Genomic DNA, 288,358 nt, shown 5'->3' on the forward strand with positions numbered 1-288,358 from the left:
GATAACACCGTGATCCGGAAGGAATTTGGAGCCGGCTTCGTGCACATCTACACTACCACCGGAACTCAAGCCTGATGCTTGCCTCGGACCCGCGGCCAGGGCGGACTGTGCTATAAAGGCTGGACTCAGTCGCCAAGCCCGGATTCAGGGCTGGGCAAAAGGATGACCCAGGCGGATCACGGGGTAGCTAGGAAGCAGCTGCGGGCAGCTGAGCTTTCCCGAGCGCGAGTTTGGAAAGACATCGGCATCAGGGCCCAAGTGTATGATTTCAAAGTCTTCCACAGTTTGCGTTTTAGTCAGAAGCCCCCACGAGACCAAGATCCTCATGATGAGGCAGGTTAAAGAAACAGACGACCGACGCTAACTCGGTTTTAACGTTTTATTGGGTAAATGATTTTAAAGATAGTAACAATAGTGTCAAAACTACTACAATATCTTTCCACAGCCATACCTTACAGACCCACGTAAACCTTCTCAAGTTTCCTTTCGCTCAGTTTTAATATTTTCAAGCTATACATGTCATATAAAATGCCCATTTCCAATAGTTTCTTCAAACTATTAAGCAATTAAATGTGGAGGGCACGAGGATCTAGTTTATACCTGGAGGGGTGTCAGGTGATCTGTGATGTCTCACGGTAATCCAAAACCAGGGGACTAGGAAAGAAGGAAAAGGAGCTACTCCAGGTAGCTTTTGCTTGTTACGAGTCTCACCACTGTATCACCAAGAACTCAGTATGCTGGTGACCGATTCAAAGTAATTTCGGGGAACATATAAAACACTAAAATAACTTAGAAACTAGATCCAAATATTTCAAAAGTAATCGATTTCGATATACAAAAACAGTCAGAGGTGGTTACAAAAGTTTATTTTCTCAGTGCGTCTATGTACCAGCGCAGTTACTGGGTCCAGAGCAAAATAAAAGGCTTCTTTTCTTCTGAAACAGTAATAAAAAACAAGGAAAACATATCTTTGTATATAAAGGATCGATGCTGGTCTTAAGAATAATGTAATCGGAAACCCTTAAATCGAGAGGCACACAATGGGTTTCTCTTTTTAAAAAATAAAAGGAAAGTCGCCAGTTTATTTCAATGGAGGAGGTGCTCGCACCACTCAAATAAACTTAATTCCATTTAACATCACTAGCAAAAATCACTTAGAAACTGTACAAAAATAAAAAAGTGAACACATTTAATCCTGCAAGGTTTTTGTAAGGACTGGAAGGCAGGCTTTTAAAGCAGCATTTGGGCATGGCTGGGGGCTTCTTTGGTTTGATCTAACACACGTTAAGAGACGGAGCCCTATTCCAGATGACAGTTTCAAATTTCCTGCACATTTGAAGACATGAAAAGAGGCCAGTATACAAACTTCCGGTGTGCTGGGTGGTGGGACTGTGTGTGCTGTGCTGAAAATCTTACAACTGCTTTACAGGGGGTTGGCGGGGGGGGGGGGGGGGGGGAAGAGCGAGCCTTGCACTTCCTCCATCAAATACACCGACCTCTTGCGGCAGGGGAGACTGAAGCGGGTAGTAGCACATTCTCGTGCAGTCAGAAGGCCACTTAATGGGGGGGAGGGGGCACAATTGTTCTTTTAGAATCTGGTACCTGGCTAACCTTGTTTAAGAACAAGAAAACCTTCCAGAAACGGAAGCCTTTTGCTACATACCAAAAAGTAAAACGCGTTACTGTTTTCCAACAGGAAAAATACCCAGTTGCATTTAAAAACAAAAAACAGAAATGGAACTAATTAACATTTAAAAGGGGGGGCAGTGTAAACTTTGTGCTACTCAAATGAAGTTCAAGTATTACTTCCGAGCTGTTTAAAGATCGCTGACTTATACAATATTCTGGTGATGAGTGCAATTCACATTTGTGTTTCTGAACAAATAAACCACAACTGGCTAAAACAACCTGTGCAATCAAAATCTTCGTCTGAGTTAAAGACACATGCTACATATTTCAACATGTTCGAAGTGAATTCAAACCACATATTTGACAGCTTTGTAGTATACGACAGAGGTGAAAAGGTCTAGCGTTTGTTTGAAGCACACCATTACAGTTTGTATAACACCCTTTACAAAGCTACAAAGTCTTTTTAGTCAACAACTAGAGACAAAAATGCACTGTGCATTAATTTGAAAACAAAAGGACGCAAAACTATCCTTTTCCCCCAAGCCATGGTGGGAAATATTGCTGACCTCGTCCTCTGAAGCCTGCAGGATGGTTATTTCTTCAGTATAACATTATTACACTGGTTTAAGAAAAATCTGTATAACATCTGCATATATCAAGAATTTTAAAAAATCTGATATGATTTTAGAGTCCGCATGACCAGTCACGTGACCTGCTCAAGATTGATTAGCACCGTTAAATACATAAACACACATATGTGTGTATGTATGTGTAAGTATATGTATATACACACACACATATGTATGTCATAGATCTTTTCTTAAAAAAAAAAAAAACAACAAAACAACTTCTAACCATGAGCTCACCCAGGATGAGGAGCCTGCTGAATTGATGAGATGATGGATAGGATGGGTCAATATTGGTCTATTTTGTCTCTTCAGTTTGCTTGTTTTATTTACCCCCCCCCTTTTTTTTTGCAGCAGACAATAGCATTCAGCTTGTGCTCAGTTTCCCTATAAGGGCAAGAAATAAGTCTCTATTAGGTTGCCACTTGGTTTCACACTGAAAGACTAATCTGCTCCAAAATGCTCCCAAGTAGAAACGAAAGGATTCAAAATCCCTTTCAAAAGACCAACAGCTAGCTTTCTCTGACTAATCTCGATGCTCAGTGAAACCGGCTACCGAGACTGCATTTCAGGCTAACAATTGGCTTCTTAGTTAAGGCATCACAACTCAAAATGGTTATTTCAATAACGGGGGCTGTGGATGAAGGAATACCAACCAACTTCTAAGAATGCTCATCAAAAACTAAAGCGGTGTGCTCTGCCACAGCGGCAAGCAGAAGGGATTCAGGCAGTTCCCTTGCAAGCTAGGAAAGGGTTTTTGATTTCTGAACTAGCAGTCTGTCGCTTGTCACCTAAGCTCTGCCATTTTGATATCCAGTGACATCTCGTAGTTTTGGACTATACATTCTGCACCATACTTCTATTCCTCATTTGACATATAGTTTCCTGTTTGAAAAAAAAAAATTACACACCCACCCACACACATGCGTGGGCACGCACACACACACACAGTTATAGTAAAATGAAGGTAATCTTTCTCCAGAATCATCTGTCATTTTTCCTGGGGATGTCCACACGGACTTCCTACTGATGGTAGGAAGTTCTCTTTGTATGCACCAGGGGGAGAAGACCAGCCTGGCCAACGGGCTGGGCTCTGACGACTATATCATCTCTAAATGCCATTTTTATAGGTGTGACGTAACATCTTACCAACACAGTCAAGGTGTTTCTATCAGAAGTATGTAGTGCAGAAAGACTCCAGTATTGTCCCCAGGACAAACATAATCTGAAATCATGGCAATATATGAACTTTTGTTTCACTAGATTCTCTTTACTATTTTCTTTAAATAGTAGCTAGAATTGCCTCTGGCCAATCATGACTTCTTGAAACCTAAAGCTAACGAATTTAAATTAATATATCATAGACAAATGTCTCTTTTTGGTTAATTGCTCAAAATAAATTTTTTTCACCTTAAAAAAATACTTAAGAGTAAGGAATTTGTCTCATCTGCTGTTTCACATATAGAAACAATAAAATTTTATAAGAATATTTCTCTAAATTGCCTCCCCCCCCCCAACTTCTCTCCTTTCCATTTAAGTAAATTCTTCTCAAAGGCACTAAATTCTGTATCTGCTCTCTTCCTGATATTTGTTGCTCTTCAAAATGATTTCTGTAGCATATTTGAAAGGTAGCTTGCACTTTCTTAAAACAGTGTTGTAGTTTTGTTTGTAAGTTGATTTTATAAAGTGATGAGGCCGTCTCTTCTGTGATAACCAGCAAAATAGGCATAAATGGTTTCTCACTCTCTGTGACAAGCCCTATCATGGACTTTCGAATGTTCTATACTAGAACTAAAGTTCATATATTTCAACCATGGGAAAAACACACACCTAAGGAGTGCAGATCCACACACTAAGCTCTCATAGCAAAATGAATTTTAGGCAAATTCCAGAGTCATATACAAATACCTGAATTTGATATGAATTGCTCCCAAACTCAGCTATCAAAAATTATCTATCTCACTGAAGAAAACTAAAGAGAAACCTAAATAAAATCCTTAAAAACTGCACAATTTCTTCCATCCACAGTTGAAAGAAGGAGGGAAGAGAAGACAGAAGGGAAGAAGGAGAGATGACAGGGAGGAAGGCTAGAAGGACAGAAAGACAGAAACCTGATTGAGAGAGCAAAGCAAAATCCTACACAATATTGCGAGGAAAGAAAACCCCAAAAGTTATATATGCTGCAAAAAAAAAAATCGATGACCTAAAATAATAAAACAGAATCTTCTTAACAAATGCCATTTTCCTACCCGTTACCATGATGATCTTAACAGACAATGTCCAAGCTTCATCATGGCAACGGAAACTATCATCATAAAATGGTACAGTAAAAGAGATAGCTAGACCAAGAAGGGGTAGGGTCTCCTGGGAAGAGGTCTGCAGAGAGGCCCAGTGACTGGTTGTGCGGCTCAGTGTCAGGAATAATGGTTGTATGGCGGAAGGGGATGCCCAATGCCATTTTGGAAATGATGATGCTGGCGGTGAGCAAGGTATTCAGCATAGCTCAGGGTCATCTTTTCACTACGGTACCTGAAAAAGTCAGGGGAGAGACAAAGTTAACATCAAGAAACAGATGACATACTGAACTCAGAGCTAGGATGGACCTCAGAGATAACCTTACACAACAGGAAAAACAGAGGTCCAGAGACAAGCAAGTGACTCGCCCAATGTCAATGCCACACAACTAACTAGCAAGGCTGAGGTCAGAACCCAGGAATCCAAAGTCTGAGTCCAGCGCTCTTTTCTACTCTACCCCTCCTTGTTTGAACTGCTCCTGCTTGACCTCTCCAGTATGATACCACCCACCGCTCCCTTTCTGAAGCTCTCCCGTGTCACGGGTTCTACAATAACGCACTTCCCTGGTTCTCCCCCGCCCCAGCCCCCTGTCTCGCAGACTGCTCCTTATCTCTCTATTCCTCCTGCTCCTTCCTGCCTTGTCGGACTTTGCTGTGTTTCTGCCTTCGGCTCTTTTGACCCCATGCTCTGTGCCCCCTCCGTGAGCCCTACCTTTACAACTTCAACCATGACCTCTTGACAGATGATCCCAAGTCACCATCTCTGGCCATGACTTCTGCACATGTACGTTTTCGGTGACATAACCAGACGTTTCTACACAGACACCCCAGGAGGCGCTTCAACTCCAGAATCAGTGCCAAAACGGGGCTCTCCTCCTGTGGTCCCTCCCTGGGTCAAAGGGATTGCCTCGGTCCTTCTTTTCTACATAAAGCCTTGACTTGTTCCTGTTCCTTACTTCTGAATGATGTTACTAAGTCCTGTCATTTCTTGCACGGTGTTTTCTCACCTGTTTCCTCCCTTCTTCTCATCCTCCCGCCACAGCTCTTAGTAAGGCTCCCATTTCACCTCCTTTGGATTGCTCCCACAGCTTCTTGGGTAGCAGTAACGCCTCCTAATTTTCCTGTTGCCTATTCCAGTCTTACACCTTCGCAAATCCACGTGCTTAAAACCCTTCAAATGGCTACTAACTGCCTGTAGAATCAGGTCTCAATTTCTTCATCTGGAACTCAAGACCCTCCGTCATATGACCCAACCCACCTTCTCGGCCGTTGTTTTGCTCTAATGAACACCTCCTTACAGATCTATTTGAAAGACCAGCCACATCTTACTGTTGAACATTCCTCAGAACTTGCCTCGACTCACTAAATTAATCCCTCCCCCCGTCCCTCAAAGAGTCTACCCATTCTTCAAGCCCAGCCTCAAAACTATATCCCTCCTGGAATATTCCTCTTTCCCTACTGTATGATCTCATACCACCCATCACATTCTGCCTTATATTAATAATTATTCTTGTGCATGCCCTTCTATTCTCCTAGGCTGAACCCGGGGAAGGCAGAGAGGAAGGCATTTTCAAATCTGTAACTCCTCAGAGCTGAGAAAAGTCCGTTTTTAGACTACAGGCATTCAGTGTGGTTTTACGGAATTGAAACAAATGGAAACAGCAATCCATTTTCCTAAAATGTTGGGTATTTAAAAAAAAAAAGTATCCCTATAATCCCACGTAGAAATGTATTTGGCATTTGTAAGTCTAGCTCAACTGTGATTTCTAGTAAGCTTTCATGGTAGACTTCTATTGCTGCCCACATCCTAAGGTTAAATTCAAATTTGAGGACTGCTTAGCAGAATCCGGGGCTTCTGCTAAGCCATTCAAAAGCTAGCCAATCGCTAATTCAGGTGACTTTCATCTATAATGTAGTTGAAAAAGGCTCAGAGGGCTTGCTCATGTAAAGCCAGAGTAATCGCAGAGAGCTAGAGATGGGAAGGATGGGTTCGTACATCATACAGGCCCTACTGCCAACCAGAGTTCACTGTATCCACCCTCAGTCCGGCCCTGCCATTCATTTCCATTCTGTTTCAGAAAAGAGAAGCAAGTAAGAGAGACCAAAGAAATCAAAGGGTTATAGACATACGCATCAAAATGTCCTGGTTAGCCTTGCGCTAGAAAATGCCTTCTGTACCTGGTCAGTTTTATGGTTTTCCTGAATTCATTAGTAATCGGAGCTTTGTAGCCTCCTTTCCTCAGCAAGGAGTCTATGGTCTGAATATGGTCCCATCCTGTGGAGAGCAGACCAGATAAAATACCAGTCAAACACATGCAACAAGCACTTTCGGTTAAATACAAAATGACTTTGTAGACGGCAGCTATCACTGTCACCAAATGCCATCATGTCCTTTGGTCCTAAAAACAATCACACAGAAGGGCTACGGTCTCCTCCTGTACGGAAGCACATCTACCATCACACACCTTAAATTCTAGCTACCCATGATGGCCAACAACATTAGTTTGTTTGTTTTTTTTTTAATTTCAACCACAAAGACCAGAAATCTAAGAGGCTGGCCGTAACTGCTCAGTCATGTCTAGGTAGCAAACCACGGACACCGTACTCCCCTCTAACGTGACACCTCTAAGAGGGAGGGAAAGGCCTAAATGTCATTCTGCCAAGTCAGCAGTAATTCAGACTCCCACACTAATTCATGGTAATTATCGTTCTTAATGGTATCTTCTGTGGTCAGTCAAGTGTTATTTGTGTGAAGTATTCAGAGGCATTTTTATTGGTTCTGACATGGGATGGTATACTAATATCCGAGGCCCTCTCTCTTCTGTAAGCTTTACGAAGCCAACAGAACTACAGGATTAAGACATTTTCGACAGCAACCCAAATAAATCTTCAGACAGCTGTCTTCAAATCTAACTCTCCTGTCTGGGGGATGGGGGGGGGCAAAGGTGGGGGGAAATCTAATGATATTAGACTTTACTGTGATGTATCTCACATTTATATGAAACAAACGTGAGAAAACCAAATGACAGATGCTTTCTGATGAGAAAAATAAGCTCCATAAGATAAAGAAATATTCATTTCAACTAACATGAGATTGGAATTCAGTAGTGGCTAGAAAGGACCAGATACTACAGAGTGAAGACTTATTTTGTGTTACAGTGGTGGTTCATAAAGGTTTGTGCTACATCTGCAAAAACAAAAAAACTTTTGATTAGGAAGCGCAGAGCAGGCATATCAGACACTAATACTTCATTTAATCTCAGTGCTCCAGATCTTAATGGGAAACCTACAATGCTAATAGTAGCAAATGAGTAACAGGCAACCACCTAAGAATGAAACATTTGATACTGACAATGAACTGAGTGGCTGGCTGACTGTCAAACAAAAGGCTTGTTTGTGCCAAAAGGCTATACAGCACAATGGAATATGGGAATATGGCACTTCAAATTCGTAGCAAGCCATCGCCTAAGAATAAAACCCAAAGTTTACAAATCTTTGCTTTTGTGAAAGTACACTGTTGTGTGTTTTTGCTATCAAACTTTAGTGCAGGGACTCGACTCCTGTGTGAGGAATTCACCAATTTCATACAGACATTGCAGTGGCAGTGATGGAAGAATCACTTCTTATGATTTGACACTGATCAATTATCAGACATAACTGCAAGGTCAGATATCGCATTGCAATTTGTATATGTGTTCAAATTCTTCACCAGATCATACGAAATAAAGTACAACAATGACCTTGCTCCTTTGCAACCTCCGGTAGGTAGGTGGCGGTGCGTTTTGATCCTTTTTCATTGATGAATTCTATTCTAATGCCATGTACACCCACCTGAAAGAAATTGGCAGTTTTATTAGTACAGTCTTCTTCATAGAAACAGAAAGAAAAAGTTATAATTTAACTCTCAAGAGAATGCAATCTTCCTTTCCCCTTGTTTTTAGAAGGGCCTATCATTTTTCTCTTTCCAAAGCCCTGACTTTGGGTGTGAGGGCCATTATGATGGCCACGGAGACAGAAAACATCGATTTACGTGTGCCCAACATGTGTTGGGCTATGCTACTCTGTTTGGAACCAGAACACCCATTCTGGGGCTTGTATGTAGAATGAGACAGCCGATGGCAAGAATCCTGCCCCTGCTCCCAAACTGTGGCTCATGACAGTAAGGAACTAGACCAAGGAAGCTGACTCCCAAGAGACAGCAGATACACATCCTCTTTTCAGGTACAGTCGCCACTTCAGATTCAGTTCTGAAACTCGTGGGGTTGCTGACTCCCTTCCCAAACTGTTGAGTCTCTTTAAAACCTTGAGTTGTATGTAGATGAGCAAACCCAGATAAGAGTGAAAAAAGCCAACCACCACCAGATCCGACATCATCACCCCATTCCATATGATATCTCTAAGATATATGTCATGGCTTACGGTGGGCCTGTGGCAAGCCCTCACTGTCTGTCTACATCATTACCCTTACACGCTACTGCTAAATTTACAAGTGATAGGGATTTCAAATCGCTTTGGGGCAGGGCATTTTTGCAGTTTCTTATCTATTAACACAGAGACCACTATAACTCTATGTGAAGCATGCAGACTTTTGGCGATGCCTTAAGAGAGGGGGTTCTCTGAGTGTGGGCAATTTCTGGCTAATGTTTTAAGAAAGTAATATACTTTTTCTCTGATTAGCATCTCGTCAGAAGGAATCTTTCCCCCTCATATCCTGCAGACTGGTATACAGAACTGAGGATCACGGGAGTTTCTTCTTTGTAAATGCTGATAGTAAAAATGAAATTTCAAAAGTATAACAATTCCAGTCCATTCTCCCAAACCTACAGTCGCTTTAGATCAATGGTCCCCCAGTGGAGTGTAAGGTCACCCGAAGGACTGGAGGGAGGATGTAAGACCAGGAAAACATTTTTATCCAGTAAAGAGGATTCTTTTCAGAGCAGGTGAGTGAAGTCATAGACCTGGACTCTTTCCATCTATATGCATGTTGAGGTCTAGAAGAAGAGCAGGAGTCCCCAAAAACCTCTTTTGCTTGTTCTGCGCTTAGCCTGAAGTTTCCCAGTTTCTCAGAGAAGCAGAAGTCCTCTGAAAAAATCCATTTTGTCCTTTCCCTGGGGCCTCTTCACACATCCATACATTACAATCTGCCAGATCTTCTGAGAAGTTTGTTTTATGAAAGGCTATCTGTGTGGCGATTTCTTCTATTTAATATCAGTGTTCTTATGAATCTCCTTCTGCTGAAAATGCACTCAGGGCAGCTGTTTAGAAACTAACACAATAAGGCCTCCCATAACCTGTGGGAAATGACTGTGGACAGCTGAGAAGAAATATGAGGCTTGGCTATCAGGCATTTCCAGGATAAAGGACATCTACTAATCTCCCCACTGCCTGACACGGTACTGACACAATGACAAATTTGCAACAGTTTCTGTATACGGACTTTCTGATCTGTGACTTTGAAGTTTCTTTCCTTCAACAAGATCAGCCCCGTCGTAACTTGTTTTTAAAAATATACAGCAGAAATAGTTTGTGCTCCCATCCTTCACTGCAGTGCATCTTTGACTCAATTTATCAAAAATCTGTCATGTTAAAATGGGAAAGACTTTTGGTGTTTATTAAGGTGTCTAACCAAAACTGTGAGAGGAAGAAGAAGGTTTCGCTATTTGTGAGATGAGAGTGTTACACAAAATCAGGGGTATTTAACTGGTATGGGGCAGGGGGAATGGGAGCCATGAAGTTTATCAGAATTTCAGAAGGTTTCATGCTTCAGCAAGTATAGTTTGGAAAAAGAACAACTCTGCAGGTGATTTTTATTCTAGGTTAACTAGAAAGCCTCTAATAATCGGTTTAGCTCTGACAGATTGTGGCTGGGTATTGAAAAAAAAAGTGATTTAGGCAAATTGGAGGTGATTTAGACACATAAATCCTTTCTTCACAGGAGTGCATTGTGTTTTTTAACAAAAATTTCAGAGAGTTTTAAGCCTAGTAATTTAACAATTAAAGGTGATTACGACCAGCTGCATGGTGTATGAACAGTATCTCACTAAAGCTTACATATGTGTGTGTGTAGATATATTTACAGACATATATTTACACATTTACATATTTACATATATATGAATATGTAAGTAGAAAGAAAGAGGTGACAGAGGTTAAGACTGAATTGGAAAGACATGCTGACCAAGATAAAAACGACTCGTTTACTTTTGTATTTTCAGAAGGGCCCACCATCGAACTTAATGTGACCAAAAAAATAATCAAACTTCTCCCATTTAGAATTAGTACCACATTTACAATTTTTAGTTCTTTTCTGTGTTCCTAGGATTCTGAACAGTTGAAAGTATCTGTAAATTGAAATGTAAGTATGGTGATTTTAAAGTGAACCTTTTGTGAGAAGTAGCTTATTTCATAGGTAAAAAAATATACTCCAGAGTGACAGAAATCCAAAACCACAGTGACTCATTTCTTCAACCGTTGGAATCCAGGAGAATGGCAATAATGTTCTGACCAGCATCAAAGCATAATAGCTTTTTGTCACCTGTTGAGCAACAGCATTTTCCTTTACTCCCAGAACCACAGACGCCACCAAAGAGTCATACTGCGCAATCAAAACCGGGGAGTGGAACATGGCCTGCTGTGGAGAATGACCGAATGTGGCCAACCTGTGGAAATCAGTGGCTTTGCAAATCAATTCCTCTCGACTACAATGAGCGTGAAAACTAATCCTGTATTGTTTTGAGGGAGGAATGTGTCACCAGCTACGACTCCAAAATGCAATCCTCATATCGTAATAATCAAACATGATATTCGTATGATAATCGAATCCTCTGTTAGACTGGAGAATCCTTCGGCCTAGCTGCATCCCAAGAGACAAAGGCTATAGTGGCAATGATCAGCTAGAGAAGAGATCAGCTCACCAGGGTACTGAGATTCCCTACAGCAAACTAAAACTCTACCTCAGCGTTGTAGTTAACCTTCCGTTTCAGGGATGAATAAGGAGGTAGCACCGGGGAAACCCATGTCACCCCTAGTACCCCTAACATACACCCAACTGCCACTGCCTGAAGTACAGCCAGGTGGGCAAAAACTGGGGACTTGCAAATCGAGCCTTATGGGAGTCAAATGTTATTAGAAGGTCTGAGGAAAAAAAATGCTTTCAAGGTCCATCAGCTGTGATAATGTCCTTTTAATCAAGACTGTACTTTTGCTAAGCAAAGCTATAAATCAACTCGAATGGTAGTAAATTAAATGTAGGACTTATAGATAAGAGGATATGGAATTAAACAGAGCCATATCTGTGTGTGCCGAGAGGAACATTAAGGCCAGTTCAACAGACTCCTATTGCATGCTAAAAAGAAAGTCCTATTTGTTCGGAACCGTTCCATAGCGAGTGATTTTTATTAATGCCATTATACAATCTTTCGTTTTTAACATCGCCCAGAAAGATTAAATATCAAGATTAATGTTGAGACCCTAAAATGTATCTTGATTAGTCTAGAGCTGATTATTCACCTGGCCCCGTCCTCCTTCCTCCCTTGTCCATGCCGCTATTTGTTCACTCCTCTGTCAGAGAGCATGTGGGCCCAGAGAGAGAGATACATGCAAATTAATCAATTTTGCTACGTAGCAAAAGGTTTCATAGGAGAAGAGATTATAAATAATGGCTAAAATGAAGCTTCTAGACTCTCTGCAGCTTTCATTTATCCTTGTTATCTGGTCCCTTGTTAGAAATGTGGCTTCATTTAAAACTATTATCCTCTAATGCAGTGACTCTCAACACAGGGGCATTTAAAAAGTGCCCCCTCCTACCCCATTATGACACGTCCATATTTTGCTCCTCACAACTGCACAAAGTTCCATACACCTTAGTCTGTCTGTAAGGCAAGTGTAATCCACCAGCAGCACTACCAAAGGGCCTCACTTGTACTCGCAAGGCTGATCAGCAAGCCAACAATCTGGATATGCTAAACCATAAGAAGGAATCATCTGGCTAAAAGCAACAGTGAGCATAAAACGTGCTCTGGCTAAATCAGGTAGGCTCCATGCAAGCCGGGGACCATTTGGATCCACAATTACCTCCACAGTCCTGACCCTCAAAGCTAAATCTGCCCCTGAACACATCCTGGCCAATAAAACCAATCACCTCCTCAGGTTCATCCTGCCTTAGCAAATAACACAGTTAGCCCCAAATGTTGGGTCTTAGTGACCAAATGTTGGGTTTCCTTGTAACAGTATGGCCCTAACTTAGTCCACTGATTTTCAGTGGATTCACTTGAATTAAAAAAAAAACATATATATATATATATATATATATATATATATATACACACACACACACACACACACACATATATATGTGTATATATTTAAAATATATATATATATACACACATATATATGTGTATATATATATACATATATATATGTGTATATACTTAAAACATATATATATACATATATATGTGTATATATTTAAAATATATATATATAAACATATATATGTGTGTGTATATATATATACATATATATGTGTATATATTTAAAAACATATATGTATATGTGGGTATGTATATATGTATATATACATGTATACATAACACGTGGGTATATATGTTTGTGTGTGTGTGTATGCGCGCATGTATGTGTGTGTGTGCATAGATAGATAGATAGATAGATAGATATTCAGGAAGTCAAGGAATTGAAAGTGCTTTGACCATATCTTTGTTCCTGATATCATTTGGCAAAATATGCTTTGCAATTAACAAAACAGCCAGTCACTGGTCATTCACATAAGACTGACCTGCCAGGCTCAATATGCCAGTTCCATTGAACTGAATAAAAGGACTCTGTTCCTAATGAGAGAAGCTCAGGATATTTGGCACACCCTTTAACCTTTAGAGGCTGGCATCATAGGAGACACACATGCTCTTTCACAAAACAGCCCATGGTACCACGGACAGAAACAAGCACTGCATTGGACAGCCCATGGGTCTGACCCAGAGTCTCGAGTTTCTTATATTCTTGGGAGAAAAAAGCCATATGTGGTATTTCTCCTAAAAGCCCCAAAACCACAATGCCACACATTCCACTCTTTCCCTCATAGCCCCACAGAGGCTTCTGGACGCCCCCACCTCAGCCTTCTGAAGACAGTGACTCTTCCTTCTCCCAGTGAAAACAAATTCACCGTAAAAAAGGAAAATATTCCATTATTCTTGGTCCTACTTTATGTGTATCATCTTGAATAATTCTCACTGGGGCAGGAAAAATTAAGATTTTAATCATAAAGGCTGATGATGATTTGTACAAATCCTAATGACTCACTTTCCTCAATCCTGATCTTAAAAACAACAAAAAAAGTAGATGACATATTATCCAGATCTGCACATCAAATCCTCAGAGTTGTGAATCTGCACCACTTCAATCCACCCACCAATTTCAGAAGTACGTCTGAAATTTGGAAGGTGCCCATCTGATTAATAATGAACGCTTAAAAATTGTTAGCAATTAACACTTCAGAGTCTGGCCAAATCATACATCTTAAAAATAGCATTGTTGCAAATCATTTTTTTAACTCAGTTTTACTTCTGTAAACCTCAACAATCATAAACATGGATTTGTTTTTCCTGTTTATAAAAAGAGTACACACATATTACCAGGGAAGGGGGGAAATCTCTTTAGAAAGGTACACAAGAGAAAATAAAGATGTTCTGCAATCCTAGGACCACCTAGGAACAACTCTTGCCTTAGTGACTTGAAAAATAATGTCCTGGGGTGCCTGGGTGGCTCAATCAGTTCAGCATCCGACTTCAGCTCAGGTCATGATCTCACGGTTTGTGAGTTCAAGCCCCGCGTTGGGCTCTGTGCTGACACCTGGGAGCCAGGAGCCTGCTTCAGATTCTGTGTCTCCCTCTCTCTCTGCCCCTCCCCTGCTCCCTCTCTCTCTCTGTGTGTGTCTCTCTCTCAGAAATAAATAAACATCAAAAGAATTTTAAAAAAGAAAGAAAGAAAAATAGTGTTCTGAACCAACTAAGACAACACCATGGACTAACCTGTTAGGCCGTTTTTTATTTTATTTTTTATATTTTTTAACTTACATCCAAGTTAGTTAGCATATGGTGCAACAATGATTTCAGGAGTAGATTCTTCAGTGCCCCTTACCCATTTAGCCCATCCCCCCTCCCACAACCCCTCCAGGAACCCTCTATTTGTCTCTTATGTTTTGTCCCCCTCCCTGTTTTTATATTATTTTTGCTTCCCTTCCCGTATGTTCTTTTGTTCTGTGTCTTAAAGTCCTAATATGAGTGAAATCATATGATATTTGTCTTTCTCTAAGTTCACTTAGCATAATACCCTCTAGTTCCATCCATGTACTTGCAAATGGCAAGATTTCATTCTTTTTGATTGCTGAGTGATATTCCATTGGATATGTATACTAGCCTGTTAGACCGTTTTTAATCCATCAGTTGACCCATGTCTATAGCTGCCCTTGTTTTCAAATCTCCTTTAAGTGAGATGCTTTTAGAAATGGAAGAAATACTAGAAAAGATGGTCAAAAAGGATAACCGATTGCAAAGCTATCATTCGGGCACAAGTAACCTTTTAATATATTCTACCCTGAAAACTATGCTTTGTCGTCAACCTCAGCTGAAGTTATTTTTTTTTACTGTTATTTTGTGAAAGCAACCACAAAGGTCTCCTTGACCAAAATGCATATGTACTGCTCTTTTCTAAAATCCCTGCAAATTAGTCACCTGTAGATTTAGAAATTAGTTCAGTCTCCATGGACTGATTCTTGGCTTTCGCAGAGCTTACCAAAGGACCAATTAGTGCCAATTTTGATTCCTGTAGGAGCCTCGGACATCTTGTCTATCAGGAATGCAAGCCTGCCAATTTATTTCACAAAAGCCACTGAAAAATCTGATAACATTTATTTTAACTAATAACAGACACACAGCTCTAAAATACCTGAGCTAGCTAATAATCACCCCCATGAACTTTTAAAGAATTAGCTAAGATTTTAAATAAAGCATGGCTAATGAAGAGGTGCTTTGAAAAACTGTGAAGCCAAACATGTTTATAGATCATGTGCAATGAAAGAAACTGTTCTTAAGGTTTTGCAGACATGCAGTGACAGCTCAGTGTACAATTAAGGAAAAAAAAAAACCAATTCTCTGTAATGATTAATTATAATGAGCATTCCTTAAAAATTGAACATCCTGAAGCTTTCCAAGGAAAGTTCAGGCAACACAGGTGACCTTTAAATAAAAAGCCTGCTTTTCATCAAAAGTTAGAAAAATGCATTCCTACCATTTTTAAGGGGATGAGGAAGGGAGTGAATTTACAGGCAAAGAGAACTCAAGTCAAGAAATTTTCTTAAAATCCAGACATGTGAATCAGTGTGCTTTTCAAAGGCTGTGGAAGAAAAACACCTCTTGGCAAATACTTAATATGAAATAATGTTTGCCTGATAAGAGACAGAAAAATCTTATACAGGTTAGAACTGTACATGGAGTATGGGACTCGATACAGTTTTACTCAGGCTACAAAAGAGATTTGTTCCTAAAAGGTTACATATGTGTTGAATTTATGTAAATGGATTAATCTTGAAGTCACCAGGAAGGCCTTAAAGAAACTCTATAGTGAGTCCTTCTGCAAAGCAAAATATCTTTGTCAAGTGAACAGTCACTCCCTAATATATTTACCTCATTTAGATTTATAAATGTAATGTTGACTTAAAACAGGGGATGAGGGGCGCCTGGGTGGCGCAGTCGGTTAAGCGTCCGACATCAGCCAGGTCACGATCTCGCGGTCCGTGAGTTCGAGCCCCGCATCAGGCTCTGGGCTGATGGCTCGGAGCCTGGAGCCTGTTTCTGATTCTGTGTCTCCCTCTCTCTCTGCCCCTCCCCCGTTCATGCTCTGTCTCTCTCTGTCCCAAAAATAAATAAAAAACGTTGAAAAAAAAATTTAAAAAAAAAAAAAAACAGGGGATGATGCAGTAATAAAATGTGGCATTAGCTGTTTAGAATAGTTTTCTTCTGAAAGAGAAATCTTTGGTGGAAAGGAAATCTAGAATGTACAGCTTCAAAAACTGGACTGTTCACCTTTGTTGCCACCCTCCCATTTTAAAAGGTAGGGCTCTGTTATGACTTCTAAAGGGCTAGTGGTGATTCATTCTCTGGTAGTAAAATCAAACAGAAGCCATTTTGAAAAGGGGGGTGGTCACAGCATCAAACGGAGGTCAGCCTCCGGAGAGACCTTAGGTATTATTTAGTCCAACTTTTCTAGCATCCTGGTGAGGAAACAGAGATCCAGGGAGGAGCAGACTATAATGCAACTACTAGGAGGGAAAAGGCTGGAAGGGTCTGTGGCTTTGGGGGAAGAAGCAGGAAAATGTCCCCCCCCCCCACCAACCAACACACTGGGAGAAAAGCAGGAAGCAAGTGGAGGAGGCCTGACGACAGACCACACTGTGCACGCCCATTTCACCAACGGTACCAATAGCTACAGGAAATTTCCATGCATCAAATCACCTTCTAGAAGTTACTTTACTTTGTTTGGCTTGCTTCCCCACTAGACTTCTAATACACAGAAGTGCTGATTCACAGCAAATGCTTTACTAGATGGCCAGGAAGCTTGAAGCATTCCCTTCCCAATGTTCCACGGCACTTGAAAATAATGTTTCAAGTACAGCATCAGGACAAACACTAAATTATTGTAACAATAGTGGCACATCTTATACAAAAATCTCAATGTCCTTGAGAAATACAAAGCATATATATATATATATATAGAAGCAAAGCATGGTTATATCATAGTTAGGGGAAAATAATGAGGGGGAGGTAGAACATATCCAACGAGAAGCCGTTTCATTTCAACGTGAGTCATGCGAAACATCTGTGTCTGAATGGGAACTCTGTTTTCAGCAGTACATTGAGAGGAGCTAGAAAAATGTAAACCTTTAAGGGGGGGAAGGGAGGGTGAGAAGGAGATCGTGACCTTCTAAAATATATGAGAGATAATGACGATAGCCAATTTACTCATCTTATCTGTTTACGCCTGTGAAGGTGATTACAAAAGCACGATATTATTAACTGCAAACAAACACGTCAGAAATGGAGCTGTGATCGCTCAGAAGGTGTGCTTTTTAAAGTGAAGTACACCACTCTGAGTACCGGGACTCTAACAAGCTCACCCACAATGACAGATGTTTTGGTACTTTAGGGACAGAGCGAGACTAGGGGCTTGGGGTCTAGCTCTATACTCTGGGGATAGGTTTTTGGTATCAGACTAGAATCATGCTGGCCAGCCCCACACAGCACGGGTTGATTTCATGTAAGTGTTCGGTGCTAAAAAGGAATAGTCCACGATCCAAATGACAGCGGTATACAGAGTTGAGGTATCAGTGATCCAGGGAGCCAGATATAACAAAAAGCGCCTTATGGTTTGTGAAAACGTTACTAATCTATTGAAATATGACCTAACGGTCTACTTTAGAATTCTTCCTCATGCCTTCAAAATGGAAGCACAGAAATAAAGGATGCTTGACTATAATCTAGAAAATACTTTGTCTTTTGTCAGCAAACTGCTACATGAGCTCCTGCAAGATCACTGGTTATATACCGGCTATACAAGTTCTCCTACAAGCAAAAAAGCTTACTCATTTATATCATCTTGAAAATGACACACTTAGAGTCACCCCTTAGGTCAGACTGCAGCTGTTGTAATGTCATTGGTTTGATATCCTTTCAGATCTTGAAAAACAAACATGGCTCCCAAATGGTATAACTATACATGTTCTAGCCTGTATATTATTTTCAAGGACTCCAACATACTGCCTGAGTGTTTCTTTCTTTCTGAAGTACCATGTCTGCCCATCATCCTGTCATTCAGAATTAAGAGAATCCTGTCAACTGAAGAACACAGAACAATGGTAATAAGTTTTTGTGTTCAAACACCAGGCAGATCACTTCAGATTTCACCCTAGGGGAGCAATTTTCCTCATTTAACAGCCATTTTAGCCTCACAGATAGATATTTCAATTTATCAGTTAATGAATTTTTCCCCCATATCATTTACTCTTCATCCTTCTCATACATACCTACCAGGGCAATAAGTACACCACAATGGGGACAAGAATGAGCATTTCTCAGAAGGGTGGGGCCAGAGTTCCAATTTGTCTTTATGGTCTTTGAGGATGGTTTTGTTGGTTTTTAAATCACTACACAGATTCCTTGACAGGCCACCTACAGACACTCATTTTACATGTTATGATTATTATTTGAGGATATACAACATGGAAGCATCACCGATCATTCTGTCAATTCAACACTGACTCGAAGTTAATTACATCTACTTGTGAAACCATTTATCAAACGTCCCTCACAGTATCAAAGAGAAGCATTCTAGCCTCTAAAACCACGTCCTATTGATGTAAAATCCCACCTTCTTATTAACTTCCATTATAAAATTAGAGACATGTAACCAAAACAGAGGTCCCAAACAGGCTCAGTTAAAAACCATGGATGAAGAAAAAGAGGAGGGCAGTAGCTGGCTCTGTGGTACCTCACTTGTTTCCTCATCATTTGAAAATTAGGTGGCTATTACCACCGGTCACGTCCCTCGTCTTCATGACCACAGGGGTGTCTCTCTTGTTACCGAAGTTACTCACCTCTATGCTTTGGGACCTCTAGACTTAGCCCTCTTCCGGCTTTGATCTGGGCATTTGCGCCCCTTTAATTAGGAATTCGATTGCAGTAACACGCTTCACCGGTGGGGGTCAACTCTCCAACTGCCCTTCTACCAGAAAAGCCCTATGTTAGAGGCTTCTGCTTATATAAAACATACTTGTTACTGATCTTTGACTTAAACGTTCTCTATTAAAATTCTGTAATCATCTCCTGTTTCCCCCTGTGGCATAAACATATGCAGCTCTTTGCAGTTCAGGTTAAATTTAGATACTTATGGTGAATACGAGATTTCATTCTTGGAAGAAAAGGGATACCTATTTGACAGTGAGAAATTTCTCCAAGTGAAACGTATGCTTTCATAATATAGACTGACCCCCTTGTAAAGGCAATTTGCAATACAAGTAATTAACTTATATATAAAGATAAACCATAAACAAAGGCTTTCCCACAATCCTTTTTAATAATGACTGTATATTCGATATGGCCTCAATTACATGAATATGCATTTATTGATACAAAGACACAGAAAAATAATTTAAAGAAATATTCCAAAATGTTAACAGTAGTTATCTCAGAACGGCGTAATTACAAATGGCTTGCCTTTCTTTATAATTTTGGAATTTCCAAAGTTTTCTTGTTCAATAAATTAGAATCACTGTACTATTATGGACAATAGGTTTAAATGTGTATGTACATAGGCATATATGCCTTTTTATTCTGGTAAAATACACATAATATGAAATTTACCATTTTCACCCTTCTTAAGTGTACAATTCAGTGGCACCAAGTACATTAACAATGTTGTACAGCATCCAGTTCCATAACTTTTTCATCGCCCTGAATGGAAACCCTGTACCCATTAAACGCAGTCAGCCCCTCCCCCAACCCATGGCCACCACTAATGTGCTCTCTCTATGGAGGTGACCATTCAGGGTATTCCATATAAACAGAACCACACAGTATGCGGTCCTTTGTGCTTAGCTTCTTTCCCTTAGCATAATGTATCTAAGGTTCCTCCATGTGTCACTACTTCATTTCTTTTTCTGGCCGAATAATATTTCATTGGATGGATATACTGCATTTCGTTTATCCATTCATATGTTGATATACATTTGTCTTGTGTCTACCTTTTGGCTATTATGAATAGCGCTGCTATAAGTTTTTGTTTCAACATCTGTTTTCATTTTTGGGGGGAGGGTATATACCTAGGAGTGCAAATGGCTTGACATATACTTTTTAAAAAATGCTTTTAATTCTACTTTGGTATTCTGTATTTCAAGTAACCAGTGTCTTTCCAGAATTATTAAGGATAACCCTTATGACAGCATCCCCATAATAATACCATATCATTTTTAATCACTGACTATGGTATATTTTTTTAAGCCCAAATCACATTCTTGTACTTAAAAAAATATAATTTTCACCTTTACTCTTTGGGAACAAATTTCTGTTATGCTAAATACTTCAAGCTATGATGAACTACCTATAAAGGACAGTCTATTCCTCTAGGCATAGCCATTCTGACAGTCCCTAATTCACTTTCAAATACCTGTATGTTACAAGTACAAATATACATGTATTTTTGTTGTTATTAGTTTAACCAGAAGGTTATCAGTAAATAGATGTCAATATTTAAGCCTTAAGGAATGCATTGAATATACAATATACAGGGGCGCCTGGGTGGCTCAGTCGGTTAAGTGTCCAACTTCGGCTCCAGTCATGCTCTCATGGCTCCTGGGTTCAAGCCCCGTGTCGGGCTCTGTGCTGACAGCTCAGAGCCTGGAGCCTGCTTCCCATTTGTGTCTCCCTCTCTCTCTCTCTGCCCCTCTCCCACTCACACATTGTCTCTCAAAAATGAATAAACGTTAAAACAATTAAAAATAAAATAAAACAAATATACAATATACAACATATGAAGGTTAACTTTAGCTGTAGACCATACTTGACGTGGGCTAAAGAAGAGGGTGGTGCACTGTGCACCTGCCCGTAGTGATTTAACTACTATTGGATTCTCCCATTTTTCCTTCCCTCCAAAAGACATGCATGCATATTTATGCAATATACATTCATGCCATACACATGCACAATTGCGCATGTGCAAACCCCCACACACCACAACTATACTTCCAAACTCAGTGATAGCAAATAAGAGTAGGAGTGGTTTTGTAGCTCAGTCATCCCTTAGATTTCAGGCTTGTCCCCCGTTATCGCTTCTACCCCTACCCCTACACACACGGCACTCTGCAATTCAGAAAGCAGAAATAAAATTCTAGCTAGAGAAGAGGAAGGAGTAGCCTTCAAACATTCAAAGAACCACCCAAATTTTAATATTTGTTAATAAGTGAGGGATATAATTTGGGATCATTTAAAACTAAAACACTGGGGAATGCTCCCGTGATACTGATAGACTTCTCTTTAAGAAAAATTCAAATAGGAACGATGAACTTCTAGAAAACAATCAATTGGGACATTTTAATGCTATGAAAGGTTTTACACCATCCAACTTGGCTCCGATCAACAGTAGTAACTGATTTTATTTTTTCCTTTACAAAAAAAAAAAAAAATCCCCAAATGCTTTCATATTCTGATAATACTCCAAAAAAACCCCATGTACTATAAAACTCAAAAGGAACTCTTTTGTCCTACTCTCTGCAGAGTGTCTTTTTAACAGCTCAGGTATAACAACAATAATTTATATCATAGAGATTTTTTCTAATGAAGATTAGGAACTTTATAAATGTCACATTCTATAGGTGGAAAACTGAATGGCAGTGGAATAAATTGTCCCAAGTCTCACAAGGAATCAGGGCAAAGCCAAAAATAACATTCAGGTCCCATCAATTATCAAGACAGTGATCTGTCCACAAGGAAAAGTATCTCAGTTACCATGGCAGGTGGCCATTCTAAAAAGGCAGAAAAATTAAAACATGTTCTACCGTAAAGATACAGTCCCGTCATTCATGAGTGTTTATGTGAGAGGATGCTACGTGTATCTCTGAAGTCCCACTGTTTCACTCTTGGAGTACTTATTTCTTTACGCTTTGTGCATACTTCTTTTTCTCTGCTTGTAGACTATAAGACACTTTATGGTGGGGACCAAATCTGAGGACTTTTGTGTATGTAGCACAGTGCCTTGCATGTAGTATGCATTCAGTAATCTGTGCACATTTGTGTGTGAAATTTCATGGAAATATGGTCAACTATCTCCTCCCAACCACCAAAAACAAATCATAGTGAGAACCTCCAAACTTCTTAAAAAGCCAACCCCACATACTACACAATAAAAAATATGATCGATGTAGGCTATTTCGATAACGACAATGCTCAAGAGATACCCGAGATGTGACCTTAATGTTATTTGTCAGCATGTTTAAGTGCATAAATTAAGGTAGCCCAGAATGAATTGACATGATTTAAGTGTAGTTATCCAACACCCTGTGTGTATCCACATGCTGATTTCCCCAACTGCTGTATTATCCTGTCTTGCTCCTTGCTTCTGAGATATATCCTCTGACCACCTAGCTGCTTGGAGGCCGTTATGACCAAAACACATCAGAATGGAAATAAGAGGAGAAATAAATTCCAATCAGTCCTTACTACTTATTAACAGCTTTTGTGAGGTGCTGTGGTAGAGTAACAGGATAGAAACAAACAGCAACTTCAGTTTGGGGATTAAAACAACACATGCCTTAAAAAAAACAAAAAACAGCAACTCCTTCACTGATATCTCATTGATCAGATGTGAGGTTTATTTATCCATGTGACTCTCCACCTCCACCCCACTAGAGAATGGGCTGAAAGAGTTGTTTTCTGGGCCTAATTTTTAACATTTACTCAGGAATTACCTTCATTTTTCTTTAAGAAATTTCTATAGTCTTACCTCCCAGTCCAAATAATCACAGACATCTTCAAAGTTAGTGAGCAGAGACACTGAGCAGAACAGCCGTGGTAACTCATCCCTTGTCATTGGGGGAAAACGGCTATCTTTAAGGGCACTGTTGAAAACAAAGCAAATATTAAAGCAACCACTAGATATGAAAGACTCCTACTTTCAAATGCAGTCATTTGAAAAAGGTTCAGAGACACACAAAAAAATCAGTAAGGTGCCAAAGACGCCAATGATCTTCAAATGTATTCAAAGATTTTAGAAGTCATTTTTTTTTCATTCAATAGACTGTTTATCAGCCAATCCTGTGACCAATTGCAAAGAGTGAATGGTCAATTACATTTACTGTACAGTCATTTCCTGGTGCACTTCCTGTTACTTGTAGAATCTGAGAATATTTTAGTTTACTTTTGAGAAGAATAAAAACCAGACCGGTAGAAATTTTGGGGAAGACTTCTAGATCTAGGGCTGGTGGAAAAAAATATATATAGTTAAAAAAAAGTTCACACTAGGTTGGCCAGTTACCATAGAACAGCACTCAGAGTTCAAAAACGATCAAAATTTCATTTTCTTCAAGCAAAAGAAATCAAAGAAAATTAAAATAATCATGCAAATTACTGACTAAAAATACAGGGCTTTCAGGCCCCCTATAAAGGGTAATTCAAGATATGACTCAAAAATTGTGAAACTGCAGGAAATTGGGCTAATCTAGGAAATAAAAGTATGATTAGGAGACCATTAATCACATCAATGGATTTCTGAGTACATCAACTCTGATTGGATCCTGTAATCAAGGGTAATATACTACAGTGCCAAATTCTAGAAAAACCCCTACTGTAAAGGACAAAGATGTTGGAAGACCATAATTCTCCCTGCAATAGAAGAAAAGACAGAAAATACACAGACATGCACACACACACGGAGACGCTGTATGCTTCTTACACTTTTAAAAGAAACTACCTCCTGGTCAAGAAAAACAAACATACCTCTGATTATACTTTATGTTAGTGGCACTTCTGGCATTTGTGCCATCGATCTTCAAGTCTTCAAATCCAAATGTCCTATATAGCAGCCAGACTCAGAAAATATTCTCACAGATTAATCCCCGGAAGTTCAAACTTAGAGCCTACAAACTGCATGGGTTATAACAAAGTTCCATGGCCCTTAGAAATCACTTAATACCTTTTTCAGGGACTTCCTCATTGCTGGATTTTTTTTTTCATTTTTCCATCCCTTCCTTTGCATTCTGAAACTCATTTATTGTATTGTAAAAATATAACCCCTATGTTTGTATTGTTTTAATGTCTATTTATTTTGAGAAAGAGAGAGAGACAGAGAGGAGCAGGGGAGGTGTAGAGAGAGAGGGAGAGAGAGAATCCCAAGCAGGCTCCACACTGTCAGCATGGAGTCCAGTGCAGGGCTCAAACCCATGAACTGTGAGATCATGACCTGAGCCGAAACCAAGAGTCAGCAGTTCAATGAACTGAGACCCCTCTGGCGCCCCTCATTGCATTTTGGTGATGGTTCTATCCTACTATTCAAAGGAAAATGCTTATAGAAAGATATGTACTATATAAAGTATAAAGGTGTTTTCCCATTCAAGGAGCCAAGATTAGCCAAGAAATTCAGGAAATCTGTGATAATTTATACTCTGAGAACAGCACTTCACTATTTTATAATTTAACAACATAAGTTTTCCAGAGTTTGGCCTCTTTTATTTTCCTGTTGGCAGATAAAATTAAAAATATTTTTTTCAGGCTCTCATCCAAAGCCAAGATAAAGACATGTATATGTGTGTATAACCAACACCCTTGCCCCTAACAAACACACATACTGAACAGAAGTTCTAAAACATAGAAGAATCTCACGCATTACAACAAAAAGGCTGTTTTAACTCTTTTTAAGCATGTAGTTCTGTGTGATTAAGTACGTTCACAGTGTTGTACGACCATCACTACCATCTATCTCTAGAACTTTTATCATCTTGCCAACTTAAACACAGTATTCATTCAATATGAACTCCCCACTCCTCCTTCCTTCCAGCCCTTAGCAAAAGTGTAATTTAAATATACTTTCATAATTTCAAATAATTATAATAATAGGGTCATTAATGTTTTTATATATATAACTACTTATGGAGATATAATTCACATACCGTAAAATTCGCCCATTAATGTATACAATTTAATGGGTTTTACTTTATTCACAGAGTTATACAACCATCGCCACTATCCAATTTTTTTTTTTCAACGTTTATTTATTTTTGGGACAGAGAGAGACAGAGCATGAATGGGGGAGGGGCAGAGAGAGAGGGAGACACAGAACCGGAAACAGGCTCCAGGCTCTGAGCCATCAGCCCAGAGCCCGACGCGGGGCTCGAACTCACGGACCGCGAGATCGTGACCTGGCTGAAGTCGGACGCTTAACTGACTGCGCCACCAAGGCGCCCCGCCACTATCCAATTTTAAAACATTTTGTCACACCAAAAGAAGCCTCATACCTGTTAGCAGTCAGTCTCCATTCTTCCCTGCCCCCAGCTCCTGGCAAGCATTAATCTACTTTCTGTCTATGGATTTGCCCATTCTGGAGTTGTCATGTAAGTGGAATTGTACAATGTGGGGCTTTTTGTGGCTGTTTTTTTAGCATAATATTTTGGACATTTCATCCAAGCTGTAGAGCTTGTATCAGTACTTCATCTTTTAATTGCCTAATAATATTCAATTGTGTGGCCATATCACATTTTGTGATCCATTTCTCTGGTGAGAAGCATTTGGGCTGTTTCCACTTTTTGGCCACTATGAATAATGCTGCTGTAAACACGCATGTATGAGTTTCTGTGTGGACATATGTTTGCATTTCTCTTGGGGAGAGATGTAAGAGTGGAATTGCTGGGTCATATGGTAATTCTATGTTTAATTCTTTTTAATGTTTATTTATTTTTGAGAAAGAGGGTGCACGTGCACAAGCAGGGGAGTGGCAGAGAGAGACAGACAGACAGACAGACATGGAGACACAGAATCTAAAGCAGGCTCCAGGCTCTGAGCTGTCAGCACAGAGCCTGACATGGGGCTCGAATTCATGAACGGCGAGAAAATGACCTGAGCCGAAGTCAGGTGCTTAACGAATAAGCCATCCAGGCGCCCCTCTATGTTTAACTTTTAAGGAACCAGCAAACTGTTTCCCACAGTAGCTGTACCATTCTACATTGCCAACAGCAACGTATGAGGTTCCATTTCCCCATATTCCTACCAACACTGGTTATTGCCTGCCTTTTAGGTAATAGTGCTAGTGAAGAGGTTTTAAAAAAATCTATCTCTAGCTTTTACATTAAAACAAGACACCTCCTGAAATTAACAGTTAATTTCTCAACACTGTGACGCAAGTCATTTTGTTTACTTTATTTCCTAGAAAACCAACAAAAGGTAAATTTTAGCTTAGTGCAATTCAAACTATTTCAAGTCAATGAAATTTTCAAGAACCTAAAATGTAACTCCCATGATATGGAGCCTTGCTGCTCAATCATTCTGGGCAAAAAAAAAAAAGAAAGAAAAAGAAACATTAGAACAATGAGTAAGTGAGAGAATACTAGCATGGGTAATGAGACAAACTGATAATCATGCCTCGCCATACCAGGACTCAAATGTATTAACTTCAAAACTGAAATAGTGAAGGTACATTAGTCATGATAGAAACAGTCTGATTTTACCAAAACAGTCATTCAAACAAGACTTTTAATTCTGGCACTTTTTTTTTTTTTGTAACTGTAAGTAACTTTTCATTAATTTCATGAGCACAGAAAAATTCCAAAAGGTAGGAAGCCCTCAGCATTTCTAAATGCAAAATCCTAGGGAAAAGAACTAGCAATGAAAGCCTAGCAAGGGTTTAAGGGATTATTAAAAAGATGAAAAATGCAGCTGGAGACTGACCTCGGTCAGAGCTGCTAGGCTGGTGTGGTGTGCAAGCTGAGACTATAGAGGGGATATGCCATCCAGAGTTGGGCAGTGGCTTGCTCAAGGCGACCCAGCAAGTTAGTGACACAGGTGGAATACAACCCCAAATCTCTGATTCGGGTCCAAAATACTTTCTAGTATCCATACTTCAGTTGACACCTGTCAATGGATTAGCATTTTCTGTAATTTTAAAGTTAAATGCTTGCCTTACTTGGCAATTCTGATCTCATACCTGTACTGCCTCTGCCTAAAGAAGATAAATAATAATTTAATAGCATTCATTAATAGCCAAAGGGTAAACAGAGCTAGACTTCCTGTCTACTGGAAATCTGCAGGAGCAAAAAGGATTTTAAAATATTAATATCGTCCATGGAAAACATTTTATACCAAAGTAGTGTCTGCCAATTTAAATTCTAGGCAGTCTAAGAACCTGACAAACAAGGAGATCTTGTATTAAATTCATATGAAGTTCTCTTTGCTACAATAGGAAGCCATTTTCTCATGTTTAAATATTGCTAGGGGGAAAAAAACCCCACTTATGTACAAAACCAGCTGGCTGCTCCATCACACATGTGATGGATGGGTAAGGTTTAAACAACAGTTTAATTCACATACCAAATTCAAATATATTCAATTCAAATTGGCACCTTACCAAGAATATATTTTACCTAATTGAGAAGCAGCATTAACGTCTGTCAAAGTTAATATCTAATGTTAAATAGCACTTTAATGAAAACGAACATTTAAAAAAAGGAATTAAGAGTTTAGCTATCAAAGAATCAAAGTTTGTCACAGTGCCTGGAAACTATGAAGGAAAAAAAAAAAACAGCCGAAAGGAGACAAAACCTTAGATTTTACAAGGCTCATCATAAGCGACATAGCATGCAACAGAAGTGATTTAAGTGAAACTAGTGAGTTAGCCATTTACTCACTCGTTCCTTCATTCCTTCCACTTTCTAAACCTTTGAGGACTTTAATCAGCTAGCCAGTGGAAAGTTACCACACTGAGAAGGGCTTCATATTACAGGCCATCATTTTTCAGGACAAGGAAATACAATTAAAACCAAAATGAAAAAAATCTGTTTGGATAGGTGAAGAAAAGCAAATCAAGCATACATTAGTCTGAAATTAAAACAAAAAAAAAAAAGTTTCTTTCAGGAGGGGTTTCAATCATCTGGAAATTCTTCCATTCCTTATCAGAGATTCTGGAACACGTGTGGCTTGTCTGAATTTGAGAAACTTAGAATGCTAGAATCCTAAGCCTAAATCTCAAAAGTTATCCATAAGCTCTACTTCGCATTAAGAAGCAATTTTAGCTTCCCATTATTAAAAAAAATAACAGATGTAAACCAGAATGCAGAAAAGTGACTATGCATCAAACCTAAGGATACAGAAGAGCAACAGAGGACAGGATTATGGATAAGGAAGGAGGAAGGGAACCCTCTTTTGGTAAGTGAGGCCAGTGATCCAAAAGGAAATTTTCAATTGTAAGCCACAGGTAAGTATTACTTAATTGGGGGACGCTTTTCCCCTTTAGACTACTAAATACAACCTACTTAGTGCTCAATGCATATTAACATTAAAATGGATTGATTTTAACATGTATTACAAAATGTGATACGATGGGTAATTGATGGGGAGTGGAGGAAAACACTAAGGGATGGAACAAAAGGAAGAGAAAGAAAGGAGGGACAGAAAAATAAAGATGGAGAGGAAAACAAGAACTAGGAAAAGGAAGTGGGAGGCAAAAAAAAAAAAGGTAAAAAAAATAGAGAGACATACACACAAAAGGACAAACAGAGAAAACAAGGAAGAGTGGAAGGTAGGAGGGAGAGAGAGCAAAAGTGCAATTGGTCCTGCAGGTTTTCATATATATTATTTGGTTCCTATCCTATAGGATTTTCACTTAGGCTTTAGTGTGGTATCATCCACTGCCTTCTGATTAGTGTAAACTTCTTTTTTTTCGAGTTTACTCATTTATTTTGAGACAGAGCAGGGGAGGGGCACAGACAGAGGGAGAGAGGGAGAATCCCAAGCAGGCTCCACACTGTCAGCACAGAGCCCGACATGGGGCTCAAACTCACGAACCACGAGCTCATGACCTGAGCTGAAATCAACCGACCAAGCCACCCAGGTGCCCCATGATTAGTGTAAACTTCTTGAACTGCTCTAACCTCAAGTTCTTAAAAGGCTTTACTCTCTGAGATAGCTGTAGCTGCCCACCAGGAGGGAAAAATACTGTCTGAGCTGCATGCTGTGATGACCACAGCAATACTGTCAAGAATCTGCCTCCCTCACCAGAAGTTCCTCACCTCGCCTTTAAATGAGGAGACTGGGTTGAGTCTGACTTAGTGGAGCAGAACTACAACTGGAAAATATAAGATACATAAAGAAACAGATGGCCACATGTTTAGTGTGAATGGCAGGTGTTCCTCATTTCCCTCCATATAATGTCCACCTAACGCGGTCTGCAGACTTTTTGGATTTACTCTATCCTGTTCTTAGAAATGAACTACCAGGAACAGTTTTTGTTTCAATTATTTTTTCTGCTGAAAATCCATTGAGTATAATGAACATAATTTATGGCCCAGGTTCATCTTTTTTTAATTGAGGTTTAGTTGACATACAGTATTATATTAGTTTCAGGTATACAACATACTGATTTGACATTTGTATACGCTGTGAAAGGATCACCATAGTAAACCTGGTTACCATCTGTCACCATACAAAGTTACTACAATACTGTTTACTATATTCCCCATGCTGTACATTATATCCCATGACTCCGCTTTCACCCCTGCTCAACTCCCCACTCCCCTCTAGCAACCACCAGTCTGTTCTCTGCATCTATGAATCTGGGTTTTGTTTTGTTTGTTTTCATTTTGTTTTTTAGATTCCACATATATGAAATCATATGGTATTTATATCTCTCTATAGCAGCATAATGCCCTTAAGTTTCATTCATGCGGTCACAAATGGCAAGATTTCATTCTTTTTTTATGGCAGAAGAGTATTTCATTATGTGTGTGTGTGTGTGCATGTTATTACTTCTTCCTTATTCATTCATCCATCAATGTATACTTAGGTTGCTTCCATATCTTGGGTATTGTAAACAATGCTGCAATGAACACGGGTGCGTTTATTGTTTTGAATCTGTGTTTCCATTTTCCTCCGATACCTGGTAGAATTGCTGGATCGCATGGTAGTTCTATTTTTAATTTTTCAAGTAACCTCCATACTGTTTTCCATAGCAGCTGCACCAACGTACATTCCCACCAACAGTGCATGAAGCTTCCTTTTTCTCCACATCCTCACCAACACTTGTTGTTTTTTTGATAGCAGCCATTCTGATAGGTGTAAGGTGATATCTCATTGTGGTTGTGATTTGCATCCCCCTGATGATTAGTGATGTAGAGCATCTTTTCCTATGTCTTTTGGCCATGTGTATGTCTTCTTTGGAAAAAGGTCTATTCATATCCTCCGCTCATTACTTAAAAGGATTTTTGTTGTTATTGAGTTGTATGACTTCTTTATATATTAACCCCTTATCAGATTTATGATTTGCAAATATCTTTTCCCATTCAGTAGTTTGCCTTTTTGTTTTGTTAATAGTTTCCCTTACTGGGGCGCTGGGTGGCTCAGTTGGTTAAGCGTCCGACTTCAGCTCAGGTCATGATCTCACAGTCCGTGAGTTCGAGCCCCGCGTCAGGCTCTGTGCTGACAGCTCGGAGTCTGAAGCCTGCTTCAGATTCTGTGTCTCCCTCTCTCTCTGCCCCTCCCCTCCTCATGCTCTGTCTCTCTCTGTCTCAAAAATAAATAAAAACGTTAAAAAAAAAGTTTCCCTTGCTGTGCAGAAGCTTCTGATGTAGTCCCATTTGTTTACTTTTGCTTTTGCTTCCCCTGCCTTTGGGGTCAGATCCCTGCCCCCCCCCCAAAAAAAAAACTATCACTAAGACTGATGTCAAGAAACTTACCACCTATGTATCTATGTTCTCTTCTAGGAATTTTATGGTTTCAGGCTTTATATTCAAGTCTTTACTCCATTTTGAGTTAATTTTTGTATATGGTGTAAGGTATCAGTCCAGTTTCATTCTTTTGCACATAGCTGTCCAGTTTTCCTAATGCCATTTATTGAAGAGACTGTCCTTTCTCCATTGTATATTCTTGCTCCCTTTGTCGTAATTTACCACACATGCATGAGTTTATTTCTGGGCTTGGTATTCTGTTTCCTTGTTCTATGTGTCTGTTTTTATGCCACTACCATACTGTTTCAATTACTACAGCTCTGTGGTATAGTTAGAAATCTGGGCGTGTGATACCCCTGGCTTTGTTTTTTTCTTTCTCTAAACTCTTTGGACCATTCAGGGTTTTTTTTTTTTTTTTGTAGTTCCATATCAACTTTGGAACTATTTGTTCTAGTTCTGTGAAAAACGCCATTGGAAGTCCGATAGGAATTGCACTGAATCTGTAGATTGCTTTGGGTAGTATGCGCATTTTAACAATATTAAATCTTCCAATCCATGAGTGTGGAATATCTTTCCACTTCTTTGTGTCTTTTTCAATGTCTTTCATTAATGTTTTATAGTTTTCAGTGCATGGGTCTTTCACCTCGTTGGTTAAACTTATTCCTAGGTATTTTATTCTTTTTGATATGATTGTAAATGGGATTGTTTTCTTGATTTCTCTGATAGTTTGTTAGTGTACAGGAATGCAGATTTTTGTATATTAATTTTGTATTCTGCAACTTTACTGAATTCATTTATTAGTTCTAGCAAGTTGTTTGTGGAATCTTTGGGGTTTTCTATATACAGTATCATGTTATCTGCGAATAGTGATAGTTTTACTTATTCTTTTCTAACTTTCATGTCTTTTATTTCTTTCTCTTGCCTAATGGCTTTGGCTAGGACTTCCAATACTGTGTTGCTAAAAATGATTAGAGTAGGAATCCTTGCCTTAGAGGTTTTAGAGGAAAAGCTTTCAGCTTTTCACCATTGAGTATTATATTATATGAGGGTTTGTCACATATGGACTTTATTATGTTGAGGGTATGTTTCCTCTATACACACTTTGTGGAGAGGTTTTATCATAAATGGATGTTGAACTTTGTTAAATGCTTTTTCTGCATCTTTTTAGATGATCATATGATTTTAATCTTTCACTTGGTTAATGTGGTGTATTACATTGATTGATTTGCAGATGTTGAATTGGAATAAATCCCACTTGATTATGGTATAGGATTCTTTCAATGTACTGATGAATTCAGTTTGCTCATATCTTGTTGAGGATTTTTACATCTATGTTCATCAAGGATATTAGCCTGTAATTCTTTTTTTGTGGTGTCCTTCTCTGGTTGTGGTATCAGGGTAATCCTGGCCTCATAAAATGAGTTGGGAAGCATTCTATCCTCTTCAATGTTTGGAAGAGTTTGAGAAGGGTAGGTATTAAATCTTCTAATGTTTGGTAGAATTCACCAGTGACGCTGCCTGGTCCTGGACTTTATTTGTTGGGAGGGTTTTGATTACTGATTTAATCTCCTTACCCTAGTGATCTAGTAATCAGTCTAATCAGATTTCCTATTTCTTCATGATTCTGTCCTGGAAGATTGTAAGTTTCTAGGAATGCATCCATGTCTTCTAGATTGTCCAATTTATTAGTGTATACTGGTTCATAGCAGTCTCTTATGATCCTTTGTGTTTCGGTTGTATCAGTTGTAACTTCTCTTTTATTTCTGATTTTATTTATTTGAGCCCCCCTTTTTTTTCTTGGAGAGTCTAGCTAAAAATTTGTCCATTTTGTTTTTTCAAAGAAGTAGGTCTTAGTTTCACTGATCTTTTCTATTGTCTTTTTGCCTCTATGTCATTTATTTCTGCTCTGATCTTTATTATTTCCTTCCTTCTACTAACTTTGGGCTTCATTTGTTTCTCTTTTTCTAGTTACTTTAGGTGTAAAGCTGAGATTTCTCTTATTGTTTTGAGGTAGGCCTGTATTGCTATAAACTTCCCTCTTAAAACTGCTTTTGCTACATTTCATAGATTTTGGCATGCTGTATTTCTATTTTCATAGAATGGTCAAGACCTTGTATCCTGGAGTCAGATATACCTGCATGTGGATTCTGGCTGCATTACTTACTAGATGGGTGGCATCTGGGCCGGTCTCTTAACTTGTATGAGCCTCAATTTCCTCATCTATAAAATGGTGATAATAATAATACCTACCTCACAGAGCTACTGTGACAAGTAAATAAAATAATAATACCTGCATAAGTGCTTTGCATCCACTAGGTGCTCAATAAGTAGTGGGTGTCAAAGAACTTTCACTGTAAGTTTATACTCACAGGACTGTCCCCATATCATGACTTGGGTGAAAGGAAGGGAGCCCCAATAATAAGAATGACGCTTCAGGGGCGCCTGGGTGGCGCAGTCGGTTAAGCGTCCGACTTCAGCCAGGTCACGATCTCGCGGTCCGTGAGTTCGAGCCCCGCGTCGGGCTCTGGGCTGATGGCTCAGAGCCTGGAGCCTGTTTCCGATTCTGTGTCTCCCTCTCTCTCTGCCCCTCCCCCGTTCATGCTCTGTCTCTCTCTGTCCCAAAAATAAATAAACGTTGAAAAAAAAATTTTTAAAAAAAATAAGAATGACGCTTCAACCTTGATACAGGGGAATCTAAACAAGTTATCTTCTCTAGGAATTAAATGTGGCCATCTCAAGGAATAGTGACTACTTTTCCAGGTATGGTATTTTTGAGAAGCCTTAATTTCATTTTCTTTCATTTTCTTTTTTCTTTAATGTTTATTCATTATTTTTGAGAGAGAGACAGAGTGTGTGTGGGGGGGGGGGGAAGGACAGAGAGAGAGGGAGACAGAATCTGAAGCAGGCTCCAGGCTCTGAGCTGTCAGCACAGAGCCCGATGCAGGGCTAGAACTCACAAGCCATGAGATCATGACCTGAGCCAAAGTTGGACGCTCAACTGACTGAGCCACTCAGGCGCCCCTCTTTCGTTTTCAAAATACTTATTATGTACCTGTTACATTCATCTGATTATGTGAAGAGCCATGAGGATATAAGAATAGATCAGAAAATAATATATGGGTATGTGTAAAAGATTTATTAAAATCGCATACAATAAGAATGCTGGAATGGTCAGATAAGGTTTGTTTCTTTTCTGGAAGGATCTGCTTTACATTCTCTGCTACTGGTTTACTGGTTAACATGTGACCCAGAATTATAGGTAAATTTACAGAAATGAAATGTATACATACTTTTTTCTAGTTAACAAATCTACTACATCAAGTAATGTGCTTCTTCATTAAGAATTTCTAGGGGCGCCTGGGTGGCGCAGTCGGTTAAGCGTCCGACTTCAGCCAGGTCACGATCTCGCGGTCCGTGAGTTCGAGCCCCGCGTCGGGCTCTGTGCTGACTGCTCAGAGCCTGGAGCCTGTTTCCGATTCTGTGTCTCCCTCTCTCTCTGCCCCTCCCCCGTTCATGCTCTGTCTCTCTCTGTCCCAAAAATAAATAAACGTTGAAAAAAAAATTTAAAAAAAAAAAAAAAGAATTTCTATTATCCTACAGGTATGCATTCCTATGTTGCTTTGTGACTTTTAGTGTTCCTGAGTTAGATTTTTAAAAATCTCCAGGGCAGGGATTGGTCTTTTACTTCCATACAGGAATCATTTACCAAGAAATGCAGTTCCCTGAACTGTTATCAATTTATCTTCAATGGATTTAAATATATTATCATCTACTGTACTGGTTATGCTACATCAAAATTTTTAGGAACAAAACAAAACACTCTCTGAATAACAGACACAGAATGAGATGGGCTTTCCTCTTCTAAACACCTGGTTTAAATGTTTTGATTCTTATCAGTAAGAAAAGTTTGATCACATACCCCCAATATGTGTATTTATTTATAAGTACTACTATCATTAGCTAATATATCCAAAGTACAATATATGCTTGAGTAAGCTTTGTTGTTAAAGATGGCATGTATAAATACATATTATAAATAATGTCCTTGATCATTTCTTATTGTGAGGCTGACATCTTGTTAGGATATCTTCATTCTTAGTTTAGGACTTGTCGAACCAAGTCATAAGGTAATTTGTAGAAGGGTCAGCTAGCTCCACCATTTTCTTGTCTTTGCCTTGTGCTTATATTGTTACTATTATCACCAATCCATTGTTCCTTTGCAGGAATCGTCTTAAGCTACTTGTCCATCCTGCATGGGTTAGTTTATCTAGCGTTAGCTAACCTATGAACAATGGTCAGATGGCTTCAGAAGACTCCTACAAAGAAACCACTGGTTGAAGATAATACTAAGAACCATGAATCCACTTAACAAGGTGCATATAAACTGAAACACATTGCTATATGCTGAAAGTGAATGAAAGGAGTATACCACTATCAATTTCCATCAAATCATGGATATCATACATTTCCTCAAGATCCCTCATTTAGAGTATATGACAGTGACCTTCAGGTATAGACCAAATGAGGACACCAGGGGCCATCTATACACAAAATGTTAGTGGAGGTTAGTGGGTATCTTATTTTAGATAAAAGGATCATAAACAGAATTTCTAATTTTTTTATTCTCACCCCACAGTGGATGGTCTGGGTGCACCCCTCTTTGGAGACTGCAAATCTAAGGCTCCTAATCAAATTGTAGGAGACTGGTTCTAATATATGTAGACACATGATATTACGAGCAAAGTCAGCCTTAAATACAAAAGAGCCAATATCTGCTGAGTAGCTACTGTTAGCCAGGTACTATGCAAGTATTACCTTGCTGGAATTTTCAAAACAACCCCATTCCGTAGATGAGGAAACTGAGGTTTGGTGAGATTAAGCAACTTGCTGAAGATCATAAAAATAAGGTAACAGAGCTGACATCTGAACTCTTCAGGGCTGCCTGTTTCTAGAGCTCATTCTCTTTGCATGGTACCACTTCTAGAATGTTAGCAAATCAACATAAATGTATACACACACATTTCATCAGTTTTAAGGAAATTTTCCCCCAATTAGTGCTGCTTCCCCTGGGGTTTAACTGGACGCTTTAGGTTATAACTGTGAGCAGGTTCTGAAACTAAGATGAATGGTACTTTTTTAGTCAAAGTATTAGCTTGTTTTTGTTCTCATTTTCTCCATTTTGATCTTGGTGATTCAGAGCTGCTGCCATTGAAAAACATGTTTTATCTAAATTTAATAAGCCCTATTAGTGAGACACTAAGCCTTCCCCTATTCTGAAGCCTTTCCACAATTTGAAATTTAATCTGCTGGAAGTCAATAATAGCGTTACCAAAGAACTAGTTTTGGACATATCTAGACTGGTGGGCCTGTTTCTGATTTTTAACTTTGCTTTTCCAACCTGAATGAAAAAGCTCTGTCATCCTCACCACAAGAGTCATGCAATTTCTTTGCTCCCCTCTTTCCATGGTAATCAGATCTACAAATTAAACCGCAAACTGCAAAACGTATGTTGTCACTGCAACTTATGTGCCACGTTAGGGTGGTCTGGCCTTACCCACTGGCTAACTGTCCTCTCTGAAACTTTTGCCAGTCCTAAATGCTACAGGTCTGCTGAGAGCCGGCAGGCTAGTTCTTATTGTGGGGTCTGTCATTTTCTCAGATGTCACTGATGGGGGACTCAAGGTAACAAAGGAGAAGAATGTCGTCGGTCTTAAAGATGAGGTACAAGGTAAACTTATCAACTCGGTCATGCTTGAGGAAGAGAGAGAGAAGGAACCCAGCCCTCCCCACTGCCTCACTGAGATGTCTTTCATCTTTAGTTTCCTTCTCTTCTTCCCCCTCCCCCCAATTTCTGGATGTTTTCCTCTGTCCTTTCCTCTTTCTACGCTAATAAGGTAAGGAGGATAGAATAGGAACATGTGCTAAGGAGGAGATGAAAGAAAAGAGGGATAGGGATAACACTAAGACAAAGGCACAGAGCTGCTGCCCCCACCGGACACTGTAACAGGCCAGGGTGTGAGGCAATCTCAGGTTCTTATGCTCTGCCATGGGGTCAAGATGACTCATTCCCTTTGGTACTGGTTTGAAGGTTGTATTTCAGCCTTTGGCGAGTAGCCGGGTGACAGTGACAGAGAAAGGTACAAGATCCACTGCTTGGTTCTCTCTAGGGTCTTAAAGGTAACCTTGAAAAGCAGAAGGGGTGTTGGGAAGAAAAGTCGAGGGCCTCGGCCCCCTCACCGCTCAAACAGGCAATGGGTCTAGAATCAGCTCCCTGATTTGTATACCTTCCAATGGCAGATTTCTCTATGATGAATCAGAACCACGTGTCTGTCGTTAAGGCTTCTGTCACTTGCCTTACACCGACTGAAGTGGAACTATTCTAATTTGTATCACTGTGTGGTACCTTCGGGGAAGAGTTTCAATCATTCCTGTCATCTTTGTTTTATATGATTCTTCAGAGTTTCCCAAGGGTCTTCACATCTTTCATCCTAGCTGACCCTCAAAACAGCTCCCTGAAGTGGACAAAGTGAATGCTACATTACATTAGAAACCATACTAGATGCCCTTCAAGAACAAGGCCCCCTACAGTCATAGGGTCATCCACTGTCAAAGCTACAAGCACTCCGAGATCATCCAGTTTGCACTCTTCATTTGACATTTGGGGTAACTAGAGCAGAAAGTGACTGTACGGCGCGTCTCCTGACTTTCCTCGTCCCCCATCCACTGACCTTTCACATGTTTGTTGACCGCCTCGGTCTTAATCCAATAACATTCCAGAACGGATGTTCAAGGAGCAAAGAAGAAAATGATGCCAAAGGCACCAGGGAACAGCTAGGATAAAGCAGTGAGCTTCCCAGCATAACCCAATGCTGCCAGGCACCTGGCCCTTGTCAGTATGCTGAAGCCATGCAGAATCTAGAAACTGAGCAGATAAGGGTGCAGGAACGCCAGAGCCAACACCCGTGAGGGTGGCAAATTCGAATAAGGTCTTCACTGTTCCCCTCCTTTGTGTTTCTAATTCACCCCCTCCTCATCCTGCTTCGCTCTCACACACTAGGACGTGTTGCTTTTTCCTGATTGTGCTTTTTCTTTGCTCTTTTTGCCCTTACAGTCCATCTATTCCATCCCATCAGTTCTCCATAGTTGCTGAACTGCAGGGAAGGAACGTTCAGCGGAAAAGTTATGCATTTTATAAAAATAGAGTATTTAATGCCCTTTTCTCCAGCTCTGACAACTAGAGGCTCTGTCCCTGTTGTAAATGCCACCGTATGTTCTGGTTGTGCGTGTATAAATAAGTCAAATTTATAAGGCGGTCAGGCCAAGATAACCTCAACGCCCATTTTCAAGTAAATATCACAATGCCATGCGCAGATGGAGCATGAGGGAGATATGTGGCTCTTGATGTACTGCTAAAGCTCTCGGACTTTAATCCAACCTACCTTCCAGTCTTGGAATAGGTTTTGCTTTATTCTTTTCAACAGATATGTTTAAAGTGAGCCGGATCCAACGGACCAGGGTATTTTAGCTCTTCATCTCTTGTTTGGTCACATCTTGATAAACCCAATTTTCAAAGGCCAAGAAAACTTTCACTTGTATAGTCTTCCATTCTACTGCCATTAAAAATTACTTCATTCTCCCACTGAAAAACGTCCTTACTCTGATTGTGTTTCCCTGAAACAAGCACATGGGGTAATAAAATACGCTGGAAAAGCTCTAGCAAAATGCTGCTGAAATCACGGCAATTGCTGATTTGGTACTACAGTACGTATTAGGAAAACCACAATAGATACTAAAAGGAAACAGCATCATTTGGGGATGGAAAAAAATGCAATGGATAAAAGGCACGCAATTTAAGTTACGGTCAAGCGACAAAACTATGTCCCCCACAGCAGAGCCTGTCACGAATAAGTGGCAGCCCCAATGATTCCTGTTGGAAGGGAGTATCTATGAACGTGAGTTAATGAATTCAGCAAATATTTATTCAGTGCCTGCTATGTGCCAAGCACAGGTATACAGCCAGGGGCACAGCACTGCTCAACTGCAGTTTTGTGGAACACCTGACTTCACAGAAGTCTTACTACACCACCTTAACGTGACCGGCATTTATATGAGCAACACGGAACACCTACCGATAAGTATAGATCTCACAAATGGACTCACGTTTTAGACATGTAAAGCAAAGAAACAAACAAAAAATCAGCCCCCAAAGAGGAAAGCACCTAAATTCACAAGGCCTTACTACTTTTCACTCTACAGATGCTATCCTGTTTGCAGAAAATCTACCAGGCTTAGCAAGACCCTGTGGAAATCCAATAACTAAGTTTTTGACTCTTCCATACCCACATACGTGTTATACGTATAACTTCATTAGGCCATAAACTCCGTGAGTATGGCCGCTGTGCTCATTTTTGCTCACCACTGTATACCCAGTGCCTGGTATTCAGTAGCTGCTGAGGAAACACTGAAGGAGTAAAAGACGGAATATAGGAAGGTAGTCCCAGATTTAATAAACATGTGTTGGTAATAAAATTAACACTAAAATGGCCCTACTGCTTCTACTGTATTAAATAGCGAACATTGCCCTATACGTTAAATATCCTTTTATTCATCAACTTAAAAACGTCCACACTAAAGTGTGTTTTCCCGTCTCGTGTCTATTAAATGCTGCTCATTTAGGTGGTCACTCTTTTTCGTCCTTTTCGTCTTTTCGTCTTTTAGTCAGTTAAGCTGCTGTGCATCCAGAGGGCAGCATGGTTTGGCAACATTTTTCTACCTAAAACTCACGGACCACTGCTACAAACAGATAACAAACCACCTTCATGATAGAGTCACAGGCTTGCTTTGATCTCACAGGCCTTTTCCCCCAAAGAAAACACAGATGCCTCGCATCCCGAAGGAGCTCAATGGCCTCTTATGTTTCTGGGGTGATTATTACTATTCCGTTGTAGTTGGAAACGTATAGGGACCCATATTCCTGGTCTATTTTTATGCCTTTCACACCTTCGGATAAAGGAACATCTTATGAAGTGGATGAATCACAAGTCAGCGAGGGCAGGCTCAGAGAAAAGAAGCACAAGGTAACGGTCCCTCAAAGAACACGGGCCTAAAGAAACTCAGCCATCAGTTCACAAATAAAAAAATCCTTTGAAAGATTCCTCTTCCCCCTCTCTGGGTTCTCTGTGGGAGTTCAGGTGAGTAAGCATCCAAAGGGAAACGGGGACTTGATGGAAATCAACCGTCTGGAGCCATGAGAATGTTCTAGTGGGAGAAGGGCTGGCTCCAGAGAAGAAGACCAATAGACCTCTCTAGCAGGGCCGTCAGAATGTTTATCAACTAAGAGGTTCTACAACTTACCAGGCTGATAGGGGTTAAAGGATTAGTATGCACCAGCACGAGTTCTCTCAATCACATTAGACTTGTAAATTCCCAGGTCTGGTTTGCCTTTTACAAGGAATAATATTGGTTTAGAATAGGCTGCCCAGAGCCCGTTCCACGAATCTGAGAGACCAGGTGACAGCACCTCATTTTCCTTTGCCGGTGCCATGTCTTCTCCCTCCCCCATGGAACTAAAAGTCACTTCTCAGACTTTGGTAAACAACATTAAGGAAACTGAGAGAATATTTTCTGTGGACTTAACTTTCCTGGAAATAATTATCAGTGATGGAAAACAAACTCTTCGTAACAGAATAAAACATCATTAATTTGGGCTCCACTGATTCAAAATTTGTGCTAATTCAAACAGACCTAGGCTGACTGGAAAAGAAGGGTCTGCTACGCTAAACAAATCAACTTTGTAATTAAGGTTATGAGAGAAGTACAGGACTTGCTGAAAGAGAAACTATTTTCAGGACTAAGGAATTAGCCATCTCTGTGCACTGTAACATCATAATTAGGAACCTTTTGTTGTAGATGAAAAACCAGCTCTCTGAAGACATCTACTTGATAGTACTCTGCTAGCTCATTTCAAGTTCTCTGTGTCATTAAAACAAGCACAACTATTTTAAAAATACACATTCATTCATTCTTTATTGATCATACTAGACTTCCTGCAATTATTTTGAATTAGGAAGCTTTTATGTCCACTTTGGTGTTGCTAGTTCCTCACCTACAGTCACAGTCATGCTCAAAGACCTGGAAGTCCAAGTCTCCTGGTACATCATTAACAACTGAATCAGAAATATGGCCCAAGCCTCCTGACTGAGTTCGGCCACTTCCTGTCTGAACTAAAGAAGTTACAAACTTTTAATACCCTGGGTTACATCTAGTTGTAAAATGGGGGGCAGGGAAACGCTTATATCCCTGAGGTTATAGACCCACACACCAGAACAAACAAAATATGAGGCAAAGCAACAAAGTTCCTGGAAAATCTCTAAGTACTAAATATTCAGTCGTTATGAAACAAATGTCAATTGAAAGCCCAACAAAGTAGTATCACTGTCCAAAGGGAACATCCTTAGACACTCCTCACACTTCCATACTGGCTCTCATTTTACTCTGTGAGCATGGCTCACTGTCTTAGAGGCCCAGTTACCTTATCACAAGGACATGTCTCACCACTCAGATTATACTGTATGCTCCTGGATTTGGACAGGTTTCCCTTAAGCACAACACACAGAATTAGCACGTCATGGATGGGTATTCCACTAATTTCACTTGGTTTGGGGTGATAAGACTCCCTCTTTTCATATACAGAATTGTAGATCGGAGCAATAAAAAAAGGCTCCAAGATTTCCAGTTTCTATAGAAACCTCGAAAAATAACCAGAACCACCAAATGTGTTTGCTTAAGGAAATTTGGGACACTAAAATTGATAGGGATCCCACAAGAATACTGAATAAAATAATCATAGGTCAATGTTCCAAAGTGAAATGCTAGCCAGTAAATTTTATAGGGGAAAAAAAAACCTCTTCAAAATGGTTTTGGGCAGGGCGCCTGGGTGACTCAGTGGGTCGAGCATCCGACTTCAGCTCAGGTCATGATCTCCCAGGTTCATGAGTTCGAGCCCCGCATTGGGCTCACCACTCTCAGCTCAGAGCCTGCTTCAGATCCTCTGTCCTCCCCTCTCTGCCCCTCCCCCGCCTGCGTGCACACTCACTCTCTCTCTCTCTTATTTTTTTTTAATGTTTATTCATTTCTGAGAGACAGAGACAGAGCATGAGCAGGGAAGGGGCAGAGAGAGGGAGACACAGAATCCGAAACAGGCTCCAGGCTCCGAGCGGTCAGCACAGAGCCCGATGCGAGGCTCGAACTCATGGACTGTGAGATCATGACCTGAGCTGAAGTCGGATGCGCAACTGACTGAGCCACCCAGGTGCCCCACTCTGTCTCTGTCTCTCTGTCTCTCTCTCTTGCCTGGCTTAATATTGAAGGTAGTCAGCAAACACAGGGCACAAACCACCTGCTCGGTGGGGTGAGGCTGCTTAGGGCTGTTCCGGTTTGGGAGGGTTTTTCTATGGAAGATCATCAACAGCATAATCCACACCTGGATAAAACTAAGCACTGACCATGAATTTGCTAAATAAATATTAAAAAACAAATGTAGTCATAACACACACTGGCCACTTGTCTAAAGTTTCACTACTTTGGGGCGCCTGGGTGGCTCAGTTGGTTAAGTGGCTGACTTCGGCCCAGGTCATGATCTCGAGGTCCGTGAGTTCGAGCCCCGCGTCGGGCTCTGTACTGACAGCTAAGAGCCTGGAGCCTGTTTCAGATTCTGTGTCTCCCTCTCTCTGACCCTCCCCCGTTCATGCTCTGTCTCTCTCTGTCTCAAAAATAAATAAACGTTAAAGTTTCACTACTTCATGCTAGGGAATTATAATACACCGACATTTTAAAAAGTTTGCCATCTTTTATTTGAAAAAATTTTTTTAAACTATGTGCATAACAGCAACCACCCTGTCATTTTCCTTACATTTCAGGGCTTTTCTTCCCTCCAGAAAAGACAAGTCAACATCTGTACCTAGAGAACAACTGAAATCATCTTGTGGTGCTAACTGCTCATTTTCACAGCACTACATGAACATCACTCCCAATGTAGTGACCCCGGCTGCTACCTGGAAATGTTATTTTCTTTGTTAATGGAAATTACTGCCACAGGGGCTGGATTCTTTCACGCCAGGCATCAGCGCCCACAGGCAGCTTTGAGAATCTAGCCAAGTGAAGAAATCCAAAGTGTCACCGGGCACTCCTACACACATTTCAGAGGACCCTTTGGCTAGCAAAACACCAGTCTAAGAGTTTTGAGTTAGAACATCACTCAGCTACATTATAACAACAACTCTTCTAAATTGGAATCATCTTCACCAAACATCTGGGAAGCTCCCCACAGGAGAAATGATGACTTCTGGGTAAGAGAAGATGCTGACTTTTATCATAGTACAAAAGTCAGTTTCCATTGTCCTGGACAAATCAGCAGATGTGCTGTTTACCTTTAAGGAAGCCTGGAATCTATTTTAACTCAGCCTTGAAACCCAGACATCTTAGGTAATAAGTACAGATATTTAAATTCCATAACAACTGCCCAGTGTTTACAAACGTTTATTTCTTTATAGATTTCTCTTCCACAAAATGTATATGTGGCTGCAAGGAGGAATTTTGAGGGTTCAGCTGTACTTCAACAAACGTTATAATGTCGGTGTTCCTCCAAGCAAGTGGCAGCCCTATAAAAATTATTTTTTATTTTCTAAGCTTTGCTTTGTGGCATGGGCTAAAAGAAAAGAACAATATCAAGGGTCTTGTTCCTCTCTTTTCTTTATTACACTTTTACATAAAATATTAAATAGTAATACTATATCATGTAATAATGTATTAGATCATAGACTCCTCTCTCACTACTGTATCCTGAAAGGAAGCAATTTTCAATCAATTCTTAATTTAGAAAACTCTTCAGTGCTCAAATGGAGAAACAAAGCGACCCTAAGATGAAAGTCAAAATTACTCTGATGTTAAAAATGACTCTTTTGCAAGCAAATGTGTGAGAGGTATGCCTCTTTCTGGGCTGCCTATTGATGACGTCATCTCCCCATCATGGAAGAAGGAACCTTTGGAGCGGTCTTTAGCCCGTCCCTTTACCTCACTCCTCACATACAGTCTCCCCTTGTTCTGGCACTACCCTGTCTCTGTTCTATGTCTCCTTACATCCTTCCTGTTACTAATCGAATTCACATCTGTAGCAACTCTCGTGTGGAATATTTAAAATGAGCCTCCTAACTGTTCTGTTTCTCATCCCTATCCTTTCCATTCCATCCTGTATACATAAGCAGCCAGAGTCATCCCTGAATGACATTATTACTTTGCTGAAAAGCTTTCAATGCCAATTCTTTGCTTTTAGAAAAAAAAATCCAGCCCTAGGCTATCATTGTATCTTCCACTCTCGTCACGAGAGAGCTCCAGCCACACAGGGTTATAGTTCTCCCCTAAACAACATACACTGTTCCGTCTCCTTGTATTTGGCTCAGAAACTTTTTGGACACATAATGCATACCTTCTCCACGTCCTCACTTTTGAATGTGGAAATTGAGTCTTGAATGTCCACAGAGATTCAGCTTAAATGTCAGTTCTTCTGTAAAACCGTCCCCAGTATATCCGACCACAGCCAATTTCCCTCACTTTCCAGTTGTGTTGTGTATACGTCTAAGGTAGCTCTTACCACACTCTTCTGCGTAGTTCTTTTGTGCGTGCTGTCTCTCTTACAAGACTACAAGCTCACAGAGGGAAGACAGCACACATTGTGCATCCTTGTACCTCAGCAGTACCTGGTACACAGTACCTTGCTCAGAGTGATGGGCACAATAAATGTAGAATTGAACTGAACAGACCTTACTTCAGCCTGATGTAATTGAGAAGCAAGACTGTCAGTATTTATAATAAATTCTATCTTTAACTACAGCTGTGTTGTTATAATTGCTGCTTATTTAGAGAAAATACTGAATGCATCTTTCAATCAAGCTTTGAAACTACAGTAACTATTCTAAGTTTGAATTACCTTATTAAGAAAAGAAGTCGAACAGCAAGAACACTGAAATCTGTAGTAAAATAATGGCGATGAACAAAGGCCTTTTACAGTAGATTCAGCTGTACAAGTTCAGCCAATAGACCACAAAGACAGTCTTTTTTTTTTTCTCCAACCAGAATATAAAAAGGGCAATATTAAGCGTGGTAGTGAAAACTAGCTAGGAGACACTGGGTAGAGCCTTAGTTCTCAATCAGTAACTGCTCCTTGCTCCAGATGGATCTGGATCTTCTCCCACTGAAGGGCTGAGTCGACTTGATCCCACTTAATTTCCAAGTCTGACAAAATCACAACTTGGAAGTGGCTTAACTACTGGCAGTTGTTAAGCACAGTAAATCCCTTCTCCTTCTCTAACCCCCTCACAAAGGTCCTACATTCGCAACTTTTTTTTTCATACCAGATGTTCTGTTGACATTAACACATTCCTATCAAATGCTTATCAACATTGCTTCTTCTTTTCCACTGCAAGTGGGCTTTATTATATGGAGCATTCGATTTAATCCCCAAACGGTTTGTTCATTACACAGATAGTTCATTGCACAATGTGTATGGCGGGGAGGAATGACAAGGAAAGTCGAGCTCAGAATAGGGTGGGATCCATTCAGGAGTGAATATTCCCACAGTTGATAATTGAGGACAAGAGCTCCCAGAGTCCCCATCTCTCAAAAGGACTTTTTGAAAGTCACTAAATAGAACGATCCAAATGTTGTCACCATCCCTAGCCCAAAGCTTCTTCCTTGGGAACATGGGGCAGGGGGCAGGGAAGGTACTGCTTTGTTGAATTCAAGTTTTATTTCTGTGTCAACACAGACTCTCTACGTGGCTTCATTAAAATAATTATTAAGCATAATTAACTAGATATTAGTAAGAGGCACAATGCAGAGACATGAGCTCGGAATGCTTACCTGAAACTTTGGTCCTGCTCCCCCAAGGCATTCAGCCATCACAGGAAGATCATTTCTGACAACCCATCACCCACTCACCCAACCTTTTTTAAGACTAGGAACTGTAAACCTTCACGGAAATGGCCATCCCTGTCTTATGAGCAGTAAAAAAACAAAAAAACACATGGACACTAGTCCCACTGTGAATAAAGTGTCCTTCACGAAACAATTCCAGTAGGCAGCCTTATGGCACCAGGTGCTATAAGTATTACACAGGATCCTAGGCTATTTCTGTTCTTCATCTCATTTGTAGAATTAGTAAGTTTTTCTGGGAGAGCACATGTTAAACTTTTCGTAGTTTCATTTTTTTCATAAGAGCAAACCTTCATGGCTACAACTGGAATATCTTAAACATTCCGTCTAGCTAGAGTCTCTCATAGGAACTGAGTGCTCCCATCCTTTATCAAATGACTGCAGATGCGATTATAAGGCAAATCATGGGCAAAAAGTCCCTTGATCTACAATTATAAATAGAAAACGAAATACAGGTGCGTCTCACCTTACGCTCATGTCTAGGTTCCTAAAAACTTGAAACTACGTTGCTTTTTGTGTTTTTTTTTTTTAACATTTATTTATTTTCGAGACAGGGAGAGACAGAGCATGAACAGGGGAGGGTCAGAGAGAGAGGGAGACACAGAATCCGAAACAGGCTCCAGGCTCTGAACTGTCAGCACAGAGCCCGACGCTCTGAGCTGTCAGCACAGAGCCCGACGCGGGGCTCAAACTCACGGACCACGAGATCATGACCTGAGCCGAAGTCGGCCGCTTAATTGACTGAGCCACCCAGGTGCCCTGAAACTACGTTGCTTTTGAAAATTAATTGTATTTTCCGATGGCTTCCATTTTCAGAGATCTTTATCCTTCATTTCTCACTTCCTTTGCATAGGCTGTGGCTCCTAATACTTTAATTACCTTACCCACCTAGTAAACAAATACTTTGGCATACTAAAGGAACTCTCTCTCTTATTCAAACATGTATTTTGATCTATGCCTAATCCCCCACAGCCACCGAAGGGATGCAAAGAGGGGAAAAATTTAGCTCAGGTCCTTAAGGGACTGCCAATCTAAGTAAGAGAGAGAATCACGTCCAAAATTAAGTGTGCGGCAAGGCAGTGTGTAATGAGCACACAAAGGAAGAAGCAGTAACTCTGGGGGTTTGAGGAAAACCCTGGGTGTGTCCTTCGGGAAACAGAAGAAATCTGCCCTGTGGAACTATAGAGCCATGAGTATTTTACTCACTTCGTTGCTTTGGAAATCTAAAATGTTCTTTCTGGACAGTTTTCGGAGTCTTGAACTTAAAATGGGATACACCTTGGGCAAGAGACAGAACGGCGGCAGTCAACTCTGACAGTCAACTGTTTGGCAGAGCTTCTGCTCTAACAGGACTCGTCACTCTTTCCTCTCACTTCTTTGGCCTATGACAGAAGCCTACAAATGACCCTTAAGGGCACTGTTTAGCCTCCCTGACATCCCAGAGGCTAAAAATGTTGTTCATTTCTGGGCAAGCACCTCCAGCCATTTGCTGGTTCCTCTTTCGCTGCATCGTTAATTTGCCATGGTTTGCTGTGATGAGTCTCTGGTATGTGCGACCTGAATACAGCTGAGGTGACAGCTTCTTGTGCTGGCAAAATTCTTTGAAATCCTATTAGGAAACACAAGGCATGGACAATGTATCCAGAAACATTGCTATTCATTTTATAATCATTAACAGGCAGTATGTGAATAAAAAATTTGAAAGCTATTTTCCTGCCAAACTTTAAAATACCTATCCTGGAAACAGACTTCTGGTGATGTACTATTTGTTTCAGATAAAGAAGATTTAAATTGGATCGAGGGCAAAAAACAAAAACAAAACCCAAGATACTCACAATGCCCAAGGTTCTAGTTTTCATTACTGCTTGCCTCAAAATATTAAAGAGATAATGTGCCCATTAAAGACCTGTATACAGTAAAAAAAAAAAAAAAAATTAAAAAAATCGACCTTGCTTTTCAAATACTCAGATCCCCAAATCCCAAATGCGGTAAGGAAGAGACACAATCTGGACAATTTTTATTATTATTTTTAAAAAGCCCTATGATTTTAAGAAATCAAAGAATGGAAAAACAGACAGAACCCATGACCAAATACATAACAGTTCCTTCTTAAAATCCCTTTTTCATTTCTATGAGAACAATGTCATTGTGCCCTCCATTTACATAGCTGTTTCTTGTCTTATGTTAAGTTGCCCCAAGGAACATCGCATTGCAAAAATGAAAATTACAGCAATAAATTTGATATAAATTACCTAGAAATTTGGAATTTCTTTCCTTAATGACAATTTCTAAGGAACGGACTAACTTCTTACCCCTGAAATGTCTCCCTTTCGACCAGTTGTAGAGAGGGGCAGAGGCAGGGCCTTTATCCCTTTGTGGTGAAGCTTTCCCTGAACCCTTGCAAAAGGCCTACTAGATTTCAGAGGGTTATGCTGACCAGAAACCTGAAGGCTGAACTAGTATTCCATGTAAACTTGCTTGGGTTAAGTGCAGGTGTGGCACACACAAAAACAATCAAAGCTAGGTGGGGGGGGGGGGTGTATCCCTGAGTAAATGAGCCATTCTGATGGGACTCAGGATTCGGAACACCAAACGGGACTGGGAAGAAAAGAAGCATGTGAGTGAGACGATGTGTCGCAGGATTCTAAAAGGAAACACAATCCAGAAAAAGCTGAGTGAGAGTGGAATTTACAGACTGCAGGTATGAGATTTTTGGAGTAGTGAGTTAAGTAATTGAGTCCCTAAACGAAGGGAAAAGTTATCCAATGTTTGTTTGTTGGTTGGTTTTACCTTTGGGTGGAGGCCAGGGGATACCGGTTGAGTTAGTAGAGCAACTGGCTCTAAGAAGCTTTCACGGAAGAGGGAGTGAGGTTACTAGAGGAGAGTAGTCCACATAGTGGTTGGGAAAACAGACTTTAGAGCCAGACAAAAGCAGGTGCAAATTCAGGTGCGGTCAGGAACTCACTGTTATTCAGCAAGGTACTTAACCTAAGCCCTGTTTTTCACTACCTGTGATATAAGTGAAATACCTTCAACATCACATAATGATTGAAAAGATTAAATGACGTAACTTATAGAAAATACCTCGGACAGGTCCAACACACAAATAGAAGTTATTAGTGGGGTGAGTGAGTGGCTCAGTTGGTTAAGCATCTGACTGTTGATTTTGACTCAGGTCGTGATCTCACGGTTTGTGAGTTTCAGTGCCCGCATTGGGCCGCATGGCCGATGTGGAGCCTGCTTGGGATTCTCTCTCTCCCTCTCGCTCTGCCCCTCCCCTGCTTGCACGTTCTCTCTCTCAAAATAAATAAAAAACATTAAAAAAAAACTTTTAAAACAAGTTATTAGTGGTTACTGTGATTAGGAAATATAACTGCAGTATGTTGGAGGCCATGTTTGAGGAAAAGGGAAATCTAAGAGAAGGATCAACTTCATATGTATACACAGATGAATATGTGTGTGTGCATTTTATATATATATATATATATATATATATATATATATATACACACACATATTTGCTTTGGGTTCTGCTTTGGGTTTGTCTAACAGATTCTGTCACTCTTGTAGTTTTGGTTGAATAGCTAGCTCCAGATATTTTTCATTTTGTGGAAATATGCCAAAAACTTAACACAAGGCAGATAACGTGAGAGTGAGATTTTACCTTATGAAATGATTGTTTTATTATTGGGCCCCCTGGAACGGTATGCTTCCTAAAAAGAAAGTAATCTAAATTCATTTCATGTTTTTATTGGGCCCTTCTGTCATGAAAATTGTAGTGACAGTCCCAGGGCAATGTCAGAAGACCTGTGTTCTAACGCTAGTTCCAACTTGGTACTAGTTGAATTGTTAGAGGGCACTAAAGGATTGAGCACCAGTTCTATCTCAGAATCTATGGACTCTCTGGCCCAGCCATTTCCAGAAGTCTAACGTAGGCAGTGAGGGAAGCCGTGGTGGCAGCAGCTTCAAAGGTTTCAGTAATAAGGGGCCAGTTAAAATTATTATGGGTGGGTGGATGGGAGTCAGTTGTAAAGCTGTGTATCTTACCAGTCCTCAACTTCTAAGGGCTCACACATTACGCAGAGGGTAAGTTTAACCACTGCTGGTTAATGCGGCTTTCTATAAAGAATAAAGTGCTAAATATAGGCAATCTTTGACTTCTGGCGCTTCAACTAAAGCTATGTGGTAACCAGAGTTATAGCAGTGGGTTTAGAGGTGTTCAAAAAGGAAATGGTTACTTAACTGGTAGGGAGTTCCGAGTCAGTGGAGACACTCAGATAGAAGCTGGATGCCCATTTCTTGGGAGGTTTTATGGGAGATTAAAGTATCTGATAAGGGTTGGACTAGAGGACTTAAAAGGATTCCTTCTAGCTCTATGGTTCCAGGGTGAGCAACAATCCACATTGTGCTTCTTTAGTCACTTCTAGCATCCATCACAAGAGATCAACCTTATGTTAACTTGCTTTCTAAAGTGTTCTGGATAAGAATCCCTGTCTTCTGGATCGGTCTAAGTCCAACTGGCCTTAAGCTATCCCTCTCACTACCAATCAGAATCGGAAACTTCCAATAGCTCAAGTACGGTGGCAGCAGGGAAAGGCGACACACCTAAGCCAACAGGAGCAGACAGAAAGGAAGAAAGTAGGAATCAGGATCAAGTGGCTACAAAGTGATGAGATTGTTTCCTATTTATCTGCTTTGATGTGGCTTGGTAAACTACTGCTGAGGACAATTTCAAAAGGGAGAGACAAACACTTAAAGCTAATCATTACAAACCAGCGTGTTAGGTGTCATCCTAGAGGCCTGAGCAAAGTGCCGTGTGAATACAGAGACTGGCCGAGTTTGCTGTGGGAGTGTCAAGGAAATTTCATACAGGAAGTAATGAGCAAGCTGCATCTTGAAGGGTGAGTAGGAGTTGGCTGGGTAGAAATGGAGAGAGGCGTGGTTGGCAGAGGAAAAAAACAATGTTCAAAGCCAGAGAGACATGAAAGACAAACTTGGGGAGTGGTGAATAATTGTGCATGGCTGCAGTGTGAGGTTAGGGCCTTGAAGGCCGTGCTTCTTAGGAAGGATAGGAGCAGGAGACAGGGTGAGAGGCAGGGGCAGACAGTGTGATGGCACTGTAGAGCCCTAACTTTAAGTGAAACAGAGCTTTTGGAATGACTTTGGTTTTCACTCTGGGCAAGACGGGCAGACACAGGGGGACTTCTTGTGTCAGGCATAAGGGTTAACAGTAACTGAGGAGAGTTTAGTCATGGCCATGGGTGTGCTCATGGCCAGTAAGGCTACCGGGGTTAAGTGTGCTGCAACGACAGGAGAGGGGGTGCACATATGCTCAGACAACAGACACACACCTTAGTGAGCTCATACATGAGGCACAGGAGCATCTCCGTACGCCGCAGGTAACAACTTGACAATGCAGCCTTTTAAAAACATGTACTTTTGGAAAGAGCGGTTGTATCTTATAGCATGTACCTACACATCTGTGAACTTAACACAGTCCTTCCACTGTAGAAGGACTTAAGAGTGGCTTCGAGCTGGGGCACCTGGGTGGCTCAGTCGCTTGAGCGACCGACTCTTGATCTCGGCTCAGGTGGTGATCTCAGAGTTTGTGGGTTCGAGCCCCGCATGGGGGTCTGTGTTGATGGCACGAAGCCGGCTTGGATTCTGTCTCTCCTTCTCTCTGCCCCTGCCCTGTTTGCGCGCTCTCTCTCTCTCTCTCAAAAAAAAAAAAATAGAGTGGCTTCAAGCTGAAATCCACTATTACCTGCAACAACTCCCATTCCCAACGACTGCTCCCAGCCACTGCTCTGGATTAGAAGTAGAAACTCAGAAAAGAGGAACGAATAAACAAATCTTCCTGTGAGGCCAGGAACCCAACCAGAAATCTCCCCTTCTGTCCAGAACATTTCCAGGCCCAATGAAACCCATCATGTGTTCTCAGTTCCACCTGCCACTCCAAAGAGCTTTACCCCCTGCCTGCCCCCCAACGCCGTGTTGGCTCTCTCCAGAGGGCTTCTGAAAAGAAATTAACATTTAAAAAATATTCTCATTTTTTTCTTTTATATTCAAAGCAATTATTGTTAGAATGAACTATTTGTGAGAAAGCTCAGTGTTGGGTGCTCCAAATGCAGCATGTTTCATATGCTGACACGAGGCTGAAGTTTTGGGTGTGGTACTGAGTCATCCACATGCTCTTGTCTGAGCCCCCTTGTAACTGGGTGCAGTGTGTGTTCAGCTAAACAAAGCGAACCGGCCCAAATGGCGATCGAACCCATGACCTCATTAGCAGTGTAAGTTTTACCAGCCGTGTGTGGTTATTTACTGCTGCTCATATGCAACATGGCTCCACTCATTTCAAAGGCTTAGCAGACTTCTCTAGACCTAGGTAAGCAAATCAATCCCCCTTGGCTAGGGAGCAAGAGAAGGTTGTCTTAGAAGAATGGCTTAGGATGAAAGCAGCCTGAGGATTTTTTTTAAGTTTTTATTTCGATTTCAGTTAGTTACCATACAGTTACATATATTAGTTGCAGGTGTATGATATAGTGATTTTACACAGCCATACATCCACCCACCAGCCTGAAGAATTAGATTCTCTTTCCTCCTGTTCTCAGTGAAGTAGCAATATCTAGAACCTTTTGAATCAGCTTTGTGTCGCCTAGAAAGCAGTCCTGAAAGTAGCTGTGTATAGCAAAAGGAAGTTGAGTCCTGGGCAATCCCTGTAATTAAAGCTTCTGAAGAATTTATTTTGTGGCTTTTTCGAATCTTTTCTTTCACCACTAGGAAGGACACAAAAGTTGGCATTTGAATGTATACATGTAAAAAGGAGGGTTCAAAATGGGACCGATATTGTGCTGATCCAATTTGAATGATGAAACCTATAGTCCTTTTTTTTTTAATTTTTTTTTAATATTTATTTATTTTTGAAAGAGACAGAGACAGAATGTGAGTGGGTTAGGGGCAGAGAGAGAGGGAGACACAGAAGCAGAAGCAGGCTCCAGGCTCTGAGCTGTCAGCACAGAACCCGACGCGGGGCTCGAACTCACGAGCTGTGAGATCATGACCTGAGCCGAAGTCGGACGCTCAACCGACTGAGCCACCCAGGCGCCCCTGAAACCTATAGTTCTAATATGTGTAGTTACAGGATCATTTTCGGAGTTGAGGTAAATAGTATAAAATTAATAAAAATGAGTTTTCTGAACATGAGACAAATTGTCAATCTATGCTTTATGACTCTAAGGCATTTTCTTCACTTTAAAATTCTAAACATATGGAAAGGGCAAATGTGATACTCATTCTCAATAGAATGCATTAAATACCATTTTCCACCTTTAACAATTCTTAGCACCCATGAAACTCTTGCTCCAGTAGAACTTTTTAAAAAGTTACCATTTGTCCATGCCCATTTTATTATATAGTATGAGTTCTTAAATTTCTTTTGCTATGAAGCAGCTCAGATAATGCGGCTCTTTAGGACACGCCTTTTATAGCAAATGTTTGCTCTTTATTTAAAAGGTGAAAGAGGGGTGCCTGGGTGGCTCAGTCGGTTAAGCTTCTGACTTTGGCTCAGGTCATGATTTCACGGTTCATGAGTTCGAGCCCCACATCGGGCTGTGTGCTGACAGCTCTGAGCCTGGAGCCTGCTTCGGATTCTGTGTCTCCCTCTGCCTCTGTCCCTCCCCTGCTCGCACTCTGTCTCTCTCTCTCTCTCTCTCTCAAAAATAAATAAACACTAAAAAAAATTTTTTTAAGTTGAAGAGAATGTAAAAAAAAATCTGGAAGTTGTTTCTACAACGAATATATTTATAACGCAAGATAAAAGGGCTAACAATAAGTGTTTAGCATTTAAAGAACATAAAATTGTTATCGATGATGAAAAGGAAAGTTTTCCCAAGGCCACTATTTGGGCCTTCCACATTTGAGGTAGTTTCAAGTTTGAGAGAAGGGTACAGATCACGGACGAGGGCTTTGTTGTCTTTGCCTTTTAAGGAAATCTTCGAAAAAGTACTTTCTCATGCTTATAAAATAGCAACTAAAAATTTACTATTATTTGCCACACAACGTCTAAACATTCAATTATTTTCAAGTACTCAAATTACTAGCAACATTGTCCTCTAGAAGCGGTAAGAACATATTATCTGTATGATACTCTAGATGGGAGTAATTGCCTTGAGCATATATTGGTGTAAGCATCTTATTCTTCTAAGACAGTAAGATACAAATCTCTTCTTTTGTTCATTCAGGTCCTCATGATTCAAATACTTGAGATACTTATAAGGACACTCAATATTTATTTTGTAAATGTGCAGACAAAAGTAAATACATTATTAAATGCCTACAGAGTGATTTTAGACTGCATCTAATATAATAATGATTTCATATAACATTTATGTTCTAATTTATCTCTACCACTTCAGTTTTTCATCTGAAAAAGAGAAGAATATCTCAAGCAATGCTTCTCAGGGAAGGAGGTAGATATCAATTTACTGTACTGAAACAAAATATGAATTCATTTTCATGGGACAAGAGAGAAATTGAAACTAAACTATTAACCTTTAATTTTCTTTATTTGCCAAGCATCAGGGCTATAACCCAACTGGTTCTAGTTACACTTTGGTGAACTGTGTGAGTGTGTGGACACAGACACACACACACACACACACACACACACACACACTCTCTCTCTCTCTTTTCAGTGTGCTCTATTTCTGAGGTTTTAATTTTTTCCACAGAGGTTTTAATTTTTTCCACAGTAAGTTCACTTTTCTCTTTAAAATATGTGTTATTAGTCTCTCAAAAGAACTCAATACCTTGTATATGGTCCTTTGATATTAACAATTTATACTCATCCCTCTAATTTGGACTTCTTTATCCATATCGGATAAAAACAAACCAAAAAATGGTATAAAGTGTTTTGTGTTTGCTCAAAGTGGACAAGGGATGGGCCAAATGAAATGATTTCATAAGTTGCTTTAAATACATTTCTACTTTTATTACAGATGCAGAGTATCTGTTTATCCAGTGCCACCTCTGACTCTGGCAAATTTCACTTTCTATCTCAGATTATAATTATTTATATAACTTACCTTTCCTACTATATTATAAATTTCTAAGGCAAAATTTAGACCAGATTTGCAGGATGAACTGTTTAAACATGATTAACGGGGAAATAGCAGCCTCCCAGTACAAAGCAGTCAAGTTTATAGATAGATGTAAGAATAGGGTCAATTTCTTGTAGTTTCCCCTTTTCTTATGAAAGGCCAAGAATCAAGAGCTCTGACATCACAAAAGCCTATTTTCAGCTTCTCTCCACCTTCAGCTCTTTACAGATGGCCTTTCGTGCTTTTCTACTCAAAGGCATTGTGCCTGTAGCTCTTTAAAAAAAAAAAAAAAAAAAACCCACCCGGGGATTCCAGCTGGAGACTATGAAGGTCTGAAAGATGTGGTAAGGTATTGGGAATCTGACATACTCACTACACTTAATTTCTGTGGTAGTAGGTGCTTTATGAATTCAGATAGTTCTCTCTAATTCAGGAGGCATTACCCATACTGGGAATGGTTCTTATTCTTTAGTTTCTCCTTCCACATTCTGCTGGCCACATCTCTATACCTTAGCACAAATATGCAATGATGATAGAGGGCATTAAACTAGCATTTAGAAAGAGGATTCCAGATTTCCACAGATTCTATTTAGCCATGCTAACTTATGAGTAATTTTGAGTAAAGGGTATATAACAATTTAGGTTCCAAACTACACCTTAAATTAAATGCTTATGAAATCTGAGAACCAATTTCTCATTTGGTAATTTATACACTGAAACTAACAAATTAGGTACGAGTTTTAGAAGTCAGGCCAACCTGCCTTTTGTAAACAGGCACCAAAATGTAGGCTGCAAATTGAGCTAATTATTTTTGTACAGTGTTTTTGATACGTCTAATTTACTTCTCCAAAAAGTGTATTTTAGTTAGGAGTCGCCACAGACACTTGCCAAAAACAGTCTGGCCTTACCATCTCTAGAATAAGCTTCCGTGACAATAGTGCAGTTAGAAGTGACTCATGTACAGCTTTTCTTCTCATAAGAAAAATCAATCTGAGTGATGCTACCATGAGGACTAATATTAAATGGGGGGGGGGCTTGTTTAAACTAATTATTCTCCATGAGCCAAGTCCAGTTACCTAAAATAATCAATAAGAATGATGACAAAATAGTCCACTCTGAGAGGGAAAAATATAATTATGCTGCTTACAGTGGTTTTAAACTCATACTGCTTTAGAAAAATGACAGATTAGGGGCGCCTGGGTGGCGCAGTCGGTTAAGCGTCCGACTTCAGCCAGGTCACGATCTCGCGGTCCGGGAGTTCGAGCCCCGCGTCGGGCTCTGGGCTGATGGCTCAGAGCCTGGAGCCTGTTTCCGATTCTGTATTTCCCTCTCTCTCTGCCCCTCCCCCGTTCATGCTCTGTCTCTCTCTGTCCCCAAAATAAATAAACGTTTTAAAAAAAAAAAAAAAAAGAAAAATGACAGATTGTAACACTAAATACAAAAGCAAATTTGGTTTACAACAAATCTAGTCACCCAGAAGAACCCAATCTAGCCAGGACCTTTGAAAGTAATAAAGTAGGTCTGTTAGCTATTTCTAATAGCTCAAAAATCCTAATAGAAAACGAACATTTGTAACATGCAATCTCTCTCTCTCTCTCTCTCTCTCTCTCACACACACACACACACACACACACACACACACACACGCATGCACAAAACAAACCTCACTCACACAAAACAAACTCCTAAACAAAACACATCACCTTTTATGTGGTCACCCTGTTCCTTAGAAAAGAACAAACCTCCATGGCTAATTCCTCAGAATTAAGTAATGCAACAAAGTAGCTTTGTTAAGAATCAAGCTCCAGACACTGCCCACACACCTACATAATTATTTCACTGCTAAGAGGTGTAAGTACAACAGAGTAAACAAAAAGAAAGATCTGTTAACCTTGAATGGTAGACCACATTTCTGTTTTATGAAATAAGAGCACATCTATTAATCACTTATATGTTCTAGAAGAATTACCACCAACTTGAATTTACATAAATAAATAGACCTACACTTTGCTGGGCAACTTAATGGCCAAAATATTAATGAATCTTCTTTGTCTGAGACATTTGTGTTCATCTATATTAGTTGTGATTCTCTTCCATATTAAAGTGTATACTCTAAGTCCTAAAAGAGAGGAAATAAATTTGCCTCTGCTTTCTAACATGTAACAGCCATAAACGCAAGTAGCTTGGCAAATACTAGACAGTGTTCTTCTTCAGCTGGGGCAAGGAATATTTCTACTTTGAAGATCTGACCACTAAGAAATATAGTAATTTGTGGGCTTTAGTATGTCACCATGGATAAACTTCTATCAGTAATTTTGAGCTCTCCATCCTGCTTCCTATTTGCTCTAATCTTTCCCGCTTTTACTTAGTCTCCAAGGACGAGGAAGGAATAGTCTATTTAATGGTTCTACGTTATAAGTCTTCACAAAGTCTTTCTGCTGTCTATACAGAAATTATACACTTTTACAACTGGGAGGAAATTAGCCTATTTATTAGTTTTTCGTTCAGTCTATAATCAAAGTTTCAATTAAGAGAACATAAAACTTGACTATGACAGGTGTTCAATTTTAAAACTGTATGTTTATAAATACTTAATCGAGGATAGGCATTTCATTTAAAAAGTACCCGGTCCCTTTTTAGATTTAGCTTTTAGAGATTAAGGGACCACAAACAAACTAGATCACTGTCTTCTATATAAAATGGTTGGCTTTTTAAAAGGAACAAAAAGGGTAGGGCACCTGGATGGCTCAGTTGGTTAAGTGCCTGACTCTTGATTTCGGCGGAGTCTGTGGGATTGAGCCCTGCGTTGGGCTTTGTGCTGACAGCATGCAGCCTGCTTCAGATTTTCTCTCTCTCAAAATAAATAAACATTAAAAAAAGAAGAAAACAAAAGAAAACAAAAGAAAAAAAAGGGTACTCAACCAGATATTTGTATGCCCATGTTTACCCCAGCATTATTTGCAATAGCCAAAAGGTTGAAGTCCCACAAATGCCCACAGATAAAGGGATAAACACAATGTGGTAGATACATAGAATGAAATACTACTCAGCCTTTTATAGGGGAAAGATATTCTAACACATGCTACAACATGGATGAACCATGAAGGCATGATGCTAAACCAAATAAGACTATCACAAAAGGACAAATACTGTATGACTTCACTTATATGAGGCATGTAGAAGAGTCCTACTCACAGACAGAAAGTAGAATGATGGCTGCCAGGGGTTGGGGGGGTGAAGAAATGGGAAGTCAGTGCGTACAGAGTTTCAGTTAAGAAGGATAAAGAAGTTCTGGATATGAATGGTGTTGATGGCTGCATATCAATGTACAGAACTATACACTTAAATTTGGTTATAATGGTAAATTTCACATTATATATATTTCACAATAAAAAAGGGTATATCTGAGTAATATCCTGAAAATAATAGTCTACCGAATCACAGATGAAGACAGAGAAAACCAGATGTTCTACTTTTTTAAAAAAGACATCTCTACCCAGTGAATCTTCAATTTCAGTTTATTTTTTATCTTGCTTTGTCCTTCCCTTTTATTCCTAAAGCCCAAAGTTCATTTCATTCCATCTGTAAATTTTGTGATTTATGGGGTTTTAAGATTGAAGAACAAACTTCAAGACCAATTGTTACATTTTTAAAAAATGTATTCTTCTTAAAGTCTAGTCTATTATTTACATGTGGCCAGAGAGTATAATTTTATATCATATAGAGGTACAATTTTGTAATAAGCATTGTCCTTGTCTACAGTATTAATCCAAGTTAGTTTTCTTCCAGCTAGTCTATACAGCCCTGTGTTATATACTTTTTATAATTCCATCTGTGGATTTTCTGGAATTTGACATAATGTTCCAAAATTTCAATCTTAACTCCTATCTAGAATTTGTGAAGAATTATCAATCCATGATTTATACAATTTATAGTAACTCTCTTTCAAGTTCAATATTTTCATGACAAAGCTGCAAAATGTAGTTTCTCAGAACAATTTATTTTGTCTTCTCTTAAATGTCGTGGTTAAGAGCTTGGATTTTGCAGTCAGGTGGCCTAGGCTTGAATCCTGGTTCTACCACTTACCAGATGTGGGAGTGGATAAGTTATTTAAATTCTGCACATCTCGGTTTCCTCATTTTTAAAACATGGTTATTAATACCTATGAGTTGGGAGTAGCATGCATATAAATCAAAGCCCCTGTGCAGTATCAACATGTAGCAAGTTTTAATAAATGGGAAGCTATTAATAATAATACCATCAACAGCAGCTTGTAGCAATGATAAGTGCCCCCTATTGGACCAAAAGATATTATACTGCAGCTTTTCTCAATGACTCCACATTTTGACTCTAAGATGAATCTAGAAAAAAGAGCAATTGTATATTGTAAGGAGTGTTTTCTTTTGTTTCCCTCTTCCAAATAACTCCATTCTCATGGTCATGTAAGCAATAGGAATGGAGCCAGACAAATCTGAAAAGACATACACACACACACGCACGCACACACACACACACACACACGTACGTAAGTATGTCTTGTGTGCCATATGCTATTTCAGGAAGTTGTGTAAAAAACATGAGAAAAAAGGTGAAAAATAAACAGGAAGAGCCACAGACTGCAATGAGGGTAGCGACGTATACAAATGTAGGCAAATTTCCAAGCTCAACTATTTGACTGATTCACTCAGAATCACGTTGTTGTCCGAAAAATACACTATAATTCTTCTGGCAATACCCCTAGGAAACAGATCCACAAGTACGGAGAAGTTGAATATTTTCATCCCTTCTTATCAATGGAGGCAAAAGAATTTCGTATTTTCTTTAAACAAAACCAAACCGCTACTACGGTTACCGCTACTAAGGATTTCTAAAGTACGTAATATTTGTTACTGGGATTTCTGCCACAGTTTCATTACAAAGTACAAAGGCTTTCTATACTCTCCACTCAGACTCCCCAACTAGAAAGAAAACTGGTAATTTTATGACAGACTTACGTTTTTGAAAATGTGTTCATTGGGATACTAATGGCATAAGACAATGAATGGAGTGGGAGGATAAAAGGGCTCTGTGGTCAAAAAAGTGGAAGTCTGGGAAACACAACATTCTAGATCTCACTCGTAGAGGTCCACAACACTATTAACATAACAGGTTCTAAGAAGTCCTGCAGTGAGCACAGCTGTTTAAATTTGTTTAGCCAGTGTTCCCCAAACTCAATTTGGCCACAGAATCCTTTTTTTCAAAGCAATAACCAAGGAACCAGGGCTCCTTATAACAACTTATTTTTGGAAAGGGATAATAAATTGCCTCTGATTAGCTATTAAAAGAGTAATTTCATATGTACCTGTCCCAAAGAAGCAGTCACTGGCAGAATTTGCTAAAGTCCCAAAATGAGTCCATGATATTTCAGGTCAGGGAAAAAAAAATCCAACTTGCTTCAGCTAGCATTTACACTATCTTTAGCAAGTCCGAGTCATTTCCAGAATGTGTGTCTTGACCCCTTTACTACCTGTAGGTTTTTAATCAAGTCCAAACACTCAATTCTAATACCTGTGTCGGTCTAAAAATGAAGGTGACCCTCTATGCCTATGCTTTTCTTTCTGGGCTGCACTGTAAGCTAAGAAAACAGTATAGTTGTGAGCTACACCTTTAAATATAAGAATACTAAACTCAGTTACCGGCATTTTATGAATTGGTAGTATGAGCTACATTTCAGCACTTTATGAATTGGTACTATGAGCTACATTTATGCAATTCTGTAATAAAATAACAAATGTTCCACAATGTTAATCCAGAAGCAAAGCAGTGATTGAATATTACTACATTCCCCTGACACCTCCCTAACATCCCTATGAAGTAGATAGAACAAAATACTGTAATTACTACTTTATCTATTGGAGGTTAAGCAACGTACCCCAAGTACCAGTAGTCAGCAGGGACCAATTTCCTATTGGACAGATACATGTACAATATTACAGCCACAGAAACTATCAGATAATCACCCTGAAATGTGAGCAAAAACAGGAAATTCCTTTACTAATAGCTTATTATTTAAGGAGTTTTCTCCTTTTGCAATAATTTTGGAACAAATATAAACTTGGACCCCCGAATATCAGATGGCATGCTCGATAGCTCTTTGTGAGTTTAGAAATTAAAGACAAAGTCTTAGCAACTGCAATGGGGCATTCATGACTCTGTCCTCATGTTAGAGGAAACGAAAATAAGGAAGCTACAATTAATTCTGGGTGAGGTGAATGATTAGGGCTACCGGGCTGTGGTATCACTTTCTTCCTAGGTCCCCTCTTTCATTTCAAAAGTACATAAAGGTATGTAACAACATGTATAAGATGAAATAGACCTCAGCAATTTTTAAAGAGCCTAAGAAAGGAGACCCAGTGTTACTGTGGAAATAATACATTTTGGTAAGCCGCTGACATCTGGCCACTTGTTTTCGAGTTATACAAAATAAAGCTGGCCTTTGAAGGTAAACACTTCACAATGTCTATGGCAGAACACATGTAATCATGGTATTTTATATTATGGTAATATGTAGCAATAACATTTCACCAGAGATCAGGCAAATGGTTGAAGAGAAGAAAAAAATCTGATGTGAAAGGAGTCAAGAATGTTGACAATTTAGGACAGGCAAAGAAGTTAAGGTATCAGGTTCAAGTTTCATAAGTTTTGTTTTTTTAATGTAGAAGCAGAGGTAACGAAAATTGGTCTTCACCTGGTAAGTGTGTACTCCCTGAGTCCTGAATGCAAATTCATGGCAGAAAAAGTACCTATGCATCCACGCAATCTTTTGTCTCGACCGATCTTCCATGTTACAAACAGTGGGCTGTAATGGAAGATAAAAATAGGGTCAATCAATCAATTCAACTCAAGCAAGTTATTTATTGAATATTTACTATATGCAGGGTTAAGTGCCTGAGATATGAAGACCACATGAAAGGCCCCCAAGGGGCTGGGTCTAGCCCAATGGGAATGCATTTAACAATAACTATAGCTAGAATATATTGAGTGTATCCTATAAGTTAGGTGGCACAATAAATGTTTTAAACAAATTATCTACGTTAATCCCCATCAACAACTCTCAGACGCTGAGTAATGCTATTACCAACATTCCTATTTTACAGATGAGGCAGCTCCACAGTTAATTCATAATGAAATAGGAACATCAACCTGGGCAGTCCTGACTATAAAGCCTTCGCCAGCATGGCTGACTGCCTGAGTCCTCATTTAAACCTCAAGTTACTAATTGATTTGTTAAGTCCAGTTTGGAGAAACCAACCAACCAAACAACAACAACAACAGAAAACCCAAACCACCCAAATTTCAACAAATACTGAATATATCAGGGCAAAGTACTGTGAAAGCAGTTATGGGAAATACAAGGTTGCCTAAAGCATAGTCGGAGGAGCCAGTACAGAAGGCAGGCATGTTCACAGCTAACTAACACAAGGCAAAAGAAAATAAGTATTCTCAACTGTGCCCAAAATGCCATAAATTAATCTATGGGGACAGAAGAAAATTTCATCAAGTTTGATTATCTTCAGCTTGGCCTAGAAAAACGAGGAGGGTTTGGAGAGGTAAAGGGCAAGAGCAAACATTAACAAAGTAATGCTCTGAAACCAGAAAAATTATTTTAATTTTTAGATAAAATTACTGTCAACAAATACAATCTCTCAAGCATCAAATACAATGGCATCAAGAAAGTAATATAGTTTTAAATGAAGTTTAGTACAGTAGATGTTTGGATGCTGCAGCAAACCAGCGACGGCCTCAATTAATTGGCAAGTGTAAAAACAATTCTTTTCTGGTTAGAAGCAACTCTGTATGTCACTTTTTATGAAATAAGTTAATTTACACATTTTAGCACATTGTGTAAAGAGAACTACCCTACAGTTGGGGGTGGTTCATGTTAATTTCAGTATTCACAGTATTATTGGTATAATATAATACATTTCTGCTTTCTAAAAATTTAAATTTTAGGGGAACATACCATATGTCATATATTTCTAATAATACGCTATCGAGTTGGAGAACACATTCTGTATTTAAAGTACTCTCTAGTTAGCAGTTGGGAGAAAAGATCCCGTTCAAGTACTTCAATCACTCATCTCAAACATTTAAATAATGCCGAATTCTGACAGGTAGCCACAATGGCAGACAGGTTCCCAAATAAACAACGTATACAAAGCAGGGAACAGTACTAAGTACTACCTTCTTCCAAGAACCAAATGCCCAGAGGAAGTGAAAAAAATGACAAGTATAAGGCCAAATTATTGTCAATGTTAGTATTCAAGTTTTGGATGACCTACATTAAAGGTACTAAGATAAAAAGCAAACAGAAGATTCCAGGTTTCCTGTTTCCACTCATATGTACCTAAACATCTAATAACCTGAGACAAGATACTGATGCTCCAGTGGGACCATTTCTCTAACTGCTCTTGACTAAGAATTATCAGGAAGATGAGAATTAAATGTTTAACTCATACGAATACTACTATCCTAAAATCCACATATTTTCTTTACAGGTGAATTTCATCTCTTTACTTCTCACTTTGTAATTTGGTAGAGTCACTGTCAGCAACCATTACACAGACAGTAAGATACCAATCTTCTCCCATAACAGCACCTACACAAATCATCTCTACATAACACGTCCTTTGGCAGATTCAGAATCAAGTGAATCACACTGTAACACATATGCGAACATGTCTTTAAAATACCATGATGGCTTCTCAATGACACAGAACTAAGTGGTATATTCTCTTCCTCAGTGACTTGAGAAACCTAAAGGTATGAGTGAATTCATTCCCTATCAAAAACCCGAGAAATGAAAGTCATCTAAAAGTGCTTTTACCTGGCGCCTGGGTGGCTCAGTCAGTTAAGCAACCTACTCTTGATTTTGGCTCAGGTCATGATCTCATGGTTCCTGGGACTGAGCCCCACGTTGGGCTCTGAGCTGACAGAACAGAGCCTGCTTGGAATTCCCTCTCTCTCTTGCCCTCTCTCTCTCTGCCCCTACCCTGCTCACACACTCTCTCTGTCTCTTTCTCTCGAAATAAAGAAATAAAAAATATATTTAAAAGTGCTTTCCCTTCAATTATCTTATTTATCCCACTAAAATATATATGCACATCATTCTTACTATAATCCTCATCTACTCATTCAAAATTTGAAGGGTAAACAGAAGAAAAATACAAATTAATCACTGAGTTCTGAACTACATTGGAGGGCATTCAAGACACATAGTAGGGAAAGTTATATATGGTTTCTTATAATGCTATGCTATCGCTGAATTCAAGGGGTAGGGGTGCGAGAGGGTAAGCCAGATAGCCTGGGAGAAAAGGTACTCCTTTCCATCATCAGCAAGGGCATGGAGATGTAATAGAGCACAGCACTTTGAGGGAACAGAAAGTAGTCTGCGAATCTCGAGAACATGCCATGGTCTCTTTCAGATTTAACATTTTATGAATTTTAGGCTCTGCGGACTATTTGCTCTCAAGAGCTCTCTTTACCTCACAACAGGTAATGCAGATGCAGAACTGTCCGTACTTCCCCTGTTCCTTACCTGCCCCGGGGCAACATCCACTCTGGGGGTTGGTATCGTGGGGAAGCGTGTGTGTCAACGATGGGAGAGGCTGCTACTTTATACCTGCACTGTGTTTAAGATAGACTCCTGAAGATGGAAGAAACCAGACTTTTGGTAGACAGAATCAAACTATGCCTTCAAAATCTCAGGCTGTAATTTCTCATTTACAAATGCTTATCCGGTGTACTTTATAGAGATCACGTACATGTTCAAGCAAAACAAAACAGAAACAGACCCAGAGATACAGAGGACAAACTGATGGCTGCTAGAAGGAAGGGGGCTGAGGCAGATGAACGAAGCAGGTGAAGGGGGTTACGGGGTACAAGGCTATGTTATGTACACCATAGGAAAGATAGTCAATAATATTGTAATAACTTTGTATGGTGACAGACGCTAACTAGACTTCTTGTGGTGACCATTTCAGAATGTCTGTAAATACTGAATTACTAGGTTGTATACCTGAAGCTAATACAGTATTGTATTATGATTATTCTTCAATGGGAGGATTTTTAAAAAGAACACATACATGGGATTAAAATAAACCAAAATACCTACACACAACATCTGATGGGGGAAAGAACTTGGAAAGTAAAGAATTTTCAAGTAGACTGAAACAGAATAAACATCACCGAGCACAAGAGATTGCATCTTGTGTGTGATAATAACTCTGTACAGGGCAATGACGATGGGAACATTCAATCCGTATTACCTAAAAATAGCAACAAAAATTTTTCTTTTCCCAAAGCACAGAGGGAATAGGCAATTTCATTCTTAAATGTGTTATTTAAACATGTATGAGTTCCCAAAAGGACGCACCACATCAACGTAATCAGAGATAGATCAACGTAGAAAAAGGGATTTGAGCCTGTGGAGAGGAGCTGCTTGGCGACAAGGAAATAAGGAAAACAGTTCAGAATGTTTGAATAAGGATTGAATGTTTTTGGAAAATACTTTTACCATATGGTTTGAAGCCACCTACATACACTAAAAAAAAAAAAATACTACAAACTAGAAGGGGGCTCAAAATGAAATGAAATATTAATGGAAATGTTTATCTGAGAGTAACCAGACAGAGCTTTTTAAGGAATTTTCCTACTTGTGAACATTTTGTACCATTACATTCTGAGAAACCTATTGAAGGAAAGTAAACTCTCTCCATTTTTCCAAGTCTACAGACAGGAACAGGAAGTAACCACCTAATCTAGGTGAATCCTCTCTGCCAACTGGCAGCCAATAATACCATCAGGTCAATAGTAGTAGCTCTCAGGGAAATGTAGTTGCATGGAATGAGCAAAAGTACAGAAAAGCAAGGTAAATCTGAACAGGATACTCCCAGTCCAAGCTGCATGCCACTTCCCACATCCCTCTTTTGATACTACTGAAGCAGACCAGAACAGATTAGACAGATTTCTGTGGGAGACGTACAGCTATGAAAAAGGCATATTTACCTAACAATATTTTACCACAAATCTCCTCCATACCAAGGCAGAAACAGGTGAAAACAAAATAGCCTTAGACATTTGCAAGTCCCCGATCTGGCAATTTTCTCTTCCCTAGAATGAGATTTTTAGTTAGTAATGTTAACAATCTGGTATTGATCCCCACCAGTCTAACACTACTGACTACAACGGAGTATTCAACAAGGCAAGCTATTCGTATTATACACAGATAGGGGAGAAGAGAAGCTACCTAGTTATGGTTCTTTTCTTTTGCCATCAAAGAATGCTTGCTTCTCAACTATGCTCAGGTTCTGCTACGCAGTTCAATAATCCAACTGAAATACTCATAACACCCAACTCAATACCATAATTGCCCCAGAACTTAGGAGCTCACGGGAAAACAGAAATGGTGGAGTCTTCCCTCCACCACCAGGTTAAAACATTTCACTTCCTGTTTCAGCGCAGGGAAGTGACATATCTCATTTACAAGTCATACAAACTACAGATTCAATTTGTAAAAATGCACTCAATGTGGTTAAATCCTGTATTAGTCTACTTGGGCTGCCATAACAAACTACCACAGACCCGGCGGCTTAAACGATAGAAATTTATTTTCTCATGGTTCTGGGGACTGGAAAGTACAAGATCGAGGTTCCAGAGGGTTCTGTCTCTGGTGAGAGCTCTTGCTGGCCTGCAGAGGACTGTTTTGTACTCACTTGGCCTTTTCTCTGAGCATTCAGAAAGAGTGAGAATTAGCATCTCTTCTTATAAAGACACTAACCCCACTGGATCAGGGGCCCACCCTTATGACTTCATTTAACCTTAATTATCTCGTTACAGGCCCTATCTCCAAATACCATCAGAGTGGAGGTTAGGGCTTCAACATATTGATTTTGTGGGGCCACAATTCAGTCCATAGCAACCCCCTACAAGAGCTTGAGCACATAGTTCAAAGTTTATATAATTATCTAAGGTTGTTAGCTGAAAGAAATTTTAAGAGGTTGCCTATTTCCTCTTCATTGTACAGGTGAAAAACAAAAGTGATCCAGGGAGACTAAGTGCAGAGTCACCTTGCTAGTTTGTTGTAAAACCTGGCTAGTACTCCAAATTTTCTTACTCATACAGGAAAACAAAACTGTGAGTAGCAAAGCTAGGTGTCTTCTAAGATACCGGAGAGTAAGAAATTCTTAGGAATATGACAGAGGTAAACATGTAAGCACAAATCTCATTCTCCTCCTTCCAGGAAAGGAGAGATTAGCTAAGATATCAGGACACACTAGAAATGCTGGATCAGCCCAGAAACACTAGACACAGTTGACAAGCTTCTATACTATTCCCATTAGAAGCCCATAGCAAAACCTACTATTTTATCTTTGGGGGGTCTCCCAACACCCTTTCTGACTCCCTCTCAACCTTTTTCCTTCATTTTTTTTCCTACTGTCTAGCCACCCTGGATCAAAGTCAAGTGTTCTATCTAATATCTACAAATTTCTGCCAGGTCAAAATTCCCGCCATATGAAAATTTCCATTTACCACTGGTTAGCAACTACTAAGCTAGGTATTGATCTGTTTAATTCATATTACTTAATAAGGCTTTTAAATGAATGAATGAATCATTAATGGATGAATGAGGCTTAACTCTTCCAGATAATCTGAAATTCAAATTAAGAAACCCTGAAAGGAGAACAGTAGGAGGCAGTAAATGGGGGGGGGGGAGGGTGCGGGGAGAAGGTAAGGTTCTAATACATCTTACACTTTTCTCCTCCTCACCAATCCTTTACTGCAGATAAGGAAAAAACACCAAATCATCATTGCAGCCTTATCCAATACTCCTCTCTCTCTAACTTCTGTAAGTAGCCTGTATCCCGTGGGGCTCAGGAAAATAAGGAGACCCTACATAAACAGACAGCATAGGTTAGTAGAGAAGACCACAAATATCTGAAAATGGGAATTGGGAATTACCAACCTTTCAGTACTTTTCTTTGCCTGGTGTTCCCAGAAATTCTATCATGGCAGCATTATATCCCTCCCTCATTTTTATAATGCTAGTTTAACTGGCAAATGCCAGAGGAAGAGAGACAGCCTGAAGTCTTACAGATGACTGGGAAGGGTGAATGGTGTGTGTGTGTGTGTGTGTGTGTGTGTGTGTGTGTGCGCGTGTGTGTGTGTGTGTGTGTGTGTCTTATAAATCAAGTGTAATGATCACCAGCAAACAACTAGCCAAATCACAAGCATCCTTTAAGGGATTAGATTGATTCTGCCAAATTCCTACCTGAAAGAACCATTTCTTCCTTTTAGCAAGACCGAATCAATGATTTTCAATAAACATAAAAAAAATTCAGTCTCGGGGCGCCTGGGTGGCTCAATCAGTTAAGTGTCCGACTTCGGCTGGGCTCATGATCTTGTGGTTCACGGGTTCGAGCCCTGTGTTGGGCTCTGTGCTGACAGCTCAGAGCCTAGAGCCTGCTTTGTGGATTCTGTCTCCCTCTCTCTCTGCCCCTCCCCTGCTCGTACTCTGTCTCTCTCTCTCAAAAATAAATAAAACATTAAAAAAAGTTAAAAGAAAAATTCAGTCTCAGACTTGATACATTGAGGTAGCCTGTCTTATTTTTCAGGGCTCCAAATTAGATGAGAAAGTCTGCCTACATTGGAAAAAAAAACACTAAATTTACACATATTTTCTAGTCTTAGTTTATACTGCATTGAGTATTAAACTTAATATAGGTAGCATCTTAAGGATGAGGCTCATAAACTCATAAAATAAACTTTAAATGACAAATTGCTATAGATTTCCAAAATGAAATAATTTATATTCAGAATTCCTGTTCTGAAGCAATTTGCTCAAAGAGCTTTAAGGGTAGAGACTCTGCCTTTACTATGAAAAGAATTAATTATTTTAATATAAAACAGACCAGGCAAAAAAAGACCTTCTAATGAAGTCTTATGTATTCTAAACTCAATATAAGCAAAACTAAGAGAGCTAGGAGAACTGGATTCAGAGGTTTTAGAATGCTTTGATACAGTCAACTTTTATTTTTTATGCCAATTAAAAACTTTTATGGAACTGTATTTGGTACCAAATGTTTGGTTCCATTTTATAACTCGTATGGTGGGTGGTTAGGGAATACTTAATACTTCAAACAATGAAAACAACTAAAGGTGTTTTGTTTTGTTTTGTTTTGTTTTGTTTTTCACCTGTATCTTAACTTCCCAGCTAATGATCTAGCTTCTCTACCATCTTGTCTTATCCTCAGAACCCACTCAATTACCAGAAATAGATAGGAAATAAATAGGCTGAAAGATTTAAACACTAATATAAAAAGGGCTGTAAAGTAATCTATCTAGCTCCTTCATTCTAGATTTCCATCTTGTTTCCCATTCCAAGGAGATCCAGTGTAATTTGTCAGGTTCATAAGACCTGCAATAAATCTGTGATGTAGTTGTTTATGAAGTTTTTGGGGTTTAGAAAGGTTAACTGTTTTGATTTCAAGGTCCTTGAATTGGATTACTTGCTCCTTTGAGAGAAAAGAGCTGGAGAGACTCAGCTTATTGTAGCAGGAATTCTGCAAGCCCTTCTCATTTTAGGGGTTAGAAGAAAGGCAGGATCTAGGGGCAAAGCACTCAACTGAGACCATATTTTGTATCAGGGCTGCTTAGGTTGCCTTTACCTTCCCCTGTCCCCTCCCCTCTTTTACCTTGCAGGAAAGAGTTCAACCTTGCAAGAACCTCTATTTTGAAATGCCCAAGAGGGTGAGGGTTTGTTTTTTTTTTTTTAACATGGAATTGACATCCTCACTTCCAAAGTGCTCTCTAAAAAATCACCTTTATTTCTACTTCCCACCAAAGTAGAACTTCTATACTATAAAAGCATCCATTTCAAATGTAAAATTCAATGAATTTTGACAAATGTGTACATACACATAACCTAAAGTGCAATTAAACTACAGAACATTTCCATCACCCCTAAAAGTTCCCTTGTGCCTCTCTGCAATAAATTCCCTCTCCACACTCCTGGACTCTGGCAAACACTAACCTGCTTTCACTCCCTATGGTTTTGCCTTTTCCATAATTTCATATAAATGGAATAATCCAATATGCACTCTTTTGGGTCTAGCTTCTTCCACTTAAAATAATGCTTTTGACATTCATGCATGTGTTTGGTCCTTTTTATTGTTGAGTAGTATTCCACTGAATAGATATACCGCAATTTGGATATGGCTGATGGATATTTGGTTTGCTTACAGTTTGGGGCTATCATATATAAAGCTTCTGTGATAATATCTACATTCAAATTTTTGTGGGAACATAAGTTTTCATTCCTCTCAGGTAACTACCTATAAAGAGAATTGCTGGGCTATAAGTAGGTGTATGTTTTACCTTTATAAGAAACGACCAAACTATTTAAATAGCCAAGTGGCTGTACCAATTTCCAGTGGCCATACCAACTACACTTCCTACCAGCATTGTAGGAGTGTGCAAGTTGCTACACATCCTCACCAACACTCGGTATTTTTTTTAATTCAAGTTAATGTGTGAGGGGATATCCCATTGTGGTTTTAATTTGCAATTCTCTGACAACTAAGGATACTGAACATCTCTTCAAATGCTTACTATTCATTCACATATTTTCTTTTGGGAAGTGCTTGTTTAACTTCATTGACTCATTTTAAAAAATTTTTTAATGTTTATTTCTGAGAGAGAGACAGGTGAGGGGCAGAGAGAGAGGCAGACACAGAATGTGAAGCAGGCTCCAGGCTCGGAGCTGTCAGCACAGAGCCCAACGTGAGGCTCAAACTCATGAGCCATGAGAACATGATCTGAGCCAGAGTCAGGAAGCTTAACTGACTGAGCCACCCTGGCACCCCTGACTCATTTTTAAATTAAATTGGATTGTCTTCTTTTTACAGGAGTTGTAGGTTTTTAAAAAGTATGTTTTGGATACCACGCTTTATCACAAATGTCTATTACAAACATATTTTCCTCATCTGTGGTTTGCCGTTTAATTTTCTTAATGGTATCTTTTGAAGAGCACACAATTTTAATTTAGTTTAATTTAATGGATTTTTGTTTATTGGTTCATGTTTTGTGTCTGATAGAGGAATCTTTATCCAAAGGTCATGGAGATTTTATACTATTCTCTTCTAGAAGTTTGGTAATTTCAGCTTTTACATTTAGGTTTATGATCCATTATGAGTTATTTTTTGTGTATACTGTGAGGTTCATTTTTTAAATTTGTTAATATTTGGTGGTGGATTTTTGTGTGTATAAACATAAGGAATACTGGTCTGTGTTTTTCTTTTCTTGTAATAGCTTTCTCAGTTTTTGATATCATGGTGATGCCAACTTCATAGAATGAGTTGGGAAGAATTTTGTCCTCCTCTATTTTCTACAAGTTTGGTTTGTTCCTTAAATATCTGATAGAATTCACATTAAAGTCATTGGAGCTTAGATTTTAATTATGGCATGATTTTTAATTACAAACTCGACTTCTTTAATAGATAATAAGGCCATTCAGATTTTCTAGTTCTATTTGAGTCAATTTTGGTAATTTGTATCCTTTAAGGAATTCTTCCATTTCATCTAAGTTGTAGAATTTATTGGCATAAACTTATTCACAACATTCCTTTATCCTTTTCATGTCTGTAGGATCTATAGTGATGTCTATTCTTCCCTTCCTGATATTAGTAATTTGTGCTTTTATCTTTTTCGTATCAGTCTAGCTACAGGTTTATCAATTTTATCGATCTTTTCAAACAGCTAGCTATTGGTTTCATGGATTTTTCTCTATTGTTAATATTTTATTTTATTGATTTCTACTCTTCTAATATTTTATTCCTTTTATGGTTTAATTTGCTCCTCATTTTCTTGCTTCTTAAGGTGGACTATTAGATTATTGATTTTAGATCTTATTTTAAAGCTATATATTTCCCAATAAGCACTGTGCAAGCTACATCCTACAAATTTTAATGTTGTGTTTTCATTATCATTCAGTTCAAAATATTTTCTAATTTCTTTTATAATTTCTTCCTTGATCCATGGTTTATTTAGGGTGTACTGTGTAATTTCCTAATATTTGAGAATTTCCCAGCTATCCTTTTGGTAGTGACTTCTCATTTAATTCCATTTTGGTCAGAAAATATACTTTGTATTACTTCAATTTTTCTAAATAGACTGAGGCTTGTTTTATGGCCCAGAATATGGTCTATTTTAGTAAATGCACTATGTGAATCTGAAAAGAAAATGCATTCTGGTAGTTTTAGCTCCAGTGTTTCATAAATGTCAATTAGGTACAGTTGATTAGGTATAGTAGTGTTGGTCAGGTTTTCTAACTCCTCACTGATTTTTTTTTTTTTTTTGGTCTACATATTCTATCAATTACTGAGTTAAGGGCGCTGAAATATCCAAATCTAATTGTAGATTTGTGTATTTATACTTTCAGTTGTATCTTTTTTTTTTCCTTCACGTCTTTTGAAGCTTTGTTAGGAGCACACATATTTAGTATTGTGCTGTGTTCTTGATGAACTAACCACTTTACCATGATGAAATGTCCCTCCTTCTCCCTGGTAAAACTGCTTGTCATGAGGTCTAATTTGTCTCATATTGACACAGTCACTCCAACTTTCTTATAACTAGCAGTTGCATATCTTTTTTCCATCTGTTTATTTTTAACCTGTGTCTTTAATCATAAAGTTGGTTTCTTATAGATAATACATAGTTGGGTCTTGCATTTTGCATAAGTATTTGAACTACTTATATTTAATGTAACTGATATGACTGTGTTTTAAGTCTACCATATTTATATTTTTGTTTTTACATTCCCCATCTTTTCCTTGCTCCCCTTTTAACATAAGGACCTTAGCAGCATACTTCCATTTCATTCCTTCCATCCCTTGTGACTATTATCATATCTTTTAGATCTATATACCTTATAAATAAATTCCACAACAGATTATTAATTTTGCTTTAAACAATCACTTAACTTTTAAAGACATTTTAAAATGAGGAAAAAAGTCTTTATTTAATTACCCCACACTTACTGCACTTATCTGGCACTCTTCATTACTCTGTAGAGATCCAGATTGCCATCTGGAATCATTTTCCTTCATCCTGGAGAACCTCCCTTAATATTTCTTGTAGTTCAGGTCTGCTGGTGACAATTCTTTCAGTTTTTGTTTGTCTGAAAAAATATATTTCACCTTTGTTTCTTTTTGCTTTAATTTTTTATTTTCATTGGAGACAGGAGTTGAGGTTGACAGTACTTTTGTTCTTTTAGCACCTTACAGATGTCCTTCCACTGTCTTCTTGCTTGCATTGTTTCTGATGAGGTATACAGGATCTCTTATCTTTGTTCTCCTGCATGTAATATGCCTCTTTTTTCCTCTTCTTTTCAAATGCTCCCTCTAACACTAGTTTTCAGCACTCAATTATAATAGTCTTAGTGTGGTTTCCTTTGTGGTTACCCCACTTAGAGTTCATTGAGCTTCTTGGATCTGTGGGAGTATTTTAGCCATCATTTCTTCAACTATTTTTTTTATACCTATCCTTCTCTCTCCTTTCCTTCTGGAAATCCAATTACATGTATACTAGTCTACTTGACATTGTCCCACAGTTTGCTGAAACTCTTTTTGTTTTTTTTTTTTTTCCATCGTCTGTTTTAGATTGGATAAGTTCTATTGTTAGATCTTCAAATTCATTGATCATTTCTTCCAGAGTGCAATCTAATCTGCTATTCATCCAGTGACTTTCTCATTTCATATACTATACTTTTCAGCTTTAGAATTTCTATTTGGTTCTTTATAGGTCTTCAATTTCTTTCCTCATTATATTCAAGCTTTTCTTTCAATTGTTGAACATAGTTTCATAGCGGTTTTAAATTCCTCATCTGCTAATTCTATAACCATCATTTTCAGTTCTGTTACTATTGACTGACTTCTTCCTGATTACGGGTCACATTTTTAGTGCTTCTTGGACTGTCTAATAATTTTTGGGATATCTGATATTATAATCATTATATTTTTGAGTGTTTTGATTTTACTGTCTTGCTTCAAAGAATGAAGTCTGTTTTGTCATGCATCTAAATTATTTGTAGCTAATTATTTTTCAAAGCTTGGCTTGAAGTTTTGTTAGTTTGGGTTCCGAGTACCCTTTACTTTAGGGCTAACATTCACCCTATTACTAACGTATGACCTTCCTGAGGTCTCTGTTTAATACTCTGGGTGTTCAACAAGGTCTCCTACCTCTTGCTGTAAGAATTCAAATATTTCTCAGTCCTGTATGAGCTCCAGCAAATTTTCAACTTCTAGCTCCTGAGCAATTGTTTTCTGCCCAGCCCCATGGTGGTTCTCCCAACACATGCACAAATTCATATTCAGCCAAAGATAAAGGGAACATTTATGCAGATTTCTGGAGCTATTTCTGAGCGGGCCCCCACGCCCAGTCCTCTGCTCTACAAATTCCTGCCACCTAGACCTCCCGGAGTTCTATCTCTGTCTCATCAATTCAACAACACTGCAGGCTCTGCTTGGGTTCCCTCTTACAATGCTATGGTCCAGAAACTGCCTGTAGGGAAAAAGCCAGAGTGACTGTAGGGTTCATTTCATTTGTTCCCTTTTTCTCAGTTCTGTGGTACCTGTTGCCCAACATCTGAGAACAGTTGTTTAATATCTTCTGTCCAGTTCCTGGTGGTTTACAGGGTACGTGAGGCAGAAGGGAACAAGTCTTATACCAGTTACAACTTCTTGCACTGAAGTGGAACTCCCAAAGCCTTTTATTGTTTTAATTTTTTAAATAATGTTTACTTATGAGAGGAGTGTGCACACGTGCGCATGTGAGGAGAGGAGGAGGAAGGAGGGAGGGAGGGAGGGAGGGAGAGAGAGAGAGAGAGAGAGAGAGACAGAGACAGAAGATCCAAAGCAGGCTTCACGCTGATGTAGCAAAGAGCCCGATGTGGGGCTTGAACTCACGAGCCATGAGATCATGACATGAGCCCAAGTCCAATGCTTAAACTGACTAAGCCACCCAGGTGCCCCCGAAGACTTTTAAAACTGAGTCACTTTAAGGGTCAAACTCTGTGATAGGCTTCACATATTAAATGTGGAAAAAAGCCTCCCACAAATAAAGTCCACAGTAAACAGGAAAATGGATTGGGAAGCAGAAAGTAAAAGGGACAGATCCCTTCAGCTATGATAGGTGGTGAACTCTTAGAAGAATATGAAGTGATTCAACCAATTTCAGGGGCAACGCACTGCTCGGAACCAAAAGGTTACAGATGTCAATCTTAAAAAATATCAACTCAAGAGCTCTAAAATCCAGAGTAATGAAATAAAAAAAAAATCAAGGCAGTCAGGTTGAAACTGAACTTGACGCAAGTGTCAGTTAACAGTCACACTGGTATTTCTAAGTCGATGCCAAAAATAGCTTGCTCCTCTTATTCTCCCTCCATACAAGTTAAAATGGAAAAAAAAAAGTAAATGCAATTTGAACAGCCTTATTTACAACACCTAAAAAGTCTTGAGGAAGTTATTAATAATCACGAATGATGTCTGATGTATGTTTGTTTTGTTATTGCTATATTCACAGGGCTATTTTTTCAGCTATGATGATTTAAACAATTTAATGGCACAGCTATTTACCTCACTACTGTACTAGATAACACCAAGTTTATCATAGTCTTAACAGTACAACTCTTGCAATCACAAAGCCATATCTATAGAAGGGCAGTCACCTAAGAACAAGGAACTCAAATACGCCAACTTCTTTTATGGTGGAGCAAACAGAAAAATCATGTGGTGTGTGTCATGAAATTACATCAAAAATTATTTTAAAATCAACACATCAGGCAACATCATGATAGCTCAATGTTCAGAAAGGAAATCGAACCAGCTTCTAGTTTGGGAGGCGCAAAATAACAGAAGGTTTCACAGAAAATTAGGATAGCAGTACGGGAGCCAGGCCTGTGAGAAAAAAAGCAAAATCCATGAATGGCACTGGCTGAGAAACCGAGGTAATAAGGTAGTGAAATGAGAAGAATAATTGTTGACCTTCTTGCCTTACACTTCCCTTTAGGTAGTCCTATAGAACTGCCTACTTCAAAGCCTAGAACTTTGTAAACAAATGAAACAGAAGCTAAACAAAGGGACCAAACTCCCTGGGAAGATAAGAAGGAACACAGCAGCCCTACCAAAGAGCGCCAGTACAACAACTTCCTCTGTATATTTAAATACTCTGGTTTAAAAAGCCTCCAGCTGAACTTCTAGGTACATGGAAGACTACAGATTAGTTAAAGGTGGTGCACAGGGTCTGGAAATGATGGTGACCTACTCAGCCTCATTACAGCAATACAAGAAAGAAAGATTTGCCACCTGTGTGAGCCACTGAACATGCTCATCTCTGAAAGCTAATTTTTTCCCCTTGAGCCTACCTAGTTCTCTTCTTTAAAACCAGCGAAAATACCCCAAGCCTTTGCTTTTCAGATAAATATGACAGATATAAAGTATTTTATTTGAGCTGTCTCTACTTCCAGATCTAAAAATCACCTATGGAACCTCACGCTCAATCCAGTGTTTCTATACAGCTGTAGAACCAAAGACCAGGGAAAATGTAATTTCTCATCGGGCTTACCTCTCCCACCCCTTCTTGACATTAAACACTAACCAAATTTCCAGTTAGAGATGCAGATCTCTGGACTCTACATGTCTCCACTGATTACTGCTAGACTGATGAAAAATCTTTTTATCTGAAAACAGTTCTTCAGTGACCAGCTTAATGCTTTCAAACTCGCCCAGCATCTTTCCTCATTCTGCCAATGTAAACATGCCACAGAAGCACCTCTTCTTTAAAGAAATGAAACCGAGGGGCGCCTGGGTGGTTCAGTCGGTTAAGCAACCGACTTTGGCTCAGGTCATGATCTCACAGTCCGTGAGGGTCCGTGAGGGTCCATGAGTTCAAGCCCTGCATTGGGCTCTGTGCTGACAGCTCAGAGCCTGGAGCCTGCTTTCGATTCTGTGTCTCCCTCTCTCTCTGCCCACCCCCACCCCCCCGCCTTTCATGCTCTGTCTCTGTCTCAAAAATAACATTAAAAACATTAAAAAAAATTTTTTTAATTTAAAGAAATGAAACCGAGCAATGGCAACATTATTGTAATTAGCTATAAGGAACAGTTAATCACTTAAATCCAAGTTATCTATAGGAATACATTTCTCATTTTGTAGCATACGACAACAAAATTGCCGAATGACTGTTCTACTTATAATAAAATAGTTCTCATATGGACTACAAAATTACATAATATACGTGTCTAGCCCAATGCATGATTCCCTGAAAGGCAGCTCTCTTTTCACCCCAAATATGAGAGGATCAATTTGAATTAGAGACATCCAGGGGCGCCTGGGTGGCTTAGTCGATTAAGACTCTGACTTCGGCTCAGGTCATGATCTCGCGGTTTGTGAGTTCGAGCCCCGCATCAGGTTCTGTGCTGACCACTCGGAGCCTGGAGCCTGCTTCAAATTCTGTGTCTGCTTCTCTTCTGCCCCTCCCTGACTTGTGCTCTATCAAAAATAAACATTAAAAAAATCTTTATGAATTAGAGACATCTGGATTATAGAGTTTCCAATGAAACAAATGTAGTTTTATTACTTCCGGGTAGCTCCTACTTAACTGCCCATCCCCTCCTTCTCTAAGGTGGTGTTTAATAAGGAAGGTAAATAATTCAACCAATGAGAATAACTGTTAATGAGTACATCAACTATCTGTATGTAAATGGAAGTTCTTTTATACCTAGAACAAAGCCAACCTTCATTCCATCCAGCCCACATGAACGATCATCAATTCCAAATATGGAAAAGGAAAATGTGATTGCAAGACAAATCAATAAGATTTCTATGGAGCTTTAAAAAATAATTTCAAAGCATAACAGGAAAACGAACTCTGACTACCTACGAATGAGACAATTAGATTAAAATTTTTAAATCACAACTGTATAAAGGAATAAAAGCCAGATAAAAAGCAGTATTTTGCAAGTGATCATGACAATACGTATGTGGTTATATATGCGCGTGCGCGCGCGCACACACACACACACACACACACACACACTACTAAAAATAGCTAACTTTTACCAAGCATTTATTACGTGGCAGGTCTTTCTCAAGTGTTTACATGTGAGAATTCTTTGAAATCCCTACCACAACCCTATGAGGAAGATACTAGTATTACCTTCCATTTTACAGATAAACTGGGGATCAGAGGGGGCAATTAACTTGTCAGTAGTTCCGTAGCTACTAAGTGGTGGGGTCAGGATTTGGAGCCTGGTATTGTGGTGTGGCCCCAGGGCCACCTCTGTTTATCACATTCTATGAATGTGTGTGTATTGTTTGATATAAACCACCTGAAAAATAGTATTCCAACTGGGAACTGAATTACTGGCTTTAAAGAGGAACACCTGGAAACTAGCACAAGCATAAATACAATTGTTGACACTGTGTATATCATAAAAATTAAAAGAAACAGAAGGTTCAAACATGAAACACTAGAAAGAAGAAGTGCTGTAAAGATGAAAATCTGCAAAGAATTATGTCATGATCATATAAATGGACTGGGTATTAAAGCATCCCACTGAAAGGATCAAAACACTTCTATAACATTTTTTAATTACTACAAATGTAAGGCATGTTCACTATAAGAACATGTTGAAGAATATGGAAAAGTAGAAAGGAGAAAATAAAAATCACACATAATCTCAAACCCAAAGAAAATGAAAATTTACATTTCCTGATAGTCATTTTCTATGAAAATGGATTCACATAGCTAATGCCATACTGTATATTTTCGGATAGTTTGTTTTTCAACTGAATTGCATGAACATTATCTTACATGCTTAAGATTCTTCAAAAATATTTTAATGGCTCCATGATATTTCATCATATGGGTGTACCATAATCTAGACAATCATTTCCTTCTTGTTAAAAGTGTAGGGAAGGAACATCTCTGTGTATTAAAGTTTATCCAGATCTTAGATTTATTTTTTAAGGATAAGGTGTTTTTTTTTTAAGAACGTAATTACCAGATCAAAGTGTATGAACATTTTTTAAAGCTCTTGACGCATTTTATCAAATTGCTTTCCAGAACGACAGTGCCACTTAAAAAAATTTTGACTTCATTGAGTTAAAACTTCAAGAATATTTATTTACAACCAGCATTTATGAATCATTTTAATTGGTGGCAGCTGCTTTAAATGTTCTCATTGTTAAACCAGTAAAACACCACAATGGAAACAGACTGTCTTAATTTAAGGTCAAACGGCAGTTATAGTTTAAAAATTAAACTCAAGTATATTTGCCTCATGGTAAGAATGGCCTCCTTCCAACTTGCAGACTCCCTGTTCTTCAAAACTTTTGAAACACTTATGCCCAAAAAAAAAAACCCAAAAACTTATTCTACAGTCTTATGCCATAAAACAAGAAGCATCTGAGGAGGCTGCTTTTTTATACCGTTTTCTTCTTTTTTTTTCTTTTTTCTTAACGTTTATTTTTCATAGACAGAGACAGAGCACAAGTGGGGGAGGGGCAAAGAGAGAGGGAGACACAGAATCCGAAGCAGGCTCCAGGCTCCTAGCTGTCAGCACAGAGCCTGACGCGGGGCTCAAACTCACAAACTGTGAGATCATGACCTGAGGCAAAATCAGATGCTTAACTGACTGAGCTACCCAGGTGCCCCTATACTGTGTTTGCTTAAACAGAGCATAGTTGAAAAATATTTAAAAATCTATCTATTTTCAATGTTTTCCTGTAACACCCTATAAAGGCAAAACATTACGTTTAAAAAATAAAAGATGAACACAACTCTCAAAGTGTTTGTTGTGAGACTGCTTCTCCCGGAGGTGTTTTATACCTCAATGGCCTTCCTCTACCGTCTGTCTTTAAGTACTTGGCCATGTGCTTACAGCCCAGCTCTACCAGGGTTACTCACAACCATACACAAAAGCAAGGTCTTAGTCCGAAGAATGAAAAGGAGAAACTGCTAAGGGGCGTCAGAGGCAATATTCCTTTCTGAGGCCATTTTCCAAATAACTGATTCTTTCAGACAGTCTACCGGGGGTCACCGGTAACTATTACAATCTCATGGTTTGAGCAAAAATTTTAAGGTGTTTTCTTTTTCTTCACAGTGCATGTCACTATTTGTTTCCTGTCGACTTACTAGACTGTAAGCTCCAAGGGGGCAGTTTGTCTTTTGCATGGCTGTATCCCTAGCCCCTGGCACACAGTAAGGGCTAAATATATGTTTGGTGAATTAAGGAAATAATTTAAAAGATCTAATGAGGATCACATTAAAAGAAACTGTTGTTGTGGGTCTGAGCCCCACAAATAGTGTTTTTAAGTGTGTCGTGGGCATCTAACCGTGACACACAGAATTGATATCAAAGGCATGAACGGCTTTCTTGGGCCTCTACATAGAGTTTAAAACTCATACTTTAGAGAGAAATCGTAGGAAGATAAATGTCTCAGGGATAAAATCAGGAGGAAACCTAAGGCATGTTTTATTCTTAGAATTCTAGTGATCGGATAAATCATGTACTAGGACCTCAGAGTTCCAATCAGTGTGGTATAATAGGATAAAAGTGCTGGAATAGGGCGGGGAGGGCACAGAAATAGTGATGGGATGTCCAAAGACACAGGGCCGAGGCTCAACTCCACCATCCATTAATCTAAAGGCCTGGAAGGACTCATCCAATTCCCTCAGCTTTAGACAAGGATAGGCAGCATGCGGACGAGTGTGCTGTCTGCTTCATGGACTGCCACAGGAATCCAAAGACACTAGCCCTTTAAAAGGTCCTGAAGCTGCCAAGTATGATAATGCTGTAACAATAAAGGTATAATTATTGTTATCATTTTGACCAATGAGACCTCTATTAAGTAGCCCCTCAATAACTGTTAAATCCCTTCTTTGGATACCCAGGAGAGGCAGGAATACTTGAGTATTATAATTTTGTGTGATAATTTGCTATAGTAAGTATTATAATTTCACAGGTGGCTCGTGAATGGACTCCATTTCTCGGGAAATGTGAGATTCTGGTGCTGACAGGTGCACCATGAGGGACTGCGCCTTGCTCAGTCAAGTGGTTCAGGACTTTAAGAACATTTAGGAGGGAAGTAAGAGCCGACATGCAGGGAGAGCATACTAGGGGCAAACAGGAATAAAACAGCATTTTACTCTTCACAAGGACACTGTTTTCAAAAGGCATTTACAGATGAGAAAACAGGCTGAGAGGCTGGTTTACTTAAGCCTAAGACACTGCTAGAATGGGGCGGACCTGACATTATCACCCAGGGCTATCTGACTCCAAAGCCACAGAAAAGGTTTATCGTCTTCAGATAAAAGTGAGCTTATGCACCATTTCCTTTTTGTGTTATTTCAGTCATTCTTGTGGTTGATATATGGGCTAACAAAAAAATGCTGCTCCACTCTATACCATCAGGAACCAGATAAACAGTAAGAAATTCTGAAGACGCAGGGAAAGGGTGATTCTCAATCTGGGGAGAAGTAGTTACATCTGGCCCCTAGGTGCAGGTGGGTATTCCTGCACTGGATGACTGTTTTAAAAGATTTCTTAGGTAAACTCAGGATATCCTCAGCAACCAGAAAAGTCAATTTCCAGTATTCCCCATATGATAAACAACCTCGGGTTCAGGGATTTTATAGAGAGGTGACTAAGGAAGTCTCTTATCCCCAAAAGAAATGCTCTGCCTGAAAATACGCACAGAAATACCTGGTAAGAGTCCCTTTACTTCTATAGGAACAGAATACCAGAGGAAATGTTTAATCAAAACAGAGCAAAACTGGACATCAAGGAAATGGTTCCAGAGGCAGAAGGTTCTAAGCAAAAGCTAGTTAAATCTTGGGGCACCTGGGTGGCTCAGTTAAGCATCTGACTTCGGCTCAGGTCACGATCTTGTGTTTGTGGGTTTGAGCCCCACATCAGGCTCTATGCTGACAGCTCAGAGCCAGGAGACTGCTCTGTGTCTCCCTCTCTCTCTGCCTCCCCCACTCCTCAAAAATAAATAAAAACATTAAAAAAAAAAGCTAGTTAAAAATTGACAGGGCATATCCAGAGCAAAAAATAAAACAAAAACACACAAAAAACAAAACACACACACACACACACACACACACACACACACACACAAAACAAAACACGGTAAATCATCCAATTTCAGGGCTAAAAATCTAGAGCAAGAGATAAGGAGAGCTGGGAGCATAGTCATGGTCAAATGCCTAGAATTTTTCCAGGTTTGGTCAACAACTAGAAGCAAGGTTTGGTTTTGTGTTGCTCTGTTAGCCTTTTGGAAAGCAGAAAGCATCCTCTTAGACCACAAGAATCTGGGAGTTCTCTTTAAAGAAACCCAGCATCAGGGTAGCGAGGGAGTTGTGTGGATTCCTATACTGCCACTCCTTTCCGAGCAAATCTGCCAACTGGCAAATAAGGCAGAAACCTAAAATGTCACTAATCGTTACAAGGTGAAGGCAGTGACCATGAATGGTAGGTTCACAGGCCCAATCCTTGGTATATATTCTTCCCAAGCCATCGGATACCAAGGAATGTGACCTAGGTGGAGCCAGAAGACAAAATTAGCCTACCCTTCAAATTCCTCTGACCCCTGTATCTTTATTGGGTGTTGGTGGGGGGAGGCTGAGGTGAAGAGGAGGGAAACAGTCATAGAGCAAGTATGGAATCGAGCTTGAGCAAGGCCACAGAAAGTGCCCAAGGAATGCACTGCCCAGAGGTCAGTCTGGAATTCGTGGGGTTCTCCCAGGGTGGTCATCACCAGTGCCAGCAACAGAGGTTGGAGCTGAGAAAACCAATGCTGAAAGCCATAGCGAACTCTTCACATCCTTTAAGTCTTAGACTAAATAGCACTTTCTCAAAATGACTTTCTCTCAACCTATGTAAAGTAGAGGAGAGCAACTCTGTTACTGTGTTGAACCCTGTTTACTTACCCCCAATAAAATTAGTCATCTGTTTCCCCCACTAGACTATAAGCCTAATGAGAACAAAGACCCTGTCTGCCATTTCTGTTATTATATTCCCACTGCTTAGCACAGTGCCTAGGACAGAGTAAATGCCGAATAATAATTTGTTTAATAAAAAGCAGCCTATTACAATGATCCTCTAAGTGTGTTCCCTGGACCTCCAGCATTGAGGTCACCTGGGAACTAGCTGGAGGTTCCAATTCTCAGGGCCCGCCCCAGACTTACTGAATCAGGAGCTCTGGGAGTGAGGCCAGCAATCTGCATTTTTACAAGCCATCCAGGTGATTTTTGTGCATGCTCAAGTTTGAGGACCACTGCTATATAAGAAGAATGTATAAAAATTCAACTATCAAGAGTACAGAAATATACATTTCCTGGTAGTGGGAAGTATAAAGGTAGAGGTTCTTTTCTAACATGGGGTTGGAATGCTTGGCCAGGTCATCCACAATTCTGAGTCTGGTATGCACACAACTAATATTTTATCTGGAATGTAGCAAGGATTTCCAAATAGAGGCTACTAAGGAGAGATCTTGGACAGCTTACTTAACTTCTCTAAGCATGTTTCCTTATCTGTGAGGAAGGACTAATGCCATCCTCACAGGTTGTAAGGATAAAGTGAGATTAAAAAAAAATACTCGGGGCGCCTGGGTGGCGCAGTCGGTTGGGCGTCCGACTTCAGCCAGGTCACGATCTCGCGGTGCGTGAGTTCGAGCCCCGCGTCGGGCTCTGGGCTGATGGCTCAGAGCCTGGAGCCTGTTTCCGATTCTGTGTCTCCCTCTCTCTCTGCCCCTCCCCCGTTCATGCTCTGTCTCTCTCTGTCCCAAAAAAATAAATAAACGTTGAAAAAAAAAAATTAAAAAAAAAAAATACTCAAGTTCTAGTACACAGTAAACACTCAATAAATGGTAGTGGTGCTTCTTCTTACTGAATCTGTTTTGGAGGCCTGTGAAGATGAGCATCTCCCAGGCACAGTTTTCAACCTCCAAGAATGCCCTGGAAAGAATGAAAAGCGTGTTATTTCCCCCAAAGGGTAGCACCCAAATGCTACGATACAAGTAGCTTAATGAGAGTGTAAGGATACACCATTTGCTGGACTCCAGAGGAAAGAGAGTCCAAAGGGAAAGAGGTAAATTAACTCCTGAAGGGTTAAAGTAAGGGAAGGAAACAAGATGGGAACAGAACTAGCAACTGCTAGCAGTGGGTGAAAACCGCTGGCGGTAAAAATGATAGAGCTGAAAGAACAAGATTATGCTGTGATGGACTCTTCTCATTTGGCAAGAAGGAAGTCCTTATACGTCTGGCATCTATATTTTTCACACGAAAAATTGGTACAGTCTAATGAATATGACCATACGTATGGACACAGTGGGCCAAACTGAAATCAGGGCTGCCCAGGAAATCCAGAATGTATAGTTAACTGTCTGGAAATGGTCTATTTTTAAAAGAACCCAATACCCGTATGGCTCAAGAACTGCACAGAATTTCACAATACCCTCATACAGTCTCTGGTTATGACTCACCCTGAATGATGAAGGTTGTATGGGCACATGACCCCTAAAAACTTAGAAGCATGTATGAGAAGTTACTTAGGGTCATCTTTTCTTTCTTTCCATTCTACCAGATCCTTTTGGTTTTATAAATTCATTGGCCAAAATCTGGAGACCTTAGTAAAAGATCATCAGGTTTATCTCAAGTATCCTAGAAAAGCTACTAGTGCATTTTAATACCAGTTCAAGAGTTCTTTTTGGAATGTTTCATTGTCTTTGATGGTAAGAAGGGATACAAGGCCCTTCAATACTAAATCATGTTCATGAGTTAGCAGTTTCTTGAGATCCAAATGGATAGCCAAGCAGCATTTTAGAACCATTGGTTATAAAAACAGGGCTGGTTAGAAAAGTCAAGGGCCTCACTGCCAGTGATTCCCTCAATTATGAGACCTGCTGCTTTCAAGTCAGTCACAGGTAGGTGAGTTTGAACAATCTACCTTTTTGTGAAAGTAGCAGGTTTAAGAAAGATAAGAGAATTCCAAAAGAGGGGGATGAAGGATAAGCCACCTCTTCCTGTTCTGTCAATTTTCCTTCTGGGAATGCTCTTCCCACATGGAAATCAAAATGCAGAGACACCCTAACTGTGCAGGCATCTGATGTGCCTGAGACTGAGGAGGCCTTGTTGTACCAGAGGATCTTCCACTTCAGCAAAATGGCTATGTCTGCGGACCTAGCTGAGTAAGAATTTCAAATCGTTCTGGTTTCCTCTCGAACCCTGGAAAAGAGAGGCCACCTTGTTGTTGGGAGTTGGAGAGAACACAAAGGACCATCAATTATCAGGACTAGATCTAATTTCAATCTGGAGCCGGTTACACCTCCTTAGGTAACCCAGGGCTCCCTGGTTTCCTGAGTACCATCCTTCTGAGGAAGAAATTAGCATGTATACTGCTGCTCAGAATTCCTCCCCTCAACCAGTTCTTGTATCTTGATCTTCCAAGTTACTAGTCTACCTGACACTGTAGTACAGGTTAGGGCTGGGTATACTATGCCCTTGGAGGACAGAGTCTGTTGTCTGGAGGCACGTCAGAATTAGGTTTTTGGGGCATACAGCTGTCTGGATTAAGAGAGACTACAAAGAAAGCTAAGAGGTTTTCCTTGCCCCATTCTTTCTCAATAGAAGGTGGGGGCCATCCCACAGGCAGAAGCAAGATAAGAAGCCAAAGTACACTTGATAGGGTCAATTTAGTGCAACAAACCATTGTGAAGCACCTTCTCTACTATATGCTATGCACTAGGGATCAGAAATGAAAAAGACCAACCCGACTTATCAGAAGCTTAAAGTGAAGGACAGAAACACATAAACAGAATTTAATATAAAACAGCAAATGATAAGAAATAGCTATGAATGAGAAGTGATGGGGCACAGAAGAAGGCCACTTAATGTGGGAGTTCAGGGAAGCAAGAAAGTATTGGACCATGACGGGGGAAATTACTTTAGCTCAAGATCGGTGCCTTGTAGCCACCAGATGGTAGACTAAAAGGAAGGGAGAAGGCTAGAAAGCTCCTGGTCAGGGCTGAAGGAGCACCACTGCTTCTGGTTGACTAAGATTCTGACAGCGGGGAGACTTCTCGCAGCACAATGTCCACTCACCCATCCATCTGCACATATACCCTTACAAAAGACTTTTTGATTTGGTGGAGAAACGGGAAAGAAGAGTGGGTGTAAAACACTTAGCAGGGTATATCCCACAGAAATGCCCAGCAAACATCACTGTTCTTGATTTCTCCTCCCAAGCTCTACCAGAATTTCAGGAATCAGATTGTGCACTCTCAGGAGCTGAGAAAAAACTAGAGATCTCCAAAGTATAGCTGGAGGAAAAAAAACAGACCTTACTCTGCAGGGCCTCAACAGTGTATGGCTGACAGAACTCTTCAAAATCCATTGGGCAATGGCATAGCCCTTCTCTTTGGATGAACAGTGTGAGCCTAACATGAACCTCTAGATCACCACCCACGTTATTCGGTAAAAAACCAACCTATACCATTTCGTTCCTGCACCACTATTTGTACCTACTCTTTCATCTCAGACCTAACTTCACAGCAAATCTTTATGTAAACCAGAGTCCTCTCTAAGCTAACCTACTCCAATCTTCTCTTCAACAATGAGTCTGTTTTCAAATGTGACCATTCTTTCACTCTGGTTCAACCACACAACTCCTATGCCTGTATTTCCCAATAAGTCAAAAAATCAAGTCAAAATGAATGAACAGATGCTTTAATTCCAAGCCTCCCCCCACCCACCTATGATTCAAGATTTCTCCAACATCTTCATTTCCTGATAGTTTCCAGAACAAAACTACTCAATCAACTCTGTTTATGATCTTCACCGATTAGAAGATCATAAGATAAGATCATAAGATCACTCCCCCCAAATAAAATTCCACATCCCTATGATTTCAAACATAATTCAAAATCTTCAATGAATTAGGGGCACCTGAGTGGCTCAGTCGGTAGAGTATCTGACTCTTGATCTCAGGGTCATGAGTTTAAGCCCCACACTGGGAGTGGAGCCTACTTAAAAAAAAAAACAAAAAAACAAAAAAACAAAAACAAAACAAAACAAAAAAAAAAACACCTGTGAATTCAAAATCCTTCCCTAATAAGTCAGTCCATCAACTTTAGTACGACTAATATGCCTCTGCCATTCTCACGTATAATCATGAATACCCAACTCCCAAATATCCACATGTGACCATATCCCTTCTTTTCACATACTGGCTTAGGATATGCCCACTGCGGTAACTGTGCTAGATGGAGCATGACAGGGAAGGGACATATAGACAGCTTACAAAAAGTGTGGGAAAAAGTCCAGAAAAAGGGGCAACGAAGTCACTATTTTGCACTATTTGTATTAAAGTCCCTTTCAGAAGCAGGGATAATGAGGGGTGATTACGTATATATGTAAAATGTAATTATGTCCATTTATATTAAAAGTTGAAATATACCCCCTAGCCACAGAAACAGCCACCTGCTTAATTACGTAGAAAAGATGGTTTACTTATGTATGTCTCCGCGAAAAGCAAGTTGGTAAATTATTATAAGTATACTAGTAGTTTATAGGCCAAGATTAATATGAAATGTGTGTGCACATAAACACACATACTTACAAGGTAAACGTGACCATCCTGTTCATCCCTGTAAGAAATCTTGCCAAACCAAGCTATTCTTTATACTCCTATTAGTCTGCAGTAAATTGTCAAATACACAGATGGCACTCAAGTGGTGGGTGACAAGTGATCTTCAATACTAGCTGAATGGGAACCTATCCAGCCACGTGCAGTAGGAAATTAATCTTTAATCGTAAAAACACTCAAGAAAAGGATCCTGCATGTTACAGCATTCTTACAATTGTACTGGAAGATATACTGTAATTTACTTAGTATAGCCAAGAATTTATAGAACCATGATTCAGAGTTGCACACAATCTGATTTTAGCACTAAAGCTGAAAATTAAAACCTACTGGAATCAATCCAACTTGCTTTATTTCCTGGAATACAGGTAAAAACCCAGTATAGTTAACGTCAGGATAACAGAGCGTCTAAATAACAATGCTCTTTCTCATAATGAACGCACAGTAGTTTGTTGATTCAGTTACATAAAAAACTATTCACAGCAAATAATCAAGGAAAACCAATGTTTTCTTCAATTATCTTCCAGTAACAGTCACTCCCTGTAATGAAAAAATATTTATGTGCTGCTGGCAAAGCAGTTGATAATTCTCTCAGTTGATAGTTCTCTCAGTTGATAATTTGCTGTGAACTTCAGATCTGAAGACATTCCCCTCCCCAGTTTTATTTGGCACACCCCTAAGGCTTACCTCCTTAAATTTATACACAAGCAAACATAACTACCATAGATGTCAAGTCCATTTATTGCCTATGCCATGGACATAATCTTCAGAATCCAGTGATTCTGCAAATACTGTTATCTATTTTAACTTGTCACTTGTTGAAGGTTTATGCCAATTAGGTTGTATGGCTGGTCTGCTGATTTAGTTACACTGTTTATATAAAGTCTACACAATAGAAGATGATTTAAAAATACATTTCCGTTCTTTTTTGTGTGTTCATAGAAGCACTGATATGTACACGTATGGCTCCAATGATGGAAGTTTTAATGAAATATTAATGTAATTAACATTGCCTGAAATATTTCTGGCACTTAACAGTAATGAAAAGGCCAGTGGTGAAAACAGGCAATTTTCATTCTAAACCAATGGCATAGGAAGTTAAGACCTGATGAAATTAGGTATTTTTAGGGGATAAGGTTTATGCAGCTTCTCAAAATTGTACTTATTAAACATAAGCGTATAAAATAGGTTCTTTGTTAAGAGAGCTTTAAAAATGAACTCTTTTATCTATAACAGCATATATTTCCTTTGTACCCATTATGAGTTCTTTAAAAAGCCGTTATCAGGGATTATTCTCATTGCTATTTTTTAATATTCAGTGGAACCAGACAGAACCTAATAACCTGCTTATAATTTCTCAAGGAGTGCAGCTACTCTATTTTCTTCCTTTCAATATTATAATGCCTTTATGTTTTTGAAATTGCAGTACCCCATTATTAGTTGGCTGACTTCATGACACACTCTTTTTCTCTCCTACAAATGTGGGATGTGTAGGTATTTTAATTCAAAATAATTTGGGTTTAAAACTTTTATGACACCTTCTGCAGTACCAAGAGGCAGATTAAAAAATCTCCTGTTAACTTCCTTGGCTTAAGAAAATTTTTTAACAAAAATTTGCTCAACACTTTTATATAAAACAATATTCCATCTAGGTGGATAATAGTGGAGTGAGGAGGAGAAGGGAAAGAAGATACAAAGATGAAAATATCAGGTCTCTGTTATCAAAGGAGCTTACCATCCAATGTGGGAGACAGACATGCAATTCACACAGAGGCAATACATGTGCTAGCAGCGGCCCTGAATACATGGATATTTACTGTCTCCTGTCTTTATACCAACAATGCCATAATCTACATGTCCATCAATAAGGCACTGGTTAAATGGTACATCCATACAATGAAATATTTTGCAGGCATTGAAAAAAAAAAGACGCACTGTAGTCTAATTATATTGTGGCAGTTTTTTTAAATTGATAATATACTACAGTTATATCATTAGTGGAGGAAGCTGGTGATAGGTACATGGGGCTCTCTCTGTACTATTTTCTTAACATTTATTTATTTTTGAGAGCAAGAGACAGAGAGACAGAGTGTAAGCAGGGGAGGGGCAGAGAGAGAGAGGGAGACACAGAATCCAAAGCAGGCTCCAGGCCCCGAGCTGTCAGCACAGAGCCTGACGTGGGGCTCAAACCCATGAACTGTGAGATCGTGGCCTGAGCCAAAGTCGGATGCTCAACTGACCGAGCCACCCAGGCACCCCTCTCTGTACTATTTTTGTAACAGCCTATGAGTCTATAATTATTTCAAAATTAAAAGTTAAATGAGAAAATAGAAGAACTAGGCATTTCTAGGTGTGCTGATATAGAAGTATGTCCAAGATTGACTCTTAACTGCAAAAAAGGTGTAGAAAAGTATGTATACTATGCTACTCTTTGTGCAACACAAAAGGGTATGTGTATATGCATACGTGCTAGTCCGTGCATAGGCTATCTCTGTAAAGATGCAGAAGAAACTGGTGGCAGCAGTGATTGCCTCAGGGGAGGGGAACTGGGAAGCCGGAGATGGGGGGGGAGAAGCTCCATGTCACTGTCCCCTTGTGATGTCTGAATTTCATACCATGTGCACATACTATTTCTTTGAAAAAGGTTCATCCTGGGGGCACAATTTTCTGACCAGAAAGTTTTAAAGTATCCCTTCTATCTGATATATTCCCCTCCACCCAGTTTAGAAGGCCTAGGGATTATGGAGTGGGATTTAGGGATAGGTTCTTCCATTGATCCAGCATTCTGGGTTCTCCTGCCAGACAGTGAGCTAGCTGCTCGAGGGCAAGGGACCATAGCATTAGCTGTACCTGGCACAATGTCTGTCATATCTAGGGACACAGACTATCTTTGAGTTAATTTGACCTATTATCCTGTCCCTTTTGACCTACTCTTAAAACCCCAGGCCTGGAAGGATTCTTTACCATTGATTCTGCCCCTGCCCTGGCATGATGTTTAGAAAATTAACTTCTCATTAGCATGAGCCACTCCAAGGTCAATGACTGCCTATCCCCAGACAGCCATGCTCAAAAAGATGCAGGCTTATTCTGGTAAAGCCAAGACTTTTCATGGGAATATAGGTGGTTTGTAAATTTCCTTTTTCTTTTCACCTCTGTATGTCTGTGAACCAGATGACGCTTCAGTCATCTTAGCTAAAATCTTCCATTCACACCCCTCACTCTCTAACCTCTGTAGGGTTTATTTGTCCTTCTATAAGGTGTTAACTTATTTGTATTACAGTTATCTCAGTGCATAACTTAGCTCTTTTACTAGAGTATAAACTTCGTAAGGGCAGGGAAGCTGTATCTATCTCATTATTCCCAAAGTAACTAATGTCTAGGTCAATCATCTTTGAACAGTTCATTTAATTAAGACTTGCCAATTTAAAAATTAAATAACTTAAAAAATAATTTAATTTATAACTGAACTAATTTGCCTAAAATAGCACAGTGGGTTTGTTGTGAGGGCAAATAAAAGACTGTTACAAGTATATTATAGACAGGAATTGTGCTATCATAAACAACCCGCCACATCACTCGAGGGTGTTGCTCTGGCCTTGTGGAGGTAACACCAGCACCTTCTTTATCTGTATACTGGAACTGCCTCCTTTCTCTCTTCCTCAACCACGCACAGCTTGCTGCTAAGCCCAAACATTACTACAAAATTGCTAAGCTACTCCCTTTAAGCTTGGTAAACAAATGCTAAATAAGGAGACTAAGATCCCTTGGGGGGTGGGGAGAGAAGATGGTAGTCCCTTCTGAGAGCACGGGTTCGATAGCTTCCTACTTACAAGGAATCCCGCTTTTTCTGCTGGACACCCCAGCTCCCGACAGCCAGCCCCCCAGAAGCAGTGCACTCCTGGTTTCCTGCTACTGGTGGCCGCTTCCAGATCCATTCAAAACTGTTCGGAGCTTTGAGTCATTGTGTCGGCCACATTACTTTTTCCTCAAACCAACAGAACTGAAAGCGAGTCAGTTACAGCTGATTTTCTCCCAGTAGGAACAAGTCACCAGGATTATAATGTGGGTTATAACGGAATTTATCATCTAGACCTGTAAGTCCATTCCGTACTTTGTTAGTTAGGTTATGAACATTCCAAGAGGTTAGGTTATACTACAACTCTACAGTTCTTTCTTGTTTTTGAAGTCAGCATTAATATAAAATTAATTAAATATTACAACACTTCACACTTGTCCTAATAACAAGCCTTGATGAGGGTAAGAAAAACATCTTACCTATCCTTGAATCTCCTGCAATGCCTTGGTCATAGTAAATTCTTAACAAATACTTATTTGCATTAACTTTTTCAAGGATGCATTTAATTTGCAGACTGACAGATGATTTATTTCTAAAATTCAAAATTTCTGTGAAAACACTTCAACATTTTTTTAATTGATGTGCTATACTTATTTCAGAAAAGAAAAAATTTTTTCCCAGTCTCTTAAGACCTCTACTTGAGCTAAAAGCCACTTTCTTTGAATTTTTTTAATGTTCATTTTTTGAGAGAGAGAGTGTGTGAGTGGGGTAGGGGCAGAGAGAGGGGGAGACAAAGAATCTGAAGCAGGCTCCAGGCTCTGAGCTGTCAGCACAGAGCCCTACACAGGGCTTGAACTCAGAAACCGTGAAATCATGACCTGTGCCGAAGTCAGCCACTTAAATGACTCAGCCACCCAGGGGCCCCTAAAAAACAACTTTCTAGGCAACAGATATATACTTTTTGTGACAGATGCTACACATCAGACTGAAGGTCTCTTTGAATTAGTTCTAGAAGAGAGGGAAGCAAGCTCAGGGAGGGATTTTTAACTTGTCAGTTAACCTTGAGAGGTGTCATAAAATTCTTAAACATATTAATTTTATTTTTTTAAGTTTATTTATTTCTTTTGAGAGAGAGACAGCGTGAGCATGGGAGGGGCAGAGAGAGAGGGAGAGAGAGAATCCCAAGCAGGCTCCATGCTATCAGCACAGAGCCCAATGCAGGGCTTGAACCCCCGAAGTGCAAAATCATGACCTGAGCCAAAACCAAGAGTCGGACGTGTAACCTACCGAGCCACCCAGGTGCACCTTAAATATATTAATTTTAAGTGTTTATTTTATTTTTTTATTTTTGATAGAGTGAGAGAGGGAATGTGAGCAGGGGAGAGGCAGAGAGACAGGGGGACAGAGGATCTGACATGGGCTTCGTGTTGACAGCAGACACCAGGCTCAAACTCACAAACCGTGAGATTATGACCTGAGCTGAAGCCAAATGCCTAAATGACTGAGCCACCCAGGTGCCCCTTAAACACATTAATTTTAATATCAAAAGATAAATATGTGCCACTAACCACTTTTAGGAGAGGGGAGGACTAAGTTATAAAACCAAAGCTTGAGTACCGCAACTTTCACAATGTTAGAAATCCTGCTAAGAAGAAACAGGCAAGGCTTAAATTCTCTTTGCTATAGTTTTCCCATCTTAAAAACTGGGTAAGAACAAACTCTTAGTTCATGAGATTGTTCTGAGAATTGGTAAGTATGAAGTTTTCTTAGTATTTTATTAAGGTTTACCTGGAAAGAGCCCAAAATATGCTATGTAGGCAATACACTTCAACCTGTTTACAGCATATGAAAAACTTTCAAATAAAACTTCACTTTGAAAATAAGGAATCTATAATTGCACTCCCAGAATCTAACCTGCATGGCAAAGCAATGAGATTTCTAAAGATAACTACCAATTCTTTACTCTAGCTTGAGCCATTTTCTCAATGGCTGCCTTGGGAGCTATAATTAACATCTAATTTTTAAAAATCTAGTTCAGATTAATAGTGACCAATGTCAACAGTGTACAAAATCTCTCTTCCATTATAGCTCTGTTCTCTACCCTGCTCCTTTAAGCTACTATCATCATTAAAATTACCTTTGTACATGATAAGCCAATCAACAGTTTTATAATTATTGCTTCACTTGGCTGTGTTTTATTTTACTGATTGATTGATTGATTGATATGAGAGAGAGACAGAGAGCACAAGCAGGGGAGGGGCAGAGGGAGAGGGAAAGGGAGAATCTTAAGTAGGATCCACACCCCACATGGAGCTTGATGCAGGGCTCGATCTCACAACTATGAGATCATGACCTGAGCCAAAATCAAGAGTCAGGCATTTAACTGACTGAACTACCCAGGCGCCCCTGAGCTGGTTTTTAAATCAGATAGAACAAAAGTTACAAACAAGGATACCTTTACACTGTCTTTTATATGTATCTACGTAGTCACCTTTACCAGTGCTATTTCTTTGTGTACATTCAAGTTACTATCTAGTGTCCTTTTATTTCAGCCTGAAGGATTCCCTTTAGTATTCCTTGTAGAGCAGATCTGTAGCAATAAATTCAGTTTTCATTTATCTGGAAATGTCCTAATTTTTCCTTCATTTCTGAAGGACAGTCTTGCTAGATATAGGATACTTGGTTGACGACCCATTTATTCCAGCACTTTGAATATTTTATCCCACTGCCCTTCTGGCCTCCATGCTTTCTGATGAGAAATCAGCTGTTAATCTTATTGAGGATCCCTTGTCTACGCTGCATTCAAGATTCTCTTTGTTTTTGGCTTTCCACAACTTGACCATCAGGTGTCTAGGTGTAAATCCTTCTGAATTTATCCTACTTTGAGCTGAGCCCCTTGGATGTTGTAGATCGATGTGTTTTTGTTGTTGTTGTTGTTTTAACAAATTTGGGACATTTTCAGCCATTATTCCTTCAAATATTCTTTCTGCTGCCCCACCTTCTCCTTCTGGGACTCCTACTATATATATATATTGGTATAGTTGCTGGTGTCCCACAGGTCTCTTAGGTTCTGCTCATTTTTCTTCATTCTTCTTGGTCCTTGGAGGACATAATCTCAATTAATCTATCCTCAAGTTTGCTGATTCTTAATTCTGTCATTCACATCTGCTGTTAAACTACATCAGTAAATTTTTTATTTCAGTCATTGAAATTTTCAACTCCAAATTTTCCATTTGGTTCTTTTTAAAATAATTTCTATCTCTTTATTGATATTCTTTACTTGATGAGACATTCACATACTTTCTTTTAATTCTTGAGACATGATTTCCTTTTAATAGATTTATAATAGTTCATTTAAAATTTTGACTAATAAGCACAACATCTGAGTTTCCTCAGAAACAGTTTCTATGGACTGTTCATCTCCCTGTATGTCATACTTTCCTATGTCTTTGTATTTTATTTTTTTGTTGTTGAAAAGAGGACATTTTAAATAATGTAACATAGCAAGTTTGGAAATCAGATCCTTCCCCAAGGTTTGTTGTTTGTTTAGTGACTTCCCTGGACTAATTCTGTCAAATCTGTATTCCCTGTCATGTGTGGCCAATTGAAGTCTCCACTCAGTTAGCTTAGGGGTCAGCTAATGATTGGAAAGAGATTTTCTAAAATGTCTTGAACCACTAGATCTTTCATCCTATGTCAAGAGACCCTGTGTGTGTGTGTGTGTGTGTGTGTTGGGGCATGCCTTCCAGCAGTTTACAACTCTGCTTTAGCCTTCATTTCCTGATTCTGTAGGTTCTCAAAGTCAACCAATGGTGACCAAATAGGGCCTCCTCAAGTCTTTTCTGGGCATACCCACAGCCCTACATATGTCTGTGATCTTCTAGATACCCAGGAATATCCTGGAGCTTGTTAAAGCCCCCTATCGCACCCCCAGATCCTCCTTTTAAGTTTTTCGGCCAGCCTCTTCTTTGCCCTCCCCGGGAATCACTAGCTCAGGCAGATGCGATGTTAAACAATTGCCCTTGCCTGTTTTCAACAACTGCCCTGAGGATAATGCTTTTCCACTGAGCAAGGATGAGTCAGGTCAAATAAAGACAAGCCTTGTGAACGGAGCCTTTCCAGGAGCTGCTCGGCAGGTCAAATAGTGATAATTCTTGGTGATAGGGATATTTGGGGAGCTTGACCCCTCCAGTGGCTACTGGTTTTCACAGCTACTGTGGTTGCATGGCTGCTGGTTTCCCTGTGGAAGTGGGCAAAAGGAGACAGGAATAGGGCAAGTTAAAACACAACAAAGCTCACTGTTCTTATGGAAATCAGCTGTTTTTAATGAGTAAATGTTCCTCAGGTTGTTGGAAGTCTTTGATTAATTTCAAGAATTCTGAAAAAGTTAGTCTTGAAATTTTTTGCCAGTGTCCATGCTGCTTTTGTAGAGGAGTAGATTTTCTGAGATCCTTACGCCAATATTCTGGAAATCCCCTCTTGAGTTTGAAAATCATTCTGAGACTGGTGTCTTCTAAAAAGAGTGTAACCTTCAGCTCTTAAAAGTACCCAGAAAAATAGGGGGGTCCTTGGTGAGATCTACACATAAATTGCTAGGTTAAAGTATTCATGAACATCTATAAAATTAGAAGAGAGAAAATATGATCAGCCTAGATTTACATTCCATTTTACCTTTGGTGACTACCAGGAAATAAATGTGTTTTTTGATAACAGATGCGATAAAAAGGCATTTATTGTTATCAACATTTGGCTGCATTTTAAGTGTTATTTAAGTATTACTTTTTAAAGATTCACATATGTTAATTTTAAATAAAAGGACATGAGAGACGATGACTTATCCAAGTCATGGTAAGACTGAAAGCACAAAATCTAGTTCAATGCCTAGAGTTGTAACAGATGAAAGGTTACTAAGAAAAGGTCTCAATTTATTCCATAGATGAAATGAGGTGGATGGTGATTATAAGCTCTAAGTCTTGAACTCTCTAAAGAATCATAAACATTTTAAAACTCATTTTAGTAGAAAATTTACTATTTTACCCCACACAATTGATGATTCATTATAATGTTGCCAAACCAAACTGGAAGTTGTGAAAAAGTTTGATCTCAATGGTAGCATTATCCTCATACTAAATTAGGAGATGTCAAGTCAAACATATTATAAGTGGTTCTTCATTTAGGTAGTTCTGGGAGTCCTGAATGAATTTAGTTGCAGGTATGATATGAAAACAACCTGCTCATACCTTTGTGTGTGTATGTTTGAGAAGGGGAGGGAGAAGTGGGGAGAAGAATGAGAACAAATGCATAATTCTTTCAAAGTAACCGACCCTCCCCTCTTAAAGTAGCACCTGGAATTGTACGCAAAACGCTGGGTTTGGGAATTACGTTGCAAGGCACAGAGTCATGTTTCAGGAAGAAAAATGTTGAGAATCACTCACTAAATGTTTGAAACACTGTAAGAGTGACTACAAAGCCATTCAAATCTTTTCTAAGAAAACCAATTTAAATTGAGCAGATCCTTAATATAGAGGAAATCACTCATACAAATCCACAGTAGTCTCAGTGATACTTATGATGCTATCATTTACTTTCCCTGTCCTATTGCATACATATTTTTTTAAACCAGCATCAACATACAATGAAGGTATATAACATGGTAGGCTTTTCCTACCATGTATCTTTAGAATTCATGAACTTAAAATCTGCAATTTCAGGAATTTATGAGCAACCATTAGAGTCCTTGATTAAACAATTTTTCATTTTGCTGAGATAGTAATTGGAAGAATCTGAATCTTGTGTACTTTAAGGCTAAAATGGGTGAATAAGTTGCTAAGTTAGTAACTATCCTGTTATACAACGACGCTTGGATGTTTTCTTTGCATTGTAAACTATGCAGTAACTCAGGAAGTGAAAAAATTTTTTCATTTTCTTTTTTTAAATGCCCCCCCCCAAATAAAGCACATTTCTACAGCTGTTGATTAATATAAGGAAATGGTTTAAGAGTCATGAAGCAGTGTTGGTTCGTAGCCAGAAGATATTAATTGTGGATAAGTTAAAGACTAATGTGTTGAATTCAGCTTTGACTCAGAACTATGACATAAACAAGTCTGCCATAAAACATTTTATGATGGAAATTACATGCTAAAATATTATTTGTGCTTTCAGGATAACTTAAAATCCCTTGGGTCAGGCTTCTTCAAATCTGTTTTCCTTCATCTAAATTATATTAATGTGAGAACAGACACATCAAGAATTTCCATAAAAACAAATAAAGGTATTCCTTTTTTTCACCAAATGTAGGATATCCACTGTGGTTTGCTGACCCCCTAAAATCCATTCTTAGACATTAGATGAAAAGTTCCTGACTGTAGAAATATTAGGTAGGAAGCATTTATCTAAACATATGGGAACCTACAGTTTAAAATAAAACACCAGAAAATAAATAGTACCAAATAGCCTTCCAAGTGTTCCAACATTAGATATGAATGGGATCATAGAGTAAAAGATAAGCAGGCAATTAAAGCCTATGCTATGCCTCTTTAAGAATCATAAACACATGTCCCTCCTGTGTATAACTACATATAGCCAGGTCAATCTTCAAATAGTAAACAATATCAAATAAATCCACAAAGATCTTTTGGTGTTAATTATGCATACAGACACAAAGATCCTCACTTTCAGGTAAGGCATAGGAAGGAACCCAATGGAACATCTCTTATTCTCTGCTTTAAAACCCTCTTAGAAAAACTTCTAGAAATCTCTGAGATCTAGCACTGCCCCAAATTCAAAATCAGTCCAGTTAAACACACTCCTTTAGCTATTCAAATCCACTGTTTGAAAAAACTTAGAAGTCATCAATTTACAATCTCTTATTCCTCATCACTCCACCACCTCCCCAAATTGGAAGACTAGCAGAACCAGCAAGCTTTCTAGATAATGCAAAGTGGTAAACACTACTAGAATTTAAGTGGCAAAAATTACTTAATGCAGTTGCTATAAAGTCTTCAGATATTCAAGACTGCTTCTCTCAAAAGTGACAAAGCTCCAAAGAGAAATTATGTTGAGGAAGGGGAAGAGAAGGATATTCCTTGACTTATGCTTCAATTTTGGGGTGGGAGAGATAAGGAGTCAAAAATACTCAAATAAGTATAACAATAATTCTGAGAACAAGACAGCACCAGTGGCTCTGCTGGGCTGGTGCAAGTTAATTAAGTTAGCAAAGGGTTAACACATGGTTATGATGGGATGGTGAATAATTATACTCTTCATGGAAGTGAAAGAAAGCTCCAAGACTGAAATGCTCCTCTTCTGTAAAAACTGACTTGAATTTCTCTAGACTGTACTGAAATAAACACAGCAAAGGTTCTAAGAGCAGCCAACGGAGACAGGAACCAGGACCCTTTGGACCCACACCCATTTTTTTCACTTTAAAATAGGATTTGCTTGTTCTCTTGCCATAGCCAAAACGGAAAACCACTGCCTTTTTTTTTTCCTTGATTGTGCTCCACACTATGGAGGCCACTGCCCATTTAACATGCCTATTGTTTGAAGCCTGTGAAAAGTGAAATTGGCATCTAAACGGTGCAACCCTGTATAAAAAAAATCACCTCTCCTTCCCTTGATGAGAGTGTTCACCTTTATTAATAAAGGTCTATGATCGTGTCCCTAAGTCAAACTCCATGTCTTCTTCAAAAGCTTGGACACAAAAAGACTTCACTACCACTCTTTTCTTTTAACATCTGGCATTCCTTTACTTCACTGTAGTAATATGTAATTCAAATTACATATTATTCATACTTCAAGGCTACGACATGGAGAGCTCGTTTACTTATTTAAAAACAACAACAACGACAACCCTGAACTGACTAGGCAGAGAACACTGCTAATAAGCACTGTGTCAGTGTTGTTTTTTTCCTTCCTGAGTACGTTGCCACAACACTCATGGTTATGTGGCTAGACCCTGTCAGAGATCAGTCTAACAGTTAGGAAATAATTTTCTTATATTCTGAAACATAGTCAGGAGGAAAACAAGAAGAGAGTTACTAAAATAAAATGAAAGGAAATTAAATTTTACAGTGATCACCGAAAAAGTTGTTTTGGGTCCTAAACGTATATCTCATATAATTACAGACAAACCATCAACAAAAATAGTAAGAATCTGCTCTTTCTTCTTCAACGGGTAAATCTTGTTCAACATAAAATAAAAATATGTTGTTTTATTGTAATTCAGGAAACCATTTTAGAATTTTGTTTTTGGGTAACACTATAAAACTTTTAAAGATTTTGTTTATCTAGTTTGTGTCTTAGAGTTGTAGCATTCTAGAATAGGGCATGTTAGGAACCAGAAAGAACATACCCATTAGACTAATCTATGTTGAAGCTAATTTGATAAATAACATCATTCAATAATTAGCACACAATTCTCCTATAATTATTATCATTTTCCAGGACCTACCTTATGTGAGTTACAATTGTAACATCCAAGTAAAATCTCTTCATTCATTTAAGGAGAAAAAAAGTGGTTTAAAGCCATTTAATTCTATAATAATTAGGGTAGCTTATTTTTTAAATTACATAATCTTTGTTGGTACTCAACTTTCTCAACTTCACATTTGAGACACTGAAGTTTCGAAGAAAAAAAGAACACTGAATGTAGAAGGCACTCAGGCAAAGGGTGATGTAACCAGTGTTAATCTAACTGACTTATGCTGAATGTCTATTGATAAATGAAAGCACTTTGTCTACACAGCAGACTCCTGCTTACGTTATTTCCAAGTCTCCTGTCCAGGCTTCATGACATTCATGACATTAAAGGAGCTGCTGAGGCATAATTAACTGGACAAAAGGGAAACTTTACCAAGAAAGAAGCAATTCACAGGCCATTAATAGTTTAAAATTGTCAACTGGCAGACCTTCATTTCCCAATGCTTGAATTATAGCAATCGCTTGACGAGTCCCTTTTCTTGCTACGATCTCCCCCGCTTCAATATACCTTTGATTGGTACCCATTGACTACTGTATAATGCTCATTCTGACCTCTGTGTCTTTAAGTTGTTTCCCTGTCTAGAATGCTTTATCCATCTGTGAAAGGTCTTCCCAGCCTGAATCCTACTTTGTCCACGAAGCCCTCCTGTATAATCCAAGCCCACATTAGTCTTTGTCCAAACTCTTACAGACCTCATTGTCTCCATCATTTATTCAGCCGTTAAATCATGTGACCCCATTATCTGTTTCATGAACCTCCTCAATATGACTGCAAGCTTTTCAAGGGCAGGAAGCGTGGCTTATGCCTGTTTTATAGACCTCTACCTTACACCCATGGTGTTCCACCCATAACCACTATATGACTTGTTGAACTGAAATATGAGAATTTACAATATGAAGAGCAGTACCAGGTGTGAATGATAGGTTTTGATGTAAAATACACCGTCTTAAGATAATATTGTCAAATAAATCTTGAAGCTTAAACAAATATTCATTTTAAAAGGTCTGCAGGGAAAGGGATAATCATAGTGGAAATTCTACTTTCTTCTCTAAAGCTGCAAAGCCATCTCTAAATGGAAGAAGTTAGAAACTGCTCCACAATCCAAATTAATGCATCACAATTGAGGGAGAATATTAAAAAATTTCTATACCTCCGCTAAAGAATCTCACATTGGTTGCGTAGACAATGAGGCAAATAAACAACTTTCAAGACCCATGACTTGACCATACCTATTATTTCAGATTCCACTACCACACTTAGTATATGTGCTCCCAAAGTGAGTACTCCACTACTGGCTTTAGATATGAGCTTTTCATTAAAGCAAATAAGAGGCAATTTCAAGAAGTGCTTAACTAAAGTGGTTTATATACACACATATGGACTTAAAAGGCCTTACTTATGGTATCCCATTAGGCAACGTGTTTTCCAATTTTCCATCTCTCTAGAAAACACATTTCCTCAGATATATCAGGTTCAGCTGTCAAAAGTAACGTTCCCCTGTAATGCCTTGGCCCTTGGTCCTTTCACTGTTAAGACTGAGTAAACAATGGCAAAGTTCCTACCTATCAAAGATGTTTCCTTATATGATCATCAGCAAATTCATTAGAAAGCCATAAAGAACAGAGGATAGCAAAAAGAGAGCTAGAAAAATCAAGTTCTATTCAAATACAGATAGGTGGTATTAAGTATACTCATAAAGTGAATGATAAATGCCACGTCAAATACTGACACCCTACGAGGGTGAAACATTTTTTAATGGTTCTTTCTGACTCTAATGCCTTTAATCTAGTTTACTCATACTGTTCAGTAAGCTTGGAAAAATAAATACTTCAAAGCCTCAATTAGGCTCTCCCGTCAATAAGCTTTGTACATCTCTAATACGTGTTTGCAAGATTAAGTTTTAAGAGATTTCCCAAATTCTAATGAAACATTAGTTGCTTTGGGGTAGAGCCACTACCACGTACCTTAAAAAAATCAGCTAGGGGCACCAGGGTGGTTCAGTCAGGTAAGCGTCAGATTCTCGATATCAGCTCAGGCCATGATCTCCCGGTTGGTGAGAAGATTGAGCCCTGTGTCCTGCTCCGCACTGGGCTGAGCGTGGAGCCTGCCTGGGATTCTCTCTCCTTCTCCCTGCCCCTCCCCAGCTTGTGCATGTATGCATGCTCTTTCTCTCTCTCTCAAAACAAATAAATAAACTTTAAAAACAATCTTTAAAAAATAAGCTAAACATGGCACTTACAGTTATCAGTACTGTACTGTACACTTAAAAATCTGGAAAGAGGGTTGGTCTCACATTATGTGGTTTTTTAAACCACTAATTAATAGATATACCAATTAATTTTCTAAAAGCAGCATACATCTGTATGATTAAAGAGAAACTGATTAACTGAAAATGGTCGACCCTCCAGTTATCTGTGAGAATGTAGTCGGCAAATTAGATGGACCATAGTATGTCCTGTTGAGAGACACTGGAGAAAAGGTATAGAAGACCGGAATCTGGTCAACAGAATGCCTTCCTATGCATAACCGCATTCTGCAGTCTGAAATTATAGCTGAGTCTATCCTTTAATATTATCTGCTCCATAATCTTGGTTATGGAGAATAACTACGCAAGCTATAAATGAAACTTCATACATCTCTTACCACCGAAAAACACAGATCTAAAAATAAGACACATCTGAACACCTGAGGATTTAGAACTATGTTCGGAGACAAGCCAAGAAAAAAAGAAACAATGATGATCAGAGAGTGCCAACATTTTATCTGTTTGGGGTATACTTAGGCTATCTGTCCCATGGCCACCAAACTTGCCCAGAGACCTCATTCTCCTTTCAACATGGTCTCTTGGAAGTACTCAGGGGGTGCATATACAAGTCTTCTAGTATTACTATACTTTATGCTGTGCATCTGTTTCTCAGGAATAATTTTTTTTTTTTTTTTTTTTAACGAGAGCACCATGGCCACTGGTTCTAAAGGAGGTACCCCCGGGTTTCTAATATTGCAAAATATGCCTCTTGGGGCAGCCCTACTCCAGACCAGGCACTAGGTCTTCTTTTTCTTCCCTGAATCCAGGCTTCACCTCACTTGACAATAATCGCATTTTTCTCCCTCCTTGGCTCCCATGTGCCCTCCATTCCTGCCTCCAGCCCTCTGTGACTCTTTCTCCACAGAGTTAACGCTTTCCCATGGTGAAAGAGTACATTTCTGCAAAAGGACTTGCCAAACAGAGCAATGGTTTGAGGAGTCTGTGGGGTAAAACACATCAGAAACCACACATCATCACCTTATTAGTGTCAGAGAAAGAGAACAGTAGCATTCCCATTTGTTGTTGTGAGAGCTTTTTGAACTGACATGAGGGTGGGGTAGATGCAAAATCCTTTACTCACTGATTACCTGACACCTAGTCCTAACATCAAAGAGCTACTCCATGAACTAAGAAACCAAGTATGCCACGCTGATGGCAAGTTTTGGGTTTGGAGTGCCAAGGAAGCATGGAGAGTTGTCGATTTGTTTTAATCATGGGAAACTTCGTAAAATGCCTTGAGAGCAATGCTCTAACATGGAAAAAGGCCAGAAGACTTCGTGAGATTCTCCCTTAGTGACCAAATTACCAACATCAGCTTCCACTTACCAAATAATAATTTGAAAAGGATGTAAAAAAGGACCCATCATCTAAACACTTACCTCACTGTTGTTCAAAATCAGGATACAAAAGGTATTTCTCTTACTACAATGACATATATACCGAGACCCAAGTTTCACCAGCTATATCACTTGCTTACGCCCCAAACATCTATGCCTCTATGGTTGTTAGGCTACATAGGCCATAATAATGTCACAGAGAAGCAGCACACTAGTGTGGCTAACACATAAGCATCTCTTTGAGGCAGTCACAGTGCTGTGGGGCCTAGAGGCTGACAGCACAAAAACCAATTTTTCATAGATTCCATTCAATGAGAATGACTCAGAGATCAACTCATGCCTGAAGCAAAGCAGAGAATCTGGTGTTGACACCTTGCAGCAATCCAAAATCTCAATACAAGGTACATTACTAGAACTGCGTGTCATATGCTTACAGAAAATGTATGGAATGGCCAGGCAAGCTACATAGGCTGTTAAGTCAATCTCACTACTTTCCATTACTAGAGAGCTGGTCAGCATCTTCTGGCAGGATATTGCATAATACAGTCAACTGTGCTCTCCCAGCATTGCATGTGGCTTTGGGTCACAGTGTGGATTATCTGTAAAATGAAACAGATAGAGGAAAGGCAAGAATCATCAAGACTATCACAGACCTCATTTTTTAAAAAACTAATATTAGTAGGCCTGGACTCAAGCAGAGCTTTCACATTTGCCCATCCACTGAAGATCACAATGACCGTGAAGCAATATGGCCAGTCCTGTCCATTGATAGCATCTATCATTCACTGTGAGCAAAGTTGCAAAATGGATCCAGTTTGATTTCTTACTTGCTAAGCCTGAGGACACAGGACCTAGAATCTAGTACCAGACCGTACTTCCAGCCCTTCAGAAATTCCCTTTAATCCAAGGTTTGAAACTACAAGTTCTTGAGATGGTCCTCCATGAGGCTCTATTTTTGTTGAATGCTCTGCTATAATATTCACATAAGGAAACATAAGAATCGCTGACCGCTCTACAAATGGAATATATATATATATATATATATATATATACATATATATAACATATATATATACACACACACACACACACACACACATATATATATACACACACACACACACACACACACATATATTATATATATATATGGCTACATTCAGGAGACCCAACATTCTGTCAAGTATTTTACTAGTAATACAAGGCTGAAAACTATCATTGATCTCTACTCATCTGAGCATTCAAAGTCCCAACTAGGGCAGGGAAGGCTGTAGGGATCCAAGAGACTGACCAAACCCTCACAATAGCTCTATCGCTACTCTGTGGTTCTGTTAATTGAAAAAGAAATGACATTTGATAACTGCCAACACTCGAAAACCACATAATGAGAAATCTGATTTCACCTGGCCAACTATTTGTTTTTCCCATACCTTCAGCTCCATGTTTTTAGTGGGACCACCATCCTCCTGGTTCCTCAGGCTTGTAAACAAAATTATGTTCAAAGCCTCTCCCTTTCACTTCCCCCAGCAATGGGAATTTGGTAGAATTTTCTTTTTCTGCAATGCCTCTTTACTTACATGCAGTCAATTAATTTCAGGTCCTCACCCAAAAGCTATCTCAGGGATATTTACACTTGATCCAAATTCTATAAACCAACGTGTCTTCCTCTCCTTTCTCTCAAATTTAGATACAACTGGGAATAGGTGAAGGGGGAGGGGAGGTTCTTACACTTGTGATCAAATTTCATAGCCATTCCAACTAAGCTGTTGAACAAACTTTTCCTGAGCACAAGAATAGCTAGGCCCAGAGCCAAGAAAAGAGGAGGCAAGGATGGCAGCCAAAAAACAGGTGAGCTGCAATCTTTCCACTCCCACACAAAACCTGGCCCTGGAGTGCGAGTCCCTGCATATGCTGATACCTTCTTCCACGTCTTGCTTTTGCCACATTCCTATATGCATGAACTCTGCCCCTAGGGTGGCTTCCCCACTTTTCCAATGCCAGTCTTCCTAGTGCCCTCAGAACCTCAAACCTAGCTGGTATCCCCTATCGTGAGACTCTTCTCCTTCCAATTCATCTTACTTCCTGGAGGGCTCTTCTGTCAATACTGTTCTTTTCCTAACACGAAAAACAACAACCAGCTCCACTTATCGTTTATCCAGCCTTCCCACAGGGTTCCCAAGACAAAAGCCTACTTGGAGCTTCCTTGAAGTTTTCTGATCTTTGAGACCAGAGCAAGGGGAGTGGTATGAAGAATGCTGAGGGTGCAAGCTGGCAGCTGAAGACAGCTGCTGGGAATCCCCACGTACTGTGGCAAGAGGTGTGGTGATGACCAATGAGTTCGAGAACCGCCAGTAAGACTTCAAGATCTACTGGTCACACCAGACTCTTCACCAGTGATCTCTGTACCCTTGCCATTTCAAAACTTGGCTCAGGAGTCATCCTCTCCCAAAAGCCTTCTTCCTAACCACTCCTTTATTCCATGGCATCACCATGCTTACGTACGGTGTTTTCCATTTTGTTTTAATTCATATACAATCATGTATATATTGCAGTGTCAGCATTTGAAGTGACTTTGATGTCTGTACCACGCCTTGAACAAGACTGTAAGCTCTGTGAGGACAGAACTGTTTCTTCGCTTTCCAACCAAGGAACTCGGCCTAACGTACATGCTACAAGAAATAACAGGGTTTTTTTTTTTCCATAAAATGACATAAAATTTCCACGCAGCTTTTCAAAACTAACATTTTTAAGGTTGAGCAAGTTTGCAAGTATGGTACATTAAGGGCTGCAGAAAATACACCCACACTAGATAGAAAAGATGCCACTTATTGTTGGACCAAACATAAACTATGCTCCACCCAACCAGCTACGCTATTACACCACGCTTCTTCCTTCGGGCTCTTTTATTTCTACTACGCAAGCTTGTAGCTCATTTTTGCTCTTAGCAGCACTGTAACTACAGAAGGTCACCTCTAAGTAAGTTTGCTGTTGGGGAATCTACTCTTCCCACCTGCACAACCGCTGGCTTCCCACACTGTCTCCAGTGTCCTGTGAGCAACCGCCCAATTACTGATTGGGGAAAGACAGCTTACACATTGACGGTCCATTCTTGGCAGCCCCTGGCTTTTACTGCTGGTCCTCACTTACTTAGCTTAATTGATTCAGAACAGTATCAAAAAGAGACATTATTACACAAGTTCTAAAAGAAAAAAAAAGACTATTGAAGAAAATTTAAATGTAAAAAGCCCCGGTCATTGTGCGGCTTTAAAACAGGCAAGCATGTGTGACATCGAGAGAACAGAATAACGCCTATTGAAATAGGGAACTTTGACTAATCTCATTGCACAAGTTTTAGTGTTTCACACATACACATTCTCAGAAAGTAAGATGGTCTCTAAGTGGGAAGCCCAACTGACTTCAAAATTATAATCCTTTGCAATAACAAGGTGTAGTATTTTGACACAAATACAATTTCAAAAAGCGTATACAGTTTTTTAAAGACAGCAATGTGAACGTCAGCGTGTCTCCGTGAAACCCGTACTTAGGGAAAAACACCCCAACAACTCATGCGTATGGGCTAACAGAGCATTTGTCACTTTCTCAGCAGTGGTCTTTCTTCCTATTGGACTGAGAGATCCCAGCAAAGATCCCTGCTTGGTTGCCACCCACTAAATGGGACCTGATGCAGCACAAACACTATTCCTAAGCAAGCAAAATTATGAGCTAGATGATCACTCCCTTTGGCCATATGGGGGAGAAGGTAAAATAAGCTTTGAGTTTTTCTTTTTAACTAAATATACCTTGTCCTACATACACCTTTATGTATGGATATAAAAATAATTTTGTAACTTATATTTCTACATCCTTCCATTTCAGTCACTGGCTGTTTTTTTTACAGAATACATGACAAACTGGGGGCGTGCCTGCTTTCTTTTCTATAAGACACGACACTAGATTGCCCTCCAATGGAAATCAACATTGTTGAAGAACAACCTGCATAATACCTTCAAAAGTGCTCAACAATTTTCCAGACAAGATGTGTGGTGGTTTTTTTTTAAGAAAAATTATGCCAACCACTATGCCAACATGGGTAGGGAAATCTGTACTGGCCCAGTAGCATCATCTGCAATAGACAGATAAACCTTCTGGCTATTCTGGTCAGTCTTCATTAAAAAAGACACAATAGAAATATAATAACTTGTGTTTAAAATGCTGCATTAATATCACTTTGACCTGAGCTGCACTGTCCAATCACCTTTTTAAACATGTCACAGGACTGTTACTACTTCGCCTTTCTAAAACAACCCAATTCCTCCCAAGTGTGCTGGAAAACAGTAATTTGACTGCTGTGACAAGACAAGAAAGAGTTAACTGTTCAAACACCTGACTGGAGTCTCTCAAGAGCTGCATGTCCAGGGGTGGATTTTTTAAAACTATATGTCATTCACTGCAATGGAAAACCATAGTATTGATGTTAATAGTAAAGTATCTTTTATGAGCCATGGTCTATACACAATGTAGGGCTGCATTAACTTCAAAGGTGGTAAGGAGATTAAAACAAATAGTTCATGGGACGTGACATGCAACACAGCATTAAACATAGAAGACTGAACAATCCCAGTGCCTTGGCAGGATCCTTTTATATTTCTTTGTTAATGAGGGAAATTCTTAAAATCCAATCCGGCAAGCATAAGTGTAAGGAAAAGCTTTTAAAATTTTATCACAACGTGTTACTTAGTTGAGCTAATCATCAAAGCATTTTTTTATGGCAACAAAAGGGGGCTTTCCTTACCAAAATCAATACAACTCACTTTAAGATACCATATTTGTGCTGTTTTTAACCCCTAAAATGTGCCCCTCACGTTTAACATTTCCGGGGGTGGGGAGAAGACCGAAAATCACACCACCGGTTTCTAAGAGTCACCCCTCCCTCCTACTGCAGACAGAAACCATCCCAAGAACCTGGGACTCTTACTATGATCTTGGCAGCATTCAATCTCCCTGGTGCTAAGTTAGAAAGAACATGACAAAGGATAGTGACATGGAAGCAGGAAGTGCTTTACTGGAAAACTGGCGGTGGAAACTGCCCTTCCCTTTACAGTGGCTCCAGGACTTTCCTGGGGTCCCCACCACTCTATAACCCAGTGGGTCTCAGCCCTGTGGTCCTGGGAACCGCAGGAGCGCTTCACCAGGGAGTTGGTTAGAGATGCAAATTCAGGGCCCCACCCCAGGCAGACTGAATCAGAAACTCTGGGAATGGGGCCCAGCAATTTGTGCTTTAACAAGCACTACAGGAGATTCTGATGTACTTTAAAGTTGGAGAACCGCTCCCCTTCAAATTTTAAAGTGCAGACGAACCACCTGGGGAGCTTGTTCAAATGCAGATTCAAATCCAGCAGGTCTGAGGTGCGACCTGAGAGCCTCCACGTCACACAAGCTCCCGGGTCAAGTCTTCAGCAGGCCACACTGCCAGTGTTTCTGAAACCGGTTGTTTACCAAAAATACACCGGGCTGCTTATAAAATACGGGTTCCCAGGCACCACCCCAGACCAAGTTCATGTGAATCTCAGGAGACAGGGCCAGCTGAATATTGTACAACGGGTGGTTCTCTGCCTCAGCTGCACAGTAAAATCACCTGAGGAGCATTTAATAATCCTGATGTCCAGGCCCCATCCAGGACCAACTCAATCCGAATCTCTGGGATTGTGGGGTGGGTATCCATACGTTGAATAATTCCCCAAGGATTCCACTGGGTGGCCAAAGTTGAGAACCGCTGCTTCGAATCTAACCGGCTCAACACTTGGCACAGTGGATCCCTTTATTGTAGCAAATGGTTTCACCGGCTCAACACTTGGCACAGTGGATCCCTTTATTGTAGCAAATGGTTTCCCGTAACATGACTGTCTGGGTTCCCACATGAGTCCAAGACCTCGGATTTTGAATAGTAAAAAGCAACCAAAGTCACGTTTAAAATCATGTCTTAAACCTTATTTCTGTGGGCAAATGGGCCTGTACAACGGAGACCAGGGATTTAGTAATGCGTTCCTAACTTTTAACATGAATGTTATCTGTCTTCCATTAAACAAGTTGTCACTGTCCTCTCAAGCTGTAGCTACTGCCACCTCTGTGCGGTGAATATGTACTCCAAGAAACAGCCACCAACAGTGAAGAATTTGTATCCATACAGCCTGTTCATATATTGACATCCTTTCCCCAAACTTGAAACACATAGAGGAAATTTCTAATAATCTTTCAGAATGGAAGCGTAATTTGATCTAGAACTTCTAAACCTGTAAAAGGCAGATTTCACTACGTACAGACATTGTGACAGAAAGGCCCTGGGAAGGGGTGAAAGCCGTGTGCTTTTACACGTGAGAATCTGAGTTGTTGAAAGCATGTCTTTTGGTGGACAGAGACAAGACCTCAAACACTGCTGATCATGACATGATACTAATAACTCGGGGAAAAAAAGAAGTATGTCCATTTACAGCTTATGCCCACCCCCCCAGCACAAAGCCACTAATAAGTACACGATGCTGTTAAATACGTAATATGTAAAACAGAAAATGTGTGGTGGTCATGAAGGCGCTGTCAAGAGATTAGTTACTTCACTCCCACAATCAAACACTGCTTTTAGGAAATTTTCTCGAATTTTCCACAGTACACCTCAAAAATGACTTTAAGACAAATGAAAATAAGACGCAGTCCTCTTTCCCCTTAAGTAAACATTTGTCTTCCCTTTGGTCGTGATCAGCGTCTCTTCTAAATTAGTTGTTTTGTTGAAAACATGACACATTCAAGGCCTGCTAGATGGTAATGGTTATGATTCTTCCACCACTGTTTCAACATATCTGTGATGGTGAAAAGTGTGCCTTATCTGTTTAAGTCCATGAAAAAGAAATCCAGGGGATGGGGTATTAGAAGACAAGCAATACCTTAAAAACATGTGCCAAGTGGCAACTTAAAATGACAGCGTCAAAACCCTTTTCTGTGTGAACTGGTCAAGCTCACTTTCCTTTTAAACTTCTCGTTATAGTCATTCAGTTAACCCAAACTCACTTGAAAATGTGTGAAAATAGCACCTCCTGAAAGTGTGTTCTCATATGCTTTGGAGCAACGGAGCGTGAATAGTAAAACAGCCTTTGCCAAAGTCATGTAACTGAACAGGAGTGAATTTTTGCAGTCCCATGACTTTGCAGAGCCAACCTATGTATCATCCCACGACTGGCTTTAATACATCATAGACATCCAAGAGAAGGCAGAGAAGTCACAAATAAGTGACTCAAGCTAATAAATATTTCACAGATCTTTTTTTTTTTTTACATGGCAGTTTCTTTCAAATGAATCTGACTTCTTAACCAAAAAACAAATTGGCTAACTAAAGGTGTGGGTTTAGGATGTACATTCCCAGAATTAAAACTATGAAATTTCTAAAATATTTAGTTTACTGGGCAAAGTGTCAGTCTGGATGCTCTTTCATGCATTTTTTATGAATAAATGCCCAAAGATGAAGCAAGTCAGAATGAAAATGCACAGACCACAGAACAGTGGCAAAAATACAAAATTAAATACATTTAAAGTACTAAGCCAAAGAAAACAAACAATACAAATTTAAAATTACCAGGACACTTTATTGCAATTTGCACTTTACATATTAATTTAATATTTTTAGTCTAGGCAGAAGTGTTTATACTTATCCAGTAGTAGTCTAATCCCCTAATCTCACAAAATGAAAAGAAGCAGTTTGAAAAGAACATCAATTCAGGTATTTATGATATGGCGACAAGGGGCACTTGTGTTAGCTAGGAAAAGGGTTGATGGTTTTCAGTAGAAGTTTCACAGAAATTCTTCTCTATTATTTTTGTTGTTGATGATGCTAAGAACTCATAATAAAAACAATTACCCTCTTTGTCATTCTGCCCTTCCTTGGGCTTTACATTCTGTCTAGCATTTAACTCAAAAAATCAGTTTACACTCAGTTTACACATTAAAAAAAAAAAACCATATGCCCCATCTCCCACACATCCAAATGGATGGGGATTAGAATTAACCTGCTTTTAGCTGTAACTGCTATTTTAAACAATTTCAACCACACACTTGAAGGGTAAAATAACTGAAAGTACACAAGCCAAAACAAAGCATAAAAATTCCTACACACTTACTGTTGGGATTGTTTAATTATCTCTCAAATCGTGGAGCCTAACATAGATTTCTTACAAGTGAAATCGACACAAAAGCGAATGCACGCTTAACGTACAAACTGACAGTGACTGTATAGGGGACAGCTCTCTCTGAATGAGCTATTACGCAGACGGTGGAATTAACACACACACAAAAAAAAGAGGTCTCACTCTTCTGTGAGAGAGCTGGCGGTGCGCTTCACTAGAAACACATTTTAATGGGTATGTTCGGATAAAAATAGGTAGGAAGGGAAAATGTGTTTTTCAAAAAAAACCTCCTCCTTCCCCCGGACTCAAGGAAACCCGAAGGAAAAGACGGGTAACCTCATAAGCTCCGGAGCTAAGTTCCATCACTAGCAGAACAGAAGTTGGATAGTTGCTTTCACCCTGCAATGGGATGGTAACTCTCCTTGTGCAAGGTACGCGGGGCGGGAATACTGGCGGGGCTTTCACGTGGGGTAAATGGAAACCAAAGTGAGGAGAGGTCAACACCTTGAGTAATCCAGATCTCCAAAACCAGGGCGGTGGGAACGCGGGGTGGCGAAGGAGAGAAGGAAAGGGTCAAAACTCCTCGAAGTTATCGCAAAGAGAAAGCGAACTACCTTTGGGAACCAGTGAGCCATCTCTTGCAGCAGCACCCTGCTCCAAGTGTGGGGTGCTTGCCTCGGAGGGCAGAAAGCGCGGGGTGCCCTCCCGTACTTAGGTCGAGTGGCTCCGGGGACCCGGACAGAGAGAGAGGCAGGGGCCACCGCCGGCGGGCAGGCGGACTCGTACTTTGCTTCAACTCTGAGCCCCATCCCGAGCGCAAGGGAGAGGGCGGCGGAGGGCACGGTACTCACTAGGGCTCGTTGGTGAACCGGGGGGTCCGGGGCTGCTGGTATCCGTACAGGTGACAGTAGAGCACATCGAAGCAAAAGCAGCACATCTCCGCTGACACCACCATCTTCCGGGAGCCGGGCGATGAGGACGAGGCGGCGGACGACAAGGAGGGCGAGGAAGCGGTGGCGGCGGCCGGGGTAGAAAGTAGGGTCCCCACTCCGCAGCTCGGAGGTGGCGACAGGGAAATCCCCCCGCCGCCGCCGCCGCAGCCCTGGGGGGGAGAGAGGGTACAGCCACTGCCGCTACCTCCTCCGGCTAGACCTCCCAGCCCGTTGAGCCGCGTGCCGGCGCCTCCTAGTCCCAGCTCCCCAGCTCGGCACTGGCTCTCTCCGCTGCAGTGGGAGGAGGAGGAGGCGCCACCACCGCCACCCGAGCCAGAGGGGGGCGAACTGGACAGTTTCTGCTTCTTCACCCCGCAGCAACCCGCCGCCATCTTGGAACAGTCTCCCCCACGCAGCGCTTCCGACCCATAAGTGAGGCGAACTGGCGGCGGGGGCGAGCACGCTGCGGCCCCGGCCGCCGGGGGCGCGCCAGGGGCTCGCGGGGCGCGCGCGCGCCGCTTCCCGGCCGGCCGCCCGGCCACGCGGCTGCTCGGCGCGCGCCCCTGGCCCGGCGCGCGCCTCGCGCTTTAGCCGCTCAGCACCTCGCGCCTGTCCCGCGGGGACTCGCGCCTTCCCCGAGCCGCACAGCCTCAAGCACTGTGGCCCTCAGAGGATGGATGACAGACAGAAAGCCTAAGAGAGAGGAAGGAGAAGGAAACAAGAAAGAGAAAGCAGAGAGTGGGAGCAAAGGAAGGAGGTGGGCACTCCAGAGGAGGAAGAAGGGAAAGGAAAACTAGTGGGGGGGGGGGGAGAGAAGAAAGTCCGAAGTTAAGTATCCAAGTCCCAAAGCACAGCTCGATGACCGGCACTGCACATAGTGTTAGTGACACTTGAGCCGAGTTACGTGAAACCTGAGCCACCGGCCTCAAATACGCCGGTTTCTGAACTGCGGGAGTTGAGCAAGCAGGTGCTTGGAGCTCCACACCTGAGACCGCCCCTATAAAGTATGTACAAAGCCATCAGGGAAATGGCCACACTGAGGTCGTTTTAATGCCCACCTAAGCACACACCAGGGGTTTTCCAAGATTATGGCGAAGAGCAATACTCCTTCCTTATTGACAAATATTCAAGCCTGGTTGAATCTATGTACCTCTTCCTTGTTCCCCCAACTTTCCCTCCTAGCCCCGTGCAAACGTTTAAAAGCAAAAAATAAAGTCCTAACCAACATCTCCCTGGTTCAAGGATGTTGATTGTGCTCTGGAACTTGCGGCGGTGGGTGCTTGTTTTGTTCGGTTTTGGTTTTTTGGCTTGGGAGCAAAGCAATTTGAAATATATCTGTAGTCAGCACAGATCTTACAGGTAAATAGGGCAGGTAGTGTACTTAGTCACAAGTTGGAAGGTTTCGTTCAGGTATATAATTAGATGGTTCTTAGTATTCATTAAAAAAAATTCTCAATCAAAGAAGGCTTGGATGAATGAGGAGGCGTATGATTGAGTCAGTCCCATTCTGGGCACCTAAGACAACTCAAGTATTAAAATTCATAGAAATTAGCCTGATAGAAAGTGTAAGTTATTTGCATTGTATCTACACCATGCCAAAACATCTAGACAAAGTAAGGTGTCAGTACATTTGGAGACATCAGAGTATTGATTGATTTTGTCACCTTTGAGTTAAATGGGATCTTGCAAATAGCTGAGGGCTGTTTATTCCACGCAGGAACGAAAAAAGTTCATTCATGCAATAAATATCGATCCCCTGCACCATACTATGTGCACAACACTGTACTTATGTAGAAATCCAGGAAGTATGCTTCCCACTCTCAAAGAGTTTATGAATTAAGTCAGATCTGTGTACACAATCCAATAAATAACTATTTATTGACCACTATTTTTTGGGTGCTGAGTACTATGCTTCACCTTACCCCATAACCCTTCAAAATAATATATCCTCTCACTTGATCTTCATTGCGACCCTCTGAGGTTGCTCATTTACCAATGAGGAAATTGAACCTTAGAAGTAAATCACTCAACATCACACACCTAGAAAGTGATAGAGCAAGGATTTAAATGTCAGGTTTCAAAAACCATGCCATTGTGCTATACTGCCTCTCAAAACCACGACACGATAGCAAGGTTAGCGATGGATAAAAGATGGTGACATTAAACAATTTTTCATTGTCATGGAAAGATTGAGGAGCACTAAAATATATTACCAAGAAAAGATTTTTTTAAAAAACCTCCTTAAAAAGAGATTTTATGAAATGGATCAGCTGTCTAGAATGGTTAGCAGCAGCCTAAGGACAAAAGAGATGGGTTAACTGTTCTGTGATATGTGATCTCATCCTCTCAAACCTCATCATCACTGTTAGAACTATCTTCCTATTTGAAGCAAATGATTATTCCTTATCCACTACCAGTGGAGTAAAAAAAAAAAAAACATTAATTTTTTTGGTCTATGTTGCAGAAGAGAAAGAAGATTCGTTTTTTAAAAAATGCTCCACGATCACTGCTACACTGTTAAGGTGTTTTGTTTTGTTTTGTTTTGTACTTCATCCTTAACTCTCAGAGCCTACTTTTTAACTTGTCTGCAACTGGGTCAAACACAATATCAGACAATAGGTACTGATTTCCTCACCACTCCACTATGAAGTAACCACTTCTAGAGTAGAAAACCAGCGCCATTCAATGATATCACACAACAGTTTAGCAAAGGAAGCAAAGTAGGATACCGTGGATGGCTGCTTCTGCTAGGGGGATTTAGGAAAGCAGAATGTAATCTCCCAATTTAGAATTTGGCCAGTAGACAAGAGTCTAACGCCCCTACTCTTGTGAAAATAGCAAGGAATCTTTAATAAGCACCATAATCATGTCCTTATTTCTGCATTTCATCTAAAAGACACAGCACTCTCATGGCTATAGTACCAGGCTAAGGGACTGATGCAATGGGAAACCCTAAGACAAGGACATCCCAGCTGAATTACAAAAATAGCTTTCCCCCCAAGGATTTGAAATGCCAATTTCAAACCTCACAAACGTAAAGAAAATAGACAATCCCAAACCTGATTGTTGCAGAAAACACACCGTTACCTGACCACCGGGAGTTACTATCTGAAGTACTTTGTTGTAAGGGGAAAAAACACTCTAACCTTTTTCTCTGTGTTAACTTCTCCTGAGCCTGGCTCATCTCCCATGCTAACCTTGAGCCTCAACATGCTTTGCAAATCCTCTGGCAAGTAGTGGTGGTGGTGGTAATGCCTCCTTTTAGCCTTTGAGGAAATGCCTCTCCTGGCCCTGTTTTCTTGCAAAGTCACCAGCATAGAAACAAACATATTTCATTCAAGCGTAAATGAAATCTACAGATCAAATTCTGTGAAAATGGTTTTTTGGTTGCTTTCTTGCCTGTTTGTTTGCTTTTACATCTAAGCAAAGTGCACACTAGATGGGAAAACTGACCTCACTCAGGATTCTCTTGACTTGAAGTGTAAAGGTCGAAGTGTGATAGAGCATATGTGTTTCTACCCACCACTGATACTGGAACGAAGTGATAATACCCTCCAGAGGAAACTTTAAGGTGTCTTCTGCTTTTTATAACCAACTGTCAAGCTGGAGGTAAAGATTCCATGTTTCTTTTAAATAAAAAAAATAATAAACAGGCCATTATCTCTTTGTCAACAAGGCACATTCAAACTATAAGCATTTCTGCCTGTACATCTGCCTCTAAATTGCTATTAGCTAACTCTTGTCAAATGTTTTATTATACAAGTGTTAAAAACCTCTTGAACAAAGGTTATGTACATTATTTGCTACGTGGGAAAACTCAAAATTGAGTTTAACCCAATAGTTACTGATTATGTTATCATTACCTCAGTGTATCCACATGTTTACCAATACAGTCATTGTTTAATTTCAGAAAATAGACAATCATTATAATTTGATCAGGTAGTAAATACTGGTTAATGTCACAAAATTATTTCTTAGGTTTCTGGGGGTGTGGGTGGGACGAAGAATGTTCCCATGGTTCAATGAAAAAAAAAACTTCCATTTATGCCCAAACAGGTGTTATTTTTATCCTCTGTCATCAAACTTTCTCAACTGTCATCCTTGAACAACTGCAGAATGTAATATTATTAGCTACCACTTTGATCTAACCTTGTACACATGTAACACATGGTTGTGGTGGTGGAGGTGGTGATTAGTTCCCTTTTATAGTTGAATGAATATGTGAATAAATACTAGGATTCTTTACCCACTTTTCAATTCAAATTGATAAATCCCATTTTGTTCTCTTCATGACAAAACAGATCTTCCCTCCTGGGTCCTTTCTTTATCCCATGAACACATCAAAGAGCCAAAGGACCAGGATCTACTTTGGACCGTTTTCTAGTTGTTTCATTTGTATCTTCTATGGTCAACTGGAGTGCAAACTTGTTGAATGTTGTTTTGCTAGCTATTTCCTTGAGACAAAGTTATATAAACTCCTTAATGACATTTAGATATGCAATATCTACACTGAATGCAGAAGAATTAACAATGCTAGCTAGTTGTAGATTGGAGAGGGAAGCTTTTTAGGGAGGAGATGATCAAAAAGAGTAATATTTGGGTAGTGAGAGGAGTCACATGCAACTAAAACATGAAGGTGTCGACCATAGTTTGGACAATCTTTACGTGACTCTCTTTTCTCTCCTCCTTAAAGACTTCATCTACTCTTATTTAGGCATACAATGGGGTACGAAAATGTATATACCACAGCTGTGCCCAACCTCTAAATTCAATCATAAACATACAGTTATTTTTCTATAACTGCACTCATCATGTTCTGGAACACCTCTTCCAGTTGCCTGAAGGCACAGTTATGGATGGGTGAGGAGTAACATTGCCAATTAAAATATAAAAACATGTTCTGGGGCACCTGGCTGGCTCAGTCGGTTAAGCATCCAACCCCGGCTCAGGTCATGATCTCATGGTTGGTGAGTTCGAGCCCTGCGTCGGGCTCTGTGCTGACAGCTCAGAGCCTGGAGCCTGATTGGGATTCTGTGTCTCCCTCGCTCTCTGCCCCTAGTGCTCTGTCTCTCTCATTCTCAAAAATAAATACACATAAAAATATTTTTAAAAAAGGATCTTCTGAATTAAAAGTCCCTTCTGTGCAAATATTTGATTTAAAGTTAAGGCTCACTCATGGCACCGAGGAGGGGGAAATCTGAGCCCCGTAACCTTGACTGGATCCTGTTTGAAGTGTACCTCATTGCACCCCACTCTATCCACGGCTGAAGTGTTCATAATTTACAGTTTATTCTCTCAGAATGGGCAATGCACAATGATTGTGGCAGATATTCAGCCATCTCTTCTTATTTACTTACTGGAATAATTTCATCATCCCCCAAAAAACTCTATAACCATTAGTAGTCACTTTCCATTTCCTCCCACTCCCACAAACCCGAGAAACCAATAGTCTACTTTCTGTTTTTACAGATTTGCCTATTCTGGACATTGTGTATAAATGGAGTCATACAATATTTGTCCTTTCGTGGCTGCCTTAAGTTTACTTAGCATAATGTTTTCAAGTTTCCTCCTTGGCACAACATATATCAGTACTTCATTCTTTTATTTTTTTGAGAGAGAGAGAGAGAGAGAGCGTGAGCGAGGGAGGGGGAGAGGGAAAGGGAGAGGGAGAGAGAGAATCCTAAACAGGCTCCATGCTGGGTGTGGAGCTTGTCTCGAAGCTCAATCTTACGACCATGAGATCATGACCTGAGCCAAAATCAAGAGTCAAATGCTTAACTGACTGAGCCGCCCAGGTGCCCCTGTACTTCATTCTTCTTTATGACTGAATAATATTCCATGAAATGGATATACTACATTTTGTTTATTCATTCATCAATTGACATTTTAGTTGTTTTTACTTCTTGACTTTCATGAATAATGCTGCAGTGCACACTCGTGTATAAGTTTTTGTGTAGATGTGTGTTTTCATTTCTCTTGTGTATATATGCCTAGTGGTGGGAGGGCTGAGTTATGGTGACTCCATGGTTAATCTTTTGAGGAACTGCCATAGTGTTTCCAAACCAGCTGCACCATTTAAAAATCCCACCTGCAGTGTATGAGGCTTCCAATTTGTCCACATCCTTGTCAACACTAGTTTTCCTTTTTAAAAATGTATTATTGTAGCCATCCTAGTGGGTGAGAAGTGGTATCTCAATGTAGTCTTGATTTGAATTTCTCTAGTGACTAACAATGTCAAACATCTTTTCATGTGTTTATCAATCATTTGTGTATCTTTTTTTGGAGAAATATTTATTAAAATCCTTTGCCCATTTTTTTAAGTGGGCTCCACACCCAATGTGGGGTCTGAACTCATGACCCTGAGATTCAGAGGCACATGCTCTAGAGACCGAGCCAGCTGGGTGCCCCTCCTTTGCCCATTTTTAAGTTAAATTATTCATTTTATTATTGAGTTGTAAGAATTCTTTTTATATTTTGGATACCAATCCCTTATTGGACCTATCATTTTCAAATATTTTCTTCATTTTGTGGCTTGTCTCTTTACATTCTTAATGTTGTCCTTCGAAACCAAGTTTTTAATTTTGATGTAATCCATATATCATTTTGTTCTTATACTTTTGATATTATATCTAAGAAAGCATTGCCACATGGAAGATTTTCACCTGTTACCTTTTAAGAATTTCACAGTTTTAGCTCATATATTTTGGTCCTTGAGCCATTTTGAGTTAGCTTTTGTGTATATTATGAGGAAGGTGTCCAGATTCATTCTCTTACATGTGGATATCCAGTCATCCAAGAAACATTTGTTGAAAAGACTTTTCCATCCCTGTTGACCTTTCCTGTTGAAGGTCTTGGCACCCTTGTCAAAAATAAATAAAAAATTAATAAAAGGATTTATTTCTGGACCCTCAATTCTATTCCATTGATCTATATGTCTGTCCTTGTGCCAAAGCCATGCTGTCTTGATTACTGTAGCTTTGTAATAAATTTTGGAAGTGGGAGGTATGATCCATCTAAATTGGTTCTTCTCTTTCAAGATTGTTTTAGATGTTCAGGGAACTTTGCATTTCCATGTTAATTTCACGATCATCTTGTCAACTTCTGAAAAGTTGCCAGCTGGGATTTTGATAGAGGTTGCATTAAATGAAGATAAACTTGAGGAATATCAACACCTTAACAATGTTAAGGCTCCCTGTCTATGAACATAGGATTTTCTTCCATTTATTAAGGTCTTCTTTAATTTCTTTCAACAATATTTTATTGTTTTCAGAGTACAATTTTGCACTTTTTTTAAAATTTATTCCTAAGTATTTTGCTCTTTTTGATGTTATCATAGGTGGTATTGTTTTCTTAATTTCAGTTTTTGATTATTCATTGTATAGAAACACAACTGATTTTTGCATATTGATCGTGTATCCTACAACCTAGCTAAGCTAGTTTATTAGTCCTAACAGTTTTTTATTGGATTCCTTAGGATTTTCTATATACAAGTTCATATTTTCTGCAAACAGATATTTTTACTTCTTCGTTTCTAATCTGGATGCATTTATTTTTTTTCTTACCTAATTGCTTTGGCCAGAACCTCCAGTACAATGTCAAAAAGAATTGGTGAGAGCAAGCATCCCTGTCCTATTCCTGATCTTAGGAGGAAAGCTTTCAGTCTTTCACCATTAAGTATGATGTTAGCTATGGATTTTTAAAGATACCCTTTGTTAGATTGAGGAAGTTCCCTTCTATTTCTAGTTTGTTGGGTGTCTTTTTATCCTGAAAGGTTGGATTTGGTCTAATGCTTTTCCAATGAAAGGATCATGTGGTTTTTGTCCCTTATTCTGTTGATATGGTGTATTACATTAATTGATTTTTGAATGTTAAACCAACCTGCAAATACTGGGATTAATCCTGTTTGGTCACAGTGTATAACCCTTTTTTATGTTGCTAGGTCAATTTACTAGTATTTTGTTGAGGATTTTTACATCTATATTCGTAAGAAATATTGGTCTGAATTTTACTGTGACATCTTTGTCTGGCTTTGGTATCAGGATAATATTGGCCTCATAGGATAAGCCAGTAAGTTTTTTCTTCTATTTTTTGTATGAGTTCAAGAGGAATTGGTGTTAATTCTTCTTTAAAAATGTGGTAGAGTTCAGGGTGCCTAGGTGGCTCAGCTAGTTAAGTGTCCAACTCTTGATTTTGGCTCAGGTCATAATCTCGCAGTTCATGAGATCAAGCCCCACGTCAGGCTCTGCACTGATAGCATGGAGCCTGTTTGGGATTCTCTCTCCTTCTCTCTCTGCCCATCTGGACCAGCCATATGGTCCTGGGGTTTTCTTTTTTGGGATTTATTTTGTTTTGTTTTAATGACTCAGTCTTATAACTTCCTGTATGTCTATTATGATTTTCAATTTCTTTTTGAGTCAGTTTCAGTAGTTTGTGTGTTTCTAAGAATTTTTCCATTTCATCTAGACTAATTTTTGAGATAAAATTGTTCATAATATTCTATTCTAATCCTTTTTATTTCTGTAAGGTCTGTATTGATGTCTCCTCTTTCATTTCTGATTTTAATAATTTGAGTTTTCTTTCTTTTTTTCTTGGTCAGTCTAACAGAAGTCTTGTCAATTTTGCTGGTCTTTTCGAAGAACGAACTTTTGTTTTGTTAATTTTCTCTATTTTTTAATTCTCTGTTTCATTTATCTCTGTTCTAATCTTTATCATTTTCTTTCTTATGTTTGCTTGGCTTTAATTTGCTCTTCTGTTCTAGTTTCTTAGAAAATATTCCATGTGCTCTTGAGAAGAATTTGTATTTTACTATTGTTGGATGGAATGTTCTGTATGTGTCTGTTTGGTCCACTTGGTCTAAAATATTGTTCAAATACACTGTTTCCTTATTGATTCTCTGTCTATATGATCTATCCATGGTTGAGAGAAGTGTATTAAAGTCCCCAAATACTATTGTTTCACTGTTTATTTCTCCTTTTAGCTCTGTTAGTCTTTGCTTTATATATTTAGGTGCTTCAATGTTGGGTGCACAAATATTTACAATTGTTGTATCTTCTTGACAGATTGACCCCTTTATCACTATGTAATGACCTTTGTTTCTTATTACCATTTTTAGTTTAAAGTCTATTTTGAGGGCTCTTGGCTGGCTCAGTCAGTAGAGTGTGCAACTCTTGATCTCAGCATTGTAGGTTTGAGCCCCACATTGGGTGTAGAGATTACTTAAAAACAAAATCTTTTTAAAAAAATAAAGTCTAATTTGTCTGATACAAATATAACTACCTCTGCTTTTTTTGTTACCATTTTCTTGAAAAGACTTTTTCTATCTCTTTGCTCTCAGTTAATGTGTGTCTTTAAAGCTAAAATGAGTTTCTTGTAATCAGCACATTGTTGGATTTTTTTTCAATATATTTGGCCATTCTATGTCTTTCGACTGGAGAATTTAATCCATTTACATTGAATTGTTGATTGGTAAGGACTTCCTACTGCCATTTTGCTAATTGTTTTCTGGTTGTGTTGTAGATCCATTGTTCCCTGTTTCTCATCCTACTGTCTTTTTTTCATGTTTGGATGTCTTTTCTGTTCTAGTTTCTTAAAGTTGAAGGTTAGGTTATTGATTTGTTTCTTCTTTTTTATGTTTATTTATTTATTTTTCAGACAGAGAGAGAGAGGGGGGAGAGAGAGAGAGAGAAAGAGACAGAGAGAAAGACCACAAGCAGGGTAGGGGTAAAGAGAGAGAGAGAGAGAGAGAGAGAGAGAGAATCCGAGAGAATCCCAAGCAAGCTCTGCACTGTCACCACGGAGCCTGATGTGGGGCTCAAACCCATGAACCATGAGATCATGACCTGAGCTGAAACCAAGAGTCGGACACTTAATTGGCTGATCCAGGAGCCCCTCTCCTTTTTTAACAAAGGACTTGCAGCTATAAATTCTTTCTGAGCACTGCTTTAGCTGTATCACATAAATTTTAGTATGTTGTGGTTTTGCCTTCTTTAATCTCAAAATATTTTCTAATTTCCTTTTTTTTCTTTGCCCCGTGGGTTATTTGGGAGTGTGTTATTCCCAAATATTTGTGAATTCCCCAAATCTCTTTATTTATTTCTAATTTTATTCTTTTGTGCTAGAGAATATGCTTTGTATGATTTAGATCATTTTAAATGTTTGATGTTTTATGGCCTAGAATATAGTCTATCTTGGAGAATGTTCCATATGCACTTGCGAAGATTATGTATTGTGCTGTTATTGAGTGGAATGCTCTATAGATGAATGTTAGGTTTAGTTGCTGTATAGTGTTATTTAGTCTTCTTTTTACTTATTGAGGTGCAAGAGTGGATCATGCATAGCCATAGAAAAGAATTTGGCTTTTATGCAAAGAGCCAAATGAGAAGCCATTGAAGGATTCAATGAGATCAGTTTTGCTGCTGGGTGGAGAATACATTAGAATATATTGTAATTAGAATAATTAGAATGTAGTAGGAAACCAGAGAGAAGGTAAAGAGATTGGTCAAGAAATGTCCACAATCCAGGTTAGGCCCCACCGGACATAGGTGGTAGCATTTAAGATGAAATGAAGGGAGGTATTCACATAAATTTTAGAGGTAGAGTCAATAAGGCTAATATAGATATGTTCCTGAGGCGAGGTGAAGAAAGAAATTACAGATGATGCCTCGATTTCTTGTTTAAGTAGCTGAATAAGTGGTGGTGACATATTGAGATGGAGGGGAAGGATAGGGACAGAAGCTGGTTTGGAGGAGGGAAAAAGAGTTTGTGGCATAAGAAGTTTAAGGTATCTGTCAGGTACCCAAATGGAGATGGTCAAATCTGCATGTCATGGTCTCAGATGAGTATATTGACTAGAGAAACAAATTTGAGAGTTATCAGCATACAGATGGTATTAGACACCCTGTCTGGATGAGCTGACTTAGAGAAGGGATATAAAGAAAAAGGACCAAGTCCTGAAATATCACAATGTTAGGAGAAATCTGCAAAGGAGACGAAACAAGTGCAGTCAGTGAGGTAGGGGGGAAAAGCAGCAGCGTCATGTTACAATAGCCAAAGAAGAAAATGTTTTAAGATGCTGCGGGGTGGGGCGGGGGATACGGCGCCTGGGTGGCTCAGTCAGTTAAGCGTCTGACTTCAGCTCAGCAGCTCAGGTCATGATCTCAAGATCCGTGAGTTGAGCCCCCTGTCGGTCTCTGTGCTGACAGCTTGGAGCCTGGAGCCTGCTTCGGGTTCTGCGTCTCCCTCTCTCTCTGCCCCTCCCCCACTCATGCTCTGTCTCTGTCTCTCTCTCTCTCTCTCTCTCAAAAATAAATAAACATTTAAAAAAATTTAAAAAAACCGTTCACTGGCAAATGCTGCAGGAAGCTCAAGTAAGATGAGGGTAGGGAAGTGTCTCTTGGATTTGGCAATATGGAGGTTGCCTGTTGCGGTAACAGGAGTAGTTTCATTGGAGTGGACAAGCCAGAAGCCAGAGTAAAGCCGTTCGAAAGGTGAATAGGGAGATGAGGAACTGCAGATAGTGTATATAGACAACCCGATTGAAACATATGGCTTCAAAGAGGGTCAGAAAAATGAAAGGATAGCTAGAGAGGAATGTTGGGTCAAAGGAGGGCTTTCAAAAAATTATGGATAGCTTGTTAATCAAAAACTCCTATGCAATCACCTGTCACTTCCTAACTCGCACTGAACTGCTTTAGGATCTCATGGCTTTGTGACCTCATGTCCCTGGATCCATATCTGTTCTCCAATCTTCCTTACATCCTCTCCTTTCCCCACCTCTGCTCACCTCCTTTTCTGCTCAGCTTGATTCCCATTAGCAGTAATCTCTTACCATACTTCCACTAGCTTCCACAATTCCCTCACACTTATTGCCCTCAACCACATCTGCCCTGCTAACCTTTAATCCAGGATCAACTTCACCGTGTTTTTTTTTTTTCCTTTTATTTTCTTAGGTTTATTTTGTTTTTATTTTTCTAGCTCCTCAAGATAGATGCCTAGGTCTTTCATTTTCAACGTTTATTTCTTTTCAAATGTAATTTTTTTTTCAGGCTATAGCTTTTCCTCTAAGTAGTGCTTTAGTTACATCCCACAAGTTTTGATAGGTAGTATTTTCATTTTGGTTCAGTTCAAAATATTTTACAATTTCCAATATGATTTTGTCTTTGGCCCGTGGTTTATTTAAAAGGATGTTTTTAGGGGAGCCTGGGTGGCTCTGTTGGTTATGCGTCTGATTCTTGATTTCAGCTCAGGTCATGATCTCACGGTTTGTGGGATTGCGCCCCGCATAGGGCTCTGCGGTGACATCATGGAGCCTGCTTGGGATTCTCTCTCTCCCTCTTTCTCTGCCCCTCCCTGGCTCTCCCTCTTTCAAAATAAATAAACATTAAAAAAAAAAAAGTATGTTTTTAAATTTTCAAACATATGTGGTTTTCCTAGTTATCATTTTCTTGTTGATTTATGGCTTAATTGCACTGTGATCATAAAATGTCATTTCTATTACCTTAATCCTCTCTTTTATGATTCAGTATATGGTCAATTTTGGTGAATGTTCTATGCGGGCTTAAAAAGAATACGTATTCTGTAATTGTTGAGTTCAGTGTTCTATACATTATTATTAGGTAAGTTTTGTTAATTGTGTTATTTAAATATTCTGGATACTTACTGATATTTTTGGTCTATTCTATCAATTATTGAGAGAGGTGTGTTAACATCTCTCATTATGATTATGGACTTGTCTGTTTCTCCTTATAGTTTTGTTGAGTTTTGCTTTATTTTAAGGCCATTACCAGGTTCATGAAAATTTAACATTTGTATATCTTCCTGTGGGATTGAATTTTTATTCAATTAAATCTTTCATAAAGATTTCTTTTATTCAAAAGAAATGACCCTATTTATCTTTAGCAGTGCTTTTTCGCCTCAAAATCTATTTTGTCTGATACTAAGATAGTAGTACCAGCTTTCTTTTGGTTAGTATTTGTGCGAATATCTTTTCCCATCCTTTTACTGTCAATCTTTCTGTATCTTTATCTTTTAAATGTAACTATTGTAAACGGGCATATGGTGAGACTTTTTAAATTTAGTCTCTTTTTTAACATAAGCATTTAGTCAATTTGTATTTCAATGTAATTACTTGAATTATTTGGATTCAGGTCTGTCTCATTTGAACTTCCGATTTGCCTTATGCATGGTGCCTCCTTTTGTTGTGTGTTTAGTGATTTTCAACTAAGATCTTCTCATTGTTTTGAAAAATGATTTGTGAAACTATTTTGGGGTTCAGGAGGAGGTGGGTTCTGCAGAGAGGATTTGCGATATGCCAGGTGCTTCCTGGCACTAGTAGTTGGGGTCTACTCTAAACTAAATTCAGAGCTGGAGGTCTTTTGGAGCACCTGGGTGATGTGAATTTAGGCTGCAAACCTTTATTAGATGAGATTGTATCTAAACCTCTCGGGGCAGATGCTTCCCCCTCCACTCAGTACCAAGGGTTCTTTCCTCAAAGTTTCCCTATGGGTGTGTAGGGGGTTATTTCTGGCTCACGAATACACTGATGGTTTAGCTCCTTGTTACTCCAGTTTTCTCTGGGGAGGAGCTCCCCACCTTGGGTAGGCCCCTGACTCTGTGTTTTCGCATCACTGGTGACTTATTCTCCGAAGCTTAAATTAAGTTCAGCGAATTTTTTTCGAAGAAGGAACTACCTCAATTGGCCTTCACTACAATCTGGGCTTATAATTCCTTACTACCTTTCCAGCTCTTCGATACCTTTAAGATGTGTGTTGCATTTTATCCAGCATTTTTAGTTGTTTTCTGTGGGCGTGTCAGTTTGCACACAGAGCCCACCATATTACCAGAACCCTACCATATGTTTCTCTGCTCCTGCCCTGAAGCTGCAAAACTGCTAGGGGGGAAAAAATCACAAAATTGAACTGATCGGCTCCACAACCAATTTATGATTTCCAGCCTCAGCTGGGCCTTCCTTCTATTGTTTTTACAACTCTTTCATTCATCTTTATTCAGTTCCAGTTTTCATTTCCCACAGCATCTGTTTCAACCCATTACTACACTCCGCCAATCCTCCCACCAAATCCTCTCATGCTTGACTCATTTGAAAAGGTCAGGTTTTTTACTTCACTACAAAAAAAAAAAAATTATCTGCCAGTGGGAATTCCCTCAACTCTCCTTCATTCCACTCCTAAGTGTTCCTCTAATCTCCTGTACTTTCTTTCTTCCTTCCTCTCTCTTGGAAGAAGGAGTATTCTTTCTTTCCTCCTTTCTAGGTCCTATGGTCTAGAATTGTGCTATACAAAGTATGGTGGTGACCCCTTCCAATCCTCAAACTGTTTGATAGTGATCCACAACAACATAAGCACTGAAATCAAGGGTAGGAATTTAGAAACTTCGATAGCAATTTGATAAGATAATTGTATGTTATTGGATCTGATAATGAAAAGTTGGGGCTTATATTTTGAATGTTTTTTACTGCATTTTCCTAGCAATTTTTATTACATTTCACACGAGTACCAGTCTGGAAATTTAAAAAGCTGATCCTTCATCACAGACCGTTTGAGAAGTACTGGACTAGAACTCATCCTCCCCTGACTTGTCTGAGACTCAAGTCCATGCATCAGCTGTCTCTTCTCCCAGAGCTTCCCTCTCGCTCTCCATAGGCATTCACCCACATTCAACAATCTTTCTTTTAACTTTGCCTACTGTGCTGCCATCATATTTCTCACTTTCCAGTTACTGCCGGGCTTCTCGACCGAATAAACCTCATACACTATTTTCTTCTTCCTTATCTCCTCTTATGTCATCACACCACAGCAGTCTGCCTTGTGCTCTCAAACGCTGCTCCAACAAAAGCCACCGGTGAAGTCCAAGTTGCGCAATTCATGATGGCCCTTCCAATCCTTGTCCTATCTCACCTACCTCTACTCTGCATCTGTTACGCATGACCACCCCTTCCTTCCAGGACCTGTGTTTTCCTGTGTCTTCCATGCCCCTTTTCTCTTCCTGCCCTCATCTGATTGCTGCTTCTCTCAGTCTCTTTTGGGGTTTTCTCTTACTCCAGCTACCTGTCCCTCAAACCCCTAGACTCCGCCTTTTCTTTTTCTCCACACTTATTGCCATAGTCTATTCAACACCCGTGCTCTAACAACTCTCAAGTCTCTAACTCCAACCCTGACTTCTCTAAACAAGCTGCTGGCTGATCCTTCAAATGGCTTATTAGGTAGTTTCACCTGGATATCACAAAGATACCTGAAATTCAACATACCGAAAAGAGAACTCATTGCACACAACCGTGGCCCTCTCGGGTATTTTCCATTTTAGTTAATGTCCTCTCCATCTACCTGATCACCCCAGGCCTGGGAGTCATCTTTGGCTCTCTCACCTTTTAGTGATCAATATTACCTCAAATCCATTCCCACTTCTCTTGCCTTACTTCATCAACTCTCACCAAGAGCCACAAGATTACTCTCTCCATATCTAGTCTCACCTTCCTCTAGTCTATCCTTGGCACTTCTGCCACAAAGAGCATTTAAAAAATGCTGTTCTGGTTTTGCCACTTCCATACGTGAGCCTTTGGTTGGTTTCTCATGGCCTTTGAGAAGAATCCCAAACTCCTTAGCATTGCATATAGGAACATTTTGAATCACACCCAGACTAGCTCCCAGGCCTTGTCTTTCATCATTGTCCCCCACCCCCAGACTTTGTACTCCAATCAAATTATTGAGAGTTCCCTGAGCTTGCTATGTTATTTCATTTCCTTTCTTTTTTAATTTTTTATTTTAAGGAAATGTTTTCCTTTTTTTGTCCATGTGGCTACTTCTTTCTGGAATTTTCCTTCCCACTTCTTTTCTAGTAAACTCCAACTCATCCTTTATGCCCTAAATTAAATATAGCCTCCTCTGTCAAGCTACTCTGATATTGCAGGTCTATTTTCTCCCTCCACCTAGTTTCTACTTCTTGAGGGCAAGGACAGCACCATTTCCTCATAGCCCTGGCCCCATGACTAGCATATAATGTTTCTCAAGTGAATGCAAAAAGAGAAAAAAGGAAAAAAGAAAAGAAGACACTCCCTGTGAATGGCATAATCTTTAGAAAAGAAAATCCTAGCTCCTGGGATAGTGGGATCTGAAAGTCACCAGCAAGAGATTGTCAAAGAGCACATTGTGGATTCATTTCCTTACATCTCAAAGACAAAACCATACATTTTCTCCTTACACATGCCATACAATATGTAGTATAGTAGTAGAATTGTGCATGTTTAACAAACAGGCACAGTATTGAAATCAGCTGCTAAAATGTAGACCCATGGTTACTCCTGACTTACAAATAACATGCCTAAAATTTTTTAAAAAAACCTGCCAATAGGAACTGTAACAAAGTTTTCAGTAGGGTTATTTATAGACACATTAATTTTTTTATAATTTGTTTCTGCTATGGTAGGTATGTTTCCTTCCCCCCACATCGAAACATAGCCAAGTCTTTCTGTTCCCTTGTCTTGGGAGCTTTAGTTTTACAATGTCAAAAGCAGAAGTTGAGAGTCACCTCGAAGATCACCTGAATCCAGAGCTTTTGATTTCAAAAGGTTTACTGAGAGGAATTACGCTGGCTTGTCCCAGAGGGTTAAGAGATGGGCACTTCTGTTGAGGAGGGCACCTGTTGGGATGAGCACTGGGTGTTGTATGGAAACCAATTTGACAATAAATTTAATATTAAAAAAAAAAAAGAGATGGGCACTTCTGAGTAGAGGTGGCCAAAGCTACCCAACCTGGAAGTTCTTAAAGTCCAAGACTCGAGAGCAGGTGGGAGTGATGACAGATTCCTTGAGCAGTGAGGACTAGCCTTGTTCCCTTTTAGTGGCCCAAAGAGGAGATAGGATCTCAAGGGAGAATGGCTGCATGGTACACTTAAGAGAGGCTGGATACTAGGCCATCAGACTGCCAACGTCAGCAAAGACACCCCCTCACCAATGTCCAAGGGTGACACAGAAGCAAGTGACAAATCTTACTGCAAGAGACCTGTGCATTTGCATGATAAACTTATCAGTATGGACAAAAGGCAGAGGGCCTGCCCTGAAAGTTCTGGTCTGCACGATTTGCTAGGGCTTTCAACTACCTTGGCAGAGGGAAGGCCTCTAAAAACCATGCACGAGAGTGCATTTTTAGCCAGCTGGAAAAGTGGAAGGCACAGAGCAGATCTCATTTGTTGTAGAGAAATTTAAAAATGTGGCATTTTTTTGCGCCCTGGTGGTGTAGACCAAATTTCGCTGCTTTAATTCTATTTTGGTATTCTTGGAAACTTACTTGTCCACTCTGTACTTGAAATGTAGACTTTTCTAAAACTAAGATATACCTTACAAGGTTTTTATGAGACCTAAATGAAAGAAGACAAGACAAGTTGCCTTGAAAACTTGCTAATCAAATTAATGGATTTCACTAAAACGCAGAATCGGTGTAAAACCAAAACATATTTTCTAACTTTCAGTTCTATACTGAAGCTGCACGATACATGATGATAAAACTGATAGCAGAAATGTATTTATTATCTTGATCTGAGTCACCTATATTGAGATATAGTTTTAATATTTTCTCCACAAATGCACTGGCGGTTTTCCTCAGCTTTTCTTTAATTGCTTTGTGGTTAATCATTTTCGAATGAAAGAAGTCCAGAAATATAGTTTTCCTTTTGAACTGTATCTCCGATAATTTGATCTTTAATGAGAGTCGGTGTTATTCCTAGGGTGTAACGAATCATAGCAACTGCTTCATAACATATATCTGCTAGTGCCTCGTGTTTTGAACCACACAGGCAGATCTTGAAACCCCTCTGCCTATCTCATTGCCAGCTCCGCAGGCAAACCTTGTACCTGAGAGTGTCTGCATTGTCAGAATCTCAGAGGTAGATTTCCTAAGTGAAGGGAGGCCATATGTCACTCATACGAGGCACCATTGCACACTCCTGGTTAAGGAGCTGGTTTGCACAGCTCCAGGGGGCGTCCTGCCCAGCTTTGAATCCACTCTACCACATAACAACTACATGTCATTGGACAAGCCGTTTAATCTCAGTGAGCCTTGATTTCCTCCTCTGTAAAATGGGGGTAATACTAGTTCTTTCTTTGTGGGGTTATTGGAAAAATTCTATCATATAAGGCCTATAAGGCCCTCAGCATAGTGCCCGACACATCATGCATACTCAGTAAATAGATGGTAGCTGTTATAAATATAAGTGGGTCAGGGAGGGTGAACCTAGGACCACCTTCAAAGCAAAGATCTGGTTTTGCTAGAAGGGTAAAGTATCACTAGGAAACGCCATCTGGGAAAAACTACATAAAGGTGTGTGCCTGCTCTTGATTTGACCTTCACTAGAGGGCTGGAACTTTGTCCGGTTTACTACAGTATCCCAGCATAGAACGGTGCTTGACATACAGTAGTCACTCAGTAAACATGAGTTACATTAATGGAACTGGGGGTTACCAATGACATAGACCCCAGAGCTGAATAGTACCCAGTCCACAGGGGACAGCTTAGCATAAGTGTCCTGAACACAATAAGTGCTCAAGAAGGAATGAGTGATGTAAGCATCTCAGACAGTTTTATGCCTTTTTGGATCATTGCCTTGTTGGATAAATTACATCACCCAAAGTTTAGCTTTCCTTATGTTGCCTGTTTGATCAGCTCCATGGTCTTACCCTAACTTTAGAATCCCTACTTCATCATGTGCATTCATTTGACTAATACCCCATGAACATTTACTATTATGGCGGCATACAAGTCAACAGACAAGATGATTTCAAATAGCAATAAGTACTAAGAGAAAAATAAGACAGGGGTTACTTTATATTAGAGGGGGGTTACTTCAGATTGGGTGGTCAGAGGAAGCTTTGCTAAGGATGTGACATCTGAGATGGACGTTGAAGGTCAGAAGCTGTGGAAATAGAAGCAGCTTGTTCTCTTGGAAGTCCCCAGTTCCTTTTGAAAAGCTGTGACAAATCTCTCAGAAAATGGAGGACAGTTAAGCAGGGGTTTAACTCTTTTTAGAGGTTAACTGTTGCACTGGATGTCAAGGTTAGAAGGTCAGTTAGAGATTATCCAGATCAGGGCTTTCCTAGATGTGGCGTAGGTTCCTCTGGTAGTACATGAGGTGATTTCGGGTCGTGACAGATGAACATTACCTATTTTGATGCGCATTTAAAAATAAATCTATCAGGGAGCCTGGGTGGCTCAGTTGGTTGAACTTAGCTCAGGTCATGGTCTCACAGTTTGTGGGTTCAAGCCCCACATTGGGCTCTCTACTGTCAGCACAGAGCCCGCTTCATATTCTCTGCCCTTCCCGCCCTTCCCCTGCTCACATTCTCTCTCCCTCTCTCTCAAAAATAAATAAACATTAAAAATTTTTTTTAAAGATTTAAAAATACATCTATCATCCAACTCATGATTTTATGACTTCTATTGCTTAAGTTGAGGTGAAAGTAGTATAGTGTTGGCAGTTCACTTTCCAGAGACCAACTGGGATGGCCAAAAAGGATCCTGGGTAGGCTTATGGGGATAAGGCTAAGGTGGAGAAGGCTGCCCACCCCACCCCCATGGAATTAGAGAGATCCTGCTTGAATGCCCTTCCTGTAATTTATGTTGTCCACGGATATGGCAAAAACAAAACAAAACAAAACAAAACAAAACAAAACAAACTGTGCAGGTCATACACAGATGGAAATACTTATTTGACTTCTACCCTGTGAATCACTTCTGCAAAGAAACCATTTAGAGCCTCAACATCTAAGAGAATGGCAGACCCCCTTGGTGATCAAGAGAAAGGTTTTTGGACTTACAACTGGATTTGAATCCCAGGCCTGGCATATAATTGCTATATGACCTTGGGCAAGTGGTCTTAAACTCAACATGCCTTAGTTTCCTCATCTGCAGAGATGGGGATTCTAGGACCTACCTCTTAGAGTTGTTGAAAGGATTAAATGAGATAATATACATGGGAAGTATTTTTTCCAAGTGCCTGGCACATAGTAAGTGCTTGAAATACACGACAGCTATAATTATCCAAATTTTCTGGGGCAGTCCTGATTTCAAATATTCTGTTCCATTTTCAGACCATGCGCTCCCATTTGAAATTCCCAAATGCGATCACTGTGCATTTCTTCAGCCTTTGAAGGAGGCTTTGTTTTTTCAGGCACCAAGACACAAAACTGCCTCCAATCCCTGCACTTGATTCAAAACCCTCAATCCTAGTTAGACACATCTTAGTAATACTCAAAGCAGACCGGTGCCTATGAAGAATTAGCAGGGCAGAGGGTGGAGGAAGAGGTATGATCTTGAACCCAGATGTATTCAGTCAATATTAAGTTTTTAGTTTTCCACAGAAGTATGCGCAATGAATGGACAGACTAGAAACCAGGGTCGGGGGAGTCTTTTCACCAGGTGTGTTACCTTTCATTTCTAGTCCTGTTTGAAAGTTTTTCTTTAATTAACAGAAAGGTGAAGTTCAGATTGTAGATGCCTTGGCATTGCTTATGATCAGTCGTTTTTCTAAATTATCCACACTTCATTATAACCATACATATGAAATGCCCAGTAATAAAATGCCATTGTAATTACACAGCTGTCAACATCAGTATTCCACCTGCAGGTCACAGCTGCCCTCTGACATTCATTATAATCTGGTTTCACCTGTTTACAAATAGCAGGGAGAGGAAACCCACCAAATGGGGCTTTCTCTGGAAACTGTATGCCCACTAGTGTCTACCAAAACTCAGAAAATTGCCTTTTAATATTTGAGTCAATATGCATGTATGCAAACCATACCCTCCTTCTTCACCAACGCTGGAGTTCTGCCACACCATCGTGAAAACAGGATTTCTGAGACAGAAAGGATTAAGCCATGGGCCAGGCAGGCAACATTCTGGGCTGCCAATTTAAAAAGGGGTATTTAGAAAGCTCTGGGATACATCATAAATATGGTGCCGACTACCCTGGTTTTCTGCCAATGCTTCCCAAAGTAATTGGTGAGATGGAAGTTGGCCATCTCTTTCACGAAGGAGGCTGGGCCCTTAAGTAAAAAAATCAAAAGCAAAAAGAAGCCAGCCCTCAATGGTGCCAACCACACCGTTTTTGTGATGAGCACGTGCAAGCTGAAGGGTGTGCCACCAACTGTGAGATTAACAAGCTGGGAGTTGCCTAAAGTGATCAACTCTCCACAATCAGCTAGGATTGTGAAACAGAATAATACAGTACTGTTTATCAGAAACGAGTGGTTTCTTTTCTTCTTTTTTTAAAAACTTTTTAAAGTTTATTCTGAGAGAGAGAGAGAGAGAGAGCAAGCAGGGGAGTGGCAGAGAGAGATGGGAGAGAGAGAATCCAAAGCAGGCTCCACACCATCAGTGCAGAGCCCAATGTGGGGCTTGAACTCATGAACCATGAGATCATGACCTGAACCAAAATCAAGAGTCTGATGCTTAACTGACTGAGCCACCCAGGCGCCCCTGAAGGGTTTATTTCCTTATCTAAAATTTTCATCCTCGGGGAACCTGGGTGGCTCAGTTGGTTAAGCATCCGACTTCGGCTCAGGTCATGATCTCACGGTTTGTGAGTTCGAGCCCCGCATCAGGCTCTGTGCTGACAGCTCGGAGCCTGGAACCTACTTCAGATTCTTTGTCTCCCTCTCTTTGCCCCTCCCCTGCTCACACTCTGTCTCTCTCCCTCTCAAAAATAAATAAACATTAAAAAAATTTTAAAAAAAATAAAATTTTCATCCTCTAGTACACCTCCCTGAAAGTTGCCTGGTTTGGAAAGTTGCAAGAGGAAACTAAAGGCAAAACAAGAGCCTCAGGAGAATAGGAAATGGTTTATTTTCAAGAAAATGGAAAAACACAGGCGAAATTCTAAAATCTTTTAAATGTGGTTTTACAATTATATCCCTGTAAATTATCTCCATCATAGTCAGTTCTGAGGGACAAAACAAAACAAAAGAAATGAAACAAATCTGCAGGTTAAAATGTCAACTTGGGATTCTTGCTATGGTTGAAGGCAATAAAATATAGTGGTTAAGCTCATAGGCTCAAGTGTCAGCCGGCTTGAGCTTAAATCCTGGCTCCACAGTTTACTATCCGTGTGACCTTGACAAAGTCACTTCACTTCTCTGGACCTCACATATTAAATGGGGATGATGATGATGATGATGATGGGTTAAGTGAGATAGTGCATGTAAAGCGTTTAGCACACTGCCTGATACATGGCAAGTGCTCAATACATAGTAGCTATTGTTGTGATAAGTGCATGTGGTGGCCATATTTCAAAAATAATAAAAAAGGTATATACTTTTACTAATAGAAACTCGGTGTCTCCCTACTCTCATTAAGTAAATGTGAGCAAATATTTTTAAAGTGTTGAACTGAGGGGCGCCTGGGTAGCTCAGTCGGTTAAGTGTCCGGCTTCAGCTCAGGTCATGATCTCACGGTTCATGGGTTCGAGCCCCGTGTCGGACTCTGTGCTGACATCTCAGAGCCTGGAACCTGCTTTGGATTCTGGGTCTCCCTCTCTTTCTTTGCCCCTCCCCCGCTTGTGCTCCATCTCTCTCTCGAGAAATAAACATTAAAAAAATTAAAATTTTGAATTGGAGAGGCACCAAAACACAAAGCCTGCCTGGGGCATTCACATGTGTCATCCGCTCTCGCCGAGGAGGGCAGTTGGAAGACCATCTCTGCCACTTAATAGCTACTAGTATGATCATAAATCACACAACCTCTTGGAGCTACAATTTCCTTACATGAAAATGGGGATATCTATGTAATAGATCAGTGACAAGGACTGTAAAAAGATTGTATGTAAAAGCACCTGGGCCTATTAAATGCTCAGGAGATGTTTATTGACTCTGGATCACAGAAAGAAAAGAATCATATGGAAACTTTTTTTTTTTTTAGTTTTTTTTGTTATGTTTTGTTTTGTTTTGTTTTAAATCACTGGCAAGATTATATAGCCCAATCTCTTCCCTATTGACTACTGAACAATATTGTTTATTGGACATTCCTGTAATCTGTTTGGCTAAGGCACGGACTGATTTAGTGTACAGGAAATTAAATTTAATGCAGAAACGGAAGTTAACAGCATCAAGATGATTACAGGGTACTCATAGAACTTATAAAAATATTTGAAACATTGAACTCTGATAGTTATTTAGCAGGTGTGGCTCTCTCTAGAAGCTCCTACTCAAAGATAATAATGTCAGATACATGGTGTGGTAATAGGTAAAGAGTCCTTACAAATCAGTAATAAAAAGACCAGTAGAAAAGTAGACGTATGAGCAGATTATTCAAAAAAAGAACTACAAATGGTCACATGGTCAATAGACATCCGAAAACGTGTTCAATCTCATGAATATTCAAAGCAATGGGAAACTGTAATAATATACTGTTTTTCAGTAATATAGTTCTGCTAAAGATATTTTAAAACACACTGTTAGAAGCTCAGAGAAACAGGTACTCCTATACATCACTGATACAAACTTTGTATCTGGCAACTTGTGGATCCGTATGTGGCATACAGCATGCCCCTCAATAAATATTTCTTCATGAGTGAATGATTTCCTTGCTGGCATCGGAATAGATTTTCAGACTCTCAGGAAACTGTTAACTACAAAAATTATCCGAAACTTAGAGACAAAACGCATGGATTGCTAGTGACGTGAGTGCCCACTTTTGCAACACAGAGGAAAGTCATGCACTTGATTATAACTATCTTGATGACATGCGTTGGTACAATATACTGTATTCATAAAAACTACCACCGAATTCACATAATGTACCAGTCTTACCATCATTGGCTCCCCACCTTGTGGGAGTTAATAACACACTGTTATTGTTAGCTTGATTTGGGGCCATCTCCTCCTTTCCCTCAAAATGCTGGATGGGATATCACTTTTTTAAATGAAAGCACCTCCTATTTAATTTTGTTTTGAGACGGTTTCAAAGAACTCATGATGATCTTCAGGATAATTGTAGACACCCTACAGGGTGGTGAATTTAGGGCTGGGAAGCACTGCTTCGCAGCCATCCATATGCTACTTTTCAATAGCTTTTCACTCGTCCTGTAATGTACTCTCTTCTCACAATATGAACAGATCTTTTCTGTCAATAAGGAAAGCATAATTTTGTTAATGATAGGTATGCACCTTATTATGTGTATTTGGCAGGCTCAGACATGGTGCTGTCTTTTGGAGAAAAACAGCTGTTTCCAGATGTCATTAAAGCAGGCATTAGCACCGACAAAGCTCTGTCATAAAGTATCTTACAACGGTTCTCTGTGCTGTGGGAGCTGCTTACAGCAGAAAATTCTGTGGGAGTTAGGGCCCTGTACTTTCTAATTTGCTGACTGCTTTGATTGTAGCCTCCTGCTCAGATATTACAGTGAGTGACATTTCCATGATTCCATCTCTACACATTTTCTTCTCTCATAACCACACTGCTTCAGTGTTATGACACTTGTGAACTTTGTGAGTACTTGCCCAGAGTTCTGACATGTCCATCACTAGCGCACAGACAGTTTAGGGCTGTTGGAAATTGACACGATGTATTTTGCTTACTCTGGAAGTATCCATTTTAATTGCTCCTTCGTGTATTTATTTATGTAAATGTAATCATTTTTGAATACGTGGCTGGCCCCTTTTTTGGCATTTCTCAATTATCCGAGCTGGTTTCTCGCCCAATAGAGTAATTATTACAGGAACTTTGCAGTAAAAAAAAAGATTATTACCGTTCCTTCAATGTTTTATCCACCAGATCAACAGTTAGTTTTGTATTGAGGAAGCTTCTCAAGATCTTGCTTGGATTTACTCACATTCCACTCCATTCTTCTTTTACATTTAGTTTCTCAGTATTAGAACCCAGCAAGAAAAAATATTCGAAAGCTGGTCGTAATTTGAGTGACTTGTTTTTCCTCCTGACCTACCTAAAGAAAATTCCTTTCTGCATGAATGCTTAGCCTTTCATTCTGTCCCTACAACTGAAAATTCAATAAAACACTCACGATTCATGCAAACTATGAATTTGCCGTAAACTGTACGTTTACACACTACATAGTTAAATACAGGTTTTCAGCCAAAAAAAAAAAAAAAAAGCACACAGCAATTGGCGACTCGTGATGCTATCTTGAGAGCAATGACTGAAGATTTTAAAAAGTAACCCATTGGCGTTTCCATCCTTTGGATGGCTGAACATCCATTAAGGAGAATGAGGTACATCTCTATGTACTCAAATGGAAAGATGTTAAAAACATGCTGTTGAGTAAAATTAGAAAGTCACAGAATAATATATATAGTAAGGTATAATTTATGTAGAAATATATATGTGTGTGTGTGTTCTTATGTATATATTCATATGTATGGATATACATAGAGGATGGTCTGGATGGACATACACCAAACTGTTATTGTTATTTCTGGGAAGGAAATGGGTGGGGGAATGGATATAAAAATAGATTTTTACTTTTCCCTATATAATTCTGTAAAATTAGAACTTTTTTACATGTGTATGTTACTTTTGTAATTTTAGAAACGTTTTAAAAGGAAACTAAAGTCTCCTGTGAAACTTTCTCATCCCCAGGCCCGAACTATTAAATGAGCAAGAGAAATTCATTGATAGGCCCTCACCAGCCACTTGCTGGATGAGTCTGCTCATAAGAAATGTCCAGAATAGGCAAATCCATAAAGGCAGGAAGTAGATTGGCGGTACCCTCGGGCCTGGGGAGAGGAGTTGTAGGTTAATGGGGAGTGACTGCTAACGAGTATGGAGTTTCTTTTTTGGAGTGATGACGATGTCCTAAAATTGATTTGTGGTGATGGTTGCACAACTCTGTAAAGGTACTAAAAACTAATTGTACAATTTAAATGGGGAGTTACATCTCCATAAAAGCTCTTATTTAAAAAATTCACCTTGAGGGGCACCTGGGTGGTTCATTCGGTGAAAACGTCCAACTCTTGATCTCAGCTCAGGTCATGATCTCACAGTTCATGGGATCGAGCCCCACCCACGTCAGGCTCTGCGCTGTCAGACTCTCTCTCTCCCTCTCTCTGCCCTTCCCCCCTCCCACTCTCTCTCTCTCTCTCTCTCAAAAGTAAATAAACATTAAAAAATTTTTTAAAAACTTCTCTAAAATATAAAGTCTGTTTTTAAAAAATCAATAACATTTCCACCCAAAAATCATAATTTAAGAAGTTGTTGATATATATATCAGGGAATAAAAAGTGACAACTTTAGAGTCGCCTGAGTGGCTCAGTAGGTTAAGCATCTGACTCTTGATTTCAGGTCAGGTCCTGATCTCACGGTCATTAGATTGAGCCCCGCATCGGGCTCTGTGGTGGCCCTTTCCTTCTGCCCCTCCCTTGCTCAAGCGCTTGCTCTCTCTCTTTTGCTTGCTCAAAAAAAAAAAAAAAGTTTATAACGAAAACTAAATAAATTGGGGCACCTGAGTGGCTTGGTTGGTTAAGTGTCCGACTTCAGCTCAGGTCATGATTTCAATGTTGGGTTCGAGCCCTGCGTGGGGCTCTGCGCTGACAGCTCAGAGCCTGGAACCTGCTTCAGATTCTGTGTCTCTCTCTCTCTCTGCCCCTCCCTTGCCCGTGCTCTGTCTCTCTCTGTCTCTCAAAAATGAATAAATGTTAAAAAAAAATTAAAAAAAGAAAATTAAATAAATTATGATATTTTACACTTTCTTTTTGTTTTACACTTTTATTTTGAAAAGCATTTATGGTTTTATTTGATCTGATTAAAGCCATTTGAGAGACTGATTCCTTGATTTGAAATGCAAGCACACTCATTAATGATCATAATCAAGGCCAAACAGTTTTTGCTAGCAGACAATTAGCATTGAAAACAGATGTGTAAACCCAAAATAATTAAATAATTTGGTAATCATTCTATCTTGATTTAGACATTAAACAGTATTTAATAATTAGGCATGATGTGTATTTAATCCAGTCATTACATATAGTTGCATTTTTTATAATTTTTTAATGTTTATTTTTGAGAGAGAGAGAGAGAGAGAGAGAGAGAGAATGAGTGGGGGAGGGGCAGAGAGAGAGAGAGAGAGAGAGAGACAGAATCTGAGGCAGGTGTCAGGTTCCAAGCTCTCAGTACAGAGCCCGATATGGAGCTTGAACCCACAAACCATGAGCCAAAGTTGGTTGGACGCTTAACTGACTGAGCCACCCAGGAGCCCCTATAGTTGCATATTTGAAGCATGGGGCAAATCTTGTATTCTCACTGAGCATAATTCTCCAACTGGTGTGTCGAGGATATGATAATTGTATAGCTATGGGAGGGAAGTCTTCCATGATTCACGCATGGAGGAGAAATCACTACGCTGTCCCCCAGTGGGTGCAGGGCATGTTTCTACACACCCACTTTGTGTGGGAGGCAGGGTGGCTATACCTACCTTTCTTGGATTTCTTCTCAAAGGGAGGCCCTGGCCTTTTCCACCAGACTCACTTTCCAGTCCCTCTCCGAGACCAGAGGTGCCTACCAGACTCACTTGGGTGACTTTTGCAAAACATACTTGCCTGGCCACTTGTCTCCCCACTGGAGATTTGTTTCAATAGGATAACTGTTGTTAGGGTAAACGCAAGTATAAGCGTTTTGAAAAGAAATCATTTGCCATTTTACAAAATGAATACATTTAATAAAATTTTTTTAAAATGGTGATTTTGATGTCCACCCTAGGCTGAGGGGACCCCATTGTCTTTGAGGCATTTGCAGACATTGAAATCTGTGGCGTTCTTAGAGTTGCTGGTTCTTTCTCCATAATTATTGACGTGGGCATGAACCTCAAATGAACTATAAAATGCGGAGAGAGTGCTGGTAATTTACTGGTTCGAAGAATTTTTTCCTGCACCCTTTTAGTTTGGAAGGGGCAAATTGGGATGACAGAGCAATAGTGGATAGGAGCTATAGTACAATTAAGTTACATTCTAGAGCCCGGAAAATCAAGACCTGTGATCCTAGGAATTAATGGTAAGAGTTAACACTTTTTGAGTGCTTACTGTGTACCAGGCTCTGTGCTGAATGCTTCATGTCTGTTTTCTCATTTGATCCTGACAGCCACCTATTAGGCTTTATCTGACAGATGAGTAAACTGAGACTCAGAGAGGTTCATTTGTCCAAGGTTCATCCAGTTGATTATTTGTAGAGCCCTGATTCAAACCCATGTTTGCTTGATTGCAAAGCCATTAGTCTTAAGGATTATGCTAGTTTGACTCTAGTTGCTTTGGCGAGCTCATGGAATTCACTCCGGTATGTCCTCACAGTGAACTCCACTGGGCTTTTGAAAAGACTGAAGAATGGCGAAGAAATTTTATAGGCTAGAAACCTAATGAAAGTGGCCAGTATCCTATGAATAGTGAGACAGACTGGCTCAGAAGACTGGGCTCTGGACCTCAGATATCAGACATGTACTCTGGGGAGCAACTCCAAGCTTCTGTGGGCTTTGCCTCAGACCCAAGGAGGAAGTCCTAGCCATAGAGGTTGGAGTACTGCTTGGCCAGGAAGAGGAAGACCATTTTTTTAATCTAATGCACCCTCCTGTAGTGCTCTATGTGCCAGGCATTGGTTGATACTGCTCTAAGCACATTAAAACATTAACTCATTTAAGTCTTTAAAAAAATTCTTTTAAAATGTTTATTTATTTTTGAGAAAGAGGGAGGGGGAGAGACAGAGTGTGAGCAGGGGAGGGGCAGAGAGAGAGGGAGACCCAGAATCCGAAGCAGGCTCCAGGCCCTGAGCTGTCAGCACAGAGCCTGATTCCGGGCTCAAACTCACGAACTGTGAGATTATGACCTGAGCTGAAGTAGGACACTTAAGCAACTAAGTCACCCAGGCGCCCCTAACTCATGTAAGTCTTACAACAACTCCTTGGAAACAGACACTATTATTATTCCCATATGATGAGTAAATTGAAGTTCAGAGGCATTAAGCAACTTGTCCGAGGTCACATTAAGCAATTTGTCCAAAGTCACGTAGCCGGTAAGTGCCAGAACCAGGCTTTGGCCCTAGGCATTCTGGATCTGATGGCTATGTTATAATGTTTCTCAACAGAGAGACTTAATTTTTCTGTCCCATGTGCTTGCCATGCTTTTTCAACCACTACTGGGCACGTCTACTTTGCTAGCAAATTTCCCCTACCCCACTGGCTTTTCCTCCACCCATGACTTTGTGCAGTGTCCTCGACAAGCTCTTTCTTCATGCTCCATACTGCCTCCATATTACTCATGAAGAACACATTCTTTTCACCTGCCAAACAATTTTTCCATTGGGGAACCTGGGTGGCTCAGTCGGTTAAGTGTCCGACTTCAGCTCAGGTCATGATCTCATGGTTCGTGAGATCAAGCCCCACATCGGGCTCCATGCTGACAGTGCGGAGCCTGCTTGGGATTCTCTCTCTTCTCTCTCTCTCTCTGCCCCTCTCTGAGCACACACGCACTCTCTCTCTCTCAAAATAAATAAACTTAAGAAAAAGAAGGCAAGTCTTGAACATGGCATGGAAGAGCACTTAGAACTTAGAGAAGAGGTTGGAGCGGCACTTCACAAGCTGGGGGACTGGTGTGTACTAAGTCAGTGCTTCCCAATGCTTATCATGTCATGGCACGCAGAGAAAAGCATGGTATTTGTAAACCACATTTGGGCAAACAGAGGAAGCAGCTTCAGCCTAAAGACAAGTGACCTAGGAGTTTCAACTGCACTCTCCCTGGCTCTGCTGAGACCAGAGGGGAGGGTTCATAGTCTCAGATACTTATAAGTATCTGAGGGAGGGAAGGTCCGTACTAAGGTACTGGGGCATACTGTGGGTCTAATGACTATGGACAAGGCCACAGGGCTGAAATAGGAGGAATACCTAAAAGAACCATGGCAGGTACCATTAGAGAGAATCGTTCGAGTCAAATGATGAAAGCTCTTTGAATTTTATTCTGTGGACCTACAAAACAGATAGGCAAGGTCCATACAGTGTTTTTTTAGAAAGAGCCTACTGACATCAGTATGGAGACTAGGTTGGAGGGCAGGAAAGCAGCTAGGCGGCTACTGTCCATGTGGGAGATGACCATGTCTTGGGTTATAGTGATGGTAGCAGGGACTGAGAAAAGTGGGCAGAATTGTGTTATATATTGGAGATATCAATGGCAGTGTTTGGTAATAGACTGCATGCGGAAAGTAGGAGAGACAGGGGAGGCAAGGCTGATTTACCGGTTTCAGTCTTGGACAAATAGGTATGGATGGTGATGCCATTCTTTAAGATGGGGAGCCCAGGAATAGAGAGGATTTCTTGGAGGGGAGGGACAAGTGAGATGATGAGTTCCACACTGACAGAGACAAGTTAATCAGTTAGGAGGCTATTGCAAATGGCCAAGTGGGGTAGAATGAGATCCTGGATGAGGGCAGTAGCTCTGGTAACAGGAAAAAAAAATGTTGGGTTGAGAGACATTATAAAGGAAGAATTGATAGGATTTTGTCACGGACTGAATCTAAAACTCAAAGGTAAAAGAACACCTGAAGTCTTAGTTCGCTTTTGTTCTGGATCTTCTTGGTGATGCTTCCATTCTCATGGCTTAAAATACTATCTAGGGGCGTCTGGGTAGCTCAGTGGGTTAAGTGTCCAAGTCTTGATCTCAGCATAGGTCTCAATTGCAGGGTCGAGAGTTCAAGCCCCGCATTGGGCTCCACTCTGGATGTGGAGCTTACTTAAAAAATAAAATAAAATAAAATAAAATACTGTCTATATGCTGATGACTCCCAAATGTGTATCTCCAGCCTCAACCCCTGCGTACTTTTATATCCAACTCCCTGCTTGACATAGCATCCTAAACTCACTGCATCTAAAACTGAATTCTCAATTCCCCCCAGCCCCCCGCCACTCCCAGAGCCACCACCACCACCTCCCCCTGCCCTGACCAAAACCTACTCCACTTGTCAAACTTGCTCGTCACCGTCTTGCCCATCTTGGTAAATGGTAACTCCATTCTTCCAGCTGCTCAGGCAGAATATCTAGAAATCATTCTTGATTCTTTTCTTTTCCTCACATCTGACATTTTGTTGGATCTTGTTGGTTCGACTTTCAAAATATACCTCGAATCCAATGACTTTTCACTGCCTAGTTGAAGCCCCAATGATCCAGGTCCCAGCATAATGGCACTAGCCTTCCAACTGTTGTCGTCGCTTTGGTCCCTGCCATCCTCACCCAAGTCTATTATTCCCTTATCCATTTGCAAGCCGGACTAATCACGTCATTCCTCTGCTCAAAATTCCTCCAGTGACTTCCCATGTCACACACAGTGATTGTAAAACTCCTCGCAATGGCCCACGATGCCGGATACAACTCAAACATCAATGTAATTCACTCGCTGCCCCCCTTCAGGTGTTGGATCAAATGCCCCCTGCCCAGTGAGATCTTCTCTGATGGGCATGTCTAGAGTAGTAAGCTCCCCCCCACACTCCTTCTCTGCCCTCCCTGCTTTAGTTTTCTTTAGACTTTGAACACCCCATGATATTATATATTTATCTCTTTTTAAAAACCGTTTCCTTCTGCTAGAACGGGGGCTGGCAGGCTTTTTAAAAATAAGGGACCAGCTAATAAGTATTTTAGGCTTTGCGGGCCAGGAAGTTTCTGCCACAACTGCCCAACTCTGTTGTTGTAACACAAAAGCAATCATAGATGACACGTAAATAAATGAATGACCACGGCTGTGTTCTGTTAAAGCGGTATTTACCCAAACAGGTGACAGGCCACCTTTTGCCTGCGAACCAGTGTGCTGACCCTTAACGGAAGCAACGTCCCATGAGGGCGAGGCTTTTGGTTCACTGCTGCCTCCCTAACATCCAGAACAGCAAGAGCTGCCTCTAGCTAGGTTTGCAGCAAATCAATTCTTCCCCACCCCCCTACCCTCCCCGTCCCTGCGCTACTACTTAAAGCGTGTCATGTGAAGTAAAAGTGGCTTTCGTTGCCCGTGCAACCCTCCTGATGTGTGAAATTTCCCCTGACTTCCTTTAATGTCATCATTTGTCTATTGAATCCTCCTGACTCAGACTTTCTCTAATAACAACAATAACTCAAATACTCTGCCCGAAAGCCAGAACGCTGAAATCAGTATTGTTAATTAATTTAAAACCACTGTGAGCACGAGTTTCTATGGACAGCGCTACACTTGTGAACACTTCATCATATTTTGAAGAACTCTCTGAAGTTGAGCAAATGTGACTGCTATGATATGAAACGTTATTTTCCTTCTGTGTGTTAGATGTGAATGGTTTGTTCTGATAAACTTCAGCTTTCAAGTACTCCCACCAGTCAGAATCACGTGGTAAGAGATGGGGTAGATGAAGCACTCACCAGCTCTTACTGGCTGTTTTCTCATCCTTCCCTGGATCTCTTATAGGCACTAAATATTTCCTGGAGTTATATGCCTTCCTTTTGAAAATGCGTCTTCCACTCATTCATGATTTCATAGAGCCCTTCACCCATTGCTAACACTGACTGAGCGTTCACTATGCATACAGTCCTGGGTTGAGGGCTTTATATTTACTCACTCGTTTTAATTCCTATAAAACACCTAGGAGGTAGGTACTATTATGATCATCACTTTACAAATGAGGGAACTGAGGTCCCAGACACTGAAGTAATTTGCTCAAGGCCCCACAGCTAGCAAAAATGGGGAGCTGACATTTAAACCCAAGTCTGCCTGCCTCCAGGACCAAGATTTCTTCACTGTTCCCCCTCCCTCGCCTTCACACATATTTACCATATACCATGCGGTATATTAGACGGTAGGTACAAAAATGAACAGGGCACGATCTCCCTGGCCTCCCAGAGGTAATGCGGGATGGGGCTGTGTGGGTGGGAGTAGAGGCTGTCAGATGCAGAAACTGAAGAACTTTCTGTTTACAAACAGGTTGGTGAGGAAGTGGACATAGGTCTATGAATTCATGGGATTCTGGAAAATGGACACAGAGGGCTAGGGACTAAAAGGAAAAAGGGCTCCTAGCTGTAGAGTTCAGGTCAACCAATAAGATAGAAAAATACCACTCTCGGGGACTTAAATTGACAAGAAAGTTTCCCACTGTAGAAGTGGGATTGGCCACTCACAAAAATAGCATTTGTTGGTAAGACTGCGTGTATATATAAAGCATTAAAGAAACAATGCTTTAAAAAAGTAACCAGTGGGGGTGCCTGAGTGGCTCAGTCAGTTAAGCATCCAACTTTGGCTCAGGTCATGATCTCATGGTTCGTGGGTTCGAACTCCACATCGGGCTGTGTGCTGACAGCTCAGAGCCTGGAGCCTGCTTCGGATTCTGTGTCTCCCTCTCCGTGCCCCTCCCCCGCTTGCGCTCTGTCTCTCTCTCTCAAAAATAAATAAACATTAAAAAAAAAAAAGTAACCAGTGGTTGGGGCACCTGGGTGGCTCAGTCGGTTAAGCGTCTGACTTCAGGTCATGGTCTCACAGCTCATGAGTTCGAGCCCGGCATCAGGTTCTCTGCTGTCAGCACGGAGCCCACTTTGGATCCTCTGTCCCCCTCTGTCTCTGCCTCTCCCCTGCTCTTGTGAGCTCTCTCTCTCAAAAAGAAATAAACATTAAAAAAATATATATTATATATATTTTTATTATATATATATTTATATTTATATTATATATATGTTTAATATATATATTTAAAAAAATAAAATGTAACCAGAGACAAACTGGATCATACCTTTATAAATGCTATGGCTGGGAAAGTCCCATCAAAACTAAGAAGGGATTTACTATATCATGACATGTTGACCATTATAAAAATAAAAATTAAAATAACTACAAAGAACTTGTTTCTCTCCTCCGATGCCATGACTTGCTGATATATTTATTGCTTTTCTACTAGAGCTCCATCTTTTCAAAGCATCTCACACTCTCTACTAACCTCTTCCCTTACCGGTAACAACAGTCACCATATAAGTGCTTCCTCTGAACCAAACGCTTTACAGAAATTATGTTATTTAATCCTCACAGTAGCCTTATGATCTCATAGGGTTTTGTTATTAAGACCCATTTTCAGATGAGGGAACTGAGGCTCAGAGAGGCTATGGGATTGACCCAAGCCCATAAAACTAAATGAGCAGTATGTGTTTCCCGTGGCCGCCATAACAAACTGCCACAAACTTGGTGGCTTAAGACAACAGACATTTATTCTCTGGAATAAATCCTGGAAGCCATACATCTGAAATCAGGGTGTGGGAAGAGCCGTGCTCCCTCCAAAGACTTGAGGGGAGACTCCATTCTTTGTCTCTCTTTTTTTTTTTTAAGTTTATTTATCGAGTGAGAGAGAGAGACAGAACCCCAAGCAGACTCAGCACTGTCAGTACAGAGCCCTACATGGGGCTCGATCCCACGAACCATGAGATCATGACCTGAGCTGAAACCAAGAGTCAGACGCTTAATCAACTGAGCCAGCCAGGAGCTCCTACTCTTCGCCTCTTAGCTTCGGTGGCTGCAGACTTTGCTTGGCTTATGGCGGCATTACTCCAATCTCTCTCTATCTTCCTATGGCTTTCTCTCCTGTATCTCAGCCTCCTCTTGTAAGGACACTCACACATTGGATTTAGAGCCCACCCTAATCCAGGACAATCCCATGTAGAGATCCTTACCTTAATTATATCTGCAAAGACTCCTATTCCAACGAAGGTCATATATTCTGAGGTTCCAGTTGGGCACAGTTTTTGGTGAAACATCATTCAACCCATTGCAAGTGGAGTAACTGGCATTTTAACCTAGATCTATCTGACTCCAAAATCCGAGCTTTTTTCTCTAAACTCAGCTGCCTCCACCTAACAGCTTTTTGCCTTTATTTGGTTTCCTAATTAGATTTCCAACAGGGAAGAGAATGCACTGATTGACATAAGTTTGCTTTGTAGCTAATTATCAAGATGAATTAATAAAATGACATTTCGGCTTCGAAAACATCTCCTTATGAGTTTAGATTGTGTGAAATCTGTCCCCCAGAGTCTAATCACTTCCTGGTTAAAACTGACAACATCGAATTTCGTAACCTGGGAAACTAAAGATTGGATCTTGGCTATGAGGACCAAGATCCCTTCAGGATATAGGCATCCCACAGCCTCCAAGCCGTGTCTGTTTCTTTACTATATAAGTGATCACAGTACAATGAAATGCCACCAACATCTGGATGCATGGAATAATCTCTGTTCACTTAAGAGCTTCCAGGGTGAATTTTTAAAATTTTTTTAATGTTTTTATTTATTTTTGAAGGACAGAGACAGAGCATGAACGGGAGAGGAGCAGAGAGAGGGAGACACAATTCGAAACAGGCTCCAGGCTCTAAGCTGTCAGCACAGAGCCCGACACGGAGCTCGAACCCACAAACTGTGAGATCGTGACCTGAGCCGAAACCGGACGCTCAACCGACTGAGCCATCCAGACGCCCCCAGGAGGAGTTTTGATTCCACCAGAATGTTATGCCCCAGAAAGACTCCTCATAGTGACCACTGTATTCGCTCCTGAGCCTCAGCTCTGTCACCAAGTCACAGGGAAGGAGATGTCTCTAAGGGTTCATTATCACATTAAGATGAGATTCTGTAGAAAACTGGGGATCCAGGAATAGTGGGAGCTTCCTGGGTCTCTACATTGGTCTCTTTGCAGGACAACTGCCCAGCTAACTAGTTGAGACTGGCCTGCTCACACCTTGATTAGGAAGAGAGTATCCCTAAAGGTGGGTTTCTCAGGTTATGGTCAGTTGGCCATAGTGGCACCCATAGTGGCAGACCACCCATTGCTGCCCAAGGAGCCTGTTAAAAATGCCAATTATCTGGCCATTATACCAGGCTCACTGAATTCGTATTTCCAAAGATGGGGTTTAGGAATCTGCATTTTAAAACAGGTGCTTGGAATCATTCGGATACACATTCTGGCTTGAGAACCATGGCGTTCTGGTGAAATCTGGCCCCCATGACATTTACAATATTGCATTCTTGCAGCATGGTCTGTAGCTTAGTTCATGTGACAAGTATCATTTTCTACGGCTTGATCTAAATCAAAGCAGTTACGGCAAAATTTTTTAATCTAGCTCTCCTGAGACAATTTATGTAATAACTTTTGAGGAGAATGCAGTAACCTCTCCTTCACATCTGAAATTGATCTCTCGGGTCCCCTTCAGCTCCAACATCTTCTTTTTATGAATATTCCTTGGGCTCCCAATCTGTTCGTGACAAACCCATTGCTCATTACACCCTTCAGTGTGCCTCTTTCCTTTCTTCCAGGCAACAAGTTTCTAAAGAAGACTGGTTGCCAGGGATTTTCCTGGAGGTTTTTTTTTTAAATAAACATACACTTTCTCATAGTACTGTTGTGAAGGCCGAATGAGAAAATATACGTGAGGTGCCAAGCCTAGTGTCTGGTGAAGGGAAGTGGTTAATACACGTTCATGCTGCTTCCAGTACATTGTCACCATAATATCTCTTGAATTATTGAAGATACAACACTGGAGAGCTGCAGCTGAATGAAAACTAGGGAATCAGCTGTATTGACAATATCAGGTTTATTTCGCTGAAGGCGAATGGGGTAGAATCCAAATCTCTGGGGGGCCTGCTCAGCCACAGCAGAGTGAGATGGCCTGAGGAGGGTGTGGGTTCCTGCCACGCACATGGCCTTGGGGAAAGCTGGCCCACAACTCAGCTTCCAATCCCCAACATGCTTCCTAAGTGAGGATTTCTCAAAGCGCATTCCATGGAGTATTAGTTCCTGGGGATGGACGTTGATAGCATTATCTAAGAAGGTGCCCCACAAACAAGAGAAGTTGTAAGCCACTGGGTTAAAAGAATGTAATTTCCCAACTGCAAGAATAATCGGAGCCCTTAATATATTTCTTCCTTTATAAAAATATTTATTTAGTTTTGGGAGAGTGCAAGCCGGGGAGGGGCAGAAGGAGGGGGACACAGGGTCCGAAGCAGGTTCCCTGCTGACTGTTTGACAGCAGTGAGCCCAATGTGGCTCAAATCATGAGATCATGACCTGAGCCGAAGTCGGACGCTCAACCGACTGAGCCACCCAGACACCCCATGGAGTCCTTAACATGTTAACAGGCAACGTGGATCTCCAAGAGAGGGCTGGGGGACACGGGGCTTTCTAAGTTCCGTGACCTGACTCACAGAAATGGTAGTGAGGGGCTAGTGGGTTCTGGGGAACACAATTATGAGAACACTGCTCTAAGGTCACTGGTGTCCTCCTACTTGCTGACAAGAATGGACACTTTCTAGCCCTTATGTGACAAAAGTAGGAAGAGAACAATTACATGATGAACCATAGAGTACTGTCCCTCCATCCCCCAGTGTACTCATTTTCTGCTTTGCACAGCTCAGATTCTGTGTTGCTTTTTTTTTGTTTTGAGAGAGAGAGAGAGAGAGAGAGAGAGAGAGAGAATGAGCGGGAGAGGGGCTGAAGAAGAGAGAGAGAATCCCAAATAGGCTCCACGTTCAGAGCCGAGCCCGACTCGGGGCTCGATCTCACAGTCCCGGGATCATGACCTGAGCCAAGATCAAGAGTTGGATGCTCTACTGACTGAGCCACCCAGGCGCCCCCACAGCTCAGATTCTATGTCCATCAGTATGTTCACTCTTTCACATACACCCTGGCCTCTCTTGCCTCTCTTTGCTCTCATCGTACTTGAGTGACAGTCACCCAATCTTGGTTAAATCCAACTCCGTCTATTCTATCCCTGCCCCAGCAGTTGAACAAGATTGGATAAAAACTTAAAGCCATGCTGACCAGTCTCACTTTCGATTCATGACCATTAACTCTAGTGGGCCCTTAGTGTTACCATCCAGGTGCACTACGTTTCCTTCATCTAGTCATTCTCGAACTCTCCTGGATGGCCATTTTACACCCTCCTTTGTCTCCAACTCCCAGCACCCCTTCCCCTATCCTTGCTCTCAGCTACTGACCTTGCTTCCTATTTCACTGAGAAAGTAGAAGCAGCCGGGAGAGAGCAACTATAACCTCCTACAAACCTACTTGGATCTGTAGCCACATACCTGGCCTTCCCTCTTGTTGCTATAAGCGCTCCTTGTGTACTAGAGCCTGTCCCTCTTGGCCTACACAAGGTCATGGCTCTCATCATTTCCCCCTCCTTTTGTGACATCAGTCATTTGTCTTTTACCAAACCAACATCTCCAATGCTAGAAAGAAAAAAACTCATCACTTTCCTTCAGCTACAGCCCCACTCCTCTTTTTTGTTTGTTTGTTTCTGAGCAAATATTCTAGAAAGAGTTGTCTAGCTCCAAATTTTCTCCCCCTGTTGTCTCTCGAACTCTGTCTAATCAGGCTTCCCCCCCATCACTCCACCAAAATGATTCATGTCAATGTCAACAGTATCTCCTCAATGTCAAATCCAATGATCCTTTTTCTTTTCTTTTCTTTTTATTAAGTTTTATTTATTTATTTTGAGAGCACGTGTGAAAGAGAGCATGAGCAGGGCTGGGGTAGAGAGAGGGAGAGAGAGAGAATCCCAAACAGGTTCCTCACTGTCAGCACAGAGCCTGATGTGGGGCTCGAACTCACGAACCGTGTGATCATGAGGTGAAATCAGGAGTCAGATGCTTAACCGACTGAGGCACCCAGGCACCCCCTGCAATGATCCTTTTTCTATCCTCATTGTATTTGACCCAATAGTGGCTTTTGACACAGTTAATCACCTTTCTTGAAATATTTTTTTTTCACTTGGCTTCCAGAACATTACATTGCCTTGGTTATCCTGCTACTTCACTGGCAACTCTTGCTTAGTATCTCTCACACGATTTCCTTCATCTCTCTGACCGTTAGGCTCTCTGACATCCCAACCCGAAATTCTCCAAAACCAAAGTGACTTATTTCCTTATACCTACCTCTTCCACAGCCTTCTTTCTCCATTCTTCTAGATGGTCAAGGCAAACTTGGAGTCTTCCTTAATCCCCCCTTTTCTCTCACACCCCACATCCAATCTACCACCAATGCTGTGCGTGGAATCTTTCAAAATATATTTAGAATCTGACCACTTCTCGCCATCTCCTCTGCTATCAACTTTATCCAAGCCAGTGTTATTTTTTAACCACGAAACCTGTAACTCAGGTCATGTCATGCTTCTGCTTAAAACCCTCCCATGCTTTTTACATTGTTCACAGTAAAAGCCAAAGTCCCTAGAACGATCTGTAAAATTCATTTTGAGCTGTCTTCTTCCCTATTACCTTTCTGACCTGAATTCCTACTACTCTCCCCCTTGATTACTCAGCTCCAGTCATATGGCCTCGTTGCTGTGTCTCAGACATGCCAGGATAACTCCCAACAGGCCTTTGCTGTTCTCTCTAACTAGAATATTCTTTCCCCATGGAGCCACAGGCTTACTCACTCGCTTCCCTCGGATCTCTGAGCAAATGACCCCTTACCAGAGGTATTTCTTCGGCCACCTTATTTACAAATCGCCACTTTCTATGTGCTTCTATATTGCTTTATGCTGCTTTGTTCTTCTCCATAGCACTTAACTGTGTTCTGATATATTAATATTTGCTTGCTTGTTCATTATCTGCCTTCACTGCTAGAATGTAAGCTTCAGGAATTCAGGAACTTATTTTGTTACTGTTATATCCCCAGTACCTGGCACATAATAAGTGTCCCATAAATATCTGTAAAATAAACCAAGCATGATCATAAGGTCCATAAGAGTCCTTAGACTCCTGGCATCTTCCAGTGACGACAGAACACTCGCATGACCTAAAGCAACCTCCCCCACCAAGTGCAGGATTTCTTTTCTTTTTTTTAATTGTTTAATGTTTTTTTATTTTTGAGAGCGAAGAGAGTGAGAGAGCGAGAGTGAGCGGGGGAGGGGCAGAGAGAGAGAGAGGGAGACACAGAATGCGAAGCAGGCTCCAGGCTCCGAGCTGTCAGCACAGAGCCCGACGCGGGGCTGGAACCCACGAACTGTGAGATTGTCATGTAAGCCAAAGTCAGACACTCAACCGACTGAGTCACCCAAGCGCCCCAGGAGTTCTTGATGCCAAATTTCTGGTGACGAATTTAGTGTTTACATGAGGACTGCCAGGAAGCTCCATATAGTGTGAAGCAAAATGCTCCATAATTAGAGGTATTTAATTCCTAGAAAGATCTCTGCCAAGAGTCCTTTTTTTTTTTTTTAAATTTTTTTTTCAACGTTTATTTATTTTTGGGACAGAGAGAGACAGAGCATGAACGGGCGAGGGGCAGAGAGAGAGGGAGACACAGAATCGGAAACAGGCTCCAGGCTCTGAGCCATCAGCCCAGAGCCCGACGCGGGGCTCGAACTCACGGACCGCGAGATCGTGACCTGGCTGAAGTCGGACGCTTAACCGACTGCGCCACCCAGGCGCCCCAAGAGTCCTTTTTTGATACACAATACTTTTGAATAGGTATTAGATATACATGACTCAAAATGCCAAATGCTCAACGAGTAAGTAGTGAAAAGTATATTCCACCACCTCCTACTGCTACCGCCCTATCCTAAGCCACAGCCTCACTCTGTAAACCAGAATTATCACACAAATCCTTTAGGAACATATGTCAGATCGTGCCACTCATCTTCCTCAAAGGAAAAATTAAAGTTTCCCTCTGTTTTCAGCCACCAATTTGCCTCCTGGAGGCAATCGCTTTTACCAGTTTATTGTATTTTTCTAGAGGTAACCTATACACGATAGGTCCATATTTGTGTGTGTGTGTCATCCTTTTCTAGAAAATGATGCACACCACTTTGTACCTTTCTTTTTTCTCACTTGGTGTCCACATCATTCTTCTCAATGGCTGCATAGTTATCCATTGTATGCCTATTGTGTTCTCTAGCAATTCTTTAAAAAAATTTTTTAATGTTTATTTATTTTTGAGAGGGACAGAGATAGAGAGACTGAGTACGAGTGGGGGAGGGGCAGAGAGAGGGAGAGGGAGACACAGAATCCGAATCAGGCTCCAGGCTCTGAGCTGTCAGCACAGAGCCTGATGCAGGGCTTGAACTCACGAACCGTGAGATCAGGACCTGAGCCGAAGTGGAACGCTTAACCGACTGAGCCACCCAGGCACCTCACATACTCTAGGAATTTTTAGCCTGGAGTCCATGTATGTGATTCACTGGGTCTATGAATTTCCTGAAATTGCATGTGGTTATTTGTGTGCATGTTGTGTAGGTACATCTTTCAGCAGAGAGATCTAAAATGGTTAAGAATCATTATCCTGGGTGTGTGTGTGGGGGGGGGGTGCCTTGGGTGGCTCAGTCGGTTGAGCCTCTGACTTTAGCTCAGGTCATGATCTTGAGGTCTGTGAGTTTGAGCCCTGTTGTGGGGCTCTGTACTGACAGCTTGGAGCCTGAAGCCTGCTTTAGATTCTGTGTCTCCCTCTCTCTCTGCCTCTCCCTTGATCTCTCTCTCTCTCCCTCAAAAATGAATAAACATCAAAAAGAAAAAGAATCATTAACCTGCGGCGCCTGGGTCGCTCAGTCGGTTAAGCCTCCGACTTCAGCTCAGGTCATGATCTCGTGGTTTGTGAGTTTGGGCCCCGCATCAGTCTCTCTGCTGTCAGCGCAGTGCCTGCTTCAGATCTGTACCCGCCCCCCTGCCTCTCTGTCCCTTCCCAACTCTCTCACTGTCTAAAAATAAAATAAACATTAAAAAAACAATCATCATCCTGAATTTAAATCTGCCTTCCTGAAACTTAAAACTCCTTAGTTCTTTTTTTTTTTATATATATATGAAATTTATTGACAAATTGGTTTCCATACAACACCCAGTGCTCATCCCAAAAAAACTCCTTAGTTCTAATTCCACTATTTGGAGCAGTTCTATCAGAGCCTGGTGCATAGAGGACATACGACAAATATTTGTCAAATGAGTGAAGGGACAACACAAAACGAATTTACTTTCTCTTCTCTATGTTTGCTTTTGGTTGGCTTGAAGAAAGCCATCGTGTTCTTTTAAGTTATCTCTTTTCTGAGGCTTAATGGCTTAGTTTCCTTAACCCTTAATTTGACCTGGTTTTCAAACCCATATGCTTCTTCCTCCCCTGAACATGCTCTAATATGGAGTTTTCCCTGAAATGTCTTCAGGGGCAAGTAGATAATTTAAAAAGGTGTAAGGTGGATCGGGTGTGAGACAATGGTAAGCGGTGGGACCTACGGGGTTCACGTTGTTGTCTAAAGATATTTATGTTCGAACTCAAGACAAAAGATGTTTGCAGGCCAATTTTGTCCCATGGGCTGGCAGTTGGCATATCTAAACATTGGGGGCTCGTACGGTTTGTCAGTACACCTTGCACACCTTCCACACTCTGTCCCTTGGGGAACTCCACCTTGTCCCGGTCCCAGCTCCTCTGCGAAGTTTCTCTGAGTGCCCTTCCCTCTGACGAAGTTAGGTGTTCCCCCATCTGCTTGGGAACATTTCTTTTTTTAAATATTTATTTATTTTTGAGAGACAGAGACAGAGAGAGAGAGACAGAGAGTGAGCAGGGGAGGGGCAGAGAGAGAGGGAGCATCCGAAGCAAGCTCCAGGTTCCGAGCTGTCAGCACAGAGCCCACTTCGGGTCTTCTGTTCCTCTCTTTCTCTGCCCCTTCCCTGCTCACATGCTCTCCTCTCTCTCTCAAATATAAAAATCAACATTAAAACATTAAAAAAAAAAAACCAATTCAACACAGCTGTATTCTTTGCCAGCTCATAGAATTATACAGACATGCTTCATTCCTTGTTATGGCTGCATTGTATTCCATTTGAAGGATATACCATAACTTATTTTAAAAATTCCCCATTATTGAACAGTTAGGTTATGTACTATTGTTCCCTATTTATTTTTTAAAATATCTTTTTCTTAATATTCATTTATTTTTGAGAGAGAGAGCGCGCCCGGGGCAGGGGCAGAGAGAGAGAGGGAGATACAGAATCTGAAGCAGGCTCCAGGCTCTAAGCTGTCAGCACAGAGCCTGACGTGGGACTCAGACCCACGGATGGCAAGATCATGATCTGAACCGAAGTCGGACGCTGAACCAACCGAGCCCCCCAGGCGCCCCTATTGTTCACTATTGATTAACAATGCAACTTAAAACAGAGACACACTGAATAAAATTTAACCACAACAATGTATAGCTGAACACAAGAGGCAAGAAAGGAAAACCCCCAGACTCCAGAAACAAAACTAGAACTCAAAATCACAGCAATGAGCATGAATCACAGTTTCACAACTCATGGACACAATGGGACTAGATATGTACATTAGAGACTGACGTTTTGGGTTCTTTGAAGGGCTTGGAACTGAGTTCGAATTGTGTAACCTGCAAAAAACAAGGAGCAGAAGATACCTGCCTCATATGTGAATTGAAACCAGATTTGCCACATATCCAGGGACACAATGATAACAAATCTTACTGAGTTCTTACGATGGGCCAGGTAGTGTTCTACATGTTTTATGTGTATTGATTTGCTTAATCATCGCAAAACCCCCATAAGGTAGGTACTATTATAACCCCATTTTACAGATAAGGAATAAAGTGTTTAAGTAACTTGCTTAAGGTCACATAGCTAGGAGGTGGCAGATACAAGATTCAGACTCAGGGTCCATCTCTAAACTATTATGCTGCTCTGCATTTCTACAAACAAAATGTAATCCGTCTTCTCTAGAATGGGGTAAAAATAAACTCACCTCTAGAAGTTTAAAAATCTAAACCTGAGCTACACACTGGTATGAGACCCAAATCCATGGTACCCACATAATTCAGAACCCCTGAACTGAGAAATTAGTATAAAAGCTGGTCCAGAACTGGGAATGCCATAGGTCTTTGGTAGAGGCAGCTATGAAACTGCTGATAGGACCACCTCTACAAGTCAGAGTCCAATTCTCAGGAAATACAGTTCCTACAGAGAAGAAGCTCAGGACTTTCAACACTAGCCAAATTATGGAAAGAGCCCAAATGTCCATCAGCTGACAAATGGATAAAGAAGATGTGGTTTATATATACAATGGAATGCTACTTGGCAATGAGAAAGAATGAAATCTGGCCTTTTGTAGCAACATGGATGGAACTGGAGAGTGTTATGCTAAGTGAAATAAGGCAGAGAAAGACAGATATCATATGTTTTCACTCATATGTGGATCTTGAGAAACTTAACAGAAGACCATGGGGGAGGGGAAGGAGGGAAAAAAGAAAAAAAAAGTTACAGGGAGGGAGGGAGGCAAACCATAAGAGACTCTTAAATACTGAGAACAAACTGAGGGTTGATGGGGAGTGGGGGAAAGAGGAATGTGGGTGATGGGCATTGAGGAGGGCACTTGTTGGGATGAGCACTGGGTGTTGTATGGAAACCAAGTTGACAATAAATTGTATTTAAAAAAAGAAAAAAAATGAAGCCAACAGACCTGTTTGCTTAACCTTAAAAAAGAAGAAGAAGAAGAAGAAGAAGAAGAAGAAGAAGCAGAAGCAGCAGCAGCTCGGGGGCGCCTGGGTGGTTCAGTCGGTTGAGTGTCCAACTTTGGCTCAGGTCACGATCTCGCGGTTCATGGGTTTGAGCCCGTGTCAGACTCTGTGCTGACAGCTCAGAGCCTGGAGCCTGCTTCAGAGTCTGTCTCTCCCTCTCTCTGTCCCTCCCCCGCTCATGCTCTGTGTCTGTCTCACAAATAAACAAACATTAGAAAACACTTAAAGAAGAGAAGCTCAAGTGGCAAATTATAAAGCAACACGAAGAAACCCACAATGAGAATTAGTCAGTATGAACAACAAATGGGAGGATTCAGTTCTAAGCAACTACAGATAATACAGCAATCTAAACAGACTTTAAAATATTGCATGATTAGAGATTTGAAGAGATCAAAAAAGAAGTGGAATACATAAAGCAAGAGTACAACACACACATCAAAGAAAAATTCTAGAAATGAAGAATAGAGAAAATATGGATGAGCATCGGAAGACCTTAGTTCTGGTCTCACTGAAATGTAAAAAAAGTCAACTGATAGATTAAACTGCAAATAAGATATAAGAGAAGGGAGAATTAGTGAAACAACAAATAGAGTTGAGATATTGATAGAACATAACACAACACTATAAAAATTCTAAGTGTGAAAAAGAAATTAGAAGGTACAGGTGATAGAATAAGATAATCCATGTACATCTAATAGAAATTCCAGAAGGAGGGTGCCTGGGTGGCTCAGTAGGTTAAGCGTCCAACTCTTGATTTCAGCTCAGGTCATGATCTCATGGTTTGTGGGATCGAGCCCTGCCTTGGGCTCTGCACTGACAGTGAGGAGCCTGCTTGGGATTCTCTCTCTCTCTCTCTCTCTCTCTCTCTCTCCCCCTCCCTCTTTCAAAATAAATAAATAAACTTAAAAAAAAAAGAAATTCCAGAAGGAAAAAAATAGGAAGAGGTAATTTTTGAAGAGAAATAGCTGAGAATTTTCCAGAATTGATAAGACATGAGTCCTCAGGTTAAAACCCTGTACCTAGTTCTAAACAGAATAAATGAAGACAAACTGATATCTCCTGGATGCATCATGGTGGGACTTCAGGACATCAAGGATAAAGGCAGAATCTTAAAACTTACCAGAGACAAATAATGCTGCAAAGCATTTCTAGAACAAAAGATCTGCACATTGGAAAGAAATGAATGTGTTTTAAATGAATGAGTGAATTAATGAGTCCAGTAGAGTAATTATTTCTCTCAATCTAGGCATGGTATTTCTTCTTCTAGTACAGCCTGAAATTGCACCCCCTGCTCCTGCTATTTATTTATATATCTGCAACTGCATCACTGAGATTGATTCATATTGAACAAGAAGCCAATTAAAATCCCCAGGACTTTTCCAAATGAAGAGCTGTCTTCCTTAGCACGCATTTGGGCAATTAATTTTTAAAATTCAGAGGAAGGACCATTCAGTTATTGGTGAGATCCTTGGGAGCTGGAGCCCCTTAAAGAAGGTTTCATAGGGGTGCCTGGGTGGCTCAATCAGTTAAGCGCCTGACTTTGGCTCAGCTCATGATCTCACGGTTCATGGGTTCGAGCCCCGCATTGGGCTCTGTGCTGACAGCTCAGAGCCTGGAGCCTGCTTCAGATTCTGTGTCTCCCTCTCTCTCTGCCCCTCCCCTGCTTGTTCTCTGTCTCCCTCTCTTTCTCTCTCTCTGAAAAATAAAATAAAAGCATTAAATTAAAAAAAAATAAAGGTTTCATAAAGGAAGTAGGACTTAGGTTAAGTAGGACTTATTTTAGGTGGAGGGGACAAAGGTGAGTTTCTAGTTCCGTGGGGTGAAGGTAACAAGAGCGATGAGGTGCATGAAATAGGCCATAGGCTAAGAAATGAGCTTGGGGTGTGTGTGTGAAAGGTGGGGGAACAAAGAGATAAGGTTCAAAGGCAGTGTGGGACCAGATAATGGCAGGCCTAGAAAGCCAGGCAGAGTGTTTGAACTTGATATCATACATGGGCAATTGGGAGCCACTTTAGGCTTTTAAAGAGGAAATTCTATATTATCTATCCAGCCAAAGAAACGTGAACTAACCTGGGAACAAGCAGGGAGACTGACTGAAGTAATCCAGGCCCCCAGTTCTCCTGCTTCTGGGTTATTGACAGGCTATCTGGACAAGTAGTTCAAGATCAGCAAACAGCTCAGGGACACTAGGGGGACTTGACTTTGAACCACTACACTAGTGGGAAAGATGTGTAATAAAACCACAATGGCAAGGCTAAAAGCAATGTTTAGAAAAAAAATAGTCTAAAAGCAAACTCAAGGTGCTTTTGAGCTAAGGGGGAGGTTTAAGAAAGGAGGGCAACGGATGCCAGGGAGCGAGAGATAGACTGGGAGAGTTGAACATACGCTGAAGTGAGTATTGGTTCTGGGCCCAGACCGACCCCCTGCCAAGCATGTGACCTTGCACAGATTATAGTTAAACATCAACACTGGCTCCCTCACCTGCAAATCTACTAGAATATAAGCTCTAGAGGGTTGTAACCAGGACTGCTTTGTTCACCATGGCAACCCCAGCCTTAGTACCTAGCCTAGCATATAGTACAGCTTCAGTAAATAGTGGTTGAATAGATGGATGAATGAATGGAATGAACTAATTAATGCCTGTTGAGAAGCACATTCTTTGTGGGATGCCTGGGTGGCTCAGTCGGTTAAGTGTCTGACACTTGGCTTCGGCTCAGGTCATGATCTCACGGTTCTTTGTGAGTTTGAACCCTGCACTGGGCTCCGCACAGAGAGTGTGGAGCCTGCTTGGGATTCTCTCTCTCCCTCTCTCTCTCTCTCTCTCTCTGCCCCTCCCCTGCTCGTACTCTTTGTCTCTCTCTCAAAATAAATAAACAAAAAAAGAAGTATATTTTTTGTTCAACTAGATTGTGTTATATCATAGTACTTTCTTTTTAAACATTTTTAAAAAATATTTATTAATTTTTGAGAGAGTGAGACAGAGTGTGAGCAGGGGACAGGCAGAGAGAGAGGGAGACACAGAATCCAAAGTAGGCTCCAGACTCTGGGCTGTGAGCACAGAGCCCAATGCAGGGCTCAAACTCACGAACCATGAGATCATGACCTGAGCTGAAGTCAGACGCTCAACTGACAGGCACCCTAAAATCATAGTACTTTCAAGTGAAATGATAAGCGGGCTAATGAAATCAAGTTTTCTTAGCGTGGAAAGTAAGAAGAATAGTGGAAATACAAGACTTTTTAAGTGATTTGCCCCATTTAGGTAAAGAACGCATCACGATCTGTCCTTTGCAGATCTTGTCCTTGTGGTATGGTTAATGAATAATAAAAAAAATAATTACAGTTAACACTCATTGACGACCTACAATGTGCTATATCCTATCTGTCCTTAAAAAAAAAAAAAAGCCTGCAGCGAAGGCAACATTTTGGAGACGAGAAAGCTGAGGTTCAGAGAGGTGATAGGGAGTTGCTTACAGTCATGGCCAGGAGGTTGCTCAGCTAGAAATTATGTCTCACATCTGTTTGTCTCTGAAGCCAGGGGGGAGAAACGGCAGATACACGGATTTCTTCACATCATAAGGATGTCCTTGCTAAGAGACAGCTCAGTCCAAAGATGGAATGAGCTGCCTCCTGAGCTAATGAGGTTTTTTTCCCCCCACTGGAAGCAGGATCACTACATAATTTGGGGGACCCAGTGTAAAACGAAATAGCCATACGCCCACAAAGCTAGTTCTGCAGAGTTTCCAAGCAGAAGTTAGCCAGCTTCTAGACAGGAATTTTAGAGAGAGTAGTCGACACGAGCTGTACCTGAGACTGGCTATTAGCCCAGATGGGTTAGAGTGGCTTCCCAGGGTGGCTGACATGACACCTCAGAAGCCATCAAATGACTCAGAGAGATCCGTGGTGCTATGATCATAAAAACATGCTCTGCCCTATGAGACAGCACAAGCACTCAGGAGAAAACAAGAAAGGGGTAGGGGTTCAAATTCTGACTCTGCCACTTACTGGCTAGTGGGTGCCTTTGAACACGTCACTTAAAACTCTGGGAGAGAGGGGCGCCTGGCAGGTTCAGTCGGGACAGCATGCGACTGTGGATCTCAGGGTCGTGGGTTCAAGCCTCACGTTCGGCATAGAGCTTTACTTAAAAAAACAAAACCAAACCAAAAAAACCTCTCAGCGACTATTATCTCACCTACAATACGATCATAGTACCTGCCTTGCAGGGTTGTGGGGAGGTTTCAGTGAGATGATTCAAGTCAAATGTCCCTGGCACTTGTTAAGTCCTCAGTAAGTGCTAGTCTGTTGCTTTCTTTCTGTTATTGAGATGAGAGGTATGACATTTGGTGATTTGCTTCTTGTCAATCCCTTTTTTTTTTAAACTTATTTTTGAGAGAGACAGAGAAAGAGAGAGAGAGCGCGCGAGCACGAATGGGCGAGGGGCAGAGAGAGAGGGAGACACAATCTAAAACAGGCTCCAAGCTCTGAGCTGTGAGCTGTGAGCTGTGAGCACAAAGCCCAACCTGGGGCTTGAACCCATGAACTGGGAGATCATGACCTGCGCCAAAGTCAGACGCTTAACCCAATGAGCCACCCAGGCTCCCCCTCTTGTGATCACTTAATAGCCTGGTAGACAAGTCTTCCAGACCCACCCGGCAACTCAGAAACTCACTCCCGCTGCGGTCTTCCCAATCAGCTGGATACTGGTGGTGGGCTGTGGGTGAAGGTAGAGTGCGGCCGGTTGTCGATGGTAATAACAATGAATCTTCAAGGAGAATGGAGCTCACAAGGTTTTCCCCTAGCCCTGAAGACACTCCCTCACAGAAGAGGACTGTTTAAATCTGATCTTGAAATCCTGCCAGGAGAATGTTTTACCAATGCTGACTTTTCTCACTATCAGAACTCAGGATAAAATTCAGTCGTCTCCAGCAAAGACCATAATGCACTAGCCACTTGGAATGGCAAGAACCACTTCTCTGTCTGCAAAACCCTCATCCCACCTCTTCACAATTCTGTGAAACAGCCTGTGTAGCCTAGCACGGAATGCCCACAGTTTTCCAGAAACTTCATTGTTTCTTACACAGTACAGAGAGAATGGTGCGAGAACTAAGGGGACATTGCAGTAAATCATTGAATAGCTTGACTTCTTCTTCTTTTTTTTTTTTTCTCGACAACACCCAAATCAAACCATTAATTAACTGGGCAAAAGGCTGAAACTATTAGATACTAATCCCCCTCCTCTCCCCATATCCACGTGCTTCACTGCAGTTTCTAACTCAGGATGGGTGGAATATTTCTTTTGCTTTTGTTTGAAAAAAAAAAAAAACACTTTTCATTTGGCCTTGGGCTCAACTCATAAGTTCTCTTTCCACTAGATTGCATAAGCTGCATCTCTGCACACATTTTAATTTGTACAGGGAGTCTGGATTTTAATATCTACTCTCACCTCCCTCTCTGCTTTTGTCCTTTTCTTCAGGACCCTGATTTCCTGTGGACATTCATTCTGAAGTCTGACATATGTAGCCTGCCCAATTTCTTTTGCTACAGTGAGGCATAGCCTTGGGGGATCATAAGTATGAAATATTTCCATCATGATCTATCTTTGGGGATGGGGAGGTCCTTAGCATTGGAGAGAAAAACAGAGCAGGTCATGGAAGTTCATTGAATAATTACTTATTTACTAGATGTTCATGTTCTTTCATATCTCTCTCCTCTCCCCCATCCCTTGGGCCACTACCTTAGCTCAGTTTACAGTCCCCTCTTCCCGGAGTGTTGCAATAATCTACCTAGTTGTTCTATGTCCAGCTTCTCCCTCTTCAAATGATCCTAAACATAGCTGCCAGTCATCTCTCTAAACCTCAGACCTTAGCTAAAGATCCTTAATGGCTCCCCATTATCTACCGAGTAATGTACAAACTCCTCATCCTGGCATTCAAGGCTTTCCTCACTTAGGCGCTTACCGATCTTCCTTCGCAGCCTTTGGTCCCATTCCTCTTCTGCACCTTTCTTTGACATGGGCTGAATTTGACCACTCCTTGTTTCCAAAGCACACTCTATGCTCTCCTACTTCAGTGTTTCTTCCACCTGTAATACCTCCCTTCCACAGAGTTCTCTGTTCACCATCCTATCTGTTCATTAGTTCTACTTCATGAAGCCTTTCCAGGATCCTTCTCTGTGAATGTCTACAGCATTTAGCATTTCTTTTTTTAAATTTTTTTAACATTTATCTATTTGAGAGAGGCAGAGCATGAGCAAGGGAGGGGCAGAGAGAGAGAGAGAGGAGACACAGAATACAAAGCAGGCTCCAGGCTCTGAGCCGTCAGCACAGAGCCCGATGTGGGGCTTGAACCCACGAACCATGAGATCATGACCTGAGCCGAAGTCGGGCGCTTAAGCGATTGAGCCACCCAGGTGCCCCTCAAATAATGTATTTTTAATGAGGAATAACTATGTTTTCCAAAACCCCTCAAAAATTTAGTGAGAAGAATAGCATTATTGTCCATTTCTGCAAATCTCTCTAATATCTGGATGAATAGAAGAGAGCTGGATTCTCGTATCTGCTTCTGCATTCAATCTGTTGCAATATCACACATCATGCAGACTCTGGAAAACTCCATTATACATTTATAAGAGTACGAAAGTGACAAAAACAAAAACAAAACAAAACAAAACAAAAGGCCTTGGTATTTTTGTGAAAATAAGGTTGACCTCACAGATCTCCAGAGGTTCCCTGAGCCACACTTTGAGAACTGCTGGTCAACAATACAGAGCTAACATATATGAAGTGCTTAGATAGTGCCTGGCACATAATCAGTGGTATGTGTTTGCTATTATTATCTTCTTCAATCCCCACAATCCCCCCTCCCCCCACCAACATGATATGGGTACTTACTATCCCCATTTTCCAGCTGGGAAAACTAAGGCACAGAGAAGTTAAGTAACTTGCCTAAGGTTATGCGGAGGCAGAGGTGGATCTAGGATTTTGAAGCCGGTTACTCTTTCCCCAGCACCTGGATTCATAACCACTCTGTTAAACGGCCTCTCCACCTACTCAGTAAAGGAGTGAAGGGCAAAGGTTATGTCTTGTCATCTCTATATGCCCAGGTTCAGACCGACCCATTGAACTTTGAAGAATCCTGGCATTTATGAATGACTGTTAAGCAGCAGTCTCTAAAAGTTAAATCGTGAGCATGATGAAATTGACCCTGAGGGTCTGTGGGAGGTGAAAGAGTTAAAAAGGAATTCATGGACTTTGGAATGAGACAGACATGGATGGCTTCAAATGTCATTTCCGCCGCTACCTGGCTGTGAGATCTAAACCTGGTTTTTAACCTGTTGGAGCCTTCATCTCCCCTGTTATAAAATGGTGCTATACCATTTCCATAGGTTGCTGATGTATAGATTAAATGTATGTAAAGCACCTGATGTCTCAGAGATGTTCAGTAGCAGTCAGTTTGCTTTAGTCTTCTTTGACCTCATTAGTATGTAAAGTCCAAGAGGACAGGGTGGTTCTTTTTTGTTTGTTTATTTGTTTATTTCTTCTGTGTTGGTCACTGCCATATCCCCAGAGCCCACAACAGTGCCTGGCACACAGGAGGTGCTCAATAAATGAATGATCCTGGATGAGCTAGCACAGTGCAAAAACATACCACGTGGCTCAATATTATGTTGACTTTATTGAATGGAATAGTTGTACTGATTAGAGCAATTATAGTGCCCCCAGCTAACTCTATTTCCACTAAGAGTAACTATTTATGAAGACCCCATGGTGGGTATGGTTATGTGCACAACTGCCAATCAGCTGCCAATTGGGTGTGCCCTGGGGGCCACCCAATTCCCTTCTGTGCATTGCTCTCTGGGGAGACACATTTGAGTGGTCCTTGGAGACACCAAAATGGCGGCTGCGCTGGCTCTGCCGGTCTGGGGGATGTGGACTCCAGCAGCAAGCACAGCTTCTTCTCCATGCTCCTTGCTCACTCTCGCTGTTTGTTCCCATCATCACCATGCTCACTCCTCAGACGATGTTTTGAAACCCCCCCCACCCCGGTTTTCTTGTTAACAACAGGCTTGCTCTTCCATGATATTCACTATCATACCACCCCCAGCCCCTTTTTCACTGCACCTTTGAATTGCTCCCTGGCGTTCCTTTCTTGATTGCCTTCCATTTCTCTGATAGCTTTTGGGAAGTGCCTTTTTGTGGCCTACTTTCTTAGTAAGTGGTTAGGTAAGATTCCGATTTTCATCTGATATTGTTTCTCTATGAGACACAAAAAGGAAAAGGGTCTGCTTTCAGCGGCTCTTTTAGCTTTATTTTAAATTGTGAGCCATGGAATTCTCCTGTCAGACTGTCCTCTTTATTGCAAGAGTTTCTTCCCTTTCCTTCAGTGACGAGTTGTGACTTCAGAGCTGGAGTACAGGGGCAGCCCATCAGGGTTTTTGCACGATCCTACTTTTTGCCTCTGGGTCCACTTTTCGCCTTCCATACATACAGTGACTTAACTTTCCTGGTGTATGATTTTTACCTATTTTGGAAACAAGTCTTGCTTTCTCTACTCCCTCCCAAATGTAGTTGCTGAAGTAAATACCCCCCCCACCAACATACATTCTTTCACACACACAGACATGGGCACATGTTCACGTATGTGACGTACAAACATAATTTTGAGCGATGGGGAAAGTACTGGGAAATGGGGAAGCAGATGTATTATTTTTCATTCAGATACACTTCCCAATCCTGACAAACTAAAATCCGGGGATTCTGTTTTTGAAATATATGGATGGCCTTTGAGTGGTCTGCAAACCACCCCTGAAATCGATCCATTCGATTATTTATTTATTTATTTAAAAAATTTCTTTAATGTTTATTTATTCTTTTGAGAGAGAGAGAGAGAGAGAGAGCGAGAGCAGAGGAGGGGCAGACAGAGGGAGACACAGAATCTGAAGCAGGCTCCAGGCTCTGAGCTGTCAGCACAGAGCCAGACGTGGGGCTCAACTCACGAACCGTGGGATCATGACCTGAGCTGAAGTCGGATGCTTAACTGACTGAGCCACCCAGGCGCCCCTTCAATAATTTATTGGGCATCTACTATGTGATGGACACTGGTAGATGGATCTATATGTGTCACATAATTTATCCTTTATTATAACCCTAAGAATAGAATATTATACTCTGCACATACTGATGAGGAAATGGAGTCTCAGTGAAGGGAAATGACTTGCCCAAGATCACTCAGTCAGTAGTAAATCTGAATTTGAAAGCTGGTTCTGCTTCCTTATCATCATCGGGCCTTCCAAACACGAAGGAGAAGTTGGCATTTCAACGGATGGGAATGGGGCAGGGTAAAAAAGCTACAGTATTTGAATAACATGACTGTAGGTGCAAGCATGGGGAGAGTGAAAGTGTAGCTACATGTAGAAGAGTAGTAGGAGTTAAGGTTGCAAAATGATGATGGTGACAAAACATACGAGGTTTAGAAATTTGGACTTCTTGGGGCGCCTGGGTGGCGCAGTCAGTTAAGCATGGACTCTTGATCTCTGCCCAGGTCATGATCTCAGAGTTCGTGAGTTCAAGTCCCGTGTCAGGCTCTGCACGGAGGGCACGGAGCCTGCTTGGGATTCTCTCTCCGCCCCTCCCCTGCTTGTGCTCTCTCTCTCTGTCCAAATAAAAACAAATTGCAAAAAGAAAGAAAGAAAGAAAAGAAATTTGACTTCTTTCCATCGACCTGAGGGAACAACAAAATATTTTGGAGTAGGACAGTGACATAATCAGAGATGTGCTGTAGGAAAACAAATCCGATTCAGGTCTGAATCCATGGTTCCTCTATGGTGTTGACAGTAGTTTTTAAAAAAATCTCCTTTGCTGAGGATTTTTTATTCATCCCAAGCCTAGGCTTTAGTCAGGATGGTCTCTTTGTATGTAAAATACGTTACCCAAAATGCAGAAGGCCGTGTGGAAAAAACAGAGAGAGAGAAGAAACAAAGCGCATGCAAGCACAAGATAATTACATACAGGTTTGGGAAGAACGAACACAGTGGGTCATGATGAACTTTATTGAACACCGTGTGAGTAAGTGATGTGCCAACTGTAGAGGAAGGAAAGCAGCGACTAGAGCAGTACCATCAACAAGGATCTGGGAGCCACAGAGGAGGGCTGTGGGAGCAGCATTTTCAGACTTTCTGATTCCTGTTGTTCAAAGAGCAGAAGAGAACCTACAAAGGGGGCTGGGGGAGAGCTACGGAGTCAAGCGCGAGACTAATGAGGCAAAATAGACAGGAAATAAGAAGGAAGGGTGTAACCCACAGCTGGTTTTGCTGTGTCAACGCAGTCAGACAACCGAGGCGAACGGGAAGTAGACAAGTGTTGTGAACAAGCCTCCTGCTGGTAATTCGTTTGTCAAATTCGTTGCCTGTCTCCTAGAGTCCTCTCTCCTCTGCCTTATCCTCTGCATTCAGTCACTCACCATGCGGCTGTGTCTACCTCAGAAGCCTCTCTTGAACATAGGCCCTTCTCCTGACTGCCGCTGACAGGGTCACGGTGTTAAATCCCATGCCCTCTCTCACCTGGACGAGGCTTCCTGCTTCTGGTTAGTCCCTTCCTCCCTTGAGTTCAGGCTTCAATCTGCCTCAAAAGTGAGCCTCCTAATACTTCCCTGCTTATAAACCTTCTGTGGCATTCCACTGCCTATGGGGCATAGTAGAACTCCCTTAGTTTTGCACAATGACGTGGCAAAAGAACCAAAGGGTTCTTCCCCCAGACCCACGGATGAAGGGACCACCAAGGAGTTATGGCTCAGGTGAGCAAATCTTGAAACAAGCCAACTAATAACTTCTTCCTCCTGACCTCAGAACCATCCCTCTTCTCAGTGTGTGTGTATATCGTGGTTGAGTGGGTGTTGAGTAGCCTAAGCTTGCACTCAACTTAATGGTAGATTGGAGAAGGGCTAATGCCTCTTTCTCAATTGAATGTACGAGACTCTTTCTTCCAAGGAGACTTCCCCATTATAATCTTCTTTCCCAACATGGCCCATCTCCTTTCCAAAGAGTACACCGCCCTTCAAACCCTCTTCCCTCTAAGCACTCTTATCCTTGCTTAGCAACACTCACTCCCCTCGCTTGGAGGAAGGGGGCCCTTCCACAAATCAAGAGTGAACACATAAGAGGGAGAATCTCACAGTAGACCTCATATTTGTGCTCACTTTTGTTCATTCTTTTGCTGTGCACATGGCCCTTCGCTCTGATAGCCCAGCCTGCTTCTTCCCACCCCCCGCTTCACGATCCCCAAATACTCCAGACTCTAGTCATATTGAACTTTTCAGAATTCCTCAGATAAACTAGGTCTCTGCAGAAGTTCATGAACGTACTGTTCCTTCTGTTCAGAACACCCTTACTCCTCTTATCTCGCCAGTGAATTCCGCCCTTCTCTAAGATCCTGCACAACTACTGCATCCTGTGGGAAACCTCTCCTGGCTGCCCCAGATAGATTAACGGCCCCTCTTCTTTAGGCACCCGAGGTATTTTTTTTTCAAACCTTTGTTATGGCACCACACTTATCACGGAAATACAATATAATAACTAGAAGAATAGGCTCTGGAGGCATACTGCTTACGTTTGAGCCCCGAATCTGTTACTTATAGGCTATGTGATGCTGGGCCAATTACTTCACTTCCTTTTGCCTCAGTTTCCTCACCTATAAGCAGGATAAGTGAGGTCATAGTTGCAAAGCTTTTAGAACAGAGTCTGTCAAATTGTAAATGTTAATAAATAGTGGGCATCACCATCTCTTCTAATGTTGCTTTGTTACTATATATACAGCACACTGATACATAAGATACCTATATTATTATAATTATGTTATTAGTATAGCATTATTTAATGTTTACTTTAATTTTGTTTATATCTTGTCTTTCCCGCTGGCTTATAAGTGTTTTGAGGACAGGACCCTTGTATTATCTTCTCTGTAGTGCCTTGTGTAAGTACGGGCTCATTAAATATTTGTTGCAGGCAGTATATTCTAGTGGGAAAAGCACCAGAGTCTGAGAAATTTGGGGTTGAATCTTGACTCTGTTTTTAGTTGTTGTATGATCTCAATCTCCTTGAGCCTCAGTTTCCTCATCTGTAAAATGGGGTGGCAATAATACCTGCCCCCTAGCGATGTTTTAAGGATTAAAAGTCAGTACATGAAAAGCATAGCATCTAGCTTAATAAATACCTGCACCTGAATGAATGAACCTACCCATCTTCAGAAACTTGGGGATCTAGCGGATCAGGCAGGATAACTCCATTTACTCCCAGGAGTCAGAGTCCAGAGTGTTCACCATTACACCATAGAACCTCCTCCCAGGAGTCAAGAGGAAAATGTGAGTCGTTTCCATTCTGTTTCATAGATCACTCTGAACCGGGGCACCATCCTCCAGAAAGCAGCAGACATGGTGGCTGAATCACCATAAAATCCTTTCTGTAAGGACTACCCCAACATCCTGTGTCCCTCCCACACAGTTCATCCAGACACAGTCCCTCACATACCAGGTACAAGATGTATCCTCTTCCTGTGATGGGCAGAAGAAAGAGTTGCAAAATTACTGTGGGATCAAAATGTCTATAAATCCATTCCCCTCACTTCTTCCGTAGCCCCTTCCCTTTTATTTGATAATTAACTTTCCTTACACTCACTCTCAGCGTAGCCCAAGTCTGTGAGGGGTCTCTCCATCCTGGCTCCAGCAGAATAATGGAGAAATGACAAGCATTGAAGAACATGACACTCCAGATGCAAATGGCCCAGATTCGAATCCCACTTCGACTGCCCACCGCTGTGAGACCTTGGGCTGGCTAATCACTTAGTGTCTGTGTAATTCCATTTCCCCACCTGTCAAATAGGAATAGTAAAATTACCTTCCTCCTAGGGGTTTTGTGAGGATCGAATGAGTTAATACCTCTAGAATGTTTAGAAGACTGTGACACAATAGGTGCTATTTAAATATTAGCTATTATTGGGGTGCCTGGGTGGCTCAGTCGGTTAAGTGTCTGACTTCGGCTCAGGTCATGATCTCCCAGTTCCTGGGTTCGAGCCCCAGGTCAGACTCTGAGCTGACAGCTCAGAGCCTGGAGCCTGCTTCGGAGTCTGTGTCTATCTCTCTCTCTCTCTCTCTCTCTCTCTCTGCCCCTCCCCCGCTTGTGCTCTCTCTCTCTCTCAAAAATAAATAAATAAAACATTAAAAAAATAAATATTAGCTATTATTATTTTAAAAACTTCATTGGGATGTGGTTCATATATGATCAAACCATAGAATTGACCCATGCATACAGTTCAGTGGTTTTTAATATAGTCACAGAGTTGTGCAGCCATCACCATAATCCAGTTTTGTAGTTTTTGTCACCCCCAAAAGGAACCCTGTACCCATTAAGCACACAGCCATTCCCGTCCCTGACTCCCTTTCTCAGCCCCAAGTAACCACCAATCTGTTTGCTGTAGATTTGCCTCTTCTGAACATTTCATATTAAAGGGACCCATACGAGATAGGTGGTCTTTTGTGACTTTTCTCACCTAGCGTGATGTTTTCAAGGTTCATCCCTGTTGTAGAATGTATCAGTAGTTCATTCCTTCTTAAGGATGAATAATATTCCATTTATCAATACGTCACATTTTGTTTACCCGTTCATCAGCTGATTAGCGTTTGGGTTGTTTTCCACCTTTTGGTTATTATGAATAACGCTGCCATGAACTTTCATTTACAAGTTTTTATGTGAAAGTACTGTTTCAATTCTGTTGGGTATATACCTGGGGTTGGAATTGCTGGATCATATGGTAACGCTATGTCTAACAGTCTGACGAACGGCCAAGCTATTTTGCATAGCAGCCGGACTATTGTACATTTCTCCCAGTGGTGGCGATGAGAGTTCCTGTCTCCACATCTTCATCAACACTAGTTATTACCTGTCTGTTTCATTATAGCCATCCTAGAAAGTGAGAAATAGGACCTCATTGTGATTTTGATTTGCAATTCCCTGATGGCTAATGATGTTGAGCATCTTTTCATGTCCTTATTATCCATTCTTACATCTTCTTTGGAGAAATGTTTATTCAAATCCTTTGTCCATTTTAAAACGACGTCGTCTTTCTATTATTGACTTGTCATGTTCTTTCTACGTTCTGGATACAAATCCCCTGTCCGTGCAATTATTTCCTCTCATTACCTGTGTTATCTTCTCACTTTTCTGAAGCTCTGTTTATTAAATAGAAATTTACAAGTTCCCCGGGGCGCCTGGGTGGCTCAGTGGTTAAGCGCATGGCTCTGGGTTTCGGCTCAGGTCATAATCTCACGGTTCATGAGTTTGAGCCCCACTTTGGGCTCTGCACTGACAGTGCAGAGCCTGCTTGGGATTCTCTCTCTCTATCTGCCCCTCTCCTGCTCCCGCTCTCTCTCTCTCTCTCAAAATAAATAAATAAAACTTGTACAAAATTTTACAAGTTCCCATATGATAAAGAACACAGACTATATTGGAGAGAGCATGATCTAAAAAACCGGCTAAGAGATACCCTTAGGTACACTACCCTTCTCTACTACTCTCCTTTGAAATTGAGTCCACAGCAGACTAATCTTCTGTTCTGTAGGGAATAAGCTCTGGTCTCTGTCCTCAAAGAATTTACTAACTTAGAGGGGAGTAAAGATGCAAAGTACATACAGAAACTTCAATAATTATAACATGTTTAAATAGTAGTTCAAGACCACAGTAGAAAAGATGCCACAAGGTACTGTGTGATTAATTGCCAAATGAATTGCATGAAGAATAATTGCTATGGGAACTCAAAGGAGAGAGAGCGAACACTTGGGGCCTGGCTGGTCAGGGAGAGCTTTAAGGAGGAGGGATTTAAGTGATCTGTAATTGACTGCAGCCATGCCTGCATAATACTAAGCAAAGACATGGAGAGCAAAAAATATTGACTTCGTTTCAAGTCAAGCATCTTAATTATTGAACTGATAACACTACTTCATTTCAACCTCAGCAAAAGATCCACAGTTCCACCTGCCCTAGGAAGACTTACGTGGTCTCTGTCTAGTCCTGAGGTTACCAATTAGCAATACAACCAGCCACATCTGGCTCACCGACACATTTTGTTTGGCCCGATTACAAAAATTTAGAATTAGCTGCAAAAAAATATTGTCATGGGCAAATTTCACACAAAATATGTATTCTGTTTCTCTAGAAAAATCAGAAAACCTGGCAATCCTGGGTTGGAGCATGTAGTCTCTCGCACCATGGCTGATTTCACCCCTGCTTGCCCCTGCAGAGTGCTCCGTTTCAGACTTCTGAGGAAGTACGTCAGGAGCACATCTGTTTCCATTCCCTGCTTTGGGCAGGCATAGTATTATTACCCTTAATTTTACAGAATATTAATTAAAACCCATACAGGTTGTGACTTACCCAAGGTCACAGAGCTATTAAGTGGAACATGGAGAGGGGCCCCTGGGTGGCTCAGTCGGTTAAATGTCCGACTTTGGCTCAGGTCATGAATTCGCGGTTCATGGGTTCGAGCCCCGCATTGGGCTCTGTGTTGACAGCTCAGGGCCTGGAGCCTGCTTTGGATTCTGTGTCTCCGTCTCTCTCTGCCCCTCCCTCCCCACTTGTGCTCTGTCTCTCTCTGTCTCTCTCTCTCTCAAAAATAAGTAAACATTAACGAAAAGATTTTTAGGGTTGTCCGGTGGCTGAGTCAGTTAAGCATCTGACTTTGGCTCAGGCTCAGGTCATGATCTCATGGTTCGTGGGTTTGAGCCCCGTGACGGGCTCTGTACCGACAGCTCAGAGCCTGGAGCCTGCTTCGGATTCTGTGTCTTCCTCTCTCTCTCTCTCTCTCTCTGCCCCTCCCTTACTTGTGCTCTGTCTCTCTCTCAAAAACAAATAAACATTGAAAACGAAAATTACAAAAATAAGGGGGAACACGGAGAACTCCCACCCACATTTTTCTGCTTCTCAACAAAATTTTCTTTCAACAATATATCTTTCCAGTCTAGATATTGCTTAGTAGCATCCTTCTGGCCATTTCTGGTCACTACTTGGTGTAGTTGGACAGTTTTTCATATGAGAGCTGCCTCTCTGGAACTCCTCTGTAACATCCCAGAGTGCACCATGTTCTATGAAAGCCTGAAGCATGGAACACGGTGCTTTGCATTGAATAGGTGCTCTGTGGAGAGTTGCTGGTTTATTGATTGGTAGGATTATGAAGAAGTCATTGTATAACCTTCCTTGTAAACTTGTGTGTGTTAAAATGTGCTTATTGTTTAGAGACGAACGTGTCTGGTACCTTTAAGGAGTTCCAGCATTGCAATGATTTGGCGGAGCAAGCTGCTTGGTGTGGATAGGCTGGCTTAAAGGATAATCTCTACATATTTCATGCAAAGCTTTTTATCCCAAATGGAATAGATTGAAAGAGGGAATGAGTGATTTGTTTGCCAGAGGAACCATCTTTTGCTCTAAAGGAGGGACATGGAAGGGACTATTAGGTAGGCACCTTACTTGATCGTGGCTGTTTTCTGAGTGATAAGAGGAAAAAGGAAATGACAGATGTAGGGAAAGTGGTTTAAAGACTTGCCATAGAAGATCAGTGATTCGCAAATCTAAGGGGACATCAGGATCTTCTGGAACGCTTTGTAAAACACAGATGGTGGCACCCTGCCCCAGAGTTTCTGATTCAGTAGGCCTGAAATGAGTGGGGCCCAAGAATTTGCATTTCTGGCAAGTTCCCCGGTGGTGCCCATGCCACTGATCCAGGGATCACATTTCAAGAACCATTGCCTTAGGTTAACAAGGTAGTTGTCTCCAGAGAGTAGTTAATTAGAGAGATCTGAGCAAATGTTAGCAACCAGAAGAATAAGGACCATAGGGAAAGCATGAACTGGCCAGGAAACCAGAAGGTCTGGATTCTAGTACCAGTGGTATTTTCTTAAGCAGTGTCCAAAGCATAGTAAGTACAGTTTAATTCACATGTTCCTGATTTATTTTATTAGTGTTTTCCAAATGACACACTATAGAACCCTACAAGATGTTAATAGGCATTCTTAATAGGATCCATAGTTAGTAGGATCCATAGTCTAATAAGGTTGGGAAACTTTGAGTTACATAAAATTGAATAGAGCTCTTTATTGCAACTCTTCTCAGAGCCTTTAGCATGCTAACATGCACTGCAAATCTCCAAGGGCAGATAGATTATGCAGCATTTCTCAGACTTCGTTGACTAAGGATCCTTTATGAATGTCTGGCTAGTTTTCTGTAGAATATGGCTTGGGATATACTTGTTGGTTGACTTCCAAGCGCCAGAACATTTTATCAATAGGTGAGGCTGCTTATGATAATGGAAGTAGCCCTGGACAGGGAGTCGAAAGGTCTGGGATTTTGTCCTCTTTCTGCCATTTTGTTCTGCCACAAGTTGACTTCTTGCTCCCATGAAGATGGGTGTGACTGAAATTTATCATTCTTTTGCAAATGTTGGCAGCCAGTAATCCCAGCCAACACACACACACACACACACACACACACACACACACTTTTTTTTTAATCTGGAATTTACCATGCCCTTAGGAGTATTCAATCTTCAAAGCCAGAAGGGTGAGAAGCCCAATGCTAAGAGTTTGATAGGAAGGAGGAAAGGAAGAAAGGAAGGAAGGGAGGGACAGTCAAGTCATTGCAGAACACGATTCCTACTGGAATGATCAGGCTGAGAGTCATAGATACATCCTGCGTTTATTTGAATCTCGGCCCTCAGAAAAAAGTTTTGTTTCACCAAGGACACGGAGTCAGCTTGTTTGTTTACCACAAAGCATTGGAAGTGTGTCCGTCCCCCATTTAATCACTAGTGTTGGTTTTTTCCCCCACTTGAACAAAATACAAATGACCCAATAGAGAAACATTGCAAATTGTATGTGGTAGGATGCTGCAGCAAATTCACACTGATATATAGTTGAAATACATCCCCATGTTAAACAGTCACTTAAAAAGAAGCTGATGGGGTTTCAGATTAAATTAACAGTTGCTAAATTTCTACAAGGTCCCTAAATATATGCAACACAAGGTCCCTAATAGATCTGTGTGAAAGTCTCTTTAAAACTACAAGGGTAGGGGTGCCTGGGTGGCTCAGTCGGTTGAGCATCTGACTCCCGATTTTGGCTCAGGTCGTGATCTGAGGGTTGGGGGATCGAGCTCTGCATGGGGCTCTAAGCTAAGTATGGAGCCTGCTTAAGATACTCTCTTTCCCTCTCCCTCTGTCCCTCTCCCCTGCTCGTGCTCTCTCTCTCTCTCTCTCTCTCTCTAATTAAAATAAATAAACACACACACACACACACACACAAGGGTAACTTCAGATTTAAAAAAGTAAAATGTGTAAAGCTTTATGTCTTTTTTTTTATTTCAAAGTGAAAATAGTATTCAATCATGTGGCAAAATACAGATGTTAATACATCTGATTACCTAGTTGACTACATCAGAGAATGACAATGACAACATCAGCACTGCTGATGAAGTAGCTTTTTAATTTTTTATCTTGAAATCAGACCTCCTGCATATCTTGAAGCTAAGTGAATTGAATATGCCCAAAGGGTCTCGGGGGTCTCCTCACTGCCGCGGAGCCACAAAGCACAGGGCTAGTAGAAATTGCACATACTGTCATGCAGCACAACAGAGATGGTTCTGTTGAGTTCTTGGATCATGCCTAGCTCCAGGAGGGGTTGAGCTGTAGTGATTAAATTGGCTGATCGCTCTAGCCCATCAGCTGATCGGTCCAGTCAACCCTATCAGTGAAGCCAAGAAGGGAAAAATTGGTTTTTCATCTAGAGTTTGACCACCAGAGCTTTCAAGAAAGAATTTTCCCCAGTGTCCCTTCGAAAACCTTTCCTGCACCCCATTTCCCATGGTTGTTGAAAGTTATTTACTCTTGGGCCAGCCTCAGTGGTGAAAAAGCAGCCAGTAGCTACTCTCTTCTACCTGTTTTTTGTCCACTGGAACGTGGCTATGCAGAGTAATCTCAACTTCAAAAGGAGATTGGTTCACTCTCGAGTGAGAAGTGGAGAGAATCGCGATGAAGCGCTTTCTCTTCGCCAATTTCCTTCTACGATTTTAAGGTTCTTTCCATTGATCTGCAGTGTTTCTACCGAGCTTTTCTGGGTTTGCTTTTATATAATGAAATCCCCTTGTTTGGTTTTCTGCACATTCACACTGAGACTGTGAATGTCCACTCACTCAATTCAGAGCTACAATTGAATAGTGTATTACGAGTACATGTGACTGCCACATGGGTCCTCGACTGCTGAATCCATGGGCAAGTCATTGTTTCCCCGACCATCATGCTCAGGGGCACCACATAGGTCCGATGGTGAATATGGATTCATAAGCACTGGTTAGACTAGTTTTCTGATAAGTGGTTTGACATTAATGATTTCTCTTCCGTCTTTTGGAAAACGGTAACCATAATCTTTTGCATCATGGTTGCAGCCTTCCCGGACTGCTTTAACGTAGAAAATTTGCAAATTCCTTTGCTCGGGCTACAACTCCATGGCAGTGGCAGAACCATCTTAAGAATGTCTCCTGCCACAATTTTCCCTTTGTCTATGCCTTCCATTTTCAACTTCTCGTTGCTTCTATATATCCTCTCATAAAAGAGGCATCCACGTTTTTCAGTGAGAAGCCATTGATATACACAAAGCCATCATATGTGGATGAGAAGCATATACTGTCAATCCTTTCTCGCCAAACAGATGTTGGCGAGTGCTACACACACCCGACAGCCTAGTCGTTGAACAATATCACCTCCTCCTTTGTATCCATTGAGATATTTTGGCATCCTGCAGACATGGCCGTTTTTACCCATGATTTTGTCAAAGACTGAAAAAAAGTTCGAAAAATATTATGCTTCTCCTCTGATGAACAATTATCAATGAACTCTTTGTTCAGAAGAGCAAACGGGTAATGTTTCACTTAGAAAAGACCAGTAATACTGAATTAAGATAAAATTCCCATGGGGCTATTTTTCTTTTTTTACCATTCTCATGAATCACAGATGAGTTTATTATGATCCATGCTAGTAGGAAAGAATGACAAATGAATTCATATTGATTAGACATTTGAAAGAACATGTCTAAAATGTACCGCGTCACATTAAATATCAGGCAATTATTCATCTACCAGCTTTGAGTGTAAGTGGAAAGAAAATGGGTTCCAAAGCCCAAAATGCAGTGAAAGATTTAAGTGCTCAATTTTCCACCAATTTTTAAGTCTGTGGTTGACTGGAAATGTATATAGTTAGATTATTATGCCTAGGTAGCTGCGGCTTACAGCAAAATGACTCCGTTAATGTACTAAGTTATTGATTGTTTCAACCCTCGGAGGGACTGGGAGAGACCTGGGGCAGCAAGGGTCTCCGGGCCTTCAAAATATGTGTTTCTCTGTATCCCATACAATGAAAGCAGCTGGGAAACACTGAGGAGGCGTCAATCAAAATGTTTGATGGTATGAGTTTCCATGAGTGTGATTGGGTGAGCAGGGGTGGCGGGCTGTGGGTGGATTTGTGAGCATAAGGCTGGAGACACGTAGCACATGGAAGGGCCTGGGCCTTGGCCTCCCCTCTGCAACTGCTTGACAGGGACATGTGCTGGCAGGGAACTCGCTTCCTGGATTAAGACCACATTTGCGCCATTTGTACATTGCCCTTCTACTGCTGGGCCTGCCTCCCACCAGAGACCACATCTTCCAGGAAAACAGGGAGGCGGTAGAGAACTTAAGACCATTGGCTGTCAGTCCACTGCCTGGGTTCAAGTACGGAGAGCATCAGTAGTAATAAGCTGGATCATCTTGGGCCAATGAACTGCCCTGGGCCTTACTTTCTTCTCCTATAAATTTATTTTTATTTAAGTTTATGTGTTTTTTTTTTTTTTGAGAGAGACAGAGACAGCATGAGCGGGGGGGGGAGGGGGGGAGAGAGAGAGAGAGAGAGAGAGAGAGAGAGAGAGAGAGGATCCCAAGCAGGCTCCACACTGTCAGCACAGAGCCCGACATGGGGCTCGAACTCACGAACTGTGAGATCATGACTTGAGCTGAAATCATGAGTCAGACACTTAAATCACTGAGCCACCCAGGTGCCCTACTTTCCTCTCCTATAAAAGGGGCTAATAACAGTGCTTAAGTCATAAGGAATAAATAAGTAATGGCATGTAAATTGCTTATCCCACCGCCGGACATACAGCAGGTACTATTCAGTGTAGACTATTATTTGTGACCAATGACTATGTAGCAGGTGCTTTATCTTCATCCTTGATCCCCATAACAACCATATAAGGCAGATACTACCATTCCTTATTTCCATTTTACAGGTGAGGAGGCCGAAGCTCAGTGAGATAAAGTAACCTGCCCAAGGCCACACCATTAAGAAGAGTAGAAACCCGGCTTTGAGCCCCTCACTCCCTTACTCCTAAGGCCCATGCTCTTTCCACTACCTCTCCCCCATCCATGCTTCTAAAGATTCCTCTGCCTCACTACAAGCAATGGACAGGTCAAGAACCCCCAACATGTCTGCAGTTTCCAGAACATTGTAGAAGATTTTGAAAGGAGCAAACGAAATGACTGGATATCCTCCTCTCATTGTAATTTCGGAGAAATTACTGAATATCCTCTCAATGTAGTTCTGGAGGCTCTGGGGATTGCATAGGCCCACTGTCTGATGGAACATAATCGATTAGTGCTGTGAATATTGACCAATTTGTTTTCTGTCTTACATCCACTTGTAAATTCATTTTGGCACTCCTTAACTGAGCACAAATGTCTTATTTCGAATTCTCCCTCACACCGGTTGTGATGTCTCACTGGTCTCCTCACTGATGAATTAAATAAAGCCTTCAACGTGTTTGTTGAAAACAGACTACGGCCAAGTCACACTCCCTTGAGAAGGGGAATTCTTCTTCCAGGAATCTCGCCTTTCTCTCTCCTCATCCTCTCCCTTGCCTCCCCTGGCCTGAGAGCTGCTTGCCACCAAGATACACTCAGAGACAGCACGGAAGCCAAGGGCAAGAATGTTAGTCGGAGGATGAGAAGGCCTGCAGCCCCTTGCAAGGTCTGGTGCCCTTGTTGGACCATGGCGGACGAGCCACCTAACCTCTCCAAGCCTTTGTTCCTTCGCTTGCAAAATGGAATCTGTAAACTGTACCACAGTGCAGCCCCTGTGACATTTTATTTGGCCTTCAAGGAGAGCAGACCATCCCCCCATTCGTCCAGTGTGCATATGCAGGGCTGTATGGGACTCATTCAGCTGGTGCTGGCCTGCCACATGCTCATACTCCCAGATCCTGCTCAACCCAAGGGCAACTTCTAGATAACTGTTGGGATCTAGGCAAAGCATTTGACCTGGAAGGCAGGGAATGATATGAAGGTTGTTACAGGGGTACCTTGTGGGAATCAGCCTGAAACCTTTGGTGTGCACTCATATCTGGGTTTCCTTCTTGGGTCTCCTCTAAAATCCTACGGTGCCCCCAGGCTAGAGGATCTCCACCTCATCTCGGGGCCTCTGTGCTCTCTGTAGCTTAGTGGGAAGGTGCATTGGATCTTTTGCTTCAGGTCCCACATTAAAGAGGAGCTCTGCCGCCCGATCATCAGGCTGTGACTCAGAGACACTTGAACTCCTGTCTCCCTGCTTCACCGGAGCAGAGCCTGGACCCTTTCCTCACCTCTCCCTCGGCAATAGCAGCACACACGTTTGGGAGGGCTTACCTTGTATCTGGCGCTGTGTAAGAACTTTGCATGCGTTTCCCCAGTAACCTTCACACGACCATGTTGTCGTGACTTTACAGAAGAGAGAATGGAAGCTTAGAGCATGGAGTGACTTACTCAGGGTCACACTGATAGTAAGTTGGTGGAACCAGGATTGAAACACAGGTTTAACTTCTGAGGGGCCTCATTTCCCACCTGATTTGATTTGATTTAATATTATTATTTTTTAATGTTTCTTTTTTTTATTTTTGAAAGAAAAAGAGAGAGAGAGACAGGGGAGGGGCAGAGAGAGAGGGAGACATAGAATGCGAAGCAGGCTCCAGGCTCTGAGAGCTGTCAGCACCGAGCCTGACGCGGGGCTCAAACTCACGAGATCGTGACCTGAGCCGAAGTTGGATGCTTAATCGATTGAGCCACCGAAGCGCCCCTATTTATTTATTTTTAAACGTTTATTTATTTTTGAGAGAGCACAAGCAGGGGAGGGAGGGGGAGGGGGACAGAGGACCCAAAGCATGCTCTGCGCTGACAGTGGTGAGCCTGATGTGGGGCTTGAACCCATGAACCGTAAGATCATGACCTGAGCCAAAGTCAGATGCTCAACTGACTGAGCCACCCAGGTGCCCCTCCCACCTGATTTTAATTACACAATCCTGTGCAGATTTGAGGGACAGAGATGGGTGAGGGAGGGAGAGGGCAATTCGCATGTGACTCCAGAGTGTCCAATGGAGGCTCTGGAATCCCCTAGGCATGAGGACTGGGAGAGCCTTTCGAGTTGCTCCGTGTCCCGGAAATAAATGTAGCCCACACTGGATTGCAGTGGTCCTCTCTGCGGAGGGCTTCCTACTTGCCCAGGCACTGGCTACAGCAGCAGAGGTGGCAAAAAGAGGGCTCCAGTGTCCTTCTGGGCTGGGGTGGCTCCTGCCTCCAGTGGTCATGCGAGAATTCATTACAGAGCACTCATGCCTCTCCAGTGGAAAACTGTTTTAGCATGAGCATAGACAGATTCGAAAGAGCATAGACAGGCGAAGTAGACATTTCTCATTTTATTCTGGCCACCAAATAGCTAAATGCCTTTCCTGCATTTAAAAATCTTGACCTGGTCTATTTTGTGCCCCCTTGTGCCCACCAGTGTGGAGTCAAAACACAGGGTCTGCCATCCAGTATTATTCCATACATATTTGTTGCCTGAAAGAATGGGATTGCACCCAAGTCTGACCTGGAAACGTATGGTTTAAAAAATTTCTTATGAAAAAATTTGCACACACACAAGCAGACTAGTATAATGAGCCCCTATGAACCCATCATCCAGATTCAATAACTATCAAGATTTTCCACGTTAGCTTTATTTATCTTCCCTTCTCTTTCTCGTTTTTGTTATGCTCTGCCTTAATATCGTTGGGGGAAAAATCCCAGGCATTGTATCATTTACCTCTACATTCTTCATCATGCATTTGAAAAAATTAGGGCTATTTTCACATACGATGACAATATTGTCATTGTCATTGATAACCACACTGACAATCATTTCTTTCTCAGCCCTCACTGGGAAGCATTTCTCAGACATCTGCTCTTGTACCTCCTCCAAGCTAGAATTACAGTTGGACGCGTATTGGGTACTCACAATGTGTCCTTTTAGGTAACCAGGGGGCCAAACTGCCTTCTCCCTGTTTTACAAGGTCACACAGTCAATTAGTGGCGGATGAATGAGACTCCAGTGCTGTGGCTGGGTATATACAGCCCCAAACACAGTTTGCAAGCCAATTAAATGAAGAGATTCCTGTTCTGGGGACAGCCCTGCATGGTTTCTGTTGCTACCGAAGTCGTTGCCACTCAGCCTCAAGCAAATCTTTGCCCTGGGACAGTTCGTTTATGGCCTGTTGGCTTCATGGGATCAGAGGGACTTCTGGGCTTGGACTCCTCCATCTGATTAGGATGCAGCCTCCACGTACAGGCAGGCCAGCCACACCCTAGAGTTTTTCTCCTTTTCTTTCCATGTTCCTGGAGCCAACTCAGGGGCCCTCATCTCTCTCCTCTCTTTCTAGGCTTCGACTTGCTCTCTGCCAAAACAGAAGACTCCTACAACACCCACAGGCCGGGACAGGGCAAACACAAGAAGTGACAAAACTAGTTCTGCTGCTTTTCTGTTCTTTCTTCCTTCTCCTTCCAGAGGCTTCTTAGGAGCCCAGGCTCTCCCAAGCATTACCTCCATTTCTTTTTTCTTTTTTTTTTAATTTTTAAAAGTATTTCATTTATTTTTGTGTGGGGGGAGGGGCAGAGAGAGAGGGCGACACAGAATCCAAGCAGGCTCCACGCTCTGAGTTGTCAGCCCAGAGCCCGACGTGGGTCTCGGCCCACGAACATGAGATCATGACCTGAGCCGAAGTCAGACATGAGCCACCCAGGAGCCCCAAACCTCCATTTCTAATTCCCTAGACTTCCACTTCCCTCATCTCCCACTCAGGTTTTCCAGATGGGTCTCTTGGGGCCCTGCATTCCACAGGGAAAGCTGGCTACTGGAAAGAAGGAATCCTTGCTGTCGGTTAATGCAGGCATTGATTGGTCTGGTCCAGCCGGGACAACAGAAACCACTGAGTGTTTAAGGGAGGAGCAAGCTTCGATGCCAAGTAGAGGACAGTGAGGCAACCCAGAGATGAGCCATGGCAGGGAGCCCCGACGCTGGAACCTAAGGGCTGGGCCACCGGGTGAAACCGGAGCCACAGCAAACCCGGGTCGGCAGTGCTGGAGACACAAGGGAGAGGCAGTCACTGCTCAGGAAATCACACGAAGCAGAGAGGGAGGGGAAGAAATACACTGGATTCCCTCTTTCTCCTGCTTCCCAATGTCCCGCCGGTGCCTTCCATTGGCCAAACCCACCAGAACCTGGGAAACAGCCTGCAAGGGTCAACTTGTTTCCCAACCCCACCCCATCTCTGTCCCCCTCATGCTGCAATGTAGAGCAAGGAAGGGGAAAAGGAAGGGATGGAATTAGAGGAAAATAGGCCTGGGGCGCCTGGGTAGCTCAGTTGGTTAAGCATCCGACTCTTGACTTTGGCTCAGGTCATGATCTCATGAGTTTGAGCCCTGCATCGGGCTCTGTGCTGACAGAACAGAGCCTGCTTGGGATTCTCTCTCTCTCTCTCTCTCTCTCTCTCTCTCTCTCTCTCTCTCTTTCTCTCTCTCTCTCTCTCTGCCCTTCCCCAATCGTGCTGTCTCTCTCAAAATGAATAAATAAACTTAAAATTTTTTTAAAAAATAAAATAGGCCTGCGTTCAGCATGGACCCTGATGGCTGAATATACACTCCTCCTGTCTGCCCCCCAGTCCACTAACTTATTTGGATCTATCAGATCCGGAAGTCTTATTTAGAGTCTACACAGTTCTTATCCAGTTCTGTCATTTCACCTTCCCCGGCACATGCCCCCACTACCCCGCCCCGTACAATGAGTCCAACAAAGATAGGCGGGCCATTTTGCTCTGTGGCAATGTGTGACACGTTCATTGGTTCCTAGGACTGTGTAAACCCAGCCTTGTCGCCTGCAGGGCTTCAGCTTGGCAGGGAGGCTCTGAACTGCAGTGTCGTCAGGCAGGTGAACCTGCTGGCCTCGCAGTCCAGAAAGCATACACTTGTGTTCGACAAGTTCAAATGTGTAGGTGAAGGGAGATGCCTGGGAGGGGAAAAAGAAAAGCACCAACTGACACGGTTCCCCACACCTTGTCTCATTAGATCTTCACAGCCCTTCAAGGTAGTTGCCCTGCTGCCCGTTTGTAAAACAGAACCTTTTTAAAATTTTGCATCATTTTTATATTTATGGAACAGCAGCAGACACGCTACAGAGGTCGTTCGCATATTAACATCTCACCCAACCATCCAAGGTCCATTTTTGCAAGGGAAGAAACCGAGGTTCAGAGAGGTTAAGTGACTGGCCCAAGGTCACAGAGCTAGGACACAACAGAAGAAAGACATAAAACCAGGTTGCTCTTAGGGCATTACACCACCAGATCACATTATGCATTTCCATCTCGTTAGGTAGGAGGTCACTCTCTAAATCTGGAACCCGTCACTTCGCCTCATAGGGGGCTTGCGAGCAGGGTCAGGGAGCACTTCTCCACAACCTCAGCATGTTTGCACTAGAATGTACATCTAGGGCCATTTAATTCAGGGAAGGAAAATAAGCTTCATTTCGTTTGCCAACTTTAGTTGAGCGGTATAGACTATTTGGGGCCCAGCATTAAGAATGATTCTAAACCTAGGGCCGCCTGGCTGGCTGAGTTGTTAAGCCTCCGACCTCAGCTCAGGTCATGATCTCGCGGTCTGTGAGTTTGAGCCCCACGTCAGGCTCTGTGCTGACAGCTCGGAGCCTGGAGCCTGCTTTGGATTCTGGGTCTCCCTCTCTCTCTGCCCCTCCCCCGCTCACAACCTGTCTCTCTCTCTCTCTCTCTCTCTCTCTCTCTCTCAAAAATAAACAACCATTAAAAAAAAAAAAGAATGATTCTAAGTCTGTATGTTTGCTCATCAGAAAAGAATGACTGATGCCTGTCACGGACACTGAGGAGGAGGGTGGTGCAGCCCGCATGACCCATTAGCCGTCCCTCAGCAAATCTCCTCATTTCACAAAGCATCTGAGGTCTAGAGAGGGAACAATGTCTTTGCCTCATTAGTGGTACAGCTAAGAACGCAGAGCCAGTCTCCTGACTCACGGTCTGGGGTTCTTTCTGAGTAACAATAGAGTTCGAGTTGCAATAGCAGTAACTTCCACTTAATGAGTGTCTGCTTGCTGCCAGGCACTGTTTTAAGCACATTCTGCGCTCCATATGCCTTTTTGGTGTGTGGGGCTGAAAATTATCCGGAGACTCTCAGTAATAACGTGTTTCCCACCCGTTCAGGTTGTCGGTAGCCTTTGGTTCCCTTGTGGTTATGGGACTGAAGTCTGTCTCTGCTCTCTCAGCTGTGGGTAGACCCCAGCCTCTAGAGGCTGCCTCGGTGCCTTGGCTCGTGGCCCCCTTTCTCCTCCTCAAAGCTGGTGATAGCGATTGAGTCTCCCTCATGCTTCGAGTCTCTTCTGCTTTCTCTTTCATAGTCAAGTTTCTCTCACTGACCCATCTGCCTTCTTCTTCCACTTTGAAGGGCCAATGTGATTACACGGCGCCCACCTGGGTGATCCAGAATAATCTCCCTATATTTAAGGCCAAGTAAGCTTTATTTCATCTGCGCAGTACCTTTTGCTATGTAATGGGAACACATTCACAGGTTCAAGAAATTAGGAAGTGGAAATCCTTGGGGGGGGAGCAGATTATTTTACGTAACTACAGTTCTTTTGTGCGTACTTCTGTCTTTCTATGAAGTCTGCAATATCCATGTTAAATTCCCATCCCTCATAAATAGAGAGTTCATAGAGCTGTGCAGACACGTCTGGGTTTTATGCAGTTCTGTATACTTAACACCTTTGGTATCTAATTGAGTCCATTGCTTACTTTTAATTCTCACAACAACCCTGCAAGGTAGGTATTTTTACCCTCGACTTATCTAGACTCCATGAAGTAAAAAAAAAAAAAAAAAAAAAAAAAAAAAAGAAAACAAAAGAAAAGAAAAGAAAGGTTGCCTGAGGCCCACAGCAAGCAAATGGTAAAGCTGGAATTTTAAACAGAGTCTGGTCTGGCTCCAAAGCTGAAACCCAGGGCTCTCGCTTCCTGCAAACACAGCGCTGAATTTGCCCTCCCAGCCTATGACAGGTGGAGAGATGACTCTGTCCCACTGATTTTGGTCAGGATTAAACTGTGGTGGAAAACAGAAATCATTCTTGTTGTTTATAATTTTCTAAAAAAGATTTGCTTGCCCTCACTTGGATGGAACTGATTTCTTTGGGTTGTTTCATGTTAGATGTGTTAAAAATTGACATGTTAGGAGAGCTGATGTGAAAGGTGAGCTGTTTCACTTACAAATAAATGATTAATATAACCTCATTGTGTAGCTAGTCTGCATCACTGATTCTCTTACTCGGCAGCCTCAGAAAAACAACAGGTCAGACAATAAAGTCCATGCTAGCATTAAGACTATCGTGTGGGATGACCACGGATGAGTCAGGGAGAATCGGAAGATAATTAACCCAGAGGAAGCTCTATGGAGTCCAAAGATAATTTAAAAACGCTCCTTCTCTGACCTGAGAATACCTGACGTTATTAGCGATAGCGACGAATGGGCTAAGGGGAAGAGGTGAGTTAATTAGAATTATTAGATAAAACGTTTTAAAGAAATTGACAGGGATCAAATTTCAGAGGGAAGACATTCAATTCAACACACTTCATTACAGCAATTCAACATTGATTAGGGACTATTATGGATGTGGCCGTGGCCCATGTGCGTAAGGGAAGCTATAAAGATACTACACTCTTCCTTCCCGACCATCTGTGGAATAGATCCCCGTTTTGGCAGGATGGTAAAGACCCTCTTACCTACCGATATGGGTGCAATTTATAAAATTGCTTCTGTAAAATAGTATTATATGCCGCTCTACACATATCTTGTACACATGCCAGATAGAGCTAGACTGTCAGGCTAAACGTTCAAGCAGCACGAAAGCCTTAGTACTAGCTAACGTACTAATTATCTGGCTACGTTCACGTTGGTTGCCAAGACTATTCCAAAAACGAGGAATCCCTACCATAGAGGCCCCAGTGTGGCCTTACTTACTGTTGATGGCCCTGGGTCCCTTCTAACTGTTTAATACCCATGTCACTCCAGTTATTCTAACTTTTAAATGTCATCCCTCTCTGCTCAGACGTGTCACTCAGGAATACCCTACCCCTGCTGACTTCTCCTCCAGTATAATCTCACACCGATCCCCACCATCCCGGCTCCTCCTCAAACTGCCACGTTTTGTTCCTTAACATATGCTATTCCCTTTGCCTGGAATACGCTTGCTTTCCTTGTCTGCTTCCTGATGGCCGCTTTTCACCTGTCCTTCCAGGTCTGTCTTAAATGTCTTTTCTGTGACGCTTTCTCAATGCCACTCAGGTGCCCCACTAGCCCTCCCCGACCGGCCCCCATTATAACATATTCCGTTGTATGGGAGTCGTGTGCTGGATTTGTGCCCGCTAGAGGGTGAGCTCCTTGAGAATAAGGACTGATTTATTCATGGCTAACTTCTCTGAGGCATAAAGGAGGGATTCAGGGCTTATATGTTGAATGAAGCAACGAATGTCCTAGTCCTTTCTTATCTTCAGAGGCTATTTCCAGGGCTTTTAAATTTGGTCTCCCTTTTTGGTCAAGAGGTGGTGCTAGCTGAAGGCTCTGGAGTCAGATGGACAAGTGTTTGAATCTTGCGCGACCATTCGCTGATTGTGTGACATGCTATCAGTTGCTTAACCTCAGTAAAGCCTCTGTGTCCTCTGCTGTAAAATGGATCTGATAATAGATGTCATCTCCACGGGTTGTTGTGAGGATGCCATGAGACAACACAGGTATAGTGTCCGCTACAAAATAAGCACTCAAACTGTTTCTTTCAGTCCACTTTCACTAGTCCTCTGGCTCACGCTCCACTGCCTTCCAGACTTCTCTTCCTGCACTGCTTCTTCCCTCACTTCTCTTTTCCCTCTTCTTACCAACGTATCTCTTTTTTTTTTTTCTCAAAATCTCCTCTTCCTTTCCCAATCCCCTCCCTCCAGCACCCTCAGCCTTTGGCAAAACTACATCTCGGCGAGGGGGGGGGGGCGCCTGGGTGGCTCAGTCGGTTGGTTGAGCGTTGGACTCTTGATTTCGGCTCAGGTCATGATCTCACGGTTCGTGAGATCGATCCCTGCATCGGGCTCTGCGTGGAGTGTGGAGCCTGCTTGGAATTCTCTCTCTCTCCCTCTCTCTCTGCCCCTACCCTGCTCATTCTCTGTCTCTCTTTCAAAATAAATAATAACTAAACTAAACTAAACACCCAGACAAAAAACTACATCTTAGCCAGGTCAACCCCAACCCCAGATATTCTCCTCTGACTGTATGACCTGACTGCGGTTCAGCCAGCAGAGTCCATTCCTCTGAGGAGCGTTGCCACAGGACATCTTACATGTGGAAGGTGAGAGCTTGGCGGCTGATGGCTGCTGGTCCCCCTGCCCCCATATCTCTCCCTCTTGCCTGGGAGGCCTGTCACAAATCCCGCCATCAGTGCCTGATTCCTGTGGGTCCAACTGTTGGGGCGCCTGGGCAAGGCAGGATTATTCGTTATGTCTGAGGGCAAATTGCTTTATTAGAGCCTTTCCTGTCAGGGAGAGGAGAGGGAAGGGTTATAGGGAGTTGGCTCCCCAGGGAAGAGGAAGGCCCGGCGAGAAGGGGCGGGGCCTGAGGGTGCAGGAAATCAGCCGACCGACCGAAGGCTGCGCCGGCTCCGTTTTGCCCAGGGTGGACCCTGTGTGTCGCAACGGTTTTGTGCTTTGGCATCACCAGGGTTGGGAAGCCAGGCCTCCGAGGGAGTGGTGGTGGGGCTGAGCTCATCCTGAAATGATGTGGGCTGGGATTCCCGGAGGGCAGAGACGAGGACCCGGGTGGAGGACAAGCTTCTGTGGGGGTCTGAAGACAAAAAGAGGGCCTGCGTTTCTCAGAGGTTCGAGCAGAAGTGGGGGTTGCGAGTAGGTGGCAGCCGAAAACGGGCCCTGGCGGGGGGTCTCCTTGCTCGGACTGGCAACAGAAGGAGGGGGAGCTCAAGGACTTCGCCCCTTGGCTTCAGGAGGCAAACAACTTCTGAGGGTATGGCAGACCTCACTGAGTGTTTCTCCTCAAGGAGGTTAGCCCCTAAGTGAAGGCGCTTGGTCGGTAGAAGGCAATTGGGGGTTCCTCAGTGCAGATAACCGGGCCCTCAGAAGCCCCTTCCTGTAGGCTTTTGGGCTTTCTTTATCCCTTGCCGAGCTCTGTCATCCTCTGGAATGGGCGTGAGAGGGCAGAGGGGGCAGCCGGTCTCCCTGCCCCTGCTCCTCACAGAACACACCTTAAACACGGGGGCCGGAGACACGACCTCCCCCCCCACAGGGATTATACCACACCCTGCAACGCCCACGTGAGGATGCTTATTCTGAAAACCCGTGGGCCTGTTCATAGGCGCTACAGGGCCAAATAGTTGAAATCATTATAACGATAACAAGAAACATTTGGCGACCGTTTCGTTCATTCCTTGGAGATGCATTGCCAGGGGTCACTGTATATACAGGTCTTGAAGGTGGGCTCAAGCTGAGGAGCAATAAGGAGGTTCCCTGTTACACATGCACGTGCACGCACGCACAGCCATCTTCCTCAAAATGTGTCCACGGGACCCAGGCAGCAGAGTTGGGGCACATTGGAGACACATGCTGTGTCTGCTGCCAGAAGGTCCCTGTCATTCCCAAGTGCCACCGCTGAACCAGATTCCCCTTAAACAGATCCGCAGTCCCATACATATCATTCCGAAACCCAAAAAGCTCCGAAAACTGAGAGCCTTTTTTGTTTATGGCAAACTCATCTGGCAGCAAAACTTGAACTGGGATGCGGCTCTTTATAGTCTTTATTTCTCACACCCTGTGTGAATGTCCTCGTGTTTGTGCTCCAGAAATATCAATCTACTTCATTACTGGGTGCTCCCTGCGACCTCTCTGGAGGCAATATATACTATTATGCCAAATGCATGCCTATCACCTTTTTTTAAAGTTTTATGTATGTATGTATGTATGTATGTATGTATTTTTGAGAGGGGCTGGGGAGAGGCAGAGAGAGAGGGAAACAGAAAATCCCAAGCAGGGGCACCTGGGTGGCTCAGTCAGTTAAGTGTCCAACTTCGGCTTGGGTCATGATCTCGCGGTTTGTGGGTTTGAGCCCCGTGTCGGGCTCTGTGCTGATGGCTCAGAGCCTGGAGTCTGCTTTGGATTCTGTGTGTCTCTCTCTCTGCCCCTACCCCACTTGCACTTTCTCTCTCTCAAAAATAAATAAACATTAAAAAAATTAAAAAAAAAAATCCCAAGCAGGCTCCGCCCTGGCAGTGCAGAGCCAGACACAGGGCTGGAATTCACCAACCTCGAGATCGCGCGCTGAGTCGAAATCAAGAGCTGGTCGCTTAACCGACTGAGCCACCCAGATGTCCCAACCCTATTGCCTTTTTAAAAATCCAAAGCGTTCCAAATTCCTTGTGTTATAGAACACATGCTGCTGTCTTGTAACGATCGATTTGGCATGTTTCTCTCTCGTGACACTGAACTTCTCCAGTGCCTGGCATACGGTCCAGCATGTGGTTGGGGCTCTACCCATGTTTCAGAAGTGAAGAATGAATGGACCTCAGTGGTTAAGGAGACTCGTTGTGACCAAGTTCTTTCTTACATCTCACCTAAAGTGCTTCCTGCTACCATTCATTTATTCTGTGCTATCAATAGCAAGGAAGAGCAGCTGGTCGGCTTCCTTCGTTTTTTTTTTTTTTTTTTCCTCTTGAGGCTAAATCATCCTTATAATCCTAACACCTTTAACCTTTCCCCCTAGATCTTCTTCTCAATCCCTTAATCGTCTTCATTGCTATCTTCTGAAGCCTTTACAGGTTCTTTCATTCTGAAATTATGGCCTAGTGCTTAGGATCAGGCTGCAAAGAGCTTGGTTATTACATGTAATAGGCCTTCCGTTTCTATGGTGAATTTTTCCAATCTGTTGCATTTGGCTGGGCTAAGAGGCTTTGCCTTTTCAAATACACTTACGGGGCAAACTCGAGGGGCCACGAATGACTTTCTTCCAAGCATGCTGGTTGGTAAAAGGAAGGAAAAACAGCACTCTGACCGTTAGGAAAGGTAATTACAGAAAGTAGAAAGCCACAGGTAATATACCTAAAAGGAACTTACATGCAAAAAGCACCATTGATAATCACAGTGACCTCAGCCTGTCATTTCTACTTTGGGAGAAGCAGCCTTATTTGTTTACATCATGTGCCCTTTCTCTAACAAGATTGCTAAAGGCCATTTCTGACCACTTACTTCCCATTAAATGAGGGGAATGAAACTCACTTGGTCCGGGTTACTGCAAAACCACTGGATTAAGTTAAACTCTTCGCTAATTAAGTCTGTTAGACTTCCTGTAACTCACGATTTTTCTTGGCATACGTAAAAGCATTTGATTCAGAGGCAAAATGTATCGTATTAATAACCAGGAAACAACAAAGTACACATGGTGGTGGCATTTTCAGCAGCGAATTCTGTCATCTACGTTCTGTTGGAACTGGCATAATGATTTCTCATGATAACCCAAAGTGTTTCCTTTTGGGGTGAAAATTATGTACCCGGATGGAGATTCAGAGAGGAGTGTTTTGTTTTGTTTTGTTTTGCCAGTTAAGTTAGAAAAATCTATTCAGGTGTTGCATGTTGCATCTCCTAAGCATGAGTCAGAGCTTTTTGGTGGGGTTTTCTGTACGTGCATTTTCTAAGAGGCACTGTTGGGCTTTTATGTACCGGTCATTCTTTTTTAAAAAGTCATATTATGATTTTGCTACCCTTTTTGTGTGGTTAAGCCCCTCAGGGAAAGAGATGTGGGATGCCTAATTGTAAAGGCAGGTGGTAAAGGGAGGAATATTGAAATTGGATGACCAAGAGATCCCAGAGAGGGGCCTCAGTGATGGAAAGGAGCCCCTTCTGGGCAAGTACGTGGGAGCGTAAAAGTCAGATTAACCTGAGGGGGAGAAGGAGCTGTTTGTAAGAGTATTTTCTTTCCCTCAGCATCTTACCACTTCTGCCCTCAGTGTTATGGAAGAGATTACAATTTTCTTTCAGTTTCTAGATATCTTTGGCCAACACTAGTAATGGTCATTTTCTCTCCTTTATTTTTAAAAACGTTTTTTAATGTTATATTTATTCTTGAGAGAGAGAGAGAGAGAGAGAGAGAGAGAGCATGAGCAAGGGAGGAGCAGAGCGAGAGAGGGACACACAATCCGAAGCAGGCTCCAGGCTCTGAGCTGTCAGCACAGAGCCCAATGTGGGGCTCGAACTCACAAGATGCGATATCAGGACCTGAGCCAAAGCTGGACGCTCAACCCACTGAGCCACCCAAGCGCCCCTCTCTCTTTTATTTTTAAAGATCTTCTTAAAAATTTGAGAATAGTTGACATGCAATGTTACATTAGTTTCAGGTGTACAACGTAGTGATTCAATACCTCTATACGTTATGCTGTGCTCACCGCAACTGTGGCTACCATCTGTCATCATGCAAACCTATTACAATATCATTGACTATATTCCCTATGCTGTGCCTTTTATTTCCATGATTTTTATTCATTCCGTAATACAGACCATATATGAAAAAAAAAAACCCACAGCTAACATAATACTCAGTGGTGGAAAAATAGAGCTTTTCCTCTAAGATCAGGAGCAAGACAAGGATGGTCAGTCTCACCACTTTTATTAAGCATAGTCCTAGAAGTCCTAGCCACAGCAATTAGACAAGAAAAAGAAATAAGAAGCATCCATGTGAGTAAGGAAGAAATTACACCATTACTATTTGCAGATGACATGATACTATACATAGAAAACCCTAAAGAGTCCACCAAAAAAACTACTAGAAGTAAGAAATGAACTCAGTAAAGTTGTAGGATACAAAATTAATGCCCAGCAATGGGTAGCATTTCTATACACTAATAACGAAGGAACAGAAAGTGAAATTTAGAAAATAATTCCATTTACTATTGGACCAAAAAGAAAAAAATACCTAAGAATAAACCTAACCCAGGAGGTGAGGCACCTGTACTTTGCAAACTAGAAGAAATGGAAGAGGATGTAAACAAATGGAAAGATACTCCATGCTCACAGATTGAGAGAATACTGTTAGAATGCCCATATTATGTGAGGCAAGCTACAGATTCAATACGATCCCTATCAAAATGCCAACAGCATTTTTCACAGAACTAGAATAAATCATAGTAAAATGTGTATGGAACCGCAAAAGACCTTGAATATCGAAAGCAATCTTGAGAAAGAAGAACAAAGCTGAAGCTATCTTAAGTCCAGATTTCAAGATATACTACAAAGCCGTAGCAGTCAAAACATTATCTCTTTTAAAGAATATATAGTAAGCTACCTTTTTAGGGCACATTAACTATGTGGTAGGTTCTATGCTGTGTGCTTTGCCTCGCATATCTCTTTTAATCCTCACAATAATCCATCAGGGAAGGTACTGGCTCAGAGAGGTTAGGCAGCCTGAGCAAGGTCACAAAGCTAATAAAATGGCGGAGCCAAGACTTAAACCCAGATCTGCCTGACAGCAAAACCTGGCTCTGAACCACTCTGTAAGTCCTTGTAAAGTTAAACGGGTGCTCTAATAAGTATGACTATTTTTGTTTTTGTTTTTGTTTTACCAAATAGCAGAACGTCTGGTCTGGTTGGTTTTGTGAAGCTTTAATTACAGCAACTAAAAGGAGGTTGACGTATTCAGAAAGTTCTAGCTGAAGGGCTTTCTATTACTTTGTCTAGGGATTTGTTCTTCTCCCCCCTCTCTTTACTCACTCCCCAACTGAGTAGCAAGTTCTTCAAGGGAAGGTTCTAGGCCAATTCTTACACTTCTCTGCTTTCTTTTTTTATGTTTTTTAGTGTTTATTTATTTTTGAGAGAGAGAGAGAGAGAGAGAGAGAGAGAGAGAGAGCGCTGGGGAGGGGCAGAAAGAGGGGAGCACAGAATCCGAATCAGGGTCCAGGCTCTGAGCTGTCAGCACAGAGCCCAACGCAGGGCTGGAACTCGTGAACCGCAAGGTCGTGATCTGAGCTGAAGTCACACACTTAACCAACTGAGTCACCCAGGTGCCCCATACTTCTCTGCTTTCTTTTCCCTCCAGAGTGCCACACACACAGCAGGTGCTCAATAAATATTGACTGATGAATGATTGAATGCTCCCATCAATGGTTCCTGCATCGTTCAAGACCCTTTCTTAATGTGAAGCAAACAGGTTAGAACATTCAAGATGTCTGTTACCTTAACCTAGCTGCTTGAACTGAGATGACTTTTTAAACATTTTTTAAATGTTTATTTATTTTTGAGAGAGAGAGAGACTGACCAGGGGAAGGGCAGAGAGAGAGGGAGCAGAGGATCCGAAGCAGGCTCCAGGCTCCGAGCTCTGTGCATGGAGCCCGACACAGGGCTCAACCCCACAAACCGTGAGATCGTGACCTGAGCCAAAGTTGGACACTCAGCTGACTGAGCCACCCACGTGCCCCGAGATGACTTTTTAATATCGTCTCTGCACAGGAGCTGAATGCTCTTCTTGGATGATTGATTTTGTTTTTTCCCTTTCCTCCAGAAGCTCTGGCATGGGACGGACACATGCAGCGCAGTTCACCAGACATCTTTTCAGACAATTCTTGAATTTTCTAAGGAAGCAGGCACCATATTTAAATATAGTTCCTGGAGCGTCTGGGTGGCTCAGTCGGTTGAGTGTCCAACTCTTGGTTTTGCCTCAGGTCATGATCCCGGGGTCGTGGGAATGAGCACTGTGTCGGGCTCTGCACTGAGCATGGAGCCTGCTTGGGATTCTCTCTCCCTCTCCCTCTGCCCCTCTCCTGCTCTCTCTCTCTCTCTCTCTCTCAAAAAAGAAAAAGAATTTAAAAAATATAAATAGGGACACCTGGGTAGCTCAGTCGGTCGAGCGTCTGACTTCAGCTCAGGTCATGATCTCACGGTTCGTGAGTTTGAGCCCCGCCTCTGGCTCCGTGCTGACAGCTCGGAGCCTGGAGCCTGCTTCGGATTCTGTGTCTCCCTCTCTCTCTGCCCCTCCCCCACTCACAGTCCGTGTCTCTCTCTCTCTCAAAAATGAATAAACATTAAAAGATAAATAAATAAATAAAGTTCCTAGTTAATTCTGCTTCCCAATGACTGCATCTCAGATGTTTATTGTGGAATGAGATGGGATAGCAAAAATAAAAATACATTCTGGTCAGCTTCACAAAAACTTCTAATTTGGTCTAGAAGATAAAGTGGAAACATGCAGCATGGGACAAGTTAGCAGAGCCTGTTTTCCGCGCACACCATGCGATTCCCAGGATAGAAACAATAACTATCATTTTCTGGGGGCTTACTAAGCACCAGGCACATGCTGAGCATCTTATGGGGCATTCACTTCACTTCATCCTTAGAAGGACACAGTGGAGGTGGGTACTGTTATTACTGCTACTTACCTTCCAGATCTGCAAGCCGCAGCTCAGGGAGTCCGAGTGGAACTCTGAAAGTCCCTCGGTAGTATGAGGGAGACCTTGGATTTAAACCCAGGGCTGTCGGATTTCAGAGCCCCTACTCCTGGCTACAATGCTCAGCAGGGGAACAGCGCTGGCTTCTCAAATGGTTTGGGGCTATTTGAGTGATGCTGACAAGAAAGCTGTTTACAGGAGGATAGAAGAAAGCCCCAAGGGTGGCCGACTCTCTTTGTCGTCCTATTTGCGGAAGACAATTATTTCCTTTTTCATTACCTAAGGGAATCTAGCTGCGGGCAAAAAAGGCCACAGGGATCTGGTGACACTCGAGTTCCGAGTTCCAACCCTGCGGAGGTGGTCTACTGTTTATCAACAGTCTGGGGCTGGCATGGAGGGCCAGTGGGGGGTGCTGGGGTGCAGAGAGGAAGGGATGGTATCTGCAGGTAGTGGCAATCTGGGTATGGGGTAGGAGACCCGGCTGCAGGAGCTGAGTTCAGTGGGGGCGCCCAAAGACAGTAGCCGCAACAGGTTACAGTCTAGACAAGCAATTGGCCTTGGTAGAAGCAGCCGTCCTCCCCAGCCTGGCCAGCTGAACCGATCAAGAACAGTGTAGGATTTATGAGTCCCAACAAGGCACTGGTAGCAAGGACTGGACTCTATTCCTTGGCCGGGGGGGGGGGGGGGGGGCAGGAGTGAAGGGGATGGCAGCCCAGGGAGAGAGAACTAGACAAAGCCTCTATTCCACCGGAACTGAAAGACAAGACCTGTGGCTCGCAACTGAGGCAATACTGCCCCCTAGGGGACTTTAGGAAAATTTGTGAAGTCCTTTAGTGGCCTGGAAACGGGGATGCTCGATGTCCAGGGCCAACTTGCAAAATGAAGAATAGTGTTGCTGCTTTTGGGGTTAGAGTCACCAATACAATGCTCCTTTATGAGTTTGTAGCTGTTACATTTACGGGGATTTTATATGAAGGCACAAGCCTCAGCCTAATTCACTTGGTGTTTCAGTGCAGTCCTGTGTGAGCATTTACATATTTCAATCTGTGGTAGTTTATTATGGATCCTTTTCATTTCCTCTTGGAAATGGACATTTATTGATCTTTTTTTTTAAATTTCTGTGTGTAGACAGATTACGGTATCTATGAATTTCATTTCAGGATAGTCAGGGGCTACAACAACAACAAAAAAGATTTATTATAGGAAAGAGGTGTTGGTTCTGATAAGGTTGAAACCTATTGTGCTAGCCTGTTGGCTTCCTAAGAGCCAGGGCCATGGCTGTTTTGCTCCCATTTGGCCTAATTAACCCAGCGTCGGGTCAGAGTAGGTGCTTAGTAAATAAGAGGCGAGTGGAGAATGAATAATGCATGTGTACTCAAGCACAGAGCCAGAGAGTCGAGGATCTAGGTCAGCAGAGTAGGGGGATAAAGCCAACAGGAAATGGGGGCTCTCGCTTGCCAAAAGAGGCCAGGATCCCAGTTATGAGAGGAGGGTCCTGTGCTTTTTACAGGCTTCGTGTTACAAGTCACGCTTTGGCCCGAGGCCTGAGGTCCGATGGTCCCAGCGATGGACAGAGATGTGTTCACACCCTCACTTGCTGTTATCAACTTCGGGAGCCATAAGATCTCACCAGCTAAAGGGAAGTGTGTTACCCAATGGGGCTCTACCTCTTTGAATTGTGTCACCCAGGCTGAGGCACAGATGACCCCAGGGAAAATGAGCCTCAGGTGCGGTCCCTACAATATGTCAATGACTTCTACTTCCTCAGTGGGGTCTTAAGCTACGTTAGCCTTCAGGCGGATCCTGTCCCCCATTTTTCTGCTACTGCTACTGTTGTTTTTTATTCTCATGATCCCCATCCCCATTAAGAATGTGTGAACCCCTTCTTTCTGGGTCCTGTCCTCAAAGGCGACTGCTCCGTATCTGATAAATGAATGGCTAAAGCTTTCAGGGCTCGTGATAAGATAGTGGGCTCCATTCTTTTTTTGGGGGGGGGCAGGGGCGGGGAAGGGAAGGAAGCACCTCTCTAATGTCAGAGGTAGAAGTGACCCTGAGCTCATCTGGTTCACTGCACAATGGAATCACTGGACATTTTGTAGAAATACAGATACAGTGGCTCCTATAACTCTCAGAGAGTCTGATTCAGTGAGTCTGAATTGGGGCCTGGAATCTGCATGCTGATAAATATCACTGGTGATTTTGACAAGGTGCCTGGTTAGGGAACCCACTGAGACAGACCTTCTCATTTTACTGGAAGCCAACTGAGGCCCAGAGAGGGTCAGCAATTTGCCCCAGGTCACACAGCAAGTCATGGCCTGAGTTAGAGCTGGAAGTCAGGTTTCTTTGCACTGTATTACTTGTGGGAATATCTGACATTGTGACTAGTCAGTCACTAGTTAGCAAGAGCCTTGGCATGCAGAGAAAGACCTTAAATCTCACGGCACAGACCAGCTCCCCACCCTGCCCATAGGTAGGGGATAGGAAATGCTAAAAAGTTGTTTTACCTTTTTTTACAAGCAGTCAATTTCCTGCAGGGTTTAGAAGAGAAGCAACAAAGTACACACCATGTATAGTAGGAGAATAAGAACGTGCCAATACCTTCGGCTGTGACTGTCCATGGAAAGAAGCCAAGTGAAATAATAGAGGCAATTATCTACCTATTTTGTTCGAACACTTTGACCGAAAATCTCCCGGTGACTGAGGGAAAATATGATCTTTAAAAAATGTCACTTCAAGTAGCCTGAATGACTTCAACTATCATTTTAACTCCTCTCTCCCCACTCCTGGGCGCCTGTCTCTTGTTGGGGGGAAGGGACGTGAAAACGTGGACAGTCTCAGGAAATGTAGCTGCTCCACGAGTAACTGAATGAAAACAATGCTGGATTTCTTTATTTAGAATAGACGCTTCCTAGTTTGGTTCCTAAGTGGCAAATCTGCCTGCCCTCTGCCCCCAGTGCGAGGTATCTCAGCAGAGATCAGCAGGTATTGGCCTATTTATAAGTAGTGGGGCTCCCACGGGCCACTGCACTCCTATCCGTGAGCAAGAGGTTGACGGGCTTATTGGAAAGGGCAGGTGGCACGGCGCAGACAGTTCATCTTGGCGCGGGTCGGGGAAGGTGGTTCAAGGCACCAGGGGATGAAGCGAGAGCAAGCTCAGTTGCGGATCGTTGCCATGAAAGTCAGCACCCCTGGGACCTCCAACCTCTGCCCAGCTCCGCCACCGCTGATTTGTTATGCGACCCCGAGCCAGGCTCTTTCGGTCTGTGGGCCTTGCTTCATCGTCTCTGGGGACGGGGACACACTGCTTAACACATGGTGCCATTGATTGTGACAACTGGCCCTGCCGTCAGAAAAAAATAAAGCGGAATGTCTGGCTCACTCCTTATTCCAAAATAGATTCCATCTGAGTCCAGGATTTAGATTTTAAAAACAGAAATCGCCGAAAGATCGGAAGAACGCACAGGAGGATATTTTTTAAGTATCGAGGGAGGAAGTCTTTGCAAGGCAACAAGAGACCCTAGGAGCTATAAAGGAGAAGCATGACAGATATGACGACGCAAAAACTGAACCACTTCAGCGGGCGAAAGTTACCTCAGGCAAAGCTGCAAGGGCAAGCCAGGATAAAGTCACACACAGAAGGCGGACAGAGGTTTACTATTCATAATATCTTAAGAGCTCCATTATAGGAAGTGCAACTGTTTTCTTTGTAGCACTCACCGTGATCCACTCTACTCACATGAAAGCTGAGTGTTGGCTTATTCACCACTGTATTCCTAAAGCTAGGGCCATGTCTGGCACACAGTAGGTGTTCAATAAACACGTGTTGAAGGAATGAAAGCATGAGCTTCTGGCGGTCAGTGAGAACGCGACGAACAAGGCCATGAGGGACATGGTCAGAGCATAGCGAACAAGCAATTCGCAGGCGAGACACAAAGGACTTAGGCCGGATGAAAATGTTCACAACCTCAGTGATAATTAAGTAGTAATGATAATGCAAATTAAAACAGCATTTCGGCAATCGAAATGTCACTTCTCACCTTTCGGGTCGGCAAAAATTTAGAAGGTTGCTAAAACCCTGCGTTTGTGAGACTATGGTGAAACAGGCACGCGGATCCGTTCTTGGGGCACGTCTAAATAAGCGCAATGTCTGGAGAGCCACTTGAAATATTGTTAGACCCAGCAAAGTTTTCTTTTAAGGAGTTTATCCTTTTGAGATGTTCTGTGTCTGGGGTTCACTTAGACCTTGTTCGTAGAGAGCAAAAAACTGGAAAGAACTTCAATGACCTCCGTGCCGCACTGGTTGGATAAGTGATAGTACATCGAAATAATGGCATACGAGCGGGCACCTGGGTGGCTCAGTCAGTTGAGTGTCCGACTTCAGCTCAGGTCATGATCTCGCAGTTTGTGAGCTCGAGCCCCGCATCGGGCTCCGTGCTGACAGCTCTCAGCCTGGAGCCTGCTTCAGATTGTGTCCCCAGCTCCTTCTGCCCCTGCCCCGCTCTCTCTCTCTCCCCAAAATAAATAAACGTTACAAAAATAAACAATGGCATATGAAGTTTCACTGCGCTAATGATTAAGAAGTGGGTTCTGTTGCCACACTGGGTATGCTTGACTTCTTCCTGTAGCCTTTGTAAGCTGTGTGACCTTGCTTAAGTTTCTAAACCTCAGGGTGCCTCAATTTTCTCATCTGTAAAATGGGAAAAATAATCACACCTTCTTGGTGAAGTTGTGAGGAGTACTGAAGCTAATCCAAATGAAATACTTAGCACAGTAGCCAGCACAGAGCATTCAATGTAGCAACGGTGTTTCCAATATAGTATGGCAGCAAAAGCAAGCTGCAGAAGAATTAGTATAGTAGGATCTGATTTCTGTTAAGGGTATTATATATTATACATAGGAAAAAAATCTGGAAGAATAGACAGAGTGTCAACAGTGGTTACCTCTGGGGAACGGTATGGGGGAGGCAGATTTTCACTTCGGTAGTGATTAGAATTGTTTGAAACAAGCATGTGTTACTTTTATAATAAACAAAAGATGTAAAGGGAAAAAAAGCTCCGTTTGGAAGTCTGAGGACAGTTAATCCCCCCAAGCCTCACATCCCCCCCCCCCCCCCCGTCATTGGCTACAGCCCAAACGTGAATCGCCCTGCCGGTCATCTGTCCTCTCCCATAGCATCCCCATCCATTCTCCTCTTTGCTCCCATTCCCCCCTACCCCTGACTCATCTGTCTCCCTACTACTGCCCTCTCCTATCCTTCTTCGCACCCTCTGGAATCTCCCCCCCCCCCCGCCCCCGGTGTCGCGGGGAAACAATCTCCAGGACAGTGTTCTCTACCTTGGCGCCTGCGAGTGCTGAAACCTGTCTCCACGGAAAGGCTCACGGCTTTGCCTGCTGCGCCCTCTAGTGGACAGTTCTCACGCCGCAGGCACCCCAGGGCTGGGAGGTGGGGTCTGTGCTCTCGCTTCCCCTGTTTGCTTCCAGACCGTTACTCCTCCGCCTTCAGCCAAGAACTCCTCCTTCACATGCCATCTGGCTACAGCACCCTCTTCTCTCCTCTCCTCATCGACCCTTCTTCTTCACCACCCCCTCCTGGCCAAACCACCCTCCCTCACCCTTGCAACGAAGAGTTCGACATCTGGCTCACTGTCTTCTTCTTCACCCCAAGTCCTGGCATCATTCTGGGTGAGTTTGACATCCATGATCCATGTGCAGGACACACCCCCGTTCTAACGGTACCATAATTCCATCATCGGTCAGACCTGTTCCATCTCAGCACCCCCTGCCACCCATATCCCGTCCACTGACCCCTAAAGCTCATCCTTTTTACCCCAGGACGATCTCTGGACTCTCGAGCCCCCCTTCATTCTCCCACCCAGTCAGCGGCTCCCACCTCACTCCCTTTCCTATCCATTCTTGAAACTGATGATGATAATGATGATGATGATGATGATAAACATAATAATGAATATGTATGTGCCAGGCACGTCTTATACCATCGCTTCAATAATCTCCTGTAATTCTCAAAGTAAGTTTATGAGACAGGTACTGTTTGTTGTCTTTTCTTTTCTTTTTCTTTTTCTTTTTCTTTTTTTTTTACTGAGTTGATGGGGGCTCAGAGGGGTTGAGTGACTTACCCAGAGTCCCACAGCAAGTACTGGACAGAGATGAGATTTGAAGCCAGCTCTGTTTGCCTAACTCCTGGAATGTAGACTTCAGGATCTTGCCTGTATCCTAAACTCCCTTGCCCCGTGTCTTTCTGACACATCCACTAGGCAAAAACCCAAGCCTGGATAAATTTAACTGACAGCCTCCTCCTCTGTGCTTACACCCAGATGGAGGAACACTGCTGGAGAAAATCCCATCACTTTGTTGATTAGTCCTACTCGAAAGTCATAGTTTCCAACCTCAGCTGGGCCTTCGACTCAGCTAAACAACCCTTCTAACTTTCAAACTTTCTCCACTGCCCTCTGGAGTCAGACTGTCTGGGTTAGAGTCCTGCCTCGGCCACCTCCATGCTCCATTCCGTGCCTGCCTTTAAGGAAGGGTGAGGTGGAAGGAAAGGGAATGAGGGGGAAGGGGAAGTAACATGTGTCGAGTGTCTCCCGGGCAGCAGCCACTATGCCAGGCGTTTTGCATGCAGTGTCTCGTGGAATCTTCCCAACAGCTCCACCGGGAAGATGCTCTGGTTATTCTCGCTTTACAGAGGAGGAGAGAGACTAAGGCACAGAGAGGTTAAGTCACCTACTAAGGTGACGCAGCGTGTAAGTGGAGAAGCCTCTCATTCATTTACACCCTCCTTATCTTGATCGATTGCTGTGACAGCCTGCTAAGTGGTCCCCCTGTTACCTGTCTCATGTCCTCTCATCTACCCTCCGCTCTGTGGCTGGGGCAGTCTTTCTAAGATGTACATCTGTCTGACTGTGCTACTACCCTGCTGAAAATCCTTCCGAAGTTCCCCCACAGTCTTCAGAACGAAACCGAAACCTTTCGTCTTGATGATTTGCCCCCCTCCTCCTTCCTTTCTTGCTGCGTCCACTGTCATCTGCCTATGATCCAGCCATTCTGAGCTATTTTTGGCTAGCTGATGACACCTTGTTTTTCTCTGACTTCATGCCTTTGTATACGTTCTGCCTGGTCTCCCCTGCCCCCCGCACCCCTTACCTGCCCACCTTTAGGTGGATGCTCCTTTCACTGCGTTCATGTATTGATCCTAGTGTGCTGTAACTTCCTGCTGACTTGTCTGTTTGCCCCACTAAACTGGGAGCTGCTCGAGGGCGAGGACTGTGACTTAGTCATCTCCATCCCGTACTCCCCAGGGCATAGCACCAGAGCCTGGTGAAATCCATGTTTGTTGAATGACTGACTGACTGACTGACTGAAGGAATGAATGAATGGAGTGAATGAGGGAGAAAAAAGCCCTCACTTGGAAAGTTTAGTGACATGAGCTGTATGGTATCTGGTTCTTGGCTGAAGCTGCTACAGTTTTTTCCTATGACTACAGTGCTGTAAAAATATGTCTGCACGTGGATAAAGACTGGAAGAGAACTTTCCACACAAAATTAAGAGTTGTGTTAGAGTTGGTGAGTTGATGGATGCTTTTTTTCCCCCCCGTTTTCAAAATGTTCTTTGGTGCTGCTTTCTGAATGTTTTGGCAATGTAGCAGACATTGTAGAAATAGAATCTGTGGCTCCCATGGAGGAATCGACAACCAATGTGTATCGATGCCCAGCGGACCCTGCTGGGTTCTGGGTGCTGTGGGGAGGGTGGTGGGTAGAAGCGACTCATTCTGACTCAGGTTCACATGGCCAGGAGTCTTGCCAATTCAGTTGGATTTGCTGGAATAAAATGAGAACTTTCAAGAATTTTCCAAGCTCCTGGGTTGAGGTATTTTTTTTTCTCCCAAAGCTGGGCAGCAAACAAAGATGGCTTTTGTTTGCAGTAAAATACTCATTCCTTCGATGTTGTCCTGCAAAGTGACTTCTGCAGCTTTGGGGTGGCGGGGGTGTGGGGGGGGGAGTCAGATCTGCTGAGTGGGGAAACTGATTGCCCATGCTTGCGTTGTTTAGAAATGACCAAACATGTTTCCCCTTTCTGGCTCTCGAATACGATGTTTAGGAATTTCATTGGCAAAACGATGAAATCGTTCCTTTACTGCGGTAGAATTTCCAAAACTGCATGTCGTGTGTTAACCCAGAAGAGGCAAAAAAAAAAAAAAAAAAAAAAAAAAAAAAAAAAAAAAAAAAGGGAAATAGCACTCTCCAAGATTCAAATGATGAGTACCCTGCCTCTGCGTCCATGACTTGGGAGCTATCTCATTTAAATGTTGCACTAGGCTTTGGAGGAAGCACTGTTGCTATCCCCACATTAGACATGGCAAAAGCGAGGTTCAGAGACACTCAGCTCTGAGATCATGGGCCTGGGGTTGGAAGCAGACTTCAGCTGTCGCCATGGGCAAACTCTAACCATTTGGCTACCTTGCCTCTAGGCCAGTCTTGCTAACGGAGGGACAGAGGTGTGCATTTATTTTTATTTAACAAGCAGTCGTAGAGTGCACAGGGAGGTTAAGACACAGGCAGGCTAGTACGAGACAGAGCCAGAGTTACAGTCCAGGCAGCCATGTTCTGGTGTCGGGCTCTTAGCCTTGACCCTTGCCGGACAATATACTATTCTTTGTGCCCTGTCTGCACAGCTCTGGCTCAGACACACTGAAGACGAGGGCTTCTTTTCATAGTTTCAAAACGGGTTTGTGCTTTTTGGAGTATGTTTCCTCCAGAAAGCCCTGTGTTCTTCTCTCAGTGGGCTTGCAGAGCTGGGGGCACAAACACATACCTCTATCCTTCCCTAGCAAGGCTAATGTAGAGACAGGGTATTCCAGTGGTTAGGGCTTGCCTATGGCACCAGCTGAACTGTGCTTTGAAGCCCAGTCTCATGATTTTGAATGTTTATTTATTTTGAGAGAGAGAGAGAGGGGGAGAGAGAGAGAGAGCAGGGGAGGGGTAGAGAGAGAGGGAGAGAGGGAAAGAATGCCAAGCAGGCTCCACACTGTCAGCATAGAGCCCAGCACGGGGGCTCGATCCCACAAACTGTGAGATCATGCCCTGAGCCGAAAGCAAGAGCCGGACGCTCAACCGACTGCGCCACCCAGGGGCCCCAAGCCTCATGATTTTGGAGCTGACCGTGTCTGAACCTCAGTTTTACTGTCTCTGCTACAGGAGAAGGGAGCTTTCTCCTGACACCTTCATTTGCTCACCATTTTCGGTGTTTGGGGGAGAGGTGGGTTTCCTTAACAGCTAGGCCCTGGGTGGGTGAGGGCTTTTGGCATGTCCCTTCAGGAATCAAACCCACTTGTTCTCATTGGGCACAGACGTCAGGATAACACCCTTCGAAGGCAATCCGCTCATAGTCGCCAGGAGCAGAGAGAGCCTTCTGCCCTACCCAACTCGTCCCCCCTCCCCGTCCCCACCACTTGCTATCTGTCTTCACCACTGGGCTCCCATTCCCCAGAGCCACTGAGACAATGGCGGCCTGGCTGCTCAGCTCCGAGGGAGGAGGTGTCGAAGGGGCAGAGGCCCAACCCACCAGCTTGAAAGCTTCGTTTGACAGGGGAGGAGGCACATCTGGTTTGGGTTTTCAATTCAATTCAACAAGGATTTATTGTGGGCCTGCCAGCTGCAGAGGTTCTGGGCTAGGCTAGGCAGGGAGAGATGCACAGATAAGTAAAATATTGTCTGTGCCCTTAAAGGAATTTTCTAGGTTGTAGGGCAGTGTAGACCTGAAGTGAGCAATTTTGAAGCAAGGAGCCCCGTGCCGAGTGGTTTACCTTGCGTACGTTATGTCACGTCGTTAGGAAGTGATGGATCCCCGCCTGGGACCTAGATACAACTGAGTCCCAAGCCCACTTTCTTAGCCATGACTTCACCCTGCTTCCCGGAGGTGAGGAAGGGGCTCATGATAAGTAGCACTTACTGAGCCGCATAGGCCAAGTCTTGTGTTGAGTGGGCTGCAGATACTATTATTTTATTGGCCACTTCCAATATCCCATTGAGGCAGGTTGTGATCCCCTTTTCCAGAAGAGGAAACTGAGGTTGCCTAGGGACGGGATGGGGTTGGAATTTAAACCTAGGTTATTCTAGCCCGCCAGCCTATAGCATAAAAGAGCCGGGCACCTGGGTAGCTCAGTCAGTTGAGCATCTGACTTCGGCTGGGGTCATGATCTCGTGGTCCGTGAGTTCGAGCCCCCCATCGGGCTCTGTGCTGACAGCTCGGAGCCTGGAGCCTGCTTCGGATTCTGTGTCTCCCTCACTCCCTGCCCCTCCCCTGCTTGCACTCTGTCTTTCTCTGTCTCTGTCTCTCTCTCAAAAATAAATACACATTAACAAAATTCAAAAAAGAAGCAGGCACAGGGTGCCATGAGGGTTTGGGGGTGAAGCAAGAATTGTACCTGGGGTGGTGCATTGCCATGGCAGAGATGGCATTTGGATTTGACCTTGAAGGGTGAGTTGGGCTTTTGATGGGTAGACCTGGGAGAGGGGACTTCCCAGTCAGGAGGAATCTTATGAGCAGAGAGCTGAACTGTGGGGGATTTGGATCGAGAAGCCTGCAGGTTTGTCCAGTCCGTGGGCAGGTACCCCGGGGTGTAGGGGGAGCAACGGGAAGAAAAGCGGATGCCCCTGACGGCTTTTACATTTTCATCAGGTGGAACTTCTTGTGTTTCAATTAAGAGCAGGTAACTCTCCCCGAAAGGCATTTCAAACCATACTGTCACACTAACTCAGGAGGAAGAGCTCGTGTGTATGCCGAGAGCTGTGGGGGGACAGAAAAGAAAGCACCGTGATCCTCGAATGTGCGCTGAGGGCCCCCGTGTGGTTGGGGAGACGAGATACACACAGGAAATAGCAGCCAGCCCAGGCAGTTTGATATCGGGGCCAAATGAGATTTCCCAACGGTCAGATTTCCAGGAACACGAAGATGGGGAGCGGAGAAGGGGGGGTGTTGGGAGGGGCTGCCTGGGGACGCTTCACCAGGAGACTGGGGTTGGGCTTTGAGGGCTATTTTAATAGGCGTGGATGAAGAGGAGGGCAGGCAAGCTGAAGACCACGTAGAACTACCAGTGTGGCCCGCACAAAGGGCCCTGCAGAGGCCTCCCTTCCCACGCAGACCCCGCGGCCCCCATCCACGTCTCGACCTCTGGGAGTCTATTAGGGAAGGTGCTTCTGTATGGGGTCAGAGACAGCCTGTGGGTGCTGGGAAACAGGGCTGGGCACCCGATATTCCTGACCTTCCAATTTTCTACATTGAGCCTCGATTCCTGGCAGCTCCCCCGGCTGCTGAATTGTATGTGGATGTGTGAGCGGTATTTTAAATTAAGCGGTGAGTGCTTTCAGCTCATCGTAAACATGCTAAAAAGCTGCAGCCACGGCCTGAGCCCACCCCCGCCCGGTACATTCAGGCGGCAGCTGGGGCCACTCTACCCCACACTCTAATGTGCGTTGCCTATGACTCACCGATGAAAAAGACTGTTTCAGTCCTCCTGGGTAGCCGATCCCTAGTCCTGGTGGAAACTCTCAGTCCGAATTGGAAGGCAAAAGGCCTCAGCCCCGCCCTACTGACTGAGAATCTTACAACCTATGGAGCGCCTACTATGTGCAGGGCATTGTGGGTAAATCCGTCAATCTCTCTGGGTTCTCCATTCCTCATCTTCAAAATGCGCATAATGACCCTGCTTGCTCTCCCTTCCTACCAGGGCTGTATGTCTCAGCCACGCTGTCCTTTCGATTTCTGGAGCGTTCTCAAAGCCTTTGCCTGCCCCTGGGCCTTTGAACGGGCTGTTCCTTCTGCCTGGACTGCCTTTGCACTTGTGCTTTTGACTTGGGAGGCTTCTTAACCTTTCAGTCTCAACTTCAATGTTACCCCCTGAGATGAGACTTCCCTGACCACCTTAGTCCCCTTCTGACCCTCCCTAAGATTCCTTTTATTGGCAATGCTTCCTTAACCACACTTACCTCCCCGGGTAATTATGTCTGTTTATATTTGTCTGTTTATTATCTGTCTTTCCTATGGGAATGTAAACTCCAAGAGGACAGGGACCTTGCCTTTATGGGTCGACAATGCGTCCCTTTTGTCCGGACGGGTGCCTGGCGCATAGTAGGCTGACATAAACTAAACCATCTGGGAAATATTTTCTCCCTGGGGTTCTTGCCAGACATATGGTTGCTGAGGGAAAAATCATGACAGAACTGTGTCATTCCAAATGAAAAAAAAAAAAATCAGGCTAACGGGAGGAGTTTGTTGAGAGCAGTTCTGTTTTAGAAACCAGACCTTAGAGTCCCATCCCCAAACACAGAGTGTTATGAAAATCAAACAAAAGGAAGAGAAAGCATGAAAAAAAAAAAAAACAAGTAAAACTTTTCGCTGGGTGCTTACTATGTGCCAGGGGCTATTCTTAGTGTCCTACACAGTTTATACGAGAATTGAATTCTCGTAATAGCCCAATGACGTCAATTCTATTATTAGCCCCATTTTACAGATGAGGGGATTGAGGCTCTGAGATGTTAAGCGAAGAGCCCAAGGTCACACGGCTAGTGAGAGGCAGAACCAAAAGGTGAACCCAAGGCAGTCTGAATCTGAGACCGTGCAGTAACTCAACTATGGCCCCCCCCTCCGTGGCCCCCATGACACCCTGAGGTCCCTGAGCATACTTCTCTTGAAGCACTAGTCACCCGGCCGGTGCAGGAGCTTGTTTATTTGTCTATCCTTCTCACTAGACTGTGAGCTTTTCAAATGCAAGCACTGGGCTGTCTTCATTTTTGCTTCCCCTGTGCCTAGCATAGAGCCTGTCCAGGAACAGGTACCAATCAATATTTGTTGAGTGAATCAGTGAGGGAGGAAGGAGTGAATCCATGCTCCTTTATATAGCCTTGTGTTTATTTCCCTGGGTTATATTAAAATGTAGCAGCGGAAACAAGGGTATCCTGGAGCAAGGGGTCCCTCTCACCACGGGGGACAAGGAGGAGCAGCTCTGGAAAAACCAGGGCAGTCTCTAGAGCGAGGCGCTCCATTCGAAGGGTTTCATTTTGTCGTCAATGTAAAAAAAAAAAAAAGTATCTGGACATGTTTAGGACTTAAACAAACTTTCAGTGTTCAACTCCCATCTCAAATCCTTTGCAGAAGGAGGCAGGGTATGGGGGAGGAGGAGGGGGGAGTTATAAATAAACAAATACCCACAAACCGGCTGGTTTTTTAAACAGAATTTGCTTCAATCAGCACTGCGCCACATTTTCCCAACTGGCCTCCGTCATGAGAACAAGTGGGAACTTTCATACTGAATGGCTTTATTTTTTTTCCGACCAGATGAATGGCAGGAGTTTTGGCTCTGGAGGCAGGTTTCAAATCCTCGGCACACAGTTTGCTGCCCTACTGTGCCCCGTCTATCACACACGCAGCGCCCTGTACAACATACCCAGTCATCACATCTGCTGCTTCAGCCCTCCAAAATAATTGGGTCATTGTTTTATTACACCAGCGAGAGAGCTGCAAGCCTGTTAGGATTATGTCATTGACATTTGCGTGAAAAGGCGATCATGATACGCTGGTCATTTCACACAGCTGGGAATGCAACCGTGTTGTCCTTGTTTGAGGTTCTTATCCGACCCCTCTGACTTCGTTTCACAGCCCCATCAGCATAAATGGATCGCTCTGATCAATGTCACCTTTCAAACGTTTTCTAGCCCTTCAAAGGACCATGCAGGATCTAACTGTTTTCAGACACTTGGACTTTTCTGCTTGTAGGCACAGTGGTCTGAAGGTGAGAGATGTACACTAGAGTGTAGTGGCAGGATGCTGTAATACAGTGGCATTTGTTCGCTAACTGCTAATCAGAGCCAAGGACGGTTTTTGGCTCAAGAACAAACGAGGGCTAATGTTGTCTGTGGGGGAAGACTAGACGGTTTATGAATCAGAGTTCCGTAGCAACTTCTATTGTGCATTCGTTTCAGTAGGACCTGTGCTTTGATTGAAACTGTCAGTATGCTTAAGCTTGGGTCTCTGCTAATGAAATTCGAGCGTATTTGCTTTTATCAACAGGTATTAAACATGGCAGAGCATCTTAGTTCCAAACAAGGAAATGATTCGCATCGATTATAGAAGTATGAACAGAGCTCAAGTTCATGTGCCAATTTTTCCGCTGGCATGTGGCCATTAATATACTCTTTGAAGGAATGGGCTGCAGACACCTGTCTATCCCTCTTTTTAAATTTATTTTTAAGTCGTCTCTGCACCCAGTGTGGGGCTTGAACTCACAACCCTGAGATCAAGAGTCACGTGCTCCACTGCCAGAGCCAGCCAGGTGCCTCCTGTCTATCCCTCTTCTGGTCCCAGTCCCTATCAAACCAGGCCTTACCGGCCACCTTGAGATGTGACAGGCAGAGCCAGCCCCAAAAGGGAGTCAGCGGAAGAGACAGACAGGCTTAGATGCAAATCTCCTAATCCCAACCATCATGACTACAAAGAACTGAGGTTCCTGAATTTTTCTTGGGATCCGATTCCAACTCCCTTGCCTCCTGGCCGCTTTGGTATCTGTGCTCTTCCCGGCTCCTGCTTTGGATCTGTCTTTTCCTTATGGGTGCAGCTTCTCTTTCTGTACAATGGGTTTCCCAGTGGGACCAAATGAGAGAACATACCCAGACCTGGCATGGTGCCCGGCAGACAGTAAGTGCTCAACAAATGGTAGTTGCCATCCACTGTTGCCTGCCCAGCTTTCTTCAGCTTCTGTTCTCCCCAGTAATGGCCCTGGACCAGAACCTGTTCCCTTCTCTGGCAGCCTTCTGTTGTCACTACCTGTTGCCATGTGGCACTCACTATAACCAGAGGCGGACCTCTGCCAGTTGCTGACATTAGCCTATTGAATTCTGGCAGGGAAGAAGTTTGCAGGCAGGAATTTGCATGTCTGGGCCAGATACCAGACCAGGAGGCAAAGCCATATTTACCTGCCCTCCCCAGTCATGAGCAAGTCACCCACATTCTGGTTAAAACCAGATGTTTCGGGGCGCCTGGGTGGCGCAGTCGGTTGGGCGTCCGACTTCAGCCAGGTCACGATCTCGCGGTCCGTGAGTTCGAGCCCCACGTCAGGCTCTGGGCTGATGGCTCAGAGCCTGGAGCCTGTTTCCGATTCTGTGTCTCCCTCTCTCTCTGCCCCTCCCCCATTCATGCTCTGTCTCTCTGTGTCCCCAAAAAATAAATAAACGTTGAAAAAAAAATTTTTTAAACCAGATGTTTCACACTCATGACTGCAATGCCACACGTCACACAGCGGCTTGCAAGGAACATGGAGTGGTTTTCACATCAGAAGTGTAACCTGCATGTCACTTCTCAGATTTCGGAAAAGCAGCTACCATACCTGGGAACTTTTCCCTTGCAAATGACCATGTTGTTGGGTGTCTTGTAGGGACTTTCATGTGGAAGCCCCGGGAGCACTCCCATGCTCTTTCCAAGGGGGTCTCTGACTGCTTTAGTTTGCAGGGAGGTAAAATATTGGCGAAGATAAGAGATCTCCCCCAAACTCACCTGCTCTTTGAAAATGCTCTTCAGTTGCCTTGGCAAACAGCCAACCCAAACACTAAAAAAAGAGAAAAAGTCAGGGAATGCTGGAATCCTGAATGCTAATCTCCGTGCATGTCTAAACAAGGATGGGGGTGGTTGCAAGGTGGGGAGGGGGACAACAGAAAGAGGAAAAAAAGGCAGCTTTTGCATCCTAGGCAGGGAGCTGATTGTCCTCCATTGTGTTTTGTCTCTCCTCTACTCATAAAGAGGAGGGGGGACATCGTGACACCAGACTTCTCTGCTAGGGTCTGCTGCTCACCTTGAGAGGTTGTCCCGTCTGGCAGGCCACACCAGGGTCAAGAGCGAAGCATCAGCCCAGTGAGGTCACTACCATGATTAGTTCACAAGCCCTTTGACTTAGTTATTGGTGCATCTGTTTCTACCCGTTTGGGAGGAGGCGACATGATCAAGTACACTGTATGTGTTGGAATTGTCCTTTTCGGCCCTCAGTCACATTCTGTTTTTTACAGTTTATTTTTGTTTATTTTGAGAGAGAGAGAGAGAGAGAGAGAGAGAGAGAGAGACAGTGGGGGAGGGGCAGAGAGAGGAGAGAGAATCCTAAGCAGGCTCTGCACTCAGCGCAGAGCCCGATGCGGGGCTCGAACTCATGAATGGTGAGATCGTGATCTGAGCCGAAACCGAGATTTTTGGATATTCAACTGACTGAGCCACCCAGCCTCCCCTTTTTATTTATTTTTAGTTTTTTAAACCTTATTTATTTATTTTGAGAGACAGGGGAGGAGCAGAGAGAGAGGGAGTGAGAGAGAACCCCAAGCAGGCTCCGTGCTCTCAAGCGCAGAGCCCGATGCCGGGCTGGAACTCACAAACCCTGAGATCATGACCTGAGCAGTAGTCAAGAGTCGGATGCTTAATCGCCTGAGCCACCCAGGTGCCCCAACCCTGAGTCACATTCTGAAGGACTCTCTGAGCTCCAGCAACTGGGTGGGTATATGCGGCGAAACAGCGGCTTCCTTCTACGCATTCACAGAGAGTGGTTTGTTCGGACAGTATTCCTTTCCCAGTGTTTCCAACATTCCGTATGACATGGTCAGAGACAGGGCCGTTAAGTATTTAACCCGCTCCTGTTAGGAGTCATCGCTTCCTCTTCCAGATCTGAGAGGTAGGCTCCCCGTACTATAGCTCATCTCTTCCTTACCACCAAGCTGCGAGGCGGGTACCATCATTATCTCAGTTTCACTAGCGAGGAGACGGGGACTCAGGGAGCAGAATGCAAGGTCACACAATGGACACGCGGGCAGCTGGGATTCAAACCCAGTCTCATCTAGTCCACCTGCACTGTGCTTCCTCCACGTAGCATAGTTTGGGCCCCGCATAGCCCTTAAGAATGGAATTAATCCTTAGAGAGATTATCCTGCTCCACATTTTGCTGACAGCTACTGTTACTACTGCTATATTTTACTACTGGTACTGCGGCTGCTATTATTATTGTTAATACTATCCTGATTTGTTTAGCCCTGCATGTTCCCCAGCACCGGTAGGTGCTTTGTATCCAGCCGGCAGCTGCAGAGTTCAAACCTAGGCCTGTATGCGTCTGATGTACCTGTGTCACTTTTGTGTACAGCATGCAATGCAACACAGCAAATGTAAGACGTTCACGATTCGGGTAGGTTATCGACTGTGGCTCCGCTCCCAACATTCACCCAATGTTTACCGAGCACATACGAGATGAACAATCTATAGCTCCTGCCTTTGAGTTGCTTGTAAGACTTTCCAGGGAGACAGATAGGGAAAGCATAAATTTGAACATCTTGAATTTACCTGATGTAAAAAACAAGCATGACCTGTAGTTCATCTATCAGAGTTTGTCTAAACTGGGGTCCGTAAAGGGTTTGAAAGGGGCAGGCCTAGTTTAGTAGTGAGAATAAGGTGCGAAAAGGCTTGCCACCAGCACAGTAAACTTCCCCTTTCCTACAGCTGGGGCTCAGAGACATCAGGTAGTGGGCCCCAGGTCACACAGCTCTTCGGTGGCCAGTTGTTTTTACTGCCAGAATCCTCTCATAGCCGCTAAGTTGCATGGCCTCCCTTACCTTCTGACTGAACTCCAAGTCAAGTGTTCTCTCCCGGGTTGCCTTAAAATTGAAATTAAAATCAAGGACAATCCTGTTCAACTGAGCCAAGAGGATAAACATTAGAAATAGCAATTAGCAGGTAGAAATGTTGCCAGGAAGTGCTATACAAAAGCGCAGAAAGACATCCAAGGAAGTTAACAATGACGGGCGGGTGCGGCAAGGGTTGCATGTTGATGGTTAATTGGATCACTGCCAGCCCTTACTACCTTCCTCCACCTTCACGTGCCCGCTCCACAATTTCTCCAGCTTCTCTAGAGAGCATAGCCCACCTAGAGGCAGCCCGGGCCCTGCCACAGGAGGGCACCGGGCCAGGAACGGCGGGCCTAGAGCAGTAGAGCTCTGGGCTGGGAACCATAAATAACCACTTTAATGAAATGCAGCTTTGGCCAACAGCCTTGCCACCTCTTGAACAATTCCGTGCCTCTTATGTGGACCCAGTTCCTTGGGAAAGGCCTAGCCTCGTATCTCCAACATGATGATCATCATAGCTGCCCTTCCGTGAGCACTGACTGCGGGCTGGGCCCTGTGCTGAACGCCTACATACACTCACTCAGTTGCCCCTCACACAGCCGGAGGAGAGCAAGTGCCATTGTTTCCCCCACGTTACACAGGAGGCATCAGCCTCCAAGAGGCTAAGTAACGTGCCCGAGTTCATACAGCTGGTTGGAACTGGAATTTGAAGCCTGGAGCATCTGGTTCCCAGGCCAGAGCTCTTAATTCCTGTATTTAATGAATGTCTGTTGAAGGAATAAACAGATGAATGAATGGACAAATGTATTAATTCATTTCACTTTACTTTAACAAACATGTATTGAGTGCTCTGTGTGTGTCAGCCCCTGTGCTAGGCATTGAGGATTCAAATGTTAAACATTTAAACACAGGCACACCCCCTACGTGGTTGCTGCCTCTGAGCTCACAAAAGCACTCTCTAATGTGGCAGGATTTCTTCTGGGGGAAAGTGATTTGAGTTTTTGGAACAGCAGTGTTTTAATGACGCTATTAAATTTAACCCAAAGCGGGGCTTATGCACCGGTGAGCCAAGAGTTTCAAATGAGAGCGTGTCTTTGATTAATCATGGATTCAGCCAGAGAATGGTTACATCCAGAAACGGAGCTGCAACTCCTATCACATCAGCTAGCTGTTTTTCCATCTATCATGTCTGTCTCCTGTCGAACCCTCCCACGGTACAAAAGTTATCTGTACTCTAATGGACAATTATCCCATCTATCATCCTGCTGGTCCTGCTGATTGCTGGCAGTCTACTTGCCCACGGAGGATACTTACAAGTAGTCACGACTGATGCTGTGCTGGGAAATTGCTCATTTTTACACATTTGAAAACCACGCAGAATGAGTGTCTTTGCAGGTTCCTTTTTTTAGCTGCATTTGTTTTCCTGGTTATATAAGAGCAGGTTATGAATTCTTTACGTGCGTGTTTCACACGGCCTCAGAATATTTCAAAAACCCTCTAGGCAGCAGCCGTGCAAAGGTTAAAGTGACAAATAAGCGAAATAAACACACCTGGGGCTCAGGTGGCTGGTCATCACGGCAGGGTGATCCCCATCTTCGTTTTCCTTTCCAGGTGTTTTGAAGAGAATCCCAGGCTGATTAGGGTCAAGGTGAGGACTCATGGTACTGAAAGAAGGGGTGAAGTGGACAGTGAGCGATGCCCTGTTGAATTCCCCGACGCTATGCCTATGAGATTTGAGGCCAGGAATGCTTCCCTACCCCCTTCCCACCCCAAGGCCGGCAACACATCTAACATTCGATCACGGCAAGCAACGTGGCCAGTACAATTGGAGTCACCAGTTGCCCCGGGCAAAAACCCAAGAGTTGTCCTTCCCACATCCTTATTCACCTTTATCCCCAGCCAGTCACTAAGCTCCTGCTAAGTCTTCTTCCTAAGCATTCCTCAGATTTGACCCTTTTTCTCCATCCCTCCTGCCACTGCTTTGGTTTAGGACCCCGTCACTGTCTTCTCTTGCCTTGGTTCCTTCGACAGCTTCCTGTGTTTCATGTCTCATCTCTCCTTCTGTGACCATTCTCCCGAAAGTGGTCTGAGTGAGCTTTCTAAGATGCAAATCAGATCATTTGACTCACACACACACACACACACACACACGCACACGCACACACACACCCTTAATGTAAGCGGCTTCACAGTAGAAACCAGAGGCTCTCTGGGGCCAGTGGCAACAGAATTCCTGAGAAGTCGTTAGAGTAGGTACTTATTAGAGACCTATTGAGTCAGAAACTCTGGGGGTACTCCCCCAGCTTGTGTTTCACAAGCCTTGCAGGTGATTCTGATGATTGCTCAAATTTGAGAACTCCCACCCTACCGTCATGGTTTCGAATAAACTGGAGGAGCTTTTAAAGATTACAATGCCTCTCCCACAGACTAATTAAGTCTGAGTCCCTGGGGGTGGGATCTAGTCATCAGAGTTTTTTTGAAGTTCTCCAGGCAATTCCAATGTGCACTCAAGGCTGAGAACTACTGCTCTATAGGATGAAGTCCCAACTCCTTAGCCTGGCATTTATAACCTATCTTCTTGGTCACATCTTTCCGTGCTCCTATGGAAGAAGCTCACACTGCGATTGACTCATAGGGAATCATTTACAACTCTCTGAGACCACAGATAGTCTCTTAACCTCTGTGCATTGGCAACATCTCTCCCACCAGCTGGTCCTCCCCTCTTTCCTGCTCCTCACCTAATGAACATCTTCTCATTGACCCCGCGTAGCTCAGAAGATGCCTCTGTGGAAGAGACTTCCCTGACCTTTCCCACAGCACCTATAGCGTAGCACTTCGCCACATCATCTTGTTATGCTCTACGTGGTTGTCTGCCTCTGCACCCTAAACCTGATCTGATCCTAGCCCTCAGTGCATGGGGCTGTCGTGGTCTGTTTACTCCACTGCCTCCATCGCCGTGAGCAGCTCGAGGTCGGGGGTGGAGTCTTGGGCATTCCTGAATCTCAGCCCTTAACACAACGCCCAGCATGTGTCTGGCGCTCAGTGAACATCTGTAGAATGGACAACTAATTAAAGTGAAGGCTCCTTTCTTCTCCATGTCTTCTGCCACCATTCCTGTCCGGGTCCCCCATTGCTTTATTGCAAGAGTCTCCTGATTAACCCCCACCTCTCCTTTCTCTGGCCTGTCTCTACCTCATCCACCGTGTGGTTTTCTAAAACTCCAGGCACTATTACTTGTCCGGTAGTCAAACACGTTCAGTGATTCCACATCGTCCGCAGAGCAAATGGCAAAGTAGCATTCAAGGTCCTTCCCAAGAGTGCCCCTGCTTTTCTGGCTATACTGCACCCCCCCTCCCCGCTCCCCTATATAGGACTGGCTACAACAATTGTGGGCCCTGGTGCAAAGTGGAGCCCTGTGTTCAAAAGCTATTAAGACTTTCAAGACAGTGACAGCCGCGCATTAAACCAAGCACGGGGCCCTTGTGAGTGCCAGGTCCTGTGTGACTGCACAGACCTGTCCCTGCATGTATCTGGCATGCTGGCCAGATGAACTCAGTGTTCCCTGAACAGCTCTGTAGGGTCATTTTCTCCTCAATGTTGGTCGGGCTGTGCCTAGTCGCCTCTACCCCGCTCACCAGTCCAAACCTCCTCTTCCCCATAGATCCATTTCTTCTCTGTCCTCCAAGGATCTATCCCAGCCTTACCTCCTATCATGCCAGACCGTAGTACTTTCCACCACACAGACTGATATCAATGGTTATTTTTATAGGTGCATGTTGTGTTCGTCTTCGTAGTTCGTACGGACCCAGCACAGTGCTTCATACCCATTCTTTGATTGACTTAGGGGTAAACAAAATGCCTGAGCCCCGGTAACCGAGTTTGCTGAAAGGATACGAGACTCTGAGGACCTGACTTGAATCCCTCATTACTAGCTGTGTGACACTGAAGGAGTCACTTTCTTCTGTGAGCCCTAGCCTTGCCCTCTATAAAAAAAATGATACTTTTTCTAACTATTTTCTGCCGGTATCTTGTTATTTGCTAATATTTTCAAAGCCTTCTGCCTTTTTTAAAAAAAATATGTCTAAAAGTTAAAGAAAAAGTTCTATCACAAAATCACCACATCTGAATCTGTGAGGATCTCATACTGGTTTTGTCGTTTATGGCTTCATTGTGAGCTTTGTAATTTTGGATTATGAGTTCATGTTCAGCCGCACTTTATCCGTGGTAATCCGATGAGAACTGATGGAGGGTGTGTTCCTTTAGGGAGGATTTGCATTGGCTTCTTCCAGGCGCTTCAGGGCACCATTTAGTCCCAAAGGCGGGAGCCATGTGTCATTTGTCTATATGAACAGGGCTTAGCGCAGGGACTTGTGGATGCTCAACATGGACTTGTTGATTGAATGGGTGAATGAATAAGGCATCGACGGGCTTCCTTGGGAAGCCCCATGAGAGTCGTACCCTCTGGTGGTAACAAAGCACGGTAGGTATATCAGGAAAATAATAATCGCTGACATCTTATGGTTCTTCCTATGCGCCAGGGATGATTCTAAGTGTGGCGTGTGTACTGACTCATTTAATTCTGTCTACAACTCCATGGATAGGTACTATTATTGTCATTCTACAGAGGAGGCAGCAGGCTCGGACGGGCTGAGTAAGTTGGCTGAGGTCACGTAGCTAGGGAACGGTGGAGCTTGCATACGAACCCAGGCACCCTGGATATCCCATCTCCCGACACCCTATGGTGGAGAAGACAGCGACAGTAGTGACAGTGGCAGTAGAGTGGAAAAGTTAAGTGCTGCCAAAGGCACTGCAAGAGCCACACGTGCTTGGGACTTGGCATATGGTCTAGTATTGTCAGTTAACCCTTGTATGTAGTCTTCTTTCCCCCAGCTAGCGCAGGAGCCGTTTTGAAGGCAGAAACCATGGGTCACAGCTCTTGGAAATGCTTACTATGTATTTGCTCGATGAACAAATGAATGTCTGGAAATTAAACCTGAGTGCTTTGTATACATCACTTCACATCTTGTATGTGAGACTGAAATTGGCGATGAAGCTTTCGCTTTGCTTTATAACCTGAAAACGCCTAGTTGCGGCCATAACACAGTGGTATAATCACACCTTGCGTTTGTCCTGGTGTATGGTAGTTGGGACCCCCGGGCATGAAGGAAGAAATTTGGATTCTGCCTTCATAGGCCCCGAGGCTGTTAGGAACCAAAGGCCACTGTGTTTGTAACCCATTCCTTTGGCTGCTGTCCAAATGGAGGAGGGCCTAAAGGAAAGGGGGGCTTTATTTGCTCTTATCCTTGCCAAGGCGAGGAAAGAATTCAAGTGTGGACTCTCAGTAAACATGCTAGGCCTTCCCTGCAGCACTGCTCTGATGGAACGAAATCCCCAGTTTCCACCAATCTCGGTTCAATATCTACCTGGAGGGGGCAGGATGGTGGTGGTGGTGGTTATGGTGAGCTGGGGACAGGGTTCCAGAGTGAAGCGGAATGGAGTTGGGGCGTGAGGGGAGGGCTGTGGGCACGTGTGTGTATGTGTGTGGACTGGATGAGCGATGGCCTGGGTGAGGAGGCGGGGGGCTGGTAACCACGATCGCAATGCAATGAGAATGAGGTCGGGAAGGGGGATTTGAAGAAGGAACTCTGTAGCACACACTGGTTCCTTTTCAAGGACTTCTCTTTGCTGGAACAACTTGTCTCATTTCAATCTTAGGAGCCCAGATTGGGCTGTTGGCCAACCAAGTTCCCAATTTTGCTTTCCCTATATGGGTGGGGGGTGACTATTATAAGGGTGAAGGGAAGGACTTTGATATCCGGGCGTGAAGACAGGCGCTGCGATCGGGAGTCTGCCCCATAACTGTGCTGGTCTGGTCATTGTCCCTAGCCTGCCAGGGGGGGCATACAGCAAGTCCTTCCCTCCCCTGCCCCCCTCAGCAGACCAAGACTCACTGCTAGAAACCCTCCTGGGATGTCATTGCTCACAAATTTTGTGTGGGTCATGTTGGGTTTGAGGAGTATGAGGGACATTCAGGCAGCTGGCGAGGGCTGGGCTGGAAAGAGAGATATGAAGATGAGGAGCATATAGGGGAGAGTTGAAACTGCCCAAGGGGAGTATATAGAAATAAAAGCAGAGGAAAGGGCTTGCAGGGTTATTATGGTCTGTGAGGTAGGAACAGGGCTTGGGAGGAGTATGGGTTTGAGGAGGGTTCATGTATTCATCCATCCATCCATTCAACATTTGTTGAGCTTTCTGCCAGATACAGTGTTGGAAGAGGAAGTTGTGGATTTAAGAGGGAGAAGGGTTAAGAGGGGATCCCTGGGTGGATTCAGATGAAGGGGAAGGGAGGAGCTGAGGGCCTGGGCTCTCTCTTGCCAGGAGAACACATCTGTTAACACAAAGCTGCATCTGTATCCCAGCCAGCTCCCCCCCCTTCACCCCCTCCTTCTTCCCCACCCCCACAAGACGGGGAGCCACATGGTGGCTTCCTACACCCCTTTACCCCCCATGTTCTTTCTAGGCAGTTAACTGTGGCGCCAGCGACACCCCTTCTCAGAGCTCAGGCAATCCCCACGGGCGGGTGGGGGGGGGTCGGTTGAGAGTTTTGAGAAAAAGAGCTGGAGAAAGAGCTGTCTGTCTGTAATTAGCCTCAGCTGCTGTTGTGCGGCAGCATTGGGGGCCGTCAGGAGTGTGAATGCATGCGTATGAACCTACGTGCGTGGCACCTCATTGCTATCACTCTATTTTTCAACGTATTGTGCGCTGGCTTCAGCCTCTCTGCTCTGCAATCTCTCCTGTCCCTGAGGATCCCAAAGGACAGAGTGTTCCACAGGCAGCACCAGCTTGAATCACTAATGCTGCTAAGCAGGAAGACAACAAATATAGGCCCCCATATGTCCTGGATACACAAGCCCCTGCTCTCTCCCTCCACCCCCACTTCCTGAGTGTTTCCTACTGAGCGAAGCCCCGGCACTTGAAATTAGCAACCCCTCGCTTCTGCACAGCCTTTTGGCAAAGAGCTTTCCCAGCTGTCATGCCATGCGTCCTCCGACAGCCCCGAGGGGCGGCATTGTACAGGTGAGGACCCCGAGGCACAGGCCAGCGTAGAGGTTTGCACAGGGCCACTGGGCTGGTTGGTGGCCGAGCTGCGTCTGGAATGCAGGTGCTCAGCCTCTGAGCCAGGTACCCCGTCCTCAGCAGGGCATTGCCAGGACGGCTGCTACTCCTTGGCTCCGGCTGCTGCTTTCTGTGCTCGTGAGAACCGGTCACCCATGGCTCCGAGACCTGCTTTAGCAATCGCTGAAAAAACTAGGACCTCCTAAGCCGAGCCCAGCCTAAGAGCTTATTTAGAGCCTGCCACGGGTCCACTACCATGCCAGCGCTCACGGGGACCTCAAAAGGGGTATAGCATAGCCCCTCTCCTCAAGGAAATGACAAGTTCTGTATTCACCTGTCTCCTACCCCAGCCCTGGCGGGGGAGGAGGGGTGACGTGTAGCCAGGGCTAATGATGAAAGATGGGAAGAAAGGGGAAAAAAGGAAAAACTAGAGTTTCCGCTAAGTGTCAGGCGCAGGTGGAGTACATAAGTTATGATACCTATCATCTATATGATGTTTGTAACATATATGTATACATGCACACACACCAGATTTAATCAATTTCCGTGGATTAACTCATCTGTTCCGCTGAATCATCCATGCAGAGTTTCGGACAGTATCTAGTACCTTCATTATCATTATCTGAGCAAATATTAGATACGTGATCTCCTTTAATCCTTCTAACTCCAGGAAGTAGCGACTGTTATTTTCAACTGCAGCTTACAAACGAGGAAACTAACAGCTTATCGTATCCACATCTGGGGAATACTGAGAACACAAAAAAGAATCCAGTGTGGTCCCAGGCAGCCTTTGGGGATCTTTCCGTACAGTAGGGGGGACTAAGACACACAGTACTCATAGTCCAATGGGTGTTGTATTTGAGAAACGTATCACGGGGGCACTGATGGTGAATGATCTAGTATCTGTGGAATAAGGAGGCATCACAGATGAAGGACGTTGGAGCTGGATCCAGAGGGATGGAGGTTTTTCCAGGGGGAGCAGTGGAGGGGGAGGAAAAACATTCCAGGCAGAGGGAACAACAGGATTCGTGTGAAAGTTCATGCTCTGGAGGGTGGGGTAATTGCTGCGGGTGCGTAGTTGGCAGCAGTGGAAGGGGAATGGAAACGGTGGTTGGGATCGGCTTATCCCAGGCATTGTTGGCCAAGCTGAGAGGTTTGCGCTTTGTTCTGTGAGCGACAGGGAGCCATGGAAGGTTTGTGTTGAGGCACAGGGATGACAGACCGGGAAGACAACTCTTCCTGGGCACCAGGGTATGGAAGGGAGAGAGGCCAAAGTCAGGTAGACCCATTGAGGGGCCATCTCAAGGGTCCTGGCAAGAAGTGCCAAGTGCTCTGGACCAGGACTGTGCTCGTGAGAGCAGAGAAGAGGGGCCACTCCAGGGCCGCGTCAGTAGGTAGAAACCACAGGGCTGGGTGTCGTGGAAGGCCAAGGAGACGGAAAATGATGATGACCCTGAGGTTCCAGCTTGGGTCTGTTTGGTGATATTGTTAACCAAGACGGGAACACAGATTATTTTTAGTAGTTGGCAGAATGATGAGTGGATGCAGGTGACAAGTTCAGCGTGGACACGGATGCCGATAAGGACTTGCCAATGGATGTGTCCAGCGGGAAACAGGGTGGGAGCTGGAGGCAGAGACGCCACCCGGATCCGGGGGGTATTAGTTGACCCCACGGGACCAGATGGGGGTCTCTTCTCCCATCTACCCCTCCAGGGAGAGGACTAGGGACAGAGCCAGGTGAACCCCAGGACGTAAGGTGGTGGGGGGGACACCAGCCCAGGGGCGAGAAGTTGCCTTTTTTCCAGCTCCTCCCAGGAACCTCGTCCCTTCCCCTCAGGAGCAGGGGCCACTTTGCAGGGGAAAGACAGGTGCTCCGTGTGCAGAGCTCAAGTCCACACGGGGGCTGCGAGCCAAGGAAAGGACAGCCACTTCAGCTTTTGAATTCTTGGTGGGAGGACTGTCTTCTAATGAAACGCAGTAAATCGACAACCGGGCATTTGGGACCAAATGGACAAACACCACAACTATACAATGACTGCTGGAGCGTTCAGTGCCTTCAGTGCTAAGGAGCCGGGAGTACATTCACGAGGCATTTCTAAAGATCCAGTCCGCGTGAACCACAGCCGGTCTCCTAGGAGTCCTAAAACTTTAATCAGACCAGGCAGGCCCCATAACCAAATCCCATAATCCCATAAATCTACAACAACAAGTTAGGCATGAGGGTTTTAGTCACACTCTGAATTTGTAAGAGACCCCAAACTGCCGTGTCCTTTCTGAGCCTCTGAATGACCCCTGACCAACTCTTTCCCCACAGAACCGTGTCTCCAGAATGGCCTTGGTCTCCCCTGAAACCCTGACGACATGTATGGATTTCTCTGTTAAGTCCCGGGGATCACCCTAATAATGGTCCTAGACACTTTACACGCATGAACTCATTTATTCTTCATGAATATTATAGACCCTCTTTATACATATATATAATATTTATAGTAGCAACAATAATGGATGTTTTCTGAGTGCTTAATGGAGGCCAGGCATGGTTCTAAACATGTTATATGAAATAACTCATAATGCCACATGAACAACACTATGAGGTAGGTGTAATTACCGTCGATAGCCCCAACTAGCTCGAAATGCCTCTAGATAAAGGCTGTCTGTCCACTTGGCACCTCGGGCCGATGTAGGCCTCCAGTCCAGATAGGTGAAACGGCTCAGGGTCTTTGTGAGCTGCCTAGGAGCTGCCGCCTGGAGAAGAGAAGGTTAGGACTCAGAAGGCATTTACTGAGCTCCTGGAGAGAGTCAGTTATGTAGGCTGGGGCTAGTTATAGGAGCCTGAGTCATGTGACCTGCCTCCTGTCTCCTGCCTCTTTTCACAAGATGCAGTGCACACTTTCTTAAGGCGTGGCCCACGGAGGGCTTGTAAACCTGTAGATTCCAGAGATGAACCCTAAAGCCAGAGACCCTATCTCTATGGAGATAGTAGCTTAATCTTCGAGAGGATGGATGCCTGTCTTCTGATCCTAGGGGTACCATAGGCATGCGGGGTGGGGGGGGTGAGGTGGGTACTTCCTCCCCTCTCCCCCCCCCACCAGGTGAGTGGAAAATCAGGGAGGGCCAGAATGCAGAGAGCACGCTGAGGGCATGCCAGCCCAGAAAGCAGATCTTGTGCCACCACACCCCTAGAGAGAGAGTGAAGTCTGTATCCCCCGGGAGAGGACGGGGAGGGAGAAGAGCGAGGAAGTGAAGGAAAGCCTCTAGAAGCTGCTGCACCCTGGGGCCCAGACTAGGGAGTGTCCTGAGGGAGGGAGGGAGACAAGGGTGGTGTCAGAGGAGCAGAGCAACTGTGGGGTCGGGGAGCCACGGTGGAAGTGGCCTTAGCTAGGTGTCCATCCATGCTAGCACTGCAGCGTGCTTTCCAGAAACCAGACGCAAAGTGTTCGGTGGGACTCTTTCCCTTCTGTTAGTGCTTTGGGACTGGCACCCTCCTGGACCCTGCCCCCCCCCCAAAATGAGTCTACGTCGCCACTAGGGAAGGGGCTGTGGTTGGGGAAAGCCCAGGAAAGGATTTCATGAATCCTTAGCGGGGACTCCGCCCGTTCAGTTAGCTGGGGGATGGAGTGGAGGCAGGGCTGGCGGGAGGAAAGGCTTCGGAACACCCGTATGTAGTGAGGCTCAGCGGAGAGGGTGCGAGAGCTACTTTAAGGACACGGGGAGCTTCGAGCTTTGGAAGGACTTAGTGGTGTTAGAGCTGCACCGACCAGGACCATCTGCTGCTGTAACCCACCCTCTGATGACGATGCATGCAGCAGAGAACCGGGCATCGTAGTCGCTGTTGGCTTTTTGTTAAGCACTTACGTTGTACCGGGGGCTCTGCTGGGCTCTATGGCCATCACCTCATTTCACCTCTACGGTACCGTCTGCGAGATCCTACCCTTAGTGTACCCATTTTACGGATGAGTCTTAGATAGGTAACACGACTTGCCCAAGGCTACAGGGCTAGCAAGTGGCAGAGCCAGGCTTTGGAGTAGTCTTGATCCAAAACCCTCTCCGTTAGGCCCTAGGAAGGATGCGGGAATATGGGATTGCCTTAGAGCTTTTGGTGGTGACTCACCATCTCTATCACGAATCCCGTAGGTTAGGAGTTCCACGCTGGTCCCCGAGGAAGGAAAGGGCGGGAGCAGAGTCTCAAAGTTGAAGTCCCTGTGTGCTCCCCTCCTTAGACCCACCCTCCCTGGCTGGAGAAATGCCAGGGCTGAGGGGGGACAACGTATGCAATCTGTTTGGTTCTTTGTATGAGGCCTTTTAGCAATTTTGAGAGCCCTGCTTCAGTGGCTCCCATAACTGAGTCTGAGGGTGCCCCAGCAGGGACCCCTCCTACCGCCTGTCTTGTTCTAGTAGGTGGGATTCTTCCTGCTCCCTGTACCCCCGTTTCATGAAGTGGGTCTTTGTCTTCTTCCCCAAATCCTGAGTCTCTGGCTCAGTAGGTGGCCTTGTCCTCCATTTTAGCGAGAATGGAACCTTCCTTTTTTGCCCCCTGAGCTTCTTACACTTCTGGCTGTGACCAGTCCTGTTTTTAGACTCCTGCACTGAGGCTCATCTTGGTACCTACAGTGCTGTCATATTCCTTGTCTCTCTTCTTCCTTCTAGCAGAAGCTGCTGTCAGGATGGGATGCATCCAGGTGAAGCTTAACAGGGAGACCCTGTTTGGCACTTTGACTGATGCCAAAGCCCTGAGTCAAAGGAATTATGTGCTTAAGAATTTTCAAGCCCTTGGGAGTGGATAGGGAGAGATTTGGAAAGGCAAGGGAACGTTCTTAATACTCCTGGAATGCCATTAGGTAGACATAAAATTCAGGCCACTGCCAAGCCAGAACCTGGATCATTTTGGTTATAATCAAAATCCGTCACCTAGGGCGAACTGCTTGCCTCCCCCCCCACCCCCCCCCCAGCACGGGAGGCTTTGACAGAAGTCTTCCAGACAATTAACTTCCATGATCCAAGCGTCTTTTTTTCAGACCTCTTCCGAAGGGGAAGGGCTGAGAAACTTTGTGAGTTACCAAAGACCACACAAACAGGCAGTCGTCAAAGCAAAACCAAATTCCTCCCAAAGCTAGTTTCCTTGCATAGCCCGAGAACTCCCTCAGTCTCCACCAGACACAAGGTGAATTTCCTGTCTTAAGTCCCCCGGCACTGATACTAATCATCGGAGAAACAGAAGGTAGCCAGCCTTGGTTTTAAAAGCCTTGTCCTGTCCCTATTCATAGCCAAGGAAGTCATTACAAAAGCCTACAAGGACACTGTTTTTAGCATGGGTCATGGCAGGCTTTCCAAATGACTGCCTATCAAAGACTCGCCTCACCCTCGCCTCCAAGCAAATTCTGTACCCTACGAATGGTTTGGTTTTGGTGTTGACAAAGGAGGGTAGGTAACAGGGCCCAGCTCTGTTATCCTGGGCCATTGCAAGGGAACTTCAGCAGGTGCCCCAAAGAAGGGCTGAATGTCCCCATCAGAGCTGCTTCAGGACTGACGAGCTGGCCAGAGGCAGTCCAGTCCCTCAGGAAGGTGGTAAATAAATGCATCAGAAATGCTCCTGCCCTCAGGGACCTGTAGCTATCTTGTCCTCTTTCCACTAACATAAGAAGGCAGTGAAAGGGAGCATTTCACCGCAGAGAATGGAGCCTTCCCCATTTTGGCAGCATTTCTAACTGCGTTGAACCACACTGCTCTTCCTTTTTTACCATGGAAGAGTTCCTAAATTCTCCTTTATACCCTCCTGCTTACAGCATCTTTCACTCTTTCAGCAAATTGCTGCATAAGAGATGGGGAAGCGAGCAGGGACCATGCCCACAATAGTAGCTGTGGTTGCATGTAAGAAATCCAAATGCCAAGGGTGTGCTTCTCCCATTAAGTCCAACATGAGCTATTAGGTGTGCACAGCACTGATGAGCAGGAGACCCTGAAGGACAGGTGAAGCTTTTGGTATGCTGGGGGCTTGGGAGAGAACAAAGAGGCATTTTCACGTTCCAAACTAAGCAGCAGTTTGGAAGGAGAATGGGGGGGGGTGTCAGGATTCTTCCAATGCCATGGGGCCTGTTCACACCTGAATCAGATACTGATGACCCTCCCCGGGCCCTCCCCTCCTCCCCTGCTCCCCAAAGACAGTATGAGTGGCAATGAGCCCCGGTACTTACAGGTGCAGAGGATTTTAGGACAGGAAAATGGAGACCGCAGGCTCCCGAATGCCTGCCGAGGCAGTTGCATCAGACTAGGAAGTGATGATTGTAAGAATAAGATGTTTGGAAAATCTTGTCGTTCACACCCCTCTCTTGTCTGTTCAGTCCACATCCAAACTCAGACCACCCCCTCGGACATCTGTTTTGCCAGGCTGCCTTCTGCCTCCATGCCCCTTCCCGGGAGGGTGCTGGCAGTCATACTGCCTCTGGGAGCCTGTGGCTGGGCAAGGTAGGCGGGCTCCTGGGATTAGGTTGGCAAGGGCGACTGTCCTCCGAACGATCAGCCCAGGCAAAAAGAGAGAGCAAGCAAACCCAAAAATGGGTCCAGGACTGAGAGCTCCAGGTCCTTAGCATGTTCCTGGCATATTCCGAAAGTGGCATCCACAGCAGAGAAAGTGTCCCAAAATAGCTCAGGCTGCCAATGCCTCGCTGAAACCTGAGAAAGAATTGCTGAATTCAAAGATCTGGGTCGCTGTGGGTGTGCGATCAAAGTACGGATTTGTTGGGAGGAGGAACTCAAGCCACGAGCTTAGGAGAGGCACGAGGTCACCTGGGGCACAGCCTCGCCTGCCCTCTCTTTGCCAACTTGCTTGAGTTGGTGGCCATGTCCGGAAAGCTTGCCTGTGCTGCTTTCGTGCCCGGGTCTCTGATGCACTAACAATATAAAATAGCAGCGCTGTGTTTTCTGCATTTCAAACGAGGGAACTGATACTGTGCAAAGGTTGCTTTAAGGTGATGCTTCCTAATTGATGAAATTCCCTTCCCAGTTGACTTCTCATTACCTTTGGCCTTTGGCAGAAGTCAATGTCAGCTTCTTAAAGATCAACGGAGAAGAGCAAATAGTAACAATAGGGTCTCTGGGACTTTCTTGGGATTTGGGAAATCTCCCCTCTCTGGCTTCTGACTAGATGGTGTTGCCTATGATACTGGGAAGGATGAGGTCCACCCAGACATGCTGTCTCATTTTCGTATTTGCTGAGATCTTGGGGCCCTCTCCTTTCCTCAAGGGTCTTGCAGGTTTGGGGATTGTCTGCAGAGGGTGAGGGTGGGGGGTCAGTACGTGGAAAGTTCAGCAGCCGTCTTTCTTGAGCCTGCGTTGGGTTTAAGAAGAGAAAGCACAGAAGTTGGCTTTTAGTTCCCGGCCTGCCTGACTTTTGCTGTGCAATTTTGGGCAAGTCACTTCTCTTCTCTGGACCTTAGTTGGCACCTCTGCAAAATGGAAATAATGATAATGCTCATTCTAACCCGAACCCAAACCATGTATAGTAAAAATGAATGCAACGAGTCGAAAGAATGCGGCTAGGGGCCCCGCTTGCCACTCTCAGTAAATGGTTCTCCAGGAGACCTCACTAGTAGCCACTGGCATCGTGCGTTAACATGCGTATACTGAGCCTGATGCACACCACGGTACTAGGCAATGTCGGCAGGCTGCCTAAGGGTCAGTATTATTTCTGATTCCAAACTGTGAGACTTTGGGCCAGTTGCTTAATGCTCAGTAGCTCCATTTTCCCATCTGTCAAATGGGTATACAGACTAATAATAAAAACAGGTGCACAACTCCTTATCTGGAGCCATTGCAGGTAGGTGTGTTCTAGAATTCTGGAGTTTTGGGGTCGCCAAAGAGTTCTGAAGTTTTGGCTCAGTCAGTTAAGCATCCGTCTTCGGCTCAGGTCATGATCTCATGGTTTGTGGGTTCGAGCCCTGTGTCAGGCTCTGTGTTGACAGCTTGGGGCCTGGAGCCTGCTTCAGATTCTGTGTCTCCCTCTCTCTCTTCCCCTCTTCTGCTGGCGCTCTGTCTCTCTCTCTCTCTCTCCCAAAAATAAATAAACATTTAAAATTTTTTTTTTAATTTAGAGTTCAGAAGTTTTGGTGTTTCGGGGCACCTGGGTGGCTCAGTGGGTTTAGCATCTGACTCTTGGTTTCAGCTCAGGTCATGATCTCACAACTTCGTGGGTTCGAGCTCCACATTGGGTCTGCGCGGGCAGCATGGAGAGTGCTTAGGATTCTCTCTCTCTCTGCCTCCCCCCACCCCCGCTATCGTGCTGTCTCTGTTTTCCTCAATATAAATAAATAAACTTAAAAAAAGAAGTTTTGGATTTTAGAAAAGCACTATGGTACATATATATTATATAACACCCCTAGTAAGATCTGGGCCAGTATCCTGTGCCCACATACGTTAATATGGATAACTGGGATAAATGAATAGCCTGCCAGTTCATTCAGCCTGCCAGGCCCAATTTTGCCACCACATAAACTTACCACACAATTTCAGTTTTCAGAATCTTTTGGTTGTTAGAAAGGCAGGTGAGGGACTGCGGACAACGAAAGTAACAGATATTTAGTGCTCGCCATGTGCCGGGTATTATTCTAAGGAGTTTATAGGCATAAACTCATAACCCTATGAGACAGGCATTATTATCATCATCCCTATTTTACGGATGAGGAAAATGAGGCTTGGAGAGGTCACATCACTCGCCCAGGGTCCCCAGGCCAGGAAGAGGTAGGGTTGGGATTCCAATCCAGACAATTCAGTTTCAGAATCTGCGCTCTTAACCACCTTCTGTACCTGTTCCATGGGGTTCCAGTGAGGATTCACATACCTACAGGGGCCACGCAAGTCAGTGTGGAAAAGTAAAGGTGGCTGGGTGGGAACTGAAGCAAACTGATGAGCAACGCCTCATGTACTTATTTAGCTGGAGCTTACTGTTGCCATGTCAAAACGAGGATCTGAGTCTCTCTGTTTTTTCCCAAAGCAGCCAGAAATCCAGCTTTTTATATGAAATCTCCTGACTTCCTCATATGGGCAACTAATTAAAAACTGTTAAAAAACATTGTATGGGTCAAATAAAATCTGTCTGCCATCTGGATCCAGCCCGCGACGGCCAGTTTGCAAAGCTCTGCAATGAGGAAATCGATACGAAAGTGCTTTGAAAACTTTAAGGTGTCTTCTGGAGACAGACGGTCTCATTTTTAGGGTTAAGGTGTTTGTTGTTGTCGTTGGTGGTGGTTGTTTTTTTTTCCACCTTGACTGTGGCCTGGTTTTTTGAAAGCCGGTGTTCCTGGCCTGATGGAGATGAGAAGTCAGAATTAAATAGAGACTTCAGTGAACTTGAACGCTTCATTCCTTTGGCAGGCTGGATAAATGAGAAGCCTAGGTGTACTGGACGGGCTAAGCCTCAGAATTCCTGCCACACCCACGGGCCCCTTCTAAGGAGTTTCCATCCACAGACCCTAGCTGAGGGAAGTAGCAGTTTCTTATGAATAGGTGGTTATGTCTGGCACCACGTGACCCGGCTTTCCCCCTGGCAATGGCCGATTGAGCCAGGAGAGGGCATCTGATCCAGGAGCTGTCACTCTATAGGCCGGCAGGCAGCCTATGAGGGCCCCCATAATGAGAACTTTGCCCAAAAAGCACAGTGGTGACTGGGTTTGGACGAATGAGAGACTCCCGCTTGGGGAGTTTGAATCCGGCCGTAGAAAGGGGGAACAGTTGGCAACTGCAGCAGAAGCCGAACACAGAGAAGGCAGGCAGCAGGGCCCACGAATAACCAGGACCAAGAGAGGTTACTGACATTCATCTAGGTGCCAGACACGTTACACGTTTTTTTTATTCTTGTGGTTTAAAACATTCAAAGAGCCTGTGAAGTAGGTACTGTTACGATCCCTGTTTGACAGACAGGGAAACTGAGGCACAGTAGCTGAAAGTGCTGCAGTTGAAGCTCAGGCTTATAGGATGTAAAAAATCAGGGTGTACAACCACCTCGGCTGGTGATTCGTAAACTCTAGAGTGCATCAGAATCGCTTGGGTCAAAATGCAAATTCCTGGGCTTCACCCCAGACATACGAACTCTGACTCTTTGAAAGTGTGCACGCCCCCACAAACACCTCCCCCCAAATCTGCATCTGCACTTAATTAAAAAAATGTTTTAATGTTTTATTTATATTTGAGAGAGAGAGAGAGACAGAGTATGATCAGGGGCATGGTGGAGAAAGAGGGAGACACAGAATCCGAAGCAGGCTCCAGGCTCCGAGCTGTCAGCACAGAGCTGGACACGGGGCTTGAACCCACGAACCGTGAGATCATGACCTGAGCTGAAGTTGGATGCTTAATCGACTGAGCCCCCCTGCACCCCTGCGTTTTATTTATTTTGTAATTATTTTTTAATGTTTGTTGATTTTTGAGAGAGAGAGGCAGAGAGTGAGAAGGGTAGGGGCAAAGAGAGAGGGAGACACAGAATCCGAAGCAGCCTCCAGGCTCCGAGCTGTCAGCACAGAGCCTTACACGGGGCTCAAACCCGCAAACCGGGAGATCGTGACCTGAGCCGAAGTCGGATGTGTAACTGACTGAGCCATCCAGGCGCCCCTGCATCTGTATTTTAACAGTCTTCTAAGGGGACAGCTGACACAGAGGTTCCCCAAGCACATTAAGAGAAATGCAGTTTGGGAAAGTATGGCATTGCCTTCACCTTCAGAAATAGGGTCAAGGGCAACTGATGTGGTCAGATTCCAATTTAAGCTCTTTGGATTGGGGGCCAATTTTGCAAATAAAAGGACATCAGTGTGTCCTCTTTGCTGATCCAGAAAGTATACACTGACCCCAGTTATCTGAGGGAAAGCGACAGGATTGAGTTGGGTGCTCAGCAGTTTGGGTAGAAGGCCCTGTTCTGCTCTTCAGGGTACAGAGCTCACAGCAGTCATGAGTCCACTAAGCATTTTCCACAAGGAGCCCAAAATTGCAGGAACTTAGTGCGCTGGCAACAAAGAAGAGAGAAAATGACCAAATACGGAGAGAGAGATTACCAACCATGGGATTTAAAATGTAAACCTGCTTCTTAGGCTGATAGCGGAGGTTCTCCTCAGCCCTACGATAATTGTGTAAGAATTCCATCTGTGCCCTTAATTACGCCATTGATAAAAACGTTGAACAGGATAGGAACAAGGCTAGCAGCTTCCTTCTAGGTCGCTGTGGAAAAAGAGCCCCACTCTGGCAATGGTGCTAAGCCAGCTTTGAATCGATCTGCCTTTAGGAACGCTGCCTGGGAAGACAAGTTACAGTCTGGAAGTTGCTTGGAGAGCCTTAAGTCGGAAACTGGTTTGTGGTCCAAATGCTTAATGGCATCAGGCACGTATCGGACAAGAGGGCTGTGTTGTCCAAGGGGTGGCATAGGTCAAATGTGTTGGCTAAGTCCCGCCTTAGTGGGGCTTGAATCTGCGCTTGGTGACTTTTATTTCTCTCACGTTCATTTCTGCGGACACTTTTTTTTTTTTTTAATCTGATGTTAATGCCCTCACTTAGGCTCAGGTCAAGCTCTGTTCTTCCCTCTTCTGGCCAGAAAGACTCCCTGTCTTATAGGTATCTGATCCTATCTGTGTTGATATGTTAGCTCCGAGTGATTCCCTAAAGCAGGTCCTTGGACAGGTGCCCACCCTCCAGGAAAATCGCAGCAGCCCTCAGTGCAATGAAGAAAGCCAGTGCAATGAAAAGCCAGTGTTTTGTAAAGTGAAATCTATTTTATTTAAAGGACTGTCCTTCATTCTGAGATTATTTCCTTTCTCTTCTGGCGTTTACTTATTGTTTTAAAATTTTTTTAATGTTTATTTATTTCTGAGACAGAGGGAGACAGAGGATGAGTGGGGGAGGGGCACAGAGAGAGAGGGGCACAGAATCTGAAGCAGGCTCCAGGCTCCGAGCTGTCAGCACAGAGCCCGACGCGGGGCTCGAACTCACGGACTGTGAGGTCGTGACCTGAGCCGAAGTCGGACGCTCAACCAACTGAGCCACCCAGGCACCCCTCTCTTCTGGCGTTTAAAGAAAGCTGTTTCTTTTCTGAGGAAATGATCAGATCATTTGGGGTCATTTGCATCTGTTCCTTAATGTCTTTACTTGGAAAAATAAAAATCTGGCAACCTGCTGTCAGACCCCCCCAGTTCTTTGCTTTGCGGGAGCTGTGAGTGTGGGAGCCTGGTCTCATTTGTACATTTCTGCCAATACTTCTGGGTACCTCCTATGGCCACTTATGTCCTAAGTGCTTATAAATTACCTGCTTCATAATCTGCAGCAGAATCTCTCGGAGCTTTGACATCAAGCGTACAGCCCGGGAGTTTACAGTATACTGGTGTGTAGTTTCCTTATTTAAGAAAATTGGGACGCTGCCCATTTGCAGTCCTCTGGTATCCCTCCTGTTCTCTCCGATCCCACAGATCCTTCAGGACGGCACCTACAGCGAGGCCGTTCTGTTTGCTCTTCTTATAATGTTCTTTTCCCTATAGAGTTGGACATGCTTCTACATGTTGTTTGGGGAATTTGCAGCACATCCAATGAAAGCGTAATTCCCAACTAACAGTCAAATCCTTCTCTTTGGAGCTCCCCGGAACACACCTACCCTCTCTTCCATATGACAGCCCTTCACAGACTTGAAGACAGTGTTGTGACTCTCCTGTGAGTTTAGAGCACCAGCTGAGTCAGACAGACCGACTGACTGACAAGCGCAGCCTCACTGTCTCGGCTGGGAGAGCCAAGGTAAGTTACTTGATTTTATTTTCTCTCTACTTCGGTTCTTTAGCTGATTTGTAAAACGGGGATAGAAAAAAGCCCCACTTCATTGGTTTATTGTGCAATAAATAATGTAATGTATGTAAAGGGCTTAACACATTGCCTGGCAGAGGGAGCATTCAGTAAATGTTTGGCTATTTCCACTTGCCCCCTCAATTTATAAAGAGCTGGGTGGGCATTTTAAGTGTCAAGGCTGCTGGGGAGCACGGAGATGAGGAGGGTTTCTCCCTTCATCATTGACCAGGGGAGGCAGAGGACCCTAACATAGACCAGGTATTCCTTTATCCCGAGGTTGTCTATTTTCGGTTACGCGGGCGCCTGTTTGCTAGGACTGGGGGAGAGGATATTGTCGAGAACCTGGGGAAAGGTTTATTTGCAAGAGCTGGAAAGCTATTTGTTGACATATTGAACCGTCTCTTGTTTATTCTTATTTCCCCGAGCAGCTAGCCATGCAATCCCCCAAACTCAATTACCTTTTGTGAGGCGGCAGGAGCATGACACATCCTAGCCGTATTGATCAGTGCAGACTGGGCAGGACGTGAGAGACCCGAGAGATGCTAGGCAGCAACTTCTGGGCTTTTCCTTAGAAGGCCTCCCCTCTCTGTGTTTGTAGAGACACTGGCATTAATAAAATGGAACGCTGTGCCCCGAACAGACCGAGCATGCAACCGTGTCTCTCTCTCCAGCCTCCTTAGAAGTAGCCTGATGATGAATGGTCACAATAGACCAGAACTTGGGATCCTGGAGTGACCAATGCCAGAATGGTTTTCCAACTGGAGCTCTTTGCACACACTGGGTTTTGCAAGCAATTGCATGATATGAACTCTGAATGCCATTGCAGCTAGAAAAAGTTTGGAAGGAGACACACCCAACTGTGAACAGACCGAGGAACGGGACTTGAGGGATGGGGGTGGGGTAGGCTCAGGACTAGCGTTATCGGCCTATAGGATTTCAGGTTTTGACCCTGAGAATATATTCCTAGATTATTTGTGTCATTATGAAGCGCAGATGTGAGTTAGAAAAACGAGGACTTGTTTTTGCAAAAACAATGCAGAACAGAACAAAATACAAACTAAACACAAGCCATTGGAGACATTTGTCAGAGGTCACTGCTGACCGAGGAGCCGAGTAGAGCAAGCATTAAGTGTGTTTGGAGAGAAAGGTTGCTTGGGTCGGGGAGATGTTGGGGATCCCCCGAGAGGGTATGCAAGGAGAGCAAGAGAGAGGGCTCGACATAAAACCCCAGGGGAACACACCTTTTTGAAGAAAAAAAAACAAAAACTTTCCCTCCCCCCCCTCCAAACACAAGTTGTATGGGTCCATTACAGACAAGTGAGGAAATACAGCTGAGAAAAAGAAAAGCAAAAATCCCCTTTAATCCCACCACTCAGGTATGGTCACTGGTAACATTTTGGTCTACGTCCTTGCAGACTGTATTTGTTTCTATGCCAAAATGTATGTAGTTCTTTGGAAAAAGTCAGATCATCATTTTCCATGGATGCTACAGACCCACCATGATTTGTTTAATCATTGGATGAATTGTGTTCTAACGCTGGCACTTGGGGTCATTTCCAAATTGTTACTGTCATAAACAACAGTGCTTCCTAGCTGTGTGGCCGTGGGAAAGATAGTTAACCTCTCTGTGCCTCTGGTTCCTCACCTGGAAATGAAGGCGATAATCATACCTACTTCATAGGGTTGTTGTGAGTTCCCAATGAGATCATGTACATGGGGTGCTTGACACAGGTATAATAATAATAGCTGTTGTTGTTGTTGTTGTTGTTCTCATTGCTGTTGGATTTCCTGCCAGCATCTTTTAGTTTAGGGCGTGGGGCAGAGCTCTGGAGAGAAACAGAGTCAGAGTCAGACCTCAGACCGAAGCTCAGTTTTCTCAATTGTAAAGCGTAAAGTAGCTCACAGGGTAGCCGTGGGCATCCAAGGAGGGAATGCTCGCAAAGCCCTCAGCACAGTGCTTGGCGTATGGGGAGAACTCAAAGTCAGTTGTTATTATTATTATTATTTTTACTGTCACTGTTATTATTACGGTGACTCAGCCACGGGCGGGGGTGGAAGGAGGAAGGCGAGCACTTGGAACATCTCTAGCCCCTTATCTGATTCCAAAGAGAGGAAATGATTTGGGGACCAGAGTGACCTAGGATCTAATCTGAGCTTTGCCATTTATTAGCTCTGTGACTCGGTCACCACTTCTCTCAGCCTCTTTATTCATTTGTAAAATGTGAATGGCATCAGCGCCCACCTTGCAGGCCCAGAGGATATGATGCAAGTGCTTATCCTGAGTGTGCAGGTAATGTTGCTTCCTAATTAGGAGCATGGGAGGGTTTGTAGATGACCTGAACGTCTCCTTTCCCCCGTCCCTCAGACTCTGAGTACCTATATCTGGGCCACTTGAACTTCACCTGAAGGCTTTGTCTTATCCAGGTCTCGGGGACCCATTCTGTCCCTGGTCTGCTGGCGAAAGGGATACTGATTCAGAAAGGTAGAGGGCTCTGCTAAGCCTTTCTGCAAGGTCTCTGACCTTCTGCCCCAGTTCTGGAAAGCAGGCTGGAGCCCCGCTTCTGTGAGCGAACCCTCACCTGGCATACTCAAGACCAGTATGCTGTCTTTTCTTGCCAGCTGTCGGAACACCCTAGAGCCTCGCTGTCAAATTCTAGCCCCATGGCAGGGACCCTGGTGGCCAGATTTCCCTCCGCGTATCTGACCCTAGCAAATCGGCTTTTTTATTATTACCGTTGCAGGCCTCTATTCGTAGCGCCCACGGTCCATCCTCCCAAAGCCTGGTTTCCCTGCACCTGAAACACTTGTAGCTCTTCTGGCCGGTCCCCTGCGGCCCCGGCTCCCCTTACCTCTCACCCCTGCCCGCTACATTGCCTGGTTCCCGGGACTCCCGTGTCTGCTCGGCCACAGGGGATATGTCTCATTTCGGTGTCACCTCTTTGTGTGTGAATCTCTTTTCTCTGGGGCGGCCAGAGGCGGGCATTAGTGGGCTGGTGCTACTATTGGGGGTGAGGCGGGGTGGGGGGGGGGGAGAGGGGTGGAGTTGCATAGGCCCAGTGCTAAAGCGGAGCTTCTGGAGGGCTGTCAAATGAAAGGCGGCCAGAGGCAAATGTCAGAGCCTATATAGAGGCAGGAATCTGGGACCAGAGAGACGGAGCAAGCACTAGCAAGTCAGGAGCGGTGGGGCGGGCTGGCTGGCGGGCGGGCAGGAGGGGGGCGTGGCAGGGGATAGCTAAGGGAGATTGCAGAGAACAGCTGCTGCTACTGAGTCTTACTTTAATGAAGTGGCCGGGCATGGGGCATAAGTAGATTGGCCAGACTAAAAGAGCTAGGGGCGCCAAGGACATACTCCCTCTCTTCTCCCTAACTGGCAAGGTAAGATCTTTCCGGATTTTGCCTGGTGAAACTGTAGCACTGGGAAACTGTAGCACGTTCAGGGATTTTTTGTGTTTTTTTTTTTTTTTCCTCGGAGGATGGAAAGTGGACATCTCCGAATGCTGTCTTGACTCATCTTTCCCGTTGCACCAATTATCAGAGTTATCAGGACGCCGGCGGGAGGCCAGTGTTTCTTCTGCTGTGCCCCATCTCGGGGTTGTCCAGGCTAGGGATGGGAGGGGGGGTGTTGGTAACGTGACTGAGACAGAGAGAGGGGACAGAGAAGGTGGATCATTAGAGCACAGTGAGAGAGCATATTAGGGCACGGTAGGGGGCTCTGGCGTTGAACAGACCCCCAGCAATCTGTGTGATGGCAGGCAAATTATTAAGCTTCTCTGGGCCTTGGTTTTCTCATTTGTAAGATGGAAATGGAGTCCCAGAATCTCTTAGTGTTGTGGTGGGGACCAAATGCGATGACGCACGTGAAGTGCCTAGCGGAGTGTTGCCATTCAGCACATGCTGGGGAAACGTTCGCTGTTGGGGTTTTGGGGGTCGGTGTTCGTTGTCGTTGCTAGCATTTTTGTTGTTCGTATGGACGCACGATGCCACGAGATCGGTGACTTTTGTGACATTGTCCCAAATAAGCAAGTGTTCCGTTTTTGGCATGGGCGGGCTGTGGGGATGCGTCAACATTGTGTAATGTGCGCGTCGGTTTCCCAGCTGTGTGCCCAGAAGCCCCTCTGGGGCTGCTTCCTGGGGGAGGGTCGGAGAGGGTGATGCTCTGGGATTGCCCACCGGCGCGTCATCAGAGAAACTTGACATTTGTACGTGCTATATCGACTGGCATTCGAGTGGTGTCAGAACGACAACCGAATGCGGCGTTAGGGATGCCAAAGGTTAGGCGATTCCGGGGAGGGGGTTGGTAGTCACAAACATGCAGTTTTTACTGTCGCGGTGACCCTGTTTTAGCCCCAACCCGGGCCGACCCGAGAAAGCTGGTAAAATGGGAATCATAATGCTATCACACAGGGTGTGAGATTCAAACGGGAGAATGCTTGCAAATCTCTGTACATGACCGACAGCTTCAAGTTGCGTACAGTTGCCTCACGGTGGTGCCTAGAGCGCACCGAGTCAGCAACAGGATTTTCAGTTCATGGAATGCTGCTCCCGGTCAAGGCTGAGAGCGATGCCTTTCTTTTCCTGCGAAAGACCTTCAGGGCCATCAGAGTAGTCGAATAGGGACTAACCCCCCCCCCCCCCCCGGCGGGACTCAGTGGGCCCCGGGGAACTGATGACTATCCTGGGGCAAAGGGCTCTCTCATCCCGGTCCGCCGGTGCCCTGGCTGCCTTGTGAGTGCGCTGCTGGGAAACAACGGAGCCCAGGCGCCTGCACTTCTCACAAGTTTCCAGAAGGTGGTGCTGCCGCTTCGTCTGAGCCAGGGCTGCCCCCCGCCCCCCCCCCCCCCCCCCAGCCGCCGAGCTAACTGGCATTTAGAGCATGTATAAATGGGAAAGGCTGTGCTGTGACTCAGTGGATTAGTTTGGAAAGAATAGGGGGGGAGGGGGTGTGGGAGGGGGGAGGGGCTAAATGGGCAAGGGGCACTACGGAATCTACTCCTGAAATCATTGTTGCACGATATGCTGACTAATGTGGATGCACATTAAAAAAAAAAAAATTAAAAAAAAAAAAAATACGGGCGGGAAGGGATCTTTGCTCCAACTTCAGATGTGCTCACGGTTGCACCGCTCCCTTAACCTGATAGGGCCCATCTCTGGTGCCACGGAGCTGGCAACACATGAGAAAGGTCTCCATCGTGAATCAATCATTTGTCTGCTCCCCGATCTTTTTGTTCTTGGCTTTTGACTACTCGACTTGTTTCCTGTTTACAGGTTTCCTTGCCATTTGGGCTTCAGCAAGACTCCTCGATATCAGCACTTTAGGGGCACTCTCCGCACCATTTGGGGGCCATGGCAGATATGTCAATACCTTTCCACTCCCTCCGATTCGACAATACGCTGAGGGAGGAAAATGGTGACCCCCAAAACAGCGGGATGACCTTCGCTGGACCAGTAATGGAGACCAGAGCAGAGGTCCAAGTTTTACATTCTCACGTACAGCCTATAGTCTCCACTTCAGTGTCCGACCCTGAAGGGATGTCTGCACAGCTGATGACATCCCCAGCCTTTGACACCACGTCTGCACCTGTAACGGAAGCACCAGACTCTGGAGCACTGTCGCCATCAGTAATGCCAGGCTCCGACTCTGGGACACTGTCCCCACTGCTAATGGCAGCTCCAGATTCAGAAGCACTGTCCCCATTGCTGATGCCAGCCTCAGATTCTGGAACACTGTCTCCATTGCTGTCCACTTCAGACTATGGATTAATATCCCCGGGGTTGATGACAATTCCTGACTTTGGGACAATGTCTGCAGCACTAATGGCAGCACCACATTCTGCAGAGATATCACCATTGGCAATGCCAGCTTCGTCCTCTGGAGCAATGTCTACACCTATAGTGAGCACTTCATCCTCTGAAGCGACACCCACACCGTTGATGCTGGCCCCAGATCCTGGAGAGATATCCCCACTCCTGATGCCCGACATAAACCCTGGAGTGACGTCCACACAGCCCATGTCAGCTCCAGGCTCTGAAGCAATGTCACCTCTGCAAATTACAGATGAAGACACTGAAGCGATGTCTCAAGTTCTAATGACTGCTCTGGCCTCTGGAGAGATATCTTCACTGCTAATGTCAGGCACAGACTCCGAAGCAATATCTTCACTGATAATGTCAGCCCTCGCTTCTGAAACAACGTCAACCCAGCCAATGAGCACCCAAGACTCTGGGGAAGTGTCCACCCAGCTAATGTCAGGCTCAGATTCCGGAGTCGTGTCTTCACTGCTAGTGTCGGCTCCAGGTTCTGGAGCAATGTCCACACCACTCCTATCAGCTCCAGATACCGGAGAAGTGCCCACATTGCCAAAGCCAGCTCCGGATGCTGAAGCAGTGTCCCCACTGCTAATGACAGCCCTAACCTCTGGAGTGATTCCCACGCAGCTGATGTCAGCCCAAGACTCGGGACTGATGTCCCCACAGTTCACACAGAATCTAGACTCTCAAATCATGTCTACTCCACCAATGAGAACGACAGCCTCTGGGGGGTTGTCCACAGCGCCAGTGAGAGCCCCTGACCCTGGAGCAATGTCCATACCGCAAATGAGACCTCTGGCCTCTGGCAATATGGCTACATTGCTAAAGACCGTTCCAGACTCTGGAACATTGTCCACCCCACTGATGACGGTCACAACTTCTGGAGCAATGTCCACTGAGAAAATGTCAACCACAGCCTCTAGAGTAATGTCCTCACAGTTAACGATGACCAGAACTTCTGGAGCAATGTCTACAGGCTTTATGAAAGCCACAGCCTCTGGGACAATGTCCACCCTGCGAATGAGACCCCTGGCCTCTGCGATGACATCTGCACCACTAAGGAGAGCCCCAGCCTTTGGAGCAATGTCCACACAGCCAGTTACAGCCCAAGCCTCTGAAACAATGACCACGCTACAACTGTCATCCCCAGCCTCTGGGTCAATGTCTACACTGCAATTGAGAGCCCCTGTCTCTGGAGCGATGTCTATGTCACAAAGGAGAGCCACAGCCTCAGGAGTGACAGCTGTACCACAGTTGAGAGCCTCAGCCTCTGGAGCAATGTCCACCCCACTGATGACAGCCAAAGCCTCTGGAGCAATGTCTACACTGGTAATGAGAGACAGGGCCCCAGGAGTGATGTCCTTGCCGCAAATGAGAGCTACGGCCTCGGGAGCATTGTCCAAGCCACTAATGACATCCAAAGCCTCAGAAGCCATGTTCATGCAGCAAATGACAGCCACAGCTTCTGGAGAGATAGCCACAATGCTAATGAGAGACACAGCTTCTGGAGCTATGTCCGTGCGGCAGATGACAGACACTGCCTCTGCAGGGATGTCCACACCACTAATGAGAGCCCCAGCCTCTGGAGACATGTCCACACCACAAATGACAGCTGCACCTTCTGGAACTGTGTCCATGCCTCTAATGGGAGCCCCAGACCCCGGAGCAATGCCCACAGCGTTAATGAGAGCCACAGCCTCTGGAAAGGTGCCCAGTCAGCCACTGAGCACCCAAGACTCTGGAGGGATGTCCATGTCTTTCATGAGATCCAGGATCTCAGGAGGGATGTCCCCACTGGAGATGCAAACCCCAGCCTCTGAAATGATGTCCCCACCAAAAATGAGAGCCCCGGCCTCTGGGGTGATATCCACACCACTAATGAGAGCCCCAGACCCTGGAGAGATGTCGGCACTGTTCACAAGAGCTTCATCCTCTGGACAGATATCCCCACCACTAATGAGAACCCCAGTTTCTGGAGAGATAGCCACATCCCTGAGAGTCCCAGCTTATGGGACAATGTCTACTCCACACATGACAGCTACAGCCTCTGGAATGATGCCCATGCCACAGATGAGGGCTCCAGTGTCTGGAGCAAAGCCCACACCACTAATGAGATCCGCAGCTCCTGGAGCGATGTGCATGCCTCACATGACAGCCACGGCCTCTGGAGGGGTATCCGTGCCACTGAGGAGAAGCCCAGCCTCTGGAGCAACGTCCACACCACAAATGATGCCCACAGCTTCAGGAGAGATGTACACACTACCAGTGCGAGCTCCAGCCTCTGGAGTAATGTCCCCGCCACTAGCAAGAGCCCCAGTCTCTGGAATGACGTCCACACCACTATGGAGACCTTCAGCCTCCGAAGCCATATCCACAGAGTTATCGAGAGGTCCAGTGTCTGGAAAGATGTCCACCGCACAAATGACAGCCATGGCCTCTGGAGGGATGCCCAAGCCATTAATGAGAGCCACAGCCTCTGGAACAATGCCCATGCCATTGATGTCAGCCATGGCTTCTGGAGACATGTCTGTGCCGCTAATGAAAAGCATGGCCTCTGGGGCAGTGTTCACGCTGCAAACGAGAGTCACGAGTTCTGGATCTATGTCCTTGCCACATACAACATACACAACTTCCGGAGGGATGCCTGCACCGCCAGTGAGAGCCTCAGCTTCTGGAATGATGTCCATGCCACTTCTGAGAGCCACAGCCTCTGGAGGGATGGCCATGCCACAAATGACAGCCATGGCCTCTGGAGGGGTGTCCATGCCGCCAATGAGGACCCCAGTCCCAGGAACCATGTCCACACCACAAATGGCAGCCACACCCTCTGGAATGATGTCCACTGTGGAAATCAAAGCCACAGACTTTGGAGAAACATCTGCCTCTCACAGCAATGTCACAGCCTCTGGATCAAAGTCCACACCACACATGGCTGCCCCAGCCGCTGAAACAATGAACCCACCACCAAAGGAAGTCCCATCGTTTGGCATGCTGACCCCAGCACTCTGTTACCTCTTAGAGGAACAGGAAGCAGCCCGGGGTTCATGTTCTGTGGAGGAGGAGATGGAGATTGATGAGGAGAAACAAATGAAGGGCTTTTTGAATGACTCAGAAAAAATGGCGTTTCTGGTGTCTCTTCATCTGGGGGCAGCAGAGAGGTGGTCCATCTTGCAGATGGAGGTAGGAAACCCCCTCTCAGATGAAAATAAATCTTTCCTGAGCAGATCACAGGGCTTGTATGACTCCCTATCCGAGATAGACATCCTCAGTGCTGTTCTTTGCCACCCCAAGCAGGGCCAGAAGTCAGTCAGGCAATATGCCACCGACTTCCTGCTGCTGGCCCGACATTTGTCTTGGTCTGATGCCATTCTACGGACCAGGTTTCTGGAAGGGCTCTCGGAAGCTGTTACCACCAAAATGGGCCGGATCTTCCTGAAGGTGGCCGGCAGCCTAAAGGAGCTGATAGACAGGTCTCTCTACACTGAGTGCCAGCTGGCTGAAGAGAAGGATTCCCCGGGCAGGTCAAGCCAGGTTCTGCTGTCAGCCTGTAAGCGGAATAATGAGGAGGCGATGGAGAATGAACTGAACTCTTATCAGCAGACTGAGGAGGTAAAGATGGGGAAATACACTCGAGGGGAGTGGTGGGGAGTGCTGGGGAAATACACCCTGCTCCTTTGAGTAGAATACGGAAGAGGCAAGGGGGAGGCATTGAGCTTCTAGACCATACTCCCCAACCTGGCGTTTCATCAGTGGCCTGGCTATGTAGTTATTTTGGGTGTATTAAGCACTCTGAAGCAATGCCCTGCCCAAGTTCTTGGGGACCTGGGATGGCTAAAGGTCTAGGTCTTCTGATTATGAGGGAACCAGCTGGGTCCCAACTGTCCGATTATTCTAAGGGAGGGGTCATCTTTGCGGGGGGAGGGCTGGGTCCTACCTCCAGGCACATGTGTCATGGACCCAGGTTACTAGGGAATTTGGCTAGCCTGGTCCTCGGTCACACATTATACACGTAGGGTACATTAGCCAAGTTTCTTGAACTTCTAAGTTACTGTCATTATCCAGGCAGAACCCCCTCGTCATAGTGAGTGTGGCTCTTACCTCTGCTGGTTTTTCTGTTTGTTTGTTTGTTTTCTTACTCCCAGCACCAGCATGTTCCTAAACGCTGTTACTACCTGAAAGAGCATGGAGACCCTCAAGAGGGTCTGCATGACCACCTCCGACAGAGCACAGGCCATCACAAGGCCCCTACCAACAAGTAATTCTTTCTGGAATCTTCTACTGTGATGTCTGACTCCGCTGCTAACTTGAGGACTGGTTCCTGGACCCATTCCATTCAATTACATCATAAACCTTGTGGCCTTCCCCCTACAGCCTCCCCCTCCAGGCACATCCCACCTAACTCCCAGTTGGTTGGCTTGACCTTCTCTTTTACCCTACATGCCTGTGACCTGCCCTGACAATCAGAGTGTGGACTTCAAGAGTGTTTGGTGTATGAGGTTTTGAACTCCTATCGCCGTGGAGGCCAGTCCTAGTTCCTGGTCCAGGGAGAAGTCTAGGCAGGAGAAACTGTGTCCTACCTCAAAAACACCTAGAGTGTCTTGCCACATGTCATCAGGCAAACGTGAGGATGCCCTGGTCCCATTTCACCTGGCAAGGGAGCCTATAAGGAGAGTGATGCCCACTCCCAAACCACCCTTTTCATATGCCCCAACTCATAGCACCTAAAATGGGTCTCCAGGGCCCTTGCGCTGTTTATAGTCTCCATCCTGAACCATTCGTTTTGACCCATGGTAGTAATCATAGTAATGGCTAACACTTATTGATTATGTATTATGTGACAGGTATTGGGCTGAACTCTTGACAAGCACCGTCTCACTACCTTCTTATCATAACCCAACTTGTTCTTGTGTTGTCAGCTTCTGACTTCCTGATCTTTTCTCTCTGGCCCTTGTTTTCTTCCTCAGTGTCAAATCGCTAGCTCTGACTTCTTGGTGGCCCCCTTAGTAATGAATTGCCCCTGCTCCCCATGGCTATTGTGGCTATTTGTGGCCAACACTCTTGATAAAGGTCTTGCTCTTTAAACAGGCATAAATAGTTAGAATATAATATGAGCAGTGTTTGCCTTCAGGTGGTGGGATTGTGGGTGTTTTTACTTTCTTCTTTCTACTTCTCTGTACTTTCCAGAGTCTCTGCAGTAAGCATGTATTACATTTGTAATCACAAAAGTAAATAAAGTTCATTTATGAAAGAAAGAATTAACCGTGGCTAACAGAATTTGGTTTCTTGAGTCCCTCGTTCAATCAGTATTTATTATCTCACGTGTCAGCCACTGTTTTAGGGATAGACAGATGAAAACCCCGATAGAATGGAAATGTCATCCCAGTGGAGGGAGGAGACAGACCATAAGCAAGAAACCACATCAGTGAGAGAGATGGAAATCGTGGCAAAGGCTACGAAGTCAAGAAATCGGGATAATGGGAAATTTGACACTAACAGGGCCAATTTATTTATTTAATAATAGTCCATGTAACTGAGCTACTCAAAGGTCTTTTAGAAACAGTAGGACTGGCATGATGAGAAACGTATTTTAGAAAGCTAACTTGGCAACACTTTGGCGGCAGGATGGGGGGAGGGGTCAGAGAGCATTATGAGCCCTCCTATCACAATAGTACAGGTGACTGTGGGAGTGGGGCTGGAAAGAGAAGGACAGAGACCAAACCCTCTCTGAGGACTCAAGGCCGCTGCTCCATTACCCTAAACTTGGGGTCTGATTCCAGGAAGAGGAAAATGATTCTCGGAAAAAAACAAAGATTGGCAGACAAATTAGCAGCCCCATGGTAATATAGATAAGCATCTGGCTCTGCAGGCTGCCTGTGGATGTATCAATCAGCAGTGCTGTTGCCTCGGGGGAACAAAGAGGGGCAATAAGTTGGGAAACCCAAAGTCCAGGCGGGGAGGCGGCGGGCCCCTGGGGACCCCGTTTTCCCCTCATCTTCTGCCCCATTGGCTCACAGCGGGCCCAATCCAGGTCCCAGTGGAGTTTGGATCTCCGTGTTCAGCCAGGGTCGCTCTTAGCTTGGCAAAACCCTGTCCGGCTTACTCTCTACTGGAGAAGAAATAGACGTACAGAGTCACAATCGGTGTCTGGAAAATGTACACGGGAAGGAAAAGGTCTTAAAGATGGAACTGATTTTCTTATCACCACGATCACGGAGAACAAAAGCAATTCTTTTTTCAAGAAAATTTAACATCGAAGTATAGTTGACAGTTCTATACATTACTCAGTGCTCATCGCGATAAGTGGACTCACCACCTGTCACCATACAAGGTTGTTGCAGTACGATTGACTATATTTCGTCTCCGTGGCTTATTTACTTTATACCTGGAAGTTTATACCTATTAATCCCCTCATTCTTTTCTTTTTCTCCCCGGTCATTCTTCCCTTTGCCTTTCCCTCTCCTCTTCTTTAAGCTAATTTCACTAGAGATAAATGGAACAACTGAAGCCCCATCAGACCTGCCAGAGCTCTACCCACCCCAAAGGTTATATTTAGAAATGTTTCAAGAGCCACTCGGCATCTACATAGAGCTGGGCTATCATATGCCCAAGTACTTGAGACAATTCTGTCTGCTGTAAAACAGTGTTTCAAGTTTCTCCCGGCCTCACTGGCCTGCGGGGAAAAATAAGGCCCCATAAGCAGTAAAAACTCCGATGGCACCGACCCCTGGCCCCACCTGTGCGTTGCATGGCTTCAACCCCTTGAAGGTTTCCTCCAGTGATGTGGGGAAGACCTTGGAAGTTTCCTGTATTCTGAGATAGCAAGAGTCTCCCGTTGCTCTCCAGTTCCTATCCCGTCTCATGGAGGGCAGCTGCCCATGTCGCCACAGGAGGATAGCCCTTCCGCCCCAGCTGCTTGCTGGGGGGCGCCTCTGGCTGTGGGAACACAGACGCCCACGCCGGGGTGGGGCATGGAGTGGTGCTGCCCTCCCATTCTGTGCCACACTCCACCGCTTTGTCACCCAGACGCCGAAACACGGCTTTTACCCTGTATCCCGGTGAGGTCCGTGGGAGAAGAGCCACTTCGGTGGCTTCCTGTGGCAACCTCTCCCCTGTCACCTGCCCCTCATCGCCCCAGCTCAGTCCTGAAGTACAAAAGCCACCAAGTCCTCTATCCAGACCCAACCTTCAACTCCCATTTTTACATCTCTGGCCAGGACCTCGCTCCACATGCCCAGTCCTGGGGCCCAAGGGGAGAGAGCAAGTGCCACCCTGTCCTGTTCCTCTACGTTTCTTCCGTTCTCTCATCCACCATCTGCTCTCTGTCTCTGCTCCTCAGGGACCCATAGTGTATAAAACCTTCCCTCAGGGCACCTGGGTGGCTCAGCCAGTTGAGCGTCTGACTCTTGGTTGGGGCTCAGGTCACGACCTCACACTTTCGTGAGTGTGAGCCCCGCATCCGGCTCTGCACTGACAGCATGGAGCCGGCTTGGGATTCTCTCTCTCTCTGCCCCTTCTTTGCTTGCCCTGTCTCTGTCTCTGTCCAAATGAAGAAATGTAAAAAGAAATTCAAAAACAAAAATAACACCCCTTCTCTTGATGAACACTTTCTCCCAGCAAGCGTAGATTTGGGCTGTCCCTGAGTGGCTTGAGACCTTGAGACACTGTCAACTTCATTCTCCAACCAGATCGTTACAGACAAAATAACTTACCCTACCTCTGAGCTATACAGAGATTTTTTTCCCCCTTGATGGATCATGTGTTTCCTTCCTTCTTACTTTGAAAGCTCTGTGCATCTTGAACACATGTGGAGCGGGGGAACCAGGCTGCTTCATTCCTTATGATCTAGTGGAGGATTTATAGGATGATAGATACTGCAGGCCACTTTACCTCTCAGGGCCTCTGTTTCCTCTTTTTTTTTTTTTAATGCTTATTTATTTTTGAGAGGGGGAGAGAGAGAGAGAGAGAAAGAGAGAGCCAGCGAGCATGTGTGGGGGAGGGGCAGACAGAGAGAGAGAGAGAGAGAGAGAGACAGAATCCGAAACGGGCTCCAGGCTCTGAGCTGTCAGCACAGAGCCCTACCTGGGGATCGAACTTGTGATCACGAGATCATGACCTGAACCTAAGTTGGACGCTTAACCGGCTGAGCCACCCAGGTGCCCTTGGACTAACTTCTTTATCTGCATTACCTCCTGTCCTCTTCAAAACAACTGTGAGAGGTGGGTGCTCTCATCAATCCTATTTTACAGACTGAGAATCTCTGGCACAGAGAGGTTAAGTGGCTGGCTCAAGGCTACAGAGCTAAAAAGTACCACAGCTGGGATTTGAACATGTGCAGTCAGGCTCTAGGGCCACCACTCTGCTATGTATACAAGGCTTCATTATTTATTCAGAGCCAGATGGCCACTGTGAAGATTTACCCCGTGCCCCTGAACAAATCTGCCACCCAACAGCAGCCAACGTTTGAAGTTCGTAAAGTCTGAGGCCTGAAAACGCCCCCAATTTCCTCTTTCACCGTCTTACATCCAGATGTGAATCCTCCCTGGGGGTATGTGGGGGAAAGTCTGTTTTGAGCTCCAGGGGAGGCGTAAGGAAGATGATCGGTCAGATACTCCATGCCCCTGCCTTCCAACACCACCCTCCACTTAGAAGGTGATCCTAGTTCCAACATTGGGGTGAATGCACCCATTGAAAAGGCACCAGATGCTTCCAGTGTAAACAGCTTGATGGAGATCATCTGGAGTGGCTTCTCTCATTACAAATACAAAGAAATACTGGAAGTGTGTTGTATGTAGGTAAGGGGAACTCACAGCTGAGCCTCAAAAAAAATTTAAAAAAAAAGGAGGGGCACCTGGGTGGCTCAGTCGGTTAAGCATCTGACTCTTGGTTTCGGCTCAGGTCATGATCTCACGGTTCAGGAGATCGAGCCCTGCTTGGGGTTCTGTGCTGACAGTGGGGAGCCTGCTTGGGATTCTCTCTCTCCCTCTCTCTCTGCGCCTCCCATGTGTGCGGTCCCTCTATTCACATACTTGTGTAACCATCGCCACAATCTAAGTTTGGAACATTCCCATAACCCCAAAAAGAAACTCTATACCCATTAAGCAATCATTCCTCCAGCCCTCTTCCCCCAGCCCCTGGAAACCACCAACCTGCTTTCTGTCTCTATAGATTTACCTATTCTGGACATTTCATAGAAATGGAATCATATATGGGGACTTTTATGGCTGGCCTCTTCCACGTAATATAATGTTTTCAAGGTTCATTTGTTTTTCCAGCTGAATAATATTCCATTGTAGGTGTATGTTTTATTTATACTTTCATCATTTGATAGACATTTTGGTTGTTTCCACCTTTTGCCTATTATGGATACTGTTGCCATGAATATTCGCACACAAGTTTTTGTGTAAACATTTCTGATGAAAACATAACTAGGAGTAAAATTGCTGGAGCGTATAATAAATCTATGTTTATCCATTTGGGAACCTGCCAAACTGTTTTCCAAAGTGCACCATTTTACATCCCCATCAGTGGTACAGGAAGATTCCAAGTTCTCCACCTCCTCGCCAACACTTGTTATTATCTCTTCTGGGTTATGCCCATCCTAGTGAGTACCTACCTCATTGTGGTTTTGAATTCCATTTCCCTGGCGGCTAATGATGTTGAGTTTCCCCCCAATGTATTTTTATTACAAACTCAACAATCTTGTTGAAAGCTTCACTTTGGAGAGTATTCTGGGAGAAGCTACCACTCCCTTGCTGTCCAGCCCACCCCCAACTGTACTATTGCCCTAAACCTTCTCAGGAGCAGAGGGGGAGGGTTCAGAAAGGCAAAGTCTCATGGCCACATCCAGATCCATAACAGCTTTCTTTCTATTGCTGCTTTCTGCAACAGAGATTGCCTCTGAAGGAGAATATGGGCTTGTATTTTAGGGTTTGCCGGAGGTCCAGAAGCCCTAGCTCAAAAGAAAATTTGCAGAGGCTTGTGGCTTCTTTTCCTGTGGATACTTCCTCCTTGGACCACAACCAAAAAATAGCCCAAATAATTCATTGCTGTGGTCTTTTATTGGGCTAAGACACCCCTCAGAGTTTCTCCATAACCCAATCACCAAAACTTACTGTCCTTGATTCTGAGAAGGAAGGAGAGAGGAAAAGGAAGAGGGGTTGGGATGGGTGGGGGAGAGAGAGAGAGAGAGAGAGAGAGAGAGAAAGAGAAACAAGATAAAAATCTCTATTCCAATTCCAGCTGTGCCAGTGACAACGTGTGTGACCTTGGGCAAGTCATTTGACCATTCTGGGCTTAAGTAGCCTCATCGTTATCATTTTCCGATTCTCATTAGAGGTGATAACTCCTTTCCTGTTTGGATAGGCCCTGGGTGTAGGAATGTGCCTAAGTGGCCTAGGGAGAGGACCGCTGGGCAGAAGCCCAGTCTGAGCCATTGCTAGAGGGCAGCATTGTATCAACAATTATTCTAATGACACTGGCCGAGGTGTGGTCGCCTCAGAATTCTTTAATTCAAAAATGTAGTCTTTTCCTCACCCATAAATGGCATTTTTGCACGAAAGGAATTTCTGAAAATCTGTAGAGACACCAGAAAGAGAAGAGTGTATCTGACCCCCTTCGCATCTCCTTGTCCATTAACACATTTAAGATTGCAAAAGAGAGATTGTGTGTTTTCATTTCTAATTAAACCTGTTTACTTTTGGTCCTTTTTGGATACAGTCGCACCTCTATCTTTTCCTCCTCGAAAAGCTCACCAGCACCATGAGGGAAATGTTCAAATTCATTTGCAACCTCTTCTAGAGATTTGATTCACGGGGTCAGTGACAGAATTTCTTCTTGGAGCACTTATTTTCGGTTTCTTCCTTCCTTCGCTCATGTTTATGACAACCAAAAAATGGGATACTTAAGAAATGGATCTGTTATAAAGCATCCTCCAGACATTCCCCATTAAATCTTCTGATTACTTGCCATATTTCACAGTGGCTAAGTCTCTGTATGCCACCTGTCTAGGCAAAAAAATATATATGGCCACAGTAACTGTTCAAACCATGTATTTCTGGCAGTGTCCCCTTCAGCTATCGCAGGGCAAATGAGCAATTAATTCCTGACATCTGCTAAGAACAGGTACATGGGTATACAAATTGAGAACATTGCCATCCTCAAGATAAAGTCGTGCAAGTGAATTTCATTTATTACTAATAATGATAACGATAAAGAAAATAGTATTTTTTTTAAATTTTTTTTTTCAACATTTATTTATTTTTGGGACAGAGAGAGACAGAGCATGAACGGGCGAGGGGCAGAGAGAGAGGGAGACACAGAATCGGAAACAGGCTCCAGGCTCCGAGCCATCAGCCCAGAGCCTGACGCGGGGCTCGAACTCACGGACCGCGAGATCGTGACCTGGCTGAAGTCGGACGCTTAACCGACTGCGCCACCCAGGCGCCCCGAAAATAGTATTTTTAATAGCAAAGTAGGATATTGGTGAAAGGGAACTGAGGTATCTCAAAAAACATCCAGACTATGGCCAGTCCTGGGTGGGAGGATATAGCTAATCCTCAAGAACTTCTAGAATCAGGGACTTGAATGTATTTTTGCTTTTTCTCTCTGCTTCCTAGCCCTGCATCTGTGTCTGCACATTGACTTCTTTTCTCTCTATAGGGTGGCTTTCTCTGCGTGGTGGGTGATCTGACTCTCTAGAGCTACTCTGTCCAATATGGCAACTGCCCATCTCATGTGGCTATTGAGCCCTTGAAACGTAGCTAGTTGGAATTGAGATGTGATGGATGTTAAGTATAAAACATGTACTAGATTTTGAAGACTGAGTATGAGAAACAAAAAGGAATAGAAATATATTATTAATTAAAAAAACATTGCATGTTGAAACCATTGCATAGTACATGTATTGCAAGAAGTAAAACACATTATTAAAATTATTTCCACCCCTTTCCTTTCTTAATGCAGTAATTAGAACATTTAAAATTACATACTTGGCTCACTTTATATTTCTATTGGACAGCACTGCTCTACAGCATTACAACTTATAGCTACTTGGGAAATGATTGATTGAGTTCTGTTGGAGCAAAGCACAAAAAATGAGAGAAAGAGGACTTATCGATGAAGTTGGTCCAACTGTCCACCCCTGAGGCATTCTTATGTGTCCCGAGGTGGGGGGGGGGATCACACGTAAGCATGGAGGCTCCAGCTGCGACATAAAATTGGGTTGGCCAGAGACACAATTCCCAGAAGCACGGAGGGGGCTACTAGATCGATAAAGCGGAAGATATTCTTCTATCTGGGATCATCCTAGATGCCTTTTTTTTTTACCCTCAAGCTCCAATAACTAATTATATACCAAGTTCTACTGATTCTACCTCCATCCACTTTTCTCCATCCTTAGTATATCATTGTGTTAGTTCACTCACTGTCATCTCAGCTGGGGCTATGCAGTCATTGGCAAATGACTTTTAAACAAGTATAATATACAACCAAAAGACGGTCTCTTCTCTCAAGATGGGCATTTCTTTTTTTTTAATGTTTATTTACTTTTGAGAGAGAGAGAGAGAGAGAGAGAGAGAGAGTGTATGAGTGGGAAAGGGGCAGAAAGAGAGGGAGACACAGAATCTGAAGCAGGCTCCAGGCTCTGAGCCATCAGCACAGAGCCCGACACGGGGCTCAAACTCACAAACCAGGAGATCATGACCTGAGCTGAAATCAGATGCCTAACCGACTGAGCCACCCAGGCGCCCCATGCATTCTGCCTTTTTATAAGAAAATGATGTGGGATGACCACTGGGTGTTGTATGTAAGTGATATATCATGGGAAGTTACTCCTGAAGCCAAGAGCACACTGTATATGTTGTATGTTAGCTAACTTGACAATAAATTATATTGAAAAAATAAAAAAAAAGAAAATTATTTTTTACTTTAAAAAAGAACTCAGCTGATCTATCTCATGACCTCTAATCAGGCATTGCAAGGTAGAGGTACCAAGAAAGCTGCGTCCTGGCAATGCCCTTGCTTCAGACTTCACTTTTGTACATGTGGTTCATTCTCAGGAATTCTGAAATAATTCTAATGATGTTCAGTTTACTTTTGCAGTTTTGAGCCCCATCCTCTCCTTCTGACTGATCCTTTCCTGAATCTCCGTATTATCATTGACTTCTCTGAGTCCGCTAATTTGTCCTACCTATTAGGAAATTAATTTACCCTTTATTTTCACATATACCCCAACAGGTTGGGGGCGGGGAGGCACAAATGGTAGCTTAATTTATTCAAGTAGGCATATATTTCAAAAGCAAACAATTCAACGCAAATAAGTGGTTAATCGCAAAATTATTAACTGGCTGTTTTCAACTCTAAACTACTTATTTGACCTGCCACCAATTTCTTCTATCCTCAGAAGTGCTTTGAGACTCTGGATCCAATTGTCGATGGAGCCAAAAGAAACATTTATATTTTCTTGTATCCATGGTCTCTGATATACAGTTGACCCTCGAGCAATTCAGGGGTTAATACAATCAAAAATCTGTGTATAATTTTGATTCCTCAAAAACTTAACTACTAATAGCCTATTGTTGGCCAGAAGTCTTACCAATAACATAAACAGTTGATTAACATATATTTTGCATGTTGTATGATTTATGTATTGTATTCTTACAATAAGGTAAGCTATAGAAAAGAAAATGTTACTAAGAATATCATAAGGAAAAAAAAAGAATATCGTAAGGAAGAAAAAAACATATGTATAGTACTTTACTGTATTTATGGAAAAGATCAGCATGTAAGTGGACCCACGCAGTTCAAACTCTAAGTGTCAATTGTAATTCTTCTTCTTTTATTTTACTCACCCCAATTCAAGTACTTCTTTCCCAGAATCCCCAATTAGGAAGTCCCCTGGCTGCCTTAAAATAATTGAGATATGTGATCTTTGTTAGGAACCCTTGAATCTGTGAGAAACTCCTAGAGATGGCTTAAGACAAAGGTGTAGGCTTTACTAGGTGGGGACCCAAGTGTTACTAAGGCCAAGATCTCAACTCCTACCATGACCTTGACTCAAGCTTTTATTTTTTTCTCTGGAGAGAAGACTGTCTCTTAGCTACGACTTGGGAAGGGTGTAAAGATCAACATTCTATAACAAGAGGTCCCATTCTGAGTCGCAACTATGCCCATGACTAGAATTGAGATGTATCCTTGCATGTAAGTCTATTTGCATGAGGGACTGAGAAATTGCCTAGGAGAGAATTCATCCCTATTGGAGAGAGAGCTATACCTGCAGTCTTGGCCCAATCACATAGCCTCAATGTAGGAAAGGAGGACTGACTTGGGGGAACACTGTGATATCTGTCATTTGGCTGTGTCACTAATTCACCATCCCTTTGTTAAAATGTAAATAAAATGGGAGAACCATTTCTTCTACTTAGCCATAGAACTCTATGCAACTTTGGAGCCTTGAGGACTCCGAGTGTCAGTCCCAGTAGAGGCAGAAGCAGTGCCTGGCAGAAGTGACGGTGGCCAGCAGATACAGTGGTACCCAGCAAAAACCTGTTATAGAGGCAACAGAGTTGCATCTCAAAATGGCAGTGTCAGTTATCATTGTCACAAAGGAATAACCGTGTTTTTGCTGACGTTGGTGCCTAATTCCTGCGAAGTTTTCTCTGAGAGTTCTGGATGTTATCTCACAGGAAGGCACAAAGTACAATAAAAAATCATTTCGTGTCTGCCATTTTTCCTCTTTAACACTCCTGTAAGCTTTTGAAGACACTGCTTCAACCTCAACTCCTGAAATCAGCACATTATTAGAAACTCTGACAGAAACAAAGCTCATTCCCTGGCATTTGAATTAACATCAGGATCTCTTGACCCCGAACAAAATGGCCACATTCCCATGATCCCAAGAGCATGAACCTATGAACTATCTGGGAAAGTCCAATTCTTTGTGCTAGAAAGATAGATGTGAGAAGAAAACCAACTCAGGTAAAAATGGAATTGCACAGACTTGGAGCTGTAGTTCTTGAGTAGAGTCAAATGGGGGAAATAACTGCTTCATGTTATTAATTTTCAGAAATTTTGTTGAATAGCATTGGGCTTATTGATCTATGACACCTTCAAGACAGTACAGAACATCCTGAGTACTGTCTTCACTTCTGATCTCAGGAGAAGGAGATCATATATTCCTGAATGTGGTTTCCTCTGATGAGGCCTGAAAGGCATTAGCCACTATTCTTGCTCTCTCTGTTCCCTTTACTTGGCCTTGCTACTGAAGATTCTACCCCTATTATGGACACTCTCGCATCTAAATTTCCCTCTTTACTCAAACTGTGTCACAGAGAAGATTTGAGCTTGACAGGGCAGCAATAATTTTACTGGGGCACGGAGAATTTGAGAAAAAGAAGTGTGAAAAACTTGAGGAAATGTACATTGGAAACAGGATTTGATTTGTGCATTCATTCATTGACCATTTACCTAGTGAAGTTATATTAGGCTCTGTCCAAAGTGTTTATTGACTACATATATATTTAAATGAGCACCTAGACATGAATGTGTGACTGTGACTCTCTTCAGATGCTCTAAAGAGAAACAAAGCTGATTTGGATATTTTCCTTTGGTATATGTTTCTCTTCCTCCATCTAGCCCCTCCTGCTTCTATGCAGAATTATTACAGATGATCCACAACAGGTCCAGTTCTGGTAGGCACATAAATGGCTCCCCAAAGATGTCTACATTCTACTCACTGGAAACGGTGGATGTGTCAGGTTACATGGCAAAAGAGACTTAAATTTGCAGGTGGAATTAAGGTTGCTAATTAGCTGACCTTGAGATGAGGAGATTATTATGGATTATCCAGGTGTGCCAATGTAATCACAAGGGTATTTATAAGAGGAGGAGAGAGGCAGAAGAGAGAGAGAACCAGAGTAATGTAGCATGAGGACTTGGCTCTATGTTGCTGGCTTTGAAAGATGGAAGAGGGGAGCCAAAAATTAAGAAACACAGGCAGCCTCTAGAAGCTGGAAAAAGCAAGGAGCTCTGTAGAGCCCCCAGGATGAATATGGTGCTCCCTATCCCTTGATTTTAGCCCAGTGAGGCCAATTTTGGGCTTCTGATTTCCAGAACTATACGATAATAAACTTGTGTTATTTTAAATCACTAAGTTGGTGGTAATTTGTTACAGCAACAATAGGAAAATGAATACACAAAAAATTGTCTAAATCAGTAATTCTCAACCTCGACTGCACAATACAATCACTTGTAGACCTTGTAAGATCTTAATGTTCAGGTCACGCTTCACACCAACCAGAAACTCAGGAATTGATATTAAGGTATCATTTTTTTAAGCTTTTCAGATAATCCCAATGTACAACAAGATTGAGAGCCACTGGTCCAACTAAATGAATGTTTTATATCACTATATTTTAATGGCGAAAATCTTGTTTGGCTGAGAACAATCTCTTCTTACCTATTTCTACCAGTTTGTCTTTCAGCAGGACAAGAAAAAGTAAAAAAAGTTACAATGTCCAGCATCCCTGGGACATGAGGCCAGATGAGAAGAGCTTATCACATCCTTCCAAGCAGCTGGAATACAAGGTAAAGCTTGGACAGAGGCTCACATCTCTCCTCTGTTTTGGTAGATCCATTTTCTTCTGAATGCCTGGACATATAAGTTATTTATAAAATGCCATTTGTTTTATTTTCAGGAAGGTGCCTAAAAGTCATTGCAAGATGGACACAAGCCGCCAAATGCATTTTAAAAGGTGACCTATCAAGACGTCCACGTAAGAGACTAAAATCAATTGCATGCCTGACCAAATAGACCTGTTAATTACCAGAGAGAAGCATGAGCTAGGTCTGTGCTACTGGCATCAGCAAGCTGGAGTCTGGAGTCTTGGACTAGATAATGTAAAACTGAGAGCTGCTTTCTGAAGAAATGAGGACTAAAGAATAGGATGTATATGAAATTAACTGTGTATAAGGCTGCCATGATCCAATGTTCCCTGGATTAGAGTTTGGTCCAAGGCAGATAGAATGCTTTTCTGTAGAATTGACTCCAAAAGCCTGAGCAGGGAAGAAGGGCCAAGCCTTCTTTATTTCTCTAAAGGGTAAATCACAACTCCTGTGCATATGTGCATGTGCATATGTGTGCGCGGGGAGGATTCCATGGAACCTGAATTCAACTCAATATTACAACAAGAATTTATTAATGTTCAGTACCATTCAAAAGGGGAACAATTTTCCCATCACTGGAAGTGAGCAGAGGTCCAAAAACCTGTAGGGTAAGAGCTCAAAACCATGAGGGGAAATACTTTGTAAGATCTCAAAGAATGCTTCTCACACTATTTATATCATCTGCCTCCTAATAATTGGCTGGCTTCTTTTTTCATCAAGGTGGCAGCTGATGGGAACACAGGCAGAGCATTGGGGTCTTCACATCATGCTTTTAATCTTCCTTTCTCTAGATTGACTTTGGTCAAGAAGGTCTTTCCTACGACCAACTACTTGTATGTATCTTAGAAAAAAACCTGAGATATGTATTTTACTTGCCAAGTGCCTGTAAAGGCACAATGCTGTCCAAAAGGGTTTTCCCAAAGTGAATTAAAGAAGTATTCTAGGGGCACCTGGGTGGCTCAGTTGATTAAGCATCCGACACTTGATCTTGGCTCAGGTCTGACTCTTGATCTCGGCTCAAAGCATGAACTCTCTCCCTTAGCCCCTCCTCTGCTTGTGAGCATGCTCTTTGTCTCTGCCTCTGTCTCTCTCTCTCTTTCACTCAAAAAATAATAATTGAAATAAGCATTCTACTCAAGCCAGGAGAAAAACACTATTCACATAACTTAAGCAGGCATTGGAAGCAATTGTACTACAGTCGGAAGAGTAGTTGCATGTTTACATTGCTTGAAACTATGTTCTACAAAGTCATGTCAAACATAGCAGCTATGAAAAATAAACATAAAAAGAAACAGGAATTTTATTAGATTAAATGCCTTTTCCTAGCAGCAGCTTATGGTTCTCTTTAGTCCACTTTCTGTTTTCATTAAACCAATCATGATTTCTTTAAGCCCTGAGGCACATGAACAAGGACTGGTTTCAGTGGTTTGGTTAACTATCCCCCTGCATGGGATATTCGAGGTATTCACAGGGAGAAAGGCAACTGAATTTTCAAGTATCTTCATCTTTTACCCCAATTTACTTGGCTCTTGATAGAATGGAGTGAAAACTCTTTGTGTGTGTACGTGCGTGTGCGTGCACACACACACACACACACACACACACAGCTCTTAATGCGATATATGTGGTTGTGAGTGCTCCGTATAAATAATGTGTTTGGTGATGCTTAGATCTTGTTTAGAATAACAGTTTAGGATTAAAACAGAGTTATAAGAAAGTATTTCTGGATTGCCAGAGTAAGGACTTCAAAAAAAAAAATCTCAATAACGTTAACAAGAACACAGGAATCATTGTCAAAATGAGCTTTTTCAGAACTCTGAGAATTAACCAAAGTCATTCAACAATCCAAGAACTATTTATTCAAGAAAAATGGCTGAATCTCAACAAAAGCAATGAGCTTTGTGGTATTTTAACTTTCTCTGTTCCCATTGCCCTCTCCCCAGCTCAGTGGTGGCCTTAAAATGTAACAGCTTCACAACTATGGTAATTGTGAGAACCAGTAACTGGCAGCCACTGAAGGAGGCAAAATAGGCTCTGAGCTCCCTCAAAAAGCCCATTTTCAGAAAACTGTAATTGTCATTATTTGACTTGCCTAACACCTTTCTGGAAATCTCCACCTGCAGGGCTTGTGAACGGACTTAGAGCTGACTCACTGTGAACGGTCTTTTTCCTGGGCCATTTAAAGAAAATAATGGTGATAGCAAATTATGGAGGCCGGACAAATGATATGTTAGCTGAGGTACTCAAGGAAGTCTTTACTCATAAGGTGATGCTTGTTCAGATGCCCAAGTTACATAATGGTGTGAACCATGTAGATCTCTGGGGGCAGAGGAAAAGAATTTTAGCCTGAAGTAACAGCAAGTCTCTAAAGTGGGAGCATGCTTGGTTGGAGAGGAAGATAAATTGATTGTAACCTTTCTTCCTCTGTCTTTACTTACTTGGGGATTCATTTGCTCTCGTGACTTCAACTCCATGACTATAGCACTTCTCACTAGGCCTCGGCTACACTATCTCCATATTCAGAACTCATTCAGAAAAGTTTTCATGAAACACTGATTCTGTCAGGTTTAGTCCCTGCTTAAGAACTTGTAGTTGACTCCTATTTACCTCCAATAAAAATCCAAGTTCCTCCCCACTTCTCCAGAGGCCTCCGCCAATGTGATCGTATGTTATATTTTTATCACTTGTGCTATTTTATGAACTTTGACTCCTATCACTCCCGTACTGACCACTTCAGTCAGCTAGCCATTCTCTCCTGGATGTAATTTTCCCCCTAGTTTTTTTTATTGTGGCAAAATATACATGATATAAATTTTACCATTCTAAGGGTTTAAAGTAATTACTGAGAATGAAGCTTACTTTTGCCATTTTGCTATTTGTTTTCTGTATGTCTTATATCTTTCTTTTGTCCCTCATTTCTTTCATTACTGCCTTCTTTTGTGTTTGGCTGGATCTTTCTGTAATGTCACATTTTGATTCCTTTTTCATTTCCTTTTCTTTAGATACTACAGATAGATTCTTTGTGGCACCCACAGGGATTTTACATATAGCACCCTAAACTTATAGGAATTGACTTTAAATTGTTACCAACTTCACTTACATAGAAAAACTATGTTATGTTACAGCTCTGTCACTGTCCACTTTATGTTAATGAAATAAAAAATTACATCTTTAGCTCTTTTGCTCAAGTCCCGAGTAGCAGCAAGATGGACAAGTGTCATGGTCTTCCTACTGCCAGGAAGCTCTGTAGCCACCAACGATGAGGTTCTGGTTGCTGGATTCGGTTGCAAAGGTCGTGCTGTCTGTGACATTCCTGGAGGTTGCTTTAAGGTTGTCAGAGTAGCCAGTGTCTCGCTTTTGGCCTTATACAAAGGCAAGAAGGAAATACCAAGATCATAAGTTTTGATGGTGAAAACATGACAATAATAAATTTTAATATGCCGAAAAATTACATTTTTATACATTGTGTACCCATTAACACAGATTTATTATTTTTTAAAGCATTTGTCTTGTAAAACCTATGGAAAATATAAAGTAGAGCTACAAACCAAAATTACAAAAATACTGATATTATATCTGTCCATGTATTTATCATTTATGAAAGATCATATTTCCATATGATTTGAGTTATTGTTTAGTGTTCTTTCATTTCAATTTGAAGAATGTCGCTTAGCATTTTTTGTAGGATAAGTCTAGTGGCGGTGAACTCCCTCGGCTTTTGTTTATCTGGAAATGTCTTCATTTTTCCTTCATTCTTAAAGAACAGTTTTGCTGAGCATGGAATTCTCATTCGATGTTTTTTTTTTCTTTCAACCCTTTAAATATATCATGCCTTCTCTCTCCAAGTTTTCTGCTCAACAATCCACTGATAATCTGATTGAGGATCTCTCATATGTGACAAGTCACTTTTCTCTCACTGCTTCCAAGATTCTCTGTTTTTGGCTTTTGACAATTTGTCACAATGTGTCGTGGTACTCTCTTTGGGTTTAGCCTAGTTGGAGTTCATTGACCTTGTACTTGTATATCTGTATCTTTGCCCAAATTTGGGAAGTTCTTGGCCTTTATTTGTTTCAATAATCTCATGCCCCTTTTTCTCTGTCTTCTTTTTCTTCGACTTCCATAACACATAGAGTGGTTACCTTGATCATGTCCTTAGTTAGGTTCTATTCACTTTTCTTCATTATTTTTTTTTCTTCTCAGACTTCATAGTTTTAAATATTCAGTATTCCAGTTCACTGATTCTTCTTTTTCCTGCTTGAGTTGGCTGCTGAATCCCCACAGTGAATTTTTCAATTCAGTTATTGTATTTTTCAGCCTCAGATTTCAGTTCATTTCCTTTGAATAATTTCTATCTCTTTGTTGTTATTTTCATTTTGTTCATATATTGTTTTACTGGTTGTGTTTCCCTTTAAATCTTTGGGCATATTTAGGACAGTTGTCGAAAAATCTTTGTCTGGTATATTCAGTGCCTGTGTTTCTTCAGGGATAGTTTCTGCCATTTTACTTTCTTCCTATGATTGGGGCATGTTTTCCTGTTTCTTGTGATATTTCTGTTGAATATTGAGCATTTGAATAAACACACACTTCTACCAGTCTTTGTGAAATTGGTTCTGCATTAAGACAGACCTTCACTAATTACAAGGACATGTTGTGAATCTTTGGATCAGCCCAGCGTGAACCCTTAAGGTCTTGTGTGGTCTTTTGTGACCATGCATCTCGTCTGGCCCTGTTTGGGTGCTTTCTACAATTCCTCCATATACGTGAATGTTTTTGTTTTTGTTTTTGTTTATTGTTTAAGTATATATATTTATTTTGAGAGAGACACAGAGAGAGCACAAGCAGGGGAGGGGCAGAGAGAGAGGGGGCCAGAGGATCCAAAGCAGGTTCTGTGCTGCCAGCACAGAGCCCGACTTGGGGCTTGAACTCACAAACCGTGAGATCATGACCTGAGTCAAAGTGAGACACTCAACTGACTGAGCCACCCAGGCACCCCTACATGGATGTATTTAAAAGACTTAATTTCTCAGAGTCTCACCCCACCTTCTTCTCATGTTCCATTACATTCCATTATATTCTTCCACCCATATTCTCTTGCCCCAGGTGTTAGAAGACCTGTAGTCCTCCCGCATTTCCATGGCTTTTCCCGTTCTGAGATCTGAGGTAGGTGAAACAGAGAGACATCACTCAGGTATCGCTCAGATAGGGCAGAATGTTTCAAATAAGGTGTGCTCTATTCTCTCTAGTTCAAGAAAGGGAATGAGGAACTGGGCCAGCATTTCCTTCATATCTTGCCATGCTGCATGGGGGACGGAGTGAGGCAAGGGTAAATAAAAATGTCATAAAATTTCCTATTGCTTTGAATGTGGCTTTTTAAAAATTGTTCCCTTGGTTACTGCAGACCTTTGACTATTTTTCAGAGCTCCTATAACATTATTTTAGCCAGCCTCCAGTTGTGTTTCAAATGTTTCTCTGGGGAATGTGGACCCATAGCTTCCTCGTCTGCTACCTTACTGCTATTGCTTTTCGATATGATGCTGTGTTTACTTCTGTCCTTCCTTACATGCCAACACTTCTACCCACAGTATCCTTGCTTCTCTTTCCTCCATCTGTTAGTTTTATGTACTGGTGAAGAATATGGGCTCCAGAGTCAGTCAGACTTTGCCTTGAACCAAGATGTGTCACTGATTTGAGATGTCATAATGTCACTGGGCCTCCATTCCTCATCTCTAACATGAGTGTGCAATGATAGCAATTCTACTTCCATTTAAGACAATAAGATAATATCCTTAATGTACAGTCCAAACTCATAGTTTATTCCTTAAGGTTAGTTGCTGCTATTGTTATTACTATTACTGCAGATAAATACCATTTTGCACTTACCAGCTCTGTGACCTTAATTCAGCAAGTTATTTAACCACTCCAAGATTCAGTCTTGAAATGTGGCTAATTATAGCATGTATCTTGTCGGAATGTTAGGATTAAATGAGATAATGCATATGACATGCTTGTAATAATGTGGGCACTAGTGCTTAGATGAATGGTTAAATGCTTCATGGGATTGGCAAAGGTGAAATCACAGTTGTGGAATGATTGGAGTAGTTATGAAAAAGTTAGGATTTAAGTTTGGTCATTACAAATAAGTATAATTTGGGGTGCCTGGGTGGCTCAGTCGGTTAAGCGTCTGACTCTTGATCTCAGTTCAGGTCTTGATCTCAGGGTCATGAGTTCAAGCCCTGTGTTGGGTTCTGCACTGGGCATGAAGCCTACTTAAAAAAAAGAAGTATAATTTGTGGAGGTGGAGGAAGAATGGGTGAGTAATTCAAAGAAGAAAAAACAGCATGAGTGAAGTTCAGGAGGTGAAAATAAGTGTAGTATGTCAGAACAGTAAAGATACTGTTCATGTTGAGGGGCTGTAGGAAGTTAAGTGCAGGAACAAATCATGGACAGAGTTATAAGGGCCTTGGTATTATTTAAAGTGCCACTGCTATGACAGATTAACCCTTAATTTTCAGTGGTTTATAATGTAATAAATGTTTCTCATTCTTTTTAAAATTTTTTTTTAATGTTTACTTTTTAGAAAGAGAGAGACAGAGTGTGAGTGGGGGAGGGGCAGAGAGAGAGGGAGACACAGAATTGGAAGCAGGCTCCAGGCTCTGAGCTGTCAGCACAGAGCCTGATGTGGGGCTCGAACTCATGAATCATGGGATCGTGACCTGAGCTGAAGTCGGACGCTTAACTGACTAAACCACCCTGGCGCCCCGAAGATATTTCTTTTTAAGAGTAAACTGATTAAATTTTTGTGTAACATACTGGCCTTTTATTTAAAAAAAATTTTTTTTTTGTCCAGAAGTCAGATAAAGACCTTTGTAGGCTTTAAGTGGAATGCCAAAAAGATGATCATATTCACCCCCATACACAATTTAAAATAAAGAAGTACCACTAAACTGTAAAATAAGTATAATGAAGTTCAAGCAAGTTTTGGGTTTTTCTTCCATGATGACTACTTTGATTCTTTTTAAAGAAAATTCAGTATTGATTTTTTTTTCGGAAGCTTTTTATTCTAATTGTGGGGGCACCGGTGTTGGTGCATCTGTTTTGGCTATTCGTTGGGTAATGTACTTCAAGTTTGGCCTTTCACAAAACTACCTTAAGGCAGTTCAGGGAGATTTACTTCTGACAGAAAGTAAGAAGGCTGTTTTTTTTTCCTGGCTTAAGACTCGCTGTACAGACCTGCTTTACAGAGTAACTCAAAGGAAGATCTGCTTTATCAGGAAGAGCTACAGAAGGGAGTGTTTAGATTGAGCTTATTTTTGGACTCTCCATTAAGTGGTGATTGCCGTCCTGAAATCCAGATAGCAAAATAAGAACAAAGTAGAAAGTCAAAATCAATCAAGAATTATCAGATTTAGCTGTTATTTTATTAGCTTTTTATTTTATTATATAGCTTATTTTATTATTCTATTTATTTTATTAGATTAGCTGTTATTTTATTTTATTTAATAACAGATTAGCTGCCGTTATTAGCAGATTTAGCTGTTATTTTAAAATAGCTCTAAATGACATGTGAGGATGAGATCAATATCAGTGTTTTAAGTGTAGTTATAAAATTGAGGATGTTTCTTCCTTTTTGTTTCCCTTTGTCCTTTAGTTTTTATTTATTTCATTATGGTTCTATAGTTTGTTAACCATTTTGTGTTTTATCATTGTTAGATCATATGAATCATTCTCTTATTCAATTAATATTGTGGATGTGGCATTTCTCTTCAGTTATTTAGTATTTGATTGTAAGATATAAGACTAAGCATGATGACGTCACTTGAGCAGTCATTCCAGCTCAACTTCAGAGAGAGTGAACAGGCAACATGTGCAACTCAGAAAAGACACAACAAGCTCCCCAAAGTGACCACATTGTCTTAAGGTGATGAGAACCTATACTACAGTGTTGGCATAATAAGAAAGTGGGTATAAGGAGTACATATCAGAGGTATCAACAATGTCAACATGTGAAGCCAACATGTGTAGGGATGAATTTTTTTCAATGAGACGTGAGAGAGGGAAGAGGGCAGGTCCCCTAAGTCATGTGATCAACAGTAGGAACTAAGACTAGAGGACTTGAATACTGGGTGACTATGGCACAGGGAGGTAAAGGTAAGACACAAAAATGGCTAACTCAAAAATGTCAAGCTTCCATGACTGGGGAGATAGAAGAAAAGGGGAACAGTTTGGGGGAAATAATAATAGGTTAAAATTGGAATAAGCTTCATTTTGAGGTGACTGAGGACCACTCACTGGGTGGTGTAGAGCTGGTAGTTAGAGAAATAGGACTGTTGTTTCAGGGAGATTTCTGCTAGAGCCAGAGTTGGGAGTCATGTACATCGGTGAATATGGAGAGAAAAAAAGCCCAGGGTTGGAGAGGACCATAATAAGGGAATAGACAGTTAGAAGAAGAGTTTCTTGAAAAAGACTTTGTAGATTCTAAGAGTGGGGAAAACAATAGGGGTACAGAAACACTATGGTATAGACAGAAGCTTAACAAAGAATGAAAGCAACAAAAACACAAAGCATATACTCTTTTTCTCCTAAGTATTATTGCCCTCCAACTATTCCTATATGGGTTTCTGGGAAGGCACAGCAAGGGAAATTAGGATTCTGTTGGAAGACACATTGCCACACGTGTCTCAGAAAAACAGAAGATCTACATGGTACAGAAACAGTGAAATGGTTATGTCCCCTGAAGGACATGTTAAAGAACAAATGTCTTTCTTTGCTTTGGTTCTACCTGTTTGCTTCTAGAACGTAGTCATTAAGATGTAATCTGACCTTGTAATATACAGTTGACACTTAAACAACATGGGTCTGAGCTATGTGGGTCCAATTATATGAGGATGTTTTTTGACAGATACAGTCTAGTGCTTTAAATGGATTTTCTCTTCCTTATGATTTGCTTAATAACATTTTCTTTTCTCTAGCTTACTTTATTGTGGTAGTACAGTATATAATACATATTAACATGCAAAATATATATTGATCAACTGTTTATGTTTACAGTAAGTCTTCTGGTCAACAGCCAGCTATTAGTACTGAAGTTTTAGAGAAATGAACATGTATATGTAGATTTTCTTTTTTTAATAATTTTTTATTAATTTTTTAAAAATGTTTATTTATTTTTGAAAGAGAGAGAGAGACAGAGCATGAAGAGGAGAGGGCATAGAGAGACGGAGAAACAGAATCCGAAGCAGTCTCCAGGCTCTGAGCTGTCAGCAAAGATTCCCACATGGGGCTCAAACCCACAAACCATGAGATCATGACTTGAGCCAAAGTTGGCACTTAACCAACTGAGCCACCCAGGCTCCCCTAAATAAGTTTTTAGTTTATTTATTTACTTTGAGAGAGAGAGTGAGAGCGTGTGAGCTGGGAAGCAGCAGAGAGAGAGGAAGAAAGAGAATCCTAAGCAGGCTCCACGCTGTCAGCACAGTGCCCAACGCGGGGCTCGAATTCATGAACTGTGAGATCATGACCTGAGCCTAAACCAAGAGAAAGATGCTTAACCAACTGAGCTATCCAGACACTCCCAACGTTATATGTGGATTTTCAACTGTGTTGGGGGTTGGTACCCATAACCCCCACATTATGTATATATATGGCATTGGTGAAGAGGGGCCATTTGGCTGGAACTGGTATCTAATGCCTAAGCCCCTTTCTTTTTCTCCCTCCCTCACTTTACTTTTTAAATCCTCTTGAAAAACATTTTAGCACCATTGCAAATATGTGAAAGATTTATGGAAGCTCAGGACTCAGCACTATTTTTGGATCATGTACTTGCTCAGTGTGGAGCAAAGAGTATGTCAATGTCTCTGCTCTGTACTTCCATTTTAGTAGGTATATTATTTGGGTAAAAAAAAACAGACTTTAGGCTATAATATAGAATATTAAGTGTTGACTCCAAAACAAATTTGTTTTCACTGAGATTCAAAACAAATTTGCTTATATGTTTGAAATTAAAACTCATTTTCCCCCCTAGATCAAACACATATTTTTGGTGTATTTTCCACCCACAAATAATTGTCATCAAAATAGAAAAATATATACTTTAGCAAGTAATGCATCCTTACTGATGCAGACTATTTCTGGCAGTAAGTCATATATCAACATAGCTCTCAATTCCAGCTTTGCCGAAGGCCTTCCTCTAAATAGAATCTCTGTCCACTTTAGTAGATATCTATTGAAGTAACCATTTTCAGTCGCAGTGGTGTTGTTATTGTTTTCCCCCAGCTATTTGGTTGATTTGTTGCTTTACAATTGTTTGTCACTATGTACAGTTGGACATAACAAATAACCATTGTACAGTCGGCTTTCAACAAGGAAACACATCTGAATTAATTTTCCTAGTGGGGGCTGAGAAACCAGGAACCGATCAATGTTTAGGGTGACCATCGATTCATTTACACCTTGCTGCTAAAACCCAACAGCAACAACTACTACAACACCCCAAGTTTTGTGAACACCGTGTGAAATGCGTCACTTGCCCTGTCTCATTGAATCCCTACAACAGTTCTCTGAGACGAATACTAATACATCCCTGTTTTGCAAAAGAAGCTGATTTAAATGATTTGCCTCCAAGTCATACAGCAAGTGGCAGAGCTGAGACAGGAACACAAGTTGATCTAATACCAAGGTCCAGGCTGCTCTATTTCTTCTCGAAGTGAGGTTGTACTGTAGACAGCCCAAACCATTTTGCTCTAATTTTCTCTTTAACACTCCCTGCCATCTAACATACTATAATATTGACCTATTTATTTTGTTCATCTTCTCTCCAACCAGGATGAATCTCTAAAGCCTAAAATTGTGTCCCTATGTAAAATAGGATTCTAACAGATATTTGTTGAGTGAATAAATTTTAAAAGTCCTCCTTGACCTCTAGAAGGGCAGTTCTTTGAATAGTACACTGTATTGGTTACTGATGTTTTCATTCTTTTTTTTTAAATATGAGATTTATTGTCAAATTGGTTTCCATACAACACACAGTGCTCATCCCAAAAGATGCCCTCTTCAGTGCCCATCACCCACTTTCCCCTCCCTCGCACCCCCCATCAACCCTCAGTTTATACTCAGTTTTTAAGTCTCTTATTGTTTGCCTCCCACCCTCTCTGTAACTTTTTTTTCCCCTTCCCCTCCCCCATGGTCTTCTGTTAAGTTTCTCAGGATCCACATAAGAGTGAAAACATACGGTATCTGTCTTTCTCTGCCTGACTTATTTCACTTAGCATAACACTCTCCAGTTCCATCCACGTTGCTACAAAAGGCCAGATTTCATTCTTTCTCATTGGTAAGTAGTATCCCATTGTATATATAAACCACAACTTCTTTATCCATTCATCAGTTGATGGACATTTAGGCTCTTTCCATACTTTGGCTATTGTTGAAAGTGCTGCTATAAACATTGGGGTACAAGTGCCCCTATGCATCAGCACTCCTGTATCCCTGGGATAAATTCCTAGCAGTGCTATTGCTGGGTCATAGGGTAGCTCTATTTTTAATTTTTTGAGGAACCTCCACACTATTTTCCAGAGCGGCTGCACCAGTTTGCCTTCCCACCAACAGTGCAAGAGGGTTCCCATTTCTCCACATCCTCTCCAGCATCTATAGTCTCCTGATTTGTTCATTTTGGCCACTCTGACTGGCGTGAGGTGATATCTCAGTGTGGTTTTGATTTCTATTTCCCTGATGAGGAGTGACGTTGAACATCTTTTCATGTGCCTGTTGGCCATCTGGATGTCTTCTTTAGAGAAGTGTCTACTCATGTCTTCTGCCCATTTCTTCACTGGATTATTTGTTTTTCGGGTGTGGAGTTTGGTGAGCTCTTTATAGATTTTGGATACTAGCCCTTTGTCCGATATGTCATTTGCAAATATCTTTTCCCATTCTGTCCGTTGCCTTTTAGTTTTGTTGATTGTTTCCTTTGCCGTGCAGAAGCTTTTTATCTTGATGAGGTCCCAGTAGTTCATTTTTGCTTTTAATTCCCTTGCCTTTGGAGATGTGTCAAGTAAGAAATTGCTGCAGCTGAGGTCAAAGAGGTTGTTGTCTGCTTTCTTCTCTAGGGTTTTGATGGTTTCCTTTCTCACATTTAGGTCTCTCATCTATTTTGAGTTTATTTTTGTGAATGGTGTAAGAAAGTGGTCTAGTTTCATTCTTCTGCATGTTGCTGTCCTGTTCTCCCAACACCATTTGCTTAAGAGACTGTCTTTTTTCCATTGGATGCTCTTTCATGCTCTGTTAAAAATTAGTTGGTCATACATTTGTGGGTCCGATTCTGGAGTCTCTATTCTATTCCATTGGTTTATGTGTCTGTTTTTGTACCAATACCATGCGGTCTTGATGATTACAGCTTTGTAGTAGAGGCTAAAGTCTGGGATTGTGATGCCTCCCACTTTGGTCATCTTCTTCAATATTACTTTGGCTATTCAGGGTCTTTTGTTGTTCCATAAAATTTTAAGATTGCTTGTTCTAGCTTTGAGAAGAATGCTGGTCAATTTTGAATGGGATTTCATTGAATGTGTAGATTGCTTTGGGGGGTATTGACATTTTAACAATATTTATTCTTCCAATCCATGAGCATGGAATGTTTTTCCATTTCTTTGTATCTTCTTCAGTTTCCTTCATAAGCTTTCTATAGTTTTCAGCATACAGATCTTTTACATCTTTGGTTAGGTTTATTCCTAGGTATTTTACGCTTCTTGGTGCAATTGTGAATGGGATCAGTTTCTTTATTTCTCTTTCTGTTGCTTATTAGTGTATAAGAATGCAACTGATTTCTCTACATTAATTTTGTATCCTGCAACTTTGCTGAATTCATGTATCAGTTCTAGCAGACTTTTGATGGAGTCTATTGGGTTTTCCATGTATAATATCATCTCATCTGCAAAAAGTGAAAGCTTGACTTCATCTTTGCCAATTTTGATGCCTTTGATTTCCTTTTGTCATCTGATTGATGATGCTAGAACTTCCAACACTATGTTAAACAACAGCGGTGAGAGTGAACATCCTTTTCGTGTTCCTGATCTCAGGGGGGAAGCTCTCAGTTTTTCCCCATTGAGGATGATATTAGCTGTGGACTTTTCATAAATGGCTTTTATGATGTTTAAGTATGTTCCTTCTATCCTGACTTTCTCGAGGGTTTTTATTAAGAAAGGATGCTGAATTTTGTCAAATGCTTTTTCTGCATCGATTGACAGGATCATATGGTTCTTATCTTTTCTTTTATTAATCACATTGATTGATTTGTGAATATTGAACCAGCTCTGCAGCCCAGGAATGAATCCCACTTGGTCATGGTGAATAATTCTTTTTGTATGTTGTTGAATTCGATTTGCTAGTATCTTGTTGAAAATTTTTGCATCCATATTCATCTGGGATATTGGCCTGTAGTTCTCTTTTTTTACTGGGTCTCTGTCTGGTTTGTGATTCAAAGGAATGTTGGCTTCATAGAATGAGTCTGGAAGGTTTCCTTCCCTTTTATTTTTTGGAACAGCTTGAGAAGGATAGGTATTATCTCTGCTTTAAATGTCTGGTAGAATTCCTAAGGGAAGCCATCTGGTCCTGGACTCTTATTTGTTGGGAGATTTTTGATAACTAATTCAATTTCTTCACTGGTTATGGATCTGTTCAAATTTTCTATTTCTTCCTGTTTGAATTTTGGAAGTGTGTGGGTGCTTAGGAATTTGTCCATTTCTTCCAGGTTGTCCAGTTTGTTGGCATATAATTTTTCATAGTATTCCCTGATAATTGCTTGTATTTGAAGGATTGGTTGTAATAATTCCATTTTCATTCATGCTTTTATCTATTTGGGTCCTCTCCCTTTTCTTTTTGAGAAGGCCGGCTAGAGGTTTATCAATTTTGTGTATTTTTTCAAAAAACCAACTCTTGGTTTCATTGATCTGCTCTACAGTTTTTTTGGATTCTATATTGTTTATTTCTGCTCTGATCTTTATTATTTCTCTTATTCTGCTGGGCTTAGGGTGTCTTTGTGTTCTGCTTCTATTTAGTTTAGGTGTAGTGTTAGATTTTGTATTTGGGATTTTTCTTGTTTCTTGAGAGAGGCCTGGATTGCAATGTATTTTCCTCTCAGGACTGCCTTCGCTGCATCCCAAAGCATTTAGATTGTTGTATTTTCATTTTCATTTGTTTCCATATATTTTTAAATATCTTCTCTAATTGCCTGGTTGACCTATTCATTCTTTAGTAGGGTGTTCTTTAACCTCCATGCTTTTGGAGGTTTTCCAGACTTTTTCCTGTGGTTGATTTCAAGTTCATAGCATTGTGGTCTGAAAGTGTACATGGTATGATCTCAATTCTTTTATACTTATGAAGGGCTGTTTTGTGACCCAGTATGTGATCTATCTTGGAGAATATTCCATGTGCACTCGAGAGGAAAGTATATTCTGTTGCTTTGGGATGCAGAGTTCTAAATATATCTGTCAAGTCCATCTGATCCAATGTATCATTCAGGGCCCTTGTTTATTGACCGTGTGTCTAGATGATCTATCCATTGTTGTAAATGGAGTATTAAAGTCCCCTGCAATTACCACATTCTTATCAATAAGGTTGCTTACGTTTGTAATTAATTGTTTTATATATTTGGGGGCTCCCGTATTTGGCATATAGACATTTATAATTGTTAGCTCTTCCTGATGGATAGACCCTGTAATTATTATATAATGCCCTTCTTCATCTCTTGTTACAGCCTTTAATTGAAAGTCTAGTTTGTCTGATATAAGTATGGCTACTCCAGCTTTCTTTTGACTTCCAGTAGCATGATAGATAGTTCTCCATCCCCTCACTTTCAATCTGAAGGTGTCCTCAGGTCTAAGATGAGTCTCTTGTAGACAGCAAATAGATGGGTCTTGTTTTTTTATCCATTATGATACCCTATGTCTTTTGATTGGAAGATTTAGTCCATTTACATTACATTACATTCAGTGTTATTATTGAAAGATATGGGTTTAGAGTCGTTGTGATATCTGTAGATTTCATGCTTGTAGTGATGTCTCTGGTACTTTATGGTCCTTGCAACATTTTACTCACAGAATCCCCCTTAGGATCTCTTGTAAGGCTGGTTTAGTGGTGATCAATTCCTTCAGTTTTTGTTTGTTTGGGAAGACCTTTATCTCTCCTTCTATTCTAAATGACAGACTTGCTGGATAAAGGATTCTTGGCTGCATATTTTTTTCTTTTCATCACATTGAAGATTTCCTGCCATTCCTTTCTGGCCTGCCAAGTTTCAGTAGATAGGTCTACTACTACCCTTATGTGTCTACCTTTGTTTGTTAGGGCCCGTTTATCCCTAGCTGCTTTCAGAATTCTCTCTTTATCCTTGTATTTTGCCAGTTTCACTATGATATGTCGTGCAGAAGGTCGATTCAAGTTACTTCTGAAGGGAGTTCTCTGTGCCTCTTGGATTTCAATGCCTATTTCCTTGCCCAGATCAGGGAAGTTCTCTGCTATGGTTTATTCAAGTATGCCTTCAGCCCCTTTCTCTCTCTCTTCTTCTGGAATTCCTATGATACGGATATTGTCCCATTTGATTGCATCACTTAGTTCTCTAATTCTCCCCTCATACTCCGGGATTTTTTTATCTTTTTCTCAGCTTCCTCTTTTTCCATAATTTTATCTTCTAATTCACCTATTCTCTCCTCTACCTCTTCAATCTGTGCTGTGGCTGCCTCCATTTTATTTTACACCTCATTTATAGCATTTTTTAATTCCTCATGATGATTTTTTAGTCCCTTGATCTCTGTAGCAATAGATTCTCTGCTGTCCTCTATGCCTTTTTCAAGCACAGCGATTAATTTTATTACTATTATTCTAAATTCTTATTCTGTTATATTGCTTAAATCGGTTTTGATCAATTCATTAGCCGTCGCTACTTCCTGGAGTTTCTTTTGAGGAGAATTCTTCCACTTTGTCATTTTGGGTAGTCCCTGCAGTGGCTCCAAACTGTAGGGCACTTACCCTGTGCTGTCCAGGGTAACTTGTGTTGGTGGGCGGAGCCACAGTCAGACCGGATGTCTGCCCCCAACCCACCGCTGGGGCCACAGTCAGACTGGTGTGTACCTTATCTTCCCCTCTCCCAGGGGCAGGACTCACTGTGGAGTGGTGTGGCCGTTGTCTGAGCTACTTGCACACTGCCAGGCTTGTGGTGCTGCTTCGATGGGGTCTATCCAAGGGCGTATTAGATGGGGTGAATCTGCAAGGTGCATAGGGGTGGAAGGGGCAGGCTTAGCTAGCTTTACCATTGGTGGTCCCCTGCGGGAGGGGCCCTGAAGCACTGGAAGGGAGGCAGGCAGACCCGTTGGAGGGATGGATCCACAGAAGCACAGCGTTGGGTGTTTGCGCGGTGCAAACAAATTCAGTGACAGGAACTGGTTCCCTTTGGGATTTCAGCTGGGGGATGGGCGAGGGAGATGGTGCTGGCCAGCGCCTTTGTTCCCCACCGAGCTGAGCTCTGTCTTCGAGGGCTCAACACCTCTCCCTCCTGGTGTCCTATCACCCTCCTGCTCTCTGAGCAGAGCTGTTGACTTCTACCATTCCAGATGTTAAGTCCTGCTGGCTGTCAGAACTCACGGAACCTGGCCCCTCCACTTTTGCAAGCCAGACTCGGGGCTCTGCCTTGCTGGGCAGGCTGCCCCTCCACCGCCCGGCTCCCTCCGACCAGTCCGTGTAGTGCACACCGCCTCTCTGTCCTTCCTACCCTCTTCCGTGGGCCTCTCGTCTGCGCTTGGCTCCAGAGAGTCCATTCTGCTGGTCTTCCGGTGGATTTCTGCATCCTTTAGGCAGATGTGGGTGGAATCTAAGCGATAAGCAGGACAAGGTGAGCCTAGCGTACTTCTACGCCGCCATCTTCTAGCTATTCCTTCAATGTTTTCGTTCTTCTAAGTTTCCTTATAGATTTCTTGGGCTAAATGGAGCTGGAGTTGTTTAGGTAAGTCTTCCTAGAAAGGTGAGTTTGGAAGTGTGTTGCAAGAAGAGCAAAGGCCAGAGAATAGTGGAGAATAAATGAAAGACCTCCCAAATGGAGAAGACACTGTCATCCAGAATGAGGATAATTAGGCTGGTTAAAAAGTAAATTCCCTGTTCAGCAGTAATCAGAAATTAGAATGAGAATAGCATAGTTAGCCAAGGGCCAGATAAAGACACTTGGAGTTGACATGCCAAGGAGTGATAATGGTGGGAACACAATCCACAGATGTCAAGTTTCCTACTATTAACTGTGTGACTGTTCTGAGTGTATTTCTCTGTGCTGTGGTTTTCTCACCTGTAAAATGAGGGCAAGAATAGTGCAGTCCCTACCTCATAGAGTTGTAAGAATTGAGGTAATACAAAGTGCTTGGCATATAATGGTCAATGAATGTTACCATTATCATCATCATCATCATCATCATTATAATATTACGGGTCTTTTCATATTTTATTACAAGTTATTTTAAATTTACTACTCAAAACTGTTGTGGTTTTAGGTGGCCACCAAACCAAGGGCTTTGGTTGAAAATATGGAACAGGGGACTGGTATCAGGGTTAGTCCATCCACAGGGTAGAAGCCACAAATCACTTTTATGGGGTTCCCCAATTAAATGCTGACACCAGTAACTAATGGATGTAGTGGATTTTGCAAAGCTTCCTGGATTCTGGACAGCCTAAGACAATAGACAGAGTTGGGTAGGGGGCAGCAGGCCATCTGAAGTCTTAAATTCTGACACGGAGGGTCAGCTCTGCGCATATACTGCTACTACCTTTTTATACAGACAAATGCCTGAGTCTAATACCTTACACTTAACATTTTTAGCAACTAACCAATCAAGCAAAACAGAGGAGAAGTGGTGTAGTTGGCAAATGAAGCCAATGCCATCATCATTACTTTAGGTTTTGGCCATAAGATATGAAGTCTCTTGGTGACCGCATATGACAGACAAAGAAAGAGCGGGAGACCAAAGCTCTAGACTGTTCACTAGGACAGTGCAGTCAGGGTACTCAGGGTGGGTGGTACTTGGAAGTCAGTTCATCAGGAAGTAGGTCTATCTACATGCAGTGGAAGTGCTAGACTCTGGACTGGGATCTGATTCTAGAGAAAAAGCTAAGCAAAAACAAGAATGTCTGGAAGATCATTGTACAAAGGAATTGAATATTGGGTAATCCATGATTATTTAATTTGGTGACAGAAGGACCTTGAAGGTATGATTAGAACACGTGGAATTGTTTGTGGGGAGAAAGGAATTCAAGTCAAAAGGAATAAGGTAGGCCAAGGAGTGGAGTTGAGAAAGCACAGATAGGCCAAAATGTCAGGGTAGTGTAGGTCAGTGGTGTGGGACAAAGCCAGAAAGGTAGGTTGGGGCCATGTTGTGAATGGTTTGAAGCACCAAGCTGAAGAGTCATAAGATTAATCAAGAACAATAGGATGTTGGGGCACCTGGGTGTTTCAGTCAGTTGAGCGACCGACTTCGGCTCAGGTCATGATCTTGCGGTTTGTGAGTTCGAGCCCCACATCGGGCTGTGTGCTGACAGCTCAGAGTCAGGAGCCTGTTTCTGATTCTGTGTCTCCCTCTCTCTCTGTCCCTTCCCCACTCATGCTCTGTCTGTCTCTGTCTCAGAAATAAATAAACATTAAAAAAACAGTAGGAAGTTATTGAAAGTTTTGGAATAGAAGGCTAACATGCTTAGCCTTAGAAAGATTAATTTGTTAGTAAATCAGAGGGTGTTAATCTGGAGACAGAAAAGCTCATTAAGAGACAATTGCTACTGTCTGGACAGAAGAGAATTTGGGACTAAACTGGGGATGTGGCAGTGGGAATGGACATGAAAATCTAAGGCCAAAGCATTTAAATGATAAGTCTGGCAGAGAACGGCATGTGATCAGCTCCAAGACAGAGGAGACAGGAGCAGATTTGGAGGGTCTTAGCTGTGGGGAAGAGATGGGCAAGATTTTCCCCATGTGACAGCTTGGACAACAGCCTACAATTTAGTCTTAAACACTAATCTAGGAAAAATTCTAACAGGTAGAATCCATTTTAAAAAGAAAAATTTAAAGGCAACCCACCTGCTTCTTTGGATCTCTGTCAACTTGAAATAATTTCAATTGTTTACCTAGCTTTTTAAAAATGCCACCACATTCGGGTGTCTTGCTAGTAGGCTAGAAACTCACTTTTACACCCTAGTGTTGAAAAAAGACCAGATTTTTCAAGATAGCCAAATGCAACTAAAGAGAGACTGAAGTTCAATTTTGCCATATTTTTGAGGCCACGGAAGTTCAGAGGAACCAAAGTGAATTGAGAGGAACCGAGAAAGCCAAATAAACACTTAAGAGTTGAATATCAAGAGAAGCTTCGTGATCATGCTTGAATTTGAGCTTTTAGTTCGGAGGCACTACAGGCAAAATTGCAGTAGCTTTTAGACCTTTTAGAAGTGGCTAGTGTTTAAAATCATACTCGTCTCGTATACATATGTAAGATTTCTCATTTGTAGAAGGCTTAGGAAATGCTGGGCTCTAACTTTCCTTCGTGTCTTTTTAGCAGGAAGTTAGATACACTGGAAAGCAAAGACATGATGTCTGGCTACTGGGAACAATTACTTGCACAGATGGATAGAAATATGGTTCATCTAATTCACACAAAACTTGCTTCCAGGTAGATGTCTTATTTCAATTCATTTGAGAACCTTTTGAACTTTTCAAGTGTCACTTTTTCTCCTATTCCCCCAAAGCACTCTCCTTGGGGTAAGTGGCTGAGGGTCTGACAGAGCTATAAGAGAGGCCATTGGACTTGGGCCTAGCCAACACTAAGAGAAGATTTGCAATCAGCTTGCTGAGATTGTGAATGTGTAATGTGAACGCAAGCACAACAAATAACTTTGGCTTCTTAAAATCCACTTGAGTGGACAAATCTATCTGAGTTGATTGGCTACACTGATCAAATAGACAAGGGGACTTTTAGTTCCTCTTTCATGACCGAATGGAGGGGCCATTTAACAAAGTAAAATCGAGCTAGTGGATTCCAATTAGTACAGTCTCAAGGGAGCATAGCTGGAGCTTATGCTGTGATGATCTTCAGGAATAGCAAGATGATTGGAGAAGTTTGGGCCTGTGTCTTCACTTACGGTGGCAGGAAGTTTTTCTCAAACATATTGGTGAATCACCATAACCAGTTCTGCTAGGAACTGGTGATTTTGCCACCTTTTAGTTGAGCCACAGGGGATGGTTTTAGGGAAAGGTGATGGGATTGCTCTCAGGTACCACCATGGATCAAATGAATTCTAATTTATTGCTGCCAGTCATTTCTTGGAAAGCAATAACCATATACATTGTGACTAGCAAATTATTGCTAGGTGAACTAGGGTGACCATTGTCTGCATTTTCTCAGGACTGAGGAGATTTCCAGGATATGGGATTTTCAGTGCTAAAATGGGGACAGTCTGGGGGCACCTGTGTGATTCAGTCAGTGAAGCATCTGACTTTGGCCCAGGTTGTGATCTCACGGTTCTTGGTTTCGAGCCCCGCGTCAGGCTCTGTGCAAACAGCTCAGAGCCTGGAGTCTGCTTAGGATTCTGTGTCTCCCTCTCTCTGCCCCTACCCTGCTCATGCTCTGTCTCTCTCTGTCTCAAAAAAAGAAAAAACATTAAAACGAGGACAGTCTGGGGCAAACTGGGGCACCCTAAAACCAGTCACTCCAATTTTGAGCACTCACTAAGACGAAATAAATTGAAGTTTAGTCTTTAGCATTCACTTAATTAGGCAACATAGCATTTTAGTTACAAGTACACACTATGCTTTAGACATACCTGATTTCAAATCTGGTTCTACCACTGATTACCTATATGACTGAAGATCAGTTAATCTCTCTGATGCTTAAATTTCTCATGTGTAGAATACAGATCTAGATCTAGATTTATCTATATAGATATAAATAGATATAGATATAGATGATATATATATATATAGATATATATAGTATTAGAACCTACCTCAAAGGGTAGTTGTGATGATTAAATGATTAAATGAACTAAGATACTGTGTCAATCACAATGCCTGGCACATCGTGTCTGGTACTTGTTAGAAATTATGTAAATTAGCTGTGATTAGGTTGGAGAGGGGATGTTGTGCTTGCAGAGGGCAGAGGTAGGGTAATGGTGTATAGAAGCCCGTCAAAGACTCCACGCAGCATCCCTATCTGCCACTGACACCTTCAAGTGCCATTGGGTCTGCTGGATTATATGTCCCAGGTGGCACAGCAGCTTGCACAGCAGCCTGGACTTGTTGCAGAGCCTTTTCTTGTTCTGGGCCCCCCTCAAAAATGCAGCTTTCAGAACTGGGGAAACAACCACAGAATCAGTTGAGGGACTCACTGGACCCACTATGAGATGGAGTAGAGCTACAACCCCATTGATCACCTGACCTCCATGAGCACCTACTCTGACCGGTGGGCCATAGTGATGTTTTGGGTCTCCCGGAATTAGTGTCGGTTCAGAGTCAGTATCTGGTAGTCCCAGAAAGGTTTGGCTATTTCCATTCCTCAATGCACAGATACCCTGGTAAAAGACTATAGTTCTCTTTGGGGAAGTGTGGGAGAAAGACTAACAGTATACTTTTTTAGTTGTGTCCTTGCTCAAGGGGACCCAGCCTCCCTTTCATTCAAGGGAGTCTGGGTCTGTAAACTGGTTCAAGTCCGGGAATTGATTGAGGGGTGTGGCTCTTGGTTTTTATGATTCAGGTTAGACTTTTGTTCACTTTACTTACATTTCTGCTTATGCAGATCAAGGAAGAATTTAGTAGACTTTTCTATCGAGGAACACCATGATCAATTAGTGCCATGCGACTACATGAGTCAGACTATTTTGATTGCTGCTTTGGTTCTGTTGTCTATTATGCTAAACATGTCCACTTTGCCTTTGGTAATTGAGTGCTTCCATTTGGCCCCAGCCACCCTGGGATTCAACTACTTCCAGTTTATTTATGTTTCCCCATTCAGTGACTATAGTTCCCACTTTATGTTCTGGTGTACAGAGTATAGTTATCACGGAACTCTTCAGGGATACCAGAGCTTCCCTCACAAATTTATTGGTCACCGTGCTAGTAAAAGGTGTGTCTTCTGGACCCTCTCAGGGTGGCACAATAGTTTTTATATGACAAATCCACTCTAACATCCCAATCTCCCTAAGCCTTTGAATCCCTTCCTCTACATTAAACCAAGGCAGATCCAGCATTCCTAACTTGCTCAGAGTGGGGCACCATGTTTCAGCCAACCAACCAACCAAATGGTTAGAGCCCTTTCTAACCCTCCACGCTGCAACATTAAAGTGCAGAATCTGCGCTTAGTGAATCCATATCAATAAATTTGGCCTGATACAGCTTTATGTTCTTTCCATCACTATCCCACACTCTTAATATTCATTCCCGCATATGTTCTTTGGATTTTTGTCTGTATACATTAGAAAATTTGGGTAGTACTTTTGGAATGATGTGTGCCTTCCCATGGATCACTCTGCTCCTCACCTTTTGACTTCTGCTGGAACTTGAATCTAGTGGGGTGGATCAGGAAGAGATTCAGCATTGTCTTGCATAGCAACTGCCTCAGGGGAGGCCATTATATTTTCCTCAGGCAATGCAAGATTAATCCCCCAGAAAGGGGTGGAGAAGCCACTTCTACTAGGAACAGAGCAGGCTCCTTCTACCAATTGTGAAGAGGCCTCCTCCACTGACAAAGAAGACTCATCAATATTTAGGGGCTTTTGTCCCTAGCTTCATCAGTGTCTTCCCACATATCCCCATTCCAACTTTCAGGATCTCATTCCTTCTAATCGATGCCCTCGTTTTAATTGCAGACACACTAGGTGGCTGGGAGTTCAACTTGAATTGTAATTCAGACTTTCACAGGGTGAGATACTGTGTTTGATTTTCAGTGGTTTCAGCCCCACAGCTATAGGAGATAAGGGTCTCCTTCAGGGCACACATACAAGCCTTCAGGTCACTTATGTGGCACTTGATCTGGGAATTCAAGTCCCTAAGCCCCTCTTTTTGTTTTCCTACTTTGTCCAAAGACAGGAAGCCAAACCAATCTCATTACATTCATTACTTTGACCAAAATGTTTGGCTTCTTATAAGTGGGTGCTGAGGAGTATCCAATGGTGATATTTTGCAGATTTGTACTGCCAGATCACATCCCAGACTATCCATGCTCTCTTTACTACTAGAAATAGAGTCATTAGTGTCTTTTAATCTAATCAGATTAGAAAACCAATTCCAGAAAACGCAGAACCAATGCAGAAAACTCGTCCTTAAAATTCTGTTTACCTAGAACCTCTCTTGGCACCAAAACCTAGATTAGTCAGGGTTCTCCATAGAAACAGAACCAATAAGATAGATATGTGTGTGCGTGTGTGTGTGTGTGTGTGCATGTGCGCATGTGTGTATATACATATGGATATGGACTTATTATAAGGATTTGGCTCATGTGATTATGGAGTCTGACAAGTCCCAATATCTGAGGACAGCAAGGTAGAGACCCAGAAGAACCGGTGATGTAGTTCCAGTGAGCCTGAAGACTTGGGAACCAGGAGGGCTCATAGTATAGTTCCAGTACAAAGGAGGCTGAAGCCCAAAAAGAGCTGATATTTCAGTTCGAGTGTGAAGGAAGGAAGAAACTGATGTCTTAGCTCAAGGCAGCCAGGCAGGAGGAGTTCCCTTTTGCTCAAGGGAGAGTCATTTTTTTTTCATTAAATTGTATTTATGTTTATTTATTTTAGAGAGAGAAAGAGGGAGAGAGACAGAGCGTGAGTGGGGGAGGGACAGAGAAAGAGGGAGACACAGAATCTGAAGCAGGCTCCAGGCTCGGAGATGTCAGCACAGAGCCCAACGCAGGGCTGGAACCCATGAATTGTGAGATCATGACCTGAGCTGAAGTTGGACGCTCAACGAACTGTGCCACCCAGGTGCCCCAAGGGAGAGTCATTTTTGATGTTCTATTTAGGTCTTCACCTGATTGGATGAGGCTCATCTACATCAGGGAGAGGAATCTGCTTTACTTGGTCTACTGACTCAAATATTAATCTCATTCAAAAATACCATCACAGACACACTCAGAATAATGCTTGACCAAATGTCTGGGCACCCCATGGCCCAGTCAAGTTGACATGTAAAATTAACCATCACAACACTCTTTTCAAAGTGGTTTATTTATTTTTGAGAGAGAGAGAGACAACAGAGTATGATCCAGGGAGGGACAGAGAGAGAGGGAGACATAGAATCCAAAGCAGGCTCCAGGCTCTGAGCTGTCAACACAGAGCCTGACGCAGTGCTCCAACTCGTGAACTGTGAGATCATGACCTGAGCTGAAGTTGGATGCTTAACCGACTGAGCCACCCAGGTGCCCCAACAACACTTTTAATAAAAATTTTTTTTTTTTAAATCTGGCTTTCAAGCATACAGCTAAGAAAATGAGAAGGCATAACAGACTTTGGGAGAAAATATTCTTAAAGATCTTTATTTGGCATTATAAAGAGCTCTTACAATTCAATACTAAGAAACCAAACAACTCAATTTTTAAAAATGGGCAAATGAGTTGAACAGACACTTCATCAAAGAATAAATATGAATCGCTAATTGGCCTACACATACATGGAAAGGTGTCTAAAATCAGTCAGTAGGGAAATGCAAATTAAAATTACAATGAGATACCATTTCACAGCCACTAGAATGAATAAAGTTAAAAAGACTGACAGTAACACATGTAGATGAGGTTATAGGACAACTGGAACTCTCATACATTACTGCTGGGTATTAAAATGGCACAGCCGTGTTGTAAAATAGTTTGGCAGTTTCTTAGGAAGTTAAACATACTTTTATCCATGACTCAGCAATTCCACTTGGAGGTAGTTACACAATAGAAATTAAAACATGTGTCCACACAAACACTTGCATACAAATGTTCATAGAAGCATTATTCACAGTAGCTGGATGTTGGAAACAATCTGAATGTCCATAACCTAGTAAATAGACAAACAAACTGTGGGATATCCATAAATGGAATACTATGTGGCAATGAAAAGGAATACCCTTCGGATACTGGCAACAACATGGGTGAATCTCAAAAGCAGTATGCTGAACAAAAGAAACAGACACCAAAGAATATGAGCTGTATGCTCCCATATATAGCATATTCTAGATCAGCCCAAACTAATTTATGATATATGAATAACACTACTTGTTCTTGACTTGAGGTAGATGCACTGCAAAGGAGCACGAAGGAACTTTCTTGTGTGATGGAAATGTTCTATAGCTTAAGCGGCATGATCATTACATGAGTATATACGTGAGTATACAAAACTCCAGCAGATACATACAGCAATAGACTCGACACCACTCAAGGGAGAACTACTGAATTGAACGAGAGATTCCACTCAATGAGATCTCTCAATGAGGAAATCACCCAGGGATGCAGGATGGAGGGCTAAAGAAAGGGAAAATAGGAAAGAAATATGAAAGATACAAGAAGAGGTTACAACATTTACCTAATAGGAGTTCCAAGAAGAGGAAATAGAGATAATGGGGAGGCATCATTGTAATGGTTGAGAATTTTCCAGAATTGAACACAGACACAAGTGAAAATGCCCACTGAAATCCAAGCAGGAAAAATAAAAATGAATCAACTTTTAGCCACGTCACTCTAAAGCTTCAAGACATCACAGTTGCCTCTGGCAGCCCTTTACGATTTAAGTGTCCTTGCTGATTCTTTTCCCAGGTTGCCATTCTCACTACTTGCATCTTCTTGTGCCTGTCTCCTCTTCAGAAATGGATGAGCTTGAAGGGGAAATCTGAAAAGAATGGTCACTGAGCTTCTAGGCTTTCTTTTTCTCTTAATTTTGCCCTCCAGAGATCTGGCAGATGTCTGCATTCCAGCACTCTCATGGGGTTAATATTTTCATTTTTTATCTGTTTGTGAAAGAAAGATCTTTGGCTTTCTTATGAGGATTTCAGGCACAGAAATAGGGAAGAATAGCTAGTTTGGACAAAGGAATGTCCCTAGAACACTGAAAGAATACTCCCTAAATGGCCACCCGTTCTGTGTAAGCGCAAGACTGGCTGCTGGAGCGGTGTGAACCCCGTCTCTACCGGACAGTGTCTTAAGGCCCCTTTTCACTTAACTTTTTTTCACTACCTGCATCTTCTTTTGCCTGTCGCCTCCTCTAGAGGAAGCGTGGCCAGTCAGCAGAGCGACGTCTGGTGAATTCTGTAAGATGCTTTATCTTAATTCGATCTGATCAGCCTTGTATGGTTGTAGCAATGCGTAATCGCTCCATAACCCAGGGCTGGTCGCTGGCCCCAATCTCCCCTTCTTTCTATCATAAATCTACAACTTTTGCACCGCTAGTTAGTGTCTCTTAAGGATGGGCCAGGAAAAAGGGGTAGGATTTAAAGGAGCCGATCTGGCTTCTTGTGAGCCCCTCTTGGTTGGATAGAAGAGGAGGTTGAAAGTCTGGCAGACTGATTTTCAAGTTTTAAAATAACCATGGACTTCAATTATCCGGGCTCTTTATGTAGCCTTTCTCCATGTCTTGATTGGCAGGTTGGTCAGTAGCTGCCTGCTTTACTTATTTTAAACCCCATTATAGGTGATGGGGGTTAAGGAGGGCACTTGTGACGAACACCTGTGTTGCATGTAAGTGACGAACCTCTAAATTCTACACCGGAAACTAATATTACACTGTTAACGAACTGGAATTTAAATTAAAAATTTGAAAAAGGAAAGAATATTACAAAAATAGAATAAATAAAAATTTTAAAAACATTAAAAAAACATTCCGGCCTGTTCTCGATCTAAAGGAGAAAGAAAAATTTCACATATTCACATCATTGGAAGTGTAACTCCCCCCCCCTCCCCCCGAAAAACATGAGATTGGCATGTCAGGAATGCAGATGTTTGTCTGTATCTGTGGATTCCAGCCTTTCTCACAGTCCCCTTGCTAATTGTTCTGCCAGGCAGCTTTTGCCTTTTGCAAAACAAACCTGACCTGTGTGTCACTGCCCTTTTTAACAAAATTCAATCTCAAAAAATAAAATAATGAAGGTGCCCTTAAAGGACATATAGAAGGAAAAAAGAAAAAGCTTAAGTCAATAGAAATTGAATAAGAGGTTGGAACCTTGGGGTAAAATTACATGTAACTAATTGGAATTCTTTTCTTTTCATGAGATAATAAAATTAGGCTCCTTAATAACTATTCCTTGGGATTAAACGAATGGCCTGAGGATACTGAGAGAGGATGACGGGCTAGTCTGTAGTGATTAGGGGACCCAAGTCTGTTGCTACAGTTACAGACAAAATGCTTGACTATATTTTCCAAATAATCAAATAGTTTACTGGTGGTTTAACAGAAGTGATGGACCAATTTTAGTCAGAATGACAGAATTATTTGAGTCTGCGTGGAGAGAGTACAACCATCCAATGAGAAAGGGGAATAACCTAAATCAACCATCCATATGTTTATGTTTCCATGGTACCAAGCCCGAGGACCTAGGAAACAGCTGAATACTGGATTCCACTGTAGCTATTTTACCTGGATGCCTCTGCAAATGCCCTAAATCTTTCAAGGGTACTTACCATGCTTGATATTTTGTTTCTCCTCCACACAACACTGACCATGTAATAGCCTGCAGTGACCCCTTGATCAAATGGTCGGTACGATGTAAGTTTGCATGGGTCCACAAAACTGTCTGGCAAAGATGTCTAAATGGTCCCCGAACACTCCTGTTCTCATTCCAGCCCCACCTCACATCTAGTTGGGGCCGTCTCACCAATTTAATGTTAGAGGAATTGCTTTGTGTTGTTTTTAGGCCAAAGTAGTTAGGAAGCAGCGAGTCTAATCTCTCTGTCTACTGGCTGAGAGAATCCAAGGGCCCAGAGGAGGGCAGAAGCATGGGATGAAGGGAGCCAACGCCCCCGTGGAACATGTTCACAACTGAGAACACTCACATTGGACTGCGAAATGCTTTTACTTCGTTATGCCACTGAGAGTTTGGAGCTTACGTATTAGAGCAGCTAGTGATATCTTAATTAAAATACACCATGAATTTTAGTATCGAAGGGCTAGACTGATCTCTGGGAGGTCACTTCCATTGAATCTGCATGGTGTCAGCAGAGACGGGTAACAACACATTCTGGTAGGTCTCCATTGCCACAGCACTGCCACAAGGGAACTGTGCTGGATGTCTTCTATTTGCCCTTTCCAAATCCCCTCTCCGCCCTTTTCTTCCCTGCTCTCTGCCCTCTGTAATTTGAACCCTATGGATTACATCAAGCAACTCTCTTGCCCTCCTGGCATCTGGCAGGGTTTGGCTAATAAGAAGCTCCCACAGGAGGTCAGAGGGAATGAGGAGAGTGAGGTCAGAGTGTTGATTCCCTTGGCTCTCCCGTTGTGAAGTTTCCTGGGGGTGGCTGTGTCCCTCAACCAAAGGTCACTGCTGCTCTCAAAGCAGCCTTCGTCACACCAGTCCCTTTTCTGCCTTCCAGTAACCACCCTTCACCTTGTGCCTCCAGGCCTAAGGCTGGTAATAGCTTTGCTGTCCCGAGCTCTGAGTTACTGCACTATCCATGATGGGTCCCCTATATCCCATCCACTTTTGTACAAATAGCCCCTTCTATGTGTCAGTTATATCTCAGTGATGCGGGGGGGGGGGGGAATCACCCCTTAATTCAACATCTCTCAAATTCTCCTAATTTGAATGTGCCATCCGTTTCTTGTTGAAACCCTGACCGCTACAGGGAACCAGAATTAGATGCTCACAAGACAGTCTCCATTAGTCAACGTGAATGGGGCCCATTGGATACGCCAGTCTCATCCAATTCCAGTTGTCTACACTCTGGGGAGGATTTCTCATTTTTCACTACAACAGCAGCCATAGTGCTAAGCACAGTGAACTTTTACCCTATCTGTGGGATCTACGGTTGTAGCCTAAAACAGTTGGCTACAAGTTTGACACTTCCTCAAAATGTTATGTGTGTGAATTTCACTTTCTACTATATTATCTGTGCTTTAAATAAGTGGGACATTGTGGCACGTGGGTGGCTCAGTCGGTTAAGCTTCCGATTCTTGGTTTTGGCTCAGGTCATGATCTCACGGTTTGTGAGTTCAAGCCTTGCCTCAGGCCTTGCACTGACAGTGCAGAGCCTGCTTGGGATTCTCTCTCTCCCTCTCTCTCTCCCCTTCCCCACTCACTTTCTCTGTCTTTCAAAATAAATAAATAAACTTCAAAAAAATTTTTATAAAGAGCTTTAAAAAAAAAGAAGTGGAACATAGTAGTTAAGAGCACTTGGCATGAGTTCAACTTAGCCTTCAATTTAGGCTATCTCCACTGCTTATTAGCTATTACCTTGGACAAGTTACTTTGTCTCTATAAGCCTTGCTTTCCTCACTACTAATAAGTGATGATAATAATATCATTCACCTTATGTGGTTGTTTTGTGGGCTAAATGCCTGACGCATATTAAGTGCTCAGTAAATTCTAGCTCCACACAACTGTATATGCTTGACTAAAATTGATGCTGCAAGAAGATGGACCTTATTTATCTTCTAGATTAATATACCCTTAGTAGATAAATGGCATTTATCCCAGTTTGGGACACAAGCAGAGGAAGTCTGAAGTTATGTTAGGAAGAACAAAACCGCTATAAGGGCCAGTATTGCTGATTTTTGATTGCTGATATTTGATTTCTTAGGAGAAAACAAGGGAGGAACAAGAGAAGGAAGAAAGAAAAGAAGGAGGGAATAAGGGAGGGAAGGAGACACATAGAGAGATGTATCATCTTAAAGAGGCTGTATAGCATAGCAATTAAGGACATAAACGGGGTTCAAAATCTGGACTCTGTTACTTATCAACAGTGGGACCTTGGGAAAGTTACTTAACCTCTATGTGCTCAAGTTTTTTTCATCTATAAAATGGGGCATAATGATGGTCTCTGTCTCATAGGATTGTCATCAGTTAAATGTAAAATGCTTACAACAGTGCCTGAACACAGCAAGCTCCATATAAGTGTTTATTATTAGTTATTATTTCATGGGGGAATGCAGAATTTAGTTTTACTTCTTTATACATCATTTTTATTTTGACTTACATACAGAGGGTGGTGCTATGTGGTTTTCAAGTGCTTAGTGTCATTAGAGATTTTAATCAGGCCTTGCCCTACTTCAAAGTGTTTCTTGTGTTTGGAATATACTCCCAAGGTAATCCCCACCTTCTTAGAGTGGCCCACCCCACTTCCTTCCTCTCTGGCTCTTGAAATTCTTTTAAAAAAATGTTCATTTTTTTTATATATATAGAGAGAGAACGAGCAGGGGAGGGGCAGAAAGAGAGGGAGAGAGAGAATCCCAAGCAGACTCCATGCTGTCAGCACAGAGCCCAATGAGGGTCTCAATCTCATGGACCATGAGATCATAACCTGAGCCAAAATCAAGAGTCTGACGGTTAACCAGCTGAGTCACCTAGGTGCCCCTGAAATTCTATACATCATAGCCCACCTCTAACTTCCCCAGGTTATTAGTTGTTCTTTCTCCTCTGGGCTCTCTCAACACTCTGTTTATCACATTGTATATGTGGATACTTCACCCACCAACCCAAGACTTCTTTCCATCTTCACAAATCCCAGTGTCTGGCACATGGTAGGCTTTCAATATATATCGATTGAGTCAAAACATGTATTCAGCCATAAACCATGCAGTGGTCTCACTTCACTTTAATATTAAGAACAAGCAAAATAGGCATTCCAGTCTTCACTTTATAGTTGAAGAACAACAGACTATAGTAGAAAGAGTTTTTGTTGTGAAGACCAAATCTCTCTTGCCACAAGAATTAGGCTTACTTGCTCTTCTAGAGTAACATCTTATAACACCTTGTGTTTTTAGGTTTTTAAAAATGTTTATTTGCTTTTGAGAGGGACAGAGAGAGAGAGAGAGAGAGAGAGAAGGGGAGAGGCAGAGAGAGAGAGGGAGATAGAGAATCCCAAGCAGGCTCTGGGCTGTCAGCACCAAGCTTAATGCAGGGCTCACACACACGAACTCTGAGATCATGACCTGAGCAGAAACCAAGAGTCGGATGCTTAACCAACTGAGCCACCCAGGCATCCTTGTTATACTTTTAATAGTAACTTAAAAGAATGATGTTTTCTTCCGTGCTCAAGAAAACTGGGAATTATATGGCCACATTTTTAGACTCACTCTTCTCATGCTAAATGTTAAAAGATCAATCTTTCTCCCAATGAAGATATCAGGGATAAGATAGAGGTCTGTGAGCCAATGTTAGAGCAATAGTTTATGATTAGAAATCAGCATACCGAATGAGGGTTCCAGGAGAAATCAGTCCAGGGGCCCACCCAGTCAGGAGTCAGAGTTCTTTAAGCCATGATCTAAAATTTAGGCTGAGAACCCAAAGTCAGTAAAAGCGTTGAAGCCAAGTGGAGGCTGCCATAGAATCAGTCACCAGAACAGCCCTGAGGATGGTTATCAAACATATAATGATAAGCAAATTTTTCCTGAATGGTCAATCCAGAAGATAAATATAGACCAATTAAGGGTTGAATCTCCTTGAGGAAATCAGAAGACCAGCCAGGATATGAGGAGTCATGACGTATATCAACCAAGAGATAGACATTTGCCTGTTTCTCCCACCTACCTGTTACAGGCCATGCCCCAATTCTGACCCTGTCAATCTGACAAAGTGAAATCACATCTACCAACATAATTTGCACAAATAAACTAGAATACTTTTTGACTAAAAACCCTAGTTTGTAATTGATATCGATGTTGTTAATGATCAACATTAATGTTTGAAGATTGGTTACCCATTCCAGTTTGTTAGGTTTTTTGGCAAAGGAAATAAAAGGAAAGAAGAAGGAGAAGAGGACAAGTGTTTTAACTTAAAATTCAGACCCTATGGTAAGTTTTCATTGAATTGGCAATTATCAGTGAATACTTTTTAATTTAGATCATTAAATGTGCAAACAGGACTATGAGTCAAATCTCAGCCAGCAGGTAGAATAGAACTCAATTGTTTTTGGTCAATTCAGTTGAAACAGCTGATGATATTTGTGGCTATGGTCTTAGTGTAAGGAGAGCCATATTTGAAACATGGTTTATAACATCCACAAGCACATCTCTGTGCAAACAAGTTTGCAAAAGACGGAATCTCTTTAGAATGAGGACAAATCTACAGGCACATGATTGAGCTGAGACTATTTGCAAAGGCTCAGTTTCTAAACTGTCCCATCTTAATCAGATGGCCCCATAAACCAAGAGAGCAGCCTTTCTGGTTCTCTGCCACTGAGGGGTCATGGTCCTGGGTTAATGAATTGGAGTCACTGATTTTCCATCATGTCTGATTCATGAGTTCTGTCTAGATTCTGTTTCAAGCTTTATTCACCAAGGAGACTGTCTTCTGCTCACACAACAAAAGAGAGAAAACCTAATGAGAACTAAGTGGAAAATGAAGAGTTGTTTCTTCTTCAGATTCATTTTGGCTCTAGAGTGAACACACATGCTTGAGGGTGTGTTTTTGTAAACCTCCCTTCCCCCCTCCTCCGAAGTTACTTAGTTGGCTTACCCCATGGTTGTGACTAAGTTGGAACAGTCTTCCTGGGTGTGCCTTTCTCTTTCTGGAGAGAGTTCAGAAGAAGTGGGATCAGATCATTTTGACCTGGAGCAGACTATGGTTGGGGTTGTTATCTCATTGTAACCCTTTGTCCTTGGGATAACAAATCTTTTGGCTTCTAAGTGCCCTCACCTTTAAGTGGCTGTGAGGATGTCAGAAGACATAGCAAGGAACAGAAGTTTTTGCTCCCACGGGAATTATTGTTGGATTCTACAAAATTTGGCTACGTGTCTAGGATCCAGTTATTATTTGCAGGGCACAGTTGAGAAAATGTCCCAATAGACTATCTCTAAGCATATGTACATGTTGCTTCACCCGCGTAAATCTATTTTGCATTTTCAGTGTAGTTCAGAGTTGATCCACACGCTTGTGAGTCCCTGAGAGCCCCGAAGGACACAGTGTAACATTTGTACACTCAAAAAA

General features: G+C 42.6%; 2 protein-coding genes across 2 annotated transcripts; one reads left to right on the forward strand and one right to left on the reverse strand.

Annotated features, from left to right (window-relative positions):
- Positions 1-365: 365 nt before the first annotated feature.
- Positions 366-113,327, reverse strand: AMMECR1 (AMMECR nuclear protein 1). Its single transcript, XM_030305219.1, has 6 exons — positions 112,800-113,327; positions 61,848-61,958; positions 23,114-23,228; positions 8,290-8,380; positions 6,728-6,824; positions 366-4,784 (listed from the first exon to the last, which is right to left on the reverse strand). The coding sequence occupies exons 1-6, from the start codon at positions 113,270-113,272 to the stop codon at positions 4,670-4,672; spliced, it is 1,002 nt and encodes a 333-aa protein (XP_030161079.1). The 5' UTR covers positions 113,273-113,327; the 3' UTR covers positions 366-4,669.
- Positions 113,328-238,137: 124,810 nt separating this feature from the next.
- RTL9 (retrotransposon Gag like 9) lies at positions 238,138-243,048 on the forward strand. The gene is made up of 2 exons (XM_030306048.1): positions 238,138-242,211; positions 242,745-243,048. The coding sequence occupies exons 1-2, from the start codon at positions 238,138-238,140 to the stop codon at positions 242,859-242,861; spliced, it is 4,191 nt and encodes a 1,396-aa protein (XP_030161908.1). The 3' UTR covers positions 242,862-243,048.
- Positions 243,049-288,358: the final 45,310 nt, after the last annotated feature.

This window comes from Lynx canadensis, chromosome X (assembly GCF_007474595.2).
Source record: "Lynx canadensis isolate LIC74 chromosome X, mLynCan4.pri.v2, whole genome shotgun sequence".
Lineage (NCBI taxonomy): Eukaryota > Metazoa > Chordata > Mammalia > Carnivora > Felidae > Lynx > Lynx canadensis.

Bases quoted from the DNA above. Each gene is read 5' to 3' on its own strand.
- RTL9 (XM_030306048.1), top strand. From the start codon at position 238,138: ATGGCAGATATGTCAATACCTTTCCACTCCCTCCGATTCGACAATACG. The intron at 242,212-242,744 runs GTAAAGATGGGG...TCTTACTCCCAG, and splicing joins CTTATCAGCAGACTGAGGAG to CACCAGCATGTTCCTAAACG.
- AMMECR1 (XM_030305219.1), bottom strand. From the start codon at position 113,272: ATGGCGGCGGGTTGCTGCGGGGTGAAGAAGCAGAAACTGTCCAGTTCG. The intron at 8,381-23,113 runs GTAAGACTATAG...AATTTCTTTCAG, and splicing joins GTGATTATTTGGACTGGGAG to GTGGGTGTACATGGCATTAG. The intron at 6,825-8,289 runs GTCATTGTTGTA...TGCTCTCCACAG, and splicing joins GGAGGTTGCAAAGGAGCAAG to GATGGGACCATATTCAGACC.